This window comes from Rhyacophila brunnea, unplaced genomic scaffold, assembly GCF_057557595.1.
Source record: "Rhyacophila brunnea isolate RB1 unplaced genomic scaffold, BYU_Rbru_1.0 scaffold_5, whole genome shotgun sequence".
Taxonomy (NCBI): Eukaryota; Metazoa; Arthropoda; class Insecta; order Trichoptera; family Rhyacophilidae; genus Rhyacophila; species Rhyacophila brunnea.
In genome coordinates, this window is record NW_028233170.1 from 10,019,731 (window position 1) to 10,282,970 (window position 263,240).

General features: G+C 33.7%; 2 protein-coding genes across 3 annotated transcripts; both read right to left on the minus strand.

Moving 5' to 3' along the window:
• Positions 1-16,969: 16,969 nt before the first annotated feature.
• On the minus strand, positions 16,970-41,942 carry LOC147066021 (uncharacterized). 2 transcript variants are annotated; one of them, XM_085955525.1, is made up of 3 exons: positions 41,760-41,942; positions 37,919-38,039; positions 16,970-17,404 (listed from the first exon to the last, which is right to left on the minus strand). In XM_085955525.1, exons 1-2 carry the CDS (start codon positions 41,911-41,913, stop codon positions 37,969-37,971), a joined length of 225 nt encoding a protein of 74 aa, XP_085811651.1. In that variant the 5' UTR covers positions 41,914-41,942; the 3' UTR covers positions 16,970-17,404; positions 37,919-37,968. The 2 variants fall into 2 exon arrangements, with proteins under 2 accessions (XP_085811651.1, XP_085811650.1); XM_085955524.1 differs by lacking the exon at positions 16,970-17,404 and adding an exon at positions 29,003-31,102.
• Positions 41,943-55,860: 13,918 nt separating this feature from the next.
• On the minus strand, positions 55,861-229,708 carry Dyrk2 (Dual-specificity tyrosine phosphorylation-regulated kinase 2). Its single transcript, XM_085955643.1, has 9 exons — positions 229,558-229,708; positions 206,741-207,065; positions 188,401-188,564; positions 164,546-164,823; positions 127,590-127,728; positions 121,486-121,657; positions 118,339-118,482; positions 114,596-114,725; positions 55,861-56,856 (listed from the first exon to the last, which is right to left on the minus strand). Exons 1-9 carry the CDS (start codon positions 229,576-229,578, stop codon positions 56,418-56,420), a joined length of 1,812 nt encoding a protein of 603 aa, XP_085811769.1. The 5' UTR covers positions 229,579-229,708; the 3' UTR covers positions 55,861-56,417.
• Between the last annotated feature and the right edge of the window lie 33,532 nt (positions 229,709-263,240).

The following is a 263,240-nucleotide window of genomic DNA, read 5'->3' on the forward strand; positions in this document are numbered from 1 at the left end:
TCGTTTAACATATTGTAATGTATTTGAACTAGCTGAAACAGTAGTTTTTTTCTGAAAATAGTGTCTCGTAGCCCTGCAATTTTTACTTTTCACTTATATTTCCACTTGTCACTGATAAAAATTATGATCTGGTTTAATTAACAGCAACAAGCTCATGATTTGGATTTAATTTCGAGTTAAATTGTAACCCACTTTCGGGAAAAAGTTCTGCATTGCACTGCAATGATATTGACTGAGTTATATTGTTAATATTAATGAGAATATCGATATCATCGATCTATGTCTAGATAAATAAATATAATGTCACACACGCATAACGTTGTGTCAGCGGAGGTGTTCATAAAACCTTACGCAACTGTCCGACATTACTATATCAGTAAATAATTAACTATCTGAATGATAATATTATTACTATCAAGATCAGGTAGGAACAAGAACGGAAATGGTTAAGTGCATAAAACTGCAGTTGGCAAGTCACCATCAACTTATAGAGCGACAGACAGGTGGGTTCTAACCAGAGCTGTCGAATCCATACATTATTAAACTTTCGGTTCCAGATTAGGATTCATTAAGAAAACCAAGATATTTGATTCTTTTATAACAACCTAACTGGCGTTAAAAGAAGAATTTTCAGAATGTTCTTTAAAAAATGGGATGTGATTTTAAACATATGTTTTTAAGAAATAATTATCTGTCATGTATGCATGAAATTTAAAGGAAAACTGGTAGATGTAGAAAGTCATAATATGATTCGATAAATACCATTATAATAATATACATTAAATTATTTTTTTTATTCAACACTGTATATAGGTACGGTTTAAAAATATTATATTCTTTTTTAATAAAATAAACACAATTTTGAAAAACCTCAGAAACATACTTACTTATTAAATTCCAGAAAAAAGTAAGACCATGTGGGACTCGAATTCACGTTTATTACGTTCCGGGTGAGTGCTTTTGTATCTGCATTTAACCTGAGGTACTTCAAATTTGTTTTTTTTTTAATTTAAATTTTGTTACACTCGCCTATCTAAGATAGCCGACATTAAATAAGGAATTAAGTAGGTACCTACAATTTAATTAAACAAGCCATAATAGATAATGGTCAAAAATATTCATCTATCTATAATGGTTAGGCTTAAGTAGGGCATAATGAATTTAAAAAAAAACTATCTAATACTATAATGTAATAATATGTATTCTTAATTTAACAAAAATAAATAAGTAGGTATCCTTAATGGAAGAAATGTGCATTATTAACCTTAGTATACCTAAACAATTATGGTTTAGTTTAGGCAGGGTTTAATTGAATTTTAAAAACTACCCAGCACAATCTGCAATTTGTATTATTATATTAGTTCAACGAAAACAAATAGGTATGACTGAAAAAGTTTAGTATGCATTATTTATGTCGGATCTTAACAGCCTACCTCCACCCCTCGCCACTGATACCTATCATCTACGCTTATTGAATAACGCGGGTTTGCACTCAGTATGAAAACATGCTAGTCGTCATTAATTGAGAGGTTGTCGGGTCCTTGGGCTCAATTCCGGTTCGGTTCCTTGCTCTGGTTCCAGATGTACAGTTTCTTGCCCTACTGAAGCTAAGAGCGAAAACAACTTTCAATTTTACATTGCCTGCGAGGTATACATACTTTACTTACTATACAGTTTATATACTTACCTGCTATTAATCTTAAACTTATCAAAGAGTAGCCCGATAGCACAAAAGATTTAATGATTTAAAAATCATTAATATTGTAACATTGTAGTTTTTTACCATTCCACTTAGCTTAATAATGTTATGACGGCCGGTTTCGTCCGCTTCAAAGGGACATTGGCAACTACTGGTAAAGAATATACAATAATACAGATATTTACACTATGTAAATTTGTAAACGGTGGCCGCGCGGCTTAAGGTGAAGCCTTTACTGAGCCGTTTGTAAATAGGCACCTAGCGGAAAAATACGAAGCTTGCAATTTGAGATTTTCTTTGATGATTTACAATTTCAACTGTACTAATAAATTAATATGTACCTATCTGAAAACATTAAAAAGAAAAATATTTTTTATTTAAAGTCAAAGATAAACTGAAAAAATGTAATAAAAAAAAAATATAAAAATTTTATAATATTTATATCAAATTCTATTTATGTATGGTCCCAATATTCAAGCTTGATTTGATATAAATAAAAATAATTTCAAGTTATACACATTTACATTTTTTATAAAAATCGATGTTTTTTAAAATAGATAAATCTCTTAGGCGATGCTTAGAAAACTTAATAAACTAAATTTTAATGATAAATATGACCATAAAATATATGTAATAATAAGATGCGGTCCGATTCAACAAATTCACATTTTATATTATTAATTAATACAGTTAAAATTGTAAATTATCAAAAAAAATCTCAAATTGCAAGCTTCCTATTTTTCCGCTAGGTGCCTCTTTAAAAAAGGCTCAGTAAAGGCTTCACCTTAAGCGTTGGATAACGCCGTGGGCCCTAGGTTCGAATCCTCCTGGGTCTGGCACTTGCCACACAAAAATTGAAAAACAATATGTGTACTTACACATAAAGCGCCTAGTTTCAAAAGCCCCTAAAACGATTTTAGGTAGTTCTGAGAAAAATGAGAAAAACAATTTTAGGTAGTTTTGAGAAAAATGAGAAAAAATCATATCTATTCAATCTGTGAACTTCATGTATTTATTTTTTAATTTGTTGAATTTTAAAGAGTATTTTGGCTTTCCATTTTAGGGGTATTTGAAAAGCACACCCACCCATTTTAGCGGGTTTTGAAATTTACCCTAATTTTCGATCATACGTATTTATGGTTTTTGGCGTTTTATAAAGTTCAATCTTTGGCAATAATATGGGTAACGAAAACATCCATCTAAATCAATAACTCAAAATTTTCAAAAACCGTTTTAGGGGCTTTTGAAACTAAGCGCTTCACATAATGTTTTTCAATGTGTGTGAGTCAGGGTATGGACCTAGTAGGTTGAGCAAATGGCTGACATCCATTTCTCGTAAATAATAAAACCTGTTAATACAAACCTCTACTCTGTGGAGGCCCATATGATCCTTTAGGATTGGACATGGCCGAATATAATATAAATTTTGAAGGAAAAATATTTATTGATTGTATGAAGAATCTATAATATTTTTTTTTATTAAATTCTACAAAAATTGTGTTATTTTCTTACGACATCAGCTGTCGTATAGGTAGGTATTTGTGATAAATTGACTACCGGCTAGACAGATTTGTATCTAATCATACCGGGCCAATGTTTTTGTAGCAGAAACCAATGCAATCATATAAAGGTTTCAGATAATTTGGTATATTTCACGCACACAACACACAATATACAAACATACTGTAAAAAATATATACACACAATGTTATAGTTTATATTTACAATTGTTTATGTTTGTAAGGATACTTATGTACTTCAAATTCATAAAAATATACAAGAACATTAAAAAAAATGCTTATTATTTCGCACGACAGGGGTTTCGTTTAAAAAATTAAGACCTTCTTTTTTTATTTTAAGAAATTTATTGAAAATAAATGTTAATTGGTTAATTTTTCATTTAATAGCTACTTAATTATTTTGCAGTTCATTTCGTCAATTTAATGTAAAGATGTGGTAATGTGTCATGTGACATAATTCTTTGTTCTTATAATCATTAATTTATACCATTATTTAATTACATAATTCCCATTGTAGTCATCATTGGTTGATTTTCTTTTTCAATTAGATCTTTTAGCTGGAAAGCTGAAAAAAACATAAAGTATAAAAGATCAGTACATATTTAAAAAAAACTTTGCTCTTTTAAATTTACATGACACGAATTAAAAATCGGAATGTAAAATGAAAATAACAACAATTCAATGTTTATAGCATTAAAACTCAACACACAATAAATACGTACTCATACGCATATAAAATAAATCGGTACTGTTCGGTTATCAGGAATACAGAGGAAAACACATTTTGAAAATACACGATATACTGGATTGTTTGCTAGTTTAGGTTAGGTTGGGTTAGGTTAGGTTAGGTTAGGTTAGGTTAGGTTAGGTTAGGTTAGGTTCCCTCCTGTGTCTGTCACCTTGTCGTGGTAGGAGGGCTTACGCTGCCATGGTAGCAAACTAAGAACAGACAACGTCTTTAATCCAAGATAAAGTGGGAGGAATCGTGCTGATGGATGAGTGGCCTGTAGACGTCAAATAACGGGTCGTAAACGATCCCTCAGGGGAACCTGCCACCCCCCCTGAGTATTATGGCTTGTCCGGCCACGCGGGGCTCTGGTCGGATGGACTTCCTTTCCCTAGCTACTCGTGGGACACACTATGGAGAACATCACAACAATTAAAAAAGGAAAAAATGATTTGTGGGAGACCGTGAGCATGCTTGAAGAGCAAGTAGAGGCTCTGATGAAGCTAATAAAGACGAAGACGAATGTCCACATCCCCATTAAGGAAGGGATTCAGGGACTCACCAATACGGTCCGCCTATTGGTTGAGTTCAAAAAAACCGGCGACAAAGCGGAGGCAACTGAGAGGAGGCATAATAAATGCACCCAAACCGGAACGGCTCCAAAGAGCTCAAAGAAGGAAGAGTGGCACGAAATTGTTGCCAAGAAAAAAAAGAAGAAGAAGATTGAGGTGCCGAACGAGACACCTAAAGACAGGAGCACCAAAAGCGCTGCCCTAAACGCTCCGAAGCTGCCCAGTCACGCAAAACCTCGACCCCACCCGGGACCCCGAAATGAGGCTATAGAGATTAAGAACGAGGGGAAGGCTTCGTATGCGGAGACTTTGCGTCGCATCCGAAGCGAAGTCGTGCTTCCAAACGTCGAAGTCTCTGCCATCCGGAAGACAAAAGCTGGAGACCTGCTCCTTCAAATGAAACGCGGGACGCAGCAGACGGAGGAGCTGGTCAGCTCCATCATTAAGGTGCTGGGAGACGGTGCTAAAGTGCGAAAGCTGACCCCTAGCATCGTTGTAGAAATCCGCGACATTGATGGCGCAACAGATCCAAAGGAAGTCATGGCTGCGCTGGAGACCGCATCTCCAAGACTTGCGCATGCGTCCCAAATCATATCACTGAAGCCTGCCTTCAGTGGAACCCAGCTGGCGATTGTGAAGCTACCGAGGGAGGCATCCGCAGGGATCCTCAAGGCAGGAAAAATCCGCATAGGATGGGTTAACTGCAGAGTCAGACCTCGAGCCCATTTACCAAGGTGCTACAGGTGCCATGGACTCGGGCACATTGCAAATGATTGCAAAAGTCCAGAAGACAGAAGCAAAGAGTGCAACCGTTGCGGGCAGGAAGGCCACAAAGCTGCCTCCTGCCAAAATAGTGCGCATTGCAGGACTTGCGCTAGCCTCAAAAAGAGCCATGAGCACCAAACCGGGAGCCGAAAATGCGTGGCGTTTGTAACTGCTCTGAAGATAAAGACGAAACAAAAATGATCCGCTTCCTCCAGATTAACCTGAATGGATGCCAGGCTGCCCAGGATCTGATGGCCCAAGTAGCAGAAGAGCGACGAGCGGATCTCGTGATTATCTCCGAGCAGTACCGCAATGCTCTTAACCGGTGGTACTCAGGAGGCGCAGGCTCGAGGTCTGCTATTTACGCACCGTCTGCCCAACTGCGCATAACTGCCTTCGGTACTGACAGTGGAGGCATCTGGACATGGGTGGAACTTCAGGCCCTCAGAATATACAGCTGCTACTTCTCCCCCAACTCTTCTATTGCAGAGTTCACGAGCGATCTCAATCGTCTCGAAGACGATGTGAAAACATCATCCCTACCTGTGATTCTCGCTGGAGATTTTAACGCGAAAGCTCCAGAATGGGGTTCTTCTAAAACAGATAGAAGAGGAGTTTTGCTCTCTGAGTTGGCGTCTCATCTGCATCTACATGTAGCAAATGTAGGAAGCAGCCTCACCTTTGTACGGGGCGGCAGTGGCTCAGTCATCGATGTCACGTTCGCAGACGAAGAAGTCGTGGGAGGAATCAGAAACTGGCAGGTCCTCGAGACATACTCCCACAGTGACCACCGCTACATCAGCTTCGAAGCGGGGGCACACGCCACCAGACCCCAGCCGTATCCCGCCAACTCTGGCTGGGGGGTCCGAAAGCTCAACTTGACAGCTCTTGATGAGGCCGTTGCTGAGGGAAGGAAAGCAGTGATGGACACAATTGATGGTGGTGCTGGAACTGAGGATGCTGTTCGCTCCCTAAACAGACTCTTGAAACAAAGCTGCGATGCCTCAATGGTAAGACGAAGCCAAAAAAACCAGCGAAGGCCAGTCTACTGGTGGACCGACACTATTGCTGACCTCCGTCGCGAGTGCCTTTTCTCTAGACGCCGAGCACAGCGAAAGCCCAGAAACAACGACTACCAACAAATTTATCAGGACACAAGGAAAGCGCTTCGGAACGCCATCAAAGAAAGCAAGGCAAGATGCTGGGCTGAGCTCTGCACTTCGGTCAACGAAGATCCCTGGGGAATGCCATACAAAATTGTGAGGAAGAAGCTCCGGACGGCAGTTGCGGATCCCTACCTGGAGATTCCAGCTAATCTGGAGTCAGTTATAAATGGCCTGTTCCCACACCACCCTGCAAGAGAGCAAGTTCACTTGCAGACGACGATGGACGAAACCGTCTCACCATTCTCCGAGGCAGAACTGCTAGCAGCAGCTGAGCGCATCAAGACCGCAAAAGCGCCAGGACCAGACTGTGTCCCAAATGCGGTCATAAAAAGGATCGCACAGACCGATCCTGCACTGTTGCTGGCAGTTTTTAACACGTGCTTGCTCGAGGGAACCTTTGCTTCACCCTGGAAGAGGCAAAAACTTGTTCTAATACCGAAAAGCAAAGCGACGCCCAGCGGCCCTTCTTCGTATAGGCCACTTTGTATGCTGGATGGAGCCGGAAAGCTTCTCGAAAGATTGATCCTGCAGCGCCTCCAGAATTCACTGGAAAATGACGAGAAAGGGCTATCGAACAGCCAGTATGGATTCCGGCCTGGGCGTTCCACCATCGATGCGATAGCGCAAGTCGTCTCAACGATTCGTCTTGCCTGGCAGGGAAGCGTGAAGGCTAGCAAGCACGCTTTGCTGGTCACGCTCGACGTCAAAAACGCCTTTAACACGGCGAACTGGGAAAAAACCCTCAGGTCCCTAGTTGAAATTGACGTCCCAGCAAACCTCATAAGAATAATTGAGAGCTACTTCTCCGAGAGAGTTCTTGAATATGAATGCAGTGGCAAGAAGTGCCAGCGAAGTGTATCGGCGGGTGTTCCACAGGGCTCAGTTCTTGGGCCAGCCCTGTGGAATGCAATGTACGATGGCCTGCTGAAGGTGAACATGCCCGAAGAAGCGCGCCTGGTGGCCTTCGCTGACGATGTGGCAATCCTCGTCACAGCCAAGAGGACAGAATCCCTACGTCTCGCCGGAGAAGAAGCCATCAGGCGGGTTAAGGGATGGCTGGATAGCAACGGGTTGCAGCTCGCAGTCCACAAAACGGAAGCCGTTTTCTTCACCAGGCGAAGGAAACTGTTGCCACCCAAACTTGAAGTCGACAACTTTGTGGTGCCGTTTTCCAGGTCACTGCGGTATCTCGGAGTGCAGATCGACGACAAGCTGCGGTTCACCGAGCACGTTGAAAAGGCGGCCTCAAAAGCGACCGCCATAGCAGAAGACCTTGCCAGGCTGATGCCCAACACCGGTGGACCAAAACATAAAAGACGGAAGCTCTACTCCGAGGTGGTCCACTCTGTCCTACTGTACGGCGCCCCAATATGGGCCGACGCCACCAAAAAAGAACGGACAAAACTCACCCTGGCAAGGGTGCAAAGACGAAGCGCACTGAGAGTCGCCTCAGCATACCGCACGGTCTCGGGAGATGCCATACTGGTGCTGACTGCCATCCCGCCCATTGACCTGCTCGCTGCCGAAAGGCAGGCAGTGTACAATGGGCAGAAAAGAGTCGATGCCAGGGAACTGACGATGCAAAAATGGCAAGAAAGGTGGGACGTTTCCGCAAAAGGCCGGTGGACGCATCGGCTCATTGGTGAGCTCATGGCTTGGTGTCAGCGGAAACACGGCAAGCTGTGTTACCACCTTACGCAGCTACTCACAGGGCACGGTTGCTTTGGAAGTTATCTTCACAAAATAGGGAAAGAAGTGACCTGCGAGTGCCACCACTGCGGAAGCATTAAAGATGACGCCGAACACACCCTGTTTGCATGCCCTGCATGGGAGGAAGCCAGAAACAGTCTTAAAATCAAAGTCGGCGAGGAAGCAATGACGCTGACAAAAATGGTTCCTTCCATGCTGGAAAACGCTGCATCATGGTCGGCGTGGGTGGAGTTTGCATCGTCAGTGATGCAGAGCAAGGAAGAAGAGGAAAGATCCCGGCGAGGGGAGAAAGAGTAGCGGCATAATATAATGCAAGGTCATAGCTGCCCTCCTGAAGCAATGCATAAAAGCGGATTCCGGGAGGGCAGCTGGGAAGAGGAGGGGGGTTTTAGTGGGTAAGAATCCCACACTACTACCAGTCAGTCGCCGCTGACTGCTGGTGGTGTCTTAAGAAGATTTCCCCCCGCCGCAAAAAAAAAAAAAAAAAAAGGTTAGGTTAGGTTAGGTTATGTTAGGTTAGGTTAGGTTAGGTTAGGTTAGGTTAGGTTAGGTTAGGTTAGGTTAGGTTAGGTTAGGTTAGGTTAGGTTAGGTTAGGTTAGGTTTGGTTAGGTTAATGACATGACCCGGCTCACGGCTAGCTCAATAATGCTACCGGGCCGTCACTGAGGAGACTAGTGATGAACTAGGAGGGTGGATCTCCTTTGTAGTATCACAACTTTTGAATTCCCAAATAAAACTCTCAGCTGGTGTGGTACCGAATTTATTCAGGTTCTAGAGTTCACGGTTTCACAATAAAGTTAACTGTCATTGTTCCCGTAATTAAATCTCATTAAAGTATCAGTAAACCATTTATTTGTTCACTATAGGATCCCTGTGAAATCTTTCACAAGTTTCCAAAAAGTCACACCTAACTCGGAGAATGTATACGCAGATATTCTTTGAATATTTTTATTTCATGAAATATTTTCTCGTAAGAAAAAAATATAAATTGTTCTTTAGTCACATAGTATTGGGTTTATAAAAGAATAGAATTTATTTTATTGTTGTTTATAAAATTTATTTATGTTCACAGTATGTTTACAAATATTTATTTGTGTTTACAAACTTGTTTACAAAAGGTTTGTTAATGTTTACAATTTTATTTACTAAAATTTGTTTTTATAATTATGTTTACTTAATAAAGTTTCAAAAATTTATTTTATAATTCCGAAATGATTTGTAAAATTTATTATTACAAACTGAGTTTATTAATTTGTTTTTATAAAACAAATCTGATCACGTAATTTATTCCGATTACGTCACCTCGTATGATGCGTAATAAAAAAATAAAGTTACTCCGCGACGTGCGTCACTACCGGCAGATACGTGGTATTCGCGCCCCGATTTAGCGGCATACGTCACTACCGACAGATACGTGGTATTCGCGTTACGTTTCGCCCGCCGAAGGGGACTTACTTATACGTATGTATCGCGAATGTACCGAGAACCATGTCTCGCAAGCTCGCAGTGAGGACTGCTGCTTTGCTGACGATCGCTGGTGAAGAATGTAGAAACTAATGAATTTACGGAAAAAGATGTCACCTTTTATACCCTCTGGATAGAGGTTTAACAGGAAACAGTCCGTAAGGGATAGCAGATCTATATCTCTCTCTCACGGGATAAATTTACGTATATCTCCCGTTCCTGACAACTTTCTAATAGAGATATCTTCTACTTTAGTCGGGTTAAATTTACTCTACTTTATTTCCGCAAAATTAAGACTCAATAGGGGTGTTTTAATCACCCTCTAGAACATGTCTCACAAATGCGCAGTTATGATGACGTAAGCAAAATAGTTGATTTTATTTGATTTTTCGTGTTCAAACGAAGGGAAAAGTTTTTAGCTTTCCAACGAGGTATCGGAATAGGTATTCGTGTACTAGATAAGGGGATGGCAGTCTTTAAATTTAAAACTTCAAAACGAAAGGTTGACACCCACGTGCTGGTCCTTTCCACCACTCTTGGCCTTTTTAGGCCAATAAAATTTTACTAGGTTTTAATAAAACTGTTTGGTCCCGCAGAAACTTTCTCATTCGATATTTACCTTTCGGACGAACATTATTACGTGAAAATACTATATTATTATACTTAACATTTCCACTTAAGTATATAAATGCTTAATTCTAACAAGATGTTAATCATGAGCGGTTACTAACTTATTTAATCTTGCATGGTAACTTTTACATAGTAATTTGAATGTAACCTTGAATCTATTTTTACCTCGCGAGTCAACACAGCTGAGCCGTGTTTTTGACCGAAATAGATTTCTTTTAAAGTTCAAGGTTGCGTGATAATTCGTATTTTTAGTTGCGACATTTGATTCTTTTATTGCTTAGGATGCGATTAAGATTTATTATTGTTTATGGGTAGAAACCCATCTATACCAGAATCTCAAGTTTTTCCAATTGTTACTTTTACAATATTTATAATAGTTAGCGAGTTATAGCATTAACAAAATCTATAATTATAATTACGCGTCTATAAATATAGGTACGCGTTTACAGTATTTTTATAATGATAGTTAGCTTCTATTTTGTATCGATAAAATTAGTATTAAAATTCTTTATTCACAATTATACAGTATATAAATCTATCAATTTTCATACATTTCCATTATTTCTATAAAAGTTATTCAAGCATTTACTTGCTAAATTTTACGTAAACAATCTCTCCCATAACTTATTTTCTAAGTTTAATGGAGATTTCCTGGAAATTTATATCAAAATACATCGCGTTGAAATTTCACGACGTGACATTTCGAGGGCTGTGGTCACAGTGTTCCAATTACACTTCAGCAGTCTCGATTTTCTGAGGCGAGATTTTTACGTAAAATTTTTATTACATTTACAAAGAAAAGGTTAACAACGTACATTTTACTTCCTATTACTAAGCGATTACGCTACTGATTACCTGTTCAAGGTCTCTTTCGACCATTTCTTCCCTGCTTCTTCCATAGTTTAGAACCATGGGACTTATATATCCTGTTTGTACCCTGTCGTGAGGTTGTCGCACGGCTATTGGGAAGTAGAATTGACTACAAGGCTAGATTTGTATAGTTATGTCGATAAAACCATACTCTGCCACAAACACTAACTGAAGGTCGGCGTTTCTGTTCGTGTCATTAACCTAAAAATGATCCAGTTTATCGGCTATTTTCAAAATGCGTTTTCCGCTGTATTCCTGATAACCGAACAGTACCAACAAATCTATACAATTTATTAATACAATTTAAAAACGCCATTAAATGCGTAGTAGGTGGCTAAAAAAAATTTGTATACCTATGTGAATTAAAAAGTCATAAAAATCAAAAACAGTAAAGAGCTCAATTACCGTCAATATGGAAATTTATTAACATTTTATGTGTTATTAAAAAATAAGTGTTTTTCATTTCAGATAGTATTTAGAGATTGGTTTTATAAGCAGACACAAATACATAACATTGCTTAGATATTTAACCACAAATTAGAATGACATAAAAGTATCAAAAATGTTGTATCTGGTCATTATTGTAAATTATATACGTATAGAATATGGATGAGTGTGTAATATGTGAAATCATTATACATTTAATCATGTGGGTATATATGTACTATGTGTAAATATTAAATTTAAAACATACTTCTGAATAGATGCTTAAAAAATAATTTATTATTGTTTTCCCTAAAAATAATATACAATATCATTTTTGATTTACATTATTATGCTGGTTTATATCACTGGTGGTTTTCAATGCAGCAAGGAAATGAGACGTCAAGTTCGTAATAAAGTAAATAAATAAAAAAAAAAAAAAAAAGGATGCACATAAAGAATCATAGAAACTATTTCTGTATGTAATAACTAAATGATGATTTATGGCTATATGGGTTTATATATTTATATTTACACGCGTGATCTCGTAGTTCAGTGCGTAAAACACTAGCTTATGATCCGTGCGTCACAATACATTTATATGATTTTCTCAAAGGCTTGGGGCTTAATTGATACACTACTGTCATTCGGCCGCATGATCTGTTGTAGAGTTAATAATAATTTTTTTAGCCCTACAACTAATGAAAATAGTTGTGTCGTAATTCACATTCAAAATTCATTACGCACTGACAAAATGGTTTCACAACTATATTTGAAGGCGGAAAAGTAATTTATTTGAGTAGGTATTGATTAAAGCAATTGAGTATTTAAGTAGATTGTTTGATTGCAAGAAAGCTCGTCAATATATGTGAATTATAAAAAAAAATGTACGCAGTTTTGTTTCTATGTGGTCTTTCGTTATAAAACTATGTATTTTTTACCACGTATTTATTAGCTCGTATTCTTGTTTGTCCAATACAATTTTTTTCTTGTTTGTCCAAATCTTGCAATCGATTTTTAACTAACTTTCCGACTGGCTAGACATTTAAAACTTTTAGAATATATCAGAACACGATGACAAAGCATTATTTTAATACTTCTAGCCATCTTTAAGCAGAATTGAATTCATTTTCAGCCAATTCTGTTTTGTGTGGAAAATTACTAATAAATCCATAAAAAGTAAAACACTATTATTGGTTGCCTAGGGGGTCCTATCAACTAAATTATTAATATATACGTGCGTTACTATGGAAACTAATATGAAATGTCAAAATGACAGTTGAGTATTCTATATTTATTCAGTATTTCTATCAAGTACAAAAAAAGTGTTTATTAATACATAGAATTGTCAAGTTTATATGATGCAACAGAATTAAAAACGTGGTGTATAAAAAGTTTTTTTTATATTGTAATTATTTTTAATTAGTTACGCTGATAAAACCGCAACTGATATACATATACAGAAAAAAACCTAAATTAATGTGTTAATTATAAAGGAATATTGAATAAATTTAACTTTTCTTTAACAGAAAACATTACAGATCAATTTTATTATGAATGCCAATTTTCTTATAATATAATAATAATATTGAAACGTTCACCTTTGTAGCAGTAGCAATCACCTTTCTGGCATTTCCCATACTTGAATCCCAAACTTTTGCACGCATCGTTGCACTTACTCTGATTACAGGTCGCCGAAATGCCAATTACGAATAAACACATTATGAGACAATATAAAAATGCTCCCTTCATTTTATCAGATCGAGTGAAACAGTTCAAGATTTATTCTGATCCTATCTCTAAAGCGACTGATATTGTTTTGATGCATTCAATTGTATTACGTGGTCTTTATAGTATTTCGAAAGAGGATAAAAATAAACATCACATCATAATAATAGTACGATTACAATAAAATGACGTTGTTGTATGTTTTATTATCAATTTAGAAGTTTTTATTGTACATGAGAGTCAGTATATTGTATATCCAAAAAGAACCCTTCGGGAAAATGTAATAAGATTTTTCAGTCGTTTGAAATCGATAAACTTTCGGTTTTTTGATTTAGGAATTTCAAATTTCTGTAAAGAATATACTCAAAAGGTGATTGGCTGTGAAAGATAATACAATAATAAAATCCATACTTATTAAATAATTTTCAGCAAAATCGTACTTACGACATACTGGCTTTTGAGATACATGTTTTTTTTTTAAATTATTAACAACCATGTCCTTGCTTTTTCGTACAAGATGGTTGTTAATAATTTTGAACAATCACAAACACCCAGGTTTTGAGAGCGCCTAGCTTAAGCGCCTAGTTTCAAAAGTCCCTAAAACTATTTTAGGTAGTTCTGAGAAAAATGATAAAAACGATTTTAGGTAGTTTTGAGAAAAATGAGAAAAAATCATATCTTTTATATCTGTGAACTGTATGTATTTAATTTTTAATTTGTTACATTCTAAAGAGTATTTTGGTTTTCCATTTTAGGGGTATTTGAAAAGCACACCCAACCATTTTAGCGGTTTTTGAAATTTACCCCAATTTTTGATGATACGTTTTGACGGTTTTTGGCGTGTTTTAAAGTTCAATCTTTGGCTTTCATATAGGTAACAAAAATATCCATCTAAATACATATCTAAGTCAAAATTTTTCAAAAACCGTTTTAGGGGCTTTTGAAACTAGGTGCTTCATATATTGTGTCCTCGTTGGGAATCGTACCCAGAGCTCCCGGATGGAAGGCCAGTGTCTTACACACTGCACCACGAGAGCTGCCTTGTCCATATTATGTTGTTTATGATATACAAATATTGTGGTTAAAGTTTTTGGAAAACCAAATATTTTGGAAGCAAAATGTTATATGGATTTTTAAGTATTTAATCATAATTTAATCATCTGAATTCATTTAAAATGCCAGAATTTTATATTATAATATTTGGTCGACACAGATACAATGAACAAAGAAAAATCTCTCATCTATGACAACAATGTATTTAAGATTTTTAATATATATCATTATTTTTCATCTTAAGCTTATTCTGTGAATCGGAGGTACCTACATATCGATTCGGTGAGAAAAATCTTGGTATAGACACTTAATTTTTTGACTTATTAGTCCTAATATCAAATAAGTTGTATATACAATTGGATAAATCATAATTTTAATATTAATGTATTTTTAGTGTTATTTAAAAAACATAGTTTTCCAAAATAAGAAAAATGCGTTTATATTGGAATTATAAATTATATCTGATCATAATAAAATCATATAGGCCTCCACAGGGTGGTGGTTTGTATTAACAAATTTTTGTTTTTACAAAAAAATGATGTTAGTCGCTTGCTCAGCCTCAACACAAATTGAAAAGCGATACTTGTATTTGCCAGACCCAGGATACTAACCTGGAACCCACGACATTATAAACCGACATGTAAGCCTCTCGGATATCGTGGGTGAATCATTTACATTCATAATATTTTATTTATTTAGAAAAGAGTATTAAAATGAATTACAATTATCGGTACATACGGTAAATACAATTGAAAATTATTAAGACAAGTACACACATTGTTTTTCAATTTGTGTATGAGTCAGAGTATGGACCTAATAGGTTGAGGAAGTGGCTGACATCCATTTCTAGTAAAAACAAAATTTGTTAATACAAGCCCTCACTCTGTGGAGGCCCATTCGATGGGTTAGAGCTAAAATATTGTATCTCCAGTTTTGGTCGAAAATGAGTTAAGTACTGAAATGTACCAAATATAGCCTATATTTTTATGTGTTAAAATATTGCATCTTCTAAACCTACCATTTCAAAGATATATACCTATTTTTATATCACAAAATCTAATTTTCCAAGGTTTGCAAACTTTCAACTGCAGTTTTCTCAATATTATGATTTATGGAGATACAATATTTTAACTCTAAGCCATCGAATGATCTTATTCTTATATAAGATTCGGACATGGTCCAAAAAAAAAACATTAATTACTAATAACAAACAACCGATAAAAACGAGAAAAAAGGAGAGAAAGCATGTTTTTATTTTTACATTAAAGAATAATAATAAAAACAATTATAAATTTAATCCATTTAGTTAATCCATAGTTAAAAACATCCTGCGATGGGTAATCGTCTCGAAGATGTAAAAAGAAATGCTTCAAAAGAGTAATCACTCTTTTGGTGGACAAGCAATGCATTGATAGCACACCCAGAAGAAAACGAAAAGAAAATTCTTTTGATTGTCATTACCAGTATCATGAGAAAATAATATTATAGTTCATCAATTTCCGGTATTGTGACTCTATTGAAACTCCATCAGACATAACACACAAACCTTCCCCTGCAGTTGTTATTCATCTGTGATAAATATATATATTTATTAAACGATATAATTAAGTATATATACCAAATGTGTAGAATATAATTACAAGATAAAAAGAACTTTTTATATACTTACAACGTTTTTAAATTTTCTGTTGAATCATAGAAACTTGACTTGCTAGCTTAAACGATCAAAAAAATTTGTACTTGATAGAAATACTGAATAAATATAGAATACTCAAATGTCATTTTGACATTACATATTAATTTCCATAGTAACGCACGTATATATTAATAATTTAGTTGATAGGACCCCCTAGGCAACCAATAATAGTGTTTTACTTTTTACGGATTTATTAGTAATTTTCCACACAAAACAGAATTAACTGAAAATGACTTCAATTCTGCTTAAAGATGGCTAAAAGTATTAAAAAAATGCATTGGCACCGTGTTCTGATATATTCTAATAGCTTCAAATGTCTAGTCGGGAAGTTAGTTAAAAATCGATTGCAAGATTTGTACCGGACAAAGAACCACCGGACAAATAAGAATACAAGCTAAGTGTTTTATATACTACATATAACTATAGATGTCGAGTGTTTTCATATGAGTGTACAGTTTAATAATATATGACTATGATAAAAAAAAACGTTAGTTTAGGAGAATCCTTTAATAATAGTATAGTTAAATTATGATTTGGTACGTAATTTACTCATAATTTTGTATGTCAGAAACATTAATTTTATTAATATATTAGATATAACGTACAAAAGACCTGCATGTTGGATTTTCAAGCAAATCTAGTAAAATATTCTAGTTTTATTATGAGAAGTTTTAATCTGTTTGTGGTATAGAAAAACGGTAGATTTAACGCCATGCACCAAAAAATTTAAAATTTGCAAGCTGCCTTTTCAAAAAGATGACAACGCTGGTTTTAACTCGTTGAACTAAGATAATACATTGTTCTTATTTTGTATAGCTTCAAACTCATATACATACTATATAAATACAATACAATTAATAATATTTGAAAAGGAATTGGGTTTCATTAAAATAATCAAAGTTTTTTTTTTATTTTACAAAATTCATTTAATATATAATACTCGTATGTTTATTGATATCATCATCTACTAATATTTTTTTTAAATCCGAATACAATTATTTTGCAGCTAATTTGGCAAAAGTAAATACTGAGAGATGCTGTAATATGTCATGTGACCAAAGGTTTTTTTACCGAAAACAAAGCAAAAAATGACATATGGTCTACTAATTTTCGTATAAATTTAGAAAAAAAAGAGAAATTTAATCTGTTACATATTAAAATGACAATTGCGATAAAATGAAATTTTCTACAGCGATTTTGATAAGGAAACATCAGAAGGCTCCATTTGGCAGGAAAGTGGGTTTCTTCATTTTCGAACGTGACACAATTTTTTTAACGCCATTTTCTTAAAATGTAATACTTATGTATTTATTTAAATAATTTCTACTTTAGTCATTATTGGTTGATTTTCTTTTTCAATGAGATCTTTCAGCTGGACTCCTGAAAAAAGAAAAAATATTTTTTAAATACAATTTTGAAAAACATCGCTCTTTGAAATTGACACAAGTGGTTTACATAAGCCGGTCAAAGTCGTGAACATGAATTTTCAATATGCAACGCCAGTGACATCCATAAGGGTAGGGTATGACAGGATTTTTGGTATTTTTGACCCCCCAACGTTTTACTTAGTTAGCGACATTTTTCAAAAAGTAAATTCGTAGAATATTATCGATTTCAATTCTACCGCAATATTTTAACTGTAACTTAAGCTATTTGTCACAAATCAACACATTTAGGGCGTAACATCATATAATATGCCCAACCTCTTATTGAAATGCTGGTAGGGTTCATATAATAATCATTTTTTTAGCCATATTACAATATAAAAATAGTTTATGATATCTGTAGTATTAGTAGAAAAATCGAACGTGATAAAACATTAATACGAATTTGAGACATGGAAAAAATAAATATTGTAATGTGTACGATGGTGCTCATTTGTCAGCAATCTTCATCTGTTTTCGAAAAAGTGACGCTAAAGTTGTGATTATAATATGCTGCATATCGCGTACTATCACGTGACGTCACAGTAAGCTGTCGCTACAGGAAGAATGTGTGTAATATCGTTTTTCTTGGTGCTTAAAATGTTATCAGAATGATGCTCCCATCCCGTGGCACATTTTGAACCTTTAAATGAACATTGTCAGTTAGCAAAATCTACCGAAATCACCAGAACAACAATGAGGTCACCTCACGTTGTACCGCACACCTGCATGACTCAATGGATATTTTTTTATCATTTTCTACAAGCCCACAAATTTTATACTCATATCAATATCGCGTGTTTTTTTATTTTTATGTATTTTCTATAAGAATGTTGTCTATTTTCTATAGTCTGCAGTCTCAAAAGTAATTTTAATGTACGCATACGTAGCAACTATTAAAATTGATTGAAATTAGCATGAATAATAATTCAAAATAATAATACATTAAAGTTCGTTCTCCGTCATCAAATTTACAAAAATGGTGATCGTTCAAAATATTCTGCAAAATGACGAAACCATAGACTAAATTTGTCGCTGTGACAGTGTGACAGGACGCGACGTGCATCACAATATAATCACAACTTTATAGTGCGTCATTTACGTTATGTTTTTCGGATGAAACGATTATTAGTAAATTAATGACATATCGACAACACATGTTAATATCATTAACAAGAATATCAGTAGGTATTTAGTTATTTCCACCTTTCATAGTTTGCAATAATTTTATTACGAAATATAATATATTATCTTGTCTATTAATTTAATATTACATTACCACTCTTATAACAATAGCAATCGTTTCCATCACATTTTCCATAGTCATATCCTCTGATTGTACACTCATTGTCACATATTCCATCATCACACTGTGCTGAAATACTTGACACGAAAAAAACCATAAAGAGTATCACTGTAATGCAGGTCTTCATTTTTATTTCAAATAAAATTCTACGTATAATGAAATAATTCAATTTATAGGCGCTTTAAATTTGGTGACAAAACAAAACTCTCTGCTGTTCGACTGATTTGACAGTTCATTTATACCCAGCGATGATACCATATACTTCCTGTTTCTTATCATCGTTTACAAATAAACATATTTACAGTGCAGTAAATTAGTTAGATTATGAAGTATTCACTTTTTTTTAAATCATCCAACTCTTTTCACTCACAATATTTATAGACATTGCACTCCAAACCCAAGAAATCAAATAAGGTCAAATTATTATCTGAAAAATAAACGTTTAAAGATAAGTTTATACGTACTTAAATATATTTAAATATTTCGATATAATGATGAAAAATTCTAGTATTTTTTCGTAGTTTATTATTTTTACGATACTAACATACTTTATACATTTTAATGCGGTTAATTTGTAAATTTGAAAATTTATTGTAATACTCGTAATTAACTCTGGCCTTTCATTCGAGAGCTCCGGATTCGATTCCCGGTGAGGACACAATATATTAATGAGATTATCTCAAAGCCCGGGTGTGTCCTGGGGGTTGCCTGATTGTTTCACTTCTATTACTAAATACATTAATATTAAACTACACTACTATCATTGGGCCTCTAGGCCTGCTGTAGTGTAAAAAATATTAAAGAATAATAGATCACTAATTACAATATGCACAACGTTTCCCATATTACTAGGTATATAATTATTTTGAGTTCTACTTTTGATTATATACAGCTCTATGCTTGTAATAATTTTGTTCAATAAAAATAAAAATGAAATTAGTTCAAGATGATTCCACGGTAGAGTAGTACCAACTAGCGTGGCTGTTTCTGAATCCATGAATGGGCTTGGTGAATGACTAATAACCATTCTTATTTTTTGAAAGTCATTACAAAAATATCTATCCTGTGGAGGTTTATATCGTCCGCTTAAATCAAAATTTGTTTTTTAACTCGTTCACATAATATATAATACATATTGTACATAATATACTACAGTATTATATGATATGTTCAAATATCAGATTAAAATTATAGATATGTGACTTTAAAATGACTATATTTCCATATTATTTTATATATTTTTTAATATTATACGTAATTTAAGACTATGAAAAATAACAAGCAATCGCCAAGAAAAATAACATATTACAGTAGTGTCTTTCAAACTTATTTTTCAAACTTATAGAATTATAGAACAAAAATATCTATCCTGTGGAGGTTTATATCGTCCGCTTAAATCAAAATTTGTTTTTTAACTCGTTCACATAATATATAATACATATTGTACATAATATACTACAGTATTATATGATATGTTCAAATATCAGATTAAAATTATAGATATGTGACTTTAAAATGACTATATTTCCATATTATTTTATATATTTTTTAATATTATACGTAATTTAAGACTATGAAAAATAACAAGCAATCGCCAAGAAAAATAACATATTACAGTAGTGTCTTTCAAACTTATTTTTGTGAATTTTTTTTACGGTGCCCAAGAATTGTATGTTCTGAGCATCCTATTGAAAAATTTTCAATAAGAATCATATTACGGAGTTTTTTTAAACTTTTCCGAACTGTCAATCGAATTTGGAACAACAGACGTACGAGGTATTTTAATCCGTATCAATCTATACTATTCTATATACTACCTACGCAATATTTTTTCGCTATTACTTTTCCGTTATTCAATTTTTTTTCGAAAATATTGCATGGAATAAAGGAAAATGTGGATTTTTTGAAGAAAAATAGCTTTCAGCAAAAAGAAGAGATCGATAAGTCTTAAAAATCGATAAATGCGTTAAATATGCCAAATGAACCACTATACATAATAATATTATTTGACTATACTAATTATTATTCGACCATGTCCAATCCTAACAGGATCATATGGGCCTCCACAGAGTAGAGGTTTGTATTAACAGATTTTTTTTTTTTACGAGAAATGGATGTCAGCCATTTGCTCAACCTATTTAGTACCTATTGGTACCCTGACTCACACACAAATTGAAAAAAATATGTGTACTTGTCAGACCCAGGATTCGAACCTTTGACCAAAGGCGTTATAGTCCAACGCTTAAGCCGCGCGGCCACCGTGGATGTTAATATAGAGATATAAAGATGATAATAATTCACGCTACATAAAAACATCATAAACATACAACATTTAAAAATTAGCGACTCCCTTGAGGTTCACTTTTGGATGCTAGCACCTATTTGGTTCATAGTTTGAAGTTTTATGCACATTTCCGAATTTTCTTCAGTTAAACGATTTCGATAGGGGTTTATAATATATTTCATAATAATTGAGAATGTTTTCTCACAGTAGTACGTTGTACCGAAAATACTCAAAAAGCGAATGCGACTTTTTTCTTACAATGAAATCTGTATGGCAGTTAATTCCACGTTTTGGTTATCACGTCAAGATAATTATTATCTTCGTTTTTCATAATTTCATCTCTGGAGTTTTGAAGTTTAATTTCCAAATTTCAAAATTGTTAAACTTTAATAAATCGTTATTTTAGTGGCGTGTCACCAACAATTCTTTCGCGCTGTTATATAGCATAGACCTAATATAAAGTCACCTTAGCGATAAATGAAGAAAATAAGAATCATAGTGATCGTACATCACTGAATTGAATTATTAAGATCTTTAGTAAACATACCACTCAGCACTAAATGAACAGGTTAATTAACTATTAATTGAGTTAGCATTTACTTGGTAGAATTCCAGTTTAAAATAAATGAAAATATAATTAATATTAAATACTACAGGTTTTTTTAAAAAAAATAACAATTAAAGGTTTTGGTGTTAAAATAAAACAGTATAGCAATAATAATTGTCACCGTTGCCTCAATCATAACTAGATAACTAGAGCAGTGCTTATTTTTATTGAGAATTACGACAATATCTATGGTACTATATGTACTGCATTAATATAAATAAGAAGGATAATCTATGATCTCATCTCATCGAGTCCGTCACTAGACGTACTGATATTTCGAGCAGTCATCGGCGTTCACGAATTATTGTTCACGGCACAATTTTAAATACCATACTATTACATAACAATAATGAACAAGACGAGATAATAACGACTTTTCCAAGCCAAACGGGCGTAAGTAACGTAAATATGAGGTTAGGTTTTCAAAAAAAAATATCTACCGACTGACAAAAGGCGTTCTTCATATTATAATTGAAAACAGAGTTACGATTTTCCAATCTGGGCGTAAGTGATAACAGAGAGTCAATAAGAATTAACGTAACGTACCAAAATTAAAATTATTTTAATAAACAAATAAAACATAACAGAAATACAAACAAAAACATGGATAAAATAATGGAAAAAAAACAATTCGGTGTTTTCATTATGAACTTTGTATTTTTTTCTTGGACAGCCAAAAGGAATTAAGTGGTTTAAATTTCTAACTGCAAATAAATAAATAAATTAACACTACATACTCCAAAACAATATTATTCTACCATAAATGAAAGGAAAAAAAACTCTAATACATAGAATGAAGTTGTAAAGAAACGAAGTTGTTGGAATTAACATGAAATTTTTTCACTCTTTTTGCTCTCCTGAATAGTAGCGGCTTGGAAAAATCGACAATATTATTATAAAATTGAATCACTCACCTTTGTATCGTACTACGTAGGTCCGTAATAGTATTCGCCTTGTTCGCATATCCCGTCACCCAAAACTTTTAAAAGATTACCATAATTTAGGTATTTTGGATATATATGACGCTTACTTTGTCACCACATTGAATATCTCCGAAACCATAATGAGAATCGGTCTTATTTGAATTTAAAAAAAGGTTAACAAAAAATGATAATAATAGCGAGAAAAAGATGAACGATTGTCACCACTGACATTTTTCAGAGGGCTGAAAAGCGACTGATTTTTATTTGACGTATTTGGCTGGATGGTCAATGAACATGGTCAAGATTCTAAAAGTTACAGTAATGACGAAAGTTAGGATCAACCTAGATATTTACTTTCCAGGATCGTACTCAAATAGTACACTTCTTTTTTTTTTTTTTTTTAAATAAAAATGCATTTTTAATTTGACGTTTAGTGTATGTCAAGTCTAAGCTTAGCAGTGGCGAAGATTCCATACCATAATATTATTATTAAAAGCCTACATTAACGTATTTAAATAATCTCTATATATATAAAAATCTCGTGTCACGATGTTTGTGGTCGAACTCCTCCGAAATGGCTCGACCGATTTTTATGAATTTTTTATGTATATTTTTAGGTATAAGAATAGATCAACAAGTATATTTCATACCGCTAGGTGATTAGGGTATCTCTATCCAGAAAAAATTTTCTTTTATTTTTTTGAAAATTTCTTTTTGAATTTTTTTTATTATTTTGCATCAAAAAATACTTATAACCCCAAATTTTCACCTTCCTACCCCCACCCTCCCATTTTTTAATCGCGATTTTATTATTTTTGTATGAACAAATTTAACCGTCGTTCGTATTTCAAACAGAATGAAATTATTTACGTTGTTGAATGACAGATGGCGCTACGTCCGAGAAGAATTCAACAGAAGCGTCACGTCATTTTGACATTTCATTCGGCATATCACAACGCAGTGCGTGCAAAATTTTGTATGATTTATTTTAATTTATTTATTTTTGTGTGCGTGTATTACAGTGCACAATGTCAGCAAGACGCAAGGGGGGCCATTTGGGTCGTCGAACGAATAAAGCAACAAACATGCGAAATAGTAGAGCAGAATAGACGAACAAATCCAACTAGATAATAAAAACGTACGTGTGAGCATGTCGCAATTGCGCGCATCTCAATCACAAGAGGCACGACCTGAACGAAATCAACAACGACAATTGTAACGGAGCCAAGCGCGCTGGTTCGTAGTTAACACACGCACAGCAAATGACCGACAATGCCAACAAGTACATCGAGCATTTACATCCGTTTCGTTCCTTCGTCTCGCATTCGAGTACGAGCCAGATATTGAATATTCCGCTCATCCGAAAGTGCTGATTGGTGCTATGGACAAAGAATGTCCCCATTGTCATGCTCTCAAATTCAAACATGAGTCAACCGGGATGTGTTGCGCATCAGGAAAAGTGCAACTACCAGAAATTGAGATACCACCAGAACCATTAAACGGCTTGCTCATCGGCACGGTTCCAAACCAAACCAAACCAAACCTGTTCCTGAAGTCCATTCGCACATTCAATTCATACTTCCAAATGACTTCGTTCGGAGCAACAGAAATAGTTCACAATACTGCGGCAAATGGTCAACAACTCCATTCTACGTTCAAAATCAAAGGCTAAGTATACCACAAAGTAGGCTCATTGCTGCCAATGCCAAACGAACCACATAAATTTTTACAAATCTACTTCATGGACGGTGAGGACATCAATCGTGTGGATGCACGTTGCGGCTACAATAACCTCAATTCGCCTAATGCCAGGCGCATCGTCGGCAAACTGGACGCCCTATTGAATGAGCACAATGAATTATTGAAATTCTTCAAAGCACACATGCACGAATTGCAAAGTGACAATCACGCTATTGTCATCAATCCTGATAAAACACCAGCTGGAGAGCACGTGCGTCGATTCAATGCGCCTGTTGTTGACGACATTGCTGGAATCATGGTTGGCGACCGCACATCGACGCGAGAAATCGTGATTCGAAGAAGAAACAATAATCTGGAGTTCATCGCTGACACACACCGTTCATACGACGCTCTCCAATATCCGCTAATTTTCTGGAAGGGACTAGACGGTTACTGCATAAACATTAAACAACGAGATCCTATCACAGGTAATTCATTCATTATGAACATCATTACTCATTTTGAATTGAGAAAATGAATGGTTGGTGTTTTATTGTTTTTATCGGCGGTCATCGTCTACAGCGCTCCATTCCTCTTCCTGTCATATATCCCATCCCCACACACTTACGATACATTCGTTATTTTTTATTTAACAACCAAAATATTCACTAGAAATAATTTATATGGCAGAACAACGTTTGCCGGGTCTGCTAGTAACTTATATAATTTATATTGCACAAAAATAGTATAATTTACCAACGTTATTATGTAGGAATATATTTAAATTGACTGTCGGCTAGACGGACAGACTCCGCATGCCGCTACAATATGTGATTTTTTCAAGTGGGTACATATCTGAGGCGTTGTCAAGTTATGCATGCTCAATATATGGAATGTTACAATCTCAAATCTTGTGAAGTATTTGTTGAATAAAAGAAATGGTTTATTAATATATTTCTAATGATACGTGACCCCTGAAAACTCGCTGCCCTGAGATATAGCCCTTTTAGCATTATGGTATATCCAGGCCTGTATGCGATAACTTATCATTGATATCAGTGCGTCAATTATCATAGCACACTCAGTTACTGCTGTCTATAATAAAAAAAAAATAATGATTCATAAAATTGGTAAAAACATTAAATTTATTAGTAAAGTTATGTTATGTTATGAGTTTATGAGTGTTATGACTTATGAGATAAGACATATTTAAAAAAAAAATGATGCCGTTTCAAAAGGAGATTATTGTACGAAAACATTCATTTCGGTTTGGGTTGAACATTGTGTAGATACATACAAAATTATTTGTTGCAGATTAATACCAAAGAAAGAGAAGTAATATGCGAAAACCAGTTGCCATATACGAAGACTTTGAAGCCAGTTTTGGATTTTAATTTAATGACGATCGAATCATAAAAAAACAATAAATTTAAAGCCACATGAATATCCTCAAATATTACCAACATTGATAACGCGTTTCGTATAGGTGACAAACTTTAATGCATATAAATATTATACGTAAATATTGAATATAACATATTATTTTTTAATACGTGTTTTAGTTTATACCATGTTTCTTCACACTCGAGAATTATTGTAACCGGAGTAAACTGAGCTTATTCCGTGAATTACGGAACAATTCTACCATCAAACTTGCGTTTGTATGAGCTGACTGAATCGCAGTTAACTTCATACTGTCAATTACTTTCGTAACGGCTCTCAATTTCACTCTCTATCAAGCGCCCCAAGATAAGTATAACTTCAAAAAACATTCTTCTATAAAGATAAATATATGAAAATCTCGAAATATTTCCAAACAAGGCCGCACTTGACATAAAAATCCTATGTTATACCAACGTTCCGCAAGCTTGATTGAAGTTTTTTAATACTTCAGGTTCAATAACTATTTTTTCTTATTAATAGAAAACTAAGGCTGAAAATAAGTAAGTACATCTACCATTTCGAAAGTTTATTGCTACAGAAAAGATGCTATTCACAAGAAATTAGTTTAAAATATTGAAGATTAAGCAATTAGATACTTTTAAAATATATGTATTTAGTGTACGTAATAAAAAATCGGTGTGTGTACTTATGTACGCGCGTTAGAAGTTATACTTCTTTGGCGTAACAAAACAAATTCAAAACTTGTGATAAACTAGATTCTTTGACTAGCTCTTAATTATCTTGTTAAATTACACACTCAAGAAAAAGGACCGTTTATTGGAACGCCGTTGGTTTATTTATATACATTTTAACTTATATTACTAAATTATATAATGGTTTCTCGTTGTTTTTTATTTTTAAAGTACCAACTCTGACGTTTAATCGTAAGGAATTGCAAATGGCCGACAATAATAAATTCGCTGCCTAGGCAACGGAACAATTCTAAACTATAATAGTATACTGTATAATCGTCACGATTGCAGTATCATAATGTGGCGTAAAGGTAGTGCGTTCGGCTGATAACCGAACAATCGGTGGTTCGAATCCAATCGAGTGCGTTTTTTTTCGTGTGAAAAAATAAATTATTTGTTACATGTCACACGCCAAAAATACACTCTGATCTGATTTCCCAAACGCGCCAAAAAAAGTAGAACTTCAAAAAATACAAATTTATTATAAGATCTATTTTAATCTGAGTTAAGTACCTACTACAAATATAATCATATTATTTCATGATGTTTTCAGATTTTTATAGGTATCCAATAAATAATATGAATCTATAAAAATATAATTAATTATAATTTGTATTTAAAAAATAACAACAAAATAATATTATAATCCAAAAGCTTCATGGAAATAAAATTTATGAACAAAAGTTTTTCATCAATACTATTGCTTTCATTAAACGGAGTTTCGGCTTTCGGCGCCTTGGGATTTTATACTTATCTATATTACCTGAAAACCTGTATATGACCTGAAAATGCTGACAGTCAAACTCTGAGTCACTGAAATGAATCTTTATAGAAGTGTATATATCATAAGAACAACTTTATTAACAGTACCTACTAGTAGGTACATTTATGTTTTTTTGTGTAAGTAGATAGGTAAATCTTCTACTAGTGCAAATTTATCGGCAGGTATCAGGAAAATCTAATTTTTCTGGGCAGTGTTGACCTGTGTGTCCCTGTTAACTATCTTAGAAATAGAGAGCATCAGTTGTTAATTATGTAGGTACCTAAATATGTACCTTCCTATAATTCATCAGAGACCATCAGTTGTTTATTCTCCCAAGGTGCAGAACCAACCTACCACTGGTAATGCCAAATGGGTGGACGATAACTATGTTCAACCAAATTGCTTCGGGTGTTGATATATTCCACTTGCGTGAGGTGAGTTTAGGTGAACGCTATTTTATAAACTCTTAAAATAGGGTTTCCTTTACAAACTCGGTGTACTTCTTTGAACTTCTATATATGTAGGTATAATTGTGTATTTCCACTGCTTTTGTATGTTTATATTATGTTCTCTTTTTATATTTTCATTTTTATCGTTTTTATTACTTTTCTTTTTTATAATAATGTTTCATGTCATGTTGTGAACGTCTTAAACTTATAATTTGTAATTTACACAACATGTTAAAACATAAATTGAAGTTGAAAGAGTAAATATTACATTAAACTTTTTATAAGCATTAAAATTTCCATTATATTATTATTTAAGTAAAATGTTTTTATAAAAAATGCTGATAAATTGGCATCTTCTAAGTTTGAGCCTGCTTCTAACTTTCATGGAAAAACTGAAATCTTATTTTTTTCCGACCATGTCCGATCCTAATAGGATCATATGGGCCTCCACAGAGTAGAGGTTTGTATTAACAGATTTTGTTTTTACGAGAAATGGATGTCAGCCACTTGCTCAACCTATTAGGTCCATACCCTGACGCACACACAAATTGAAAAAAACAATATGTGTATTTGCCAGACCCAGGATTCGAACCTGGGACCCACGTCGTGAAAGTCCAACGCGTAAGCCGCTCGGCCACCCTGGGTGTTTTACAGAAATCTTATTTACATATGTCATATTGATTTACAAGATAGCACTCGATAAATGGCAGTCGAGGTGGTCGGCGTCCACCAAAGGGCGACTTACGTATCACTGTTTTTCCATATGTATCCTGCAGGCTTCAGATGAGTCAGTAGTTAAGACCCACATCACTGGGTAACCTAGTACCTAACCTGCCATGTTAGTGCAGGGTTTTGAATGTGTGAGTGTCCTACGAAAATGAAACACGCATTATGCACCTGCAATAGTGTGTGTAATACACCAATAGCAAGCAGTTGTCAGTATTCTACGTATGACGTATTCTTGACACCTGTTTAAGTTTATCCCAGATTCTTCCTTACTCGATATCGGTTGCCTGTTACTGCTTACCCGTTAGGTATTTCAATTGCCATTATATCCCTGTGTCCGACCTCGTAGATATCGAAGTGAAATTCTAAAATAATCAAACATAGCGGACGTTTACATATTTTCTTGTTTTATATTGTAGAGATTTTAGAATAATAATATAGTGAATATGGTTAAGATTAGCTTTGGAGAACCAAAAAATAATATATAAATTATTAACTCGTTGAATTTGGATACTAAATTAAATTCCTGTTTTGTTTAACTTGAAATTCATAATACATTTAATATGCAAGAATAAAATACTAATTATATTTGACAAGGAAGCTGCTTTTATTAAAATAAACAAAAGTTTTCTTTTTATTTAAAATAATTTATTGAACATATATGTTTATTAGTATATTTGTCATTTAATCCCAATAACATCATTGAATATATATTTTTTTTCAATTAATTTAGTAAATGTAAATATTGAGAGCAATAATAAATACATAATAATTATGCCATATGACACCGATGTTGAGTAAAACCTTATTCTATATCCTTATACTCTATTCTACACGGAGCATGAATGTATGAAAGCTAAGCAAAAATATCACCTGCGGATCTATTCTATACACAAGACTGCTATCGGCCGCGATCAGCGGCTATCGAGGGTAGTTTTTCATATGTTTGTATTGTATTATTATAATTTTTACAATAAATTAGTTGTAATTGTTACAATAAGTGCTATGTTTTAACAGCACCACTTTTGGGTATGCTAACTTTTAGAGCAAGATAGACAGTTTTGACTGTTTATGCCAGTGCTCCGCAACCGGTGTGCCGTTAGACGATGCTAGGTGTGCCGTGGAGCATTGCTTAAAAAAAATACTTTTGTATATTACCTATACAATACTTTTATACAAATAGCCAAATTTGCGTACGTGGCTGGTAATATATTTGAGCACCTGCATAGATTTAATAAAACAATGCAAGGTCAGAATGAAAATATATTGACGTGTTCTGATAAATTAGAAGGAGTTAAGACAAGGATTTCTACAAATGTACCAAAGGACCTACCAGACCACCATTGAAAACAAACAATTAATATTGCATCCGTCTCAAAGACATTTAACTTTCCTGCAAAAGAAATTTCATCATTACTTTCATACAATCAATATGACTGGATTCGAAACCCTTTTGCAACCAATGCCGAAAATTCTATAAAATCGCTTTCCCTATAAATTCGAGAGGAATTGGTTGAATTGAGAAACGACGGGTCGCTAAAACTGAACTTCGCCGATGTTCCATTGACTACTTTCTGGATTTCGCTTAATAAAGAATATCCTCGGATTTCCGTCAAGGTTATCGCAGTACAGCTCCCATTTTATACGATATATCTGGATGACAAAAGTTTTTTAACTCAAAGTTATAATTAAAAATAATAAGCAGTCTTGCTTGAAGGGTCTTGACCGAGAACTTCACAAACAAGCTCAGTTATCACATTAATTAGTTATTATATTGATAATACAAATACATGGAAAGATATTTAGTTCTTTGTCGTGTATTATGTTGTTGTATATTTAGTTTTTTATCAAATAAAAAAAATATAAATGAATGAAATTTTTGTGCATGGCCCCACAAGAGGGGGGCTGACAGCGCTCTAGCCTGGGGACCCAGGCTCAGGGGGGGGGGGCGGCGTGGCAGGTCAACCAGATTAGTGAGATAAACAGAAATTACAAATTTGCTCTAATAGTAAAAAAAAGTCGCCTCCGACGCTATATTACTGCGCTGATATTGATATTTTCAAACATGCGATTGTAGGATACAATTATTTAATATAAATATGTCAATACTCGACAAATAATTATTCGTAACCCGATAACTAACCATAATTCAAGTGGATATATTAATAAATACAAAAAATCGCTAAACATACAATCAGTACCATTCATTTTACCTCTAAGATCATTTAAAAAACTCTATTTTAGAGTATGTGGAGTCCATGTTTTGTTGTATAAATTGTTTTACGTGTGGTATGCCGCGGAATTCTAGGAAGACCTTTATTGTGCCATGGGTGAGAAAAGGTTGCGGAGCACTGGTTTATACGCCCAACTTATTGTAACAATTAGTTATAAAACCTCAATAGAAAAATATGATAAACTACCCTCGATGACCGCTAATAGCAGTCTTGTGTATAGAATAGATGCGCTGGTCTACTAATGTTCATACAAATTTAGTAAAAATAAGAAAAACTCATTGTTTGCTGCATAGAAAAATTACATTTACGATCAAATAAAACTTGCTTCAGTGATGTTGATAGTGAAACCATAGACTGGGTCAATGTGGTAGAAAAAGGTTTATTTAACATCTTTGCTTGTGACACAATGTTTCGATTATAACGATTGACACATTTTAGTAATGTGTTTGCAGAATTTCTTAAATACTCCCACTGAACTCCCCAAAAATTCCCACTGCAGTCATGATTGGTTGATTTTCTTTTTCAGTGAGATCTTTTAGCTGGACTCCTGAAAAGAAAATAAAATGTCATTTTAAATACAATTAAAAATATTCGCTCATTCAAATTTAATATACTATTCAGAAAACAAAATCGTTCAGCGTAAAAGATATGTAATGATTTAATTGTTTTAATTGTTATTTTAAACATCAAATGACGGCCCTACGATGGCCAAGCGGCTAACGCGTCAGCTTATGATATCATAGGGTCCCAGATTTGATTTCAGGGTCTGGCAAATACACATATTGATTTTCAATTTATGTTTTGAGTTAGATTATGGACCTAATAGGTTGAGAAAATGGCTAACATCCATTTTTCGTAAAAACAGAAATCTATTAACACAAATCTCCACTCTGTGGATCGGATATGGTCAAAAAACACTAAATACATAAAATATGTTTCGGTTTTGATTCGGAAACACCTCAGAAACATACTATTAGAAGAAATCTTTAAAAAAAAAAAACAAAGTAAATTGCCGGATAGAACTCGAACCCGCATCCAACGGCTTCCGGCAAATGTGCTTCACCGATTCAACCAACTTCACCATACCGAATTATGATTAAATTAATTAATAGTCATACGACTTTGAAATTTTTAATAGATATATTTCTATGGTGTTTCCGAATTATTTAAATTCAACGAAGAATGTTGAAAAGAAGAATTCGTTGAAAATTGACGATTTCAGTATAATGTTCTTGCGGAATATTTTTAATCTAACCAAACCCGTTCGTCACAAACCATCACATTATATCACACCCCTTCCCCTATAACGTAACATCATATATAGATGGCCCCTTATTACAATGCAGGTAGGATTCATAGAATAATTATTTATTCAACCACATTATAATATACGTACAATGTATTTTATAATAGGTGATATTATTTATGCGGACACGTTAGTAGAATGGGTTAAAACAATATTTAGGTATAGGTATATGGTGAATATATACCAAGTGATTTATTTATTTATTTGAGAAAAACAAAACATTGTGGACGTCTTGAATTTAGATCTAAATTCAAGACGATCACAGCATGAGATTTACTTTATAAAAATTATTACCCTCACAAGACAGAGGAAGAGAATAATAATAATAATTTAAAATATATAATATATGAAAAAACATAAATAAGTACAATTTTATAAAGAAAAATAAAATTTCGAATACAAAATACATAGGACGTCACCGAAAATGTCTATGTCTTTAACCGATTTTATAAATTGTCAAGAATTACCACCAAATTTTCGCGCATAAAATTTTAAATACATTAATTACATAATAATAATGACTAAGAGAAGAGAATTTTGTGTTCACTGTTCCATATTGTTATCCAGGTAACACAAAATTAATCCGTTCTATGATATGGAAGTTCCAAAATAACATATAAATATATTACAATAATTATAATATTGAATTTTTCACCTTTGTCTCAATAGAAATCGTTTTGCTCGCACCTCAATTCGCCCAAAAATTTTGCAGCACTACCAGGATTTAATGTATGACCAAAAACTTTCCAAGAGTTTCATCAAATAAATTAGTAACAGTTGAAAATAGAAGTACAAAACCGGTAGCCCTACAATGAGAATAATGAGAAGAACAATAATTATAATTTTCGGCGGGCACATCTTTTTTCAGAGGATAGTAAAGTTAATATAATTAATGTTAAGTCAAATGCGACTAATATTAATTGTTTGACGTATTTCACTGGATAGTCCATGAAAAATCCCAGTAATGATTAAAGGCATAATCATCTCAAATATTTTTTTCCCAGGGCCGTATCCAAATAATACACATATTTTAATATTAAATAAAAAAAAAATAAAGTTAATTTGACATTTACGTTTTACAATAATGATGTTGTGCAGATTTATCACAGAACAGATAATAAATAGAATACCGATATGGAATATTCGATACACTACATTTTGATGCAGGGCTTTGAATGTGTGAGTGTCCTACGAAATTGAATCACGCATTATGCACGTGCAATAGTTTGTGTAATACACCAATATTAAATGAGCGCCAATGCATAAACCGAGAGCAGTTGTCAGTATTCGACGTATGACGTATTTTTGAGACGTGTTTAAGTTTATTGCGGATTATTCCTTACTAGAGATTGGTTACCTGCTACTCTTTACCAACTAGGTATTCCAATTCCCATTATTTCTGATTTCCCTGAGGGTAAATATAGGGTTATCAAATTAATAGAAACTATACATTTTCAAAATGATATAGCGGTATCTTTTTTCTGAATCCCACCAAAATTGATATTTGTGTTCAATATTGTTTGGGAAATCATTATAGAAAGAAACATAAGTGTACAGCATTTATACAAATTGTTAAAATTTATTCCAACAATAATGAATCTATTTGAGTTACGTGTCGGGCATTACGTGAAATTGTATGATCAAAATAATCGACCTACAGAGCTTACTATAAAAATAGAAATGTTTGTGATGTTAAGAATCCAACCCGTCAAAAACGTAAACGTACTGCTGAAAATATCGATGTTATGAATCAAAGTGTGGATTAAAATCAATCCAGAATCAGAACAATCAATAATTACACTTCGTTTTCAAGAACTTTAAAATTCTTATGACACTATTTATTCCTTGATTTAAAATACAAAAACCTATAGTCAATAATAACGCAATTTGATAAGCATTGATCTACTACTGTAAATTATCGCAATTGCAGGCGTGAGGCCCGTAGCTTAATTGGTTAAAACATATCGGCGCGATACCAGTGGATATACGGGTTCAAATCCCGTCGAGCATCGTATTTAGTTATGTAGGTATGTTGAATATGTTATGGAATGTTATATTCTCAAATCTTGTGAATTATAATAAAATAAATGGTTTATTAAAGTATTTCAACTGATAATACTTACGTACCAAAATTTTTCAAAAAAGATCATTATATTGTCCAGTAATCACTTAGAAATTGAACCGATTTATCGCATCTCTTGAATGTTTACGCCTAGTTTACTGTTTATTGACTATTCCTAAGTTAAAAATAATTACAAGATAAAAAGAACTTTTTTATACAACGTTTTAAATTTTCTGTTGAATCATATTATAAACTTGACTTGACTAGGTTAAACGATCAAAAAAAAATTGTACTTGATAGAAATAATACTGAAATGTCTTCTTGACATGTCATATTGATTTCCGTATTCCGATTCACGTATATATTAATAATTTACTTGCTAGGACCCCAGACCCCTAGCTACCAATAATGGTGTCGAAATAACTTTTCATACAAAACAGAATTAACTGAAAATGAATTTAATTCTACTTAAAGATGGCTAAAAGTATTTAAAAATGCATTGGCATCGTGTTCTGATATATTCTAAAAGTTTCAAATGTCTGGATAGTCGGGAAGTTAGTTAAAAATCGATTGCAAGATTTGTACCGGACAAATAAGAATACGAGCTAAGAAAAACGTTGTAATAACAGCGACACAATTTTCTTTACTCACTTGATACAAATCTATTGTGTATATCAGCGCTGTCCAACTTCTTTTATGCCGCAGGCCATTTTGTCTTTAGCAAACATTTCGGGGCCAAAGAGGATGGGTAAATGAAAAGTCAGTTAATGTCAATTCAAAATTATTTTTTTATACAAAAAATCAAAATAACACATAAGTAATTTAATTTTTTTTTTGTAAAAAATTTTATTCATCATAAATTAATTACGTTTACAAAATAAAGATTATACTTAAGTTATTTAATGGGAGCATTGTGGCCTTAGTTGCTCAGCAACAATTTATTTTATGTCAATATCAACATTTGTTGTGGCGAGTCTAATTATATTTTCAAGTGTGGAGTCCTTCAAGCTGTTTCTATATTTTTATTTCATGTATTTCATGTCAGAGAAGGCACGTAAATATAATAATATGTACTTCCGAGCATAGAAATGATTTAAAGTCCAAAATTTTTAATTTTTGGGTATTTTTCTATATCCAAAAGTTTGAACACTTCTATTCCAGTTGCTCCACTACATGCAATAAATGAGTCAGTCTGAAGGTCACATAATTCCAAGTGATATTTGTGATCGACAGAGCTAATAGCGATATTGAATGGACCACTGAATAAATTAATACTCAATTGAGTTGGAAAAACGAAGTAGTATATTTCTTTGTTTTGAAAACGTATTTTTAATATCTAGTATTATAAATTCTAATGGATTCAAGCTCTGTACTATTCCATTTAAGTCGTTTTTTGCGACCCGGGTTTCGCCTTTCGGCATCTTCAGGCGTCGTGTACACTCACCAAAGGCAAACACACACTGACTCAGTGTGTGTTTGCCTTTGGTGAGTGTACACGACGCCTGAAGATGCCGAAAGGCGAAACCCGGGTCGCAAAAAACGACTTAAATGGAATAGTACAGAGCTTGAATCCATTAGAATTTAAATTCAAATTCCATCAAGTACCTTCGGTCGAAAGTATTAATATCTAGTATTATAATGAAATGTTTTCATATTTTAATGTATGATGGGTAATTCTCTCCCCAATGTTTGATAAAAAAATTTGATGTACATCTCACGGGCCACCAGTTGGACAGCGCTGGTCTATATCATAATACTAATGAAAATTGTTTAGAGAAGAATATATTTATTTTGACTTTATGAGACTCCTATGACACTAGAGAAAGAAATGCACCCGATAGTGACAAATTGAAAAGTGTTTCTAAAATGATTTTTAATTCGTAGTAATCTGGAAAAAAAGGTTTTCGCCTCGTCATTTTTAATATTATATTTCTCATGCTCTGTGTCCCCCGACAAGTGGGCCCTGAGCTATTGCTCCTTTAGCCTTATAGTAAATGCAGGTCTGTATACGATTACTATTCGCTGATATCAATAACTATTATCCTCGAATGTGTCAATTATTAAGGTAGGAACACTCATTTACTGGTGTCATAAAACCCAACATTAATAATGTAAAAAAAAATGATAAAATGTCGTAACTCATAAGGCTGCAACGGCAGATTATCGTACGAATGAAACATCAATCTGTTATCTTATCTGTTATCTTCGTTTATCACAGGTAATATTGTAATCGACTAGGCCAGTGGTCGGCAAACTCATTAGTCAACAGAGTCAAATATCAATAGTACAACGATTGAGATTTCTTTTCAGAGCCAAATTTCTTAAACCTAAATTATATTTAAAGTAAGTACACTGTTTATTAACTTAATAAACTTTAGTTAAAGTTTTAAGTATCGTAGTAGATTTTTGGATTTCCACCGTGTGTCCTCAAACCCAAAACCCAAACCTGAAACCAAAAATCTACTACGATAAAGTCTCAAACTATGAGTACACTGAATAAAATTTGATTGCATACGTAATAATGTTATGTATTGATGATAATTAAATTGTAAGTAAGGTATCCATAAAATTAAATCATGACAATAACTGACAAACACTCAATGTGAATAATGGCCTTGCATCTCCTTGTAAAGTTTGGGTATCCAAGTCAGGTTAGTATGTTGTCGTTTTTAAGCACGATTCCAGGTTCTCATCAATAAGACGAATTCTCATTTACTCTTGATTCCCTCTCTAGAAATCTCTTTACTAACCACAAAACTTGCTATATTAACATTATTAGAAGATTGTATTGAGTAATTAAATACAGAATTTGATTTTTATTGACTCTTCTTAAGTTCCTCAACTGCTTTCTTCTTTGTAGGATATTTAGTGCGAAATGTCTCTCTAAATTTGAATGCGCTAATTTTTCCCGACAAATAATACATATGGTAGGTCATTTAAGTTTTGAATAAACGTCTCGGCCCATTCAACTTCACGGTTTTCTTTGGTTCTTCTTTGTAGCCATGTCAAATAGGGCAGATAGCATTTGTGGCAGAGCCGCACTCAAGGGCCCAAAGAGCCACATGTGGCTCGCTAGCCGCAGTTTGCTGACCATTGGACTAGGCCAGTTGTCGGCAAACTCATTAGTCAACAGAGCCAAATATCAACACTACAAGATTGAGATTTCTTTTGAGAGCCAATTTTTTTAAAAATTAACTATATAGGTAGGTACATACACTGTTAATAAACTTAATAAACCTTAATTAAAGTTTGGATAAGTCAGGTTTGTATAGAGTTGTTTTTAATTTTAGGCACGATTCCAGATTCTCATCAATAAGACGACTTCTCAATTGACTCTTGATAAGGTTCTTGCTTTCAAAAAGATTGTTCGCATGAACAGCACATAGCACATGCTAGTTTCTTCAACTGATCATATGAAACAGAGCCGCATTCATGGAGCCAAAGAGCCACGTGCGGCTCCCGAGCCGCGGTTTGCCGACCACTGGACTAGGCAAACGAAGTAGGCGGCGCTCTCGTGGTACAGTGCATAAGGCGCTAACCTTCTACCCGGGTTCGATCCCAGTTAGGACACAATATGTATGTGTATTTCTCAAAGCCTGAGTGTTTGTGATTGTTCAAAATTACTAACAACCACCTTGTACGAAAAAGTAAGGGCATGGTTATTAATATTTTAAAAAAAAAACCGACAAAAATACAGTCATGTACCTTTTATGTTAATCACTGCTGACCTGTTAATTAATATTAATTACCACATTTAAATATCATGTTAATTATATCTAATGGCCAACTAATGCAAACGTGCCAGTCACGTTGTCAGCACTAAATGACAATACAATACAATGATACATCAATGCTGAATATATCAGAATTGGCTGATTTTTAAAACCGGTATTTTGGTATCTAAAAATACTGAAGTACCGGCTTTTAAATACCGGTATTACAATCCCTAACCATAATTATTAACTAATGTAAATTAACAGTATGTTTAAATTTACCTTATATTATTAATTGTGCTTCATATGTTAACACATTTTTATAGGTGAGGTTAGGTCATCATCACGTGAGGCGGTTCCAAATCAATCCCATTGTCTTCTTCCGAGCTGTAGAGTTCGTCACCTAAAAATTGACAATAATTTAATAATATTGTTATAGGTGTTACGCCGAATGTGCGAAATTGACTATTACAATATAAATGGGAAAATTTTTGCCTAAATCATGAAAAATGCAAGCCCGTTGCCTTATTCATGAATAAGGCGAAATATCTGCCAAGTGCGTGAATTCGGCAGTAATTTTTCTGCCTAGTTCATGCATTGGACAAATTAGATAGTAGCACTACGGTGGTGTTTTTTGCAACTAATCAAACTAACCAAATGTGTCAAATGTCATTGATTATATAAAAATATACCAATCAATAACTACAATGACGTTAATATCCATTTACTATGCCCAAAAAAAATCTAGAACTATAATACTATGATAACGGAAGAATTTTATTAAAAGGTATTTTCGCGATTTGATTCGTGCTTGGGTATCAATCGTGCAATGGTCGATTGTTTGTTTGTGATAGTATGCTTTGATAGTTTGTTGACACTTGTTAGCTAACCTCAAAATGGACATTCAGTTCAATTCAGAATTAAAAAACCTAACCTAATAATAATAATATTATATTATGTCCAATTATAACTAATAAAACCATCCGTATTAAATTTACCTTTCTACTGTCATGAATTCCATACCCTGGCGAATTCATGCACTCGGCAGATAATTTACCTAATTCATGAATAAGGCAACGGGCTTGACTATTACATGAATTAGGCAAAATTTTTCCCATTTCATGTAATAGTCAATTTCGCCCATTCGGCGTAACATAGGCATCGATTACGAAATTTTGCAACGGTCGGTGTACGTAATAATACAATATTATTATTGTGTATGTAGTGCCATAACCGTAGAAATACTTATGAATTAATATAAAACCCATTTGAAATATTGTTTTTTTTTAATATATCCCGCCGCAGATGTAAAACATGTATAAATTCATTCACAAACAATCGAGAGTTGCCATACTACTGTTGCTAATTTCTCGGATGCCTACTGCTTCTCTCGAATGTTTGTTCCGTAAAAAAAAAACCCCAGAGTATTCTGGTGTAATGCCGTCTTTAGAGGAGGGTATGTTGATTTGTACATCCTGTGGGTCTATTCTATACTTATCGAACACTAAATTGATAAATAGTATCAAACTTAGGGTAGGTTTGTATCAAAATATTAGCACTTATTGTAACAATTACACGAAACCGGTTTTTATTGTTGCAATAAGTGCGATATTTTAACAGCAGCAAGATAGGTGCTGTTAAAATATAGCACTTATTGCAACAATAAAAACCGGCTTCGTGTAATTGTTACAATAAGTGCTAATATTTTGATACAAACCTACCCTAAGTTTGATAATATTTTTCACTTTATCACTTTAGCGGTCGATAAGCATAGAATAGACCCACTGGTATCTATTTGTGCGTGGTGAACGCTACATAACAAGGCGTTCTATTGTCAGGCCAGTGCACAAACAAACTTTTGAGTGATGACGTCGATGTGGTTAAGCGGTCCTCATAGTCCAATGCATAGGGTGCTGGCCCTCCATCCGTGGCCTCCGAGATCGATTCTCAGTGAGGTCACAATATATTAATATGAACATACATAATAATTTTGAAAACACTTAACAGAAATTAATATAATACTATACAAATACAAAAAATCTTTTTGAAAAAAGTATAATACCCCGCAGAAATCGAACCTGCATCTCTCGGGTATCGCGCCCACGCACGCTAAAGAAGTCATACTTAATTACGACAAATTATAACTAATGGCTAATAATAATACTCACTGAAGCGCTTTCTAAATTGAGTTATATTGGCGATTTTTTGTATTTTAATTCAAAACAGGCATTACTTTAATTACTAACTGACGTCACGGATCACTCCAAGATTTTTTATTGTAACTTTCTTGAACTTGCTAATAATTTTTAATCAAGTAACTATTTTTTTTCAAAAGATTTTTTCTATTGGTTAATATATTTCTCAGAAGTGTTTTAAAAATTATATAAGTATTGTGACACCCCCGTATGGTCCCCATTTGGGGACGCCCGAATCGGTATCAAAGCCAACAAATAATAAAGCGCTGATTACGAAAATAAATAATAATAAAAGAGCCCAGCCGGCAATGCCGTAAATTTTGTTAACCGTTGGAGATTTGCAACGTCGCTTTCTTTTCGACGACGGTTTCGTTGGAAAAAATCACAAGATGGCGCTCAGAACGCTGCAAGCAGCAAAATCGCGAACGCGTACATTTTGGCCTTCGTAGAATTAAATTATTAAAAATGTAACGATGATAATATTAACTAAATAAACTCGCCGTTTTCCATCACAATTCCGGTGTCTTAATTATCCACCTTCATCCCAAATACAGACGATAAAAAAGAAAACAAAACACAAAGTGACAGTTGAGAAATTACATACCAAAATGGAGGGAAGTGATAGTATGGTCAATAATTGGAATGTTACATGTTTAAATCTTGTGAATTATTCGTTGAATAAAAAAAATGTTAATATGATTTTCTCAAAGCCTGTATGTTTGTGATTGTTTCTCTTCTATACACTAATGTTTCACTATACTTTCAAACAAAGAAAAAGAAAAAGAACGAAACTTTTTAATTACTACTGCATATTATATTGACGGAATTCCGTTTATCACTAATACATTCACGAATACCTATCTTAAACATTGCATTTCGATACCGCAAAATCTATGAAAAGTAAATTATATAATTGGATCATCTTCTCTCTTAATTATGCAACTTCGATGGTTACTTCATTATGCTTAATTTATCACATTTTTATATATCATCATCATCATCAGCCTGAATCTATCCACTGCTGGATGAACTTCCGCAGAACTTTATCATTTCATCGATCCAGCGGCCTCTAGGTCTACCTTGCGGACATTTTATACCTCTTGGATACCACTGGATGACTAAGTTTGTCCAACGATTGTCTCTTCTTCGAGCTATATGTCCAGCCTTTTAACGGCCCACATGCTCAGCGTAGGTCAAAATTGAGCTTTTATGCTATTTTCAAAATATGATCCTGGACATTCCTTAAACGTTGTAGATAATCTATTTACATAATTTTGAAGCCTTATTATCCTTTATATTTATTTTAAACATTTGATGACTGCATAAAGTATTTTTATTACTTAAAATAGTATTCTTTTAAACCTCTCGCTCTAATGTTTTAGAATATAGTCATATTTCAGTACATCCTTGTGCAGTGGTGTTAATATGTTTTAGCTTTATTAATTTTTAAACGCATTTATAAAACCATTAGTAAAATTAATATTTATATATTATATATTAATAATACGTGGTAATGTGTTCGCTTATGAAGTCGCTGGTCTCGCGTTCAAATTCCAGGTTTGGAAAATTCACATGTTGTTTCCTATACCAATTTCGTTCGTTAATTTGATCGGAAACTTTCTAGTAAATTACAAATACATTACTAAAAAACTATACGCTGAACCAAAAAGTGATCATTTTAATCAATAGTCTTACTAACATAAAAACTACGTTTATTTAAGATTAAATACACCAGAAATGATTATTTGAAATATCATAATAACGATTGCCTAAATTCTTACAATCGTGAATTTTTAGCGGCCGCGCAATACGGACTATAACGCGACTATTGTACATGTTTCATATTCTACACAGTCTTGAAGCATCTTCTGTATCGTTTTCAGACGGTAATAATTCTATAAAATAATATGTATTAAATGGTAACTTACCACTTTTGTAGCAATAGCAGCTGTCAGATTCACATTTACCATAGTCGTAGCCTCTTTGTTTGCATTCATTATCGCAAACATCGTTGTAACATGTTGCAGAAGTGCGAACCGAAAACAAACACAACACAACAATGGCGACCAAAATAAACTTCATTTCTTATTATATTATCGATTATTATTGAATAACAAATGAATAATTTCTCTTCTATCCGAGTTTATATACAAATAATTTCTTTTATCCACATCCTGTTCGCGCTTTTATCAAACTTGTCGTTATCATTGATGTGGTATGAGGTTATTTTTAGTCTATCATATATTTTAATAGGAAATTTAAAAAAATATATATATAATATGAAAACCATAACCTTTTAGACTTCATAAACCGACAATAGAATGTGGTTACCGATGAAAAAATCCTGAGGTACCTAATGTTTATATTTATAACTTGCGATAGTTCGCGATTTCGTTCGTGTGAAATAGGAAAATACAACGTAAATATACATATAGCCAGGGGCGGCTCTACCTTAAGGGTTCGTAGGGACCATCCCCACATAGTTATCATGTCAAAAATACACGTCCGATATTTTTATAATTATCATAATAATATACATACTTAATTACATGATTAAGTCAACTATTTAATTTATTTTATCCATATAAACACGTCGTATTTTATTTAAGTATATAAAGGTACAGAAATGTCGTTCTACAAATAATGTGAATGCATTAGCGTTAGAATACTCATACTGGGGAGGGAATGAAATAACCCCTAGGTGAGTAAAAATGCCTGTTGTATGTAGTTGTTCAAAACTGATAATGGTAAAACTTTAATAATGACTATCATTAATTATGTTAATATTTTAAGCAAGCTTTTTAGATGCGATTAAGTAACGACTAAGATAATCACATTATTTATTCTGAAAAATTACTCATTTCCTCATGAATAAAATCATCAATAAAATCAAGTAGCTTGGTATATGATGTATAATATGAGAAAGTAGGTAGGTATCTATATTTAATAATTAATGGCTAAACCCCACCATCTAGAAAGTCGTCGAGCCGCCACTGCATATAGCCATTATACTGATTAGTTTTACTGACGATTGTATTGAATAAATTGACTCCTCACCACTACATCAGTCAGTTTTTGGCTGATCATGGTGTATTCGCTGTTTGCTGGCTTGTCACCCGACCAACATGTCCGTGTGGCGGAGAACTGCAGGATGCAATGCACATCCTCTGGGAATATCCGAGAATGTGCTCCAATAGGGAAGAGATGCTCAAGTCGACCCAACCAGCTGTTGGGTCCATCGGGCTGTCCGACCTAGTCGCCACAAAACTCAATGTTATAGCATCTCTTCACATATTTTATAATAATATTTATTTTATTTTACATTAGTTTTACATATGTCGTTCTCTCTCGTGGCACTTTTTATGAATTTAAGTCAACTCAGTAAACTCAGTCAAAGCTCTCTTGAGAGCATGGCGACGTCAGTACTTGGGTATCTGCTCCTGAGACATTACCAGACGTAAAAACTGCCGATGCTTCACACCAAGCGTACTGCCTTGTGATACGGTCGATTAACACCGAGTAGATTAACACCTAATAGATTGTTGGAGAAATCGCTGACATCCATTTATTCTAAAAACAAAAAAAAAAACTGTTAAAACAACCTCCACTCCGTGAAGGCCCATTTGATTTTCTTATGATCGGACGTATAAAAAATTGTGTTGAAGTGCTGGTTATTTACAGATGTGCGCTGTAACAGTGTAAAGTTTTCTACAAATGAATCAGCAATACTAAATGACTTGGAACCACAGCCTTAGTAACCATTTGTCGGCTTCACTTATATATATGCGATGTCCTTTCTAATTTTTCTCTTGAATGTATATATATTTTTATGTGCTTTACAATCCGTGGATCTTGGCCACCTCACAAAGACGATTGTAGAATTTCATTACAACATACTGCTCTTTACTTATAGCTGTCATCACGTATGCCACGATTTTGCATCACCCCTATTTGTCGACACCATTCGACACCATTCGCCACCCTTCGCCATGTCAACACTTGCGATATTTTTAAATATCACTGCCGTGTGTCGTTCATTATGTCGCTGTTGGAATCATATTACTTTTCTGACAGCGTTGTTTCAAGAAAATTGGGTACAGTTGGGTACAATGAGGATACAGTTGTATGTAATTTGATTACAATGTACAAGAAATTGTCTGCTAAGCAAACGGCTCATCACAGTAGCAGTAAAAAAAGTTTTGTGACGCTTTTAATTTTAGTTTTTAACAGTTTGAAATAGCTGGTTTAGGAATGGCAGAAAAATATAATTGAAAGCGTAGCTTTAAAAATAACGATTATTGCTGATGTTTATCTTATACAGATGATATACGTAATATGTTTTTTTATGTATATTTAATATTGTTATTTACATAAAATCTTAATATAACGCTCCCATAATTTGGTTTTTTTTTATTCCTTTTGCCGATGAATTATTTACAGTCATAAAATTATCAATAGTTAGTTATCAACGAACGCCTTTCGTATTAACAGCACCGTAAAATTCTTTATGCAAGATACCTCAAGCTTCATGTGAGGAAAAAAATGAAATGATTTGGAAAGTACGGAATTTATCGACATGGATTTTATTAGAAAATAATATATCGATATACCAATACATAGTTTATTTATACTTTATGGCTTTCGGATACTATAACTATTTTACTGTCAGGTTAGTAATGTCAGTATTCGTTTTCTGGTTCTTCAATGTTCACGACGTAATATATTTTATGCTCATAGTGGCGTCATCATCATCAGAAATGCCACGACCACAGAAAAGAAAATTTCTGAGTTCCCTGGCCACGACCGTGGTGGGTTCAGAAATCCGCTAACAACTCTTTGCGTCTGTTCCTATTCTATCTAACGTAGCCGCATTCATATTCGATACCCCAAGCATACGGCAGTCATTGCTAGATCTTCTTTTACACCTTATTGAATTTCTCAGCAATAGTATCTTTATAAAATTATAACTAGAGACAAACTCTCTTCTTCCCAGTCGATCCTTCATAGATGAGGATTGTGACCATCCATAAATGAGTTGCCTAGAATCATAACTCACATATTGCAAAAATCGAGTTTTGAGATAATCGCAAAAAACCACCAGAGCATTGTTTTTTTGTAATTAGAAGAAAAGTATTGAACTCACTTAAATATTAATTAATGAGTGAATGAGTAGATTTTTTTAAAATATATATAATTCTCCTAAGGCTGCAGGCCATGGCCTCCACATCCTGAAGAGGGCCCCCAGGCTCGGAACTTTGAAGGGGCCCTACCTATCGCTAAAGATACAGGCAGTGTGATGCTCTACAGTAGCGTTTTCCAAATGGTGTACGCGGTAAAATTATCGTGTGTATTTAGTGTTGTTTGTATATTTGAATTCATCTATTTGAATTATGAAGTTGTCGAGTATCGATATGTTACACCGAATGTGCGAAATTAACTATTACATGAAATGCGCAAAATTTTGGCTAATTCATGTAATAGTCAAGCCGGTTGCCTTATTCATGAATTAGGTAAATTTTCTGCTGAGTACATGAATTCGCCAGGGTATGGAATTCTTGAACTGTCAACATGACAGAATAAAAAATAAATTTAATACGGATGGTTTTATTAGTTATAATTGGACATAATATAATATTATTATTATTAGGTTAGGTTAGGTTAGGTTTTGTAATTCTGAATTAAATTATTCAACTGAATGTCCATTTTGAGGCTAGCTATCAAGTGTCAACAAACTATCACAAACATTCAATCGACCATTGCACGTTTGATACCCAAGCACGAATCAAATCGCGAAAATACTTTTCAATAAAATTCTTCCGTTATCATATTATAGTTCTAGATTTTTTTTGCGCATAGTAAATGGATATGAACGTCATTGTAGGACGACATTTGACACATTTGTTTAGTTTGATTAGTTGCAAAAAACACCACCGGAGCGCGATCATCTATTTTGACCATAGATAATATATGTACATTTTGACCAATGCATGAGCATTTGATACATTTAGTTTAGTTGCAAAAAATACCACCGTAGCGCTACTATCTAATTTGTCCAATACATGAACAAGGCAGAAAAATTACTGCTGAATTCACGCACTCTTCAGATATTTTGTCTAATTCATGAATAAGGCAACGGGCTTGCATTTTTCATGATTTAGGCAAAATTTTGCCCATTTCATGTAATATTCAATTTTGCACATTCGGCGTAACAGATACACAATTAAAAATTGTGTCGTACAACCACATAATTTTAAATAATAACAGTTTAATAACATTTAGTATTCGAGAGAATTTGTGATCTGTGTTTTTAATCACTTATCTGGTCGATTCGCCACGCCGGACCCTTCCTGAGCCCGGGCTACCAGGCTAGAGCCCTGTCAGCCCCCCCTTTATGGGGGCCATGCTGCAGGCACACAGCACACTATGAGAAATATAGCTGCGTGATTGGTCAGAAAGACCTTGATGACAGAACTCATATTATTCATTGAAAAATGTGAGATGATACCAACAGTTAACTTTATCAACGATTTTCACATGGTTTAAAGTGACTTTTGATAGCCAACTATTTTATTTATCTAGATTAATGCCTTTAGAATCACTTGGTACGTTTAATTAAAAAATGAGAAATTTGCAAAATGTCAGTTACTCAAATGCAGTCATTATCATCACGTCACGTATATGTGCTATATAAATCAGAGCATTCAATAATATACTGTTAACCTACAAAATCATTATGTCAATTACCTGTTATGTAGCTCCCTTCCAAACCATTGAAATTTAAAAAAAAATACTTGAGATCACGTGACTCAAAATATTATATTGTAAACTCGCAGAAAATAAAAATAAACATTATATAATTATATTATCATATGTAAGGTTGAGGCGTGATACACGTGAGGTGACCTTAGAGTAATTCAAATATATTTAACAGATTTTGTTAACTGACGCTATTCGCCATCGGCTCAAAATGTGCTGCGGGATAGGAATATCTGCCTGATAACATTTAAGCAGAGAAGGGACAGATTGTTCTCGAATTACGGCCACGACGAACGGTGTTAGTGTCATTTGTAAGTGTCGATACCAACAGCTAAATGGTTCGCATACACTACTACATGAATCGGACACCATTATATTAAGTAAAACAACATGGCACACCTTTTCCCAATGCGCGAGCTTGCCGTGAACTCGTGCGCTCACGTAACTTGATGTAATGTGTTTCTGATTCTCTACCCCTTACAGACCTCGCGGTCCTCTGCTTCTCACAGGTCAGAGCGAAGTCTGTTTCCAGTAAGCTTCTTCACTTGGTTGCTCCAGCGCAACGAGGCTTTTTCTCTTCTTCACCTTCCTTGGAGGCTACCCATAACCACCGGTCTCTCTGGATTATCTAGTCAGCGCCTAACAATATGTCCAAAAAACTGCATTATGTGTCTCAGATACACTGTAAAACACCGTTTCTTTATCTGGAGTCTCTCTCTATTGGAAATGAATGACTACTTCGTTCTGTGTTCTGTCAAGGAAATATGTAGCATTCGGCGCCAACACCATAGTTGAAGGCATCGTTTGTCTTCTTCAGGAATATAATATGTATAAATAATAGAAAAATATTGGACATAGTGAGGTTTGAACACACATATTATATCGTTTAAGCAGCCAACTCCAGTATTTTGGAATCCATTTCTTGTCGTCTAGTGTATTTGTAGTCTAGAAAAAAATTTTTTTTTAATAATATGCTCGTTGCTGTTTCATTATCATTCATATCGCGAATATTATTCATGTATTCAGTGACCGTTCGTCCTTTATTTATGAAAATGGTCCTTTATTCAAGAGCACGGTTTCCTGAATTTGAGATTTATTTTATTTTGAAAATCCCACTTTCTGTTCATTATTTTTTTATAAAAATGTATTTTAATTTTACCGAGCCACAGAAAAGACATGTGACCTTCGTCGATTGGCCCTAGGGGTTGTTAATATGGAGTCGAATCTCTGAAGGAGTAAAATACATATACAATAAAATAATGTTTTCAGGTTTGAATCTGTTTGGGTTTTGGAGGATAGGAGGGAAAAAATGGGAAGAAAATACAAACACCAATGCAATTTCCCACCAGTCAAAATGATAAGAGTCGTAGAAAACGATTTCACTTTTTGGGTATTTCTGATCCTTGTTTTCCCCATTGTCTTCTTCTCTCCCTATCTGCGTTACAAAATATTTTAACACATAATTTAAATATCATATTTTGGAGCCTTATCATTATTAGTAAAACATAAAACTGTTGAAAATTAACCTTTCAGTATAACGTCAACTCGGAATATTTGATTCTCTTAGAAATTTAGTGTAGGTATATTTAGTTGGTTTTATAACCTATCACCTTCTTCACAGATCATCATATTATTATGATATCATACTCTTTCCCAATTCTGTGGCATTTGTTATTTCTTCTTCCTTAACCTTTCTTAACCTTCTTGTATTGAGAAGGGGCAAAAAGTTAATTGTCATACAAACTCTCTAAATTGTTCTATGAAAAATAGCACTTAATGTCAAACGGGAATTGCTTTCAACGATTTCCATAAATAAAACACGAAGGAAGAAGTTCCAACATCTTTTGTAGGTACCAGTAGCGAAGGGTGGAGGTAGGCTGTTAAGATCTTCCATAAATAGTGCACATTGAACTTTGTTATACGTATTTGTTTTTATTGAACTAAGACTACAATTTACAAATGATCTTGGTTAGTTTTTAAAAATCACTTAAGCCCTGCCTTAACCAAACCATAATAGTTTTGGTATACTTTGGACGATACGACAAAATTGTGCACACTTTTTCATTCATACGTCTTATTTGTTTTAGTTGGATTAAGAACACATAATTTATGTATTACACATATTGTTGGTTAGATTTTAAAAATCATTAGGCTCTGCCTAAACCATACTATAATAGATACAAAAATATTATTCTATCTATAAATCTATTTTATAGATATACGAGTATTTTTTGACAATTATCTATTATGGCTTGGTTTTCGCAGGGTTTAAAAACTAACCAACACCATCTGTAAATTATAGACTTAGTTCAATGAAAACAAATATGTATAACTGACAAATTTTAGTGTTCACTATTTATGTCGAATCATAACAGCTTACCTCCACCCTTCGTCACTGAGTACTACGTATTTTTTATAAATAAAATAACAGAATTTGGAGACAAATTGTTTATTATTTATGTTTTATACAATAAATTATGACGACACACGAATTCATTGTTGTAATACTGATTTCTCAGCAATGAACATAATGTTTGTAATTAATTATTATGACTTTTTAAACAATACATTAGAAGATATTTCAAGATGTCTAAATAAACATTCACATTTAATGATATGAAGCTCACCTTATTTAAACACATTATTCATTTAATAATATATTATTTCATGGGTTTTCATAATTAATATTATGTTATATCCATACAAATTAGTTACAGAAAATTTGACCTGCGTACTGACGCTTTTCTAAAATATTAGTACTAGCGACCTCAAACATTATAACTAATATTGTAATGCTCAAAAACTTCAATAAGATTATCGTTAGGTTTTTTTTCTAAACTCTATAGCTAGAGTATTCTATTCCAGTCAATTCAAGATTTTGGCCAATTATAAATAGTTTGAGATAGATGTAAACAGTTACGGAATTAAGATAAGATAAACAGCTAGATTTGTTACATTATGTTATAAAAAGTGTGATTGTAATTTATTTACTGTGTCTGGTTACAATATTTACTTTTATATTACAACCATTTTTATATTTTTGGCATCACTTACAATAAACACTACTATTAGAAGCGGTTTTAATTATAATAGGCCAATGAATGCTTTTTGATAATTAAGCTAAATTAATCGATTATTGGCAATATAAAATTCGTTCATTTCTGGTGGGAAACTAGACTACCTACAATCGTATTTGATTAAATATAACGGTACACGGCAGATTGTTTCAAATACTAATTTGATGTTTCGATAGTGATTTATATAAGGTTACCAACTAAATGTAGGCCAGAATGCACCAATATCAATAAAAATGGGTTTGGAGATAAATGCATAATATAATGTCTTCCAAATACAATAAAGTTGGCGATTTGTAGATACGGCATATTGAAAGAATAGTCACGATACTAAAATATCAGCACATATAATTATTTTATATTATGGAATACGCTCAATGAGAAAAAAAGCAGCCACGACGCGTTGTGGACGGTGTTTAACAACGAAATCAAATAATAAATACAGGATTTATTAGTATCTTGTTATTTTTTATTCACACGATACTCATAGAGTTTTCCATTGTTTTATATTATTATTTTATTCGTTTTTATCTCGATTTTATTTTTAAATTTCTACTTATCCTTAGTCAATTCTGTTAATTAGCAAAAATAATATCAGTTTGTGACGTTCTTAAGTGATTGCAATAGGTTTCAATACATTGCGTTGTGGCCTAATAAGTACGATCATGCATCGAAAGAGTTCAAATCTTTCACAAAGCGTTGTAACTGCTTAGTTTCTTACTGAACGGCTTAAATGCGCGCCTACATAACTAAAACGTTGCGTTTAGTCATATATGCATCGTGAATGCATTCCCCGCTGACTGGCATCCACACTTCTTATAGGGTGAGTGAGTACGACGGCTAGACATTGCAGTGGCAGACGCATCTTGGCCACACCGGTAATTAGTATTACTAATAATTAAATAGAATGCTGATATTTTGTGTTGGTAGTAAATTATAATAAGAAAGCAAACTGCATTAAATATTGGTTTGATCACACAAAATATTCTTGTATTTTTTTTTATATAATTAACAAATAAAAAATGTCACGAATGCTGAAGTTTTTTTTGTATTTCCTATTAATTTTAAAATGGTTTTTACTATTAAAGCATCATTTTGTACTTTAATCAGAGAAAACTATTATTATTGACAATTACAGTTGTTAGATATAAATAAACAAAAAAGATGAATTTTTATCTGCGATTTGTAGTTGGTTAGTTGATGAGTACCGGTAGTTCTTAATTGTAAATATTGTGGACAACATTTTAACTATATCTTAATTGATTAAACAATAGATCATTATAAATAAACTGAGTATTAAAGTCTGTAATATGTTTCTTCTACTGACAGTGTTTATATTATGATAAAGTGTGCTAAATCTTACATTACTTCTGTTATTAAAAATATTTTCTATTTCTGGATAGTAGTCGTAATTAAAACTAATCCGAATTTTTCAGTTTTTAATTAATCGAAAAAAAATGATTTTTTTTTAAATAATTTTGCAATTCCAGAATGTAGTCATTTTCAGAATGGTCCAATACCTTCTACTGTACTTTAGTATTTTACAAAATGTTAAATTTCTACACTATATTGGGTATGAGAACAATAATTAATAACACATAAGTCAATACGTTTAAATTAGGTTTCCATTAATATTATTTTAATACAGCCACATAATTCAGTACAACGATTTACAACTATTTGGGAGAAATTGTACAATAACTTTTATTTTAAAGACAGCATTGACTTATCAAATTAAATGAACATAGCGTCTATAAAATAAAAACGTCCTTCATTACTCAATCACCGTGCTAAGTTTCCGAGTTAGTTTTAGCGAAATAAGCGTCTAACTTGAAAATGTGCAAAATCTCTTACCCATTTTACTTCCCGGGTCAGAATTTCTGCCACAGGGCAAACAATGAGTCAGGGCGAGAGTACCTAATTATAAAACTATTAATTTGAACGAAAAATAAATAACATTTAATATTTAATTTATTACAATCACACATAGAGCCATATGAAAACAGGCAAGACCCAAATCTAACCAATAGGATTTATATCTTTAACATAATTAAATCAATTTGCAGTTTCTGCGCAATATGACTGGTGGGATTTTTTTTATTTTTGTATGTAAGTTTATACTAAATAAGTCAATGAAAAAGAACACAAGAACGAAGCGTTGTATTTCATATAACTAAGACAAAAAGATTTAGATAAAGCAATCAGTATTATGATCGCGTACAACTATATTTTTCGCACTGTTTAAAATTTTATATAAAGACTATTACATAACAGTTTAACTAAGGAATGATTTTTTGTACAACAGTATACTTTTCGCGGTACAAAGAACCACTTCAATGGAAATTTGCATGAAGAGAACTAACTGCACGAGACAGGTTATTTTGTCTTTTGAATGCAAGATTTATGAATGCGAGATCGACATTGTTGTGATGAAACAGGTGATACTGTTTTTGCTGTGAATTTCCATTTCGCGGAATATCTAATTTAGATTTCGTAACAACGGTGTCATAAATATAAAAACGTAACACAACTGCCGATGCTGTCTAATCTTCGTTAGGCCATCCTCACTTACATGTGCGCGAGAAAATGAAAGTCATCGTTCAAAAATGTCTTCGGATACCGTAGTAATTATTAATAAATCACACCTCCCATCTTATTCACAATTTTTTAATTAACTGCGCCCGACTATTAATGCATACATTTTCAATTTATATACCTACTGCTAAAGATTGGAATTTTTGCAATATTTTCAACTGAATCACAATGTGAAAAATAAAGAGTGCTAGATATTACACGAGTACCATCAAGTGACAAACAAAGGTAGATCGCCTTGCTTTGTAATTAAATTAATTGATCTAATTAATAATATTACTCAGTCTGTGCGCCCATTAGCGGCCCGGCCGGTGCAACTCGGTGGCTGGGCATAACCACACGCAGCCCGTGTTTATTGTGTACTGTCTGGGAATGGAGAGAGATGAAGCGGGTTAAAGCGAAAGTTCCAAATAGTAATCTACGCAAGAAATCACTGTGCGTAACGTCTGGTGGTTATCCCACAGACCGGCCATTGATAGGTCATTGCGACAAGTTGCACCGGCCGGCCGTCTAAAGGCGGGAAGCGAAATTTATTCATGATGTGTATTATGCTTGTGAACACGTTTCTGTTCAATGCTGAATATATCCTTCAGTATTGTATATTCAGATGCGAAATAATATACGCAAGAGATCACTGTGCATTGACAACGTCTGGTGGTTATCCCACCGACCAGCCATTGATGGGTCATTGCGTTGTTTTGTACCGGCCGGTCGTCTAAGCTAGCCAATTTTTTTTTTTTTTGATGATGTCTATATGCTTATGAACATTTTTTTTGTTCAATACTGAATATTTATTCTTCAATATTGTATATTCAGGTGCGAAATAATGTACGCAAGAGATCACTGTGCGTCGACAACGTCTGATGGTTATACCACTGACCGGCCGTCTAAAGGCGGCTGGCCAAATTTATTCAAGATGTCTTTATGCTTGTGAAGATTGTTTTGTTCAATATATAAGTACTTCAATGTTGTATAACAGGTGCCATGAATATATCGTCATTTAAACAAATGAGACAGATTTTCCCCCCACTTATGAATTCGAACTATTGATACGATTTTTTTGTAAGGATGACCACACGATAAAAAAACTCGGCCGTTTTTATTTGTTATTTTGTTTTTTACATGGTTAGTTTCCTTTCTTCGAGCATTATTTTTTTCTCGTACCGATATTATTTCATAATATAACAATGTATACGTTAAATAAATACATCTTGTTTCTAGGTGACATTTATTGATTATTTATGCGTAGTATGGATACATAATATTCTATAATATAATATGATTTTCTACTTTTATGGTATGACTACTATCACTAATGATTTGTCCTAATCTACAATTTTAAAATTAAATCACATAGTGGCCGAAACTAATCGATGCATTTGATGCAGGCCGTTTGCTTATTATTTTTCTTGACTAGATGAAAGTGATTCACTGGATATTTTGTTTTTTTTTGTAGATGTCAACACTTTGATTGTTGTTTTAAACTGAATAATAACGAACTAATTATCTTTGAAAAGACTATCTAATACTGCAGACAATAAGCAGATAAAAGATTTACTTCCCTACACATGTTTAGATACTAATGACTTATACATCTGAATATGTTCTTCGTAACATGTTTTTTTTATAATAATATGACGGAAATATAAACAGAAATGGCGGCAACTTTTAAACGTTATAATACAAAATAGAATAATAAAGGTTAGAAATTACGATAATATATTTTGTAGATACAAAAGTTTTTTTTTTAAAAAGACACCCGTCATTGGGTGAGCTACATTTGAATTTGGAATTTGGATTTAGGTAGGTATTGATACCATTATTAAATTTACTGCAAATTTCATAAACATTGTTTTGACAAAACAAAAATAATCATACGTAGAAGGAGCTGAGAATTTAAAGGAGTAGATACGAGTGGGGTATAAGTACTAAATGAGTAAGAAAAAGTGAAAAAGAATTAAGTATATGAATTTTATTTTTCAGAGTTCATGTGAATAAAACTATTTTAATATTTACACACGATGGCCGTGCGGCTTAAGCGTCGGCCTATAGCGTCATGGGTCCCAGGTTAGAATCATGGGTCTGACAAGTACACATATTGTTTTTCAATTTGTGTATGTGTCCAGAGTATGGATCTAATAGGTTGAGCAAGTGGCTGACATCCATTTCTCGTAAATACAAAAATCTGTTAATACAAACCCCCACTCAGTGGAGGCTCATATGAATGTTAAAAATAGTTATGTAGAATTTATCTTTGAAGTTGATTAATTATATATTTACTCAAATATGCACTTGGATCCTTTTAATCCTCAGCTCCGCAAAATAATGCATTTCTGTTATTATCTGTATTCTATACGATTTAGATATTTTACAGTTAATATTTTTATGGAAGTCGATAGATAAAATATACAACTAATATAATCTGATTGATAAGTTAGTTGATGATTTTAATATTCGATACAGCTCTCTACCTCTCTCTAGATATGCGGTGAAAATTCGTAACTGTCGAGGCTAATATAAAATTGAGCGGATCTTTTACGTCCTTTTACACTTCCATAGACAAACGAATACTGATTGATCTACTATACATTTGACCGTAAACGAACAAGAGTGATCTAACTATTATATTATGACAAGTATAGAGGAATGGTCATGTAAGAATTGGTCGAAATTTGTTTGAAACGAAATAGATTGCCACTACAGCGTGTGGTGTGGTTATGAACTATGCCCGGCGATCAGAGAGACCATTACTATATTATAAAGAGGTCGATTTAAGCCGGCGCCCTTCTACCATACACCGTTTACTATTCAGTTTCTTTGGCTTCAATATAGTTAGATTTAATTTAAACTATAACCACTACGGAAAACTTTATTTTGAGACATCATTCGATTACACACGTTTTGCTTATACCTATACAAATCTCCGTGTTAATCGTTTCTTCATTCATTTACAACAGCACCAAATGCTTACGATCGACTGTCAATCGAATTATCAATATTACAAAATAACATCAACAAAATTACGAACTATGTATGTTAATGCTTAACATACAAGATTCTAAGAAGGTATACTTTTCTCGCATAGTGTTGCTTTATTAAATACATTCACATGAAAATTTCCAGCACTGTCACTTACGATGTATTGATGATTTTGAAAATCTGATCAAAATGATTTTCATAATTGTATTTGCAAAAGATTTATTGTTTAGAATTCATAATTTTATGAAAAATAGGCAAGTAGGATAGGAAAAAAAATGTGTTATAGTTACGGTGACCATGCTTCCTTTATTATAAAAAAGAACAATACTTTATTTGAGTGTATTGTCATTTACTTTTTTTCTGAAACACACGCTTTATTCTTCATTATCTATCGAGTGCTTAAAAAACAGAAAATAAAAACAACAACCACTCAAATCTTTTTACTTTCATATGCACACACATTACAGTTTCATGATTTTTTGTTAATATTTTAAAATGATCGTTCGTATAGTTGTAATTTAATTTAGCATACCTAATATATTAAATCATATCGTTACTTCTCATGTAGCGTGGTCAATCCTTTAACTTATATTTTAATAAACATCACATTTTAAATATTTTTTTCTTTAGTAGGTATGTATTAGTTAACATGTTTTAGATTATCCGTTATTTTTATTCAAGAAAACATGGTCGCCGGAGTTATAGTATGTAATATATTATATATTATATTATCAGTGTTGTACCACGCACATACTATGTTTTATTGGATAATTACGTTATTAACTTCATTGATTTCTCTATTATAACATAATAGTAACATATGGTATAAGCTACCAATGATCGATAATGCACGGCCCATATCACCGGGCTTTTACGTACATACCTATTACAAGTCAAGCATCTCGTATCCAAGACAATATTTCAAATTGGTATGCGCTTATTGGGACAAAAAAATACTAACGTAGAATCAGTTATCTGCTATACGAATCAAAACAACTTGTATAGAATGACAGCGCTGAATTTACCCAAAATCGATTATGACTTAAAAGACCGCAAAACTGCCTCAGCTTACAATCCTCTCAATTCCCTTGCCTCTGGCCTGACCATCACAACGAAAAACTCATCCGTCTTCGAGTCTTCAAATCAATACTGATTATGCGACATGTGACGATCTTCTAACCTATATCACGCCTGGCCAAACATGGCAGACACGTCACCAGTGGACTGGGAGTGGTGCATGGCGCCGTGGGAGTGAACACTACTGCTGGCCCCTATTTTAGCTAGCGTCTTCTTCCCGTGGTACAGCCTGTAGAGAGAGTACTGATGCGCCGATTCCAAGTCGCTCACGCTGTTTGTCATGGTACTTGATTTGTTTACCAATGAATTAGCTGGGACTTCTGGTACTCGCTGGGTGAAGGCTGGCGGCTCGATCTTTGGATTTGAGTTTCTGTTGTGTGATGGAAGATTTTCTGGTTTGTTTGCGTGAATTGGCGGCAAGTCACGGGTGGAGCGAGGGGCGGCCAAGGGGCTCGGTGGTTGGTTGCAGGGCGTCTTCACTTGTGACGATTGCAGCCATTCGTGTTTCGTTGCCTGTTCTGAAGTGAAGCGTTTCTTTGGGTCCCATCTGTGGACAAAGAAAAATCATAGAATTAACAATAATACCATAATATTATAATGTTACTTTCGGGAGCCAATTATTATGAAATTTGTAGTATAATTATTCATAAATATACAATATTACAATACTATTACACCATAGACATTATGGTATACTTAATACCACATTTATTTAACTAACGGCAGCGTTTCCCAAAATCTGGTGCCATATAATATATTATTTTAGTATATTTTTTACGAACAAATTTTACAGTAGGTGCATGCGCAAAGGATTCATTTACATGACGTACGATCCAATAAAATTATTGTTCATTGTATTGATCTTCGGTCATTTAATCATATCGAGGCATTTGTCGTTGGTTAAGTATGCATGTTTTATGTACACAATGACCATGACGCGCACGTACTTCACTCGTTCATTTTAAAGCTGACAACAATTTTGGAACTGCTGTTTGCACTAAATGCATGCAGGTATTGCTGACCGGTTTTCGTTTCAAGTTTAGCCGTTAGCGTATAAGAACTATAGTTACAATGGGTTACGATTGTAAACTGACGGTGAGATCGTCATTGAGCTGTTAAAACTTGCGAAGAGACAAACAAAACTGACATTTTAAAAACAGGCAAAAAACTGATTTTCAATCACAAAAATGATGGTAGATTGTCAATCTTTTATGTCTGTGCATAATTTGATTAATCTAAGGTAATCATCATCTCATTATCGAGTTATAACATAATATATTGGGGTTCTAAATAACGCTCTTATTAAAATAATATATTATGTTAAATCGAAGAATTGTGTAATATTAGAAGATATACCTACCTATAGGTACAGAAAATTGATGGTTTTAAAAACTACGTTTTAGGTAGTTTCAAATTATGTACGTTCAATATAAAGAATGTTACATTCTCAAATCTTGTGAATTATTGGTTGAATAAAAGAAATGGTTTATTAAATTATTAGCAAGTGCAAATAGATTTTTTTACCATGTTATACGGGCGCATAAGGTTGTTTTTACAGATTTAGTTAGTAAGTAAGTATGTTAGTAAGTAGGTATGCGATATCCAGGGATCACAGAAATGTGTTCTGTGGCGATATTCAAAAATGAATACAATTAATTATTGATAGCACTAATATTATAAAAACTACTAGTTAATTTAGTCGTAATTTGTTTTCAAATTATGTATTTTGAGGGTTTTATTAAATATACGTACTATACGATGTACTATACACGGACGGAAATATAAAATTAACCTTTTTGGCAATATTGTCACATACGAGATTTTAAGAGCCCAACGATGATAATATTATTATGTTTAAATAAATTCAAAATAATTACAGAATACTAGAAAGCTTATTATACGCATTCTGTGTCTCATTGCTATATTAAAATATCCAGTTTCTGTATAAGTAACTACTTACTGCTTATTTTACTTACTAATATGATAATTTTGTTATAATTCGTAGGTGTGATATATTTATTATTTAAAATAGTTTAACCTAATCTCAATTAAGCGACAGGCGGAATCACGATAACGTGATACTGCTCAACAGAGAAAAAATGTCACGACACGGTTCATAATAAAAGGTTATTAGAGAGCAATCAACTCTCTGCGTGAATGCTGTGGGACTTAAGAATAATAATAAAGCCTATGCCAAGGTGAATGTCGCCATGTCAAAAAAATATTATCTCCGACACGGCCTAAGAGATTTAACAATATTTTTGTTTCTGTTTCGCCAACACTGTCAACATCGCATTAAATTTTAGAAAATTCTCATCACACTATTATTATTGACATACATAGTTCCGACGACGGTGAACTGGCTTTCCAAAAAAATACAGCTCTTCCGTAAAAACACAAAATTATCAATTATTATTCACGAATGAAATACGACGCATCGACATTTTTGACACACGCAGTATTTGTTAATTACAATAATGATTTATTCCTACATTATTTATCGATACGTCAATATTTGTGTTTATAAAACTCATTAAAAAATAAACATATTTTGAAAGTAAGTAAATAAAATAACGTTAAGCATTGTGATTTGTGAAACTTTGCGTTAAATATTGTTTTAAGTAGGTACTTACTTAACGATTTTTGCCCATCCCTAAAATAAATACAAAGATATTGATATAATATTATATTCCTACATTATAAGACTGCATTTGAGAAGTATATATGTAATGTTTGGAAGATCGTATGAAGTACAGCACGATTATGACAGTGGCCACCAAATTTGGCTGACAGGGCAGTGGGCTAGATATGTGAATAATTGCTAGGTAAAATAAAATTAATTCCGCAATGCAATGGTGACTAAAGTTGTGATTATATTAAGATGCACGTCGCGTACTATCACGTGACGTCACAGTAAGCTGCCGCTACGGGAAAAAAGTGTGTAATGTCATTTTTCTTGATGTTAAAATGTTATCAGATTGATGGTCCCATCCCGTAGCACATTTTAAACCTTTAAACGAACATTGTCATTTAGCAAAATCTGCCGAAATCACCAGAACAACAATGAGGTCACCTGACGTTGTACCGCACTGCATCGACACCTGCATGACTCAATGAACGTTTTTTCAGTCATTTTATACATGCCTACACATTTTCGACTCATGTCAAAATCGCGTGTTTTTTCAGCGGTTGGCACTATGTATTTTCTTCTAATAATTATTGATTTATTAGTGGATATATATATATTATATATATATATATTAAAATAACTGTAATTAGGACCTATGTATACGGTCTGCCAAAATGAAAATAATTTTGACAGGAGTAAAAGTCAAACAAAAGAATAGAAATTATTGTAATATGGATTGTTTTTAAATTAAATGTAACAAACAAACAATATTATTTTGTATTTTATAATATTATGTAAGTAATTTCTTTTGATACGATTAGGTACCTATTGATATTTTTATGTGGGCAATACAATGCTTCATAAGCTATCGCCAAAAGTAGATATGACACAAATTGATTGAATTTCAGATGTAGAAGCATAATTTTGTATCAAAAAATAATACGAGGAAAATGACTGTCAGAAGTCGGTTACTAGTTTGGCGAGACATGGGTGTGCTAAAGTGCCCAAGAAAGTGAATCATGCTTCACGACAAGTGAAAGTTGGATGCAAAAGGATCGTCGATTTGTACCTACGTTGCTAAGTAATGAGACAACTACACAAGTGTACATATAGCACATCTGTAATGAATGGAAATGTATTTTAAACGATTGATAGATGATATACGTCATATTGCATGTAGTTTTCCAACGCTCGCAGAGGCAATTTTCTTTGACGCGTATGACGCAGTCGATTTGTCAGAAGATTTTAACCTCCTACCCACCGCATGACTTGCTTACCCCTACAGGACACTGCATACAAGTACCACTGCGCCACATATTCTATAAAAGTTGCGTACATCTCTATGAAATTAATTTCAAGCAAACTTAATAAAATAGGCTTTCATGATTTTATAGTAGACGAGAATATCGTAGCTGATATAAACAAGCTTTTCTTTCGCTTTGAATCGGTCCGATAATTTTATGTAAATTCGGTTTATTTTAATACCTACATATTTTGATAAGGGTATACCTCAGTCGAGACATGGTCTAAAAAGATCGTGGCTAAGCGATGCGCGGATTGCAGGTCGCGGGTGCAAATGACGCATGCCAAACGAAATATAATTTGTCATATAAATCCAACATGCGTTCATTTAATGTTCTGTTTATTGTACGGGCCCAATTATTGGTCATGGAGATCTGATAGCAACCGAGGCCAACTTTGCGGCATTCGAGAAATTTGCAGCGTCTTATGGGGAGCGGGATAGTCCTGACTCTTCTGTAGACTCATCCATTTCAATTCGTGATACTCAGTATGCGGGTACACAAAGCGCTTAACGTCAGCGGACAGCAGAGCCAGTCCAAAAAACAAACATTTTCTTTCTTAACTTTCTTCTTTAAGCACTACGGTGCATGGTTGCAGCATCAGTCCCGTGCGGCTCCGTCTCGGGACGGAATGAGCACTTAAAATCACTTCTTTCAGACACGTTTAAAGCGTCATAAAAGCGGCCGTGCATATCCACGGTTGTGCATATATGACGGGTGGTGGTGGGCACTTTAACGTATGTTATATTAATAATAATAATAATATTCATTGACATGTTTTCTTTTTCAAGCATCTTTACACGATTTAAGAATTAATTTCCCCGTCGCCATCACGAAACAAATTGACGTATTACACCTCGACGTTCGCTCTCCGACTGCCAGCGAGTCCAAAATTTCGTCGCGCCTATAGTTGAAAATTATTTGCTGTTTCACTGAAGTATCGTCTTAATATTTCACTGTTCATTATAAGCAAGCGAAAACTTATTTATTTATTGAAGTTACTTGCGGGCAGTTGAGAGAATTTTACGCATTAGGTGCGTTTCTAAGACATTAGTATACACAATGTGCATTTGAATATTCATACAGAATTGTAAATAACATAATTCCGTCACCATTGATAAAGTAATAGAAAAACGTTATACCACAGCAAGTTGATTTCTAAAGCTTAAACAAACAGCAAGATCAACATTAACACAAACATAATAATGTACATAAATTAAGGTTATACTAGCATGAATCGTCAAGCATCTTATCATTTCATGCCCACTCACCGTAAACCAAACGTACGCTAAGTAAAAATTAATTTAGTCCTAATTATTGAGATGAAATCCACAACTTCGGTGGCTCGGTGACTTTGACTACATACAGCGAATGCTCTCATGGTCCACAATGTGTAAAGCACTGGTTTTTTTTATTTGGTGACTCCGGGTCCAACTGTTCAGGATGAGGTCCGACTGGTGAGGATATAAATAAAAACCATACATTCTAACTACTAACGTAACTAGTAAAAATAAAAATGTATCTATCTCCTCTCCAATTATTGTTGAAGAATACAGCGGTGATACATAATAATATCAACGGTTTATTTAGTTAGGTACAAGTACGTATATGTTTCAGTGGTTACGTTATAAACCCATTTGGTACCTACTTCCCCCCGACCATGTCCGATCCTAATAGGATCATATGGGCCTCCACAGAGTAGAGGTTTGTATTAACAGATTTTGTTTTTACGAGAAATGGATGTCAGCCACTTGCACAACCTATTAGGTCCATACCCTGACTCACACACAAGTTGAAAAACAATTTGTGTACTTGCCAGACCCAGGATTCGAGCCTGGGACCCACAGCGTTATAGTCCAACGCTTAAGCCGCGTGGCCACCATGGGTGTTTTTGGTACCTACTAGTTGCAGGAATTCTCTGAAAAATACGCATGTTTTTAAGATTTTAATATGACTGGTTCGAGACCCCTTTAAATCTTAAAACGAATGCGTAATTGTGTCAAAGAAAATCGCCGCCGCTTCAACACTTATAATGTAATATTATGACCGGTTTCGTCTTACAGCATTATCAATAATTGGTGGCAGACAGTTTAATAACCTCTTTCGTTACATTATAATTTTAAAGCTGACGTATCACTTTGCATTTACCAAATATGAAATAGTTTTATTTTCACGGCACGTGCTTCATTCACATCGTAACCGTTATCATGTAAACCCAAGCCTATTGCTACGAAAATCTATGTTAGAGAATAATGCGTCTAATAGTGGGAGAGAAAAGGATATATCAGGAAACAAATATGTTTTTTCTGTGGATAATAATAATTTTACAACTGGTTTCTACTGTTTCGAGGCCCGCTTTTAAAATTCTGATGAATCAATTACGTGAAATGTGTCAAAGAAAATCGCCCCTGCGGTGATATCACAATACATTTATGTGATTTTCTCAAAGCTTACTACCGTTTGACTACACTACTGTTATATGATCTCATGACCTGTCTTATAGGAATGACAGATTCTTCTGACATTGCAGCCACGACGAAATCACTTTGGAATGTTACTAGTGTCATTTGAAAGTAACGATACCAACAGCTAAATGAGTCGCCTGCACTGCCAGAAGAATCTGATATAATTCTTCCTAAAATGTTAAAAAAATATTAGAATAAAGTTTTTAAAATGCAATGCAACGCTTTAAAATTGTAGCCATTAGATCTTGGTTATAGTCATGGCCCCCACAAGGAGGAGGGGATGACAGGGCTCTAGCCTAAGGGCCCGGGCTAAGGGGGGCCCGGCGTGACGGGTCGACCAGTTAAATGAAATAAACACACACCCCAAACTTGCTCTAATAGTAAAAAAGTCGCCTGCGGTGCTATTTCACGGTATCATTTTAAAATATGTCGTTGTATGATGCAATTAAATGTGATATTAGGATTGATATAATTAAAAGATAATTGTGTTTCCTTACTCATACAAATGGCTACTTTATCAAAATATGGCGATGGGGTACATGTTCCTTGGTTACCACAAAAAGGGGTCGAGATCACTGCTTCATAATATGATGCCGAGTGACGACAATTCAATATGTCAAGTGGATTTATTTAAAAATACAAAAAATCGCTGAAAATACTCGGAACGCCCTTAATTTGACCTTGTGGCAAACACTACTGTAGAACATCACACTGCCTGTAACCTTAGCGATAGGTAGGGGGGGGCCGCCAAACATCCTGGTCTGGGGGCCCGCATCAAGATGTGGGGGTCATGGTTATAGTATAAATAGTTGGAATTAATGTGAGTAAATCGTGTAGTATTTATGTTTTTATTTGAAGGCGGCGTGTTAAAGGGCATCCTTATGATTTTCTGCAATATGTCTACAGCATAAATCTATTAGATCATTGAAAAAGAGAAAACATACCGTAGGCACATATTATTGTGACATTTCTGGGAAAGTTTTCCTGTACTGGCAATTCCAATACAAATCAAACCGCATTAATAAATTAACTTCCACGTTGTTTTTCCTATGCCATTCGTCGTTGTCATGTTCCTAATGTACTTGTGTGCGGAATTGTTTAATTACATCATGTAAACAGCTATCACCACAAGATTACCTTTAACCCATGGTAGCTCTACCTTGTACACGTTTATAATAGTAATCTTCATTCGTTTATTATACTTAATTAAAAAATACATAGATATGATTTTAATAAACTACTTATTTTTATTTCTGTGGTGTTTTCTATTAAAATCATTAAAGCAAGTTCGAGTTTGTCAGAAATAACAGATTTATTTATAATAACATCATGCAAATTATATTTGTGCATGTCATATAAATTTCTCAAACTCCTTGCTCAGTTTATATAAAAATAATTACAAGATAAAAAGAACTTTTTACATACCACGTTTTTAAATTTTCTGTTGAATCATATAAACTTGACTTGACTAGCTTAAACGATCAAACAAATTGTACTTGATATAAATAATACTGAAATGTTATTTTGACACTCATATTGATTTCCATAGTAACGCACGTATATATTAATAATTTCCTAGCAACCAATAATAGTGGATTGGATTACGGATTTCTTCCGAAATACCTTTTCATACATAACAGAATTAACTGAAAATGAATTTAATTCTACTTAAAGATGGCTAAAAGTATTTTTAAAAAATGCATTGGCATCGTGTTCTGATAAATATTCTAAAAGTTTCAAATGTCTAGCTAGTCGGGAAGTTAGTTAAAAATCGATTGCAAGATTTGTACCGGATAAACAACCACCGGACAAATAAAAATACGACCTAATAAAAACGTTGTAATTAGTAGACAAGGATCCTTATTTTGCATCAGTTTCATGTGTTTAGGCTCTATCCTCGTAAATTATAGGAAACGCTCATAAATAATTTCACATTATTGACGTTTAAGATTGATAATAAACTATATCTTGTGTTTTATTCAGCGAATAAGATGCAGCGATTTGAGAATGTAATATTCAATATATTTAATATGCATAATTTGAAAACATCTCATGCATATACACACTAGAAAAAATCATATTGTAGAAAAAAACGACACCCGTCGGGGCTTGAACCTGTATCTGCTGGATTCCAGCCTGAAATGTTTTCAAATTATGTAAATTCAATACATGATTTTGAAAATACATTATGTCAAAATAGCGAGGAGGCGATCTGGCATATTATATATAATGATTAATGGCGATGGGGGAAGACCAACGAAATATAAACCATTGTTTTCGATAATATAATATTCAAGAACAAATAATTAATGACCAGGAAGCATTGATCAAATCAAAATTGAAGTTTCAACGAACGCATATTTCGTTCACATAACGGATTTTTATCTTTGAATTCTTAAAAATTGTGTATATTGATTAAAAAAAAAAATTCAAATGGAAATTACCATAAAATTTTGATAAATTGTATGGTCTACATCAAAGGTTCTACAAACTTATTTCGACCACCGCCCACTTTGAGATTTAAAAAAATCAAGTGACCCCCATATTTTTTAACTTACCTTTTTACATTACCATCTGTTGCGTATCTTAAAAACAGTTTTTACAAATTGACACCTAAAATTTTTGTATGAAAACAAATATCGGAAATCACTACTAAGCGACTCTAATTTAACCGTCTATACGGGACTTCAAGCATTCGAGTAGTAAATCGCATCTCAAGTGGTGTCATGTCTAGATTCCGTCGGATTTTTATGGATAGAATTTGTCTGCAGTCGCCCCTCTAGAACGACCGCTAATTTTCTTTGAACCTTCTACCTCCTCCCTGAAAGCCTCCAGCGCCCACAAGGGGGCGTTATCGCCCACTTTGAGAAAGACTGGTATACATTATAATATCACTAGTCACTTACCAAAAACTGTCTCCCGCCAGATAATAGACGTAGGGTTTCCCCACAATACCATCGTTGAAGCAAGCTGTTCTAGCAATGATAAATAATATATATTTACGATGCGGCGGTAATCAGCAATTTTCCCGCCTGTCTGTACAAAGTTATAAACAATAATAGTATTACAACACATTGTAATTATTATCAAATCATAATCACGGTTTTGTTTCAGTTGTTAATGTTATTAGATGTTACACCACAACCACCGTCCTAAAACGGATTCGCAGCGTATCTGAAGCATAACTAGACGTTTTGTTTTTTTTCATCGAGCGAATATAATTTTTAAAAAAAATCATAGACAAAAATATCGTTTCTCGCATCTACTTAAAGCAAAACGGCGTTTTGTTTATTATAAAATATCCGTGCGTCAGTGATTCAACACAATTGCTAGATAATATATTATGAAAAAATCGTGTCCAATTAACAAACTGAATAACATAAAATGTTTCTCTATTTTTCATTACTAATTATCTGAAGTTAGAAAATAATAAACAAATAGTATTAACCGTGATCATTAAATTCAAATATAAACGTGTGTAAATAGAAAGCCGGGAAACAAATGAAACTACGTCTATTTTTTGTGTTCAGTACCAACATAACAATATGAATCTTAATTAACAAAATTCATAGGAATATAACACTATTATCAGCGGCGATTTTCTTTGACATAAATGAAGCAACCGATTTGTTAGAAAATTTAAAAGGTGCCTCAAGACATTTTAAACCAGTTATAAAAGTATATAAATGATGTGTATTATTAATTTATAAATATTGATTATATTATTTTTTAATAATGATTATTTCCGTGTAAACAAACCCTTCAATACATTCTCATCGATGACGCAGCTGGATGTAACAAGCGAACAGATCATTACAATATGTTCCGTAGTGTCTCTAGTTACATTCTCAGTTTGAAGGATAATCGTAATATCCCCACTTCATCATATTGTTTTTAGGTTCTATTTACCCAATATTATGATTGTTGTGTATTATTCACAATGTATCCACGAAATATACATAGTGTATTATCAACATTGACGTATTATTATTACAATTAATGGTTTTATTAACAACGTATTAAAAAGTGGAAAAGCGGACAGTCGATCTGAACCCATTACTAATCGTAAAAGCATGGTAGTAATGATTTAGAACGAGATAGTACGAACTGCTATTCGTAAAAAATATATTTTCATTTTATGCATTTATAATTGGGCTTGCAACAGTACTTAGTATCATTATTTACTGCAATGCTTAGCGAACAGAGGCAAATCGATTTTAAAAATAATTATTTTGGACGTAACAAAATATGTAAACACCATGTTCATTCAAAATCGCATTGTCGATAAAAAAATGCGGTATTACTTAGTTTCTTATACCTACTTATATTTCACTGGAGTAATTTATTAAAGTCATTGCACAAAGAAATGTTAACGATATTTTTTTTATTATGCGTAGGTAGAATTGGGTATTTCCCGAGAAAATCTCAATCTCGAGATTCGCGATTTCCCGAAATGATAAAATTTTGAATTCTCGATATTCGGGATTTCCAGAAAAGAATTCTCGAGAATTCTCGAGAAATGTAAAAAAAAACCTGTAAAAATCCTATAATCAGTGTAAAAACAGACCAACTCATGTAAGAAGACAAACAAAATAGACGTAGGGAAACAAAAATAATTCAAAACATTACTTATTAAAATAGAATTTCAAAAAACACAGACTGTCAATCGCTGCGTCTGACAATCGCGTACACTTTTAAGACGCAGAATTCCCTGATATTGCAAAAATTAATTGCGCTCATTTTGAGTCGACGTTGTCTTTGTGTTATTGTGTTAAATGCCCCGATCAGTCCTTGAACGTTTTGTGTTTTCTGTCCACTATTTTCACATAGAAAATCGTTTTTTCAATTAATATTTGATAATAAAGAATTCCCGAATCCCGAGAAAAGAAAGAGAAAAATCTTGAAAATTTTTCGAGAATTCCCGTCGGGAAATTCCCGAAACCCAGCTCTATGCGACAATAGATATTATAATCAATGAAAGATTCAAACTTACATCTCCCATTTCATTCACTTCATTCCAATTCATTTCATTCACTCAAGTCATTATTAGCATCAATTTAAATTACAAAGTTAATTGATATTTCTAGATGGAATTTAAAAAAAAATGAGATAGTGTAGTAATTAATAAACAATTATTATTCGCAATTAAGACAGCGTTGTGTCGGTATAGGATAAAAGCCATCATCCTAAGGGAATGATGTGAAATCGAATATTAGTCTATTTTTTCAAGGATACATAAGTATACTTAATCAGTCTTCATAAAATAGAAAATTACGTCTAATAAATTAAAAAATTACAAAATAAATTCACGTTTACGTTAAATTAACTATAATACTGTATAACTTTGAAAAATTTTACGTTAAATGAACTATTATGTACTTATCTACAATTACTTTTATATTATAATGGACAATAAAACAATTGGAACAATAAAAGTGAGGTATCTACAATCAAATACGTTGCGCCGTTACACACTATTGTTTTTTAAGCGCATCAAAAAACGCCGGCATACGCGTGAGCCTCGAAAAATGGCGCCACTTTTTCTTGTAATGCGTGAGAGGACTTTTTAATAATATAATTTTATTTTGTTACCCAATTCGGCTCTTTCCTGGTGAAATTGTTTACGCTATGCGTGTAGAAACGAAAGAAGTCGGACCGCCGCACCTGGTCAGCTGAGCGCATACAACGCAGGTAAGTGTTCGCGAGATCTGCTCAAAGATCAACTCGTGACCTTTCGATTTACGGTTACATTAAATTTTATATACCTACTTGCCCACTTGTGTACGCATCACTTTTACTGGTTTAATTATTTACGCCTGATAAATATAGAGACACATACACACGTTACTGGTCATGTACGCAATTCGTTATTTTGGGAAATTTCTGGCATAGCTGTATTTTACTTAAATAATTACACATGAAATCAAATTCTAATAATAATAAGAGTAGTCAACATAGTACCTATTCAATAAGTGGTAAGGAAATTAAGATTTACATGCCAATTACACAATTAGATAAAAAAAGCTATTTGATCATTCGTGATTCTTAAATCCAGGCCATTTAAGAATGCATGGAAAATATTGATTTATAAAAATCGAAGTGGAAAAGGTTACAATTTTTCGTATGTCGACTGAAGATACGAAACAGTTAGTAGTAAAAAAAATATTATTTATATAAAATCTTACTTAGGTATGGTCTGCAGTATGATTGCAGTCGAGACTAGATTAGATAAGACATTATAAAGATAAACAGGCCATAACGCTGGAAGAACAGATCATCGCTGGATAAATCTCATCAACCATTGGTATAGGTACTCGTAGTGACGTCCCTAGATAAAATGCCGCCCCTAGGCAGCGCCAAAATTTCATTTGTTCATACATTATTTTTATCATCCTTTCATGAGTACAATATCTAAGAAATGTGTTGTATGGATACATTACTAACCAAATATCACAGTAATTTTATTATTCGCAAATCTGCACGTGTCAGTTCTGGTCACCAAGGACGTCGAAGGGCAACGGAAGTAAACTAGATATCGCGAAGCCGACAAAACCAGTGGAAAGATATTTTCGTTGTTACTAAGTGAAGGCACTTAGCTATTTCTATTTATATTCCAAATGATTTTCCTCGATTTGCCGCCCTTCGAGTAATCGCCGCCCCCAAGCGACGCTCAATCTGCCTACCCCCACGGGACGTCACTGGGTACTCGTGATATTAAAAGTCAGAGCCTGCTGGGTCGCTGAGATAATAAAATTTAGCAGAAGTAAATACGTGGCAATAAAAGACAGTAAACAGTGGCGTTGATTATGATGAAGGAATCCAGCAAATGAAGCATAAGTAAAGTGTTTTTTTTAAATTCTTTACGGATATTTAATAAAACAACAAAAAACAACAATTGACCGTTGACTCTAGAAAAGTCAAGAAAGTTTCTCGTATATCATGTCTAAGGTGTTTATTTCTTTGATTGTACGTATATGTATATATTATACGACGCGCTCACCTTTGAGTCAGGTGCATTCCAAATACCTAATAATTATATGTAATAAACGAATAAGTGAAGTCAAATTATTGTGAGTTTTGATAACATTCGTATAATTATTACTGTTGATTTTTTAAAAAAACGAAAACAATGGATACTTTCAACATCGTAATATTATTGTATAGTGATGACTTGTGTATATGAGAGCTGGTATACCACATGTCAAAAAATATTATTTTCGGAAAAAATGAAATTTAAGATTTTTCAGTCGCTGTGTTTGCATCGCACACCCATCAATTCAAGCCGTCCAGTCATAGTCCTCTCGATCGTGCAACCCCAGCCTTATTTTTGGCATGTCTAAATCATCCCTTATATATATAAACTGTTACTTCCTACAATTTATGATTACGTCTTGTACGACTAGCGTAAATATATATAATGCAGACCAAATTGTTGAAAACAATCAGGAGGTATCGGGACATATTCGATGTGTTGAGCTGTTTTCAAATAACAGAATATTAAGAATATATTATGACATCCAAAAGTAATTTTAAAAGAAAATGTCAATGATTTTAGTTAACCCTTTTAAAAAGCCGCGATTTGTACACGGCCGCCTTACATGGCGCTACAAACGTGTCTGAATTAAAAGATTTCAGTGCTATACTCCCTTGTCCCGAGGCGATGCTACACGGGACTAAACTAATGCACCGTGGCTATACTTCAGCTGAGGCATGGTCTAAAAAGATCGTGACTAGGCGATGCGCGGATTGTACAAATGACGCGAGCCGAACGAAATATAATTTGTCTAAAAAATTCAACATGCGTCCTTTTAATCTTATGTTTATTATTAAATTCGTAATAATAATAGTACATTCATTGAGATGTTTTCTTTTTCAAGTACATGCGGAACGTTTTTTAGTGATCTTTACACGATTTAAGAATATATTCCTCCGACGCCATCACAAAACAAATTAACGTGCTCACACCTCGACTGTCAGTCTCCGATTGGCGACGACTGCGAAATTTCGTTCCACATACTGTTGAAAATTATTTGCCGTTTCACTTATGTACGCTCTTAAAGAAACAGTTTTTAAAATAATAAAGAATCTTGATTTGGTCTACCGTATTTATCTTTAGTGAAATTAAGAAGTGTCCTTTGTACCAGAGTACTGAAACTCTACCGTTTTCAAATGCCTCAAAGTTGGTCTTGCTTTATACTAAGTCAACTCGGCCGATTAGGTCCGTATGAGGATGGAGCCTAGCAAACAGTACCTCTCAGTAGGATCCCATCAGCGAGCAGTCCTAGATGGTCGTGCTCGAATATAATATATTATCATTTTGAAAATCGTGTTTCCTATCCCGACACCAGATACCTACTTCTTTATAGATTACCGTTAATCTGTCACAAATAAATTGTAATATAGTTTAATACTTTCTATATAATATATATATATATATATGCTATAATCGAGTGTAACCGCATTGTAAGCATATGTCAAACTCTTTCATGACCCTATTAAAATAAACGATTCCTTTATTCATACTTATATTTTACAACGTTTTTATTAGCTCGTATTCTTGTTTGTCCGGTGGATACGCCCAGTACAAATCTTGCAACCGATTTTTAACTAACTTCCCGACTAGCCAGACATTTGAAACTTTTAGAATATATCAGAACACGATGCCAATGCATTATTTTAATACTTTTAGCCATCTTTAAGCATAATTCAATTCATTTTCAGTTAATTCTGTTTTGTATGGAAAGTTATTTCAGAAAAATCCGTACAAAGTAAAAGACTATTATTGGTTGCTAAGGGGGTGGTCCTAGCAACTAAATTATTAATATATACGTGCGTTACTATGGAAATCAAAATAACATTTCAGTATTCTATATTCGTTTGTTTGTTTGTTTTTTATTTACTTCATATGAAGTACAAGTTTGAGCATATTGAGCACAATAATTCAACAGAAAATTTAAAAACGTTGTATATAAAAATTTCTTTTTATCTTGTAATTATTTCAAATTAAGAATTTGTGTTTATGGGTAAGTTTAATAAATCTTCTCCTTCTATCTCTCTCTCTTTCTTACACATTATCATATTTTGTTTTCTCTCATGCTTTACAGATAATTCAAGACAAATCTATATAAGGTAACTATAGCATTTTTCAAATGTTTTGAATCTGTGCATGTACACAAAAAACAGAATAACTCAAATCTATTTTTAATTTGCATCTAGAACAAATCTATAAATTAGGTATACTCAATCAACGAAAGTAAAGCGAATTAATGAATTTCGATCAACACAATTTTTTCTTATTATAAGAATTACTCTCGTGGGCGATGGATGCATGATCAAAGAATAGAAATAACTTTCACACACGATATTGTTGTCTTAACACTCAACGCCTAACACTTTCCTCCTCTTCGAAATCAACGTGATACAAATATTATCATTGATAATCGAAATGTTCAACTAAACGTACAACATCTCGAATCGTAGAATTAATCAAACACTTTCGAATGGAGTTTTTGTTCTGGAGAATAGACAGGTGATATTATGTGTAGTAGAAACGTCTCCAGTGACACTAATTTTATTCATAGCTATTAATAAGATTCAAATACTACCTTCATAATGCAAAAAATAGGACATAATATATTACAATCATTTGTTTAGAACAGTGATTCCCAAACGGAGACCCGCGAGGTATGTTAGGAAAATTCGCTTCAGGTATGTACCTACACCTCAAGAAAAAAATAGGATTAATAAATATTTAACGTGGCTTATTTTTAAACAAAAGTAAAAATAGAGAATTCCAGATGCCGGTAATGAATGTCGCCGCCTGGTATGCACTTTGCATTTATTTCTGTCAATACATAACGTTATAGTTGCATAATAAATGATTTACTACTATAAGTACTAGGTACATATTCATAATTAATTGCGTATTTAAAGGTACCTATTGTAAGGCGGCTCTCGTGGTCCAGTGCGGACATCCACCCGAGAATACTGGGTTCGATCCCAGTGAGAACACAATATTTATGTGTTTTTCTCAAAGCCTGGGTGTTTGTGATTGTTCAAAATTACTAACAACCACCTTGTACGAAAAAGCAAGGACATAGTTAAGTATTAATAATTAAAAAAAAAGGTAAGTATTGTAAAATTTACAATCCCATCAAAAAATTTTGTGTATTTAGAATCAATGGCGTCCCGTGGAAGAAGGCAGGTCATGCGTTGCTTAAGGGCAATACAGTATAAAGAGCGACGAATGAAGAAATGAATACAAATATTACAACTTTTTCGGTTTATCGTACAGGCAACATGTTCGCAAGGGCGCCACCGATCTCCATGTACCTACTTAAAACCATCACTGTTTGAGCGTAGGTTTAATGTAAATGTTCGAATTCTCAATATATGGTGTGTATGACTGATTAAAAACTTAGCCTGAGGGCGTCACTGCTTCGAATAAATTACAATAATTATGTATTATAATTTATTCTGCTTTAATTAATACTGCCAAATACATATCGTCACCTCAATACTACAACTAGATAACTCTAATTTGATCATTGTCGGGAAAATAAAATTTAAACTTTATTGATTAACATTAATCTGGGCTATTTTACAACGTTTTTCTTAGCTCGTATTCTTATTTTTCCGGTACAAATCTTGCAATCGATTTTTAACCAATTTCCCGACTAGCTAGACATTTGAAACTTTTAGAATATATCAGAACACGATGTCAATGCATTTTTTTAATGCTTCTAGCCATCTTGAAGTAGAATTGAATTCATTTTCAGTTAATTCTGTTTTGTATAAAAAGTTATTTCGATACCATTATTGGTTGCTAGTCTGGGATCATAGCAACTAAATTATTAATATATACGTGCGTTACTATGGAAATCAATATGACATGTTAAGATGACATTTCAGTATTATTTCTATCAAGTACAATTTTTTTTGATCGTTGATGCTAGTCAAGTCAAGTTTATATGATTCAACAGAAAATTTTAAAACGTTGTAAGTATGTTATAAAAAGATCTTTTTATCTTGTAATTATTTTAATTAAAATAAAAATGTAAAATTGTGCTTGTCTAATTGGCAATAATTAAATAATGCTCAATTGTATGAATAAATATTGTAAGTTAATATTTATGGTTTTAAATTTATCTAATACTTTCAAACACAAAATTAATACAGTTCCCATTAACTTTCTGACTTACATAGTTTTATCATTTTTTAGAGAAAGAAATGTAGAATCATAATCAACAGCTATTCTCTAAATCAGTGAAAATCAAGTTATCTAGTTGTAGTATTGAGGTGACGATATTATTTCAGAGATTTCAATTCGTTTCTCATCAAACTATTTATATTACATTGAAGTCTTTCAGTCAGACTATCTGTTTTTATGTAATGATGATATTATATCTTATTATGTTAATATAATACACCTTATAATGAATGCACACCCATTTTATCTTTCAATATTACTGTTATGTTACAAGAGAACAATAGGCAAATAAAATTCAATGCGCAGTCTTTGCTAATAGAAAATTGAATCCATTAAATGTAACCAATCTATCTTTACGGTGTACCTATTTTCACGATAATTTAAACAAGTATATTATTCAAAAAAAAAATACAATTCGCAGAGTTTATATGTTTATTTTGAATGGTTGTAAATAATTCATGACTCGGTTTTCAATGCAAGATTGGCAACTAGTAATGTGTAATTTTTATAATGTGGTGCGGTATTACAATATCACTTGGTAAATATAAATTCTACCGCAGACAGGATGTTGCGACATGGTAGTAATCCGACATGTTCACTTCGGACACGACCGTTTTACTGTCATAATATGTGACATTTTTCTCGTATAGGTAATGATTATGAAACGCGACCTGTCATTTTGTTCGATCGGCGTATATATATGGCTTTATCAGGATTATGCATGAGTTATCTTGTTTCTATAATGTAATATAGGTAACATAATAATTTATGAATCTAAAGAAAAAAGTGAAATGAAGAACTAACAATGACAGCACTTTCCAGTGGACACTTGGGTTAAATGTAAATTGTACGTCTTACATTTCACCGTAGCACAGTTTAGTAGATAGTATATTAGTCTATGGTTCACCTTGAGCTATCTTACCGGCAAGATGTGGCCGTATAGCATTGAGATAAAAAAATAACGCGTAGTTCGTGGATCATTGAAGACCCAATTTTATGAAATTCATTAATAACATTAATTTGATGTTTGAATATTTGACAATAACGCTGTCATTATAATCAGATATTCGATAGGTACGACTTGATACCTACGAGCACCTACTTGCTAGTCTACGATCAGTCATACTTTTATATAAATATATTTGATAGTATTTCTTATTTACTTGCTAACATTTTTCCATTGTGTTCAGTGGTTTTTTTAAGTATTTAAAAGTGTTTTATTTAGACATGATATCTCAATACTATACGGCAGTGGAGGTAGCCTGTAGAAATCCGACATAAATAGTTCACAATTAACTTTGTCAGGCATACGTATTCCTTTTTGTTTTTATTGAACCAAGAATACAAATTGCAGATGGTGTTAATTAGTTTTTAAAATAAACCAAATCATAATAGGTATATAAAAAAAATCTTCTGTGTATAAAATATCTAAAATTATGTATGATTTAATGGCATAATTTTAGGTATTTTACATATAAGATTTTTTTTATCCTATATTGGTTTGCTTTTGGCAAGGTTTTCAATGAAATCAAATAAGTATGACTGATAAATTTTAGTGTGTCCTATCTCAACAGCCTACATTCACTACTGATACTGCAAATTTTAACAAGGACAGGTGAAAAGTTGTTGAAGAAACCCAACACCTATGGTGCTTTGGTAGATATTTACAGCCCAACACAAGTCTTCACCTTCTCCAACACTTTCTTCCCAGGCGCCGTCGTGATTATCTACGAACCCCTCCAGTCACAAATGAATGTTAAGAAGGGCTCTAATATTGACTTTGCCCATGTCATGCCATCACACATGTGGTCTTACAAGTAATCTATTTACTCTTAGATTCGCAACGAGCATTTTTAGTACTGAATCATGGTTTGAACAGTTCAAACTCGGGAGTTATGTGGTGGAGAGTTTTGAATCTTGGTGCATGCGGTACAACTCGTCATTATACCTGATTTCTCTGCATATTTAACTAAAATGTTTATATTATATTGGCCGCAGAATCTTCCTCTCAAATATCAGTTCAGATAATTTTACTGTCAACCCCGTTTTACACGAAGTGAATACAGTGCCGTCCCGTGGGGGTAGGCAGATTGAGCGTCGCTTGGGGGCGGCAGTTACCCGAAGGGCGGCAAATCGAGGAGAATCATTAGGTATATATAGAAATAGCCATCTAAACTAAGTAATAACGGAAATATCTTTCCATTAAAAAGTTCATCTCACTGGTTGGAAACAAAATGTATTAATTACTATAAAAGTTGTAATAGAACTGTAATGTTTTGCTGGGTTCGCAATCTCTAGTTTACTTTCGTCTTCCTTGGACATCACGTCTTTGGTGAACAACAATACCACGTGCAGATTTGCGAATTATAGGTATCTAGGTACATAACTACTCAATTTTGTGTAAAATGTTTGCTAGTCACTCGCGAGTTTTGGAAGTTTGTTGAAAGGCGTATTTTTTAATGTATCTGAAACCGTGGACTCGCAATACCTATTAATTGTCTATTGAAGCAGGGATGGCATTTAGTGGTATACATTTTGTTAGTAATGTATTCATACAACACATTTCTTAGATATTGGAGTTATGAAAGGATGATAAAAATATTGTACTTATAAAAAAATGTGGCGGCATTTTGGCGCTGCCTAGGGGCGGCATTTTGTCTAGGGACGTCACTGAGTGAATACTTTTTCGCGATAACGTTGTGTAAAAGTTGCGCTAACATTGTTCGTCAACAATCATCAACGTGTATGTAATATGGATAATCGCTGCACGATAGCGATAGTTCGCTGACTGTTGAACGAGGGTCAGTGTCCACGATTTGCTTCCATACGATGTCACTATGCGTATGGCACTTAATTCGTTTTTCTGTAGATGTTAGCCGGCTCGCACATCACAACTCGCCTTGTGTGCCTGACGGCGAATGTTGCATGCTACAACCTCGCACATCTGTCTAGCGGCAAACGTCAAACGCGAAAAAGGAGAAGTCTCTCGTCTGCCATTTTTATTGTGTTGATTGTATGAACAAACGTCAAACGCGGTGACCAGCGATGAGCGAGCAATGACAGTGTAGACAGAGACAGAGACAGAAATGGCCGATGGCCGCAGGCTGTGCGCTTGCGCGGAGCCGACATTTTTCGAGATCGACATGCAGGCTTTGGCCAATGCAAGTAGACGAATGTCGCAGGGTCGCAGAGTTGCAGTTGCATCGGCCAATCTGCGAAGCTCCATTTGATAACGTTTGTTTCTTGGTTTACGATGACGTCACATCGACGAATTCGTCGTAAGACGCATGCGGCGAGTTCTGTGCGAGCCCACTTACTGAACACGCGGATCGGGGATCAGTGGTTGCAAGAAGAAAGATTTGACTATGGCGGATATTCTCAATTTTTGTTATAGATTCATTATCATGGTAAGAATCACCGATTTAGTAGGTTATACTACAAATCAGACGCTGCGGTTTCGGTGTTGTCACAATAACTAAACGTAACTGAAGCCTGAAAGACGTTTAATTATATTAAATGGCCGCCATAAAATACAATAATATCGTGAAAGAGGCGGTTAGTTTTGATATCATTTGATACAATTTAAAATGGTTTTCGACACTCTCAAATAAATTGTCAGTCTTGCATCACGACAATGTAAGCGTGATATCTAGAAAAACTCTCTTATTATATATATTAGTATTTATTATACTTACGTGAAGTGCGACAATCTGTAAAACGCGTTGCATTAAAATAATGGGAAAATTCTTTCACCGTGACGAGCAGGCGCTTCGTAATTTAAGATGTGTTTTTTTAATTTTTTTTTTATTGCGTTTCATATTGACAACTTCACTTTTTAGTCAGTGGCATTCAAATATAAAACAATGAATTGACCACAATAATAACTAATAATATAAAACGAAACTATGAATAATTTAAACTTTGACTAATAGTGTTTGCTATTTTGTTGAAAAATCATGCAGACCGAATATCATTCTTTGAACATGACATAACAGTTTTCAAAGAATCATTGAATGTATTTTTAATAAATTGCAACCAATAAATGTGGCAATACTGTCTCTAAACACCTACTGCATTTAAAATATTTGCAATGCAATACTTTCTTTCATTACTGTATTTTTTGTTGTTGTGATGTAATGTACCTATTCTAAAATCGCAAACCGCTATATTAAAGCGATTATTTTCGTAGAACCGTGTTTAGTAGACAGTCCTTTATTTTAGCACTGTATCATAAAATCGAAAAAGTAATACATATCCAAAAGATCCTGCGTGTGGGTTGGCATGGAGAATTACGTTTGGTTCTAATAATCTATGTCTACATTATATTTATTTGATTTGTTCATTTTCCACTTCACTTTAAATTTGATTTTAACACCGAGTAGTTTTGCGCATGTTTTTTATGAAAAGCGTGTTACGCACTGCGTCAACTGTCCACACTTATACGTCAAATATTTTTTTTTATTTTTCACGGAAATTAGTGTTGTTATATTTTTATAATGTTGATTTTAATACAAAGATAATATATAATTAGAGTATTTTGTAAAATACTGTACCTAGTAAAGTACACAGAACGATTCTTCTTTTCAAATTCTTCAAAATTCTAGTATTTTTGATTTATTTGGCGTAAAATAATTATAGTATAATATACTATTTACATCATTGAACTATGTATGTTAGCACTTTCTTCACGAAAAACGACCATTTTGAAACCGGTTTCAACCAGGCAAGGCCCGAACGTAAACAGGGCTAATAAGATACTTTCAATTGGATGCACAAAGCATGCATTTTATAATTTGTTGATGAAGTGTACTGTAATATGTATAAATGCGAATGCCGCTCTTTCTTTAGGGTTAGGTAAAAAACTCGTTATAATAATAATAAAAAAAAACCATGTCATATAACATTGACCGCACCTTAACGAAAATAAATGTTGGATTGCTGCGGTACACTAACTGAATTAATTCCAGTCCGCTGAGTGAACTAATCATATTTCAACATAATAAGAAGGGTTGTATTAGGTTTTAGTTCAGTTTGTCGTGTGGCGCCGGTCTAATTGGCAAGTACCATTTTTTCAAACCAATAAATTGAATGTCTATATCCAAGATATGTATGTTGCTAATATTCTCTTTGACGTCCATCAAATTATTCATTCATAATTAACTATTTCTTTTATTCAACCAATAATTCACAAGATTTAAGAATATATCATTCTCATTATTGAACATATATAATTTAAATTCTAATGGATTCAAGCTCTGTACTATACCATTTAAGTCGTTTTTTGCGACGTACACGACGCCTGAAGATGCCGAAAGGCGAAACCCGGGTCGCAAAAAACGACTTAAATGGAATAGTACAGAGCTTGAATCCATTAGAATTTAAATTCAAATTCCATCAAGTACCTTCGGTCGAAAGTATTAATATTATATATAATTTAGAAAAACACTTTCTGAGTATATTATAACCAATAGAAAAAATCTTTTTGAAAAAATTAAGCCACCCCGGCCGGGAATCGAACCCTGCATCTCCACGGGTTTACGCCCCAATCCGTCGCATTTAACCAATATGCTACGGCGTGACATACTAATTGCGACAAATTTTAACTATTAGTCAATTTTAATACCTACTCATCAGCGCTCTTCCTGAGTAGGTATTAAAATTGACTAATAGTTAAAATTTGTCGCAATTAGTATGTCACGCGGTAGCATATTGGTTAAATGCGACGGATTGGGGCGTAAACCCGTGGAGATGCAGGGTTCGATTCCCGGCCGGGGTGGCTTACTTTTTTCAAAAAGATTTTTTCTATTGGTTATAATAATATACTCTCTCAGAAAGTGTTTTTCTAAATTATATATGTTTTATATTCATTCAAATTGAGCTTTGCTAATAACCAATCTTCGTAAGACGTATGTTAGACTTATACATTGTTATATATTACCCAGTATGCAGCAGAAATTGGGATTTACACTTGAATGAATGAGATTCATATTACGCACCCATATAATTTATATTAATTAAAATACATGTAAAAAAATCTACATCGCTTGTCAAACGAATCGCTTTAAGCGTTTAATCATAAAGAGTAGGTATAGGTACTCGTACATTATGAATCTTATTTTTTTTACTCATTTCATTTAAAGCATAATAACTAAATCATATGTAGTTCTAAAATCCATCAACTGAATTGTGAAACATAGATAATAATAATAATGTATTATGTATTTGCTCATTCACTGTCTTATGATTTATGATTGCTTGTAGATATAACTATAAATCACAAAAAAATCTTGATGTATTAATTGCATTTTTTTTATAATATCAATGCAAGTGAAACATAAATTAATATAGATCATATATTATTATCGCACGGTAAAATTCGAGCAAAAGTTTTAGAGTCGTATCATAAATTTTATAAATGATAAAAAAATTAACAAAATTCTTGACAGCAGCTAGACCGCAAGGCTGAATCGATAAGCGATGCGTTTAGTCGCTTAAATGTTTTTCGTCATAATTTTTCAGTTGCTACATAATGCCTAATCTAGACCAAGAGAAAGAATTTACTACTATACGTGAAAATCCGCGCCGGAAAATAAAAAAAGATTTGAATTAAATTATTATACCTACTGTACGACAACATTATTTCGGCGACAACAGGAAGTCGCTCTTATCGCGTATAGAATATTTCACAGTGTTGTCATTTTTTGAGAAAACATATCCCGCGAAATTAGGTTTTAAGTTTATATCAATTCTATTTTCAGTAAGTTTATAAGTAGGTACATTAATTTATAAGTCTAATTATTGTTCAATAAATATCAATAGAATTTTTTTTTTCAAATAATTTCACCTCTTAATTATTACTATTATATTAGGTTAATTAATACAGCGTAATTATTGAATTTGGAAGAAAATGTATCATTGAACCCACATTAACTGATAATATTGCTGCAGGTATTTATTAATTAAATAACTAGAACACAAATTATGAGTAAAAAAGTAGAAGTGAAAGATATAACATATTCAATATTATATTGATGACCCAATCACATGTTTTATAATTTACAAATGATGTCTTTATATCGTATTTTTAGTAAAATTGTTGTAGAAACACATACTGTGAAAATAATTTTCTATAAATTAAATTATATCCACCTTACATAAATTTTAAAACAATATGTACCTACTTATCGGTTTAAAAATTAGGAAAATAATTAGGAAAAAATAGGACAATTCATTAACTAACTAATGATCATTTATACTTAATTATTATACGTCTAAAAATATTAATAAAATAGATTACGATACACATAACTTTATAATATACAAACATAATTTCCAGTATTTGGGGAAATATTTCTAGTATTACAACACTGAATTTTGACATACCTGACATGACAGGAACCCGTAAAATGGGCTTGTTGAAAGTATTGTATAAGCTCGCCTTTTAAATACGACTCTTTTTCTTCTTCGCAATAAATCAAAAGTTTACTGATAATAATTCGAATATCATTTCGTATTGTTTTAGACATCTTTTGAATATAAAAAGCTTCAAATTACGTAAATTGATAGATGCGTCCAATACGAAGTGTCAAAAATGTAATGAAAAATTTGGGGGCGTTCCTAATTTGAAACCGGAAATTCGATTAGGTGTACGTAGTTCACAGATTTGCCACGTAGCCAAGATGAAGTTGCCGGACAATAAATATTCTTATAAATACGTCACAGTAGAAGCCAAATTGTCGTAACCCTCAAATATCAAATTGTTTAGGATGATAGATTAGGTTTAGTGAAAAAAACTATGGGCATTGGATTTACTTATTATTTTATATAATATTTATTTATTATACGAATTGAGTGGCTTACTCTGTACCTACCCTGTGGTTTACGTTTAGAGAGGGTTATAGCATTTGGTTGGAATATTTTTTATCAAGTTACAAATGGATTAAAAAATAGTTTTGAATTATTTTGATATGAAATATTTTTTTGGAATTTATGATACTTGGCCAGTATGCAATAAATAAAACGCAATTTTTTCCATCCAAAATCCAAAAGTGGAATAAGTACTACAAATGTAAAAAAAAATGCGTTTTATTAAATTAAAACAACAATACAATGCAGTTCCACCATGAGTTGACAGTTAACAAAATAAAAGGGGAAAAAAGTATGCAATAAGTCCATTACCATCAAAAATGTCACTTTGGTGAACATTGAGGGTTACGGCTTGTAGTTTGATTCAACTTTTAAACAGTCTTTATACAATATTCGTTTGTTCGCGTGCATGTGTATCTAAGCATTGTATAAAATATTTTGTATTTAATCAAAAATTTACTTTTAAAATAATCATTACATCAGTTATAAAACTCCATAAAAAGTGAATCGCCATGCTTTACCATTCATCACAGCGTTACTAGTAACTAGTGTATGCCATGAGTTTGCTAAAAAAAATACAGCAGACAAAAAACGGTAATGTTTTAGTTTAATATTTTTTTTACTATTTATTTGTTACTTTATGGTTGTTGCATTATTCATGATTAGAGAAACAGAAAAATTCACTATTGTAAATACATATTTCATTTAATTGGCTGTAACATGACTTTTTTCAAAATATTTTCATGTGTATCATCAAAAATTCTCTCTTCCTCGTTGTCGACTCATGATTAGTCCAGAATGTGTGCTGCGGATCTTCGAATCAGTCTTATCAAACTTTGTGTGGTAACAATTATTATTGTTTTGTTATGTTAGATTGAATATTATTATTATTTTAATGTAGCAGTGAGTATTTAATAGTGTTTTTTTTCAATACGCACGTTAATCGCATGGGCTCGATAGGTTGAGCAATACCTATGTGGTTAAATTCCATTTCTCGTAAGAACATCGGATTGTGAAGCAAGTGATAAAAATATTGTGTTGAAACGTCATGAATATGATTTATCAACGTGTCTGGATATTGTCTAAAACAATTTTTTATGTACTCTTTTTCTTCTCTAGCACTATAGCCCGGGGTAGACCTTGGATACCTCAATCAGACTTGTCGGTTCATAAGCCATCAAAGCATCAATGTCGTGGTTTTCCTAGACTCCGTAAAACGTTTCCCAGTGCTTGTTCATCCATACATGTCACATCGCCGGCTCATCGCAAACATTTGATTTTTATACATCTGACAAGGTCAGGTTCACCAAATAACGTATAGAGCTCGTGATTATAGTAACATTGCTCGGTGCTATCCTCACAGATGGAGTCAAAGTTCAGACTATATAATATTTATTTATTATCTAGCGATTCGTGTCCGAGTAAAATTCGAAAATAATAAGTAGATACATAATGAACAAATACGATCGATTTGAACTTTTTGAACTCGTCGTCAACCTCGACCACATTGTGACAGGACAAAAGTACAGCATTCACCAACTTGTCATCCAACGTCAAGCGTAACAGAGGACGATGCCGCATTTAAACCTCCGTGATTAGCACGAGTACAGCAGCAACGAACTATTCCGGGTATGCCCCCTACATCCTGAAACGGGCCCCCATGCTAGAATCATTGCGGCCCCCCTGCTTATCGCTAATGTTAAAAGAAATGTGACACTATACAAGCATTTTTCAAATTTTTTAAATTGATACCAGCAATGTATTCTATAATCTGTTAAAATTTCAACAGTATTGGTTTGGTCGTTTTTTATTTGTAGCGGAATAGACATACAGGCAATTTTAAAAGCTATATTTTTAATTTAAAGATAGAAAACAATATATCGTCACCTTACTATTAAAACCTCGAAAGTCTATTTGAGAAAAACGTTGAGGGGAAGAAAAAAACGTCAATAAAAACAATATTTTAAACACACCTCTAATCGATGATTCTGTTAACACCGGTTGTGAAATACAAGGATTTAATTCCATATTTGAAACCGCGAGACCTCCAATTTTTTTTAAATTTGTCGATAGATGGACAGCATACTAGCCTAGTCTAGAGAACCGAGGTTTTGATATAATTTAAAATGTTTTTATGTTTGAATTTTGTCGAACAAACTTAATTTTTCCATAATATCGGACTTACGAGGTCTTAATAGTAAGGCGACGATATAGTCTTACAGTGCAATCACCTAAGTGCCGTGCCGTTGATTATTATTTTTGACGGTTTTTACAAACTAGCACTTTGTAATCATTGACAAAGTTTGACAATCGGAGCTTTAGTCGCGGAGGTAGAGGCAAGAGCGGGCGAGACGCAGTACCGGTTCACACGCAGTGAAAGTGATCGAGAAGACGGCAGCGGCCGGTGAGTGCGGACGAGCGAGAGTGAATCTCCGGGAGATTCCGCATCGCGACCCACATTCTTGCCGCACCGGTCGACACTCGCTTTGACACCTTCAGGTGAGGTCTGTCACGACAAGCTATAAATTCGTTAAGTATATTATACTCTATACTTGAACAACATCTTCTTGGCTACGCGTTAAAACTGTGAACTAACAAGCTCCTCCTATTTTTAACCGCAATTCCATTATAAACTAACAAGCTCCTTCCATTTAGTCGACAACAGCGCCTTCCGGCTTTTGCTTAAATCTTCTTGTTGGAGAGTAAACTCTAACTTACACACAATGGTAGGCCACTTTTAAAGATACTATTCAGGTAGGTACCCAAATGCGCTCTATGATAATGTGACCAGACGTCCCGTTTTCAAGCGGCATGTCCCGGTGTCCCTGAACATAGCTTCGGGACGCCAAAATGTCCCGTTTCCGAAAAGAGACAAAATCCTGGCGGTAGAATCTAGCATTCAACACCAGATATAGGTACCTACTTAAAAAAAAATGTTCTTTGGAAAAATATAAAACCTGATAAATTCTCATATTGTATTCATTCCTGTGGGTCTATTCTATACTAATTATCGACCGCTAAAGTGATAAAGTGATAAATATTATCAAACTTAGGGTAGGTTTGTATCAAAGTATTAGCACGTATTGTAACAATTACACGAAGCTGGTTTTTATTGTTGCAATACGTGCTATATTTTAACAGCACCTATCTTGCTGCTGTTAAAATATGGCACTTATTGCAACAATAAAAATCAGCTTCGTGTAATTGTTACAATAAGTGCTAATATTTTGATACAAACCTACCCTAAATTTGATACTATTTATCACTTTAGTGTTCGATAAGTATAGAATAGACCCACTGAATGTAATTTTCATTAATGAATAAAATAATATTGACAATGAAAAAATATGTGGGGAAAATATGGGGGAAATGACAACATTACTATCTTGTCAATTGTATTGTATGAAAGTGTGAGGCGTCTAAAACGGATGAGTAGGTACCTACCTACCTTTTTTTAGATGTCCCGGTTTAGGTAAAAAAATAAATGGTCACGTTATCTATGACAGTTTGGGTCTACAAGAAATCTGGTTATATGTATAGGTAAATCATTCTACAGTGACACAATGGCTACGGAAACGTGATTCGCTATTGTATTAGTATTTCTAGCTATTATTGAAACATCCAAACGAATCGCCCATACAGTGCCACCAATAATTATTACGTGGTGTTTTCGTGTAAAGCATAGTTTTCAGGGCAGGAAAAATTCTATCTCTATTTTATCTATAAATAAAATTATAAATGTAATTTATTACTTGCTTAAAATATTTCAATGCAAGCGTTATTATATCGTCTTATTATTGCACACTTTCACCACGTCCTGCAATTTCCCCCCTCTTGATCTCTTCAACGCCAACTATGGGAAAATGGAGACTGCCGTTTCTGTTTCCAAAGTCCTCAAATATATACTTACTAAATATTCTTAGATACAATAATTATATTCTTTCTCAGTGTATTAGAAAACTGCCGGGTTCTAATGTGTTTATTATCACAAGGACGGCAGTCGTAACCGTTATTTTTTTTTAAATATATAAAATCATTGATGGACTATCCAAAATATAAGATGGCAATAGACAACGCTTTATTATAGATCTCTCTTTTTTATTTGAAAGCAATGAAATCAAAATATCATTCATTGCTGACACAATCCTCATAATATTGACTACACATCAGAACTTGATACTAACAATTTATTTGTCAAATTAATAAATTATGTAGCTATAATAATATGTACTCGGATGTAATATTTATTTATTTGTTTATTATTTACAAAGAGCGTATGCATATTGTATATATATTGTTGGGATAATGGATCGTTTAGAGGATGTTAAATTATGAACATGGTTTTCTTCATATGATTAACTTTATTATTATCATCATGAATAATAATATACAGAGTAAAAGATTACATTGATTTTGCGACCGTTACAATAGACCTTCGATTATACACTGATGTCACGCCGGACACTCAAGTGAACATTTAACTGTAATTAGTATTAATTAGTATTTAGCATTGACTGACAGCCAGTGCCGTAGTTAAACATATTTATAATATTCTTATATTATTACTTATAATATTTAGTTATGTTATTATATTAGACGGCTATATATATCAACACGCCTCTTAGCCGTTTAATTACTTTTGTACTTGTACATTAGATTAACTTCAGTCTTTGACGATTTTCCAGGAAGCTCGTTTTATCCAATGCTTTGGTAAAGATGTCCGCTATATTATTTTTTGAATCAACTTTTACTATGTCAATCGTCTTGTTTTGGTAATGTTCGTTTACATAATGAAATTGAATTTCAATGTGTTTGGAGTTTTTTGTAAAATTTCCAAACTTTGCAATAGCGACCGCTCCGCTATTGTCCTCGTGAATTTTGATTGGTGTATTTATTTTTAAATCAAAACTTTCGTTACATATATTTCTCACAAATAAAATTTCTGTGACTGCTTCTGACAGTGCTATATATTCCGCGAAAGTGGAGCATTTTGTAACCACATTTTGTTTTTTTGACTTCCAAAAAATTAAATTTCCGTTTAGTCGAATTGCGTAACCGCTCGTCGATTTTCTGTCTATATTGTCGCCCGCATAGTCCGAGTCGACGTAACAATCTATTTTATCGTTCTTTTCGTTTTTGCCATATCTTAATTTTAGATCTTTGGTCTTTAATAAGTATTTTAGAATTCGCATCGCATACTTGTAATGGGTTTTGTCGTAGCAGTTTTGAAAACGGCTTAAGTAATTAACGCTGTACGCGATATCAGGTCTAGTGCCTGAGCTTATGTATAAAAGTTCGCCGATCAAGTTTCTGTATTTTATTGATTCATCTGTTTCGCTCGCTTGATCGATTTTTAGGTTTGTCTCCATTGGAGTTTCGTATAGTTTAGAATTTTCTAACTGATATTTAGAGGCTAATGATTCGATATATTTTGTCTGGCTTAGCTTCATGTTGTTTTGATCTTTATTGTAATCTATATCGATGCCTATATAACTTTTAACCTCATTAAGGTCTTTCATCGTAAATCTTTTCATTAAACTTTTCTTAATTAAGTCAATTTTTAATTTGTCTTTCCCACAGATCAACAGATCGTCTACGAATACCAGGAGATATATTGATTCCTTATTTTCGGTTTTTACATAAAGACAATTATCGTATTCGCTTCTCTTGAAATCTAATTTTTTTACATATTCATCGAATGTTTCGTACCACGCAAGTGGACTTTCTCGCAAACCATATAACGCTTTCTCTAGTTTGCAGACTTTATTTTTTTCTTTTTGATAGCCTTTTGGCTGGTAAATATAAACTTCGCTTTTAACTGGTCCATTGAGAAATGCGGTCTCAACGTCCATCTGGTCAATGAAGAGATTATTCGTTGTGCAATAACTCACAAGAATTTTAAAAGTTAACATTTTTCCCACCGGGGAATAAACGTTTTCCAAGTGTTCACTTTGTTGAAAGCCGCGTACTACTAGACGCGCTTTATATGTATCATCGCTCTTTCTTTTAAATATCCATTTAACATCGATTATTTTCTTATCAGTCGGCTTATCGACTAGACACCATGTTTTGTTTTTATTTAGACAGTTAATTTCTGAATCCATCGCCGCTCGCCAATGGTCAGAGTCTTTTGAGGTTAAAGCTTCCTCATATGTACTTGGCGCATTTGCGTTTATGTAATTAACGTATATACAGTGAGCTATAGGATTTCCGTAACGCTCGACTGTCTTTTTTTCGCGTGCGGATACTCGTCTAGTTTTAACTTTGACCGATTCGCTCGCCTGTTCATTTTCAACAAATACTTCATTATCATTATCATTTTCACGCTCATTTTCACTTTCGCTTAATTCGATCTCCGAGCCCTGCTCATTTAGATCAATGTTTACACGGTTTTGTGATTCGTTACTTCCGTCGAAAGTGTTTTCATTAGTCTGATTTTCTAGGCATATTAGTCTTGTACCTTTTTCGATAACCTGCACATGTCTTGCCTCGATCACCTTATTTTTAACCAAAACTCGGTACCCGAAATGTGCATATCCTACGAGTACTCCGATTTGTGACTTATCGTCCCATTTTTTTCTGTTTATTTCCGGAATTCGGACAAAAACTCTTGAGCCATAAATTTTTAAATGTTTGGCTTTCGGCTTAACCCCGAAAAATATTTCATAAGGCGTTTTATTCTCGCACGTATTTGCGATAGTTCGATTTTTTAAATAGGCAACTGTATTTATTGCCTCGGGCCAATAAATTTTACTTATGCGCGCCTCTTTAATTAAACATCTTGCTATGTCCATTGCTGATCTGTTATAACGTTCAGCGACTCCATTGAGTTCGTGTACGTTTGTCGGACATGGTAAAATTTCGATTCCCTTTTTGTTTGCAAATTCGTATATTTCTCGATTTAAATATTCGGTCCCCTTATCGCATTGCAATCTTTTTATTGATTTCCCGAATTGATTCTCTACAAAGTTAATGTGATTTTTGAGACACTCGGCCGTTTCTGATTTATTTTTTATACAATAAATTTTTGCACATTTGCTGTAATCGTCTATGACAGTCAAAAAGTATTTTTCACCTTTATAGCCCACAATATTGTGCGGACCGTTTAGATCGGTGTGTATTATTTCGTTTATTGCTGTTGTTTTCGCGCGATGATTTTCAAAAGGTAAATTTGCCATTTTACTTTCAATACATGTCGCGCATTTCATTTCTTGTTTTTCAAGATGGTCTGGTAGTCCATCAAGTAACTTATCTTTTACTATTTTTTCTAGATATCTAAAGTTTACATGGCCTAACGCTCGATGCCACTTTTCCTTTTTTGTTAATCTCGTTGTATTTGTGAAGGCTTCATTTGGATAATCATTGTATGTACTAATCTTGCTTGAATCTTTAGGAATTTTTACAAAGCTAGTCATGTAGTATAAATCATTTATTTTATTAGCCACTGCTATAAGGTTTCTGGTTTTTTTATCAAAGATTTTGGCGTTTGAATCGCGCGCTACTATTGTGCAATTTTGTGTTATTTTTGAAAAACTTAACAGATTTTTCTTTAAACCTTCTACCAAATAGACGTTTTTTAGTTCTACTAGCTCAACATTATTATGGTTTTTAAAGTAACTTACAATATTTCCCACTTTTGTTGCTCGCAACTTTTTGCCGTCGGGTAGGTTTACGTCGATTGGCTCTTTAAGCTCAACGCAACTTGAATAGAACTTATCGCTTTTCACTAGGTGATCTGTGCACCCGCTATCGAGTAGCCACTTTATTTCACTCTCACTTGTTTCTTCACTGTTTGCACTGAGTTTATGATGATTTACTTGAAGAGCCCACGTGTTCAAGTTTAGTTGTTGTTGCTGCTGCTGGATGCCTCTGCCTCGGCTGCCGCCTCGCTGGTATCTTGTGCCTCTGCCTCTCTGATATCCAAATTTCTCGTTATTGTTTTTGTTCGTCGGCTGTTGTGGTGTATTGCCGCTGTTTCTGGTGCTGGGCCCATATCCCTGCTGTAGATTGTCGGTTTGATTTGCGAACCAACACTGTTGCTGCTTGTGTCCTTGCTTATTGCATATATAGCACAGGGCTTTTGTTTTTGTTTTTGTATTGAATGTGCTTACATTCGTCTTTTGTGGATTTTCCGTGTTTGTTAGGCTTTTTTCCTTGATTTTCGATTTGACATATTCCATTGTTTGTTTTTCCGCCGGAACTATGTCAATGAAATCACCTATCGCACTATAGCTTAACGGTAGTGCCTTTATTAAATATCTTATCTGCTCTTCTTGTTGAAGAGTACCACCTGCATTTACATATTCATTGCAGGTTTTCTGGAAGTCTAAGAAGAAATCATCGACAGTTGCATAGTTTTTCATTTTCATTTCCTCGATTTTTGACCTGCAGATTATCTGCATCGGCGTTGATTTCGTTGAGTGTATTTCATCTAGTTTTTTCAGCATTGTCAATGTCGTGTCGCAGTTCTTGATAAATTCTAATTGGCTATCTGAAACTGCACTAATTAGAATGGTTTTGGCTTTTAAATCTAGTTTTTTCCATTCCGCATATTTTTCTGTTGTTTCCATTGTTCGGATTGCTGGCGCTTGACACTCGTTGTATTCTAGAATGTTCAGCAATCTGTATTTCCAGCTATTGTAATTCCTTCCTTCGAAGATTGGTATATTTACCTCTGTGATCTTCGTTAGATTTGCCATTTTCGTAATAATAATTTTATTTATTATTTATTTATTTTTCTTTTTTATTGAATTATTTTGCAGCCTTACGCCGCCACTGCGTTTCACTTAACCAAGCGGTCTGTTTTCTGATCCGCTGTGATCGCACTTTTATTATTGTCACCGGGAACCCGCGGTACAATTTACGGAGCACTGGTTTTACGTTTTTAAACCACGTTGCACTAGTTTTATATTTAAACCGCGTTCTGCTACCATGTTGGGATAATGGATCGTTTAGAGGATGTTAAATTATGAACATGGTTTTCTTCATATGATTAACTTTATTATTATCATCATGAATAATAATATACAGAGTAAAAGATTACATTGATTTTGCGACCGTTACAATAGACCTTCGATTATACACTGATGTCACGCCGGACACTCAAGTGAACATTTAACTGTAATTAGTATTAATTAGTATTTAGCATTGACTGACAGCCAGTGCCGTAGTTAAACATATTTATAATATTCTTATATTATTACTTATAATATTTAGTTATGTTATTATATTAGACGGCTATATATATCAACATATATACTTATTTGAAAAAAATATATATACAATATGCATACGCGAGACGTGGACCCTCAACACGAGAGATGTCCAAAGTCTAAAGCCCTTTTCAGACGGGATACCGGTGTCGCACTCGATATAATATAGGAGGCCTTTGTATTCGAATAAAGGGGTATTTGTATTTTGTTTATGAACGCCGCAGAGCTGATGAGTCAACACATAATTTTGCGTTATAAATTAGAACATAAAACTGGCTGCGGTAATAAAAACCAGTGTATTGGCGGCTTGAGAATATAGCGGCCGACGGGAAAGTGTACCGGACACGCGTTAACTCATTAGCTCTGGGGCGTTCATAAACATAATACAAATGCACCTTTATTCGAATACAAAGGCCTCCTATATTATATCAAGCGCGACACCGGTGTCCCGTTTGAAACGGGCCTAAGAGTCGCACAGCGAGGCATGGAGAGATGTATGTTGGGCATCACGCGAAAGGACCGTAAGAGAAACGAATGGGTTAGGGAGCAGGCAGGAGTACGCGATGTAATAGACGTCGCCAAACAGCTGAAATGGAGATGGGCGGGGCACATTGCTCGCCGAAAGGACGGCCGCTGGACAAATGCCGTCATCCAGTTGTACCCAGGAGTGAGGAGACACGAAACGGCCACAGGGTCGCCCTAAAAGCCGCTGGATTGACGAACTGGTAAAGTTCGGCGGAAATAAGTAGCAGCGGCGAATGATACAGGACCGAGAGAGTTGGAAGAAGCTTGGGGAGGCCTTCATCCAGCAGTGGATTGACCTCGGCTGATGATGATATGAAAAATAGCATAATATGGCGGGTTGTTCAGTTGTTTTAATTATTTAATAGACATTACAATTAGATATAAAAAAGATTTAACAATTACTTAGCTTAATACCATTGGTGAATTTTTTTTTTTTATTTCAAACTGAATATCACTAATAGTAAAATCAATATCAGGGAACTTATAAATAATGGGAACTAAAATACCTAACGGGTGTGGAAAAACAGAGTGTGGAAGAATATGGGATAAACTTAAGCATTATTTCAAGAATATGTCATACGTCGAATACTGACAACTACTGTCGGCTTAGTCAATGACGGTCATTCATTATTGATGTATTTGAAGATTGTTACAAACACTATTCCATGTTTATAATGCGTGGTTCATTTTCGTAGGATACTCACACATTCAAAATGTAGTGTATTGGGGATAGCCTATAGGGATTTTATTTATACAAGTTTGACTCGGGATTGGATTCCCTACTCCAGAGTAACCAACGTCTCAATAGCACCGTTCTTGAGCGATTGACGAGACCAGTCTCTAGTCTTTCTGAATATGGTATTCTTTGTTTACCTATAAAGTTTGCAAATTCGCTTACAATACAAAAATAGACCCTGAAAACACATCGACCTTTAGATCACCTTTATCGTAACACAGTGTAAAATTATACGGTTAAAAAGATTAAAGGTCAAAGCGGCTGATATATTATTAAACAAAAAGCATCTCTATGTAAAAGTGCTATTAAGATTGACGTGTGAAGATCGAAAGTTCTGACCCACGGAAGATGTTTTAACGCTCTCCGCCGATGTTAAGGCATAATTCCGATGTAAAAATGTCAAAAAGTGGGAAGTCCTCGACGGACACGCGACCTAGTTTATAATAATTAATGCAACGAAGCTTTTGGACCGTGTCAAGTATAAATTTAATGTAACCAAATTTAGATTATGGAAAAATGCTGTCGTTGACCCAGCAGAATAACTTATTAAATAGGTACTTTGATTTTGAATTTATTTTAAAGATGTTTACCATAAAGCAGTGAACAGGAAACACACGAATAATGGGAAATGGGTTGCCTTCTGTATGAGGCTGAAACAAGGTTTAATTCTCAAGTGTGGAAAGTGGATAAATATAGAATAAACTTAAACGCCCACGAGCGGCTTACGCGTCGCTTTATAATGTCGTCGGTCCCAGGTTTGAAACCTGGTCACATATTGTTTTTCAATTTGTGTTTGGAGTCCGGGCGTGGACCTAATAAGTGGCTAACATCCATTTCTCTTAAAAACAAAAATCTGTTAATACAAACCTCAACTCTGTGGATGCCCATATGATCTTATTAGGATCGGAGAAATGAGCTTTATATATTGGTAATATTTGAGGCTTAAAGCTTAGAACTTAGGCGGAAACTTTATATTTCTTGGGTTTTATGGCTTGACTATCACTAAATTATAAAGCAAATCTAATTTAAAATTGTTGGTCTATCCATGGCGACTGGCTTCACAATTATATTTATTAATCTGTTCTGTGGTAGTATACATACAAATGAGCTTTGTCGTGAATTCAACGTATTTGAACCCATTTTTTTTCACTGCCAATGTGAGTTAAAGCTATAGATAGGCAATCAATATATTATGAATTAATTTGTAACCCGTACGAAATTATCAAATTCCGTCAATGGACGGGTAACCAGCTTTATACCGAATCAAGTTAATGATGTGGCGTCCGGTGTTAATCAATTTATAAAGACATGTAATGACATAATTATTATTTTATATTCAATAATATACACAAAGTTTAAAAAAAAAATGAATAAATGTAACGATAACAGATGAAGATGAGTTCGTAACGCACTCGGTCAAAATTCTTTTATACATTTTTTATTAATGCTATGCTTCTGATGGTTTTATAATTGTGTAATCTAACATTATGAAACCTTGCGTATATTCAGTAATGTAATAATTCGTATGAATCTGCATTACTCATTAATATCTCAAAGTCATGTTATTAATTAAAACATTATTATTTGTCAATTGCATTTTCTTTAAGCATTTCTTAACCTTTCTGAACTGTGACCTAAATAATTACGGTAGGTACTTAATAGTTTTGATTTTTCCATCCAAGACAATAAGAATAAAATAACACGTCATACAAACAAAAAAATAATTATTTAATAAGACATTGCGGTATTGGCAACACCATTAAATTTATTGATGTGACTCTTGGTTTTGAATAAATTTTGAGAGTTTTATTATCAAATATCAGTGTTATAATAATATTATTATTGGACGGGCTGTTTCGAAATTTAGTTTTCATTATAGGTTGAGTTGAAACCCTGACTCACACATAATATTGTTGCAAAGGGCAGTCGTAGGTACATTCAGTGCTTTTGTGTGCCGTCAGCGCTGAAAGGATTCATTGAAAAAATCTTCATACAAGTCACTTACATCTAAATTAAATAACGTTCGTATCTCAAAAAAAAAATGTTATTTTAAGAATATTTTGTGATATACTAAATATGCCAATCGACCCAACTTTGGCTAGCGACCCATGGGTTATGAGCCGCTGATTTATACGGATGGTTCAATTTAAATATTGTGTTACTACTAACTAGTAACTGGGTGGTTATATTATTAATACCGTTATTTAAATAATGAATCACTTTCACTTTGACCTTTTCAGTAGATATACAGTGTTAATTAATTTCGTTGTAATAAATATTGTTTCAATTTACTATAGTTATTATACAACAAGTAAGTTATTCAAATGAAATAGCAGTGTACAAATATATGGTTAAAACGCCGTTGGTATCAATTTTAAAGACGTCTAATATCAAAGAGAAGTTTTATTGTTGTCTAGATCTCAGAGTTTTTCCCGATAAAAAAAATAAGATTTTCTCTTCTTAAGTAGATAATTAATGCCTGAAGCGAAAAACTATCAATATCACGATCGATATTCGTGCACGATCGATATGTTGGCCACGTTGTATTATTGTATGCAACAAATCAATAAATTCTCGAGTGTTATTATTCTATTGTACTATATATGTTTTTAAATAATTTTGAATAGTTTAAAATAAATTGAGTTCATATTACCTATATAATTATAGGACGGTAAATATAATATATATTGTTTTACGGACATAACTACGAAATTAATTAAGGTAATTGATTCTAATTGAGTGAAACCACAAAAGTCGACCCCCAAAAATTGATGCAATTTGTGAAGTGCTTCAAGATGTAAAAACTGCTAACTACTAGTTAATATCGCCGTAATTATATAGGGCACACATTTCTCAATTGGTAAAGCATATTCGTGCAAATCCAATGGATGCAGGTTTGTAAAATTATATATTATATAATATATTCACTATAAGAATGTTACATTTTCAAATCATGTACCTAAATTATTAGTTGAATAAAAAAAATAGTTTTTTATATTATTATATTGTTTTAGTTTATTTTGACAAATTACCTTAGGTAGTGTGACCAACATAATAATTCACCAGATAGGGATGTAAACTAAAGTATTATTGTATTATGCTTGGTGTAAATAAGAACCCTACTATTCTTGGTAGTATCGACCTGTATTCTCCTAATGATAACTATTTTATACATTGGGACCATAAGTTGTTTTATCCCCTGTGGTGCAGAACTAACCCACTGTTGATAATGCCAATTGGGAAGGCAATAAAATATACCGAATGCGACTTGAACCGACGTCCATATATGCGAAAGTTTCCTAATACCTATACAGTTGTGGTATTAAATTCCGTTAGATGGAGTTTTGTACGGTTTCCTCATCAAAATCACTGAAGAAAGTTTCAGTTTGTGTATTTTTTATGCAATATCAACTACAAATCCGTATAACATTCTAACCCTTCACAGTTTGTTAAAAATCATGTATAATTGTGATAAAAATGCCATAATCTATTTATTCTATGTATTTGGTATAAAATAACACTTTTAACGGCAGATTTACTGGATGTGTTAATTAGATAACCACTCAAGCTATCATGACGTTGGCGATTGCGTAGGTACTGCACAAATCGAATTCGATCTTCGGACGAAATACGCATTCTAACTGTTTTTACATAACAGTTTTGTAGACAGAATACATCCGTAACACATTGGGGTTATCTTGGATCTCGGAAACATAACAAAATAGTGTTATTGGGTGTTAAGGAGTTATGTACTTTAAATATATATATTGAGGTCGTTTTCTACTACTTTCTTTCATGCAATCAGGCTTCATCTGTGCAAACGAAACTATATACAATTTCTTTGGTATTAATGTTATGAATTTATAATTATATTGGAATCGATTCGAATAAACTTTTACAAAAAAAAAAACAAAAATATGTTATTTTTAGATTCAAAATGTACTGCAATAACAAATTATTATAAAAACCTTAATTATATAAAATATCATCTGATTAAACAAATCACTCTAATCATAATTTGGTGATATCCAAACACGCCATTTTGCTTACATAATTTCATTAATGAAATGGATTTTTCCTTGCCATATAAAATGCGATGTAATAAAATAATTGTTAGTTTCTGCTTTTATCTTTATGACGGACAAAAAGTTGTTTTACCAAAGAGAATGTGTATGAAGGTACGTACAATTATATTCACACGAAAGCTACGGCCAAGATGATATTAGAGTAGACGTTCGGGTACATCTGAGATCAACATTCTATTTCAATACCATTCAAGTTTATTATCTGCAAAAGTATAGTTGCTAGTCATGCCATTAATAGAAAACAAAAAAATGTTAAGTACCTATTTGCTTTCTTAATAATGTATAAAGAATCGTTTATAAAATAGATCAGTAATAAACGAAAATTAACAATTATTATCTCAGGTGTATATTATTCTCATAGTCATCTTAATTAAATATCCATATTAATAGTAATAAGATACATCAGTAATTTTAAAATTATGCACCGGGGCGCCCTTGGATGCTGCGACCAATTCCAGGGACGCCGTAGTCATTTAAAAAATCTAATAATTCCAACAAATCACTAAACTCCAAAATCAATCAATTATTTATCCTGGGAAGTTTAATGTCAAGCGTGATATTTTTAAGACGGTTACGTTCATCGTGAGTAAGTTGTCAAATGTCATTGAGTAACACGTTTAACACATCTTAATTGATTCCAAATGTACATATACCGTTAGAATCTCCAATTATATTTTAAAAAGTTCACTTGGAATCAAGGAAAATGTGTGCTAACAATGATTGTAGATAATCGACTTGTTTATGGAATTGCTCCGAGTGATATCCGTGTTATTTTGGAGCAATATAAATAACGGAAAAGTGATAACTATTTACTCTACAGGCAATCTTAAATTAATGCATTTAGCACATTGTCACAATGATAGATCCCATTGTTGTACCTACATGACTTTGGTTAGGGTTTCAAAAACACTTTTCATAAGATTATTATAAAGATGTTTGCATGGATTCACCATTTGACAAAAATAATGGTGCTTTCAGTGATGTCCCGTGTGATTAAGCAGGCTATACATTGCTTTTGAGTACTACATTCTAACTGAGCAATAAATTAAAAAGGAATGCGAATAATACATTTTTAGAGGTATTTTTTTTCGCTTGCTTAAATTATCATTTAAAAAATATTTTCATTTACGCATTTTGCATATGGGTTATTATTAATTAATATTAATAATAATAATTAATTTTGTATATATTCTGTTTGGGTATAACACTAGATAGTTTGATTCCTGATTCCTTCATGGGAATCCCATATATAGGCTTTTTTATTTGGTTACCGTAAAAAAAAATCTAAACACTAAGAGCACCATTGAACTAAAATATTTGAAAAATACTAAGATATACCGAAAGGGGGCTGTGTGTGTAGTTTCATAAAATATTGTTTTCGTTTGCTTGCTTCGGGCAGTTATATTATATCGTTCAAATTATAAGCTTAATACGTTAACGATAAGTAGGAAACCATGTTAATCGGATATATAAAACTATATTGGGTATGGCTTATTGTAGAACAATTCAAAATACAACTTCTCAAATGGTTAAATCTTGTAAAGTGTGAATAGACATCAAAATAACAATACGTGAAACTAATTAAGTAACCTGCCGAACGAATACTGTTGTAGTATGTATAACTACACTACTACTTTATTATTATAATGCGCAATGACATTATTAATGGACGACGCACTCAATACAGTAGCTAGCAAGTAAATTCGCGCATTCGGATGTATAGGTAGACGTCACGCAATTTCCATTATGCGATATCACGCATCGGGAATTTATAGCAATATGACCTTTATTGTAATGGCGCTAGAGCAGTGTTTCTAATGTCAATGTTTATTTGAGCGAACCCGTTCGAACCGAACCATTCGGCAGACCCAACAAAAAGCATCAGGAATTTATAGCAATATCACCTTTATTGTAATGACGTTAGAACAGATTATGCCATTCGGCAGACCCGACAATAAAGTGAGTGTCATTTTCTTTTCCAAATGATTCGTCCATATTAATGTCATTGATAATGCGTACCATTAGTTTTGGAACTTTTAATACCAAACATAAACGAGTTGTAATAACGGTACGGTTATGATACTGCGTCCTGCCTAAATTACATTACCAGTCTCGTCTGCCACGACGATCGGCATTATGAAATATTAGTCCGAAATCATTTCCGGTCATCCTGGGAAAGACGAGAAAGATTCTATTTTACCTGGTTAGACTCAACAAATGCTCCAACGATTAAGGGGAAGGGTTGTACCTACAGAGGCACCTAGCGGAAAAATACGAAGCTTGCAATTTGAGACAATTATTTGATAATTTACAATTTCAACTGTATTAATTAATAAATATGTAGGTACTGTGACACCCCCGTATGGTCTCCATTTGGGGATGTCGTTGTGTATCTGGAGAGGCCCGAATCGGTATCAAATCCAACATGCTGATTGCGAAAATAATTAAATAATGTTAAATATCTGCCGGCAACATTGTCTGAATAGCGTTAAAAAAATACGAATGGCAACGCCGCATTTTGTACGGCTCTCAAGTGACCGTTGGTTTTAGCGAGAGAAGCGTTTTTGACAGCAACGCTGTAAGCAGTGTTAACCTTGCTATCCGTCTAAATTAAATCGAAAGGAATTTGTATAAAATGTAACCATTTAGAATATATTAACTTAAATATACCTTGCCGTTCCCAAAACAATTCCGGTGTGTTATTGTTCACTTCCACATCCCGAATCCAGCCGAAAAACCAGACAACAAAATAAAAGTGACAGTTTGCTATTCACAACCAAAATGGAGGGAAATGATAGTACCTATCTGAAAACATAAGTCAAAGATAAACATACAATTCTAAAAAAATGTGAATTTGTTACATATTTGTGTCCCCAGTTACGTTATTAGATAGTACATTATATTATATGGTCATATTTATTATTAAAATTTAGTTTATTAAGTTTTCAATTTTTCATCGTGTAGATTTTTGGCTAATTCATCGTTTTAATATTTTTTATATTTATTTTAAAAAACATCGACATAAAAAGGATTTCAAGTTATACACATTTATATTTTTAAAAAATCGATATTTTTTTTATCTTGGCAATAAATTAAATGTGACGACCAAATTTCGTACATGAAAATATCTTGGTTGTATGATTTCAAAACAATTAATTCTCCTGCAATATTTTTTGTTCTCGCAAAATAATGTTCAAAGTTATGACTATTTTTAAGTGTCAGTTTTAAGACGTTTTTGTTAATAATTATAAGAAAATCTAGCGTTTTTTTTCTGCCAACAAGCTTATATTTTTACCCTATCTAGCATATTTTTGTAAATGGCAATTGGAAATACTGGCTCCGCATCAGCCGTCACCAATTTTGACTTCTGAAAATTTTCCTTTAAAATTAAATTATTTTACTTTATCACTGTGGTTTGGTTGCTTATAATTGTTGACATTAAATATGACGAAATAGAAGTACAATTAGTCACCTGTCCAAACAAAATCTCTTCCACAACAATTAATGTGAACATTCGAGTCAGCGAAACTGGTTGTGTAATTTCACCATTATGTGAAAGAAAACAATGTATCATCGTTTCCTAGAAACGTCTGATGATCGTCAATCTCCACTCGAAGAAGGTACTCAAAAATAATAATACGTTCGATGGCTTTAACTTATATTGCTAAGATGTACTGATGAATTTATTCTTTTCAATAGATTCAGCATTAAATTTACTTGGTACTTTGGTAGTAATTCATGATAATTTAAAAGATGGGTTGGTTTACCCACCACTTACCACGTATTCATAGTTGAGAAAGCTTATATAGTCAGTAAAGCACGTATCATAGTATCAATATCTATGTGTAGTTTTATAAATTACCATGAATTTATTCATTCAGATATAAAAATCTCGAACTCGATTTTTATTCAAAGCAGACATTTATAAAACAAACTGTCTAGTTTACGATGTGTAATTGTTTGCAAGGAAGTTAAATATTGATTAATATTTTTTTAAATAGTTGAGCAGGCTACTTCCAATCGTCAGCATCCACCGCAAGTATCGGCTGCTTAATCTACAAACAGACTAACTCCATTTGGGAAAATTGTTCGAGAGGAATTTAACAATTCCAAAAATACACTCGGTTTTTTTACAAATGAGCTGCATTATGAATAATTAATACACTAGTTTAGCTTCCTTTTTATATATAAAGAGCGGAGTTGTTCCATTTACAATAAATAAGAAATTTGGCACCTGCAGTTGGCTGTTTTGTTTGAAGAACGATAACGCATTTATTTAAAGATTTGGGAGTTTGAAATTCTGTGTGAGCATAATAAAACATGCTTCATAACACAATGCCATCAAAAACTCATTTTCGGTCAAAAGTGCAGTTGGCTGGTTTCCAGTCGATATCTATTCCTAAAGCTCATTGTCATGACTCGCTATTGAAATATTGCACAGCACTGTCAGAATCATGGCCCCCACAAGGGAAGTGCTGACAGGGCTCTAGCCTAGGGGCCCGGGCTCAGGAAGGGCCCGGCGTGACGAGTCGACCAGATGAGTGAGATAAACACAGACCACAAATTTGCTCTAATAGTAAAGAAAAGTCGCCTGCGGAGCTATTTTGCCTCAATAATTATTAATAATTTAAATATTTGATTGTACGATGCAATTTTAACTGTGTGCCGATACTCGACAACTCCATAATACAAATGGATGGGGAAAATACAAAAAATCGCTAAAAATACTCATTCACTGCTGACTAGATAATGACTTTTTAATTACCAACTTTAAAATGCACGTCAATTACATCGATCGGCCGCTTGGTCATTACGCGCCAGGTGCGTCTTCAGCGTCCAAAGTATTAATTAATTTATCGCGTACACCATGGAAAACTCTAATGTAGCGCGTCACACTGCCTTTACCCTTAGTGATAGGTAGGGGGGCCATGGTCAGAATACATGGTTGTGAGTTCGAAACACTTCCATCACGAGCTCTCTTGTGAAGTACCTACTTAGATCTATCTTTACCCTGGTCCGTCATTGATCAGGTGCTACTCTATTTGTATTTTATCTTACCTTTATTAATATAACTGTCACATTGTTTACTTACATAGAACAGTTCAATTTTTTTATTAGATCTAACACGGGCAGTTCAATTACTCGTGAATTTTCTAATAATGGCACGATTTCGTAATGTCATAATAAATGTACGAAAATACAGCGTTAGGATGTGCTTTTGTCTGCTAATTGTCCGTTTTATGTCATTAATGAAAATAAAAGTGAAAGTCTCAGACAATTACAACGTTCATTTTAGTTTCAGTGTTAAAAAAACACACACACACAACAACACACTGTGAAGATTCGTCACATACGATAATTAATGCCGATAGATTTGAAACAGTTACAATATAATTGAAGAAAGCACTTATGTAATTAAAAGTATTATTTACAGATAATGTCGCATCATCATTAGATAAGACTATATGTAACATTAATAATTACATTCTACAAAGAGCTTTAATGAGAGTTAGAATAAAATCTCATTAGAAAGCACGTCATTATGCGGTCACGTTTTTATGGGAACTTTAAATTTCATTAATTATTCCAGTCAGCCAAAAGAGTTGCAGTAATATAATTAAGTATATTTTGAGAACATTTTTAAACTGTGAACGATGGGAAAATTAATGAGAAAACTTTAAAAACGTGTGAAAGATAAATTCTATGCATACTATTATCGATGCGGATAGATCGATCAATGAACTAACTATCATTCATCAAGTCGTCACTAAATTCTTCACAAGACCAAATGGTTGTAATATAGACATTCTGACATATTATTATTATCTATATACAAAATAACTACATATCTTTACAGAACAGCCAGGTGTTTTTTGATTAATTGCATTGAATGTAAATAATTATTATAGTTTGAATCTTATTCTTTGATCGTAACATATTTTAATTTAAATAGGAAGTAATTACAAGATAAAAAGAACTTTTTATATACCACGTTTTTAAATTTTCTGTTGAATCATATTGTCACTGTTCTGGCAGAAGACACTAATTCGAAAAAAATACATATTGAGTTAGTTATACCAAAGTGTTCCTTATTTCAAACTTTACCGTCTGGAAACCTTCTTAATAAATAAACAGTCTATATTTATCTTTTTACGATTACATAATAAACTCACATGATAGACCATTTCAAATATTTTAACAACTTCAAAGTCAAATTACTCAAAACTAGTATTCTCCATTTAGTGTGTTTTGCCAGAACAAAGACGATATAAACTTGACAATTCTATGTATTAATAAATACTTTTTTTGTACTTGATATAAATACTGAATAAATATAGAATACTGAAATGCCATTTTGACATTTCATATTGATTTCTATAGTAACGCACGTATATATTAATAATTTAGTTGCTAGGACTGGACACACAAGAAAAAAATTGTACTGGACAAATAAGAATACGAGCTAATAAAAACATGGTAAAAATGATGCAGATAGGCAAACTTCTTTGCTATTTTAAATATGTTAAAAAAGTGTTCTAATAAGACATTTTGTTTTAGATTTTTGAGCAAATATCTATGGCCAATAATTAAAAGAGTTGTGTGATATTGATTGTCAATAGGTACATAATATTATAATATGATCTTCTGGTTATGTTTAAAACTATAAAAACCGAAGTCTCAAAAGTTTTATCAGATTATAGACATTCGAAAAATTATGATTCGTTTTACATTTATTTTTATAAATTAAACTTCTCAATGCATTTCTTATACTTATAACAATGATTCGTTCTCTGTCTATATAAATATGTTATTAATAGTCTATTAACATGTTCAATGCTTCCATTCAGATGATCGAACGTTGCAATAAATGGACGTTTTTGTAAAGTACCACTCAACATAATAACTTGTATTTTATTTATATATATTTTACCCAACTGTAATAATATGTATTATATAATTTTGACATGCGTCAGGCTTATAATATCGTGGATCCCGAGTTTGAATCCCGGAAATGGAAAATAATTAACATGTTTTTTTTCAATGTGTTTGAACCCAAAATATATAGGTTGAGCAAGTGAGTAACACCTATTTTTCGTAAAACAAAAATCTGTTCAGAAACCCCTAAGTAAAGCGGCCCAGATATACCATAGGATTGGTTATATGTAAGTTGTACGTATGCAGTTCATCGTGGGACACTTATTCGTGCGCCGCAGTACGTGAAACATGAGTTCGTATAACATTTTATCAAATAACGAGTTCTTCGTTGAACATTTCACCGTGGAGTACATTTGTACGTATCTTACAAAATGCGGCGATAGTTTGCAAATAGTACTGATCCAATTGAATTAACCCTAACCTAACCTAACCTGGTAAAGACATCTCCACATGTTGTAGCGTACGTATAAATATACTCCACGGTGAAATCTTCAACGAAGGACTCGTCATTTGATTAAATGTTACACGAACTCTTGTTTCACGTACTGCGGCGCACGAATAAGTGTCCTGCGGTGAACTGTTTACGTACAAATTTCCGGATACGCATAGGATTGTAGTGCGAATTTAAAAAAAAAATGACAGTCACAGTAGAGGTAAAATTTGTACTGTTATGAATGTCAGTCGTCACTGTAACATAGTTTTCACAACTGTTTAGCTTTCAAACCGAGGGATCTAATGACGAACGGAAAGATCTATTATCTTCAAGGGTTGACCATAATAGAACTCGTCAGATTAGAAATCATGTACACTCTAGTGCACACCAATCAAAGAGTCATTTGAGGTTATTTCTAAGATACCCCAGTACAATTTTGAATAATATCTGCCCGCATAACTGGTGACTTGGTGGGTAAGATAGGGAATAGAAAATTGTTATCTATATTTCTTCACCTCATGGTGTCAATTAATACTTTACGGAAAGATAATATTTTATTTAAATGTTATTTATTTATTTAAAAATAAAACATTGTATAAATACCTAACAAATTAGAATTCAACACATTCACAACAGTAGGTACGTTCGAATATAAAATAATTACAAGATAAAAAGAACTTTTTATATACAACGTTTTTATATTTTCTGTTGAATTATTATGCTCAATATGCTCAAACTTGTACTTGATATGCAGTAAATAAAAAAACAAACACATATAGAATACTGAAATGTCATTTTGACATTTCATTTTGATTTCCATAGTAACGCACGTATATATTAATAATTTAGTTGCTAGGACCACCCCATTAGCAACCAATAATAGTCTTTTACTTTTTACGGATTTTTCTGAAATAACTTTCCATACAAAACAGAATTAACTGAAAATTAATTTAATTCTGCTAAAGATGGCTAAAAGTATTAAAAGAATGCATTGGCATCGTGTTCTGATATATTATAAAAGTTTCAAATGTCTAGCTAGTCGGGAAAATAGTAAAAAATCGATTGCAAGATTTGTACTGGACAAACAACCACCGTACAAACAAGAATACGAGCTAATAAAAACGCTGTAAAAAGAACTGGTTATAACCAAGCAAGTTAAATAAAGATATAAAGCAAATAAAGAAAAGAGAAGAAAAAAATAGGAATATCTACCTAATGTTAAAATTAAAATATACAGTACACAATGACATTAATATGGACAAATCATCTGGAAAAAAAAATGACACTCACTTTATTGTCGGGTCTGCCGAATGGCATAATAATATGTTCTAACGCCATTACAATAAAGGTGATATTGCTATAAATTCCTGATGCTTTTTGTTGGGTCTGCCGAATGGTTCGGTTCGAACGGGTTCGCTCAAATGAACATTGACATTAGAAACACTGCTCTAATGCCATTACAATAAAGGTCATATTGTCATAAATTCCCGATGCGTGATATCGCATAATGGATATTGCGTGACGTCTACCTATACATGCGAATGCGCGAATTTACTTGCTAGCTACTGTATTGAGTGCGTTGTCCATTAATTGTCATTGACAGTACATCACTGATTTTTCTCTCTGGGCAGCTCGTTTATTAGTCTCGCAGCCTTTGCTAATTGAGCCTGATACGAAGAAACAGTTCTGGCCCAGAAGAAGTCGTGGGGGTGTATAAACATTAAAATTCTTCAGGACGCCAGGATTATCCCTCGTGAGATCAGACAAAAATACCATAGAAAACAGTAGAAGTGATCTACGGGCTTTAAGAGAGTAAAAAGTGAGCGTGCCTCAAAGATAGACAGTTGGAAAATAATCGTTTGAAGATTAATTAAATATAAAATTATTAGTTATATGTGTTAAAATAAACATGATATTTCTTCTGGACTTACTCTAAAATAGGGTTGTAGGAAACTTCATCATAAATAAATACCATGAAAGAAATTGACCGATACATATTCTAAAATACTACGACATTTGGATTTACTCATATTAGTACACTAATATCCCGACTTACGCGAACTCGGAGTTACGTTATTGAAGTATCCGATACTTCAAACCCAGTTCCACCACAAATTCACAAAACAATTGAAAGCTGGATTAAAAAAAAAACATATTACCCCAACGAAGAACGGGTTTTAGCTACAAAGCACGGATTAAACAAGTATTAGCTTGCTACAAAGAAATTTTATGTGAAAAAAAGAATACATTGTATCGTCAGACGAAATTTTATGAAGCCATCGACATCGAAATAACTTTTTTACTAACTCATTTATAATGTTAATTTCAAATTGATTTAAGTTGTGTACTATTCCATTTGAGTCGTTTTTTTGCGTCCTGGGTTTCGCCTTTTGGCATCTTCAAGCACTATGTACCTACACTCACCAAAAGGTAAATACACACTGAGTCATCACACAGTGCCTGAAGATGCCGAAAGGCGAAACCCGGGTCGCAAAAAACGATTCAAATGGAATAGTACAAACTTAAATTCATTAGAAATTAAATTCAAATTCCATCAAGTAGGTACCTTCGGCCGATAGTATTAATATTATTATGTTAATATTTTTTACATATAAATACATATACAAAGAACTGCAATTTTTCTAAATATTTTTCTTCTAAACTAGTCTTTTTGTTAGTCCTTGGTCCCAATTAAACAATACTTATATGCAAATTTGTACCCCGACTTACGCGAATTTGACTTAAGCGTTTTCATCGGACCCACCTATCGCGTAACTTCGGGATGTTACTGTACATACATTATTAGAGGCAATGTAAATTGAAAAAAATTGAATCGGTTATGAAAACAGCAAATTCTTCCATTATTGCACGAGTATGTAGGTAATTAAACTGCAAACAATCGCATTAAATTGCTGTACAAATAGCTGTAAAACCGATCCATAACACTTATATTTATTATATAGATACTGAATAATATTATATATTGTGTGTTGATTTTAATTATTCTTTCTATATATAGTAAGAGTCGTTGAATAATAAATAATCCCCGCTACGAAAATTTTGCATATTTTGCATTATCATCAATTTTATTCATTAACAAATGTAGATAGATACTGGAGAAAGCCAAGTCTTTCATAGAGGTGAGCGTTATGATATTATTCTTATATAATGTAGGCATCCAAAAATACTATGTAGTGAAAACGAAATTCTCTGCTAATTATTATTCATACTCAATACAGATAATTTGTCGAGCCTAATTGTCATTTTTAATGTAAGCAAATTTCTCCTTACTTTTTAATATTTTTGAATGATTGCTTGAATATTATTATTAACCAATTTTTCACAGTAGTTCTGTCCTAAGTGGGTATAACAGGGAACATTAATAATTATTACTCTATTTCAGGGTTTCTCAACCGGAGGACACAGCCCAAAAATCATTCACAGTGTGTTGTAAATACATCGTCAATATCTGGTTATAAAAAGATTAGAATGACGTTTGTATGACACCCTTGATATTATAGGAACTCAGAAATAATGGGAACTGAAATACCCAATTGAATGGGTGTGAAGTAACAGGCAACCAATCTCGAGTGTGGAAGAATATCGACTGTAGAAAGGAAAAGGTGCGTAAGCGTAAGCCTCAGTTTTTTCGAAATAGGTTTAATTGCATAATAACATTGTAGACGACTAAATACACGTTGTATCTAAAGGATGTAAGCTGCAAATGCCGATGTATTATCCTAATTTAACTAACAATTTAAAAAAAAAAGGAAGTGAGATGGGCAAGAGTTAACCATCCTTCTTTGTTGGTTGTTTTTTAATTAACTCAATAGTTAATATCAGTTTAGGAGTATAAAAACCAAATTATTAAGTATCATGCTTTTAAGGTTTATGTCTATTTTGTATTTTAACTTTGACCGAAAACCATAACAAAAACGTTTTTGTGACTCCTGTAAAATTTGATTTGTGTGGATTACGCCCTATTTACTTTCCACAGTCGATATGGAATAAACTTACAACACGTGGAGAGAATACGCTTGTCCTTCATTCTGACAAATGCTCTCGGTTTATGCGCTGACGCTCATTCAATATTGGTGTATTTGAAGGTTGAAACACACACTATTGCACGTCTATAATGTGTGGTTCATTTTCTTAGGACACTCACACATTCAAAACCCTGCCTCAAAATGTAGTGTATTGGGGAATAGCCGGAATAATATATCGGAATTATATTTATTAATCTGTTTTGTAGTTTAGAGTTTTTTAAGGAAACGAACGCAATTCTCTGCAGGTTAAATTCTTTTTAGATAAGTACGTAGGTATGTACTAATATAAAAATATAATACCTACACTTAAAAACTTATTATAGGCTGGTATTTACAAAATGTAGAAAAAAAAATTGCCAATAATTTTGACTCAAGTAAAAAACGCCACTGTAAATAAATGACTAAAATTCATTAGTCAAAAGGCAGAGTGGTAATTGCTTTAAAATACTCACGACAGAATAGATGAACGGTAATGGAAATAGCGCTTTCACATTTAAGATAAAACACAGAAGTTTTCACTAAACAAATTTATTAATTGATATTCTGTCAGATAACTGTAAATCACATTTATATTCCATAATACATATAATAGCCAAAAGCTAAGCGGTAGTGACGCAATAAAGTCGTGTAAAATATTATTCTGATAATAATAATCTTCGCATATAAATCTGCCCAATTAGCGATGACATGCTATTTAAAAAAAAAACAATGTAGCCGTTTTGTAAATATTACGAAAAAAGTTACATTATTTTTAACTAAGTTAATAATAATTTATTACTTAGACTATTTTTAAAGCAACTAAAATAGATATTATTATTTTTTCTTGTTTATTTATATTTGTGGGAGGTCATCACTGTGGGAGTCATGGTGTGGTGGATTAGGAAATCGAGATTTTGTGGTTGCTCCGATGGATGGAGGAGCGAGTTTTATTTGCAGCGTAAACAGTCGGTACAAGAGTATGTTACAGTAGTTATATTACAATACTTGTGATACTGTTTCGAGGTCCGAGTCTCGATAGAATGAGATGTTGTGCGGAGCGATACAGAGACTGCGATACTAACAGACTGGGAACTTATATTCAAGTGACACGACCTATGAATTATGATCCGCTATTTATTGACGTACTCACGATCAAAATAATATCTTATAAAGAATGGAATATATAGGAAATATATTATCATATTTATGTATTGAGGTATTATAATTGTTACAATAAGTTAACCATCAAAACTGTCTATCTCACTCTAAAAGTTAACACAGTCAAGAGAGGGGCTGTTAAAACATATCACTTTTTGACAGTTTAGAGTATTTAGATGGTTAACTTATTGTATCAATTAACCTCCCCAACACATATATATGATAAACTACCGTCGATAACCGCCGATAGCCGCACTGTGTTAAGAATAGCTTCGCTGGGTCACCTAATACAAACATCACCCATTCGCAAACAGAGAATGTTATTTAAAAATGAACTCTACCTACATTGTAATTATGGTGCATGTGGCAAATCCATACTAATGTGTTTACAAAGTTGCACATCTACTATATACACAAGGCTGCTATCGGCGGATATGGACAGTAGTTTATCATATTATTTATGTCTTGAGGAGGTAATTGTTACAATAAGTTAGCCGTCTGAATTGCCAAAAACTGCTATGTTTTAACAACACCTCTCTTGACTGTGTTAACTTCTAGAGTGAGACAGTTTTGATGGTTTAGACGGGATTGCAAGAAGTATAATAACTCAATACATAAATATGATAAACTACCCTCGATAGTGGCCTATACTCGCCGATAGCAGCCTTGTGTATAGAATAGATGCGCTAATGTCCTTTTCTGCTTATATATTCCAACATACAATAATAGGTACAATACTTACTACCCACATTGTATACAAAAATAATGAAGTTTTCTAAACAAATGATCATGATTAAGATGCTATTATACAATGGCACCCAAGGGGCACCAATCACCCATAAAGCTACCCTAAAATCTTGTAGACCAATGATGGTCATATTAAATTTGTGACAGCGTATGGGTAAATCATTCTCCAGTGACACCATGGTTACAGCTAAAGTGAATTGCAGTAATGTTGGTATTGTTTGTTATCATTGAGGTGTTGTAGAATATTAGTAGAACAATTTACCTCTGAAACTAACGACTGAAAGGAGTTAAAAGAGCTTGGGGAGGACTTTACTTAGTGGTGGGTGTGCTTTAGAAGATGATGATGATTTGTATACGATTTCAAGTTTAATTTTATATTATTACAACCCTGGGAATCCTTTCACTTCCCCCTCTATCTATCGGAGTAATGCCAACAACTCAAATTAGTTTAAGGCATCACTGTCACCTGTAAGCGATTAGATTTTAATTTGTATTAATGATGTAAACATAAAAAACGGTATCTGAACGATGGGGTAATATTATTATTCTGTTGTTAGATTTATAGCGGAAACAGCTGTCAATATTTACAATAACAAAATTAATAACTATGGGATTAACAAATTGTTTCATACCATTATAAAATATATATAATATGTACTATAATATTATTATAATGAATTATTGCTTGTTTATATTATATGTATACATAGGTATTATCATTCTTTTTATTTTGGCAATGGCGGATATATTATCTTACGTATATTATCTATGGATATATCTACCTGATTATTATCAAATCAGCGGGACTATTCTATACACAATGCGACTATCGACCGTTAAAGTGATACTATTTATTACATATTTGTATTGATGTATTATAATAATTGTTACAATAAGTTAGCCGTCTAAACAGTCAAAACTGTCTATCTCGCTCTAAATTTTATCGCAGCCAAGAGAGGTGCTGTTGATATTTAGCACTTATTGCAACAATTACAACCAACTTATTGTAACTGTTACAATAAGTGATAATACTTTAATACAAACCTACCCTAAGTTTGATAATATTTATCATTTCACCACTTTAGCGGTCGATAAGTATAAAATAGATCCACAGTTGATGTTTAGTTAAGCATTTATATATAGATTAAGATATTATTGACTTTAAGTCGAGTTTATTGACAATGGTGTTGAAAGAAACAATCTATTAATTTTTTCTCTTCGAGTGCCTTGCATTATCATAGCGGAGATTAGCAATCATTAAATATTTAACACGTCCTGATCTCTCTTTCCCCTCTGATTAGCGAAAGGCAAAACATCGAGAGCGTCGACAGCTTCAAATTCCTGGGGGTTCACATCACGGGAGATGGAATTTTGCAGAGAGACCTCGCTATCCGAATGGGAATTGCTGGAGTAACATTCAACTCGATGCATTCTGAAATCTTGTGTCGTATTCGTTGAATAAATAAAATAGTTTATTGAAATTATTAGCAAGTACAATTACTTTATAAAAACTAAATAATGGAGTGATCCGCGACGTCGGTTAGTAATTAAGGAATTAATTGATACCTACCTTAATTAGCCAACATTATAACGCAATTCGATAAGCATTTTAACAAGCACTAGTTAAAATTGTCGTGATTCAATAAGATTCCAGTAGCTTAATTTGAAAAGCATACTGGCGCGAAAACAGCAGACACAGGTTCAAGTCTTTTCGGGTGTCGTATGTTTTTATACAAAATGATTTTTCTAGTGTGTATATGCATGAGATGTTTTCAAATTATATATATTTACTATGCAGTGTATTTTCCATTTGTGAGTGCGCATAGTGTCTGAAGATGTCATAAGGCGAAACGCGGGTCACCAAAAATGACTCAAAAGGAATAGTATAAAACTCAAATCAATTAGAATTTAAATTCAAATTTCATAAAGTACCATCGGTCGTTAGTATGAATTTTCTTAATAGAGAAATAGTTGTGTGGCTTGGATTCTTATTTTTTGACTGATTTTTTACACTCAGATTGTAAAATATCTTTTATTGATACTTCCTGGTGAAGCAGCCTCTTCGTCTGCTTCATGGAAAACCGGCACTGTCTGTGACTTATCTGATAGCAACTCGATCCGGTGTAATTTATCATATTATGCCTGGTAATAGCTGTTGCACTACCAGAAGTATCGGCATACGCTCAGCGCTCGAAATAGAGAATTTGAACCGGAGCTCTAGATATAGTTCCGATAGAAGTTTGCTTGATATTTTGTTATGTTTCTACTACTGATAATAAAATGCAATAACTGTCTTTAAATGTGTAACATACCTAAATGTATATTGAAGATATCGCAAGCGAAAAAAATTCATTTCTACAAAACTTACTCTCAAAAATTACATTATTCTCGCTTTCTTCCATTATCTGACACCTGTGACCACTGCATGATGTGCTTACTCCACATTCCAACTGTTTTGTACTTATAAATAATGCATTTGTTTTTAACATGTCCGACCATAAGAAGGCTATATTATTAGCCTCCACAGAGTGGAGGGTATTAAGGCGATACTTCAGTGAAACGGTAAATAATTTTCAACTATAAGCGCGACGAAATTTTGGACTCGCTGGCTGTCTGAGAGCGAACGTCGAGGTGTAAATACGTAAATTTGTTTCGTTATGGCGACGGGGGTATTAATTCTTAAATCATGTAAAGATGACTAAAAACGTTACCAATTTACTTTAAAATTTAAACATGCCAATGAATATATTATTATTGTTACTAATAGAACAATAAACAGAACATTAAATGGACGCATGTTGGATTTATATGACAAATTATATTTCGGTCGGCATGCGTCATTTGCACCCGCGACCCCCAATCCGCGCATCGCCTAGCCACGATATTTTTAGACCATGCCTCAACTGAGGCATAGCCTTAACAGATGTTTGTTTGTACGAGTAATGTATATTAGCAACTTGCTCAATCGTTCAATAATTAGTTAATAACGACGAAATTTAATGTAAATATACTAAATATAAAAAGATTTTTAAAAAATGCAGCAAAATAACTCAAAAGCTCATTATTGTTCGTAAAATGACATAAATATAATATTTTTTATCATGCCTTCGTGTTAAACTTTAGGAAAAAATATGTAAATTTGATTAATTACCTTCATTTTTTATTTAAAAAAATCATGAACCAAACATACTTAGTTTTTAAATTTTCCAAGAGACGGAACGCTAGTCTTAAGTATTTCACAAACCGAAGTTTCGCTCCGTTCCATTACGATTCCTTCATTCGGTATAGGGTGGTAACTCATCCAATCACTATTCTTATGCTATTTGAATGAAAACCAGTTTAGTCAGCCTTCTTTCACGTAGCTAAGGAACTATCGACAAACTTGTAGTAGTATAATGGAAAGTTGTACAAAATAAGGTGAAGTCTATTATCCTATCCCGTCGCACAAAAATCCAAACATACAACCCGATCATTATTGACCTACGGGTCGAAGTGTCGGAGTATACGTCGAAGTATACGAGAGAAAAGTGCTACGTATGATATATGGCCCCATATTAGAAGGATGTAAATGGTGTTTACGACGTAACCTGGAGGTCTACAACCTCTTCCAAGAAGAATGTATCTCCACGCTTGTTAAACTTGGTAGACTCCGGTGTTGAGTCATGTAGCAATAATGAACAGGATAACAGGCCGGACGGTCGCAGGTTTATTGGTAGATCCAAACTTGACACTTCGAGGAGACTACCCCGACATTGAGGGGAGGTGGAAGAAATTCTTGGTAAGTACGTAGAATATATAACTGTTGTTAAGTCAACTTTGAGGTATTTGACAAATTTTGCTGCGTCGTATGAAGGACGGGAGAATTCCGATCTCTCTTTAGATTCCATCACTTTCAACTCCTGACTTTAGAAGACGGATACAGAGAACACTAAAGATAAATGACGGCAGAGCAAGTCAAGTTTCTCTTTTATTTTCTCACTTTTAGCAGCAAGGTTTATGGTTGTTATATCAGTCCCGTGCAGCTTCGTTTCGAGACAAGGAAGTGTGGCACTAAAATCTTTTCATTCTGACACGTTTATAGCCTAATGGAAGGCAGCCGTGCACAAATCGTAGCTACATACAGTGACGTCCCGTGGGGGTAGGCAGATTGAGCGTCGCTTGGGGGCGGCAGTTGCTCGAAGGGCGGCAAATCGAGGAGAATCATTAGGTATATAATATAGAAATAGGTACCTAAACTTAGTAATAACGGGAATATCTTTTCATTAAAAATATGAGCTCACTGGTAGGAAGCAAAATGTATTAATTACCATGAAAGGTTTAATAGGAATGTAATTTTTTTGTCGAGTTTGCGATTTCTAGTTTACTTCCGTTGTTTTTGGACGTCACGTCCTTGATGACCAGCAATGACACGTGCAGATTTGCGAATTATATTTTAATTATAGGTAGGTACATAATAACCTAATAAATTTATCCAAATATTTTTGCCAGTCATTCGCGAGTTTTGAATGTTGTATTTGTAAACTTATCTGAAACCGTGGATCCGCAATATTATCTACTGAAGTAGATATGGCATTTAAATTAGTCATGAAATGATGGTAAAAAATACTGTATAAAAATGGGGCGGCATATTGGCGCTGCTTAGGGGCGGCATTTTGTCTAGGGACGTCACTGGCTACATATATTATATGACTGGTGGAAATGGGGTAACTCAAATCATCGGTTGTTAACTGGATAACTAGTTGTCTATATAATGCACTATTAATATAGTATCAGTCCTTACTACTTCATGACGGATGTGGGATATGTGTACTCCAAATGAGTTTGAGAGTGCGATACTCCGCGCCTTTGTGATGCAGCTATACTGATTCTGTCGTCGTAGTCGACCCTACCCACAGTGTTATAAATACGACACGACGCGATAATAATAATAAATAGAAGGGGTGGAAAATATGTACTCACTCTAAGCATTTTCCTATGAAATCTATAAAGAGGGTGTCTTCGCAGCGTATGACCATTGAGAGGGTTTTAGAGCCAGGTTTCCTCTTTCTTCCTTTACTATTTGTGACACATCGCGGGTTTCCTTTTGAATCTGAAAATTGGAAAAATACATGTTTAGTGGAATTGCAGATGATGCAATAAATAGGCTTAAAATTACCTACTACATTTTCCTTGCACTATTTTGAAGTACACACATACATATTATATTTAAATATGTGACATTGAATTAAAATGATATTGAATAAATACTAATTACTTTTAATACGTCATACAGTATATAGAACAAACGTAAATTTTAATTCGTAATAAATAATATAAAAATATAGTCAATTGAAGATGAGTTCATTATTAATTCTTTCGACACATGCCATTTGTTTCATAAATTATTAATTATTTGTAATTGCTAATGTTAATTATTTTCGGGAATGATTATTAACTGATTATGGCAACACAGACAGTGCATGTTTACATGCTGTTTACACGCTTAGTGATGTGTACGGATTAACTAGTGAACTATAAAACTTTGATAATTTTAAATTTTCAGTTGAATCAAAAAATATGTGTGTCTTCCCATCTATTAACAAACCCAGTTAATCAGCATAAAAATGGAATACATTGTTCAGTATGATCTCAATTATTACTAAACTATGAATGCCTAAAACAAAACATGAGGGCTTTGTTTCCTTCGATAAAGCAGTTTAATATAAATGTCGAATGTGCGATTAATACAACCTAATGGTACGTTTACATCTGACACTTATATTGTCATATTTATGTATGACACCATATTCACCAAGTGTAAACAGTAATTATATTTGTACCAGCCACTTATTTTGCGTGTGTCGACACTCACCTGTCACTTATTCAATCTACTTATATACGCAAATGTAAACACCGCGTATTCGACAATTCCGAACTTGCCGCGATATATCACCGAAGTTGGACCACCGTCTACTTTTATATCAAATACCTGACACATTATTCGTAGTTTGACAGGTACCTAGTGAATTGCATAGGTATATTTCTAAAACAACGGACAATCAATTATCATAGGTACACCATGAATGTATGCCCAACGTTTACGTTAATAAATGTACTGTAGCGATCTGTCAAAAATCATAGACAGTGAGAAATAAATCGGATGTGCCGTGTTCTATGGATTTTGTCCGAAAATAAAATATCGCTTGTTCTCGGCACATACGATTAATTCTGATGCACTCTGTGAAGAAAAAATGCGCTTCAAATGGTATTACCTAATTCATTTTGGCCCACACCTGCACTCGTAATACGATAATATTATATTGAATATGCAATGACGATCAAGTGCTAGATATCGCAATGTTACTGTTAATCGTTCTTCTACACTTATGGCATTTCTAAATTGTGTGTCTTATTTTTTGGAAAAAGGTCCAATCTTGCAAACTAAAGTTCACAAATTGAGTTAGATCTTCGATTTAAACTCTGACATTAAACGGAAGGCACCTAGTTCTACTCGTCGCTGAATCCATTCCCGCACCCATCTAGACCATTTTTTCTTCCTTTTTGTTGCCAAAAAACTTAAAATAATAACACTCGCTGCTTTCTTTTTTGACAATCCCATATTGACAACTGACATAACGTTTTTGAGAAGTATACAAAATAAGTGTCCGAATAAATTACAATATCGTATGTAAACACCGCATATATTTATTCCAATGTTGCCATTGAATAAAGTGTCGAGACTTTATTTCAACGACAAGTATACCAGAATTTTATGTCAGATCCATGCAGGTGTAAACAGTAAGTGAAATTGTATGTCAGACACATAAAATAAGTATAACGGTATAAGTGTCAGATGTAAACGTACCATAATACCTTGTTACGCGAAACCATTAGCATAGCGCCATAGACAATATACATTACACGTAAATATATAGCATTTCATAATGTTCGGTTACATTTACCTTAGCTCAACCCATGTAGGGTCACCATAAATTTCAGACAATAAAAGTGTATAAAAGAGCCAAAAAAATATAAAGTTTTAATAATAGGGTAAACATCACATTTTAGCACATACACCGACGACCAATTATTGTAATAGATATTGTGTGAAAATGATTGGCAACGTATCTTGTTTATCCATAATATTATAATTTACGACAAAAATGTCAGACATGAGATATTATAATTGTCAGAATGATGGCCAGGATATAGTATCCAAAAGGAGGACATGACCTCAATTTTAAATTATTATTGAAATAGTAATATACCCTCGTCCTTGATAATATATTTTCCTTTTTTGATTAACACTACTTCGCCCTAGATAATCAGATCTCACTCACGATACCAGAACCTACCCGCAGCGTTATATGTTAAGGACAAAATTAAAAACACATAATACGAGGGCTAGGATGGTGGACTGCTTTTGAGAGAAAGATCCTGAGGCGGATATAAGGACCCATGAATGATGGTGGGGAGTGGAGAATTAGGTAGAACACGGAACTATACCGCCTATACCAAGATTCAAAACTCTCCACCTTCATAAAACTCCAGAGGCTCAACTGGGCAGGCCATGTCCAGCGCATGCCTGAGTCACGGATACCGAAGAAGATCCTCGAAGAAAACCCAGGGAGGGAAAGGCCAGTGGGAAAGCCACGCACACGATGGGGTGACAACATTACAAAAGATGCCAACCAGCTGCTATAAAATCATGAACTGGAAAAGACGTGCGGAGGACCGTTCCGGCTGGAGGACGGCGGTGGAGGAGGCCAGGGATCGACTTGAGCTGAAGCGCCATCGAAGAAGAAGAAGAATACTAGGGCTAAATTTCATAATATATTGAGTTATTGGTCAAAAAAGGGCTATCGTTTATTCTACCTGATTTAATTTCTCAAATTCAAAAAGATAAACATTAAATTTTTCGAAAATCACAAGCTGCATGAGCGATGGAGTAGATAATTTTTTAAATCTCTCATAAACATCGAATATTGTTTTCGGAACTAAATACGTAGAATAATGTGAATTTTATTTTTACTTAAAATGCAATTATTGAAAATCTAATAATTAGTGGAATATGCGTTTTGTGAAATCACCCACGACGTAGACGAAAATTAGACATGTGAAAGAAAGCTAAGCCATAATTTTTGGAATATCAGCATTTGTAATATAATGGATATTCGTAATATTAATTGTTCGATTTCTTAGCGCACACTTTTCCACCGGCGCCTCACGTCATATTATTTCATTTGTGTTGTTTTCAAGAAGTGTCTTTTGAAATTTTGAGATGAAAGCGTACTAAGTTAGTACCAATAATAATAATATTATAATCTATCTATAAACTGTATAAATTTCATCAATCTTTATTGGTCCAGTTTTTTTAGTTATAACCAAACAAGCAGACAGATACACCAATTTTATTATTATTATACATAATATATTATAACGTGAATGAATTTGTATAGTCTGTCTTCTGTTAAGAAACGAAGATTTTTTGTTAAAAATATACGGCTTTGAATAGTATGCCTAAATAAAATATATATAGAAACGGTTTCTTTTGTTTTGAAAAATGTTCTCTATTCAAAAATATTTCAGAATAGATTGTCCTACTTTTATATTTCTGCTTTTGGCAGCCCTACATTCAAGCTATCAGGTGCCAATTTAACAGCAGTAATAACGATAATTATGTGGTTTACGATTCACTGGAAAGCCAGACAATGTTGCCTCACCGAAAAATAATCGTCGGCGGGAAGCGGATATTATGACATCGTCGGGTGGCAGCCCCAACACCTCCATGATACAAGCGAGCTGCTCCACCTCATTCTCTCCCGGGAAAAGCGGGTACCCTGTGTACAATTCGGCCAATATGCAACCTGAAAACAAGAAAAATTACGCAAAAATTAACACCGGGAATGGGAATAATAAAAGCGAACAAATGGAAGGTATCACCATAAACAATGCGAGGTTTTTTGTTGTTGGTTTATTTATGGCACGCCCTTAATTAATTGCCTCGCCAATCCAGCGGAGGCGAAAGTAACTTGTATCTTTGTAAACACAAAAACGTGATAAAAAGAACTTTTATTTTAGGTGAATTATTCTTTCTTTGTTGATATTACAATTTCACAGATAATTAATTATTAATACCTACCAAAAAAGAGTACAAAAATATCTTGAGTGCAAAATAATTATATTCTTTCAAATGTAGTTCCATTATATTTGAATTAACATCGTTTTAATTAATTTTAATAATTATTATAAACATTTTTTGTCATAATGGTGAGAACCATCATATTCTAATTCTACGGTTTTCTATACCTAATTAAGATAATTTGTTTCTCACTATCATTACAATGAACCAGTATGATACAAACAGCAGTTCAATCGAAACATTTTTCGTACTTTTGTCACTTGTTTTCCCAAGATGCAGAACTAATATGCCATTAGTAATGCCAATTAGGAGGGCAATAACTTTTTTCAATCAAATCGATTTGAATATTAATATATTCCACTTACGTGAAGTGAGTTAAGATAGCGTCTATTCAGTTCACTCAGTGTTCTTCCGTATACTTTTTTTATTTTATTTTTACTCATAATACCCTATATTTTTATCTAAGTATTGTTAACACTTATTTTTTATGTCATGTCGTGAACGCTTTAAATTTGTAATTTGCCATATTTCGCCATTTGAATTTGAAAATAATACTTATGTTTCAATCATATAATGAGTTATATATAATCAAAAACAGTTTTATCCATCATTTAGTAGGTATTATCCATGTATAAATCATAATACATGGCTTTATAATATATTACAAGCAAATAATTGAAGGTACGATATTTTTTTACAGTTGCCAGTCAACTCTTTAGTTTAATTCTTGTATCATCCCCAATTATTGAAGTTTGGTTACAATCAGGGCGATATTAACTTGACTAGAGTGCCCAGAACAGGCGGAAATGCCCCTAATAGTGTTGTAGTACAGACATCTCAAAATAGGACTAGGCAACTTTTCAATAGTATTCCATTTGTTTGAAGACATCAATCCAAAGAATATTAAGTATACATCCATAGCCACACCATTAGTGTTAATAATCAGAGTCAAATATACCATAGAATAGAATTCAGAAAATATAACAATGGCTATTTTTAACTCTTGGAATTTAAACACAAGTATGGATTACTTAATAAAAACATTCAAAACGCTTTTCATTATTCTTCTTTCGACCATGTCCGATCCTAATAGGATCATATGGGTAGAGGTTTGTATTGCCAGATTATTTTTTTTACGAGAAATGGATGTCAGCCACTTGCTCAACCTATTAGGTCTATACCCTGACACACACAAATTGAAAAACAATATGTGTACTTGCCAGACCCAGGATTCTAACCTGGGACCCACGGCGTTATAGTCCAACACTTAAGCCACGCGGCCACCGTTACATATTATTCAATTATGGACAGTTCTAACATTAATTATATACAACTTAAATCGTACTTACTAAGGATAAGTCAATTGAAATGAAAATGTTTTTTTTATTCTACTTGTTTTTTAGTGTTCGTTTACTTATACAAAAATAGACGTCAAACAAATGAATTTTTCATATTTTATTAATTTTAAAAACAGTTTTAAAAGGTTAACCGGATGAAATTAATAATGCTCGATGTCATCAAAGTATTTTATAATTATGAAAGCGGATATTAATAAATAAAAAAATACATAATAATTCAGTCGTCATGTTTATCTTCTTGTTACATAGTGTTATAGTGACTCTTTCGCTATATAATTTATTGGGCAATATTATGTTTTTTCCATATTATTTTTTTATATAATATAAATATTCAACATAACACTGGCTAACTGAATAATATGCATATCTGTTTCCAAACTCCAACATTATTACCAAAGAATTTATAACTATTTTTTCCATGTAAAATTTTTTCGAACCCGTACTAAAATATATTTCTTTTTTTTATTGTCCATCTACCTATCGCTATATTATAATAGTATCCTCATTTTCTTTTTGACTAAAATGATGACAAATATTGACACCTTCAAACGAATGGGAAAGAACCGAGAAGTTCTGTGTAGTAAATAAAACAGAAAACTACAACATTTCGATCAAATTATGAGAGGACAAAAGTACAGCATTCTCAATATCAAATCCAAAGATAAACGATAAACGTAGCACAACACGAGGGCGCATTTCGTGACCCTGCGGTGGCTGACCTCTGAATATATTAATTATAAATGAACTTCGATGAAAAAAAATATGCCATTAAGGGTTCGTAACTAATCGAATCTTGAAACGAGATGTAAGTTTTATACTATAACAATGTGTTTTTCTAGTAAGTAATCAAATACAACAAAGCGTCGCCGTAGATGTCAAGGGAGCCAGTCCACAAAATCATAATGCTGAGAAACAGGCGCGCAAAGATTTTGTGTGACAAAAAAAGTAACATTTATTTTTGAACGTTTTTGTTTTTCAAGATTAAACTTTGAACAAAGAATATACTTTGTGGTGTTACCTTTTTATTATTTTGTACAAATAACTAAAAAGAATAGTAGTTATCTTAAAAGTTATGTATGTTATAATATCTATTGACCACTGAATATTGAAATGTACAGTTGGCACACATGCGTGGTAGTCAAAAGAGTTTTGTGGCTTAAATCCATTGACCACTGCATCTTTTTTGATTTTAAAATGCTTTTGTGTACTTTACTCATTTTCGCCAAATTTGTGGCTTGGCTCCCTTGACATATACAGCGACGAAATATATTATGATATTGTCATTATATACAATTGTATCAAGTAATTGTAAAAGTAATATGCACCTGTACTGTAAGACACTGTATTTTTGTAAATTGAATTTTTCTTACCTAAACTCCACATATCGATCGGCGCTCCATATGACAACCCTAATATGACTTCAGGTGATCTGTAGAACCGCGATTGGATATATGTGTAGACTCTCTGGTGTGTGTAGCATGAGCTTCCAAAATCTATCACCTTTATTGAACTGCTTCCTCGCTGCTTTAGAAGTATGTTTTCCTGGAAAAAAAAGAAAAACTAATAAGTCAAATACTAAACAGTAAACATAGATTTTTTTGATTGCCAGAGTCGGGCCGAAGAATTTATTATCTACACAAATATAGAATGGAAGATATTGGGAAATTTAAACTTCAATAATTTGAGAAAAATTGAAAGCCTCATAGAAAATGTTAAGTAGATAAAATTTAAATAAAAACCATTATAATGGAATTGTAACTAGCTCGGAATAACTAAACAATTGTGCACTTTTGTAACATAAAAAAGTAATACTACAGCATTCACGAAGGTGTGAAAAGATTTTAGTTGATACCACACTTCCTTGTCTCCAAACGAAGCTGGACAGGATTTATGTGGCAACCACGCAACTTTGTGCTTAAAGACAAATAAAAAAAGGATCTGCTCTACCGTCATTCTTTCATGACATGGATAGTGTATTTTGTACATGTGTACTAAAACTCTGCTGAAACAGAATAGTGAAGAGTTCGTCGGCTATTGTGAATGTTCTCAGCTTTCAAACGATTCCGGCATAAATGGCTAATGAGAAGGTATCTTTTCGTCAAGGGTTGGGAAATTGGTTAACAACCTATATACTATTTGAGACTTTCATGGTTGTTTGTTTACCTAATAAATTTTGGGTTGTCATTGCGTGTTCTTCATCATTCTTTTCTCGACGTTTCGGGCTCGTTGCAGAGAGAAAGAAGAATACACGGAACCCAAAAAAATATTACGGTTAACAACCTTTTCTCGAATTTTTAAAAAAATTATCATCTACTCAGTATGGATCCACGTTCATTACTTAGGACCATATATAATAATCTATTTTTACTTACTTAGGCAAGTTTTAAAATAATATATTATGCGTAATCCCGCAGTAAGTATGAAAACTTATAAATGTGGTATGTTCAATAATCCATACCAACCTCAATTTCTTATAGTTATTTTTGGATTGGGACAAAGCATTTATTTCGATAATCGATTCAATTTGGTTGAACACATGAATAAATTCAGTTTCCAATTATCACCACCAATGACAGTTTAGTTCTGTATCCTGGGTCAACAAGTGATGCTTCTCGTAAATTTAAATGTAGGCATTTGTATTATGATAAAATTGTTAGATAGTTATAATAACCAACCCATTCAAATTGTACTAGTCAATATTATCTTTTTGAACCGGATATCAGAGAAAATAAATTGAATGTAACAATCGTTTAAATATAGAGTGAAAATTTTTAATATTACATTATCGAGAAAAAAAGATGGCCAAAAACCGTGTTGGAAAAATTTCTCACGTAAGTATATATGACTTTTTCAATATTGCCTACTAATTCATTTTAAAACGTGGTATTAAAAAACGAATATTAATTAGTTAACGGTGCGAAAGAAATAAAAATCTGCATTTACTTGTAAACGTATACAATGGTACAAAATGGTTTTGACCAGTGGTTCACAACCTGCTTTGCCATATACATAATTACGAGGTTTTTTTCTCAAATGAATAGATGATGAATCGAGGGAGTGAATAAGTAGAAATGTTGTTGAGGAAATATATTAACTGAATGTATACTGATGTTTTATTAAAAATAGTGCATTATAGTAGAAAGAATATGAATAATTAACAAAGAAGTATATTAATAGTTGGCAACGACGTACATCGAAACAATATATTAGTATACTGTGTTGTTTTGTCACGTAACGCGTGTATGACGAAAGAGATTATCGAATTAGTTCACGTCTTAATTTTTCCTCGGAAAAGCTAATTATGTTAAAAATAAATTACCATATTTGCTCAAGTTACTAGATTGTTAGCCATACGTTAAATATAACGGATAATAAGGCTTCAAAATTATATAAATAGATTATCTACAACGTTTAAGGTATGTCCAGGATCATGCTTTGAAAATAGAACAAAAGCTCCATTTTGACCTACGCTGAGCATGTCCCCCTCAACCTAACATAGTTTATTGTTGTATCAAAAAAAATCTCAATATTTATATATACGTACAAGTATTTTCTCTGTTTTATTGAATCTAAAAAATCTAGTAGGTATATGAAAATGTTCAATAACATGAGAAGAAAAAAATACTCACATTTGAAGAGAAAGCAAAGGGTATATTTTTATAAATAAAAAAGCTCTGATCGAACAATTATAAAATGATCAAATAAAAAGCTTTTACGTCAATGCTTTAAACTTACTAATGTGTTCCGGGAGGGAAAAGCACGCATTTTATTACGGTTTTGAGTAGTGTAACGGGGCCGCAAAAAAGCACAACTGGATCATGTCGAGATGTTTTTTATTCGCTTCCAGACAGTAATAAAATGTGTAAGCCCAGATAACGACTAAATAAACGTATGAAGCCAATAACCCTTTGAGAGAGTTATAGCGCCACGTAGAACGTACATTTATTTTTACGCATTTTTTCGATCTTGCGTATACCCTACGTTATCGGCGTGACTGTTTTATCAAATATGGTATAAACAATGACAGTACATAATCATTATGTGTAGGACAGCGATCGCGAACTTTTTTTGCGCTTAGTTTACAAAAAAAAACTATGTGACCAGGGAACTCAGAAACAATGGGAACTGAAATACCCAACGGGTAAGGCGATAGCAGGTAACCGTATCGAGTAAGGAAGAATCCGGGTTAAACTTACACACGTATCAAGTACGTTGTACGTCAAATACTGAAAACTGCTCTCGGTTTATGCATTTACGCTCATTTATTGTTGGTGTATTACACACACTATTGCACGTGCATAATGCGTGCTTCGTTTTCGTAGGACAGTCGCACATTCAAAAACCCTGCTTCAACGTGCGGCGTATTGAATATAGCCTATCGGTATTATATTTATTATTTGTTCTGTGTATGTGACATTCTTTTATTGAACATACATAACATGAAAACACTCCAAAGAAACATATGAGAAGCATGTGTATAGATTTTCACCACAGGGCATCTCTAGAACAGGGGAATTGGAGTAAGTCCATTCTACCATCCCCACGTTTGGTTCCCTGGTTTATAGAGTCTCCTTTGAAGAGAAATGAGATTAAGCTGATACTGAGGCTAAGAACAAGTCACACAATGGGTAAAAGATTTGATGTCCTCATGGAAAGAAGCGATTCGCAACTCTGCGACGAATGTTATGTTTTGGAGGACATTGTACATGTAGCAGTGCAATGGAATAAATATGAACGACGCAGAGTACAGCTGCGAATTGCGGATATCTTTGAGAACGTCGACGAATTGAAATGTGCCCTGGCGGTGGGTAAGACGGAAGACCTTGGCAAAATTGTAAAGTTCTTTAACAGAATTGTAGTGAGAACCTGATCGGTGGATCCTCTTCTAGATGAGAAGAGGCGATATAACAGCGAGTCAAAGCCTCGGTAAAATCATAAAAAAATATATAGCCAGTAGAAAAAATCTTTTTAAATCATAATAATATATTATATGTTCAATAAAATCTTACATTCTTAAAACTTGTGAATTATTCGTTAAATAAAAAAATACTTGATTAAATTATTAGCAAGTGCAAGTACAAGTACGTTATAACAAAAATTTAGAGTGATTCTGACACCGGTTAGTAATTAAGGTAATTATGATACTTTAACTTAAAATACAAAACCCTATGACCAGAAAGTAATCTAATAATTTAGAAAGCGCTTCAGAGAGTGTTGTAAAAACACTAATTATATAGGACGCATATAGCCTAGTGGTCAGAACATATGGGCGCGAATCGCGGGGGGCGCCGATTCGAGTCCTGCTTAGTATCGCATTTTTTTCAAAAAGATTTCTTCTACTGGTTATATAACATATGTGTACTACATACATACAAAGAGAGGATTTAACCGATTATAAAACTTACTCGGGTAAATATATTCGAATGATTTGTATTTTAATATACGCGCAGATTTAGCGACATAAAAATGCGACACAGAAGTGATGTATCTACATTAATGGATGGAAGATATGAGTATTGCGTCAATTACATTGAGCTACTTTACGAGCTGTTTATTGGCGAATTTAAAAGCGGGCGATTCAGCGACTGCGATTATGATGATGACACACAAAACTTTCCATTCGCTGAGACGCCACAAGCCAACGACTATTTTGACAGAACGTAGTTCGTTTTTTTACCGGGAGGTTGCTACTGCGCTCTACTGCGCAGATGCAGTAGGCCCACACGCCGGCGTGTAGCGTGTAAAGTTGACCGGCTTTCAACTTTTCTCGGTAGAGTGTTTACAATCTGCTTTTTAGCTTGTTCGATGATTACATTGGGTGACTTTACAGGCAGATTGTAAATTCGCCAACAAACAGCTCGTAAAGTAGCCCAACGTAATTGACGCTTATGACTGGTAAAAAAATCATTTGAAAACAGACGCTTTCAGCCGGCACTACCAATAAACTCAGTATTGCATGTTTGATAAACTTCCCACAAATGAATTTGCAATGTAAAATTTCCAGTAGCTTATTTAATCATTTGGCTTCGTTGCCCTTTGTCAGCGATACTTTAATATAATATATTTAAAGTCTATCTGGATATAATTTTCATTCTTGGTGATAACAATATACCTAATAAATATATTTATTTTAGCATACATATTCATACATAAATAGGCTGTCAACATTCCCAATATATAAGAAAAGTTGAGTTGAAAGTAAAGTTGATAAGTAAGTCCATTTTATATGTTGATAAGTTTGTTCTTTAGCTACTTACCTAATAACTTACTGTAAACTATTTATTTATTCAATGAATATTTCAGAAGATTTTTGAATGTAAATCTTTTGAATTATCGTTGAATAAAAAAAATAGTTTATTAAATTATTAACAACTGCAATTACGTATAACATTTTTAACACGTTTAACACAAATTTGGAGTGATCCTGTACCAATTTATAATTAAGGAAATTCAAGCCGATTGCCAATAAGTAATGCAATTTAGGTGGCGCTTCATAGAGTATTGTAAAAACATTAATTAACTTTTAGGGCCGTATGTATGAGATTCCCAAATTCTTTATAGACTATTTAACCGATTTTCCACCATATAGCGTATAACACTGTTTGTGACGTAAGCAATCTGACGTCACACGACATTAAAAATGGCTGCTTCATCTGTCACTTTCAAATGTCATTTTAATATTGCATTCATTACAACGAACGTTTGCTTGAGGCCCTCGTTCATTTTGTAGACTGTAAAACGTTTGCGAACTTTAAAAACAGTTCCTAGTCGTGCTGCTTACAAAATACGTAGATATTACACGTATATCTTAGTGGTCAGAGCACATGAGCACAGTATCCAGGGTGGCGTGGGTTAGAATCCTGCTGGGTGTCGAATTTTTTTCGAAAAGATTTTTTCTTGTGGTTATATATTAATTTCTATAAGTGTTTTCAAATCATCTATGTTCAAACTTACTGTTAATTTATTTACTATCTCGCCCCTCGCTTTTCGCTGGTAAAATATAACTAAATATTCAACGTCGTAAAGTCAGTAACAGCGTAACCAACAGCGTTAATAACATATTATTTAATGCTTCGCCATTTTCAACTTTAATTATTTGATAATAATTATGTGAAAGCAAGTATCACCATTTTTTACTATTACATGCGACTGTTTGTCATTATCTCAGAAAACAATTTTATTGATTTAGATGATTTTGTATCATTCTCATTTGGATGTTGGCCAAGATTTTGTCATTATTTATTTAGCTTATTGATTAATAAGAAATGTAATAAAAAAAATAACATTCGTAAGTTTTTTTAGTTATATTTTTTTATGTTAATGTATGCGTGTTATTGTTTGCAAAATTTGTATGCGGCAATACTTAAAAATAGGCGCGAAACCGCAAATTTAAATATATAATAAAAATATGCAACGTTTGACCGCAGTGGCCCAAATTCACCACACAAACAAATTTTAATCAAGAACCACTTACCGGTTTGAGGTCGCAGTGGATTATGTTTTCAGCCTGCAGTAGCCTTAAACACTTGAGGAGTGAATTCGCGAATCGTCTGATGAGGCTCAGGCTGAAGCCTTGGTAGTTGTTCTTCTTGATGAGTTCGTATAGGTTTATGCTGGAACAAAAATAAAATCATTTAAATTTTTATTCTTATACTTAAGTAAATAAACTTTATAAATACCGAACCAATTTTATTGAACGTGTGGTTCAATGTAAATATTTAGAAACGTCGATTAATGAGAAATGGTGTCTCAAGAAGTAATAATTACCAAGATAAAAAGAACTTTTTATATACCACGTTTTTAAATTTTCTGTTGAATCATATAAACTTGATAATTCAACGTATTAATAAATACTTTTTTTTGTACTTGATAGATATACTGAATAAATATATAATACTGAAATGTCATTTTGACATTTCATATTGATTTCCATAGTGACATACGTATATATTTATAATTTAGTTTTTTACACACACACGTTTAAATAAAATAAAAAAAACTATTTTGCGATAATACTAATGAAACTCACGTAAAATACACCGGTTTATCGAAATAGATAGGTACCTACAAATCTATATTGATATTTAAATCAAAGCGTACTTAGCTATGAATATTATTACCCCAAATTGGTTTGTAATATAAATAATGATAATATAAAACAGTATTATTGAGGCACAGCCAGCTGGTATAGTATGTATACTAGTTCTCTTATTAAATACTTTATAAACACAATATAACCAATTTAACTTGTGATCCAATATAAATATTTAGAAACATGTGTCAATGAGAAATGAGACAAGCCTCAAGAAATAAAAAGAAGAATTGAGATTTGAGATGGTAAGGAGTGCTTTTCTCAAAATGAGATATCTCATTAGCAAATTGAGACCTTAATTTAGACCTGAGACTGCGTATGTTTCATTGTTCTGTTGGACTTCCGATTTTATGATTTACAAAAATCTTGCTTGAGGATTAAATTGTCATTTCAATATTATTATGTCAGTCTCTGTAGGTTTATTATATTTAATAATGTTTAACCACGTGGCATACTATTATTTACATGATGATAATTGATAATATTGTATTAATGCGAATATTGTTTGTAAACAATATAAGACAATACATTCATATTTAATAACACAAAACATCTGATTCAATGAAATGGCGTCCGTTTCGGGTCGACTTTATTCGGAACATTTTTGTTCGTCTCCAAAGCGATTCGCATAATAATCGTAATACCTACACATTTACGACCCAGCTAAAAGCTCTGAATAGCCCCGCACAAACCGCCCCCATTAATTGGAATATAAATCACGAGAAATGCATCAAAAATAAACCAACAAGAATAATTTTGTCAGCCATAAATTTGTATTATCAATGCACGAACCACGACAAGGTAGTTGACTTTCACAGACAGGCGATGTCGCCCTGATACGACAAACGGGAGAATGACATCTCTACTTTTAATCATAAGATATATTAAAATACAGAGGTAAAACGATACCACGAACCTGATAAGCTTGCTTTAAATAATTAAACAAGATCTAATCAGTTAAGCATTAATCTATCTTTAATTCTTTCCATTAATAATATTATTTGTTTTTCGTTTAAAATAAGTATATTATTTTCGGTGAAGCTTAAGCCTCAATGGCATTGAGCTACTTTACAAGCTGCTTGTTGGCGAATTTACAATTTGCTTGTGAACTCGCCCAGTGTCATCATCGAACAAGCTAACAAGCAGATTGTTAACAATCTACCGAGAAAACTTGAAAGTCGGTCAACTTTATACGCTACACGCTGGCGTGTGGGCCTACTGCGTCTGCGCAGTAGAGCGATAGTAGTGACCTCCAGTGAAAAACGAACTACTCGTCCTGTCAAAATAGTACAAAAAATGACGGTTTCAACTCGCTCACTTGTTGACTTCTGAGCGAGTGGAAAGTTTTGTGTGTCATCATCACAATCGCACTAGCTGACTCGCCCTCTTTTAAATTCGCCAACAAGCAGCTTGTAAAGTAGCTCAATGTCATTGAGGCTTTAGATAATTCTTCTACCTACGTAACCACCCACAATTTCTTTACTAATATTATTATAATTGGTATAAGTACCTACCTACTTGTTCTTTTTTCAAAAACCGTGTCGATTTATCTAACTCATCAATGTCAGTTTAGGTGTCAAAGATCCGACTAAAAGTCAAAGGTCCTCCGATGTTGAGTCTCAAGACGACCGCTCGTGCCTGCGAGAAGACACGCCAGTCTTTGTGGCGAATGTAATCAAGAAGTGGCACTTTGCGTGGTTGTGGAATGTTTCCCAGATGCAGCGCGAAAGTGAGACACTAGCCGAAAGTACCACAGATTCCGTCGTCGTTGTCGACCATATTATTATTTCTACTACGGTAATTTTACAGGAGCTATCTACGCTCTGTAGCATTGGCAAAACAAATGTCGCAACCTTTATCACCGGAATTATTATTATCATAAATATGACTGTGGTTTAAGTTTTATCCACATCTATTATTATAATATACTACGGGCAGTTCAACGTTGTCTTCCATTACACAGTTTCACACTCTTACCACTGTCATAATCTCATCTGTGAATATCTGGTCCAAATCAATATCATTTAATCTCAGGGAACCCTACTTGATAAACACATAATATTATTAAATTCGACAAGGGGTAAACAATTGACACAGTTTTAACACTTCATTTATTTGGCGTAATGCCTAATAATTACAAGCATTGTGTATATTTGTAATATACCTACCTACCAGTAGGGGCTGCTACCTTCACCCTAACAGGCTCTACTATTTATATTCCATCCACAGGGGTATCCATCATCAAGCCACTGGTAGTTTAAGACCTCATATAGGTAGTTTTTTTTTGCATTCTTCTTAATCCATGGTTTTGAATTGTCATATTATGCTGATATTTCATTTGAATTTCAATACAGTAGGCATTTATACAGGTTATCTCGTCTTCTAGTGATATTCCCAGCCTATTACAATTTGTTTGTAGTGAACATTACCTCTTCACAGATTCTCAGATGTCCATCACTAATTTGATCATTTTCTGTCATTAGACACTCTCAATAACATATCTCGGTAAAGTGCCGCCCGTATGCAAACTTAGAATGCCGTCCCTTTCGTTTTCCGTCTCAAACTGTATGGGAAATTATTACGTAAAATCTTTTAAAAGATTATTAGAGTATTAAGGCATTTCGACGAAACCCACTCTCAAATAGCGGCGGTTTTAGGTACGTGAAGATCTGAGGTGCTGACAAGTTTAGAGGTTCCGTTTTTTTATTTTTAAAAACTAAGATCTCGCTATATTCTAACGAAGTGACCGCATCGCCCGCTTCACGGAAACCCGCACTGCTTTCAGAAGTTGTAATGATCGTACCTATTCGTTTCTTCATTTGCCGCCCCAAAGCAACGCATGACCTATCTACCCCCAAAAGACGTCACTCCGCGCGATATTCTACAAAGACCTTTCCATTTTACGCTACACTAAACAATGTTTTGGACCTCTATTGTATTTATAATCCATGTTTCACACGCACAGTGAGTACCACAACCACCGGAACCACATATTGGTTGAACATTTTACACTTGAGGCACAATGGAAAGATACCTATATATACGTTTAGTGTTTTTTTTATAACAATATAATATAAAGTAAACCACGTATGTATTGTAAATTAATGACCACATTACGTTTTTATACGTCCAAAATTTACAAACAAGAATTTATTAGTACAAAAGTATCTACGGTGACAATTATTAATATAGACGATAAATAATAAATAAATTAAGCAAAGTTTGTAAACAAAATAACACGTTCACAATTAACACTCATTTACATAGTAAATTATTTTCAGCGTGAAAATTAAATTCCATATAATTCATGAATATTTATTTATCCAACATAAGGCCCCATAATAACTAATTCATCATAAATATTTGACATAAATATAAATTGAATGACCAATAGAAGCATTCACGAGAGATTAAAATCAGAATAAAGATGGCGCAACGCGCTTTCTTCGAGATGTATGATCTTTTTGTAAGAGATACGTTGACCTAAAGATGAGAATTCTATTCCGCTTAGTCTTAACGGTACTTCTTAACGATGTCAAAACCTGGAAATTGATATGAGCTGTGGGAAAAAAGATCACAATGTGTTATGTCAAACATTAATATTAAAGACCTCTTGGGTGGACAGAGTCCGAAGTGTATAAGTACTGATACAAATACCAAGATAAAAATATGTTTGAAATATTATATACCTATATAAAGTAAACCCGGATATCCAGATCATGTGATGAAGTTGGCAATATGAAATAAAACACGTCATGCTTCAGGGAAAATTTGAGGAAATGCCGGCCACAGACGGACAGTTCTCGTAACAGGTTGAACATGCCAGTTAATAACCATACAGTTATCTTTGGTAGATAATCTGCTGCGCCCATAGACGGACACTTTTCGACCTTTCAGATGTGTGCCATGTTCAAACTGCCAGCGACCTCCCACTCCCGTGTTTTTGTAAAACTGTTGGAATTTCAACTCACCGAAAGTTTTCGGGTGACGTTAGCTAGCTGTGTCGTAAAGTAGGAGTAGCTGGCGCGATTTGGCGGCAAATTTTGACAGTTCTGTCATAATCTTCTAAGTTCGTTCGATAAGAAGTATATTATTTTTGTTGCGTATTCTTTTGCTACTCATATTATATAATTACGAATATTGTGAAGTGTCAACTAGGTACCGCAAACAATATTTATTGTGTGTTGTTAATATGTCTGTACCAAATTAATATATTATATTATTCAAAACCAATAAGTAAATTGTTTTGGTGATTGAATAAAACATATTACATAAATTTAATGTATATAACCCTGATTTAAATAAAACAATACGTATGTATTTTATCTTAATTAACAACAATTAGTATACTATGAATAATTTATTCAAAATAAAAGAATCTGGACATATATTTACACAAACAATAAATTGTAATCATAATAAATCTAACAAAGTAAAAATATTCGTAGATCAATCGTTCGTTCAAGTATACCCTACTTAAAACTAATTTAACACATGGTACCCCTGTGTATGATCTCGGCGAACATAACCTCCATAGTTTTTGACACTTGATCTGCCACAGACAATAACTATACGTATATGGGCACGTCTGTTGACAGTTCGACAGATTTAAATGGGGTAGTTAAACTGATCTGTGGTGTGTCCACTAACGTACAGTTATTGAACAGTTATTGTCTGTGCCATGTTCAAACTGCTACGAAAACTGTCCGTCTATGGCCGCCTAAAGGGAAGCGATGGATTTTGAGTATTAGTAAAACACGATGTAACGCGATGAACTCGTCACCTAAAGAAACCATAAATATACTTTCTTAACTGGCAACACCAAACTCATGCTGGCTGCAAATAATCAACGGCCGGAGCAGACAAGGTGGGGGGACGTAGCGGCGGGGGAAGAACACGAGTGCGTGGGAGGCAACTTCCTTCTTCTGGTTCCAACCGTTCTACGAGGCGGACGCGCTCGTGCCGCGCAACGCGGTCGTGTTAGGAGCACACGCTTCAACAATGGATGGCATATTTCCATACCCGTGTCGAAGGGTAAAGTGTTAGTGTCATCTTCACCCGGGAACACACCCCTTGGACTTGGGAATGGAAGGACGTTGAGGAGGGCTCGATGCATGTAAATATGTAATTATAAATTGTGTCTAGGTTAGTGCCATTTGCTGGTGACGGAGACGCTCCTGTGAGAACCTCCGTCCCACTTCTTTTATATATAATCTTTTGTAAACCTTCGCTGAAATAATCTCTCATTAAATGTAACCGCATTTCAGCGATATACTTTGAAACCTCTTTCACTTATCAACCCAGAGTCCCAGTAAACACATGGTCTTTTGCAGCTGTTTCCCTCCCAAAGAAAAGCTAGCTGGCGTCCAACCCTGTTGGACGGGGGTACCTCAAAGGTTGAGGGAAACGTGCAAGCCTAACTCCAGACTCCTGGTGAGTCTGGGAATCCACGCCAGGGGAGTTGCTTCCCGGCGTGGGTTTAGCTGCTCCAAATAGCGGTCGGATCCACTCCTTTTGATAAGAAATTCTCATGTTCTACACCAGAAGGTGGCAAAGTTAGGTGGACGAGAGAGCGAGGTCGGAACGAGCGGCTTCAGAAGTATAAGTCTGATGTAGGTAAAGCTCAAATTATTCATTATGTTACATTCATGTGACAAATCTTTCCTACCTTATGTAAGTATCAGATAGCTATGTAGTCGTTGCATTGTTAAATAACATTAGAAGAACTTTCAGTTTCCTATATGTTACATTGGCGCCCAACGTGGGGCATTACATATTTACATGCCAATCCTGACCAAGCGGGTGATGTAACGCGATGAACTTGTCACCTAAAGAAACCATAAATATACTTTCTTAACTGGCAACACCAAACTCATGCTGGCTGCAAATAATCAACGGCCGGAGCAGACAAGGTGGGGGGGACGTAGCGGCGGGGGCGAGAACACAAGTGCGTGGGAGGCAACTTCCTTCTTCTGGTTCCAACCGTTCTACGAGGCGGACGCGCTCGTGCCGCGCAACGCGGTCGTGTTAGGAGCACACGCTTCAACAATGGATGGCATATTTCCATACCCGTGTCGAAGGGTAAAGTGTTAGTGTCATCTTCACCCGGGAACACACCCCTTGGACTTGGGAATGGAAGGACGTTGAGGAGGGCTCGATGCATGTAAATATGTAATTATAAATTGTGTCTAGGTTAGTGCCATTTGCTGGTGACGGAGACGCTCCTGTGAGAACCTCCGTCCCACTTCTTTTATATATAATCTTTTGTAAACCTTCGCTGAAATAATCTCTCATTAAATGTAACCGCATTTCAGCGATATACTTTGAAACCTCTTTCACTTATCAACCTAGAGTCCCAGTAAACACATGGTCTTTTGCAGCTGTTTCCCTCCCAAAGAAAAGCAAGCTGGCGTAAAACCCTGTTGGACGGGGGTACCTCAAAGGTTGAAGGAAACGTGCAAGCCTAACTCCAGACTCCTGGTGAGTCTGGGAATCCACGCCAAGGGAGTTGCTTCCCGGCGTGGGTTTAAGCTATTCCAAATAGAATCCGCCTCATACTCCATCTTTTTCTTTTGTACGTTACATTTGCGCCTCCAACGCGATTTGGACGGTGAAGTTGGTTTCATGTTTCCTGTGCCTTGCGAGAGTTTTTGTCACCAGCATTCAATCATATTATATGTTATATTTGTATGTATTTCTTCCGTAGTGCATTTTGTCTAGTTAGCCGAGCGGTTCTGGAATGTTCTATAATTACGGAACATTTGTGGTTGGGTATACCAGAAGTGAGCGACTGCGCGCATTCTTGAAAAAGATGCGGGGACTTCTAGTTGAACATTCACAATAGCAGGACGCACATTACTTGCGCTCTGCCATAGTAACTTAGTTAACTTTACTCAGTTTTAGTATTGATAATAGTAACATTAGTGTGGTTTTGAAAATGTTTCTGCATTGTGGAATTTAATTTTTATTTATTTGACACGATCAAATAAGTGACGACACGTGATTTTGTGAACGAGTGTGAAGTTTTTGAGGGAGCATTTCCGCTTTCTACCCGCATGGATGGTTGGTTAGAATCCAACATCCGCCTCACATCCACGTTTATCTGTGCAATCCATGCACACTGACAACTTTTGCGTTAATCATTTAACGCGCTGTGTATTATTAACATGTTGTGCCTTCCAATATACTGTTATAGAATTTATTGAAAAGCACATGTTCGTGGATATCAATCATCATAATCAAGTCAGGAAACTTGAGACTAATGGTGAAAGACGACGGAGAGGACGTTTTTATTTTCATTCCCTGCCACACACCCAGGAGGCACTCTAGGATTTTTCACGTTGGAGGAACGTGAAGTCGCTTCTGAAGGATGTTGGACAAGACGTAGAAGTCACGTGGCCTTCCAGTTCACGACGATGTTCGACGTTCTCAATCAAAGCTAAGTCTTCCTGCAATTACTTAAATGAATTCTCGTCTATAAAAAGATTAGCTTGAATGAAAACCTACAAGATAGTCAGACTATTGTTTCCATTTGGTCACATAGCATATCTTGTGCGTCCTCAAATAAATGGTAGAATTTATTTTGGTTCGATCCAAAAAACAATTTCAATGGAAATCGAAATTTCGTAACAACTTTTTGTTACAAAATTCACGAGCGCTCACCTCTTGCCAGAAAAGGGCAGAAGTCACACCGACTCGCGTAGGATTTTTTCCTTTGCGCCGTGCCGTAATTAATTTCGAGTGTTTTAATATTTGTGGTGCGCGTCATTCCAGAATATTCGGTTAACCCTTTCGCTGCGAGCCATTTTCGCGGGAATTTATTTTCAGTCAACTGATCTGTTAAAACGGTCACTACAGCTAAAACAGATCGATTCCAAAATTAAAAAATAGATTACTGGATGAACTATATATCAGTTATTCCAAATGCACCAAGAAATAAACTATATTCGTTACATTCTCACTAAAATAAATCGAAGAAAGTGAAGACGCTAAAAATTATCCAAGCTTCGACCGCGCGTTCAAAATGGCGGCCGTCCAGTCTTCACATACATGGTTTCTACACATACTACCGAGCAATTCGACGCGTTTGTATTTGTTATACACAGGGCTGTGTTGAATACATGCTGCCGTGTAGTTGGTTACGGTCTATGACAGATATATTACTAAATCACTTGTGGAATAATCAGTGGGTTATCGCTTATCGCATTTAGTAAGTCGTAAACTCAAATTTTATTACCGTTTCAAATTCTGAACCTATATTTATTTTCGTCACCATAAAATAATGTTGTCATCCACTTATTCATTAGGATGTTTTGGAGAATAAAACACTAAAAATAATTACCGCACTGCTAAAATACTATTATAATATAATTTATGAGGCGCCATCGGCTTTTTAATTGTACAAAGGGCCTGTCGAATAATCGCCAGGCATGTGAACAGAGCTAACACAGTTTCGTGGCACATAAAAAATATAAATTATTACCCATTATAATAATGTAAATATCAAACATGGAACAATGAACAAAGCCAAACAACTGGAGAGCTGTGCATCGATAAAATATTTTCCAGCATTATTTCTTCGATAATATTATGTGGTAGTGACATTTTGGCGGGTGAAATAATTATTTCACATATATTTATAATGACAAAAAATACTAAAAACAAATCTTCAATATGTTTCTTTCGAGATCACAAATCACTAAGAAAAAATACATAACACTAACGTAATCATAATAATTAATTAAAAGGTAAATAAAAATATTATCGATGCACACTTTTCGATGCATGACCAATGTTTTGTTTTGATAACCCTGGTGACGCATCTAGTACACCCGTCTTCGCAATGGCGCGCGATTCAAACAACTGAATAACGAGTGTTCTTTTCAAAAATATATTTCCTTGTGTTTTACTTGACATTTTTATGATCTGTTGCCTGATATGTCTACCTAAAGGTTTGAACTAATTTTTAAAGCATATTATCCACAAGTGTCTCTTCTAGTTTGGTCAAAAATACGAGATAAAGTCTATGGCATGTTTACATGCCATACGCAGTCTAAGGGTTAAGAATTGTGTGATGTCATTGTAGTTACGTCATGCTATGTTTAGTCATAGGTAGGATTAGAATAATTTTACAATGAAATTATTTCAGGATAATTATTATTGTATTTCTCTGTAAATTGTGTGCCAGTTTGTTTACTCAGTTTCGATCAGTGTATAGGTCGGTGGTTGTTCGTTGTGGCTTGGTGCATTTACGTTTTAGTATAGCAACAAATAATACTCATATCCCGCAAAAAGATATGTGATAGCCAGTACACAGCTAGCAATTAATTTATGGTATGGATGTAGACATCCGCGTCATCTTTCATTTAGTATAAAGTTACTCGTTTAGTCGTATTTCGCCTTCTCAAGATGGTTTGGTCGAACGTTAACAACGTTGCAATTGGCATCAGGGAAAGCTGCAAGGCGAACACCCTGAGGTCAGCGCTAGAAGCCAGGGGTATTCAGCCCAGTAAAAAGCTCTCGCAAATGCAGGAGCAGGCGGAGATATGGAATAGTAAGCTATGTCCCGGACCGCTTGAGGAAAAAGCTGAGGATTTTGAATCACTCTCGTCATTTTCTCAAATAGTAGAAATAAAACCTGCTATTAATTATAAAGTGCTAAATTCTATGCACATCAAATATGACGGTTCCTCACCAGTTCACGATTTTGTCATAAGGGTAGAAGACATTATGAAGAATCGTGGGCTATCATTCACTACAATGATGGTGTACTTTTCAGAAATATTACAGGGTAGAGCTTTGGGTTGGTTCCGCTTGGTGGAAAGCGAAGTAAATACATGGCAGGAGTTAAAATCAGCTTTGTATTTACAATTCGAAGGGCCGACGGTCGGCGCCGCTTTGGTTGAAAGTATGTTAATTAAAAGGCAAAAAGAGCAGGAACCAGCCTGCGATTTCATACTTGATATGAGATTGCTAGCGGGTAGATTGAGACCTGCATACTCTATTAGTGATTTAATGGAAATAATTACGAGCAGAATGGTAGAACGCATTCGCACAGGTGTCAGCCTGCAAAAGCCCAAGACGTTCACTGAGTTAGTAAAAGTTTGTAGCGACATTGAGAGATCAAAGTTGGCTCCAATCTCTTTCATTTCGACCAACCCTTCAGAACGCGAAGTTACGGCAATACACGCTAATCCTTCGACTTCGGTTAATGATAATATCAGAATTAGTTCTGACCGGTTTCAGAAACATAAGCATAACGCACGTCACTGTAAACCGCTCAGCAAATCGCGCAACAATTCCAGTTGCAACGAGCATGCCGCGTGTTGCAGTGACACGCATTCACCGAAGTCAGTGAGAATTGGTAGTGATGACAAACAGTCTATCAGGAGCCAGCACGCATGCACTTCCAGCAAGCACAGCGGCTCGTCAAAAAACGAGTAGCCATCCATTCTCTCAGACCGTCCAAACAAGTACGTAAAAGAGAGTGGATAGATGTTGTTAACTATACAAAATATTTTTTTAGGAACGATAAGTTAGTCGCTCCTATTTGCAAAAAAGAGTATGTGGATGAGAGACCTTTTTTGAAGTTTTGGTTAGGAGGTATTGGGGCACGGGGTCTTCTAGATTCCGGTGCCTCTCTTTCCTGCTTGAGTAAGGATGCTGCCGCCACCTTGCTCGAGAAAGGATTTAAGTTATACAAGTCTAGAATTTCGATTGAATCAGTGGATGGTACAGTCCAGCCCGCATTCGGCGCTTTAAAAATACCAGTTAAAGTAGGCCACGAAACAAAAACTGTATACTTTACCGTAATACCTAACCTCCAACCCGATGTCATTCTGGGCATCGACTTTTGGAAGTTGTTCAACATAGCACCAGAAATAGTCTATCTTAACAAGAATCGTAATCATGACTCGTTTAAAATAGATTCTATCACATCAAAAAATTCAGTTAACTTAACAGAAGTAGAACACAGTCAGCTAGCCTCGGTTAAAGAAAAATTTGAGTCGATTTCCTTCGAACGTTGTGGATTGGGGAGGACCCACTTGATTCAGCACCGCATTGTAACCAATGGGGGCCCAATTAAACAACGCTATTATCCGCTTTCCCCTGCAAAACAGGCAACTTTAGAGAATGAGCTAGACGATATGCTTAAGCTTGGAGTAGTCAGGAGATCACGTTCCGCGTGGAGCAATCCGATCTTAATAGTGCCAAAAAAAGATGGCACCGGGAGATTTTGTTTGGATTCGCGCAAACTGAACGCGATCACAGTCCCAGACAGTTATCCGTTGCCTTATATTTCGCAGATATTAGATAATTTAAGAGACGCAAGATTTATTTCATCAATAGACTTGTCGAAAGCCTTTTGGCAGATTCCTCTAACGGAGGACTCTTGTGAGAAGACGGCTTTTGTGGTTCCACGCAGAGGTTTGTTCGAATTTCTTGTGATGCCGTTTGGCACCAAAAACTCGAGCGCGGAATTACAGAGGTTGTCTGACAGTTTGTTCGGCCCGGAATTCGAGGCCAAGGTTTTCTGTTATATTGACGACGTGATAGTGATATCTGAAGACTTTGATAGCCACATGAAGTTACTAGATCGCGTTTTTGAAAAGTTTAAACAATCAGGCATGACTATAAATTTCTCTAAATCAGAATTTTGCAGAAAAGAACTAAAATACCTAGGTTATGTAGTAAATGAGGAGGGATTACACTGTGATCCAGTGAAACTTGACAGCGTCAGGAACTTTCCCGTTCCCAAGAATTCTCGGGACGTGAAATCGTTTTTAGGACTTTGTTCATATTACAGAAGATTTATAGACAACTTTGCCAAGGTGGCAAGTCCCTTGACAGGCTTGACAAGTGTGCGCAAGGGAGCTTCCGCGTTCACTTGGTCAGATGAGGCTCAGGCGTCGTTTGAGGCACTCAAACTCGCACTGACCTCAGCCCCAGTCTTGGCATGTCCTGATTTCGCTCGTCCGTTCACTTTACATTGTGATGCTTCTAACCTAGGGCTAGGATCGGTCCTCACGCAGGAATTTTCTGATGGCGAGCACCCGATTGCATTTTACTCTCGCACCTTAACAAAGCCTCAACGCAACTACACGACCACTGAGCTCGAGCTGCTGGCTATTTTGGACAGTATATTTCATTTTAGGAGATACCTAGAGGGAAATAAGTTTACGGTAATCACTGATCACGCCAGCTTAAAATGGTTAACGACGCTTGAAAGCCCACAGGGTAGGCTCGCTCGCTGGGCAGCGAGACTTTCACAATATGACTTCTCAATAAAACATCGTCCAGGAAGGCTTAACACCGTCCCTGATGTATTATCAAGAAATCCAGTCGTGATTTCATCTGTTAGTGCTAGCAACACTGCAGACCCACCGGACCTTTGGTTCGAGAACTTAGTCAATAACGTGAAGTCTCACCCAGAAAAATTCCCGAGATTCAAATTTGAGGGAGATAAATTACTCAGGTTCAAGGCAGGAGATCTGCCCCTTGATGACTCTAATTGGAAAGAGTGCGTCAAGGGCGCGGATAGAACAAAACTGATCTCAGAGTTTCATAGTGGAAACGCTTCTGTGCATTTTGGCACATTCAAAACTTTCAAGCGCATTTCCTCACTGTTCTATTGGCCAGGGATTTACAGAGATGTGAAGTTATTCATTAAGGGTTGTGCTATATGCAAAGCATATAAACACACAACTAATGCACCGGCGGGACTTATGTCGAATCCGAAGGAAGTCGACCGCCCGATGCAATCATTGTCGATTGACTTGATAGGGCCTCTACCAAAATCGAAGGAGGGATACGTGCATATTCTCTCAGTTGTCGACGTCTTTTCTAAATATGTGTGGTTACACCCACTTAGAAAAGCTACAGCAACACCTATCATAAAATTCATTGAACAGGAGATCTTTCTTAAACATGGAGTACCCAACAGTATTCTAACGGACAATGGTCGTCAATTCATATCTAAAGAATTCAAGGCGTTCATTAAGAAGTATTCTATCCCCAAATTGTTCCTTAATGCGGTGTACTCTCCGCAAAGCAACACAGTTGAGAGATATAACCAGACAGTGGGTACCTCACTGGCAATCCTAGTAGGAAAGGATCAGAGACTCTGGTCGCAATATCTTCAAAGCGTGCAGACTGCGATAAACGCATCTGTAAACTTAGCAACCAAGTACTCCCCCTTTTTCCTCATGCATGGTCGAGAGATAATCTTGGATGGTCGTTTTCATCTTCCAAAAGACTATCTCAAGGCCAAAGACTCAGTTCTCCCCGCGGCAGCAGACTGTGCGCAGTATGCTGATCGCATACAGAACTTGCCGTTCGTCTTTGAAATCGTCCAAGCTCAGCTTTTGGAAAATTTTCAATCGAACGCCAAAAGGTATAATCTCCGAAGGAAAGATGCTGAACTTGTCGTAGGCCAGAGGGTCTGGCGTAAGAACTTCAGAATCTCAGATGCGGCAAATTATTTCAGTACCAAGCTCGCGCAACGGTACGTGGAAAATATAGTTTTAACTAAGATCTCTCCGTTGGTTTATGAATTAGGTGATCTGAATGGTAAGCCGTTAGGTCGATTTCATATAAAGGACATCGCCAAATATTAGTTAATAATTGTCTCGTCCAACATCATCGTTAGATATATTACTTCATATTGTGCCTTGTCATATACATAAGTCTAGTATAATTTGACATAAGTCTTTCAACATAAGACTTTGTCGTTAAGTTAAGTACAGTGAAACCTTGGTCCAACTACATTGACCATTGCGTTCACAGGGAGAATCAAAGTAGTGGTTGTTTGTGTTGGAAGGAATTCGATAGGTGAGCAAATTTTCGCTCAAGTGAGGGTGCGGAATTGTGTGAGATTTCGATGAAAACGGAAATCTCACTAAACGCAGTTTTCATTTTTCATCTTTTGCTCCATGGTCACTATCACATTCCAAGGCAAGTAATGTGTTGAAGGGGTGTATTACTGCTCTCTGTTTGCTGCAGAGGACCAGTCTCATATATACAACTTGTGGTTTCGACTTGCGTCACTTTGTGCCTGCCCACGGTGTGCGCGAACATCACCAAAGTCACAGTGCGCAATTCAATCTCTTTCTTCTTACTTACGTAACTCGGGTCAATTCACCATGGATCGGTTAAACATTTGTGGTAATTGACAATGCGAGTCCCAAGTCCAACACTTCTCATTCAAGTTGACACTCGTCGCGAAACACAATGTTCAGGATGTGCAATTAATGATTACACATTCCCGTTAACTTGTCGCTGACTTTGTCCACTCGTCTTCTCGAGCCAGTCAAGTGTGCTAAAAGCAGACAGCCAGCAGCACAACTGGTGAGACCTTACATAAACAAGCATCGATTTGGTCTTCATTGTTTCAAAAAGACTTGTCTATTCCTCATTTCTAGCGTAACACAGATTTCACATGCAGGAAGCATGAAAATCTAGTAGTGTTACTAGGTACATCACTACTAACCACTAACAAATGCAAATTTGCACGTCGTTTCAGTGCAAGTAGTCCTTAATAATATTTCCAAGCGCACATCAAATGTTGCTAGGATATTATTCCACCTACTGAGAGAATCTTCTTGATGTCTCAAAGTCTGAATTAATTTTACTTACATGTTTATTTACTTAAGTTTTTGTGTGTGTTGTCCCATAGGCATAAACATCCATAAATTAAGTAAAGTGCGTTTTGATCGCACCATTGTAAGTAACATACTAACGGAACCGTTATCGTGTCATAACACATAAGGTCTCCATGTTAGCCGTCTGTGCATTTTCACGGGCACTTCACATGGTAGGTGGATGTGAACCCCTTTTCTACAGTCTATCTTCTTCCCTGATATGTCATATGTGTCTAGTTTGACCACCCCGTTCCTTGCAGAGTTCTGTGGTTGCACTCCCAACTGCCTCGGATCACCTATGATTCCCAGACAACGGACGTCGCTCTGCGTCTAATCCTGGAAAATTGCATTTGTTCAAGTAGCCTTGTAAGCTCCAAGCAATGTATATCCGTGCCCACGAATTCCAAGGGAGGACATTCATGCTCTTCTTCGTCATTTGGCGAAAGGGGTGATGGTCATACCACAGATTCCTCTGTGTTTGACACATGCTAGATGTACACATCTAGCGGTCTTTGTTTACATACTGTATTGTCACTTCAATATAAGTATAGTGAACGAAGTACTCGTACGATCATATTGTACAGCGATAGCATATAACCTATCCTTCGCACTAAGTACACATGTCTGTACCGAATTCGAACAACAGTTTCCTCTGCGTTCGACACAAGCTGGATGGTAACATCAAGCGCCTTCTATGTACTGTGTTGTCATTTCGATAATAAGTATAGTTAAATAAGTGTTCAAACTTTCATGTTTTACATGATAGCACCAAAGCTGTCTCGTCTCTTGGAACATCAGTAAATGAATGACACGAATGGTTGTCTTGCAACTTACAAAGTTATGTACCCCTCCAAGGTACACGGCATTCATTATGTTTCACTGAGAGACACCCGCAATATGGCGTTCTGCATCGTATCGATGAAGGATCTACCTTACCGGGATTTAGTTATTATTAAATAGGGTAACATGTGCCGTCCCCTTAGTATTTAACAATATAATTTAAATTTACTATAATTTAGCATTTAACAATGTAGTTAAAATGCAACTGCGAACGTACCATCATCACCTGGTCATGGTACTTACAAAAATAATGTAGCGGTCTGTGCCACACAAACTATGGTTAAAATCCATATTTATGTCTTAACAAGTACACTCGAATCACAAAATGATCATACTTGCTAGTAATTTATAAGCAAAATGTAAATTCTTTCAATATGGAAAGAGCACAAATATGTCTGTTCAAAGACATCCATACCTGATGGGAATACCATAGAAAAACTGTACTCACTATGTGAAAATTATTGTGCGGTATGCACGATGAAAATGTATAAAATTCTATTTTTTATAAAAAATGAATTCTCATATTATTGTTAAGAAATACTATAGTTGCGTTTCTACGTAACAAGATAAGCCTAACTAATGTAAGAAATGTTGTTTGTTTTGCATACAAAAGTTTGTTATCAATTTCAGAATTGCTGTATTCAACATAATGTTACATCTGGACGATGATTTCGTGTGCTAGCAGTAACGTAGAGATCCACAGGGGATAGACAGCAAGTAATGAGCACCATTGCGGCCATGAAATACGCTTGAACTCCTGCTGGTCTGAGACGTGCTGCGTCACAGCCTGTGCTGTGAATACCAGATGAAAGTTAAGTTGACCTCTTTGTAATGTTTCCCAACTATTGTAAACGTAGAGCTTGCATGTAAGTCATGCATATGGAATTTACGACACAACTCCGTAGAAAGAGTGTGTCTCTTCCAACAATGTAACCTTGATGTTGCGAACACGCAACGAGATCTGTACCAGAGATGTACACCCGATCTCACGATACAGATGAAATCGCTATGAAGGACACTAAGATGTTGTAAACTTGTAAATATAGCTTAATTAAAGCATTTAGTATAAGAGATTGGCAGCTGTGAGAAAAACAACTGTGAGGTCTAGTCTCACTTGCTCTGTTTGTTTGGTCAATTCTCTAATTACACACCGGACTCTGTGTTGTGAGTCGTGTAATTGGGAGAGGGTCAATCCAGCTGGGAAAAGCAGTGTGTCCTGGCGCTGTGATATGACTGTTGATAGGAAGGTACTGGAAAAGTCCGTTCTATCAAATTTTTAGGGTGCGCGACCAAGCAAACTCAAGTGGGGACCTCAAGAACCAACTCTTACTAGCTTAGTAATTCATATTGTCCAATACATATGAACGCTTGTGGTTACTTACTCCGCATAAGCTGGAAGCATTTAGAATTAATAATTTTCGGAAATAACGACTCGGCGTAAAGACCGGTCAACAAGATGTGTGACTCAACACGTCACAAAATTTAACATTAGAGGCAATGCAAGTTTGGAGGTGAGCGGTGATGTGGTGCATCGGGCTGATCCCTGGGTAAATTCCTTGCAGCATCAGATCGCTCTAGTGCGTCGCAACCCTGCCGCATCAAGTATGCAAGTTAGTTTTTAAGCAGCGTCAGGGAAGCGACTGCTACGAAGGCACAAGAGGAACTGGCAGAGTTGCTCGGTGGACGTCTACCCTAATGAAGGAGGAGTAGTTAGCAGCCTAGGATATAAGTATGATTAAGGTCGTCCTCGGGAGATCCATGTGTGCTGCGCAGCTCCGCAGTTGCGAAACCAAAGGGTTTGAGCGTCGGCGTATGAACCTCCCGATGACATACAGATGACGGTGGTCATTGTATAAATTAATGTAGTCTCGAAGTCAGAGCCTTCGGCGGGATGGACCCGTCCGCCGGTCAACCCTGAACAAAGTTAGTAGGTTATAGATTCATGATAAATATAAACTTCTGCGCGCCCAAACAGAAATTTATTATTTTAATGGTAGTTCAATAAGCCAACGTGGCAATGAATGGTATTTTCTTGTATAATAAATTCATTTTCAGAGAGAGGTCCGGGCCCGCTTCACGCGGTTCCCCTTCAAGCTGCATCACTTGTGCATATGTCTTTCAGAATACCACACTTATCGTCACCGCTTAATTGCCACGATAAGCATCCGATGGTCTAGTAAACCATCCATTTTCAGATTCAGATAGTAAACAAGATGAGCTTGGAGAAGCTCGCGTCACGACATCGTACGTTGGTCACTCCAGAAGCAATTTAGACGTCAACATGAGGGAGCCCGAAATGGCATACCTCAGACGCGGAAGAAGGAGCGCTGAGAATTAGGTTCTCAAGCGCTGAGAATAAGTTGCATTAGCAATCGGTTTGCTTTGAGCTGTGGGAGGAAGCAGCGGCAAACTCAAAAAGTACCAGTTCAAGAAGGATAGACTCCTTTTAGAATGGGAAACTGAAGCTACATCTAGGTCTGGCATCGGTCAGGATACCATAGAAGTGGAGGAGGTCTGAAGAGCCCCACCACCCTAGATAGTCGTAAGCGTGCCTAGACAGCACCGATAAACCTATCATTCCTGCCCTTGCGACATGCTTACATGCAAGGCCCGCGTGGGGAGACAGAGGTCCAACTGTCTGTCAATTAGGAAACAACTTCTCAATGGAGAAGATTGTAAGAAATGTAATCAGCCAAGTAGCCGACGGCCTCATCAAGGATGAGTTCCGTCAAAAACTGTAATTTGATTACCGAACAATAGTCATATTGTTGACAGATACTTTAATTTGTAAAATTTGTACTGTGCAAAACTATATTTCTTAAAAAGGCCTCTATGTGATGCAAGGTAACCCCCCCAGAAGGATGGATGAAGGGAGCAAGGAGCGACGAGGAGACGTTGGCGCGCACTTCACCCGCACACAAGAGGGTCTGCGCTGGATCGCCGTCAGCAGCTCCGCCGTCAGCAGTTTCGTCACCTGCCCCGACCGTCCCACCTGACTGCACCAACTTCTCATCACCAAGAAGCGGAGAACGCCCCTGGCAGGAAATTGACACCCATGACTCAATTTCTTCCTGACCAAGCGGGTGATGTAACGCGATGAACTCGTCACCTAAAGAAACCATAAATATACTTTCTTAACTGGCAACACCAAACTCATGCTGGCTGCAAATAATCAACGGCCGGAGCAGACAAGGTGGGGGGGACGTAGCGGCGGGGGAAGAACACGAGTGCGTGGGAGGCAACTTCCTTCTTCTGGTTCCAACCGTTCTACGAGGCGGACGCGCTCGTGCCGCGCAACGCGGTCGTGTTAGGAGCACACGCTTCAACAATGGATGGCATATTTCCATACCCGTGTCGAAGGGTAAAGTGTTAGTGTCATCTTCACCCGGGAACACACCCCTTGGACTTGGGAATGGAAGGACGTTGAGGAGGGCTCGATGCATGTAAATATGTAATTATAAATTGTGTCTAGGTTAGTGCCATTTGCTGGTGACGGAGACGCTCCTGTGAGAACCTCCGTCCCACTTCTTTTATATATAATCTTTTGTAAACCTTCGCTGAAATAATCTCTCATTAAATGTAACCGCATTTCAGCGATATACTTTGAAACCTCTTTCACTTATCAACCCAGAGTCCCAGTAAACACATGGTCTTTTGCAGCTGTTTCCCTCCCAAAGAAAAGCTAGCTGGCGTCCAACCCTGTTGGACGGGGGTACCTCAAAGGTTGAGGGAAACGTGCAAGCCTAACTCCAGACTCCTGGTGAGTCTGGGAATCCACGCCAGGGGAGTTGCTTCCCGGCGTGGGTTTAGCTGCTCCAAATAGCGGTCGGATCCACTCCTTTTGATAAGAAATTCTCATGTTCTACACCAGAAGGTGGCAAAGTTAGGTGGACGAGAGAGCGAGGTCGGAACGAGCGGCTTCAGAAGTATAAGTCTGATGTAGGTAAAGCTCAAATTATTCATTATGTTACATTCATGTGACAAATCTTTCCTACCTTATGTAAGTATCAGATAGCTATGTAGTCGTTGCATTGTTAAATAACATTAGAAGAACTTTCAGTTTCCTATATGTTACAACTCTTTAGAAAAGCCATCAACAAGGCCAAGTTGACTACCATGGGAACACGGAAGAACAATAAAATGAAATATATGTGGGAGGGTCTGGTGGATGAGGATGATGAAATCGAGATTTGGTGGTTGCTCCGATGGATGGAGGAGCGAGTTTTATTTGTAGCGTAAACAGAGGAGTATGTTAACATACTGATGATGCTGTTCCGAGGTCCGAGTCTCCAATGAATTATGATCACAATCAAAATAATATCTTGAAAAGAATATTTAGGAAATAATTATTATTATAATTGAGTCAGTTACTCTATATGGAGTTTACGTCATTGGATATGGCTATGTAGAAAAATGAATATTGCGGAAATTATAATTGCAGTAAGCTATTTAGTGAGTTTGCCATAATTTGACACTAGGTACGGGAAATGGATATTAATGAATTTATAATTGCGGTCAGTTATTTAATATCGCCGATCAATATGCTGATACGGATTGAGTTGTTTATCCCCATATATATATATATATATATTATGAGTCAGTGGTGAAGGCTGGAGGTAGGCTGTTGAGATCTGACATAAATAGTGCACACTAAACTTTATCATTCACTCTCTTTGTCTTTACATTAAATTTTACTTAATGTTTAATAATATTTAAATTATTTGTAATTATTCTTTATTTGCTTGCTATATTGCTAAGTACACAATATTATATTATATCATTTTACTAGTGTACCTACTATTGACTGCGCGAATAAGACTAGTCCAGATCATTATTAAATTACGTGTATTGCGTACTATACAATGTATATTGTTATTTTTTTTAAATTCCTCTATTGTTTCAATAAAATTTTACGTTCATTATTGGACATTATGATTATGGTGATTATACAAGAATACATTTTGGTAAATGTACCGTTAATAATTATGAGAAAAAATACCTTTTTTGTAGAAAAATAAAACTTTCTCTTTTATCGAGTTCGCATCTATCTATTACGAGTAGTATTATCAGAATTTATAATCAAGTCGTTTATAAATTTAGCCTAATGGCAACACTATTTCAAAAACTTAACGAGTCAGCCTCTGCCGTAAAATTCATCGCAAAAAGATCCATAATTCCTTGCCAACGCGAATATATTATGAAATGAATGGTGTGTTTTATACGATTCGCAGTTTCGTTGTTTTCGTACTAGAGCAATAAAATTTATGTTCAATGCAATGCTTTCTTTTTCGAGTGCAATTCAGTTATACCGTTTTTATATGTTACCATTATATTTACAGACAAATGCATCAAATAATGCAACATGAAATTTATATCTTGTAAATAAAAGCGGTGGATTTAGCAACTTGGAAAATGGGCGCTGACAAAGCACGTACACAGGATTATATATTAATAATATAGAAATGCGAAAGCCAGTGACTATAGCATAGATAGACCGACCAACCAAGAGTTTGAAACCAGTTTTTATTTATGATTTAATTAATAATCAGGTATAAAACAAAAGAAATGCAAAGTCGCAAATATTACTAATATTGAATGCCCTTTTATTTTACGTGATGTATTTATAATACAGTAAACATTGAAACTAAAATTTGACACTTGTTTACGTTTATCTCATATTTCTCCACAGTCGGGAATAACTGTGGATACATCCAGAAGGTTACCCATTTTCCTCATTGTTGTGTACCCTGGTTATGTTTGCCAAAATCTACGCGAAGTAATATTCCCACAGAAATTGCAATACAAAGATATATAATTTCTAAGTGATTTGAAAAATTGTTTTGTAGATAGTTACGATTTACTATTATAAAAATACGCGATTACTGCTTTAATTCCTTTGCTATTTTGCGCAATCTTTCATAATTCGTTTTATTAAAAAAAAAAATCGAAAATTTGATAACTACACGAAAGTTTGAAGAACTATTTAAGTAGGTATTAAAGTAATAAGATTTTTAATGGGCTCTAGGTATAATCCTATATGGATCTTGGCCGCCTCACGAAGAAGTTTTTTAACCATTAATACCTACATGTTAACCACTTACTCAACGTATTAACTCCATGATCTAAGTCTAAGAAACAAAATATGAATTTGTATACTTTACCATTCGGCCATTGCGGACGCATATTTAGTTTATAATTAATTATTTACGAAGCAATTGTTGTTTTATTAAATTTAATGTTTGCTACTCAAAAGTGAGTCTCAAAATGCATGTAATCGCTTGTTAATACAAGGATACGTATATATATATAATGTATACTTTAGGCGTCCGTCAATTATTTTTATGTTCATCTATAAAGGGGAAATAATTACCTGTTTAGAGAGAATGCTATTATTCGTACATATATTGTATAAAACCGATAATTTTTCATAAACTAAACAGGAGTGAGTTTTCACTGGCATGAACAATTATTCCGAAAATGTCGCAGAATTATGTCTAATAGTCAAATGCTAGGGTAATAAACGTCACAAATGATAGACTTGATTCGTATACTTAACACGAACCTGCCTAGACAATGTAGTAAATATGCATATAATTTTCTTTGATATGAGACGAAAATTTTAGGAACTAATTTTAAATTTTATTCATTATGACGTGTTTGTTGAAATCTAATAATAAAACCTTCTTAGATATCATCATCAGCCGGGGTAGGCTCATTGCTGGATAAAGAGCCCCCTTAGCTACTCTTCCCGGTCCGTAATTATTCCCTGCCACGTACATCCATCGAATTTTATGAGTCCGTACATTCAACGGGTTTTAGAACATCCGGTAGTTGTTTAGTACCCTAGTATGATGGCATGATAGTATGATAGCATTTGTTCAGTGGTTCACTAGCCGAGCGACATATCCAGTCATTATTATTTCACCTGCTTTGCTGTCTTCTTTCCGCGTTATGCCCAACATTCACCTTTCCATGCAATGTTGCGTTACTCATAATTTTTTATTTATCTTACATTATGCGTCAATCTTTCACATGCATACGTGAGCACTGGTAGCACATATAAGACAATAGGTGTTTACCTTTTTAAGACACTATCAGGCGCCCAAATGCACTCAATGCCAGTATGATTCTGCGAGAGCAATCTCATCATACAAACCAAATCCAATTGAAATTTGTCATGATAGACGCAGTTGTTGACTAGCTCGATTTGAATGACATTGATTAAGATAGTTTTTGGTTCACAAAGCAATTTATCATTATTTTGTCTTCGGGGTCTGGGTCGTTCGCAAAGACAAGTACATATGTCGTCTAAGAAGCGCAGATGACTTAGGTATTCACCCTTAATGGGTTTTACGCTGTTCCGTTATGTATTATTAATGGTAAATAATATGCTGTATTACACCATAACGAAAATACACATTTATCACGTTAACAGTTTGCTACTAAAATATTGTGAAGAATATTATAGGCGTATCTCTCGCACGGATATGACAGAACATAATAAAATTTAAGGTGTCTACATTATTTTTCTAACGTATATTCTTTGTCTTGTGTTCTTTCTAGTTTTAAAATACTTTTTCAATATTCAATTTTTTTAATGCCCAAGCTCGAAATACATTTTTTATTAAAGATATTATAAGTAACTTGCTTGTCACTCCACCACCCGCCACATATCTACATCCGCTATGGCATCACGAACGTTAGGTGCTCTTCAATGTTATACTGATCAGTTAGTATTGCAAACTACTATTTACTACAACTGAATGGCTGAAAAAAATGCTAGATTTTCTAGAAACTAATATATTATTTTTATTAGCATTGTTTTTAAGTAGAATGTCCTATTTTACAACTAATATAACGTCATATATATATTTTTATTACCTACCTTATGTTTATTATTATTAATTACACAGGTAAGAACTTTAGTCATCATTTTGTATGTAACATTATATTTAATTTATAAGATAGTGGTTGCAAAAGACCAGCACGTTAGTTTTCAAGAAAATCTGATGTAATAGTCTAGCTTTATTATGAGAAGTTTTCAGCTATTTGCGGTGTCAAAAATGCTAGATTTAACGCCATACGCCATGCAAATTTTGCAACCTAAATCCCTATATAAAAATAAGCAACGCTGGTGCTGATAGTATCCCAGGACCAACTTCATAAGACCTTGGGTAGCTTGCACTAGAGTGTGCGTAATTTCTATTTTGATATACTTACCTATATACGGTCATTCCTCGATTAGAAAAATCCTTCTTGCACGTTATAAAATACAGCAATCTTTTTGAAAGCTGATAAATTTTCCCTAGCACATACCAAATCCAACTGAGGGTCGGATCGACCTGAGTTACTTGATCTTCCCTCCACCACCCTCCACGCCTCCACACCCACAATGCAGGAGTATACCGTGGCGTAACGAACGTTATGTACCCTTCAATATTGTCCTGAAAGCGTCCCGGGAGCAACCAACTTCATTGGTCGGCGTGGACTAAAGTGTGCGCGATTTCTATTTTTTTATTATAATAATATATCAGTTAATCTTCAATAATTAGAAAAGACTTTCTCGCTCGCCATAAGATACCGCAAAATTTTAAAAAACTGAGAAATATTCCCCAGTAGGTACATACCAAGTCCAACTGAGGGTCAAGTTACTATGATTTATCATGTTACAGAGGACGATAAATTAAAAATTGTACAATGGTAATGTAGCTGTCAGTATATTATTGATCAAATATCTATTTTTAATGTATCAAATTATTCGACCGCAATAATAAATTCCCAAGGACTCATATACCGGTAAACAACTGTTTACATGTGTCAGAAAATTGATTAGCGATATTAAATACGGTATCGCAATGGAAAATTAGTCTAATATCCATTCCCATAGATAGTATCATATTATATTATGACTGTAATAATAAATAAAATTCACAGCTACCTACGCGTATTTAAACCGCTGACTCATTCCATATAATTATGTACTGGAATATAATGTTTAGATATTACTTTTACTGTTTAAATTACGAATACTGATTTATCAAAATGTCACTCGAATCTAAGTACCTGGTTCGTAACTATCTCAGTACGTAATATTATGTACTGTCATTGTTTTTATACTATCGTACCGACCGTTACGCTGCAAATAAAACTCGCTCCTGCATACATCTTCGACTTCTTCATCATCATCCTCAACACCATAACCCACACATAAAACATTACAGTGGTGACCCCGACGTGATCGACCTCTCCATCATCAGAAGGACAACACTACAGTAATAAGTCAGTTTTACTAAATTTTACATACCGCAGTTTACCTCTCGCATATAAAATAATATATTAACTACCTACATTGCTCAGTATCTTATACGCCGGCTTATGCTTCATAACCGAACGATTCCATTAAGTCAAATAGTAATCCTGCGGTATTTGCTTACCATCCCCTTTAATGGGCCGTATATTATTATAAACCAAGACGAAAGTATTCTTTTACATTGTATCCAGGTTGGCGAACGTCGCTCCCGCTTCTATCCCCCATAACTCACAATATAAAGTTTACAATGCAAACTCCGCGTATCCGATTATCTCTCCATACAATCTCGTATCAACAGTGGGGTCTGATTTAACAATGAATGAAGGTTTAATTATTTCTTTTTTTCTTTTCGAGAGATTCATTCGTGATAATTAAGCCACTGTTTTGGAAATGTGCTTCGTAAAACAATTCTACTACTTAATCTGCAAACCGGCTAACTCCATTTGAACAAATTGTACACTATTTTAGCTTCCTTTTTATATACAAAGAAAATTTATATAAAGAACGGAGTTGTTACACGTTATTGGAAATTTGGCACCTGCAGTTGGCTGTTTTGTGTGAAGGATAACGCATTTATTTAAATGTTCAAGGGCGGACGTGCTTAGCGTGGGTAAAAATGGAGCTTTTTTCTATTTTCAAAGCACGATCCTGGACATACCTTAAACGTTAAAAAAAAAAAGATTTTTTTTTCGGTTAGGTACATGTTCAAACACGCGCGTTAACATCATCTTACTCCCTACTTCAATTTTAGTTTGTCAATTTATGGCTACGGCCGTATGTTGTAGCTTAACCACTGGGGGGTGACAAAAGTAATGGCGTATTTCAAAAAAACACTACCTTATTCTTAGGTCAATAATTATTATAAAGCAAACATTATTCATAGGATGTTTATCACACTTGAATGGTCAAAAACATAGCTTATAATTAGTATCTTAAGAATTATCTTCAAATGTGTTAATCTTGCCCATTTTTTGAATAATAAAATGCCTAATTCTTGTCAAATTTGGGATCACAGAGATTATCAATATAATTTGTTATTGTAAATATTTCACTATAATAATGTCAACATAAATTTTACTAATGGTGCTATAAATGCTTTTAAAAATTATAAATATAAAAAATCTTAACACCACTTCACATGCACGTACTGAAATATGACTATATTCTAAAACATTAGAGCGAGAGGTTTAAAAGAATACTATTTTATGTAATAAAAATACTTTATGCAGTCATCATAAGTTTTAAATAAATATAAAGGATAATAAGGCTTCAAAATTATATAAATAGATTATCTACAACGTTTAAGGTATGTCCAGGAGCATGCTTTTAAAATAGAACAAAAGCTCCATTTTGACCTACGCTGAGCATGTACCCCCTTAAGAGTTTGAAATCTTGTGTGAGCATGGAAAACATAATTACTTTATAACAATATGCAATCAAAATCTCATTTTGGTCAAAAGTGCAGTTGGCTGGTTTGCAGTTAAGCAGTCGAATTTTTAGGTGTGTTTTTTTACAAGATTAAAAAATGCAGTTATTTCATTGAATTATACATCATTTTTAAGAACAAAATAATTAGTATTAAAGATGACAGTAATCTATATGAGTGATTTTGTTATAGATCACTAGTACTAATTGCAGGGATTTTTATGGCCAATACTCAATTTGTTTAGGATACCTGAATAAGTGTGACTGATTTTTACTGTTTCGAGGCCCCTTTTTAAATTTTATGAAGAATCGATTGCCTCATCTGCGTCACATAAAATAGTTGCTGTTGAGAACTAGTGTTAATGTGCGTGTCTATGATATTAACAGTCGAAAGCATAAGTTGTTTGTTCTCGGTGTAGAACTAACGTGATGCCAATTGGGAGGGCAATAGGTTCAACCAAATTACTTCGGCTATAATATGTATATTTTGCTTGCGTGAAGGTGTGTTTGTGTGAACTGTGTTATATATTTTTTTAATATACGGTATCTGTGGGTCTATTCTATTCTATACACAAGGCGACTATCGGCGGCTACCGACGGTAGTTTATCGTATTTATGCATTAAGGTTGTTTGTTACAATAAGTTATCCATCTAAACTTTAGACGGTTAACTTATTGTAATGGTTAACCACCTCAATACATAAATATGATAAACTACCGTCGATAGCCGACTTGTGTATAGAATAGACCTACTGGTATATTTAGCTCTAGTCGTATAATATATCGGATTTTCTTACGAACCGGAGCGCTCGATAATTAATCAATCTAATTAATAATTAATCTAAAATCATTGTTATATTTTTATAATTGTATGTGGGTATATTATATAATAATAAGTATGTTACATTTTTAATAGGTACATATGTAACTTAGATGGTCAAATAGAATAACAGTCTTTAAATTTGTGGCATGCAAATGTTGTCGGCGCCATAAGCTAGAGTCCGGCTAGTTTTATATTAAACTTTTTTTTTAAATGTGTTAAGTAGTCAATTTAATTAGGTACTTTTTAATTATTCACTTTATAATATTTAATTTTTCCGCGAGACGGAGTAATAAACTTGGTAATTTAACGAACCGGAACTGAGCTCCGGAGCGCTCCAGCCAATTTCGAGCACTGGTTTTACTAATACATGACGTGGTGTATATTATTTCTATTGAAGATATGAAAGTATGGCGGTATATAAATATGTATTAACAAAATAATATGTGTGAAATTTACGATAGTTTTAAATATAGGAGTGTTAACTACAACGAAAGATAAAAAAAAATATCCCCTGTATGGACGACCATCCCTTAAGTTGTAAAAACTGGAGCGTGGTTGCGTGTCTTTCCATAACAAATTTCTGAGGCCTGGAAAGGGAGCACGGCAACTATACAAAGGTATAGTACAATTTTCGAAATAAGAGCAATGTTGTTTAAAAATTAGTAATGTTATACTGGAATAATTATTGTATGTAGTTATAAAAAAATCACCGTCAAAGCCTGCGCAAGCTCTTTGAAAATGTAATAAGTATTTCGAGACGATCACATTAATATAACTCATTATTAGAAATCATTATTAAGCATATAAATTCAAAGAGTTAATGCGATCGCTTTTTTAGGTATTCTTGAGGTATCCGGGAGACTGGAGGAGGTATTTTATATACTTGGGGAAACCTAGTATATCAATAGTTTTATAATTATTATTTGATTGATGTACATATTATGTAGGTATATGTTTAATTTTACACTTTTTGTGACCTATTATGTTTTACTTATTATTACTGTTTTTCTATGCGTATATTTTTTAAATTCTCAATGTAATGTAAAATGTTACTGTTTTGTCTCTCTGTTGAATCCAATATTGATAAAACTTAAAGTCCCTCTCTCTCTCTCTCTCTCCCGCAAACTTTTCGAAAACAACGGTTTTGCAACAATTCATCACGAATAGGCAAAGTAGTCAGATAACAACGGTGGAGTGGTGAGGTGAGTTGCGGCTATATATCGAAACTTTATCGACCGCGCGAGTTCACTCGAGCACTCTGTCGAGTGTGCTATTGGCATACGTATCTAAATCATATATCGTATATAAATGGAACGGCTACGTATGTGGGTGTGTCTAGACTCTAGATCCAACCGTTATCTACACAGAACAGATTAATTAATATAATTCCGATAGGTTATAGCCCCAACATACCATATTTTGATGGAGGATTTTGAATGTGTGAGTGTACTACGAAAATTAACCACACATTATAGACTTGCAATAGTATGCGCTGCATCCTTCAAATACACCAATATTGAATGAATGTCAGTATATAGACCGAGAGCAGTAAGTTATCAGAATGAAGGAAAAGCGTATTCTTAACACGTGTTTAAGTTTAACCCATATTATTCCACACTCGAGAGCGGTTACCTGTTACTCCACACCCGTTAGGTATTACAGTTGGTTCCCATTATTTCTGAGTTTCCTGGTTATCTACATCATTGATTTTAAAAATGTAAAATCGAATTAGTCTATATTATTATCTTTATTATGTATGTTTATTTTTATTCCCGTATTACTCGTGGACGAAATCGCGATCTGTCTCGCTAGTAATCGTGATAAAATAATTCATCACTCAACTCTCATGAACATGACTTGTTACAGGGTTGAACTCGGCACGCGCAAACTGAGCGCATCGATTTGTGCGACAAGCCTTTTAATGCACCGTGCCACCTCCAAATATAAAAACTCTGTCGTACCAAACCTAAACAAAAGCCTCCCGGATTTTCGCAATCGATACTGTTATAGTTTTTCGTATAAATAACATACTTATATATTCAGCATAAGTGCATTTTTATGTTGACAAAATATTATTGTGGCATAATAAAATATTTTACTCACATATAGAGGTATGTGATACGAGTGTAGACTCGTATCTACATAGGTAATATACCTTAGATCGTAAAGCCAGAAGAGCATCTCCCACCCGGAGCCAGGCTCGGGTAACGTACATGGAAAGCCCTAAACAGACTGAGAACCATGGTAGGGTGCACTCGAGATAACATTGTGAAGTGTGGGTTATCCGATGACCAAACCTTTGAGTACACGGTGAAATGCAATGCATATCGTAAGAGTGAAAAAAACAGAAGATGTGAATCCAAATCTGTTAAACTAAAACGTAGTTACCTTTATCGTCACGCAGTAGGCTCTTTGCATGATAGGATAATAATTTGACGATGAGTGTTGAAGATTTAAAAAATGGAGAGGAAAACAAAATGTCCACTTCTACCGCGTCTTTTCACCACATACACTCATCATACATTCAGAGTCATCATCATCAGCCTGAATCTATCCACTGCTGCATGAAGGCTTCTCCAAGCTGATTCCACTTCTATCGGTTCTGTGCGTTGCGTTGCCACGTACTTTCGCAGAATTTCATCTTCATTTCATCGATCCAGCGCCTTCTAGGTCTACCTTGCGAACGTTTTGTACCTGTTGGAAACCACTGGATGACTAGATTCGTCCAGCGATTGTCCCTTCTTCGAGCTATGTGTCCAGCCCATTACCATTTGAGGTTTTTAGCGAACTCTATTATATCGCAAACCCTTGTCTGTTTCCTTATCCACTCATTCCGCTTTTTGTCCTTTCGCGTTATGCCCAGCATGCACCGCTCCATACCACACTGTGCTACTCTAAGTTTCTGGATCTTTCTTTTACTTAGAGTCCATGTTTCACACGCATATGTGCATACGGGAAGTATACGCTGGTTGAACACTTTGCGCTTTAGGCACAGTGGGAGGTTATTTTTGAAGACGTTATTCAGGCAGCCAATAGCACTCCAGCCCAGCTTTACGGCTCGTCTTATGTAAGCGCGTTGAGCGGCGCGCGCAACTCAAACATATAACCAAAAAAAGACTTTGTCTACGAACAATTTCACACACAGTTATACGTTTGAGTTACGCGCGCCGCTTAACGCTTCGCCGACTTCGCCCACGTAAGACCCCCAGTTACTCTGCGAACAATTTCATAAAATATACACCCATCTATTATAGACACTTGTTTTAGTATAGATAAACGTAGTGTTTCATCTGTTCGAGCTTAGTGCCATTTATAACGATCTTTTTTTGGCCCGCAAAGCAGTTGAACATGACTTTCATCTTTGTTACATGTATTTTCAAGTCTACTTTGTTGCTTACTTCAGCGAGTTCCTGAATTCTGCTTTGGAGATCTTGCGAGAAAATTCATACATTTATAATGTATTATGTATATAGCGAGAAAGGTTTTGCCGCGTTTAAATGAATGTCATATGTACGAGTATATTATTCAGGAATATTTTCAATGACAAAATATCTTCCGTTTTACATTGTCATTGATTATATAAATCTTCGTCTGATCACGTTCTGTTTACATGTTTCACACTCGTAAATAATATAAAAATGCCTCTCGGAAAAATAGCTGGAAAAATTAGATTACCTTTTACACCGCCTCTGCTCACTTCAAAGGCTTCTAGGGTACTTAACACGTGAGAAAGAGTAATACGAACGCCAAGCAAACAACAAATGACTGAAATCTAATAAAAACTAATTACACCTTTACTCGTAAACCAATATTTTACTGCTAACATTGGACTAGCAATACGGAGAAACGTTTAAACTTTTCATTAGGTACCTACCTACCTATCAATATTTAAATGTTATGTGTTGGCGTCATTTTCTTCAGTTTAATTATATAATCGAATTTGCACATCTATTCTATTGTTAAAGCGTCAATTACATTGAGCTACTTTACGAGCTGCTTGTTGGCAAATTTACAAACTGCCTGTAAAGTCGCCCAGTGTCATCATCTAACAAGCTAACAAGCAGATTATAAACAATCTACCGAGAAAAGTTGAAAGCCGGTCAACTGTACACGCTACACGGCGGCGTGTGGGCCTACTAGTAGAGCGTAGTAGCAACCTCCCGGTAAAAAAACGAACTACGTTCTGTCAAAATAGTCGCTGGCTTGTGGCTTCTCAGCGAATGGAAAGTTTTGTGTGTCATCATCACAATCGCAGTAGCTGAATCGCCCGCTTTTAAATTCGCCAACAAACAGCTCGTAAAGTAGCTCAATGTAATTGACGCTTATGGAACGGCGAATATGGCATACAAATACCTTTGATATTTAAACTGGCTTTATTAGAAGGCGATATATATATTAGATTATGTTTTAGACTTGGATCCAGTCGATGCGTCTTTCTTTAAGGTTGAATTAAAACTGAATTGAAAAGCTATTTTGATTCTATATATATTAAAACAAAAATAATTAATATTACGCAAGGCATTTTCAGACATTTATTTTGAAGAAAAGTGGATACCTATAAAACAATATCCGTTAGAAGGCAGTTTGAAACAATAAGCAATAGAGACGTATTGCATTCCAGTCGCTTAGATTGATAAGAACAATGTTGCGATAAAGCAAATCTTTATCAAATGCATTGCCAGCAATTCATTATGCATGCTTATTAATACTTGATAAGAATACAAAGAAAAAGTGCGAAGCTATAACACGATACACAAAACTGCTATCGACGGCTATCGAGGATAGTTTATCATATTTATGTATTGAGGTGGTTAATTGTTACAATAAGTTACCCGTCAGAACTATCAAAAAGTGCTATGTTTTAACAGGACGTTTCTTGAGTGTGTTAACTTTTAGAGCGAGATAGACAGTTTTGACACTTTAGACTGCTAACTTATTGTAACAATTATAATACCTCAATGCATAAACATGATAAACTACCATCGATCGCCGCAGGTAGCTACCGATATCAACCTTGTTTATAAAATAGATGCGCTGAAAACATTATTTCAAAATTTGAATTCTTAAAATTACATATTCAATTTAGTGAATTCTGATCTGATGAATTACTGAAAGTCTCTCAGTATTATTTACAACTTCTGGAGTTGGATTAATATAATATGTATTTGTTTTTACCACGTTCGATCCTATCACATGGGCCTCCACGGGGTGGAGGTTGTATTGACAATTTGTTGTTTCTTATTTACGAGAAATTGATGTTAGTCAGTTGCTCAACCTATTAGGTCCATACTCTGAGTCCAAACACATATTGAAAAAACAACATGTGAATTAGCCAGACCCGATGCAGGTTCAATTCCTGTCGGGTGTCGTATTTTTTCTCCATAAACGATTATTTCTAGTGTGTATATGCATGAGATATTTTCAAATTATGTATATTAAGTATGTTTTACTTTTGCATCTATACATAATTATTGTGTCCCGCCGCAAAGAAAGAAGGTACCCAAGTATCAAAAAGTAAATAAAAGTAAGAATTATAAGATTGAAATATTATAACAATAAGACGTAATTGGTCAATCAAAGAAAGCTAAATTCTTAAATATTATATATCATATTCAGACGTTATTACTTTGTTTATTAGTTCGTAAATTTAGAAAAAGTGATATAATATTTTATGAAAACATGTTTTAATTATTCAGTTACATAACTATCATCAAGTTAATAAAGAAACACGAAGCAAATGAATTTTTTCCGCGCTCGGAAAATCAGGTTACCAGTTAGTCTTTCTTACACGTCTACCCACCGTGAACCTTTCTTATTATGCAAAAAAAAACCAGATGCCAACATAAAAGTAATTAATCCTCACTATAAAAAGTTGCCAGTGTAATAATTAATATTGCACATAAAACATAACCCAGATTAGATGCTTATTATTTAATCAATTATATGTATTGGATAATACCGTAAATCATGTACGCAGTTAAATTATATATGTATCCGCATTTTAAATTAGCATCTGTTATAAAATGTAATATCCATCGTGATCTACTACTGCTTTTTTTACGTGTGATTATTTTTTTGCGATGAAGAAATTCATTGATTAAATATCTCCAAAAATTGTGCTTATTAATAATTGAACCAGGGATAGTGGCGTAATAAATATTCATACAGAAGAAAGGAGCCTAAATTATAATTTATTTTAATTAAGAAGTTTCTTTTATTCAACGAATAATTCACAAAATTTTAAGAATGTACCATTCTAATTATTGAACATACATAATAATTTTGAAAACACTCATGAGAAAATATAGCCAATAGAAAAAATCTTTTTCGAAAAAAGTAAGACACCCGACAGTATTTATTACTTTAATTACTAACCGAAGTTACGGATCACTCCAATATTTTCTGTTGTTTGCAGTTGAATACAAAAACCGATCGCCTACCGTAACTCAATTAGGAGAGCGTTTATGACCAGGTATTAAAAAGGTCAATAGTTAAAATTTGTCGCAATTAAGCATGGCCGTCGTAGCATAGTAGTAATGCACAGGGCGCGATACCCAAAGACGCAGGTTCGATTCCTGCCGGGTGTCTTACTTAAAAAAAAAAAAAAGATTTTTTTCTATTGGCTATATTTGAGTGTTTTCAAACTATGTAGGTATGTTCAATACATTATTATTATGTGTGATATTCACAAATCATATTTATTGAAACCAAATATTATGTTGAAGAAAATTTTATTATATTAATATGAATCTTAAATAAATTATTAGCATGCCCACATTAATAAGAGATTTGTTTATATTTTTGTACGAAGAATCTAAGTCAAACAAACGAACAATTTAGAAGCTGTCAAATAATATTTTGTTTTAGCAATATTCCAATATTCTAATTTTTGAAATCGTATTATAGATACAACAGGCTACATTTATAGTATGGGCATACATAAAGTCAACGAGAGCTACATTCTGGATTTTCATAATACTTATATATTATAAAGAGCCACACCATAGTCACGTTCTCACGTAGTATTAATGCACATCTTGTCACTTACAACATTTAGAAAGGAAAACTCACGAAAATACAAGTATAATGGGGAAAGAAAATACCTATATTTTTATCTAGAGATATTGGGAGCCTCTTCATTTGCCCAGGTCTGGTATAGGTATACATTATTTTGATTATCTCAACCAAATTTATACTTCCAGGTATTACTGGGAAAATAAGCTTGTTATTGATGTAACGATGCCTAGTATGGCATAATACATGATCAATCAATAAAATTTACAGTTTATGATTCGTTCTTGGTCATATCATTATACGCACGAAAAGTATATGTATGCCATCTATGATTACGATGTCGTAATAATTATTGGTCTTATATAATGTAAGGGAAATGAAATTGCGAGCTATTGGGCCCTAAAAATACCAATTACTATACAATTAGTGTAAGTGCAAACCGTGCTATCGAGAGGTTCACACATATATCCCTGTCGTTGCGTTAGGTTAGGCGCTGTAATCGAAATGCTTTGACTTGGAAGTAATTAATTGACCCACTAGCTGTGGCGTCGCACTAAATTTTCACGTGTCTGAGGTCCAAAGTTGATCACGTGAATCTTTTTTTAACAAATTCACCATTTTACTGCCTACGTGAAAATCAACTTGTTTAATTGTTATCGGTAATTAGGTACTAGACTTGCTATACGTCCGGAATTAGAGCGAAATGTATGGACTGTTAGCAACCCTATCTGAATTATTTCTTCCGGACATTTATAGATCACTTGAAGTTATTCTTAAATGCGTTTAATGCCTGAACCCATGGCCCCCAAGGAGGGGCTGACAGGGCTCTAGCCTGGGGATCCGGGCTTAGTAGGGGCCTGGCGTGGCGAGTCGACCGGATAAGTGAGAAACACACATCACAAATTTGCTATACGCAATAATGTTACCGGGTACTCCATTTGGAAAACGCTACTATAGTCTTTATCCTTAGCGATAGGTAAGGGGCCTCGCTTCAGGATGTGGGGGCCATGCCTGTACCACTTGTAAGTTTAAGCTGTTTATGCACTTAATAATATACATAAGACGCATTTAATTGCTTTTTCTATACCGTATTGTATATCTGTTATACTGCTATGTAAAATTTTCCCGAATTATAATCTGGAGTTTGTACGAAACCCACATTAATTCTATAATTTAAAGAAAATATAAAACTGTCGTGGAAAAATAATTATATAATCTATAAACTTTTTAAATCTATCTAGTTTTATAATATTATAAGGTTTCAAAATCTCTTACTGACACTTTGAAAATGTCTCCGCCTAACTTAAGTAATTACCTGTTAAATTTGAAATGTAATAAGTAATAATGCTAAAGTAGGTACCTAGGTATAAAAACTCATCTTGAATTATAATTTGTTTTAGTGAGAATATATTAAAGTTAGAAATTTGGAAGTAGATGCTGATTGATATTTATTTTCTAAATAAATTTATAATTTTGAAATATATTAAAAATAAATAAATACTTAATCAGTAGTATGTATTTAAGATCATGGATTTGTTGGTTTGTTGTAAACATTTTTTTTAAATAAAAGAATACAGTTTACGAGTAGGTAAGTAGGTAGTCCGAAAATTTTAAAAAATACTCACTAATATAACATATTAGTAGTAAGTCAAATCTATTCTATTGTGTAGATGGGAAAGGGTGCGAGTCAAATCAACACCGATGAACTGGTAAATTTCACACAGAAACTTAAAATGATATAGAATTTTTTCCAATACTGTATAGTAAAGATTTTTCACATGTACCCATTATTTTTTTTCTCGCACATAGTATTAGAAATCTGAATTCTTATTTTACACTGCCAAACCCGGGAGATTTAATGTTTTTTCTGAGATACATTACTTATATTAAAATAATTAACAATACATTGATACATAGTTTTTGACATTTCGTAAGGCGATCGGAGTCGTTCATTGGTCGGGCCATTACTGTTGAGCGGTTTGCAGCAAATAAGGTTAAATATCGCTTACGGTTGTAGATTTGAGAAATCATACCCAATTAAAAGCAATATGATGAAAACACGGTAATATTTTAAATACATATAATTAATATGACAAATTATAAATTCAATACGTTATATTATTATGACGTGTCATTGAATTATAAAAGATAATTTCAAAATTTTAGATCTTTCTGATATTCATATTTAGGTACGCCACTGACTGTAACTGAACAACGTATCGACTCAGTTTCGTAATGCCTAACAACATGTTTATAGATGTCTGAAAGTAATTAATTATTTCACTGACCTCATGAGTTCAAAGCTGATGCAGAGATGGTTCCTGAAGTAAAAGTAATCTAGCATATGAATAACGTTGTGGGCTCCATCCTTGTCTTTGGTTCTGAGGTGGTCGAGGATCCTGACTTCGATGAGGGCCTGATGATGGAAGCGCTTCTTGTTCCTGATGATCTTGATGGCGACGTGCTGGTTGGTTCGGTGGTCTAACGCTCGTATAACTTGGCCGAAACTTCCTTTGCCGATTACTTCAAGGATCTCGTAGCGGTAGCAGATGTGATCATGGGCAACCTAGGAAAATGAGAGAAGACAAAATATTATTATTTTTTAATTAGACACTTAATTATTGGAAGCATGGTAGAAATTAAACTCCTGTACTATGAGTTCTATGGGTCTATTCTATATACAAGGCGGCTATCGACGGTAGTTTATCATATTTATGTGTTGAGGTGGTTAATCATTACAATAAGTTAACCGTCTAAAGTTTAGATGGATAACTTATTATAACAAACTACCCTACTTCAATTATAGTTTGTCAATTTATGGCTACGGCCGTATGTTGTAGCTTAACCACTGGGGAATGACAAAAGAAATGGCGTATTTCAAAAAAAACACTACCTTATTCTTAGGTCAATAATTATTATAAAGCAATCATTATTCATAAGATGTTTATCACACTTGAATGGTCAAATACATAGCTTATAATAAATATCTTTAGAATCATCTTCAAATGTATTAATCTTGCCGATTTTTTGAATAATAAAATGCCTAATTCTTGTCAAATTTGGGATCACAGAGATTATCATTATAATTTTTTATCGTGAATATTTTACAAAAATTATCTCGTAATAAATTATACTAATAGTTTTATAAATGCGTTTAAAAATTAATAAATGTAAAAAATCTTAACACCACTGCACAGTTATGTACCGAAATATGACTATATTCTAAAACATTAGAGCGAGAGGTTTAAAAGAATACTATTTTATGTAACAAAAATACTTTATGCAGTCATCAAATGTTTAAAATAACTATAAAGGATAACATGGCTTCAAAATTATATAAATAGATTATCTACAACGTTTAAGGAGTGTCCAGGATCATGGTTTGAAAATACAATAAAAACTCAATTTTGACCTTCGACGAGCATGTCCCCCCTTAATGTATTAGGCGCACAGAACAAAATATCAAGAAGATATTTAATGAATCTAAAAAAAAAAAAAATTTTAAATATGGAACATTCAAAATAAAATGCATTATTTGGTATTAGTGTTGTCAGACTCGCTGTATTCATATCGAATAGAGCACCTCCTCGTAGACTAGACTACCCTGATACTTTATTTATTGTTTTTCGAATTAGTCATGACGCCTTTTCGTCACTGAGCGCTATAATTTACTTTACTGAATTTATCTTCAAAAATATATTAGAACTAAGACTGTCATTTAAATGTATGAAAAGATTCAACACAAATCATTTTTCCAATCGGGAAAATCCACAGAAAGGAGATGGAATATTTTTGGAATAGATATATGTAAACGATGTTATTAAATCTTTTTTGTGACAGGTAGATATTTGAAAGCGAGAGATAAAGTACCCAGACTCGATGCATAATCAAAAACGTTAAAGAAAATCGGTTTTTTATAAAAACGGATCTCTGGATCGGTTTGTGGATAGGGCACCGAGATTAAGGGACGCCAAATTCGTGAATACGTACTCACATCTTATTATTATTTTTATAAATATGATATATTTATTTATTTACACTTTACTGGATCTAAACGGAACATGAACGAATAATATCAACAACTCATGTTTTATAATATTGTTCTATATTTAAAGATTTTTTTCCACCACATCCGATTGTAAAAAGATGTGTTAACAGATTTTTGTTTTTCGATAAATGGATGTTAGCCACTGACACAACATATTCATTCCAAACACACATTGAAAAAGAACATGTGCATTTTGCCAGACCCGGTATTTGAACTCGGGACCCACGACATTATAAGCCGTTAAATTAAGATTAGTCACCGATAGAATAACTTGTAATATCTTCGGCCTAATATGTGAATTTACCTACGCATATATTCAATTATTTTTTAAATTAATATGGACATTTAAAAGCCAGTCGCCATAAACCAGGATTTTTGAGCTAGTTTTGATTTATAATTAAGTGACGGTCAGGCTATATAACGAAAGAAATACAAAACCCGGTGTCTTCAAATATGACCAATATTGAATGCGCGTTTTATTTACGTGTCAAACTTGAATGCAAGTATCAAACATAAGAACTATTAAGAGCGTACTTCAGTGAAACGGCAAATAATTTTCAGCAGTAGGTGCGACGAAATTTCTCACTAGTCGTCAATCGGAGACCGACAGTCAAGGTGTCCGCACGTCGATTTGTTTTGTCATGACGTTGGATGAAAATATTCTTAAATTGTGTAAATATGACTAAAAAACTTTATGTATGTACTTAAAAAAGAAAACATATCAATGAATATACTATTATTATTAGTAATCTAACAATAAATATAACATTAAATGGACGCATGTTGGATTTTTATGACAAATTATATTTCGTTCGGCACGCGTCATTCGCACAATCCGCGCATCGCCTAACTACGATCTTTTTAGACCATGCCTCAACTGAAGTATAGCCTTAATGTAATAGGTACGTTGACGCAAAACTCCCAAAAATATGTATCTTTAACGGCACAGTAGGTCGAAATGGAGATTTTTTATAGTATTTTCAGAGCATAAGTCTGGACATTCCTTAAACGTTGTAGATTTTCTATTTATATAATTATGAAGCTTTAGTCAAACGCACAGAGTTAGAGTAGAAATGTCTTTATCAAATGAAAGACTATCAAAAATTTATAAAACAGAATCAATTTTAATACAGAAATCAACGGACTCAAGATAGTACAGAATTGTGTAAATATAAAATACCCCGACTGAGAGAATGGCAACATATCATGTGCACGGGGTACTAAAGACACATGGGCCAACCCTGACTGACCCCAATTATATAAAAAAAATGCAGCTGAGGAAAAGGTTACTTATCTGATAACTAAATTATTTTTAAGTAATTTACCATTGTAGAATCGTCTCTAGCAAATTATACTCGTTTTTTTCGCTCGTTTCAAGAAAATTTTAGATTCACCGAATCGGTTAATTCCGTAAAATATAAAATTAGTAGATATTGCCAAGGTAGCGCTGAAATTTAAATTTATTATAAATAAACCGTTATTATTCAGTTGAACACTCATGCAAAATCACGAAGATTATAATATTAGTACCTACTAATTTACTCGCGTAATAAAAAAAGCCCATCGCAAACGACCATCATCATCATCAGGGGCGCGACAACCCGGTGTGGGTCCTGGCCTCCTCCAACAGCTCCCTCCACCTGTCCCTATCCAGTGTGGCCGCTTTCCAATTTGGTATCCCCAGAATACGGCAGTCACTGGCAGTCGCAAACGACCATGTGAATATAAAATTTGAATTTTCGCAAATGATTTTCATTATTGTATAAATATTTTTGAAAGCGGTTATGAATGTGGATTTTTATAATGCAATAAGTTGGGGCATTACTGAAAATATGAGTCCTTTACGTTGCAGCATTGTTGTCGTATTCTGCTAACGTGTATAATATAGCTGTCCGTTTATTGTACTGTAAAAACACATACGGTTATTGTTGCAGATTTTCAATCAAGACTTTGTCCTATTGTGCAAACTAATATTATGATTTTGTATGTGCGGCAATATTCCGGTACTCAATGGTCCCAGTGTACAGATCGTTACTTTTTAGCATGGATACATGCTTTTGTCTTGACCTCCCGGGCGGATTCATTAAGAAAAATTGCACAGGCGTAAAGAAAAATAAAGAGAGAGACTCCAGTCGGTCGAGAACACAGTGACGTGTATACCCGCGCCCCGCAATTTGTTTTATTTTCTTTCGAATTTGGACAACCAGCATTCAGAGAATCAGTAGGCAAAGCATGTTCCATGTTTAATTATTTTAGCCGTCAGGGTTTAAGTATTTTTTAAATGTTTAATTCCTAGTAAATACACACTAGATTTAAGACTAGGACTGCTCATTATTGGAAATACATACTTTTCCAAACAACAAAATGTCAATTGACTGTGGTTTATATTATGGTTACCAATTCAACTAGTAGGATTACATTATAATAATAAAAAAAATTAAGATGAATTTTACTAATTGTAGTGCGAAATGTTTGTACATAAAACGTTTTATAGTAAATGTCTTGACTAAAATTTAAATTACGAACATTGTAGAAAAAAATTATATTATGACATTTTACATGTTGTATTATATTTTTTTAAAAATGCATTATCAGTTAATCCGAATTACGTTTTTCTTCATAAATCTTGGATTTGAGTAACTTTTATTCTACATTTTTTTCACATAATTTGTCACGGCGTTTTTTTTAAATCCACTTTTTACTAAATTAGACGCAGGTGTTCGATACTTTTTCGTCTCACGCAAAACTTGCCTACATAAACCACTCTATTATCCGAAACAAAAATAATCATAATAATAGGCGCGTTAGAATAGATATTGCAAAACATCCATTTTCCCATTTTTTTTAATGTAGCGACTAGTAGATGTTAACTTAGTACATAACAATTCAGACGAAACCATATTTGCTAACAGCACAACTTACGAAAGATAATAGAACCAAATAAAAACGTTTATTCCAAATTAATAATACTTCTCAATAATATTATTTACGAAAAGTCTTCGAAGTTTTTTCATATCCCAGCTGATTATTTGTGGACGGATTTAATAAATAATTTTGTGAAAGTGTTTGGAAAAACCTAACGAAAACACTCAATGAATGAATGCATCGCAAAAACTCAACGCTTTTTTTACAATTGCTTGTTTCGAATGAATATTTGACATTCTTGTGCGAAATGTTTATTATTATTTTTTTGTGGGCATTAAATTATCAATTTCATTAGTCAATTTGTTATTTTCTCTTTGTGACATCTTCTATTAATGGTTTGCAGCCAAATTGCAGTGAGTATTGTTCGGCTTCTATATATTGACATCTACGTCACGGCACTGTATGCGATGGCAGTATTACGTCACGCGCTTTTTACATGCTGGCGGTATTGCAACGGTTTTAGTTCCAGTGACGTGTACGTCTCGATATAGAAGTCGAAGTCTGTAATATATCCACAGGAACGCGCTAAGGGTGTCAGCCGCCCGGGTGTCAACCCAAGCCCCGCCAAATTAAAAAAATATTTTTTAGTGGAAATATAGCAAAAGTCAAAGAAAAGTTAAAATAATATTCTATTGTCATCAAAATATTCATAACAAAAATTATGTCCTATTTAATAATATAACATTCTGAATTATAATACAAAGTAGTTTGGAATGATCGATATGTATGGAGCACGGAAGTCTAAATTCATAAAATAATTTTTAACTATATTGAAAAAAATTGAGCCGAAGGCGACTTTTTTACTAGCCTTCAAACGTATATTTGAGGGATTTTGTTTTATTAATATTTAACTTTTGTTGATTTCAGTTAATCTATTTGCGTATAACAATTTTCGAAAAACATAAACGCGTATGCCTTCTTAATACCGAAAATACCGGTATTTTGGATTTTTGAAACCGGTATTTCGATATCGATAAATAATTGAATACCGGATTTTAAATACTGGTATTGCAATCCCTATGGCATAGACATACATACCTCGGACTAGGGATTCCAATCCCGGGATCCCGAGATCCCGAGCTATTTTCGATACCTATGAATCCCGGTATTAATAAACACAATCCCGAAACTTTCAGGATTGATTTTTTTATCAATTTTTATGGAAAATAAAATAAAAACGAAAATATAACAGAAAAAATACTTTTAATAACAAATAACTACATTAGAAATAAACTGAGTTTAAATGAAGTTTGATTTATACCCATGTGTATAATTAAGTAATTATATTTTTTCATATAAATTAATAAAAATGAGAAAGATTGGAAAAAACAATGCTTCGCACTATTAACAAAGTAATTCCACCATGATCTCGTACGTTTTACGGCATTTTCATATTTGGCTAACTAATTAGATTTATGAAGAGGATATGAAGTAAAGCAAATCATGGTGTACTATTTTAAATCTCTCTAACCCATTCATTAAGTCTTTACTATCAGAAACAGCAATCTCATATTAAATTCACATTATTATTTATATTACAATATTATTTACTCCATTAAACTTATGTATTTCCAAGATTGAACGTATACAATATTAACAATAAATGTCTTAGATAGTATAAATTATACTAGATTTATTTTTGACCGGTTTTATCAATGTTATTTGTAAATATAAAAAATTTATATTAACAATAGAAAAATGCCAATCCCGGGATTGTCAAATTGTAATCCCAAAATCTCGGGATCAGAATTTTGGCTCGGGATTGGATTCCCTACCTCAGACGTATTAGATCAGGGGAGGGCAAACTGCGGCCCGCGGGCCGCATGTGGCCCGCCGGGTATTTTTTGCGGCCCGCCATCATTAATTGTACTTCTGATTACGAATATTTGGTACTGTTCGGTTATACCGGAGCCAGCGGAAAACGCATTTTGAAAATAGCCGATAAACTGGATTATTTGTTAGGTTAACCTAACCAAACCTAACCTAACCTAACCTAACCTAACCTAACCCAACCTAACCGAACCTAAACTAACCCAAACTAACAAATAATCCAGATTATCGGCTATTTTCAAAATGCGTTTTCCGCTGGCTCCGGTATAACCGAACAGTACCGAATATTTTTTTTTATAATTTTTTAAAAAATATTGACAATAGATTAAAATTTGAAGAATTTGTTGTTTCGTAAATGTATTATCTCAGTACGTCTTCCTTGCATCTCGTCTCACACTAAGTAACCACTATTTTCTACGTTGAACATCGACTCCAATAGATATTGATAGTGTACCGACATTGCTACAACTTGAGATTATTGATCTGCAGTGTGACACTGATTTAAGAGAATTGCATCGTCGTGAAGAAATCTCCAAATTTTACAATGCCCTTAATTCAGACAAATTCGACCAACTTAAAGATTATACAATAAAAATGTTCGTTATTTTTGGATCAATTTATATATGTGAACAACCATTATCGGTCATGAACCTCAATACAAATTCTTTGCGATCAAATATCTCCGATGCCCATTTACAAGCAGTTTTGAGAATATCAACTACAAAATTAACAATTGAATTTAAAAAAATGTACAACAGTTTCATTCTTCTCATTAATTTTTTTGAAATGTTCATTTTTCGTGATAATAAATAGTGTATATCTAAAAATGGTATTTTACTTGCGGCCCGCCGCTCATTTTGAATTCTTGAATTTGGCCCTCCATCCAAAAAGTTTGCCCCCCCCTGTATTAGATTATAGTATTAAAGATTGAACTCCCACTATTCATGGAGCGTAAAGTGTATAACCAACTAATGTGTTCTACCAGACTAACGTATGCGTGATAAATATTGAGATGAAATGAGGTCGAGATGGCGGCATATGCAAATTCTCCCTTTTAAGGGAATTATTTCTAGGTAAAACCCTAATATAACTGAACTAGTAGGCGAACAAAATCGGTTGAATAACGTTGATACGATATGTATGAGAACTTTTATCTGGATAATATTTTAAATTATTGATTGTATGGCTGTTAAATATGTAATAGATTTGATCCAGTATTTGCCACGTTTAAAAAAAACAATTAAATAGACTGTCATTAGTGATTCATTTACAGGAGGCGGTGTCTGTGATGGTCCAAAACAATACGATGTATTTTGTAGGAACTATATATTATTTTTTCAATCTTCTCACGCGGTTTTATTGACAATGCAATAATATTTGGCCGCCATTAAAGTCAACATGACGAAGTCTTTAGAGTGGCCGGTACTAGGTGAAATTAGTGAAAGTGAATAACTACCTACCTACTCATCTCAAGAAATGTTGTGCAATGAATAATCGTATCCCGGCAAGTAGGTAATTATTAATTATGTGAAATATCTGTTTATAACATAGGCAATTTTCTTAATAATTGTAAAGTGGCATAATACATTTGATAAAAAGATGTTAACTACTTTTGAATACGCGTCTTAAAAATGACACACGTTTGGATTACATATTTACCAGTAGGTAATTTATTGTATTGTGTCCAAAGAGATTAGTTGTGTCACACAATGAAATGAAGAATTTTTTAAATTGTAATCCAGGTGACGTATAACGGTCGAAAATGAAGAGTTTTGTGTATCCTTGTCAGCTAAGTGTAGATAATATGTAGACTTTTTCATCCTAGAAATCAACATTTCCTCACATAAAATATATCATTACCTACTTGCCATAAACGTAATCATTTAAAAATGAACATGTTAGTACATACATAAAAGAAAATTTTACAGAACACTACTACTTGGCAATGTGAATACGATGGATTGCTTCGATTGCGAGTCAGCCGGCCAACCATGTAAATCGCTCAACGCTCACGCGACCATGAAATTTTCAACGATAATAAAACAGCAATCACAGTTTGACACTTAAATTCAGTACACATAATACACTCAAAGTATCAAAGTACTGTCATAATACATATTACTTACTTAAAATATGTTTTGTGTTTTCCGTAAGTATACAAATATTTCACAAAAACAAAGACTTTGGAGTGTAAATATAGAATGAATAAAATTACAGTATATACGTTGACGATGGCCGCAAATGATTTTTAAGATTATGTAAATTGAAAGCAAAAAAGGTTTCATTTCTGTCGCGTGTGTTCGACACACACTCATATTTATTTATTATAATAATATCGTGTAAAATTCTGTTTTAATTTTAATCATTAGGTTTGAGATTAAATACTTCCATAATGTGGGACACGTCATTGTTTGCAAATTCAATAAAATAACCGTTCTGCATTAGTAGCGTTTATTTCGTTTAAATAATTAACTAAACGACTTTTCCCGCCTTGATCACAAAAACGTTGCTTATTTATTTCAAAAGGTTCAAATAAAACACACTTTAGGCCTGTCAAAGACACTACTTCCGGAAGTAGCAAATGCACAGAACAGTCTTGAGTAATTTGCCAAGAGATCATTTTGAATGACGGTTCATTATTTTACACAAAAAGAATCAAAATTGCCTGGCCATAATGCGTTATTAGTCAATTATTTTGTCATATTATTTAATTACACGCATTAGGCTGCAGTTTATTTTTGTCAATATACTTGCCGGAATAAAAAGTATAGTGTTACGTCACTTAATTTCATGGCAGAAACGTAAAATTCATAATACAATAATTGACAGTTCGATGCCGTTTGAAAAGCAAGCACCAAAAAATACGAACCGTACGAGAGACATTGCGCAAAGGAAACAATTTTGATAACAGTACTGAACCAATTTTTAATATCGTTTGATGATTGGCGAAATTTATTTATTTCCTATGCAACACACAAGCAATATGAAATGATATTTCATAAATCATGCTTCGCCGAATCATTATATATTAGGTAGGCACACAAATAATGTTATGGTCATATATTTCTTTAGTTAGTATATCATCAGCTGTACCAGGGATAGTGAAAAATTCCCAAATATTATTTTTTGACTGTCTGGCGTGCCGATCAGTTTTTCGAGTAGTTCGAGCAGGAAAAAATGAAAAAATAGTAAAGTTATAAGAATTTTATTAAAAAGGTTCAAAAATTATAAACAATTGAGTTCTTCGAGTATTATTACTATAATACCTACTTAGTTTGGTTCTTTACGCACAAATTGACGCCAAAATTTCTCGGATCAGATGAGGCATCCTCCCGCTGCTGTCGTCTCAAGCATTGTAAAATAAAAGTAAATCGATCAAAATCGGAGGTTCGCGACACGGCTTACCCCGCCGCCTGATAAGGTCAGTGCTATAATATTATTATGTGTGACGCATAAATCCTGAGGACCGATCTATGCAATTTAAATTAATTATAATGCTTATTCTTCAAGAGTATCAGCTGTAGTTATTTTATATACAATACGATCTGTCATTTATGCATGAATTTCGTCGTTTCCGTTTGCGCACCGATTGATAAATATTATTAAAAACCGAAGAAAACACGCATTTTTAATATTGTATAATATGTATTTAGGTATTTGTAAAGTATTTTCTAAAAAAGATATCTTTTAAATTAGAAATCTATTTTTTTTCTCTTCAACATAAAACATTTGCATGCCATGCAAAATCATCTCGCGTGCCATAGGTTTGCCATACCTGAGCTATACCATAACATTTTTTTGTTAATTAATTACATAAACCAAAGAAGAGAATAAACTTATTTTTATTCAACGAATTATTCGCAAGATTTGAGAATGTAATATTCTATAATCTACCTATGTATAAAGAATGTTACATTGTCAAGTCTTGTGAATTATTCTTAGAATAAAAAACTTTATTTAATTATTAGCAAGTCGTGAGGTCCCGACAAAAAATAATAAGATGATTATGTAGGTACTTTCTGATAACAAAAGTATTATTAACACCCAAATTGTTTCTTCGTTTAGTTGTGTAGTATGTTTATCGCAAAAACTCGATACATAAAGTCATTGACCCACCAAAGGCTTCCAGCTCGACAAATCTCAAGGGAAATACAAATGGGAGAAACAAATCCTTCATAACTAAAACAATTCGATGGATTACGCTATCATCCACGTGATTACGAATATCGAGAAAGACTGGGTAAAATAGATTAGTTTAGGGCTCAGGTCATAGACCTTTCTTGTGTCGCTACACCCTTTTATATTAGTCAAGTATCCTGCGACATTGAGCCATATTAAAAGGGCGTCTTTAATATTGTAATGAAATATGGAGTTACAATCACCTTTTCTTTCATGTTAGGTACTGTTTTTATAAAGTGGATTTTCAATCATCACATCTGCAGCTACTTTACTAGTGTATGTTTATTTACTGACATATATTACACTTTTCCAAGACAAATGTTGACCCTTTTCATAGGCTAAACATAACATGGCTAATAATATCTACATATAGTATCTTTAGGAAATTGCGAACAACTGAAGCGCCTAGTTTCAAAAGACCCTAAAACGGTTTTTGAAAATTTTTGAGTTAGATATTATTTAGATGGATATTTTTGTTACCTATATGATATCCAAAGATTGAACTTTAAAAAACGTCAAAAACCGTCAAAATTTATGATCAAAAATTAGGGTAAATTTCAAAACCTGCTAACATGGTTGGGTGTGCTTTTCAAATACCCCTAACATAGAAAGCCAAAATACTCTTTAGAATTTAACGAATTAAAAAATAACTACATAAAGTTTACAGATTGAATAGATATGATTTTCTCTCATTTTTCTCAGAACTACCTAAAATCGTTTTAGGGGCTTTTGAAACTAGACGCTTCAACTGTGCTTAGTACAAAAAACTTTAAAACCGTTTATCTACTAACAATCACCTAGTACGGTTATTATATTTATAGAGGGAAATTTAATCATTTGCCAGGAAAATGGGACTCCAGTTCAAAGAAACAAAAACAAAATACATGCCTGCAAGTGATGTTCTATCAAGCCAAGGCCGATTATATTCAGATAGTGGTAATAAAACTGAACTACGAATTATGATGGTACTGCTAGATATTGATTATCTTCGAATGCACTGCTGTAATCTGTTCGCAATAAATAAAGACTTTCAATTGCATATTTCGTTCAAATTATTACTATGTATTTAAATATGCAACAATCATCATGTTCTACAAACAGATTATTATTGCATTCAATGTATGGGCAATCACTAGGACTTCCAATGACGTTTACAGTCTGTGTCATGGCCTGACAATTGTGGTCCTTGCCCATCACTTTTATTTATGAATTTTCAAAAGTTGACAATGAATTTCATGTACTTATCTAGAATTGTCCACCTCCCATAGCAAATTAAAATAATATAGTTCCAAAAATGTCCACCGTGGCGTGGTTCGGAATGTTGAACTTTGTCAAAATAAAAAATATGTAAACAAAAAAAGGACCACTTTGATAGAAAGGTACTTAAAAGTGTCTTCGAAACCCTATAGTGCGAGGAAAATACGACTACCACTGCTACTAACACGCCCGTTATAATGATGATTTTAATTTGTCTCACACATTGGTCACTCCATATCTCAAGGAAGGAAGATTTCCAACCACCAAAGAGGGTCCTCTTTAACAAATCAGAACAGAAATTAAGGGTCAGAATATCAGTGGTTGGACTATGTAGAAAGCAACACAACACCCCTGAGCTTAAAGCAATCTCGCAGGAGATGGAAGAGAATGGAGATATTATAGACCAATTTTAGGATGAAGTTCCGATGATGATGATGATGATTATAAGAGGCATCAACTGGATGATGGCAGATGTCATTAATAGTCTTATTTAGATTAGAAAGCTTTCAACTGATTGACATTTTATAGCGTAGATATTAATCTCACGTCTCGGTTTGTATTTACTCTTACCGTAGACTTGACAATAAAACCGTTGTTTTCTCCGTTATATTTACACACTAAATCAAATACACATCCATATTGTTATGCAAACAACTTTGTTGATCTCTTGCCTCTTTCAAATTAAGTTACTCCAAAATCGAAAACTAATTGTATCTAGACGACTGCTTTTTTACATATATTGTTTTTAATTGAATTTTTTTTTTCTTATATTGCCTGTCTTCTCTCTCTATGTAGGTATATACTGTTTATGTTTTTCTGTATTTTTTTTTATTTTTCTTATGATCACTACTTATGTGCTATTATTTTTTAACCTTGTTCAATAAATAACACTCCAATTATAATTATTACAGCTATACCTAATATTTGATCTAATTTAATTCGTTTTATTAATAGTATGCTTGTTGTATCAGCCTGTTATTGGGACCATCACATAGTATTATTTTATTATATAATATATTATACTTATTCTCTGCAACAGATCCTGTTGGTTGACCTAAGTAAATAATAAAAATATATATTGCGAAACATAATAATTAAACGAGTTTTTACTTGGCGGGACTCGAACACGCATTCACTGTATTCGCGCCAACGTATTTTACCAATTGTGCCACGTCCGTCCCATCTAATTACAACGATATTAACTAGTAGTATTTACATCTCGAAGCCCTTAGTTATATCTGAGATAATTTCAAATTATGTTAGTTAAAATGTTAACCTACATGACGTATTTCTTCTGCCCCGGTTCAAAACTCCACACTGAAAATAGTGGCCGAAATTTGACGTTAAATAACACTCGGGGGAAGAACTGGTGAGTATCATTTTGGTTGAGTATCTAAATCAATGGATTAGAACGAAAATCTAAAAATGTAATGCAGTCGCTATCTCATAATTTTGTTCATGTTATGTTTTTTTTCCATTGCAATATGTATTGGTACACTGACAGGAACCACTTCTTGAAGCAGCCATATTGCCAAACTCCTGAAATGGAATAAAACACTGCACATGTCGCTCGGAAGATGGATAACCTCAAATCTCAATATCAAGTACAAATTATGAGCAACTGAGTGTTCATAGCCGTCACATCCGGTGAATTGATTCATGTCAACAGAAATACAAGGCAATAACCTAACTAATGATGGAGGGAAGTGTAAATTTTCATAGGAGGCCTTCACTAATAACAGCATCGACCTCAGATGATTATAATGATGTTAACCAACGCAGAAAGTATCCACAGACAGTCGATTAGTGCATTAAAATTTGTCCTCAAATGATAATAAACTATGTAAAAAAATAATGTCAAGATCTTGCATTATTAGTATTTTTCTATTGTTTTATTGGGAATATAATATCTCTGCTATGCGTAAAATAATTTCCCGCTAAAACTCGTGGGCAGTCGTTTGAAAAAAAATGTTTTGACATTTCCCGCGTAAAAAAGTTACGAAGGGCTTACTCACAGCTAGGTAGGTACGCGATATAAAATAGCTTAGCGCAAAATATCGTCATTAAAACAAGAAATGTACGCCGAAGCGACATTATTTTGTTATTTTTAATCACTTTCTAAATGAGAAGGGCAAGGGATTTTAAGGCAATAAAGTGCTTTAGCTAGAAGTATGGGAAGAGTAATTAGATTTTATAAAAAAAAATCGTTTTGCCGCCATTTTGACTTCGCATCCCATCCTGGAAATTATTTTTTGTAAATACCAGTGACTAATATAATATTTATCTAATAAATATAAGTACAAATACTATGAAAGATTAATTAAGAATTATTAATCCATAGCATGTCATTTCAAACATACATATTATTATAAGGGCTTTTATAATGACATATAATATGTATGTAGATGCCTAGTACCTACGTATTAATATTATTATCAATATCATATATTTGATAGCAATCGATCTCAAATGGTCTTGTGCAGTAATTATTGAATTGGAACATTAATATCTACAAATTAATAAGTGGTGCATCAGATAAACGGTAGATAGTGAAAAAATTCAAATACCTACACATTATCACCGCTTGGTACCTATCCTCCCTACCTATCGCTAAGGTTAAGGGCAGTGTGGTATTCTACAGTAGTGTTCCCTACTGGTATTCCGTGGAACCCTGAGGTTCCACGTGCTAAAATTAGAGGTAATTCGTGTATTTTTAGCGATTTTTTATATTTCTAGTTATATTATTGAGTTGTCGTAACTTGGCATCTTAATATGAAGCGCTGATCACGATTCCATTTTGTAGTAGTCAAGTAACATACGACTCTTCGTCATATTGGATAAATAAAAATTTTCATTAGTCAGGAAGTAAACTAAAATTAATTTTAAAATAAAATCTTACACTTGCAGTAAAATAGCGCGACAGGTGACTTTTAAAACTACTATAGTAAATTTGTCGTGTATTTATCTCTGGTCGAATTGCCACGCCGGGCCACTATGTTAGAGTCGTATATAGGTGTCCGTTTATTTTTAGTCACGGTATAACTTGTGTAAAATTGGTGCAAGTGAGTTGTGGTGTTGGATGCATATTCTAAGGATCCCATAAACGGCAAAGAAAGAAATAAACGTGAAATACCAGATCATTAAAATATGTCTCCAGAGAGTTATGCAGATCTTTTGCGACATAGCCAGAAGGGAAGACGATTATATAACAATGTTCAAGGGCGAAGATACATAATTAGGAAAATTGGAAGGAGTAGCCCTCGACAGTGAGGAACATGAAAATAAGAAGGATATTATTTGGCATACCTATCCATCACATAACTCTCTTCTATAAACTACCTAATAGTGATTATAACAGAACTAATATTATAAGAATACATACATCATTTGAAAAACACTTTTGAAAAATCTATAAACATTGGGAAAATCTTTTTGAAAAAAAATACGACACCCAGTAGGATTCGAATCTGCGCTCACCGAGATTCGCGTCCATGTACTCTGATCACGTATTATATACGTGCCATATCTAAAAGCGATCTATACTCTCTGAAGTGTTTTCTAAATTGCGTTGCTTATCATTTGCAATAGGCTTTTGTATTTTGAATCAAGGTATTATAATTAGGTACCGGTATCAGGATCACTCCAAATTTTTGTTATAACGTACTTGCACTTATAGTTTGTGAATTATTCGTCCAATAAAAAAATAGTTTATTACATAAGAACACAACAAGCTAACCATCGATATAAAATAATGTACCTACGTATTATGCTAAAAATAACGGTCATATAATTCTGTTTAAAAACGTCTTCAATCAAAATGTTTTAAATCTTCAAAAAGTGATTGTAGATATTATCTTATATAAGAAGTGGATTTAGTGGACAGTTGCAGCTGAGTTAGATTATTTAAGGTAAGGTTTAATTATTCAGCTGAGGCATGGTCTAAAAAGATCGTAACTAGGCGATGCGCGGATTGTGCAAATGACGCGAGCCGAACGAAATATAATTTGTCATAAAAATTCAACATGCTTCCTTTTAATGTTATGTGTATTATTATATTCGTAATAATAATAGTATATTCATTGACATGTTTTCTTTTTCAAGTAAGTACATGCGGAACGTTTTTTAGTCATCTTTGCACGATAAAACAAATTTACGTGCTCACACCTCGACTCTCTGTCTCCGATTGGCGACGACTGCGAAATTTCGTTCCATCTACTTTGAAAATTATTTGCCGTTTCACTTATGCATGCGCTCTTAAGGGACGACAAATTCGTGGGTAAATGTTAACTGATGTCTAAAAAAATATATGTATATTTTGAGTACATATGTGATTTATTTTGGATTATGTCCACACTATGTAGATAAAAATCATCTACGAAAATGTAAATCAAATAATCATTAGCTGGAAACACGAAATTGTGACGGCAAGCATTATCCCTACTTTCAGTATGGTACACCAAAAGTTTCTTACAAGTATTACCAATTATAAACTTTTAGAAGTTTTCCACAAAAACAAAAAAAGCTCTCGCGACATTTTTCGCGCATTTCGGCGGCACGGGTCAATTACATTTCGCAAAGAAATTTCTCCCACGCACATACCGAAAAAAATAATAATAAAAAGCCAACATTTTTATGTAAAGGTTATCGTAATTAAATATGACACGCCGGCGTTACTGTGCACCGCCCGTCAAAAAGTTATCGGCATTATTAACAATGGAGGGAAAATACGTAGGTGTACATGATGGCAGTGTCTTACAAATTGATTTGCTGTTTTTTTTTTTTTTCAATTTGGCGAGAAATTTAATCTAGCCCATATTTTTTTATTATTACGTACGCCGGTTTTTCAAACAATACCATCATCACACATTGCGAATTTTGTGAGTATTGAAATATTACTGAGAGAGCCAAATTTATTTGATGAAATTTAAACTGTTTTCAAATTATGAAAAGACTTCGTTATTAGCAACAAAAAATAAACAGTAAGGATGTCTTTTCTGAAAACAATATGCTACAAAAGTTGATTTTTTTAAATCTGCCTTGCCATGTATGCCACGTATATTGATAGAATTGTCATATTATATTATGTCTATGACCTGGACTCTAGAGTTTCCAACATGTAGTACGAGAAAATTCGTACATTTTCGATCTTCCGTCATGCTGAAAATTTTAAAGTAAACATTTCGGATCGAGGCCTCTAAAAATAAGTGCACATGCTCTACGAAGGTCTTAACATGGCCCTGTATTTACTTATACAGTGTACCGGTGACCAAGTTGTGTAAATCGATTGCATAGTTAAATATGCGATTGTAAATTCTACATACCTGTTTCCAACATTCAGTAAATGAGGTTGTATGAATGTTACAATAATTCTGTGATTAAATTAACTTTATTAAATTTATCTAAACAGCGAGTGGCGAAAGGTTCGTAATAAATTAAATTAAATAACGAATTATTTAAAAATAAAAAAACGACGATTTAATATATTATTAGGTATAATATGATTACATTTCACATCACTTTCCCTAAGTATATTAATTTTAATAAAAATAGAGCAGTAAAGTTTCGAAATATAGTAAGTTACCAAATTTTCTCCTCAGAGTCGTGATTTATAAATTTCATGATTCGTTTTTTTTTGTGAAACACAAGAATAACTGAAATCTTATAACTTTAAAAAATAGATGCTTGATAGTTATAAAAAAAATATTATAATTAGATACCAAAGACTATGGATAATTTGGTTTATGAAATTTAATTAATGTCATTCAATCACTTTCAATCTTTGATGGAAAGCCATTATAATTTTTAAATCGGTTGGTTAATCCTGAATACATTATGGAATGAGTCTTGTGTATTTTTTGTGGTTGGTAATTACGTGGTGTTGAAAAATTTCAACAGTTCTCTTAAGTTGGATTTTCCGCATATAATATGCAATGAGTGTCTCACGAACCAGGCTAAAGATTTAATTTGTAAAAAGTAACATCTGGCAAGTAAGTCATAATACGAATCTTTTCATATATGATACAATTTCATCATTGGTGAAGCTAATTCTAAGCTCTGACATAATGAATTCACCGCAATGCACTTTTTGGCACGATGCTTTTTAAATGAAAAAAAATGTTGTTTAAATTGCAAGATATTATGTATTTCAGTTGCTCAAGTAGTGAATGGATACTGAAGACAAAATACCATGAATATCAATGGTGGAGTGAGACCGGAAGACGCGAATACTGAAATTTGTGTCTTTGTCGTATTTTTATGTTGGAAAATGACAAATTTGAAGTATTCATATACCTACTATAATATTGTATATACCAGGGATGGCGAACCTATTGCACGCGAGATGATTTTGCATGGCACGCGAATGTTTCATTTTGAAGAGAAAATAAATTATTACTTTATATATATTTAAAAAAATGATTTTCTTACAAATAAATATATAAGTACGTATATAATATTTAAAAATAATGACGACATAGCCATGCGTATTTTCTTCGGTTTTTCACATTATGTTTACCAATTGATGCGCAAACGGAAACGACGATTTTCATGCATAAATATGACAAATCGCACTGTATAAAATATAACAGGAAAATCCTTTTCAAGAAAAATCATTACGTTTAATGTAAATATACAATTGTATACATCAGGGAATTAAAAATAAAAATATTTAATCAACAAACCTTATGAAATTAATTATCGGCTGTCATTCAAATATAATAACCGCTTATTATTTTGCATCAAACATAATCTCTAAAAATGGAAAACCGTTCAGTGATAGAGAATATATTAATATGAAAGAAGAGTGGTTTAAATTCTTCCACGATCTCTTTGACTAATTTGAAAACAAGGAAAAAAATAATGAATAAAATATATGCCTTGGGCTAGAAATACGGTGAAAGATAAAAATAAAGAAAAATCAATTTTCATGTTTTAAGCTTTTTTAAAAGAATTCTTAAACTATTTTTTTAGAAAACTTTAAAAAAACTTTTTTTCACCATGAAGAACTGCTTGGCACGTCAGACAGTCGAAACATATTATTATTTGGGAAATTTTGGCACGCGTACGTAAAAAGGTTCGCCAACCCTGGTATATACATACTACATTGTAAGCAAGGTTCACCAGCTCGAGCGGGTAATAAGAAAAAGTGATAATGGGACTATGCCAGAGAAATAGAACCAATTTAAATTCTATCGGCGATGGTGTGTTTAGAGGCTAGGTTAAGACAATACTTATTGAAACTAGGACGATTTTCTTTGATGCAACGGATTCGTAAAAAAAATAAAAAGGGGCCTGCAAACAGTTAAACCATTCATAAAGTTATTTAATTTTACTAAAATCTAAAAAAGATGCGTACATGTTTCTTACAAATTGGATACAATGTTTCGTAACATTTAAAATTTTGTAATATTTTATTTAATAAAATGTTTTATTTTTTGGTGCTCACGAGTCCTTAAAATCACTCAGTGCGTCGGATTGAAGCCACTGTGATGGTTACTATACGGCATCTCATTCATTTAACTAAAAGTGAGATAAAGGATTGGTGACTAATACCTTAGTAGAAAAAGCGTGTCATATCATCAGTCGTACACCCACGATAGCCGCGTGGCTTAAGCGCCGGTCTATAGTGTCGAGGGTCCCAGGTTCGAATCCTGGGTCTGGCAAGTACACATATTGTTTTTCAATTTGTGTATGAGTCAGAGTATGGACCTAATAGGTTGAGCAAGTGGCCGACATCCATTTCTCGTAAAAATAAAATCTGGTAATACAAACCTCCACTCTGTGGGGGCCCATATGATCCTATTAGGATCGGTCATTGTCGAAAGAATCATCAGTCGTTGTGATTACTTTAGTAAAATTTTGGTAACCATCAAAATATTGTAAAATATTTTTAAAACCTTTCCCGTGCTGTGATGTAAATTCACGTCACACATATTCTACATTTAAGTTAATATGCACTGCAGCCATTTCTTAGTTTTGTATGCGGTAAGTCCATATTGACAACCTTACATTATAATATACCTAACAAATTAGTTTTCGCTCATTAAACATCTGGTATTTTAGTGTTTTTTTTTAAAATTTTTTGTTTTAACCGTTTTTTTATTATGGTCTTTATGAGTTACTTATATTTATCATATTTACTAAATTTTAACATGGTTATAACTCATTTTCACCAAATTTGGACTCAGTTGACTGTAGTTAGACCTCTTGCATACAAAATTAGTCTATTTCTGGTATCATCGACAAAATAAGTTTGAATTGAAAATAGAGAAATTGTTATTTAAATGTAAGTACTGTAAAACTATTACTGTAACGCAGTGTGACAGGATAGGACATAACGGAACTTATTAGCACCGTAAGAGAGGGGCTAAGGCCGAGCAATAAAGGGTACCTAGTTAGAATAAAAAGTCAATCAGCGTCCCAGCACTATTTTTTTAAATACGACTACACCACTGATCAAGATACTAACATAAAAGCGCCCGATGTTTGCATATATTAATTATTTTGATTGTATGTTGTATGTGCAACAGATAACACAATTCAAACATATAGACACATGAGATATCGACGAGAGAGAATTGAGGATAATCTAATGGTCAGCGAATATTAAAAAAATACTTTGTAATTAACAAACAGTGTTACAAATAACAACATATTTTTTATTTGCTTACTGTTATTATACGAAGTGGGCAAAAAAAAGAACTTTTTGCTGTTTTAGCATCTCTAATATCTGTTGTATTTCCGAATGCTTTTTAATTAATGTTAATGTATTACCATCAATATAAAAAATCACTAGTGTATTTGTTCTATATTATCATCATCAACCGGGTTCGATCGACTGCTGGATGTAGGACTCTTCTCGGTCCGTAGTTTTTTGCTGCCACGTACATCCACCGAACTATATGAGCTCATCTATCCAGCGTGTTTTAGGGCGTTCAGTGCCTCTTGGATATTAAAGTGTGACGGCATTCATCCAGCGGTTGTTTACTCGCCGAGCGACATTTCCAGACTATTATTCGACTGTAGAGAGGAAAAAGGACGTAATCCACACAAATCAAATTTTACAGGAGGCACAAAAACGTTTTTGTTATGGTTTTGGTGAAAGTTGAAATACAAAATATACATAACCGTCAAGTGCATGATAATTAATAATTTGGATTTTATATTCCAAATCTAATATTAATTATTTAGTTGATTAAAGAACAACCAACAAAAATGATGGTTAGGTCGTTTTTATCACTTCACTTCCTTACTTTTTTAAAAAAATGTCAAATAAATTTAGATAATAAATCGGTATTTGCAGCTTAAATCCTTTGGACACAACTTGTAAAACGTTATTATCCAATAAAACCTGTTTTGAAAAAACTGAGGATTACGTATTTTTTCCTTTCTACAGTCGAATATATAACGAGGGTCTAACATTAACATCTCGTATCCAATATTCAATATTTTCGATAGGGGGAATTAAAATATTATAAAAAATGAAAGTAATCAAATTAAATAAAAACAAAAATTCAGTTACCTTACGAAATAAACTAAATAATTTTATCAAAAAGCGTATTTTTTATTGTATTTAATTTGATTCAGTAGTTTTTGTATAACATTTTAACTGTCATCTGTCAAAAATATTGAATACCTATCACAAATGAGGTGTTAATGTTAGAACATCGATAATATAATTATAGGTATTATTAATAACAAAATTTTGAAAAACCTCAAAAACATTTGGACCGAGCTCTCAGTCGAGTCTCAGTTTCCGTTAATGATTCATGCGAATTACTTCTTATATTTACGTTTAAACTGAACCTACTACAAAATCCAGTAATATATATTTTCTTGGTATTCTGACGTCACAGTCTCTACAACCCTTTTACCGACGACCAATTGGAAGGTTTAAAAACACATTTACAATAATTTTAAGGGTAATATGGGTAAAATAAAAACCCTAGAGCTATAAATCTTTACAACAGCAACCGACAGGGAAAATATGGCTAAAATCATAGCCGACCTCAGATAACGGATATGGCATAAAAAGAAGGGTTTGCAAAATACCGTTTTCAATGTCGGACAGAACTAGGGCCGTCAAAGGATTATCGATGATTTTTAACCCCAATACTTTGATACTTTTGAATCAATACTTTTCATTCGATATAACAACCCTAGACGTATCTACTATAAGCCTTACCATAATATCTTGGCTACGGACGTCATAACGGTGATCTGGGGAACTACGAAACCTCCGCAATTTCAGGTATACATCTACACCCCCGACTCCTGCATTTATTATAGTCTATATCTATAACATTGCATACAGCGCTATAAAATCGTAGCCAAGATATCATGGTTATAGTATACCTATACAATTTTCTCAAATGTACTATAATAAAACATTCAATATTATCAATTGGGCTCTCATGGTGCAGTGCGTAAGGCGCTGAGCTTTCATCCGGGAGCTCCGGGTTCGGCCCCGGTGAGGACACAATATATTTATGTAATTTTCTCAAAACCTGGGTATTTGTGATATTGTGATGTTTCACTTCTATTACTAAATACACTACTGTTAAACTACACTACTTTCAATCAGTATCCGTGCCTGTTTTAGTGTTAAAAAAAATATATTTCATATGTTTACTATTAAGTCTTGGTCTCTCAAAATACGGCAGAATTTCAAGGTGGTCACGATACTCAGCCATGAGGGAACGACCAAAAAGAAGAAGATCTGACATAGTGTATTTAAGATACCTACTCCATAATACTGGTATTGTAATTATAACGTTTTGGCTTAATGCTGCTGTAATCTGTATGTGTTATACCGTTCTTAATATGGAATTTTTATATTTCACTCAAAATAACTGTATTCGTAGCTCTAAGCCGGCTCGCACATCACAACTCGCCTTGTGTGCCTGGCGGCCATAAATCAAAACTTCCTAGACCCGCCGGTCAGTGTTGCATAATACAACCTCGCACATCTCTAGCGACATCGACATTCGCCGCATTCGCGCGTAATCTTCCGAAACGTCAAAATATACTCTAGCTAGACGACGCCATTGCGCAAATATGTCATCAGACGCGGAAACAGCGATCATTATGTATTTGTACCGGAGACATTTAAGGAGAAGTCTCTCGTCTGCCATTTTTATTGTGTTGATTGCAATGACATTAATATGGACGAATAATCTGGAAAAGAAAATGACACTCACTATATTGTCGGGTCTGCCGAATGGCATAATCTGTTCTAACGCCATTACAATAAAGGTGATATTGCTATAAATTCCTGATGCTTTTTGTTGAGTCTGCCGAATAGTTCGGTTCGAACGGGTTCGCTCAAATGGACATTGACATTAGAAATACTGCTCTAACGCCATTACAATAAAGGTCATATTGCTATAAATTCCCGATGCGTGATATCGCATAATGAAAATTGCGTGACGTCTACCTATACATACGAATGCGCGAATTTACTTGCTAGCTACTGTATTAAGTGCGTCGTCCATTAATAATGTCATTGGTTGATTGTATGAACAAACGTCAAACGCGGTGACCAGCGATGAGCGAGCAATGACAGTGTAGACAGAGACAGAGACAGAAATGGCTGATTGTGCGGCTGTGCGCATGCGCGGAGTCGACATTTGTCGAAGTCGACATGCAGGCTCTAGCGAACGCAACTCGTCGCATGCAGGAGCGTCGCAGCTGCATCGGCCAATCTGCGAAGCTTCATTTGATAACGATAGTTTCTTGGTTTACGATGATGTCACATCGACGAATTCGTCGTAAGACGCATGCGGCGAGTTCTGATGTGCGAGCCCTCTAATTTGTAGTTACTTCATAAAGATTTTTTTTCTCTACTATTTCTACATTCAACAGAATCATTTACAATATATCTATATTATTAGTATGTCATTTTACCTTATTGTAGCTACCGTTGTCATCATCATATCCAGCGTTGAGAGGTGCCCCTGGTCTTCCAAGAACCTTGGCAGCATCCAGTCCAAGATACCAAACTTCGGGAAACTTGTCTACTTCAGCTCGCTCATATTCTGTTAGTCGGCCACCGTACACCTTCAATGCCTCTGGAAAAAAAACAAACACACAGGTATTTTAGATATATTTTCATTTATATTATAGGTGTGTCTATTTGTGTAAATTTTAGCTATGCTATTTTTCATTAGGTCGGGGATTTCAATCATGTGCCCAGGTCAAATACTACTTGCTTACTTTGCCCTGGTACGCCTCAGCATAATTTCGTTGGAAAAGCACAGCGTCGCATCACTTTTTTCGGGTCTTGCACCTCCTGCCTTGTGAGAACTGCAGCGTGTCGCTTTTCACATCGCTGCAGGATGAGGTAGGGTTGGCTACGGCAATCGAACCCTTGAAGTTGTGCCACAAGTATAAGAAGTGACGCACTCTTCGTCGGCATTCGAAATACACGTCCCAGCCACGTGAAGCCTCTATTCATGATTACTTCAATCACCAAGTGCCACTATATCCACTCACGAACTCGAGTAAAAATGCTCCAAAGTCGAGACCTTCGAAGTATGGTATAATACCATGTCTCAAAGCCAAACAGGAACACAAATAGCACGCACGCGTTGAACAAACATTTGGATTCCAAGTTCACCCCACGTCAAATACGCAGTTCATTTTTCCTGGCGCTACAGTCGTAGCAGTCTCAAACATACGTCCAATACTGCTTCTTCTTCTAGTTTTCTTCTCCAGTTGATGACTAATAACACATGAAAGTATTTTGTACGTCATCAATCCACGAGATTCGTACAACCAAACCATCAGATATTTGCCAACCTTCGGAGCCACGAAAGGCACGAGAAGAATATAAAGATACTATTCATACATACTGATTTCTATTTGAACCTATTTTTATCTTCAGAGATTTAAGAGATCAATCTAAGCATCTAACGGATATCTATAAAATTTATTGATAATCAATGATACCATGATTAGAACGAGACACAAAATTAACGATGCCATCAATTTTATTCGCCTGCAATTAATAATCCCATTAATTGCTGACAATATAAACCATTTAATTAATATACAGAGGAATATATTTGTATTTACATTTACATCTACATCTTGCCTAATGAACTGGTATCCATAATTATTTACCTTATTTCTCTACAAACCATAGATTTCTTAACGTCAATTTACCTGACCAATATCAATTATAGAAATCATGAGAAGTACTTTGTTATATAAACAGTGTGTCATAAAATATAATATGTAGAAATAGTTATAAATTGTGTAATTGAGCTATGATACACAATTTATTTTACACGAACTATTAATTACGACGTTCTAGTTAAGGCAGAAGAATGACGAGTCATAAAAAATAGCACTTTATAACTCTTTCAACAATCCGGATTTGTGGTTATATAATTTTGAACATAGACCTACCCACTTTTGTTCATAACATTAATATTTCGTTTTTTTTTTGCATATGGCTAAAATATGGTAAGTATATTTTGTGTTTGGGTGGGTATGTTGTTGACTTGCGAAGAAAAACGCTACGCAGCCGGATATTGAGCAATTTGAACCTATTTTTTTTGTTGTTGCGCAAGCAATTTTATTTTGAACAGCTAAAAAAGGTCAGATGACAAATAATGGAAGAACATCATTGTCTTTTTAGAATGTAAGTAAAGACTTTTACTCACTATCAGCGTTGAATAAATAATATTGTTTTTTGAACATTCGATCATTGTTCTTAATTTAAATCAGAATTCTCCTCTGTGCGGAGAAATATACCCAAAAGCAATGAATACCATAATAAAGAAATTTTAAATAATAAAATATGACGCAGCCATTTAATCTGCACTAGTGTGTATTTGATTTTCGAAAAACTGCTAAAATTCCAATCATAGATAATGAACATAATAAAATACATCTAGAATACAAACTGACAACTTGAGAATATTTCAAGTCATAATAAGTAGGTATTGTAAGAAAAAGTTTAAAAAAAGAATACATAATACCCGTTTACACGTGCATGGATTTACTGTTCACAGTAAGAAAATGTATGAGTAAACATGTATTATCCTACAGTTGGCAAGATTGCGTGCATGAATCAAACAAGTTTGGAAGCTTCTGAATTTTAATGCGCAAGTAAGATCTGCACCTGCGCAGTAGAACGATAATGGCGAAACTGCCGGTAAAAAAACGAACTACTTGCTCATTTTGAGATTAACCGATTTTCAATACGTCCTGTCATATAGTACTATAAAATGACAACATCGCGTCTCGCTCTTGAAAAATGAGATTGGAGACAGTCAGCACTTTTACATGTAAACAGTTATTGTCACGAATAAAATACATCTAGAATACAAACTGATAACTTGAGAATATTTAAAGTGATAATAAGTATTATAAGACTTTTAGCGAATAAGAAAATTTATTTACCTAGATTTAATAAAGTTGTTATAGTATTACTATCTGGTGTTTTCATTTCTGGTGAATTCATTTATTTCGTGGGGTCTAATTATTAGTAATTTCATAGAGAAAAATGCTAACAATTTTCCTGTCGGAATAGTCCGTTTGTATGTAGCATGCCATTTTGGAAAAGACAGGCTTGTCATGGGGTGCGCCTCATTTTATTGAAACGTCAACGACCGTCCCGCCATTTTCCCATTCACAGATGTTAGTAATAGGACACGCAAGAATTACCACACGTGAGGATATTAAATGTATTATTGTAGAGCTGTAAGCTAAGGAAACGATTCAACATGGTGTCGTTGATTCTGTAATAGGTGCCTGTTATGTGCGCAAAACTATATTGTTCACTTCAAATGACAAATAAAACTATACCTACATACAGTTAAAATAGGCAAATAATGGTTATCTACAAAGAGATACCATCCGCCATATCTCAAACATATACCACGTTATGCATCCTTCGAAGCTGTGCTGTAGACAGCGCTCGACTTGGAAAAATTTACAAAACGGAGCGCTCGACAAATTTCTGCAGGTATTTACATAGTTGTCAAATTTTATGTGTATTTTATAAAAATAAGTGTGTTAGATTTTCTATTATATGGGCTATCTAGCTTAGACGGTCAAAATATTTTTTCCACGAGACGGAGCGATAATTTTACCGATTTAACGAACCGGAACGACGCTCTGGTCCATTTCGAGCCCTGACTGTATTATTCACTTCAAATGACAAATAAAACTGTACCTACCTACAGTTGAAACAGGCAAATAATGTTTATCTACAAAGAGACACCATCCCCCATAATATCTCAAACGTATACCACGTTATGCGTCCTTCAAATTTGTACTGTAGAAACACATGAACATCCGCCGTGGCATTGGTTGGAATTCAGTATAATGTGGGTTATTTCTATCATAATTAAATGTATTATGGTCAAACCTTGGATAGAAAAGACCTTTACGATCTCCCCCGTGTACTGACTTTAATTTGTTTAGAATAATTATTTTAATCAGATTTTTGAAGTTATACTTCTTTAGGCGCGTTTAGAAAATCAGATCAAAGTGTATTTTTGGCGTGTGGCATGTAACACATAATTTATTTTTTCACACAAAAATAAACGCACTCGATTGGATTCGAACCACCGATTGTTCGGTTATCAGCCGAACGCACTACAATTACGCCACAGTATGATACTCCAATCGTGACGATGATACAGTATAATATTATAGTTTAGATACGTAAACAAATTATTAAACGTCGTAGTGGCTTACTTTAAAGTTGTTACATTAAAAATAAAAAGAACGATAAATATTTATATAATTTAATAATATAAGTTAGAGTGTATAGAAATAAACCAACGGCGTTTCAATAAGCGGTACTTTTTCTTGAGTGTGTAATTTAATAAGATAATTAAGAGCTAGTTGAAGAATGTAGGTTATCACAAGTTGGTTTTTGTTTTGTTATGCCAAAGAAGTATAACTTCTAACGCGCGTACAAAAGTACACACACCGATTTTTTTATTGTGACGGTGACTTAAAGTGCAGAGATTCAGATAAGTATTCTCTTTTCCTCACTCCTGTGGTTGGTCTATATGGGCCTAGGGTGCAATCGATGCGTTGGACGTGCCAGCGATATTCGAATGAAACCATTCCAAAAAGTTCATAAAAAATAGTTTGTAAAAACTCGTCTTGTAATAAATATAAAATTCGCTTTCGGATGGATGGCAGACTACTGGATCATTTTTTTGTATAATCGACCATGTAGCGGAAATAAAATGTTTACGTATGCCGCATAGAAACGGAAGTTCAATGTCGTTGAGAAAAAAAAATATATCGCCATAGAGAAATTGATTAGGCACATGCTAAAAAATAAGATATACTCTAATGGAGAAGTCATGCTCTTTGGACAGTAAATAAAAGAGAGACTTTTTATTTCACAGATTTTTTTATTAGGCGTGAAAACGTATTTTGTACGTCTGTTCGTGGTAATGTTATCTATTTTATCTTCATTAAGATTTTATTGTGTTCGCTGTAACTCTACGTTTTTGTGATTCGTATTTTGCATTTGTAATCTTGTTATTTTTCTCCTGAGTGTTGCATATAATTAAGTTTAATACTTTATCAAATAAATAAATATTGACAGTAGTTATTCGTGAACATTACCAGCTCCAATAAACACAAACATTTTTTTTTCCATATACTTTATGGTAGTGCCATTTATATTCCCATTCCACTCCTTATCTCCTCACCCATATCCTAATCCCCAGTGTTATTGTCACCAGACAATCAATAAGCAATTACGGGTGATGAAAGACGGTGTTACAAAGAATATTCAGTTGCATCTCGATAGCGGGCGTGAGCGGGCTTCTAATAGCTTTCCGTCGCTCAATAGATACAGACTCATTAAGAATCTATCATCATCCTCACATCCTCACATATAATCCATAAAACTGTGTCACAAAGTGCGTGAGTTTACAAACCGGGTGACCCAAAACAACAATACCGCGCGATTGAAAGTTGAAACCAGACCACGGAGCCATCATACATCATCACAAAGGTTAGTGTCTGGCATTCTGTTCCATCGCCCCCACCCCTAGATCCGACCTCCTCATCATCCCTCAAAATGATTACAGTCTACTTAAAAAGCTCAGCCAGTTTCATATAAACTAGAATAGAACTACTTACTGATTGATGAACATACATAAGTTGAAAACATCTCAGATATATTATCCACTAGAAAAAAATATATTTGAAAAAAATACGAACATCGACGGGATTTGAACCCATATAACCATTGGTGTCACGCCAATCTATGCATTAACCAGTTATGCTATGAGATTCCTATCTAATTGCGATAATTTAAACTAGTATGTCATACATGAAATGCTTATCAAACTGCGATATTATCCCGTCGAGGTTCGTATTATATTTTTTTCAAATATTTTTTTTTCTAGTGTGTATATATATCTGAGGTATTTTCAAGTAATGTATGTTTTATATATAGAATGTTACATTCTCAAAATCTTGTGAATATTGTTTGAATAAAAGAAATGGTTTATTACTGATTAATGTATGTTAAGGGATCATATTCGATTCTTGAATCTGAATTTCCTGGAATTGGAAATATTTAAATCTCTTTTAAGTTTTTGCAACTAAAGCGGTAGGTATAATTAAAAATAAAAGGACTTAGGTACCTAGGTACCTAATTATAAATCATCGTATAAACTAAATTATTAAGAAACATTATTCTGTATGTAGATATATATATTTTAATTCCTGCAACTGCCCTAAAAACGTATAACATCACTGCTGAAATAGAAATGTACCTACGTAATTGTATACAAAAAATAAACTGCCAACATTATCAGATTTTGTTACTAGGGAAGATATAGGTACGTTGCTATTTTACAGCGTTTTTCTTAGCTCGTATTCTTATTTGTCCGGTGGTTGTTTGTCCGGTACAAATCTTGCAATCGATTTTTAACTACCTTCCCGACTAGCTAGACATTTGAAACTTTTAGAATATATCAGAACACGATGCCAATGCATTTTTTAATACTTTTAGCCATCTTTAAGTAGAATTGAATTCATTTTCAGTTTTGTATGAAAAGTTATTTAGACACCATTATTGGTTGCTGGTCCTAGCAACAAAATTATTGATATATACGTGCGTTACTATGGAAATCAATATGACATGTCATAATGACATTTCAGTATTATTTCCATCAAGTACAATTTTTTTGATCGTGCTAGTCAAGTCAAGTTTACATGATTCAGCACAGAATTTAAAAACGTCGTATTTAAAAAGTTCTTTTTATCTTGTAATTATTTACTATGCACGTTAATAGTTTTAATTTAGGTATGGTTGTTAGTTGATTTATTCATATGAGGCCTCAAAATCAATCACTGCCTCTGTCACCCCAATAAAATGTGATTTTTAATAAAATTACACAATAATGCTTGTTATGTTTGTTGTTATTGGCACAGCAGAAAACACTATCTCGAAAAAATTATAATATAATGGGTTATACCAAAATAATCTTTATTTCAAACTCTATCGTCTGGAAAAACACATTAATTTAATAATTTTGTGTCTCATATTAATAAATATTGTATACGTGAATGCTCATGTTGGTTGTCATTAATTAATAATTTAAATAAAAACCAGATAACAACTGGAAGAAAGATAAAATTTACATGAGAAAATATCGTCTGTCGCGAATATTCACTTCACAGATTACATACTGGAAAAGGGCGTCTTGTGATAAGAATTTTATATGGTAATTTCTAAACGACTATATACTTTAGACTTTAGAGGCATACTATAATACGTTGTTATATTATATCCATTGATTTAATATTGCCTATCCCCCAAAATGGTTGATACTTACTATCCTCGTTTTTTCGTCAATAGATATTTGTGTATGTATTTGGATCTAGGGCATGTCCCAAGAGAAAAAGTGAGCGACTGACAGCCTCAATACAAAATTACTGTCATAAATATAGTGCCTATATATCCCGTGTTTATAGATAGCATTGTTCTTCGTTGTGAAAATAAGGATTTGCATAACGATTTTAAATCTTCTTTCAGATGAAATCTTCTGTGATTTCCTTATAGAAATCATTGATACAAGTTTCAGTTCAACGTAGTCTTTTTTGAACGCAAAAATTAAGAATACTTATATCTTATCAGGGTTTGTATGAAAATTACTGGTCGTAACCCTAAATGCATAGAATATTAAGTTACGTTAATATATTGTAATAGTAACCTATTTTATTTGTGGTTACCTGAATTAATTAACGAATTTCGGATCCAGTAAACCCAGTAATTATACTACATCCATTTTCTTTCATCAAAATGGCAATAAAAATAGAAAATTTCAAAATGGCTCCTTTGTTTGTTTTAACTTTAATAGATAGCACTCCCGTGCAAGTATTAAACTTTAGTTTCTTATAACAGTTATAACGCATTCCATATTACTCTCTTACACAATTCTCGGCAATAATTATTTTATCAGCTATTATAATAAAGTTTCCGTTTATATTTTTATGCAATCTGTTACAAAGGCAATTCAATTCATAATAATTGACTCTGTCGTCCATTCATTTGGCCGAAAGAAAGTGTCAAAACATTCGCCTTTTCTAATTCTTATATTACGGAGAATATCATATTTTAAACGAAATTCAATATCTGATATCCGCCACTAGCGTCGATGTAATAATATCAATATTGCGTTACATCTATAAGTCAGTGACTTTCAAACCCTTTCGTTTACGGTACCTTAAAAATCAATTTGTGGCTTTGCTGTACACCATACAATTTCTCAGATCTCGGAATCTGAATTTGACTAAGTTGAAAAGTCCGCGATAAGGGAATAGTATGTATTATCATATCGCACATACAGTGTAATAACGTCATAAGTGCAAAACACACTTTTTTCAGGAGAAGCATTTAAAGATCGTGAACTTGATAGAGTCACATGGTTCCATTATTTGACATTTATGAAACCTTTGACGAAAACTATAAGAACTACACTTAAGACATTGACGCACCAGGTGTGGAGATCTTTTAGGCATCTTTTTTGGCATAAATCTGAATTTTGATTTTTAGCACTTGTGACGTTGTTGCACCGGATGTGCGATATGGTAAAAAAATATTATCGCACAAAAATATGACAAGATATCTATTATTGTGACTATGCAATAGCGCATTTAGTTACGATTAAAAAGGCTATATTTTTTACACAATAAATATTAAATAGTATCTTACATATAAAATGATACATTGAAGGTCTAAAAAATTATAAGTCTGACGGCAATTCTATATTTGTTTAAATAAGTTACATTTTACTTATTATTAATATTATTATAGCAGACCCTACTATAATTACTCACACATATAACTTAACAGGTTCGAATCCTGGGTCTGGCAAGTACACATATTGCTTTTCAATTTGTGTATGAGTCAGAGTATGGATCTAATAGGTTGAGCAAGTGGCTGAGATCCATTTCTCGTAAAAACAAAATCTGTTAATACAAAACCTCCATTCTGTGGAGGACCATATGAGCTAATTAGGATCGGACATGGTCGGAAAAAATTATAATAGTGGTACAACAAGGTTAGAACTTAACCTTGAAAATGCATATATTGCGTTTTCTTCTACTGCGCACGAATTAGATAGGGTAAATTTTATTATTGTTGTATGCCATATAATTGGGAGAATATGACAGTGATTCAGTACATACTGAATTTAAAAAAAATATAATAGATTATTTCTCTTATAATAACATAAAATAAAATTTTGTATATTCTATTAAAATTTCTCAATAATTCTCTGTTAAAAGTAATTGCAGATCATGTTTGTTCATCATAAATGTTACGTTGTCATTAAACGGATAAATTCAATATTCTTCTAGGTACTTACTTACCTTTTAATGTATTTTCGAAATGCATTTTTTCACGCAGCCGAGTGCCAAAATCACATTTGTTCCTATTGAATAATGAGTGGAAAAATCTGTAGAAATTTTCATTTAAGAAATAAAACAACCAAATAATTGAGCAAACAAACCTATTATTATGTAAAACCGGTATCTATTATAATACACAATTGAGGCAAACAATGTCTTTGCTATCTTAAATAACTGCCTGAACATTATTTCGAAGACTAGTTCTGCTACACGGTGTTTGCAATGATAACGAAACAATAACTTCGGGGCATAATATTATATTGGGAATGTAAGAATATGGTCACATTTTCTGTCTAATTATATAATATAAAGTGATGTACTAATCAACTCCGTTATAATGAATTGTTTTTGGTCACATTAGTGACAAGTCACCACTTTGGCAGTAGGTGAGGTTGGTGCGCGATGGAGCAGTGAATAACTGAAGTCTGAGGATGATAAAAATTGCGTATTTATTTGCGGTTTGACAAGTATAATTTACCGAGCAGTTCGTCGTATCACACTTCACCGTGAAATGCTGTATCGGAAATATATGGCCGTATATTGAAGACCGTCCAACCTCTTTGGGTCCTATTGTACTGACATAAAATTCATGTCTAAATAAAACACGGTTCTTGTCGGTTTACACTTTACAGGAAGCCAGCAGCAAACAAATTATGAAAATAGCCGTTATACTGGATTATTTATCAGGTTAGGTTAAGTTAGGTTAGGTTTGGTTTTTATTCTTGAATTCATGAATTTTGCCAAACTCAGCTATGAAAAATGTTCATATTGAATCAAATAAAATTGGAGACCGTATAGTATACGGTCATTTCTTTCCGATAAGAAAGCTCACGGCGAACTGTACAACGGTGAAATGTTTTACGTACAATTTACATGTAACCATAATTTATATCGGTGCATACATACAATATTACACGATATAAGCTAGCCCGAGGGAGAGTGACAGTTACACGATTGAGATACAATGAGGAGTGATATTGTTTAGCCTTCGATGTGACGATACGGAGTGAGATTTTTTCTATCATGATAACCTTTTTTAATGAACTTATCACCATGTAAAATGCTCACACTGAGTAACTCAGGCCTCAGAATAAAATACATTTTTAATATAATAAAGATTAATAAATATATTGCTGAAGTGAAAACGTGCTTAGGTAAAAAAATGTATACAAGTAAAATGCATGTACTAAACAATATTTATATAAATAATATTAATTTGAGAATGTGTCGTAAGTCATGGATTCTGCTGACACTGCTTGGTTCTCATGCAACCATCGATCGCCACAGTTTTTATTAAGCTATGTGTCTCCTATCCAGGGCTCAAAATGGACCGAAGCGCACCGGAGCGCCGTTCCGGTTCGTGAAATATGTAAAATTGTCGCTCCGTCTCGTAGAAAAAAATATGTTGACCGTCTGAGCTAGACCATAATAGAAAATCTAACACACTTATTTTTATAAAATACACATAAAATTTGATAACTATGTAAATAATATCTTCAGAAAATATTCGAGCGCTCCGGTTTGTAAACTGTTCCATTTCGAGCGCTGGTCCTATCTAATTACGACGAAAGTAACTATTGTTTTTACAATTCTCACTAAAGCGCTTTAGTTTGCGTTAAATTGCGTTGTAGTCTTATAACAATTATACACTTCTCTGAGGTGTTTTTAAATTATATAATATGATCAACAAAGAATTTTACATTCTGAAATCTCGCGAATTATTCGTTGTATAAAAAAATGTTTATTAAATATATTACAGTTTTCAGTAAAAAATGTCTAAATATGAAAAAAAAAACATTTTTATTCAATTACGCTTCAATAAATTTCGTTTTTTGGATGACGCAATATATACAATATACCTACACCGGGACCCCCTTCAAGTATAAATCTGGCCCTGTTTGCATTGGCACTGCACAATATTTTTCAATCACCGTGTACGAAATACTCCAAAATGACTTTCTATGCATTCTTTTTATCATTCGGGCAAGACAGCTCGAAGCTAATTATTCGGACATGTGTATTGTCTGTATGATAATATTGAAGTTATTTTTTGCATTTGAAAAGTGAGAACAAAAGAACCTTTGTAGCCTATGTTTGTATTACGAGTTTGCAACACAAATAGCGAGTGTCATCGGTGCCAACTTTCACTCATATCAAAGTAGCGTCGCTTTTTACGGACGATGTTTGCAAAATTTATGACATCTGTACACAGGAATGAATTAGACTCCGTACTCTTAATCCATCAAAGACAACTTTTCCACTTCTAAATCTGAAAGCTCTCAGTTCTTTATTCATGGTATGGACAAGTATTAATTGCTTATATCATAATTATAAAATGTAAGTTCGGTCGCACATAGAAAATCGTCTCGACTGGGATACGGCTATAAATCAAAACCGCCGCAATATTGCAATACTTTTTCACGCACACTGACGAGACCATGCCGGAACAGTGACGTCAAGCGCATGAAAATGCAACTACAGATCTACAAAGAATGGATGGGGGAGCCACTGTCGAAAACTACGCAATCAAGACTCGCAACTGGGCAGAATCTGACATTCAAATGACGTTTTCAAAATGGCGTCCATATGGTAGTTCGTAGTTCCATTTTGACCGTTCTTTAGATAAGTTTATAAGACTGTACTGCACAAGCGCCGATTATATTGTGTGCCTTTAGTGAATGACAACAAAATCACATCGTCAAATTCGACGGATTAAGACCGGACTGAAAGACGCATAGTGAACACACCATTAAAGTTAAACCAAATAGAAAACTCATTTTCAATATAGTTACAGTATCCATGGGGGAACACAAATATAATTGGAAGTGCATTACTTTATGTGTGTGGTTTTAGGAGGATACTATCCTCGCGCGTAGAGAAACGATATGAGCATTTCCTCGGACAGTGAACAGTGTAGCTAATTTTTGTAATAGGAATGTTTATCAGGTTTTTCAAATTATGTAAATATTATATTTTATATACTACTATATTTTCAATGATGTATATTAAACATTGAAAAGGTTTTTTACAAACAGCCTGATTTCATTTTTATTACGTTTTTGGTAGTTCTAGAACTGGTAATAAAGATTAACAATAGCATTATAGCAAAAGGGTTATCCATCTTTAATTTGAATAGACCACTAGAGGGAAAATTTCGAAGAAAAACTAAAAAAAACACTTGACTTCGTTTCTGGAGAGAATTTTTTTTTTGAAAAATACCTCAAATCTATATCTCTTGAAAATATCTAAATCATTGTGTTACCCATATTTTTATCTGGTATGTATCAAAAGCTTACAGACTCCTGCGCGTCTATTCTATGCATAAGACTACTTGTCGGTCTCTACGGCAGCCATAGGGTAGGTTTGTATCGAAATATTATCACTTATTATAACAATTACAATAAATTAGTTGCAATTGTTACAATAAGTGCTATGTTTTAACAGCACCTCTCTTGGCTGTGTTAATTTTAGAGCGAGATAGACAGTGTTGACTGTTTAGACGACTAACTTATTGTAACAATTATAATACCTCAGTACATAAATATGATAAAGTGATCATATTTATCACTTTAGTGGTCGATAAGTATAGAATAGACCCACTAGACATAGACCAAAGATATTGAAGAAACTCTTATGACTAAGTTCTTTCAAATAAACTAAAATAATTATACATAATACAGTAAATGTCTTCTTATTTGACAAACAATTTCAACTATCGAAAAATGAACACAATCTTTAATTATTATTAAAGATAAAAAGTGGTATAATAGGGCTAAGTTTACTACGTGTCTATGACATTACTATCTTGCAGGAAGAGAAATTTGACTTCTTATCAGTTATGTTATAACTTATAAGTTATAACATAATATTATGTAGTTTTGATGTCTCTATACTTGTTACCTTCCAATGCGCACGTCTTAACAATGTCTAACTACAGAAAACTGTAATATCGAATCATACTCGTGTTTTAGCGTTCACCTAAATACCTCGCATTTATTACATTGTTGTGTTTATTGACTATAACATATTTTAGATTGTTCGCTTAATAATTGGTGTTTTATAACAATATCCCATTTATATTTGACCTACAAACTTATAAAATAGTACTTTTTTATATAATTATTTTCATTCACCTTTTTCGTTGTATTGAATTGTAACCACCATTATTCGTTATAAATAATATCGTCTCTGTTCTGGCAGAATACACTAACTGGAGAATACTAGTTTTGAGTAATTTGACTTTGAAGTTGTTAAAATGTTTGAAATGGTCTATCATGTGAGTTTATTAAGTAATCGTAAAAAGGATGACTTTAAAATAAAGACTGTTTATTTATTAAGAAGGTTTCCAGACGGTAAAGTTTGAAATAAGGAACATTTTGGTATAACTAACTCAATATGTCATTTTTTCGAATTAGTGTCTTCTGCCAGAACAGTGACGATATTTATATGCACCGGTTTATATTATGATTTAAAGATATTTCATACTTAGTATCTATGGTATACTAAATAAATTACTTACATACGCAAAATAATGATTTTATTGGCTTAACGCCTATGCCATAAAAACAAAAAAATAAACATAATGCTTATTTCACCATTATTCACCACGTATGAGACTGCAATAAGTTTCTCATATATTATTGTCTAGCCTAGACAAGTGCATCTTAACATTCGTCAGCGTGTAGCCCCTCTACCACAGAACTATTTCTGAGTTCCCTGTCCTCTACCCATAATGGATGCTCGGAAAAAAATAATCATTAATAATAATTTCAAGATAAATTTATATATAAAGTTTTTAAAATTTCTGTTGAATCATATAAACTTGACTTGACTAGCTTAAACGATCAAAAAAATTTGTACTTGATAGAAATAATACTGAAATGTCAAAATGACATTTCATATTGATTCCCATAGTAACGCACGTATATATCAATAATTTAGTTGCTAGGACTCCAGACCCCTAACAACCAATAATAGTGGATTGGATTACGGATTTCTTCCGAAATAACTTTTCATACAAAACAGAATTAACTGAAAATGAATTCAATTCTACTTAAAGATGGCTAAAAGTATTTAAAAAAATGCATTGGCATCGTGTTTTGATATATTCTAAAAGTTTCAGATGTTTGGCTAGTCGATAAAAATCGATTGCAAGATTTGTACTGGATAAACAACCACCGGACAAATAAGAATACGACCTAATAAAAACGTTGTAAAAATTGCAGCATTTATATTAAATTGTAAAATGAATCTTTACTAAATATATATATTATATAGTATGCCCGTGATGGTCAAGTGGTAACTTAGCTGCTTGGTAAGTCGAGGGTCCCATGTTCAAATCCCGGCTCTTTCAAAATTCACACATTGTTTTGCAATTTTAATATAATAAAAATATATATAATATGTAGGTATATACATATTTATATTCTTTATACTACTACAATAGGTCAAAAGGCCCAATAACAGTAGTGTAGTGAAACAGTAGTGTATTTAGTAATAGTAGTGAATCAATCACAAACACCCAGGCTTTGAGAAAATGACTTAAATATATTGTGACCTTACCGGGAATCGAGTCCGGAGCTCCTGGATGAATGATTGCACCACGAGAGCCATGAGTGTTTAAGTCTAGCATATATACCTATTAGGTTGAGCCAGTGGCGAAGGGCGGAGCTAGGCTGTTAAGATCCGACATATTTAATAGTGTACACGTACACTAACCTTTCTCGGTGCAGCGTATTTGTTTTCTATGAACTAAGACCACAATGTGTAATTCAATTAAACCCTGACTAATCCAAACCATAGTAGAAAATAGTAAAAAAATAATCGTTTATCTATAAAATATCTAGATATTACATAAATAGAAAAATATTTTTTATCGGTTATGGTTTGGTTTAGGCAGGGCATAATGAATTTTAAAAAACTAACCAACACCATTTGTAACATGTAATCTTAATTTAACGAAAACAAAATAAGTACTTACCTATTAATCAAAAAGTGTATCACTATTATTTGTCAGCATATGTAAACTATTATGGTTTGGTTTGGGCAGGGTTTAATTGAATTTTAAAAACTTATCAGGACCATCTGCAAATTGTATTTTTAGTTCAATGGAAACAAATAAGTATGACCGACAAAGTTTAGTGCGCACTATTTATGTCGAATCTTAACAGCCTACCTCCACTCCACGCCACTGGGTTGATCAAGTGGCTGAGATCAATTATTATTTCTCGTAAAAATATTACGAAACTTGTTAAGCATCCAATACACACACCGGATTGTAGAGCCAATTAAATATATTATATATATATATATATTATGAAGTAAAATTATGTATTGGGACGCAGTGTTATGAGTATCATGGTGTGAAAGGCTGTATTTAGTTTAATGGTACTGTACGGTTATGTATGTAATGTATACATGGTTTTATTCATAGAACTCGTATCGGTTGCGTGTATCTTTTGTGTTAGTTCTAACTAGAGTTGAGTTTCGGGAATTCTCGAGAAATTTTCGAGATTTTCCATTCCGAATCTCGAGAATTGAAATTTTTAACATTTCGGGAAATCCCGGATCCCGAGAATATTTTCTTGAGATACGGGATTTCTTTATTATCAAATAATAATTGAAAAAAAATCTATATAAAAAAGTGGATAGAAAACACAAAACGTTCAAAGACTTATCGGGGCATTTAACACAATTAAGCCAACGTCGACTGAAAATAAGCGCGATTTTTCAACATCAGGAAATTTTGTGTCTTAAAATCGTACGCGATTGAATCTGTGTTTTTTGAAAAGAAATTGTTTTCCTACTTCTATTTGTTTGTTTTCTTACATAAATAAAAAATGTTTTTACACTGATTTTAGGAATTTTTACAGATTTTTTTTTAATTTCCCGATATCTCGAAAATTCTTTTTTATAAATCCCGAATCTCGAGAATTCAAAATTTCATCATTTCGGGAAATCCCGTATCTTGAGATTGAGATTATCTCGGGAAATACTTCCTAACCAACTCTAGTCCTAACGATGTAATCATATACCAATATCATTTCGAAATACAATAATACTATTATATTTCTCCACCGCTAAGTAACACCTCGTACCGTGAAACTAGACAATCTTCTTTACCCAGTTAGTATTCGATGTATACTAATTGAAAAAAGCTTATTTTGCTACGGTTCGACATAAAATATTAATGTTTATTACAATCTATTCTGTTTCATGATTTCCTGACATTATTACACTATCGCAAACCATAATCTATTACCTGTTTTGCACGCCAGATAATATTTTACTAGACAAAATAATTCGCGAACGTCAACAGAAGCGGCAAAGTTTAGTTTAAAACGCTGTAAATCAATATTCGTCACGTCAAAGTAATAAAGATAATGAATCAATTTAAACTAAAACTTATTCACAATATTAATTAAATTATCTGTCGGAACATTGTACTAATGATTAATGAAAAACGAACCTTAAACGTTTTTAAGAGTATAATATTTCTTCGCCGTATTTATGGGTCAATCAGGCAATCCTGGAAATAATTGGAAAATATAATGCTATATAATATTATGAAGATTGTACGAGGGTGGGTCAATAAGTCCTTAGAAAAGCCGACAGGTGGCGCGACTAGTACTGCAAGCGGTTTGTTTTCATGCAGCGGCACTACCGATTCAGTATGCTGCGAAGTTTCAATCAGATTGGTCGGGTTGTTGTGTGTTTCTCGTACATTTAAAAAAAAAAATTGCTTGTGGAAAATGGAAAAATGGAAAATGGAGAAAATTGAGTTTAGAGTTGTTATTAAACATTTTAATATAAAAGGGTTAACAGCAAAGGAAATAAAAAATGAGTTGGATTTAGTTCACGGCATATCTGCTCCTTCACTTGCAACTATTTATAACTGGTTAAATGAATTTAAACGTGGTCGTACATCAACAAAGGATGAACCACGCTCAGGACGTCCTGTAGAGGTGACTACACCAGAAATGATCAATAAAATCCACGATATGGTGTTAAGTGACCGAAGATTAAAGTTGAGTGAGATAATTGAGGTTACAGGGATCTCAAAAGGTAGCGTCATTTCTATTTTACATGACAAATTGGGCATGAAAAAAGTTTCTGCAAGATGGGTGCCGCGTTTGCTCACAGTCGACAATAAACGCAATAGGGTGGTGGCCTCTAAAGCCCTGTTGTCGCTCATGCAACGCAATCCGGATGAATTTTTTCGTCGCTTTGTGACTGTATATGAAACATGGATACACCACTATACTCCCGAGACGAAAGAACAGTCAAAGCAGTGGATTGCGAAGGCAAACCATGTCCAAAGAAGGCGAAAACCGTAAAATCAGCTGGTAAGGTTATGGCTACTGTATTTTGGGATGCACGTGAAATTATTTTCGTTGACTATTTGGAAAAAGGAAAAACAATAACAGGGGATTATTATGCATCTTTATTGGACCAGCTAAAAAACAAAATTGAAGAAAAACGGCCTCATTTAAACAGGAAAAAAATCCTCTTTCATCAGGACAATGCCCGTGTTCACACATGTTTACGATCAATGGCTAAAATTGAAGAATTAAAGTTCGAATTGGTCGACCACCCACCGTATTCGCCAGATTTAGCCCCCAGTGACTTTTTCCTTTTCCCAAACTTAAAAAAATGGCTAAGTGGACAACGTTTTTTTTCAAATGAAGAAGTCATCGATCGGACAAATGCTTATTTTGAGGACCTTCCGAAAACTTATTTTTCTGACGGTTTAAAAAAAATTGAGAAACGTCTAACCAAGTGTATTGAGCTCCAAGGAAATTATGTTGAGAAATAAAAAAAAAATACAAAAATAAAACCTGTTTTAATGCTTTTTTCTAAGGAATTATTGACCCACCCTCGTAGCGCAGGTCAATTAATTAGGCAGACATCTTAGATCACTGATTTTGAGGTCCCCTACGATAAAAAAATCTATTATAATTATTAACTTTGTGACCAGTTTTAACTCTTCGTATTTTCGGAGGCCCCCTTTTAATTTTTTGTAGAATCGGTCGGTTCATTGTCAAAAAAAAACGCGCAGCTGAGCAAATCGACACAATATTGTTGTGCTTATTTCAGGCGAGGCGATGCTGCCACTTCAGTGTAGCGCAGTAATGTTGAACCTTTCTTTATTTAGATCCAGCGCATCTATTCTATACACAATACTGCTATTGGTGGCTATCGATGACTATCGAGGGTAGTTTATCATATTTATGTATTCAGGTGTTATAATTGTTACAATAAGTTAGCCGTCTAAACTGTCAAAATTGTCTACCTCGCTCTAAAAGTTAACACTGACAGTTATGAGAAAAGATCTCACCTGATGGTGTCAAAGGTACTCTCGCTGGGGATGTTTCAGTATTGTTCCTATTCTGCTCCTGCGCACCAGAATTCTTGCTGTCGTTCGGAAGTGAGGTCCTGGGGATGACTGGGGGCGGCACCCTGTCCCCGTCGCACAACAGTATGTTGTTGTTATTGTTGTTGTTGTTGATGCTGGAGTTGGCGTTGGCGTTCATCCGTCTGGGGGGTGGTGGGGCGGGGGCGGAGGCGGAGGCAGGGGCGCAGACAGACGCCAGATCCACGCTCAGCCGGGACCCCGCCAGCGATCCCAGCCCTCCGCCACTTTTCTCATTCTCTATTTGGAGCTGTGGACAAAAATAAAAAGATTATGATACGGGTTACTCTAAACTTATAATTACCTACATTTGCATGGATGACACAGATTCTTAAAAAATATCGACTCTTCTAATATAATAAAAATCGAAATCATAGTAAAATCGGTGACAACTAATTGCATCACAAATATTTATTAATGATTTCGTTTTTGTTCATATTGTTATCCCTGCCAAAGATAAACAATACAAAAACGTAACCAATGATAAGTTTTCTGCACTCGATAGAGTAATAATATTGCGACGGGAAAGACAGAAGAAAACATGTAGGTAAGTAAATTATACATACAATCATTTCGTATATTATATTTATATAAAATTCTAAATAATTCAGGTTAGCAAGTATACGCTCGTAGGTAACATATCGTACCTATAATAATCAGCAGTATTATCAGATATTTGATACCAATCAATATCAAATTAATGATCTTATTGAATTTAATAAAATTGGAACATTACTCTCAGCAATGATCTACATTCTACATTATACAAACAACGCGTCATTTATTGATCTCAATTATATACGACCATCTCTATCCCATACAATAGCTCACGATGAACTGTGATTCGGAGAAATGTACAATGTACATGTAAACCCAATTATCAACACGTTGTTACTAACAACGGTATTTATTGTAATATCAAAGATTTGGTGGAGGCCTTCACCCGAAGAGGGGTTCTTACAAACCAAACAAACTAATTACATATCACTGTTTAATTTATAAACATTATCTAATAGTATTATATACAAAATAAAAAATCTTAATATATATATATATATATATATATGTATTACACAAAAATATAAAAAATAATAATAATTAATGTTATATAAACTAGAAAATAAGTAGATAATACAATCATAGATAGATTTATATATACGTAATAGATATATTCATAGGTTATATATAGTCAATTAACTGTCATTTACTTTTGTTTGTAAGAAATAAAAAGGCTGTTTTATTTTATTTATTAATTATCAAAGATATTATTTATTATATAGTTATTCAGTGTCGCAGGTAAACGAACGAAAAACGATGTGTAAAACGTCTTCTCATACTCGTGATGCCTATGGTGCAATCTTCTCAGAAAGGTGGTAAGTAATTATTTGTGACATATTCTTAGAGCTGGTTTGTACACAAAATAAAAGAAATTTAATACGTTAGAAATAACTCCGCTTACTTGACCATGAAATGCCGGTTCTGGCTTGTTTTCAAATGACGCCCAAAATATGAGTACAAAAGGCACTAAATTTTTTCAAGAAACTATAAATAAAACTAATAATATATAAATAACACCGCATAAATATCGGCCCCAATAAAAACCAGATAAGTAACAAGTAATGAGCCAATTTTGAGCCTACCGGTAAAGATATATGGGTCGTAAAATCTACCCTTAGATAATAATATATCTCCCTTATCTCACAACTCTGTTATTATTTCAGCAAGATCGGTGAGAATATAAGTTTCCTATTTTTAGTATAATCATATGTTTTTTATTTGCTCGTGACATCGCGAATCCGCCCTTGAAGCTAATCAAAAATCGTTTCCACCTCATTTCGGTGAAAATTCAATTTTACAATCATCAAAATACACTCAATCTCTATACGTTAACCTTCATACGCAGGTATATATGAATAAATATAAAATTGAGAAGACAATAATAATAATAATAAAGCTGTTAATCGATAACATTCACATACTACTACATAAAGTATTAGCTAAATTGAAAATATTTTTTATATACAACTTTTTTAAACTGTCTGTTGAATTATTGTTCTCAATATGCTCAAACTTGTACTTGATATGAAGTAAATAAAAAACAAACAAACAAGTATAGAATACTGAAATGTCATTTTGACATTTCATTTTGATTTCCATAGTAACGCACGTATATAATAATAATTTTGTTGCTATGTCCACCCCCTTAGCAACCAATAATAATCTTTTACTTTTTACGGATTTTTCTGAAATAACTTTCCATACTAAACAGAATTAACTGAAAATGAATTCAATTCTGCTTAAAGATGGCTAAAAGTATTAAAAGAATGCATTGGCATCGTGTTCTGATATATTCTAAAAGTCTAGCTAGTCGGGAAGTTAGTTATAAATCCATTGTAAGATTTGTACTGGACAAACAACCACCGGACAAAAAAGAATACAAGCTAATAAAAACGTTGTAAAATATAGCATCATATTTAAAGTACCTATCAAATATTTTTACGAGCCATTAATATATTCAACATTTTTGCACCCTTTATATCGCCCGCGATGGTGGAATGGTAACGTCTCCGCTTGGTATATCGAAGGGTTTCGGATTCAAATCCCGGGTCCCGGGGTTTACTCTTAATACTGAAATGGAATCAAAACCTTCTTCAACCATATCATATACCAAAAAAGTGAGACAGGCGAGATTACATGTAATTTCTTCTGAAATAATCACTGAAAATGCTGGAGCGAAATCGGTTTTGTTAAATATTTGTAGTAATAAATAATATCCAATACCGTGAACAAACACTGGCATTTTTATTTTCTTCCTGGTAATTTTGAAATTTGAAGAGGGACTCAAAAATACGGATAACCCTAGCTTGGATAGTGCAGCTTATATCTATGTCCATGCAAATGATTTTAAACACATTTAAATTTCATAGTAAATCGAGGCTTTCTTTTAATGTAATTTAAAGAAAATACAAATTACCTATGATAAGTTTTTAAAAATATTCGCTTTGGGGATGACAACTTATATAACTCGATTTCACTGTTAATTGAACTATTTTTAATTAAATGGATAATACAAAAGACTGAAAATCTATGTTACACGTATTTTAATCAGATGCACGAGTGATGTCTTTGAATAATTTATTTATTAATTATAACTATTAATTATTCCTAACACATTTTAATAATCAATATAACAATAAAATAACGTGTTTTAGAAAATGAAATCTGTCAACATAATATGCTCGTCAAAACAGTTCATCTTCGAAATAAGAAAATTTATATTTATTATATATTTTACTAGCTGACCCGGCGAACTTCGTACCGCCTCAGAATCAATAATCTTGTGTTAACTTATTAGCTGAATTAAATTCAGTTTTTTATGTTAAAATGAATACTCAACATGAATAAGTTCAATAAATGTGTATTAATTACATTGAACTGTACACCCACGATGACCGCATGGATTAAGCGCCGGTCTATAGTGTCGAGGGTTCCAGGTTCGAATCCTGGGTCTGGCAAGTTCACATATTGTTTTTCAATTTGTGCATGAGTCAGAGTATGGTCCTAATACGTTGAGCAAGTGGCTGACATCCATTTCTCGTAAAAATAAAATCTGTTAATACAAACCTCCACTCTGTGGAGGCCCATATGATCCTATTAGGATCGGAAATGGTCAAAAGAAAAAGAAAGAATGTAATTCACGTGGCAGCAAGGCATTTGCTTTATTGAAGCGAATCGAAATGATTCGCGTAGCATTGTTGCACTACTTTCCGTTAAACTATTTGCTGGATGGGTTGCACTCGGGTCGATCCCCGTCATTGAAGCACCTTGTGATATACGACATTTTCGTTTTGTTGTCAGGTACGAAAACGAATAAAGCAGATGGTTTGCCGACACATGACCATGCTACATATAACCTTCAGTTGTAAATTGTGCGGTGGCAAGCCAGGCAGATCCAATGAGTTTAAAAATTCAGTTGGATAGTTGGTTGCTTCGTCTTCGTTTGTTACACAGTCGATAGATTTGAAGGAATGCAGTGGACCAACGATTTGATTTTGAATTGTGAAGTTTAAGTGATCCACATATTTGTTCTTTGCCGCAAGAATGCTCGTTCACTCAACCAATTGTGATTTTTGTGGTTAGCAATGATGTTCGGTAACACTTTGTTGATGAGTTCGTCCTTAGTTAAGACGAAATTGCAAAAATTCAGCGAAAACAAAATGGATGGGTTGCACTTAGGTCGATTCCCTTCATTGAAACACCTTGTGATATACGACATTTTTCGGTTTGTTGTCAGGTGCGAAAACGAACAAAGCAGATGGTTTGCCGACACATGAACATTTTACGTACAATTGACCGTAAGAGAAAAATTCATTTTATAGATTCAGGCTACAAACACTCAAGGATTGGCCTTGTAATTTGTTGATCGTCATGCCGAATGCAAGATGAATTGGAAATTGAATTCGTTTAAACTTGAATGGCATATCGGTTGGGATCATCGAAATTCTCGGAATGAGAACTTCCTCACCTTTTAACATTCCTTTGATTATCGGCGCGTGAATCAAATTGCCCATGTTCCGTTACATAGTTTTGGTTGGTTCAGATTTCAAAGCATAATAACTACCGAGCCAACCTTCAGTTGTAAATTGTGCGGTGGCAAGCCAGGCAGATCCAATGAGTTTAAAAATTCAGTTGGATAGTTGGTTGCTTCGTCTTCGTTTGTTACACAGTCGATAGATTTGAAGGAATGTGTACCATTGTGTGATGGACCAACGATTTGCAACAAAATTCAGCAGAAACAAATCAATCCGTTCGATTCATCGGCCGTTACCGATAGTCAGCAATTGCTTGGAGAAATTCTCAGCAGATGGATCGTGTAGCAATGCAACTCGCATGTTTGTCGTCAGCTGAAGTTCTTCACATAGCGCCACAGAGTCGATGATTTGAGGCAAGCATTTATTTCATCGGCAGCGGCCGATCTTGGAATGACTGGTAGTGTTTGGCGGAAATCGCCAGATAGTAGAATCATTACGCTTCCAAAACTTCTTGAGTCATTACGCAGATCTTTCATAGTTTGATTGAGTGCTTTCAATGCGCGTTTGTGCGCCATTGTGCATTCATCCCAGGTGATGATTTTACTTGTTAACAAAGCTTTAACCATTACTAAGTGTTTTGCAATGTTGCATGTCGGTTTTTCAGTCGTTTGCAGGTTTAAGGGCAATTTCAACTTTGAATGAGACGTTTGGCATCCTTCTAGCAACGTGGCCACCATCCCAAAAGAAGCAACTGCTACAGCATTTTCGGATCTCGCACAAACAGTAGCCAAAATCAATGACATGAGGAATGTCTTCCCAATTCCACCGGGCGCGTCGAGGAAAAATAAGCCACCATTTCCATCATTAATTGCCTTCATTAACGTATCGTACACTTTTTTCTGTCGGGGGTTCAACAGTGGTACATTCGTTCGAACTGATTGGTTCAATGCATCTCGATCATATTCACGTTCACGTTCCAATTCTCGATTGAAAGCGTCGTTCATTCCACGATGTGGCGTTGGCATTCCTAACTTGACTAACAAACTGCCGCACATGAGGTAACACATGTATTCGATCTTTAAAAGCAAAGCCTGGTTATGTATCTCCTCATTCACCTTGAGATCGGGATTCCCTAAACTGACACAAATTCGATGTAAAATGTCTTCTGACATGTCATCCTTGTACTTGTTCCACAGTTCACGTGGATTCGATAGGAAGCATGTCGAAATAATGATAGCAAATAATGTGCGTATCTGATTTGGAGATGTAAAAACAATTGCTTCAGCGATTGTCATATCCCAATGAGTATCATTTTCAAGCAAACTGAGCTGTTGACATGAAGCACGAAATATTGGGCACACTACACCATTGACAGTAAATTTCGACTATCATTCTTTCTTTTGTTTGTTTGTTTCTTGTTTATTGTTTCTGTCATGTATCAGAGATGGCGTTGTATACGGATTTAAATTTTTTGTGATTTTCTTTTATTTTCGTTCATTGTTCAAAATGTCAAAATGTATGAGAAAATGAATTTTCTTCATAATTTATTTTTTCCGTAATTTATCCAATGTTTTAATAGTTATTCTGCTATTCGGGGTGGAGACAAATCCAACAAATCAAAGATTATAAAAATCGGTCCAGCCGTTCTTGAGTTATAAATGGTGTAACTAACCCCACTTTGTTTTATAAATATAGATTTAAATATATTATTATGTATGATCATTTGAGATAGTAAACAAGATTAATTATCAGTAAAATGTATTGAACTGCATATTTCGTATTCTTCGACTACATACCTCTAGTAGCATTACCCTTTCCTACATATTTTAACAATAAAAAAATAATCAATACGTATATAAAAACATTCAAAAGAAAAACAATAATTGTTATTCAAAGACATCTTACAATTTAAAAAAAGTTTCGTTCATCGAAGGCTTTCATTCTATTTTTAAATAATATTCGAAGGTGCATGCGCCGTTTGTAAACAAATAAATAATATTTTATTATTAATGTATTTTAACAAGTTTTCTCGAAAGAATCAGAGAGATTTTTTTAAATAATTTATAGTATTTATGTATTTTTTCAAAAATCGATTTCTCTATAAAATAAAAAAAATATATGATAATTTTAAAGTATTATTTTATTATATCGAATCTAGCTTCCGTGCGGTATTATTATTGACTTGCATCGATTAAATTAAACTCTTTTTAATGCATTTTCAGTAAACCACGCAATATATTATACGATTGCATGTCTTGGTACCCATTGAGTATCCCCATTAATACACTAATGTTATCATGCATTATTCAAAATGAAATGCAATAATAATAATAATGATATATCTTTCAACGTTGTTTTTGATCATGAATACAACTAGAATTATAATTAATCATTTTAATTAAATAACCACCATTGCATGTTGTATAAAAATTGCCGAAATATATTATATAATAATATAAGTACTATGTTGAAATAATCCTACGTAAACCAACCGGTCAAATTACTGATTGATTAAGATAAATGATGACAAAACTAACGATATTAAAATTCCCTCTGATATTATTACTTATATTTCCAAGGTCAAAATACCCACACAACAACAAAAGAAGTCACCCACATTCCATTATGTTTCACCCCATTTTCCTACAATGAAAAGCTCGTACCTATATAAAATTCATTTTTCTCGTGAAAAAATATAACTGAGGTAATGATGGTTTTTTTTGCATATGCCTGTCGTTATTATTCGCATATCAACCGTAATGTCGACTGGATTATATATATTTCATCAAACGTATTAGCGACAGGAGCGCCGCATTGTTATGTATAATATGTGCGGCTCTCACGGGCGTCTAACCGAGGGGGCGGCCGCAGGTTGCCTCATGAGTTTGTCTCTTTGCAACACCGGCGGTTGTCATAAGTGATTATCCGTAAAAGGTGATATTGTTATGATATGACGGTAGTCTAAATATAAACAAAATTTCAATTCAAAATGTGTGAGTCATGTTTGTGTTCCCTGTTTTGAGTTTCGGCATTTTCATGTACACACTAACCAATGGGATATGCACAAATGACAAACAATCTAGTTAGTTAATTACCGTTTGTATACCAAATTTATACGTCAAAAGATACTTCAATAGTATAAAGAAGTAGGTAAGTAAATAATTTGAAGTGTGAAAATTTTGAAGTATTTGGTAACTTAAGTGGAAAAGTAAAAAACTCAAAATCAACTATAAGTTTATAAACAATTCTTTATCAACGTATAACAATTTTACTAATGGTTTTATAAATGCGTTTAAAAATTAATAAATCTAAAAAATCTTAACACCACTGCACATGGATGTACTGAAATATGACTAAATTCTAAAACATTAGATCGGGAGGTTTAAAAGAATACTATTTTATATAATAAAAATACTTTATGCAGTCATCAAATGTTTAAAATATATATAAAGGATAATAAGTCTTCAAAATGATATAAATAGATTATCTACAACGTTTAAGGAATGTTCAGGCTAATGCTTTGAAAATACCATAAAATCTCCATTTTGACCTACGTTGGGTATGTGGGCCCTGGACTGGACAACGAGGTCCGCCATTGCCAAATGATCGCTTTAATACAGCAATATATGAAACACAAAAAGGTGAAATTGAAGTCAAATTTATTTATACACTGTCCAATCCTATGAATTTAAACATTCAAGACTTATTTTCGCTATAATTATAATCATGTATGTAATTAACTAATTGCCTAATCTAAAATTATAGTAGATATTACAATAGAAGGTTTCTTCACATGTATACTATTGTAATATCTAACACTTGCAAAGCAAAGTCACATGGGGCTAACTTAATCAGTAGGCTTTTTTGTAGAGTTTTAGCGTCAATTTATCACTATTTAACCATGGAAATCCAGTTCTAAGGTAGTTTTGTTCTATTAATAAACTAATTATACTTTAGCGATGTTTTGATTCGCTCTCAGGCGGTTATATCCCTCGCGACGGCCCTGATTACCGATAACCTCACCGGAATGATCACCTTGACTTTTCCGCCCTTGTTTTCAGACAAGGATATTTTGTTACACGCGAGATGTTTTGTGGCAAACAAAGGAAAAGATGTCGCTATTCAATAACAAACACAATTTATGTTGTGCATTGTTGTCTTGAAAGAAAGAAAACTAACGTAGTATTATTTCTACTATAGAGTTGGTCATACAACATTATTACTTAGAGACATTTGATATTCTTTGATCTAACGGTTTTCATCATGTCCATAGAAATTTTCACAGTTCATATAAATCAATGTCATGTTGGTGAATATACCCCCAATCAAATTTAAATATTTTGAAACGTTATATTATAAACATGTAACAATTTTCCACACAGAAATATGTTTTATAAATTGTTTATGATTTGTTAATAATATAATTATCTTTAGTAGCCATATGTACAGATACTTTTTACATATTATGTATCAATAAATACCGAATCATCAATAATTGTACATTTTAATCACACCTAACCTAACCTTATCTAATTATATTTTTTATCGTAAAATAAGTATCATATACCAATGTTTGATATATATTTTATTACAATGGCCTTAGACGAATACTTACTGAATATATACCTATATAATTTAGTATTAAATCAGTGGCGTGCGGTGAGGTTTTCTCGTTGGGAAAATACATATACCTACTAATTATTTACTACAAACTATCCACACTCCTGAACTTTATGGATCTCATTTATTAAATAACAAATATAGTCAGTTCATTTGGTAGACAGAAAGTCAAAATTAACGATTGTCACACAAAATTAACCAACTTAACACAATCATAATTTACGATACCTAATGATAAATGTACCATCAAATCGTTCAGGAAATACAAAATAGTGTTGCATACTTACTATTTTATTGAGTATTTCTGGGCATGCTACGCATCCACAGCATCTTTGGACCGCACGCCACTGATGCACCTATATATTTTATTTTTATCAATAATTTTTCAATATTTTATTAACAAAAAGTAAGGATATATTTAATTTGTTTATATAACCGCCCACATTTTTAAGTGCCTAATTTTTTAAATTTGATTTAGTAGCTGTCGCGAAACTGTCAATATTAACACCGGATTGTAAATTCAGTATCATTACCATTTGATAGTACATAATATATGGTTAATTCAAGATATAATCTAAGAGCGCGATGTTCAATCGTCTGTCATAACTAAAATTTCTTTAGCCGAAAACACTATGCAGAAAGCCTTTCATAGTTATGATCGAGTTGCCTATGGTCCACCAGGATCTGAAATAGCTTCGTTCTGTTTTTCTATTGAAAGTAATACCATATATAAAAATTTGCTTTTCCATAATTTAATTAAATTATTTTGTAATTGTTGAACGATGACAATATGCACTTTATAAATGCAATATTAATAAATACACAACTTATATTTAAATATAATACTTTTATGTATCCGTTATCAGTCATTATACGTGATTTCTACGTGATTTCACAGGCCCCATAAGATATTTTTTTAATATGGTGACACCTGTATTTAACGAAAAACTTATCGATCTTGACATAAATCAATCTTCATTTCTTTTTTGCAATAATTATACTGTCGCAATGAATATTCCACGGACACGTGCTGTTACAATGCACAAATTCAACGGACAAGTTATTAATATCCATATTAAGATATTTTTAATGAGTTTGTGCGAATGTACTGTTTTAAAGGCACGTGATTTTATTTTGACAGCAGCTGTCAGTGGTAATACGGAAGGGGGCGTGTTCATAACAAAAGTAGTTTATGGCTAAGGATTCCTAAACTCTATAGTCTATAGTTACCAGATGGTTTTCGGTTACTTACCAATTTTTCCGTAAGTACGAATTGAGCATCGCGCTCTAATGGAATAGTATAAAACTTCAATCCATTAGAATTTAAATTTAAATTCCATCAAGTACCATCGGTCGATAGTATTAATATCAAGATATAATCAATTATTTATCACACCATCGACGTTATTAAAAGGTGTCTTTATTCACTTCCACGCTTCGTTACCTCTTTCTAAGATGTTGTAAAGGAGAAAAATTACTTTATAGAACTGCAAGCAGTAATCGCAAATGGGTATAGATTTTGTATGTTTTGCAGACACGGTGTTCGAACCAGCTCCATCGTTTCAGATATATGCACTATAACTACTCAACCATTGACAATCAGTCGGTATACAACGTAATTTCGGGAACCCCGACAAAACCGCCCGGACATTGCCGCCCAGACATTACCGCTTAGACATTACCAATAGACAAATCCGCCTAGACAAAACCGCCCGCAAAACATACAAAAATATATAAAACAAGTACTTTTGTTGGTTTTTCGAATTGCGTAACGATAGAAATTTACATCCTTACGATAATTAGTCTACTTTAAGATTTAATCCGTTGCAGCTGTTAGTAGAGTAATAACTTAAAATCATCAGCTTTTAACACTTAATTAATGCCTTTGTATGATAGTATTTCTTATTTAAAATATTTAAGAAGGTTAGCACACAATATTGAAATTTAATTTTAAATAATTTATATTTTTTTTATATCTTGGCGGCGGCACTAGTTCTGCGGTTGTGAGTATCTACTGGCGGTGTATTACGAACTATTAGATCTTCATCGCGTATACAAATGATGCACATGCGATAACCAAACAACATAATGTGCGTTATAGCGCACGTAAAACGCGTGCTTATAGTGTGCGTTGAATACACAGCGAAAATAGTGTTGCAATACTGCAAAAAAAAAGTAGGTAACTATATTAAGTATTATTAATATTCTACAGTTTTTTGGACATATTATTCGGTGTAGAATATGTATAACTGATGGTTTTGGGTAGCCTCCAGGGAAAGTGAAGCAGAGGAATAGCGTCGGCGTGCTGGAGAAAATATGTGAAGGAGTTTACTGGGGACAGCCTTCACTCTGCCTTGAGAGCAGCAGATGATCGAAAGAGAGTGGAATGCCATGGTCGCTCAGAAAATGACTCAGCCATGAGGGAACAATCAAAAAGATATTAAGTATTGGTTGATGAAAATAATGATTGACACCTGTAGCGAGATTGCATCTAAAACCAACACCTAGTCTGGGAAAGTTAAAGCATAATTGATAAAACAGAGAGAGTATCTATTTTAATACACACCTACTCACATTTTCCTTCTAAATATGTTTATATTGTTAATATGAAGTGTCTTTGAACATGAACACTGATTAATAAATCTATTTTTTGAAACAGTTATAAAGGGACATTGCGCATTTTCATAGCACGCTAGCAAAAATAAACTTTTTGTCGCATGGCGTGTAAATGGGTTTTTACAATCTAGTCGTAAGTCGTTTGAATTCAATAATCACGATCGTTTTATCACGAAAAATTACCCGTGATAAGTTCTTTTAACGTAATAATAACTTCGTCATAACATTACTTACAATCAATCTCCTTTGCGTAAAACGAAAACTTCAGTGAAATGCGTAAAATCATCACAAGGTCTTGAGATAGTTTTCGCAAAGGTACCAAATTAAAAATATGTATGAATCTTTTGGAAGGTAAATATTATGTATATTTCAGTTAATATATGATGAATATTTTGTCTAATTACCGTTCACGTGTTTCTCAAAGGCTATGCGAAACGTTTTTTGTCAAAATATTGAAGAAATAAAAGCGATAGTCGTATATTTTATCGTAATAATATTTAACTGTTTATGTAACAAGACGGTACTTCAGTGAAACGGCAAATAATTTTCAACTATAGGTGCGACGAAATTTCGGATTGGCTGGCAGTCGGAGAGTGAAAGTCGAGCTGTGAACACGTCAATTTGTTTTGTGATGTTGACGGGGGAATTAATTCTTAAATCGTGTAAAGATGACCAAAAAACGTTAGCCATTTACTTGAAAAAGAAAATATTGTCAATGAATATATTATTATTATTAGTAATAGAATGAATTCCTTGGACTGACTGGGTGACAAATGTTGAAGTTCTCAATCGAATGGGGAAGAACCGAGAAATTCTACGTAGTATCAAAACCAGGAAACTACAGTACCTCGGCCACATTATGAGAGGACAAAAATACGGCATTCGCCAACTTGTCATTCAAAGAAAAAATCAATGGGAAGCGTAGCAGAGGACGGCGCCGCATTTCGTGGCTTAAGAACTTCCGTGATTGGTACGAGTCCAGCTCCACTGAAGTGTTCCGGGTAGCAGATGACAAAGATAAGATCGCCTTGATGGTGGCCGACCTCCGCTAGGGGATGGCACAATAAGAAGAAGAATAGAACAATAAACATAACATTAAATGGACCCATGTTGACTTTTTATGACAAATTATGTTTTGTTCTGTACGCGTCATTTGCACAATCTTCGCGTCGCGTAGTCACGATCGTTTTAGAGCATGCCTCAACTGAAGTTAGCCTTAATCAATGGCTTCATATTAAAATATTTTGAAGAGGACGAAACCAGTACAAAAAAAAATAATTAAAAAGTGGAATAAGTACTAAAAAAATGTGTTTTATTTAATTACAAATAATTAATCAAATAAAAACATAACAATTGCCAAAAGTTGCCTGTATATACGTCGACGGCATATTGTAAATAATTTTCCACCTATTGGAAAACCTTACTAACACTAGTAATCAATCACTAATTAGCTATAATATATTATATGATATGTTAACTATTATATATTATATTATATGATGTCTTAACTTGTACAGAAAATCGTTGAGATTTCAACATAATTTGGAACTCGGAAAACCCAAGAAAATTGTTTTCCCCATCTCCCACACATACTATTTATTCCTTAGAGTCGACGCGTCAATATCGACTCAGCTGTCAAACTGGCTAAAACGTCTTCTCCATTATTTGCCACCTCCTCTACGAAGGTTTGCAATCTTCAAAACTATATCCACATTTTTAAGATGTTAAAGAAATATCTAAAATAGCGTACGTAAGTATAATATAGCAAAATAATATGGTCGTCAATATTAATTAAATTTTAAATATCACCTCAATTGCCTAGTGTTAATAAATCTAGATCGAGATTAGGGATTTAATCTAGAACTTAATTAGTACAACAAACCTCCCGAATTGCAATGATTGCTAGTTCAAGTATTATTCGATATAATAATATTACGAATATTCTTAAAAGAATCATTAATGAGAGTATATTTTTTTAGATTGAGCATTCTCATTCAAAATTACTGAACACCTAATAAAAATTAATACCGTTTTATTTCGTATCCGGAAATTTGTACGTAAACAGTTCACCGCAGAACACTTATTCGTGCGCCGCAGTACGTGAAACATGAGTTCGTGTAACATTTAATCAAATGACGAGTTCTTCGTTGAACATTTCACAGTGGAGTATATTTATACGTATGCTACAACATGTGGAGAATTTCATGAGATGTCTTTACTAGGTTAGGTTAGGTCAGGTTAGGTTAGGTTAGGTTAGGTTAGGGTTAATCTAATTGGAAAAGTACCATTTGCAAACTATCTCCGCATTTTGTAAAATACGTACAAATGTATTCCACGGTGAAATGTTCAACGAAGAACGCGTCATTTAATAAAATGTTTGCGAACTCATGTTTCACGTACTGCGGCGCACGAATAACTGTCCCATGATGACCTGCATACGTATAACTTACATATAACCGTTTTATTTAGGTATGCATGAATTTCATTTATGAATCGTTTACTAAAATAGGTAAATTTTAAATATAATTTTAATAAGCGCTCCGCTGAGAATATTTTTGATTTAGTGCGTAGTTTTACTTGAATATCACAGATTTGTCCCAGCACAAAAATGGTTCCATAAAAACTGCTATTAGTTCGGGTTAGTAGATGAATAATCATGATAACTTGCCTTTTATTATCATAAATTGTTGTCTCCAGAGCATCGTCCCCACAAGGGGGTGGAAAGCTTACAGCCTAGCCTACGGACTAGGACTTATGGGGGACCCGACGTGGTGCACTGACCAGCTAAGTGAGATAAACACACATCACAAATTGTCTCTGATAGTAAAAAGATGCTATTTTACTTCAAGGGTGATAAACATTTAAAAATATAAAGTAACAAAAATGGAATTTTGGGTTTCTGTTATACTACAATGTTAAGTATTTTATTTTTAGAAAGCGCTTCAGAGAGTACCTATTATAAGAACCATTAGTTAAATATCGTCGCAATTAGATAATATGCCTATAGCATTGTGGTCAATACGCGTGGACGCGAATTGTATCGGTGTCGTATTTTTTTCAAAAAAGATTTTTTTCTATTGATTAATTATATTTCTCATAAGTGTTTTCAAATTATGTATGCTCAATAAAAAGACAGTGCTTTTGGTTTCAGTGAAATTGTTGTCTGAGTTTTTTTTTGTCTGAGTCTGAGTTGTTGTTGAGATTTTAACTATCTTTTCTCTCATATTATGTAAAATTATTGGATTGTTTTGACCTAATCTCTAAATAGACAAGTGTTATTTTAGAGATTGTGTCAAAACAATTCAAAAATTTTACATAATATAAGAGAAAGGGTAGTTTAAATCTCACACAAAAATTTCACTAAAACAAAAACACTCTTTTTACTTAGTAGAGCAGTATAAATATACTCAAACCATAAATTGGCCATGAACCATAAGATAATTGAGATACTACACAACATTTATTTACCTATCTAATTTTCGGCAAAATTAGATTTGAGACAACAGATCTGAGGTACAAAATAAATATTATTCATTATTACTTTCGTGATATACACACAAACTTACACAACTTCAAATGGAAACAAAATAGCCCGGCACAAAATAATTATTATTAACCGTAAAAAAGATATGTGGCATAATTTAGAGTCGTAAAAACCATAAAAGGCTAGCCTTTAAACTAGAAACATAAGCGTAAGCGTCCTAAAAATGACGCAATACAAAACAAACGACGAAAATGATTGCCTCCTGTTTTCCCGCACTTAATGACCACCATAAAAAAGGATATAAAGCGGCTGTGGTCCACCTTTGGCACACGAACCACATGCGATACGACTCTGATGCAAAATTCTAACCCTTCTCAAGTAATGTGTCAACAAACTTTTGTAATTTCCATTACCACTGAAATAGTTTCACTGTTTCAACATGTTTAATTTCATCATAATCAGTGAATTTTTTCTACAATTAAAAATAATTAGTACTTATAGTGGTTTTCAAACTTTTTCGTTTGACGGCACCCTAAGCTGGCTCGTTTGCAACGTGTCGAATTTATCGATGTGACGTCATCGTTATTCACAAAACACACATTGCCAAATGGAGCTACGCAGATTGGTCGAATGCGACTTTTTCGTTTGAAAAAAATATCTAGTGCTGCTATCAACAAATCGCATGCGTTTCGGGCTGCAAATCGAAAACGCCAGGACGCATTACACACCTACGAATTGGTCATTCCTATACCGGCTTGCCGGTCGCCTCATCCAAATGTATATACGTTTCGAGAGGCTACGCGCGACTGTCGCTAAGTAGATGTGCATGGTCTTCATATGCAACACCGGAGCGACATTCCTAGAAGGTTTTATTTATGGCTGTGCTAAGCCATGAAAGTACGACCAAGAATACGAATATTATCAAAGGTCTAAAATAATGTCCTAGTTCCAGTTGACAAAATCATAAATAATGGACATCACCAGTAGACTCGCGCATTACAACTCGGATGAAATTGTTTCCATTTATTTTTCATCCAAAATTATCCACACAAAAGTGACAAAAAATCTGCAACACAGCTGTAAAATTCATTAATATTATATGGTATGATAAATAATTATTACAAGTTTTATTAGGTTGACAAGTTTTTTTCTGTGCACCTACACGCCATACCTAACGTTACTCGATTTCTCAAAAATAGTTGACTATCGATGGTCATTTAATCATATATACAAAACGTTTAATATTCTTTCTTGTCATCATTATGCTGACTTTTTTTTAAAGAACCTACACGGGTTTTTAGGGCAATTACTTACTAGATATTTGCAATCGGCATTATGAAATATTCATTTCACAAACATCTGAGTTCGTTACATTAATTGTATAATATGTTAAATTATTATTTGATGTCAAATACGTGATTTGCATTTTGTTCTCTTGCAAGAGATCGCATATTGGGCAACCTTTTTGGAGATTATCAACTAAACTAACTACCAAAGCTGATCACCCGGGTACTTTATCATTTGTATTTTGAGGTTACGTATTTAAATCCTAATCACAAGCGAAAATGATTCAAATTAAACATAAACATACATTAAGAATTATTACAATTACGTTAAAATTAAACTTGAAAAGATACTGAAGCCGTCTATTTATAGGTATACCTTAATTCAAAAATTTTAAAAATGGTCGTTCTCATACATTTCAAATGCATAGTTGTTAGGATATTTCAACGTGATTAGTATTACACAGGTTGCAGTACTGCTCTGAATGCGATAAATGCAAATTCAAACCCCACTCGTTACACATAATATGTTCTCCAATGGATTACGTTTGGTTCGTAAATTTATATTATATATATGTTTTCTTCTTCTTGGCCGTTCCCTCATGGCTGAGGATAGTGACCACCTTGAAATTCAGTAATTTTCTGAGCGACCAAGACTCTTCATCCCCTTCCAATGGATAAGGAAGCAGACAAGAGTACGCGATGTGATAGAGGTTGGTGGATGAAATAGCACTTCGCTGAAATGTCGCTCGGCAAGTGGACAACCGCTGACAAATAAATGACGACCTAAAACCCGCTAGATAGACGATCTCACAAAGGCAGCGAATAACTAGGGACCGAAATGAATAAAGGGAGCTAGAGGAAGCCTTCATGCAGCAGTGGATTGACCCCGGCGATGATGAATATATACAAACATACATAATTTGAAAACACCACATATTAGAAAAAAATCTAGTTTTTAATATAAAAATACGACACCCGACCGGACTTGAACCTGTAATCACTGGATTCGCGCCAATGTGCTTTAAACAATTGCGCTACAGCCATCCTACTTGATTAGGTATATGTACTCTTACATGAAATGCATATCAAATTGCGTTAATATTGACTGTCGGTTTTGTGTTTTAAATTAATGTAAGTAAGTATTAATGTACCTAAGTTGCCCTAATTACTAACTGACGCCTAGATCACTCCAAAATTTTAATATTAATACTATCGACCGAAGGTACTTAATGTAATTTGAATTTTAATCCTAATGGATTTAAGTTATAATGTACTTGGACTTGCTAAGAATTTGATTATATATATCATTATAATTTAATATAGAATGTTACATTCTCAAATCATGTGAATTATTCGTTGAATAAAAGAAATAGTTTATTAGAACATAATATACAAATTTAGAATAAAATTATTTACATAGTATAAACAATATAAACATAAAGCATCAATATTTGAGATAGATACCTCAGTTTCATTGTGATCTCATACAATGCCGTATTATTTGTATTGATAATAATTGCATAATGAATAATATAACGAATTTAATGATGTGTGTTTACGACGCCTCGTTGCCACCATTGACATTACAACGTACGAACAAACACAACCTCGGTCCTGTTTTGACGCCCTTCGACGCACCCTGCCGCCCTGTTGATCCTGGGGAGGGTGTCTGACGTAGGTGTCTAGGGTGGCAAACCGGGGGTGGTATTCCAGACGAAATTGATTCCGCGCCGCTCCTTTGAAAAGGAAGACTCTATACGAAATTACTACCCATTTACAATCTAAGTTTATTGTATTGTTGATAGAATTTTACACCAGCTAGTAACATCTAGTAATACAATATAGATTTTAGTTTTCTTTGTTACGTCAATAATTATTTATGTTGATCAACAAGACGTACTGCTTTTCTCAACAACATTCGATTGTTAGTATTTATATTTATCCTGGGAAAAAAATACCTGTCGTATTGCAATTTACTTAATACTATTACGAGAGTATCATATTATTTTTACACGACCCGATTAAAATAAACGATTCCTTTGTTTGCGTGTCAGTTTATTTTTCAAATTTAGAATTTGCGTTTACGTATATGATTTCTTTCACCTTACCCCTTTGAATACGTCTTTTCCCTGACTCGCTCTCTCATATATGTCTACATACGATTTCTCTCATACGTTACAGACATATAGATAGATAAATCAAGAAACTTTGCTGGTTGCAATAACTTTTCATTGTTATATTTTAAATTTTTGTAATCAATATGTAACTGTTTGTTTCCTTAATAAATAAAATTTAAAAAATATATATAATATATTATCATTGAACTGTTAAAACCTCCAATATAACAAAATCTAAATTTTACAAATGAGACAAAAAATAGCGAAAATGAATTAAGTATCTATAATATTATATTATCTATAAAAAAATAGATAATGCCACATTCTTCATCATCGTGTGGATGTATAGGATTATCAAATTAGTACTATACTTAGATTTTTAAAACGTCATAGCAACCATTTTTTCTGATGCCCACTAAAATTGACATTTGTGTTCTGTATTGTTTGGCAAATCATCATAAAAATATACACAGTTTTACAAATTATTGAAATCGACTACAACAGTAATGAATCTATTCGAACTACGTTTCGCGAATTACGTGACATTTATGGTCAAAATAATCGACCTACAAAGCTTACTGTTCGTAATAATTATTTTGGAAAATTCGAGTCAAATAGTAATTTTTGTGATCCAAGTATTGTGGAACAATCCAACCCGTCAAAAACGTAAACGTACTGCTGTAAATATCGATGTTGTGAATGAAAGTGTGGATGAACAATCAATTACACATCGTTCTCAAGAACTTGAACTTTCTTACGGCCCTACATGATATAATATTATTCATAAAGATTTGCATTTTAAGGGATATAAAATAAAGTTAACAGAAGAACTCGTCTCTGTTCTGGCAGAACACACTAACTGGAGAATACTAGATTTGAGTAATTTGACTTTGAAGTTGTTAAAATGTTGGAAATGGTCTATCATGTGAGTTTATTAAGTAATCGTAAAAAGGATGGCTTTAAAATAAAGACTGTTTATTTATTAAGAAGGTTTCCAGACGGTAAAGTTTGAAATAAGGAAAATTTTGGTATAACTAACTCAATATGTGATTTTTTCGACTTAGTGTCTTCTGCCAGAACAGTGACGAACTTAAACCAAATGACTATTTGGTGCGTTGAAATTTTTGCAATTGAATTTGTTTTTTTGAATTGATTGAATTTTTACAATATATCAAGATAAAGTTTGCATATTTTGGATTCGATTTTAATTTGATGTTCTTTTGTTTCACTTAGCTGTCAGAATTATTTTCATTTTGACACACTGTGTGCTCAAATACAGTTATTTTAATATTGAAGAATGTAATTATTATTTAGTTTGGTAAGATGAATAATTGGTCAATGAAGCGACCTCGTGCGAAACAATAAAAGTGACTAATGTCCTAAATACCACACGTTGTCATTGTGTGTAGAAAGTTTATTCTTTGTTTTCATTTTTTAAATTTTGAACTTCTTTTTAAAACGAAAACTGGACGGCTTTTACAAACAAAGTTGTTTTAGATTTATGAGGTCCACAAGAGAGGACGACGATTTGAATTTGATAATTTAGTGCTACTGAACATAACGAACATCATAGCGTGCTATAAAATTTAAATATTATTTGTATAAACAATAAAAATGGTAATATTACCTCGTGTTTACGTTGATTATTGAACGAAGCCTCATTCTTTGCATACATTAATTGGTTACAAGTGAAATTTAAAAAAAAAATACACAGAATCTACACCTGTTAGTATGTATAGTCAAATCAACTGAAATCAATATTATTACTGCCAAAAGTTGGTAAGTCTCGAAATCATGTAACAGAGTAATTGCAATTTTAAAGTTTGACATGCCCTCTTAAATCAGGAAGAATGATAATATGTTTGAGCTTTATGTGCATGTTCTATAATATATCGGATGATCTAGCAAACTTACATAAATATATACAGACACACAATTAACTCTAAATACCTAAATTATCGACTTACTAGCTTTTCGCAGCAACAACACGACATATAAAAATGCCTTTTCAAGATCTATATTAGACATGAAGTTATTGTTGTTCAGTGTAATTTAATCATAATGACATATTTACAAAATGTCGGATACCTCTAAAAACCTTTACATGGCCCCCATATATTTAATGAAGATAACTCGTTAGGTATGTTTTATTGTACGATTATAGATTAATACTGTATGCGAAAAGAAAGAGGAGATATGTCTATAACCACTAACTTTTCAAGAAAGCCTGAGTTTTATATAACTTTGAATACTACGAAACAGTTTGCCATGAAATGTACCTATGCCAATTCCGAGCATCGTACATGCTACACGTCATGGTGTTATTTGTTTCATAATTGACAATTCTTCATACAGTCAGTTCAAATGGCATGTAAAAAGTTACCTCGTTTTCAAACGATATTTTGCCTGTTTATGTTTCTGTGCGAAATTCACCGATCGCTTTTCGGCGCTAAATAGACTCGTCTCTTTATTCCATTACGCAAATATATAATAGGTATGTATTATGGCTAATTTAGCATTTTTTTTAATTTTTATACTAATCTCCCTTTTCCTTGTCGCGCACAAAATAATGAAATTATAAATTCATTTACTTACAATAATTACTATACCAAATAGAATTTTTCTTTTCATCTGCATCAAACTATATAGTTGCTTAATTTTAATTTTCTTAACATATTAGACATGTAAATTTCGGCAAACTGTCATACAATAAATTTAATATTAATTGTATTAAACAGTTCGTATTTATAAACAGTATTGGCGTAAAAAACTGATATAAGAGTTTTTGTATTTAATTTATTTTTATAGAGCTCCTAGAAAAATGTCGTGTTTTTTGTCATATTATTCGACTAACCCCATTTCTACCTAGAGTACAAAGAAATCTTTTGGACAATTGCCAGTGGTAAATAATAAACTATAAAAGGAAAAACGGCTTTATGTCTGCATTAAGATACGGTGTCTTACTGTAATTATCTCGAATCTTTCATCGAATATAGTATATTACATATTTATAACATTATAATAATAATTGAATGCATTGCTAAAATATACTTTATATAAAAAATATCTAATAGGTAAAACTTACTTATAATATTATTATGTGATATATCCTTTATCCATACTCGATTGCTTTAAAACACAACGTATAATATATCAAATTGTATATAATTGTATATAATAATACCCAATTTGCAACTTCACAGGAGAGCAAAATAAATTTTAATATTATTCTATATAACTAATATTCTATCAAAAAATGTGTAAATTAATCGTTGAAAAACTCTAACTGGCTAAATTCGAATCACTTAGGCCCTTTAGGATTTGCAATTATTTTGATCGTAGACTTTTTTAACCGTAAAATATTATAAGTAATTTTAAAGAATGAACATCTAATTATTAAAATTTATCATGAATAAATTAATCGGCAAAACATCACTTAGACCCTTTTGGATTTGCAATTATTTTGATCGTATACTCGCTTAGCCGTAAAATAGTATTAGTAATTTTAGAGAATGAACGTCTAATTTTTTAAATTTATAAATAGATAGTTTTATGAACTCATTTGACACTTAAAATTATAATATCGCGACATAATATTATAACATAAATCATTTAACATATATATATTATTATGATTTATGACGTCAAAAATATTCACCTAAATTGCCTTAATAATAGAGGTAGGACCCGGAGACTAGGAAAACCCTTGACCCACTTGCGTTTTATGATGTCACCTGACGTATCCCATATCTAAAAAAGTACTAACTAACCCACCCTATATTATTATGCACAAGTCTGAGTAAACACATTATAACAATAGATAATTATTATATATTACACTGTTTTGTTTGGAAGCTTTGACATTTTAAACTTTTGTTTTAAGGGTGTGTGTGTGTATATATAGAAAAAGTGATTGACCAATTTATTGAAGTAGGTACTTACGTTCCTAATATTATTATGTATACATAAGTTTGAATAAACATATGATAATTATTTTTTCGTGTTTGTTATGTGTGGTGGGTAATGGTTTAATATGTGTACGTTGAGAGTTATGTTAGGGTGTGTGAATGTTAAAAAATTAACGTACCACTTTGGGCTTGTCCAGCATCCTTCGCACGGTTCTACATGGCACTACGGGCGCCTCGGAGGGCGCGGATACCTTCTGTCCCCAGACACCCCTGAACAGGGTAAACCACCCTTTCCCGCACGATCCCTCGCACCTTTGATTATCAATTATACACGGCCACTGTTACTGCGGTACGAGGTATGGAGGCTCATCTGCGAGGTATCTGTCCGAGATGAGCGCGAGAGAAATTTGCGAGACGCGACGCACAGCGTTCGACCAGGCGCCGTGTGTAGACGAGGCGTCGCTGTAGGCCAGCATCTACGCCGATCGTAGCGCCCTTCTACGACAACGTAGCAGACGCCTACATTACTTCACCAACCAACACTTAGAAAACACCACCGCACGTTTGAACATCCATTAAACACGCACACATCAAAAACATCTCAGACAATACACTCACACAGATAACAAACAATCAAAAGTACTCCTGTAATAATTATTAGCACTGTTTTTTTCGCAAATATAAATAATATAACCTAATGAATTGCGTTCGGATGTCTCTTTCCGACTCATTGCAAGAGTCGCGGGCTGTTCTCTCTGCAGTGGTTCTGTCTCGCTCACTGCGACGGAATTCGATCAATATCGGTTGGTCTCTATGTTACGTTACCTACCTTTCCATTGTAAGTCACAGAAGCCGTAAGACACAAAATCGCTCGGCGTCAGAGTTTTAGTTTTTTTTTGTAACGTCTAAATTTACCTCGGGTTGGTGAGAATTTATTCACCTATCCAAGAGGTTTTTATATTTTATTTAACAAATTTATGTTGCTCCTCTTCCGAGAACAAATTTTATTTAGGCATATATCAGATGAACTTCATAAACAACATTAAAAAGCTTTTATACATTTAGATTATTTTCAAATCAATATTATCAATTTAATTAATATTATTATGGTATTTGGTCAATTATCAATACGATACAGTTTTTGCTGTGAATACGTGATGTACATTTGCATGACTTAATAAATCGATCAAATGGCTAACATCCAGTTCTCGTAAAAAAAAATATATGTTAAACCTCTTTTGTGAGGTGGCCCCATATTGCGTCGAAAAGCCAATGAAAAAAATATAAGTATTGAAGTAATAAGGTGTGGGCGAAATAAGTGTCGTATTAATAATATATTTTAATATGATGAATACCAAGTGATAAATAAATTTTATAAATTGTTATGAATTAAGTATCACCAAGGTATACACTGAATCTCTTGAAAAGATTGAAATGTACATTATTGTACATTATAAAAATCTATGTTATTTTAAATAAAAATATAAATTTCGTTAAAACCATGAATTTTATTATTCAAAAATATTTTTGCTGTAGATAAAATTTAACGATAAGCACAAATAATATTATATAATAATAAGTTGGAATCCTTTAACGGGTTCTCACTTTTTTATAATAGCAAATTTGTCGTTCACTTTTAATCAAAAATATCAATAAATTGTCTCAAATTTCAAACTTCACATTATTCCGCTAGGTGTCTCTGGTAGGCGTATAATTCACCTTAAGGGGGATGCTTATACTATCAGAGGCGAAAAGAGGCACCTAACGGAAAAATACGAAGCTTGCAATTTGAGATTTTTTTTGGTAATTTACAATTTCAACTGTAGTAATTAATAAATATGTATCTGAAAACACTTAAAGATATACTGGCAATTGTAAAAAAATGTAATAAAATGTGAATTCGATTTTTAAAAAAATATAAATGTGTATAACTTGAAATCCTTTTTATTTTAGGCATGGTTACAATATTGAAGCTCGAGTTGATATAAATAAAAAGGATTTCAAGTTATACACATTTATATTTTTATAAAAATCGATGTTTTTTAAAATATATATAAAAAATATTAAAACGATGAATTAGTCAAAAATCTACACCACATAAAAATCAAAACTTAATAAACTAAATTTTATTGATAATTATGACCATAAAATATAATGCAATAATAAGATTTGACCCTGCAACGAATTCACATTTTATTACATTTTTTTACAATTGCCAGTTTATCTTTAAATTAAAAAAAAATTAAAAATGTTTTTAGTGTTTTCAGATACATATTTATTAATTACTACAGTTGAAATTGTAAATTATCAAAAAAAATCTCAAATTGCAAGCTTCGTATTTGTCCGTTAGGTTCTCTGCTAGCATGCGTCTCCCCCTTAATAAATTATTTTATCACTTAAATAATCCGAATACCTACTATAATATAATTAATATAAATTATTATCAACAATAATATTGCACTGTACCTACCTAATCCCATGATTTTAATTTAAAATTAGAACCAGTTTTGTATTTAAACGGATTTGAACAGAATCTTTGAGTTCAAAATAAAGTTTAGTACCTATTATAAACCTAATTGTATATCTAAACTTTATTTTCAACGTGTTTATAATTGTATAAAAAATATGAAAACTATGAATTAGTGAAAAATCTCTTAGGTGATGTTTAGAAAACTTAATAAACTAAATTTTCATAATAAATATGACATAAAATGGGGTCCAATTAAATAACTTCACATTTCATTACATTTTTTACAATAATTGTAAGTTTATCTTAGACTTAAAATAAAAAATATGTTCCTTTTTAATGTTGTCAGATACATATTAACACAGTTTACATTATAAATTATCAAAAAAATGTCTCAAATTGCAAGCTTCGTATTTTTCCGCTAGGTGCCTCTGCTAGGTAAAGACATCGCCTTAATTATTGTATCGAAGTGTTGTATTCCCGACCATTTTCTCTTTGCATTAATAATTATTTTTACGCAATTATAAACTGTAATATTTAAAATATTAGTTACCTATTTAATTAAAAATATATGTGTATAGAAAAAAATATTTGCATAATTTAGAATGTATATCTTAGTTAAATTTTCTATTAGTCGTGTTGCATTTTGCTGTGCTTGTGTATACAGCATTATGAAAACATCAATTTAATTTTAATTTATCCAACATGATATTCAGTGCACTTGTTTGCATTATGCTCTCGCCTGTTCAAATGTTTATTTTATATTTACAATATAGATACTATATAATATAAAAACTCGTAGAGTCTTTTTCGAGCGTTTAATTTTTCTCGCTACTCAAATAAAAAAGGTTACAAAAACTGCCCACAGGGGCAAAAAAATACAACTGTTTTAAACCAAGAGAGGGCGAATAGTCTCGTATATTTTCTCATATTTTTTTTAATCTCTGGAAAAACTGGGCGTCATGCCACGAATGCCGGACCCCTGTTTGGTCGCTCATTCCAAAAAATAAGTATTCCGAGACATCAGCAGATGAAGATAAATGATGCACTCAGACATTCTTCTCTACTACATTACAAGCAGAATCGTTTCATTTATTGTGCCTACATAACGTGGTAGGTAGTATTACGTGACTAATTTATTTTAGACATACGTGGTTTTCGCAAACAGATATTACAGAAAATTATTTTTATTATTTATTTATTTTTTGTATTAAGACTTAATTTTATAAATAAAGCCTATAATCACTTATTTATAATGACACATTTATATATTCCGTGTCAGCACAAACATATATTATTCACGTTAAAACTGGACGAACGAAAGAGATTAGATGTATGCGAAAGTATCATCAAACAGAGCATTAAATCGATCGATCCTCGGAGTTTTTCAATATGTACAATTCCAATTTTTTCGCAAAACAATGACCTGACACATAATAAAATGATTACTAGGTACTTATAAATATGTTTTACTCACATTTTTATCAGTTATTTGTTACTTCAACTTTAACCACATAGGATATAAATAAAAAGAATTTCAAGTTATACACATTTATATTTTTATAAAAATATTTATTAATAAAATAAATATAAAAAATAATAAAACGATGAATTAGTCAAAAATCTAAACGTTGAAAATTGGAAACTTAATAAACTAAATTTTAATAATAAATATAACCATAAAATATAATGTAATAATAAGATTTGACCCTGCAACAAATTCACATTTTATTACATTTTTTTACAATTATTGTAAGTTTATCTTTGACTTAAAAAAAAAAATTTTTTAATGTTTTCAGATACATATTTATTAATTAATACAGTTGAAATTATTAAATTAACAAAAAAAGAGAAAGAAGAAAGTCTGATTGAGCTGTCTTGCGACAATAAACTATTGAAATCAAGAAAATCCTTTTCTAATAAAATTGCTAAAGCAAAATGAACCCTGGTTAACCTACGATTACCTTTTCATAGCTGAATGTTCAGCTGTAACTGTAAACAGTTATTATCGCGATAGTTTAATTTACATACTATCGGTGCCAGTAAATCCATGCAAGTGTGCAGGCGCTATTATATTATATAATATTTTTCACCAAACAATAATAGGTACTATCATAATCAAAACAATACATATAGATAGGGTAACAATATTCATAACTAAAGAACACATCGTTTTTCATATCGATGCGCGTGAACGAAATACATAATATACGTGACTAAGAGATTAAATGCAGTATTCATGAGAGGGATGCAACGTGGGTATTGTAATAGAGAAATAACGTATGCGTTACAGACAGAGTGCTGATAAATATTATAACGTACATAACGATTTTAATGATTTAAACTTCTTCGTGAATAACATGCTCACGCAAAAAGCTGTATGCAGGTAATGAAAATCTTGTTAATAATTTGGAAGGTTGGTAGTATTTTTCTAAGGTTTAAATAATTTTTGTTCATATAACATTTTACTTAACGATAAAACGGGAGGATGTCTTTTATTCAACATATTCTACAAACGAATCCCGAAATTTCATTATCAGGAAATGGACCAGATCTACATGATCCCGAAACTGTAAACCCTAGTTAGTTCTAAAAGGTAAAATAATACGTTAACACAATCCAGGTGTTGTGCTTTTACTATTATTCTTTCCAATATATGCCACTTAAACACTTTAAGGCAGTCCTTCTCAAAGTTCTCAGGCTCACAGGGGGGCAGTATAAGGCTAAAAAAAATAGGGGGTGTTAACTAAATATTGAGGGGCGACGGCTGACAAATTCTATTTATAAAAATCCGACGGAATCTAGACACGACACCACTTGAGATTTTAAACATGGACATACCAGACAGGGTGTTAGATCCTTTTTCAAATGTAACACACAGCAGGATCATCCCAGTTAGAAGAACTTATAGAACTGACAACAAACGAAAAATTAAAAAATAAATTCAAGAATGGCTACCAAGAATTTTGGCTGCAGGAGCGAATCTCTCTACTGTACCCTAGGTTATGGTCGGTTGTTCAACGATTTCTGATTGCATTCCCATTGTCGTATTTGTGTGAACGTGGTTTTAGTGCTGTAGCAACGTTGCTAACTAAAAAGAGAAATCGGCTGGAAGTTACTGAACGCGACTTACGGCTGTTTTTAAGCGAATTCGAGCCTGATACTCATCGAAATGCATCAGATTCATCGTTTACATTAGATTAAAGTAAAGAAGTGGGCGGTGATCAAAATAAGTTTAAGAACCTGTGCTTTAAGGTATACGTACATAGGTACATAGTTTTAAGTAGGTAGGTACTACGTGTGTCGTTTACTATTCAGCATTAACATGAGAAACAGATTCATCACCTGTATCAACTTGTAAGATACCTATGGCCATAAATACTTCGATATATATTCATATAATATATTATACCATAACTAAAATCGTGTATATATTCATTTATCTTCATAAATTGTATTTCGAACATTACTTTTTTGAACCCTATACGTTTTTCATACATTCTACTTATCATGATTTATGTCTGGTGTCTTGAAAAAAAAATCTTTTACAGTTTTCTGTTTTATCAAATAAAGCAGGTTGAATATGAATATTATATGAAACGTCGCCGATTAATTTGATATATTTTTTATTGAATTAGGAAAAACAATTTATTCAAAAAAAAACGTTGAGATAATGATTTAAAACGTTTCATAAAAATAGATTATTATTTTTCGTAGAAAATCCGGTACGCCGACGACACAGTGCCGCGTTCGACTTGGTACGGAGACATTTTGACAAGCCCGATATAATATTATTATAAATATTTAAATGGTGGGTTTATTTTTAACGATCTTTAGAAATAGATTCGTTGGGCAACGTACCTTGATTAGTACAGGGTGTTCACGGTGGCGTGAACCTATTAAAACGTAACAATGTCTCGGATGACACGCTATAAAAAATATATTTATAGCGCTACGCGTTATCAAAGATCGAAAAATCGTGCAGAATGGCGCGATATTGTTTATAACATGGCTTACCAATTAGTTTTTGTAATTTACGTATTAAATATTTTAACATTAAACTGTTTTGTTCTTGCCTGTTCTAGGGGAAACATTATTCATTGTTTGTTACATTTTAAAACAATACATACAAAACAAAAGGCCTACCTTAATTTCATGGGAAATTAGTAGTCAAAAATGGTAATTTTATACTTACATAATATTTCTGGTTAATTTCAATAACTGTAATAACTCATTCAAAAGTCTTATGGTTGTTTTATTACTAAAAACAATCAAATAAGTTACTTGGTCGTTATGACTCTGCTTTATCTACTTAAATTTAATCAATCATGAAGTCTATACAGCCGCATTTAGACCAAGCGAGCGAATGTTTGTTCTTCCCCCACTCCAGCAAAATTATCATGACGTAAACGCTTTTTGTTGAGCGAGCATAAGAATTTCGCTGGAGTGGGGGAAGATTCGTTCGAAGAACATTCGCTCGCTTGGTCTAAATGCGGCTTTAGATACAACCATAGAAAAAATAATAAATATAATTACGACAGGCTATATTATACCAATACAGTAAATTTTGACACAGGGTCTTGAATATGTGAGTGTCCTACAAAAATGAATCACGCATTATAGACGTACAATAGTGTGTGTAATACACCAATATTAAATGAGCGTCAATACATAAACCGAGAGCATTTGTCAATATTCGACGTATAACGTATTCTTGACACGTGTTTAAATTTATCCCGTATTCTTCCTTACTCAAGATCGATTATCTGCTTCTCATTACCCGTTAGGTATTTCAGCTCCCATTATTTCTGAGTTCCCTGGATACAACTCACTGTAGAAAGCACTACGGGATGCTGATATGGCCTGGAAAGATGCAAAAATAATGGGGACCAACGAGGCTGATTGAAGGTACTGCGTGGTATCCATAACATCGTCTACCTGAATAATGGACATCCTAATGAAAGCAGAAGAAGATACAACCGAAACGATTACTTACATCACAGCAATGTATAAAAATATTTTTATTTTATTGTAATTTATTAATATGTTTATGAAAAACTGGTTTCGTTAGCTACTTAAAACATCTTATTTAGAAATATTGTTTACCTCTACTTAGGTACTTTTATATTTAAGACAAAAATCCGTTGGTTAGATAAACCTTATCACGAGTGTACCTAAAACCCCTGAAATATTTTAACTTATGCGTACCATACTTTGGGAAACACTTGCGAATATAGATACGTCTATTAATATAGGTAATAAATTTTGTCTAGCTATTTATACAACCATTTATATTTTGAATAACTCTGACAACTCATTAAACTGAAATCGTTTACAAACATCTTATTCTTCGAAATTTATTCGAACAATATCCAGCTTAATTAGAATAATTATTACTAGTCGTATAATACTTATATCAAATGGACTTTAAAAAAAAAAGGGTGTAACATTGTACACGTTGTATCCAAAGGATGTAAGCTGCAAATGCCGATTTATTATCTAAATTTAGCTAGCAATTAAAAAAAAGGTCATTACCATTTGTGTTTTAACTTTGACTGAAAATCATAACAAAAACGTTTTTGTGCCTCCTGTAAATTTTGATTTGTGTGAATTACGCCTTTTTCCCTTTCCACAGTCGAAATTTATAAATTTTATAAATCTACTAGAAAAAATCTCAAGAAATATCTTACGATTACAATATTTATAAGAAAATTGTGTATATTTATATATAATAATTAATAAATAGTCAATCTGATAAAAAGTATAATATAGTGAAGTGTTAATGTAACATCTGTTTTGACATTTTCATAAAAATATACCTCTACAAAAAATCTATGCCGCGATATCTGTTTTAGTGCAATAATAAACAAGAAATTTATTAAATTTTTAGAAAATGTATAATTTACAAAAGTACGCAATTTTTCCAGCTAACGATGCATAAAACCGATCACAATAAAATAAATTAACAACAACTTAAAGCAAAAAAAAACATCTTCATTGACGATGAAAAATCAACACCTCATTATTGTGCCATCCGTCTCGCCTCGGCAAGCAAAATGCATGTAATATTTAATTCATTACGACAGAAATGCATATTTTTTCTTCTCTTTTACACAAAATCTCTTGTAATTATTTAGTTTTGACAGTATAAAGATATTGAATTACGTTTTCCTTTTTTTAGGCTTTTAATTTACCCAATATCGAAGTCTCGAAAAAACAGCCTCAGAATTATACCGTGCTAATAGGTACTTTTCCAGTTAACCTACCAACTTAAGTTGGGGTAGACTTACCACTTCATAACTTGGCACCGGCTCTAGGACGACGATGTTGTAATATTATATTCTAAAAATATGTTTTCTAGATAATATATTCGGTATATATTTATTTATTTATTACTACATATTATGTTAATACAAGTAAATATTATCATTTTTGAATATACATAATTTTGAAAACACTTCTGAGAAAATGTATTATAACCAATAGAAAAAATCTTTTTTGAAAAAAGTAAGACATGAGTAAAGCATGAATCGAACCTGCATCTCTCGGGTATCATATTTCATAATGTTGATTTTTAGATGTGTGTTCAATCCAGAAAAAGATCCTTATAAAAAACTCCACTTTGTGGAGGCTTATATTATGTTCCGCAAAAGAGTGGAGAAATTAATTTATCTTTTGATTTTTATAAAATTTTCTTGAAAATATAGTAATTGTTTATTTATTTAATAAAAATAAATAAATTCTACAAAAATATTTTATATGTTTAGTAATCATACATTATTACCTACTTACATAAAAATATATTATTTTAAGTAGACATCAATTACCTATGTAAAATGTTTAAAAATATTCGTTCTTAACAGAACACTCTAGCGGCGCATTTTAGAACTATTCAAACGTCACGTCATTTCTATATTTAGTTGAAATATAATAGGTATTTATATAATATAACGGAGACTGAAGTTTGGTGGCCTTCTTATTGCGTTGACCCGCTCTCATCCCCTTTAAATAATGTATAGCCTCTTTATCAACCACCAGTTGACGTCCCGCCATATTTTCTTGCCAAGACTAATTTACGAGAAAGTTTGTGAATCAACCACATTGATTGATAAGATCTTCCACTGACTGTCTAACAACAAGTGGTTTAACGTAATAGTTAATATATTTTACCAGCAGACAAACAATTGTAAATTCTATGTACGGTGTTCAATAATTAAATAATATAACTTAATGAGCTTCACGGCCTTTTTGGTGAGCCAGACGTCGTCAGATGTATCAAAACACTACGCCTGTTGTAATCGGAGAAGACAAAATTATTCAGAACTGACATACCAAAATTACCGAAATGGAGCACACCGATGCAGCATTCTAATCAATTTTTTAATGGTTCATTTGAAAATCGTTGAATGATCAATAGTGTTTATTATTATTATTGTATAAGTAAAGAAAAAACTAAATTTTAATTGAAATTGTTTTATTGGACACCCAATAAAAATAACATTTTAATGATAGCAACCGTCTTTTTACATTTTAGTCGATGCTTGAAAAATCTACTCGTAATTAGAGGTTGTGACAGAGAAATCTCGTCTCGATAATTCTGGAGAAAGAATCAGAAAAGACCAATCTCGAATCTCGAGCAATTAATTTTCCGAAATTTCGAAAATTTTCATTTCTCGAGAAAATCATCAATGAGATTCTCGAGAAAACAAGAAATGTTCACTAACACCACAACTGGAATTAAAATAATTGAATGGAATTTATCAAGAAAATTTGATTCCACGATAAACACAATATAGTTCTGAATGGAATTTCTTAAATTCGTCGGTATTTTTTTTATTTTTGACTGAAAGAGCTAAAAAACAAAACGAAATGTATCGTGTTTCAATTCGATATTGATGCAAAAATTAAAAAATATACTAAAATATTCAAGGTGCCTGTTAAGTTTGGGAAACGCCGTATGTAGAATGTTATTGAGGATATAGATCGTCATCTACAAATCCCTCAGGGAATAAATTATATAAAATAAGACGGTCATATTGTCATATATTACCAACGTGATCATAAAAATGTAACGACGCAACAAATATACCTATTGAGTTACATACGACAGAGCTTCCCAACCGGGATGTCACCACGATGGGGAAAAATGTCGCAAGATGAAATATTATGTGGTATTATACAAAAGAAGATTCCGTCTATTGAAGAAAATTTAATAAAAACTATTCTTCAAATTGGTACCACATATTTCTGTAACCATACGTTTCTGAGGTTCTAATATAATTTATCATTATATTTATGTATAGCCAGAAGTGAAAATAATAATTTAGAATGGGTCATCGTCAGCGAAAACATCAGGAGTCAGTGAGGGATAGGAAGGTCGCTTTCACGATGGTCCTCCCAAATGAATGACGCTACGGGCCTCTCAATACCTTCAGTTATGTGGGCATCGGAATGCAGGGATTGCTGGGGAGGTATAACTAGGACATTTAAAATAGTTGCATACCTCAACAGTATATGCACGAAAACGAATTTTACGATAAACTTTGATTACAAAAAAAATCAAGCGGTTTTTTCGAAGTTGCTACGCCAAAAGGGTGTCAAGTATGTTTGCTGAAATTGATTTATTTGTGAGGTTAGATTATTTAAAATGCTATATTTAGCTTCTCAAAATTGTATCGACAAGATTTTTATGAGAGAAATTAAAAATATTTTGATAGGGTAGTGAAAATATATATGAGGAATCCAATATAATTGTTATTTCAAAATGCATTTCTGTAAAGTTGCATATTATCAATTATTATGCTCTTTTGACTTTAATATAATTAATATATCATAGATAGTAACTTAAAAATTCCTCAATGTGTGCGAATATTTTATTATTTAAAAAAAATACGTTTTGACGCATTAAAGGGTCGGAAAGCACTGACTTACGAGTGTATAAAATACAGTTTATAAAATATAATATAAACTATTTATATATGTATGTAAACTTTTACTACACAATGATAATAATATTATCATATATTTCAATTGAAAGCAAATTGTATTTGTTCTGTAAATGTTGTAAGCTTGAATGGAAGCTTTTGAAAATAAACAAACTTTTATAACACTTCGTCACGGTATGGTGTGCACAGATCCGCGCCAATCGTATTTACCGCCCGGGTGCCAAATCAAATTTGCCACCCCCCCCCCCCCCCATATAAAAATAACCATACATTATTCGTTACACCTATAAAATGTTTTTCTAATAGGTCCAATTATTATATAGTATGGAGTAGGTGGCTAAATTGGTCAAGCATATTTGCTGGACTCCGATAGATGTGAGATCGAATCACGTCTAGAAAAATATTTTTTTTAATAAGTATGTTTATGGAGTGTTCCGAAGTATATAATATTATGGTTATTTATCTTGGCGGCATAAAGATTGGCACGTTCTTAAATTTCAAATAGTATTTGTTGAATAAAAAATAGTTTAATTCATAAAAATCATTTTTAAAGAATGATACTTTTTTTGAATACAAAATAATAAAATATATAAGATTATGAATGAAGTAAGTACATAATAAATTATTTATATTGTAATATAAAGTGAAACTATCAATAGTTATCATTAGAGGATCAGAGTGGAATTATTGGATGAGGTTTATGATAAAACATTGAAAGTGAAACCGTAATATAGCAATTTTGGGTGAAATTCGTTAAAAACATTGTATTGATTTTTTATGACACCCACAGTATGTGGATATTGAGTTTACATACAATACAATAACAAATACATAATAAAAATAACAAATACAATGGATATTGAGGATAGGATATTGATTTGATTTTGGAAATTAGAATTTTTTTTTGTTTCTTTGTTAAACACCACAATAGGCCATGAAGCCCAGTTACAGTGGCAAAACTCCCAGGCTTGAAGAATCTACATATTAGAGTATGTCAATATATTTTTGAGCTCACCGGGATCGAACCCGGAGCTCTCGGATGAAAGGCCAGCGCCTTATGCACTACACCACGAGAGTGTTATTATTATGTTTAAATATGGCATTTTCCATAGTGATTTTACTGTTCTTATATTTCAACACAACATTCCATTTATAGAATTGAACTTCACATGTTAATTTAATTTTGCCGACCCAGAATCGTACCGCCGAGGTTCCGTGCACAATCAAAGCCCCCGTTTGGTACGCCCCTGGGTGTGCGTTATTACTACGTATAGAATTCCATCCATCAAAGTTTACAAGTAATTATTCTTTTTAAATCGAAAAAATGTATGCAGAGCTTTTATTAAACAAAACATGGTTTTTATGCCACGTGTAAGAGTTAAAAAAAACTTACGTGAGGGTTTTATATAATATTCATAGTTATCAGAAATCAAACATATCAATCACCTCATAAATTAAAAGTAAATCAACAAGATTTGTAACATTGTGTATATTATTATTTCGCAAAGATGAATAGTTTATCAAAATAAAATGATTAGGTGTGCTTAATCTTTCTTTATAGGTGTGTTTTATTAATGATATGAAACCTAATCATCTCATTTAATCTTTTAAGTTTATGGCAACACCAAACCAAACCACCCTGCACCACACCCAGCCTTAATCGGGCGTATAGGTAAAGCACTCCATAGTGACATCATGGGTACGGTAAACGCGATTCGCAGTTGTATTAGTATTGCTGCTAGCATTGTCACAAGTCGTCCTTTTTTAATACATTTCAAGACACTACTACAAGGATAAGGTTTTCATCTTGTATATCTCCGCCATATCCGGCCAGGTGACAAGTTTGCCAGTGAAACCAGTATGTCGATACGAAATTTACTGATGTAATGGTCCAACACGACAACTCCAGAAGTACCCACTTTGCAATGCAGTTTGACATTCAAGCCTTCATTGGCGAGATTCATCAATATTGGATCACCATATGCCAACGTAAATGAAATGGCGTAACCCAATGGCTTAGTCTAACACCAGCCTTATAAGTTTTCGTGTTTTAAACAATATAAACTATATTTTATGGTAAGCGTGATTATAATGTTTCTTTTTACCTTAAATCAATTTTACCGTTCGCATGCAATGACTACCTACATGGAATGTTTGTTTCGCATTTTATAACTACAAAGGGCTTTAAATAGCTTTAACCTTTGTAGCAAATGCTTTCGGTCCCATTATACCCTTAAACTTCCACACAAGTAGACCGGAAACGCTGCCCTAATTATAGCAACTTAGGGTAGGTATATTCAGAGCGACACACTTCAAATACATGACTTTGATTATCTGGCTCTTTATACTTAAAATCAAATTTGGAACATAAGTTGGCTTATTTTTCTACTTACTGTCGAATTATTAATGACAACTAGTATTCGTGTTGTTGAGCGATTGTACAAAATAGGTTGAATGCACATACAAATAAAGTCGTTAGGTATGTTGTGTAATTTTATACTGAGTGTGCTATCCTTTAATTACTTTCTTATTATGATTAATAGATAATGTGATAAATATAGTTTGCAATCCCCAAAATCCCACTCAATTTCTTGGTACCGAAATCTCAGAAATCGAAACGTTGGAATTTCGGTTAGACGATTGTCATCTAAAGTAACGTATATAATTTTAAAAATAATGAAAAGAGAGTATTTAGTTAATTATGAAATTATACCTAACTAACGTTATTTTTTAGAAATAAAAAAATAAATCGCAATGGTTAAGAGTCCAATGTCGCGACTGGAAAAGATTCAATGACTAGAAGTCATCTCCTACATAATTTGATATTTTTTCATGTCATACAAAAGTACCACCCGTTGTGTCCGAGGTATACTCTGAGCAGACCTATTCCAACTCCATAACACTCAATAACACGATATCTTTATATAACCACAGATAACACCAAATGAAATACGGATGTATTATATGTGCTAAATGGTCCGTTTTTTGCCAGAAGTTCGAACTCGTTGTGCTCGCTCAGTGCGATGGCGCGTTTGTGCGGTGAGCTATCTCTAACGTCACAATACAATGATAACTCGAGGAATTATCTATTTTTTCCTAATAAAAATAATTAACTCAATCGGTGGTACTCCCGTTCAATGTATTGTTTCATATTTAACGCTTAGAATGCATCATAACACTAGTACCACAACTTTGTGTGATTTTGGAGTTAAGTGTTATGTTAGAATATACCTGTATTGGTAGGTACCAATCAAAGTGATATCAGAAATAACGTTCGTCTAATAAACAACCTATAGAATTTAATACTTATGGATATTAGTAGAGGACGTATTGGTATAGGTATAGACGTTCGCGAGGAAGTTTCCCAGAAATCTACTCTCTATCCAGATCTTTTCAATCTATATAGCGAACAAATTATGAGAGAGGTTTATTGATTTTTAACTATTGGAAATTAAAACAAGATAAACTTGTTGCACTTCTAATCTAATATAATATACAACATTCTTATAACTAAGTAGTTTATTCAGATATATACGTACTAGATAGATATTAGATGGTATCATGCAGCGCTCGAAATGGAAAAGTTTACGAGTTTACGAGTTGCGCTAGACAGTTTTCTGAAGATATTTCCATAGTTATCAAATTGTATGGGTATTTCATAAAAATAAGTGTGTTAGATTTTCTATTTTTAGCCTGTCTGGTTCAAATGGTCAAATTATTTTTTCCACGAGACGGAGCGATAATTTTACCGATTTCACGAACAGGAACGACGCTCCGGTGCGCTCCTGTCCATTTCGAGCCCTGGTATCACGAAGGCATCAGTTTTACTACGTAAGTACATATTTTATATATTACTGTAGGTACCACGGCGAAATTCTTGTTGATGAAAATGTCATTCGTTCTCACTGCTCTTTTGCCATATTTAATTAGTACTAGTGTTTACGACCATAATATACGTTTCTGTTTTCACACAAGTTACGTGCAATCGGATTCATAATTTACTGTAAAATATATTCAACATCTTACTAAATAAAAAACGAGCGGTGGATTGGCAATGATAAATTTGCCAAATTATCAAGGAACTATACAAAATAATGACTAATGAATCCTCATTCTAAAGTTGCGATTATCGCTTTAAGATATCACAAGACGAACAAAATGATAGACAGCCGACACAATCTTGTGTTTATGATGCAGCGAAGTGTTATTGAACATTTTAATTACAGCGTGCCAATCTAAACGGCATATTCAGACAATCCGATTTGGTTGATTATTCGGGTTTATTCAGCCAGATTTGATGTAATGTCAGATCATGCGTAGAGGTGTCAGGTGATAAAATGTCATCAAGTTAAGTAGGGTGATTTTGGGTGACTGCTTAAACGTCGGTATGACTAGGTACAAGTAGAGTTGGATATTTCCCGAGAAAATCTCAATCTCGAGATTCAGGATTTCCCGAAATGATGAAATTTTGAATTCTGGAGATATCGGGAAATTTAAAAAAACCTGTAAAAATCCTAAAATCAGTGTAAAAACAGACGAATTCCAAAAAAATATGATTTTTTTTATAAATGAAAGAAGACAAACAAAATAGAAGTAGGGAAACAAAAATAATTGAAAACATTACTTATTTAAATAGGATTTCAAAAAACACAGACTGTCAATCACTGCGTCAATCGCGTACGCTTTTGAGACACAAAATTCCCTGATGTTGTAAAAATTGCCCTCATTTTGAGTCGACTAAATGCTCCGATCAGTCTTTGAACGTTTTGTGTTTTATGTCCACTTTTTTCATATAGAAAATCGTTTTTCAATTAATATTTGATAATAAAGAAATCCCGAATCACGAGAAAAGTTTCTTGAGAACCGGGATTTCCCGAAATGTTAAAAATTCCAATTCTCGAGATTCGGGATGGAAAATCTCCAAAATTTCTCGAGAATTCCCGTCGGGAAATTCCCGAAACCCAACTCTAGGTACAAGAGGCTACTAGTAGTTCGATCTCAAAATTGTGATTTTTCGATTTTTAAAAAAATGACATGGATATGTTCAGAAAACATGAATCAACTGATGAAATCATGCTGTCTGTAGCAGGTAACTCCCAATTCCAACGGAATGATAATAGACTATACTAAAATATAAACACCTAGCATATTTTTGGCTACCTACATCGGAGCGTCTATAGAGCATTTAACACAGGAAATCATTAGATGATTACTTTTTGAGCATGTGTGCGTGTTACATTAAATTTCATAATTTTTAAATTTGGTGAGAAGTGTGAATTTTGGAATAAAATTATAATATTATATTAAATTTGTATTGTGAATTTTTTTTAAGAAATGGCATAGCAACCGTGTAGTGTTACTCAACATACAAATTAATTTTCAAAATCTCTTTCCTGGTATGTTAATAATTAAATAGTGAAATTGTATTATTTTACAATAATTTGAATTTTAAATTGTTGTATTAATAATTAATTACTTAACTAGTCAGAAGATATGGCACTATTATATCGGATCGAACAAGAGCGTTTGCGCTTGGGCATCGAAAATCAACATATATCTAATAGGTGTCAAAATCATGATAATTCGACAAAACACACCGGATCTGAATCCCCCACCTCCCTTCTGTGCACGCCTGTGTTATAGAGATGGTGAGTGATTTTGTCTATCTGGAATCTCTCATAGACAGTGATGGATCACGCGGGTGAGAAATAAAAAGATAGATGTGAATGGTTAAGAGTGCAATGCCGTGGCTGGAAAAAATAATACGTGGAAAGACATATGTATGTAGCTGTCAGTATATTAGCGATCAAATATCTATTTTTAATGTATCAAATTATTCGACCGCAATAATAATTTCTCAGCGACTCATATAACGGTAAACAAGTTTACTGTTTAGCTGGATGGAAAATTAGTCAAATAATGCTTTCCAATAGTATCATATTATATTATGACTGTAATAATAAATAACATTCACAGGTACTCGAATTTAAACCGCTGACTCGTTCAAGATAATTATGTACGGGAATATAATGTTTATGGATTACTTTTGACTGTATAAATAACGAATAATGATTTATCAAAATGTCACTCGAATCTAAGTACCTGGCTCGTAACTATCTCAGTAGATCATATTATGTACTGTCATTGTATTTATACTATTGTACCGATCGTTACGCTGCAAATAAAACTCGCTCCTGCGTACATCTTCGGCTTCTTCATCATCATCCTCAACACCCAAAGGTATATCAGCGTTGATTAAAATTCATTTCATAGTTTGCTCTTTTCTATATTGTGTATTACGCAGCGAAAATAATAATCGTAAAAGCAGTGGCTCGAAAATGGTACTTGTTATAAAGGATCCTCGAAATTGCCAGACGTATCAACAATTCCATCCTTACAAAGGTAATAATATTAAACAATCTGCCACCCACGTATATACGATATACTCTTCAATACTAGTTTGTCCAAGTGATTTGCAGAATATGATGACAGCTTGGAAATACTAGTCATGATTGGCAAGTCTTTAATAGTCTTGTTATGTAGTTATAGAAATTGTATGAAAGTCCTTACCATATGATTTTTCAACGTTTAATTTAACGTTAACCATGTCTTATAAATAATAATATGCCTACATAAAAACGACGTTATACCTATATCATTATATTACATCGCCATTTTAGATACTCGTATGAGATCATAATATGGTCCTCCTCATAGTAGAAGTTGAGGTTGTATAAACAGATTGTTGTTTTTACGAGAAAAGCCACGAGCCACTTACTCAACATAATATTTTAGTTCTATACTCTGACTCCAAACAGATATTGTAAAACAGCATATGAATTTGCCAGACCCGGGATTCGATCCCGGAATCCACGACTTTATAATCCGATACATTACGGTTTGACTATCGTGGGCGTTATTTATATACCTTTTTTACCATGTCCGATCCTAAAAAGATCATATAGGTCTCCACAGAGTGGAGGTTTGTATTAACAGATTTTTGTTTTTACGAGAAATGGACGTTAGCCACTTACTCAACCTAACATATCCATACTCTGACTCCAAACACATACTGAAAAACAATATTTATATTTGCCAGATCCAGGATTCGAACCTGGGATCCACAACACTACATACATATAAGTCGACTCGTTAGCCGCTCGGCCATTGCGGGCAATAGGCAGTTTAAAATTTTGCACAATGACATTTATCTATCTCCACTGAACCAATGATTGCAGCTTATTCTGTGAGTTAAAATAACATAGCATACGGCAGTAAAATCACACTGATCATAAATAATTGTGTTTTTTTCCATATGAAAATATAAGCAGATTGCGACCAGCCTACCACACATGACCAAAAAACAAAATAATATGTTTATCTTTATACTAGTTTGGTACATATATCTGCGGTAGTATCTGTGTCAAGTTTGATTTTTTTATCCCACCTATTTTTATAGCACTCACGGTGGCAGAGTTGGTAGAGCGGTCGTTTTTGTCGATCCCTCGGTTGGACAAATAAAAAAGCATGCTGTGTTTTTATGTTTATCAGTAGAATACTGGACTCGCAGTTAAGTATTAGGTATTTTCTTGGCGTACAATGTTATCATATAGAATATTATAGATAGATGCTCACACCCCGTAGCATATTTTGACCCAAAAATCAAGAAGGAACAAAAGGTACATACATAATTACTGTTGCTTAAGTGGTCAACTATATTATAACTATTAGCAAAAACCAAAAGTGAATATTAATAACCGTGTAACAATGGGATGTCATTAAAAAAACTAGTTTTTCTTCTGGTGCTTAAAAGTGCAGTTATCTACTTACACCATGATTGCTAGCACATTCACCTAAGTATGTTTAGAGGTGCAAGAAGCGTGCCAATCATAAGATCACTAATTGCAATCTTATTTTGATCACGGTAGATTTTTTCATACTATTTTATACGTCGAGAGCACTCCGGCCATAACTAGTGAAAGGATCTTCAAAACACTTGTCACGCTATTCCAAAACAAATCGTTTCATCCAGAGCTGATATTATAGTATTAAAACTTTCGTTTTTAGTTTTCTAACTGACGTTCAATGATAACTTCGCAGATTGATAGGCAATTTAAAGATATGTCATCACGAGATAAATTTTGAAAGTACCTATACTCGTATCGTTCCAATTTCAAAATACCGAACTTCAAATTATTAATGATTGCCACATACTGAAAAACCGTTTCCATTTCAACATAAGTAAAATAATCGATTTCCCTTTTATTTAATTTTATATTATTGTATAATTTTTTTAGTGCTTATTCCATTTTTATTATTTAATAAATCTGGACCAGTTTCGTCCGCCTCAGAGGGACATTTTCAACTGAAATTATTATTATTAAATTAATCAATAATACAATGCAGTTCCACCACAAATTGATAGTTAAAACAATAAAAGACATCTCTATATATATAAAAATCTCGTGTCACGATGTTTGTGGTCGAACTCCTCCGAAATGGCTCGACCGATTTTTATGAATTTTTTTATATATGTTTGTTAGGTATGAGAATAGGTCAACAAGTATATTTCATACCGCTAGGTGATTAGGGTATCTCTATCCAGAAAAATTTTCTTTTATTTTTTTGACAATTTTTTTTTTATTTTTTTTATTATTTGGCATAAAAAACACCTATAACCCCAAATTTTCATTCTCCTACCCTCCCATTTTTTAATCGCGATTTTATTATTTTTGTATGAACAAATTTAACCGTCGTTCGTATTTCAAACAGAACGAAATTATTTATGTTGTTGAATGACAGATGGTGCTACGTCCGAGAAGAATTCAAGAGAAGCGTCGTATCATTTTGACATTTCATTCGGGATATCACAACGCAGTGCGAGCAAAATTTTGTACGATGTATTTTAATTTATCTATTTTTATGTGCGTGTATTACAAGTCACAATGCCAGCAAGACGCAAGGGGGGGCATTTGGGCCGTCGAACGAATAAAGCAACAAACATGCGAAATAGTAGAGCAGAAAGAACAGACGAACAAATCCAACAAGATAACAAAAATGTGCGTGTAAGCATGTCGCAATTGCGTGCATCTCAATCACAAGAGGCACGAGCTGAACGAAATCAACAACGACAATTGGAACGGAGCCAAGCGCGCCGGTTCGTAGTTAACACACGCAGAGCAAATGACCGACAACGCCAACAATTACATCGAACATTTACATCCGATTCGTTCCTTCGTCTCGCATTCGAGTACGAGCCAGATATTGAATATTCCGCTCATCCGAAAGTGCTGATTGGTGCTATGGACAAAAAATGTCACCATTGTCATGCGCTCAAATTCAAACATGAGTCAGCCGGGATGTGTTGCGCATCAGGAAAAGTGCAACTACCAGAAATTGAGATACCACCAGAATCATTGAACGGCTTGCTCATCGGCACGGCTCCAGATTCAAACCTGTTCCTGAAGTCCATTCGCACATTCAATTCATGCTTCCAAATGACTTCGTTCGGAGCAACAGAAATATTTCACAATACTGCGGCAAATGGTCAACAGTTCCACTCTACGTTCAAAATCAAAGGCCAAGTATACCACAAAGTAGGCTCATTGCTGCCAATGCCAAACGAACCACATATATTTTTACAAATCTACTTCATGGGCGTAGAGGACATCAATCATGTGGATGCACGTTGCGGCTACAATAGCCTCAATTCGCCTAATGCCAGGCGCATCGTCGGCAAACTGGACGCCCTGTTGAATGAGCACAATGAATTATTGAAATTCTTCAAAGCACACATGCACGAATTGCAAAGTGACAATCACGCTATTGTCATCAATACTGATAAAACACCAGCTGGAAAGCACGTGCGTCGATTCAATGTGCCTGTTGTTGACGGCATTACTGGAATCATGGTTGACGACCGCACATCGACGCGAGAAATCGTGATTCGAAGAAGAAACAATAATCTGGAGTTCATCGCTGACACACACCGTTCATACGACGCTTTCCAATATCCGCTAATTTTCTGGAAGGGACAAGACGGATATTGCATAAACATTAAACAACGAGATCCTGTCACAGGTAATTCATTCATTATGAACATCATTACTCATTTTGAATTGAGAAAATGAATGGTTGATGTTTTTTGTTTTTATCGGCGGTCATCGTCTACAGCGCTCTATTCCTCTTTCTGTCATAGATCCCATCCCCACACACTTAAGATACATTCGTTATTTTTTATTTAACAAACAAAATATTCACTAGAAATAATGTATATGGCAGAACAACGTTTGCCGGGTCAGCTAGTTATTTTTATATATTCAAAAATGGATTGTTCCTATTAATTGCATTATTTTTTCATAATAATGTAGGTACGAGTATGCATAGAACAAATAAATAGGGTGATAATGAAGAATTTGTGAGAATACTTGTCATTTATGGATAAACTAATAAAGTAATATCATTTAAATATAAAATATAATATAGAGAAGTGATACACGTTGATCGGGATGGATTTTTGTCGATCGCAACATAGGCACATAAGAATTGAGTCGTAAAAAGGCAAAAAGCGTGTAAGTACATATTAGTTGCAATATGATGTGATCTCATTGTGACTATGAACAGGAAGCATTAACCATTCGTATTTATATTTCCTTAATCAGTTTACATAAAAGTCGTTTTTAAAGTAATCATGATAACCTTAAATCGTCTCACATCATTTGAAAGATGAGCATAGTATAATCTGAAACAAACTATTCACCTGACCTATGTATCAAACCAACGACGGACTTAGCAAACTTTTCGGTTTTTGTGGAAACGACTGTCATTGTTTTGTTATTATTTTTATTATAAGCTCGGCCAAATATAATACGTTTGTTCAAGTTCAATAATGACAGTGGGAGTGTACGAAAGCATTGCCAGTTTTAATACTGGCATTTGGTCGGAGCTTATTTCAAATTGATCGTGACTGATATAGTATATTCGTCTCTGTTCTGGCAGAACACACTAACTGGAGAATACTAGTTTTGAGTAATTTGACTTTGAAGTTGTTATAATGTTTGAAATGGTCAATCATGTGAGTTTATTATGTAATCGTAAAAAGGATGACTTTAAAATAAAGACTGTTTATTTATTAAGAAGGTTTCCAGACGGTAAAGTTTGAAATAAGGAACATTTTGGTATAACTAACTTAATATGTCATTTTTTCGAATTAGTGTCTTCTACCAGAACAGTGACGATATATTATGTTCAAGAGCATGTATAAAATTCACTAAATAAAAACTGATTTAATTTCAAAAATATATTAACAAATGCAAATACGTTAAAACTAAAATGTGGAGTGATCCTGTCACCATTTTTTTTTTTTTAGAATTATTAATAACCATGTCCTTGCTTTTTCGTACAAGGTGGTTTGTTAGTAATTTTGAACAATCACAAACACCCAGGCTGATCCTGTCACCATTAGCTAGACATTACAATTTATATAGTTCATCAGATGCAAAATTGTATGGATATTCCCACAAGACTAATAATTGTATCGGTAGCATCAACATTCTTAAAGTTCACCTAATTGAAGCTAAAAAAGACAACTTAACATTTACATTCCAAGACATTTAAAATATAATAATTTTATATTAAAGATTTATGAGGATTTGTCGTATTATCAATTATTCATTGATAATTCATTTCACTTGTTTTGAATGTTCTATATTTAAAATTTCTCTTTATTTATTCATGTTTGTTTACTTCAGAATCGAAATCTCCTCACATCTCATGCTCGCCTGATACTTAATGATATCTTGTGATGAATTTTAGTCAGCTGATTTTACGCGACGCGGCCGAAGAAGTTTTATTTCAAAAATATTCTGCGTGAAAGAAATTATTGTACAAAATGAAACAAATTAAAACTACAATAATTGCAATACTCACATCATAGAGAAGCATCGTGAAGCCAGTCCACTTAAACAACTAAACAAATAACTTATCAAGCTATTAAAACAACTTTAATGCAATCGCTTTTACGTTTTCACTAAGAGCGCGCTGCACGAACTCAAATCGAGCAAATATGTCATTTGTTTCCCAGAGCACTGTCAGTATGAAACACACGCGAGTCGGGGTTGATAGAGAGATGCACCCGTCGTGCTCAGGCTGTGTTATTAAAGTGATTCCCCTCAAAGTTTTCCAGCGGAAAATCCTACCCGGTAAACTTTCCGGCCGGCTGCCGCGATAACAATGCCGGAGAGGGTAGGACTATGACTATCTAGTCATGCGGCTCGTCGGGTCGTGCCGCCCTCAGGCATCGTCGGTTTGCGTCTCGGCTAATTTTCCTGCGTTGTCGCGTGCCGCACATGTGACAAGCGAAGCTTGGTATACTATTATTATTACGAATGCACAGGCAAGTCCATCTCTAGCATAATAGCGCATGTACACGTGCATGGATTTACTGGCGGCAATAGTGTTTATTTGAAACTATCGTGATAATAACTGTTTACACGTAAAAGTGCTGACTGTCTCTCCAATTCATTCTTTAAGAGTGAGCGAGACGCGATGTTGTCATTTTATGGTATGTACTATTTCGTACTATATGACATCTAGTGAAAACCGGTCAACACAGAACAGTCTGAGTTCCCTATCGGTCAACCTGAAAATTCGTATTTTTGGCGGCAGGTTCGCCACTATCGTTCTACTGCGCAGGCGCAGATAGAAAAAATCTTATACCCCGTTTTCACGTGCATGGATTTACTGTTGACAGTAAGAAATTTTTTATATAAACATGTATTATCCTGCAAATGGCTGCATGCATGAATCAAACAAGTTTGGAAGCTTCTGAATTTTCATAGCACTAAACGACCACAGGCACGCCCTAACATTCGCAGGAAAGATGACATCATAATAAAGTTTGTAGATGTAAGTATGTATATGGCAGCTAATGACTAGAAACTGAAAAAAATTGAAGGAGCTAGAGGAGGCCTTCATCCAGCAGTCGTAATTGCACTTATGTCAATGATAACTACTTCTTTATTTAATTATACTTAGTAAAAAAAATAATCTCACCATTGTTTACTTAACCTCACATAAATCAAAACTCAATATCTCTATGTAATAACAAAACTACCTTGTAAGGAAATGCAAGTTGGTAGTAAATTTTTAAATATATATAGGTACATATTATTATAATATAAAATAAGACATATTGTTCTGTTTTGTTTTCGTCATTTCAAAATTTTACAATACATTTGACGTAGCAATCATTAAAATGCATTTCTGTGGCCACTTACCTAACAAAATGACATTTTAACCTGGAATCATTTTAAATATTGCAATCATTTTTTGTTTAATCGGTGCAATAGTGATTATACGTTATTATTAATTCATTTTTTTATTGTAATGATGGTTTCATAAGCTAACTTTTCTAAATGTCAGTAATTTATTACTAAGAGCATGATAAAAAAAACATTACGCAAATTAGTAAGTGGGTATATGGCGAAAAATTTTGATGAAAATTTAATACGGTTATCAAGCTAATGACGGCACTAAAAAGGTATTTCACAAACATAAGGGCTTCAACAAGACACTATATTATAATATAATATAGATAGTTTCCTGTACATATAACCACACATTGTAATTATTATGTTTACAAAATTACTGTTTCTAGATAAATTGTTGCGTTACGATTATAATTTATTTCAAATAGTAAAATACTCTACAATGAAAAGACTGCCCCAATTAATCCACATACTCATATTAATAACCAGGTTATTCAAATAATATATTGTATCATGTTCGTTTTAGTTTCGTTTGCATATTTATTAACACATAATTTTGAAAAACGTCAGTAACATCCTATTAGAAATAATATTATAAAAAAGTTGTTAAAATTTACTCGCACGACCCATAGACGATACGGTAGGTACCTTAAAGGATAAGAACACTCAGCGGCTATTCTAACTAACTAATCTAAAAAGAGCTACATGTGATAAATACATATAATATCATATTTATCACTGTACGTATTCAGGCGGTTAATTAGGTATGTAAATAAGTTAACCGTCTGAACTGTCAAAAAATGCTATCTTTTAACAGCCCCCTCTTGGCTGTGTTAACTTGTAGAGCGAGACAGAGTACGTCAATTTTACATATTATTGAGAATTATTGAGATCCAAGATCTTAATTTATAGTTCCCTGCGAGCTGTCAAATATCGTTTTCGCCGTATTACGAATTTACCAATTATTGTAGATAGATAGCGGTGCACCGCTTTTTTAATTTATTTGTTTTCATCAATAATAATCTAACATTCTTAAATCTTGAATATGTAGGTATATTCAGTATTGAAAATCGAGTATCGTTTCGGAAACATACATATTAGAAAAAAAACATAAAAAGCCAAAATCACGACCTGAACCCCTCTTGTGTGCGCCTGAGAAAGCGACGGAAATTAATTAACAATGACTGAAGCAAATATCAGCAAAAAATCACTCCAGATGGTGGAAGCTTGTTGGCAATGTCTATAATTTCGAGTGATCACCGTCCTCAGTAATGAAGCAAGTTATTTTGTTTTTATTCGAATAATAATACACTAGATTTAAAAATATATTATTCTATATTATTGTGACACCCCGGAAGTCCGGGTAGGGAGGGGAGTCGGGGCCGCACAGCCCGATCCGACCTCCGCGCTGAACTCTCCGGTCGACCAAACGTTAATAACGCCCTTGGCAGCGCGCCGTTGGTCGATACGTGTGAGTCACACGACCAGCTTCCACCCATCGACTAGCTCAGTGATGTAAATTGTTCAGGGCGGTCAATCGAAGCCGGGTTTGGTTTGGTAGAGCACGCTTAGTGTAAGGTAAGGTCTTGACAGTTGGGTAAAGATGCAGGATTGACAGTTGATGATGGTGGACATTCAAAATGAAACACACGTTGTTCGTAGCACGAATCTTAGCAGATAGTTTTATTTTTAACAGTTTAGGTTCACAAAAAAAGGGTTACTCGCTATACACACAGATTCACAATATCAATACACATGAATAATTTTGCAACAGCCCTAAATTTGTTAATGATGGGCGCCGTGGGCTGCGGCAATTAAAATTTAAGGATCTATGAATCACTTGGTTCGTAACACTAGCAAATTCTACCTACAACGTACATATCACGCGAACTCTGAAATTATTTTACAATTCAGCGAAAATTATCACTAGGAGTGGTGTGCGGGGACACCGTGTCCATCACGGATCGAAAGGCTTCGGCTCACTCACTTCCTTCTCCCTTTTTCGACCCCTCGTATCCTTAGATGGATTAGGCGCGAGTCTCGCACCTCCCTGATTGGCCGATCAGATCAGGCGAAGAAACCTTGTTCATCAATTTTAGACTAGTTGTAGGTATGCCCCCGAAATGGGACTTACGCCATTCGATTAAAAAAAAAATTTAATATGCTGGATACGATGCTTTAATAATTCGTTTAGAATTAATAGATCGAAAGTCGGAACTATTTATCTACAATAATTAGATTACATGCGTCCGACGCATGGTCACCAACGCATTTTCCAGAAGTGCTTTTCGCAGGTTAACCCAACCCGCCTATGCGCCTACGGCTATCGACTTTGCATACTTTGGACCTAATCGCTACCCCAGGTAAATTGTTTCAAAATAACCTGCTTTCTCTTACCTTAATAACGACGGGAGGTTTACTAAGTACCTACGATTCAAAATTTTGTAAAAATTTAAATTTCCGCGCCGTCGAAATGTTATACCTACCTAACTTACCCTTTCGCGTTAAGGTATTGTTTTAAAAACCAAAATTTTTTAGGTGTCCTTTAAATACGTGCTCATTATATTTTGTTTCGAATTACGTCTATACATATCAATCGTGCGTGATCAGCCTCTATCTAGCTTATCTGGTAATTAGTATATTTATAGTTAATTAATAAAAGTACAGAGCACTTTATTCATCGAGCGGCGATAGACGGATATTTCGCTTGGCGGACTATAAGAAACATGAATGTGGCATACATATCTTCGCTCGTACTTTACCCTAAAGGGGTCCTCCATACACGTAGAAACGTGGAAGTATCAATTGGATATAAATATTTTTTCGTACCCAGAATTTTTACGTATGCAGTTGGCCGTATAGTTCACCGTGAGCTGTTCTACAGTAAATAGATGACCGTGCTATGCTATCCATTGAGATAAAATTATGTCTAAATAAAACACTTAAAAATACAAAAAATGCAAGGGAAAGCCTATATATAATAATAATAATTTATTAATTAATGTTATACGGCCATCTCTTTCTGGTAGAACAGCTATGTTTCGGCAAAATTTAATACGTACAATTTACATGTAACCAGTGTTGCCAGTGTAAGAAAATAAGCTAGATGGCAGAGTGAAAAAAGTGTCTAGAAAGTGGCATTTCAAAAAAAGTCATAATTATTATTAAAACCCATTCGCTGCGGACCTTTTAATTAATATTTAATTACCACATTTAAATAACATGCTAATTATATGTAATGGCCACCTGATGGGTAACGCACCAGTTGCGTTGGACGCAGAGCATGGGTTAACATTATTTTTACATGAACAAATATGTAACATTGATTTTATTTATAAGATATAAGATAAAAAAGACCAGCATGTTAAAAACACTAGACTTAACGCCATACGCCAGATGCAAACTTTACAAACAAGATGCCTACTATCCGACAACAAGATCTCGTCGATAACCGGAACTCGCTGTAGTCGCAGACGTCTTAGTGACGTACCTGTCATGACGGCAACACGTGTTTAAATAATGTGTCGGCTCTCTTTTTGGATGTGACTCCTTTTCTTTTTCGCAATAAGCAAAAAGTTTACTAATAATAATTGTGTACCCGGGAGGCATAAGACATCATGTCCATTTTGACAACTTTACAGGAGAGCATAAAAACGATTTTTTTGTGTTTTTTATGTTTTTGAAATAAAACGCATTTGTTTAACTTTTTACTTTATTTATTTGTTCAATTAAATTTACGAAGATGTTAAGAAATGAAAAATTTTAAAAAAAAATGTATAAAACAAATTATAATGGACATGGTGTTTTGTCCCTCTAAGTAAATACACATAACATTGTAGAAATATTGGACATGATGGAGAAATTTAAGAATAATATAGTAAACGAAATATAATTTGATTGTACTTCTGAATTTAGTTAGAGTTAACATGATTCGTTGTCATCAGGAATGTCACATTCAGGATAATCATGAGAATTGGCCCCATGTTTTATTTTTTTATAAAAATCATGACAATATGAAGACAAGAAAGCCTTCTTCTTTGGCCATATCCGCCCCTTAGCTGGAGCATATGGACACCACGTGGCGCCTCCAAGAATCTCTGTCGCTCGCCAGTCGTTTTGCATCGTTCCAGGTCAAACCAGCATCCCGTAGCTCCTCCGTATACATATGGTATTTAGCGGCCTTCCAGGACGCCAGAATCCGGTTGGCTTGAAGAACAGGCAAGCCAGATTGAAATTCTCTTCTGGCATCCGCAGCACGTGGCCGAGCCAGGTCCAATGCCGCCTCTTCCCTCTCATCCGATGAGAGGCTACTTGGTGCCCTCTCTTATCTCCTCGTTGCTCCTAAAGTCATACTACAGCACACCCGCACACCCAGTATCCGTCGCAAACATCTGTTTTCGAAGCTCAGTATACGGTTGCTCTGAGCCTTCGTAAGGTGCCATGATTCGCTACCGTAAAGCAGCACCGTCAGAATGCAAGCGTCGAATAGGCGGCATTTGGTTTTGACCGACTACAATCGTGAGTCCCAAACAATCCGCATCGAGTTGAATGTTGCTCCAGCCATTCCCATTCAGATAGAGAGCTCTCTCCAAAATGCCATCTCCCGTGATGTGTACTGTTTTAACACGTAGACCAGAAGTTCTTGTTCGACTATATAATTTTTAAAAAAAATGCTAGATCTGGCTGTTTACACAGCATGACGTAACCATTATTCATATGAATAGAACACAGTAAATTGTAAAACAAATCGTTCAGTAAACAAAATATTATGTAGCACGTTTGCTAATCTTTTTCGCGGTCACATTTGACATACAGCTGCTGCTAACGAAGAAGCCCTGACATAATCCCTCTCACACGATATTTTTTTATAGCTATTCACTCGTAACAGAGGCATTCGATGCCTCTGTATGACTGTCTCGTGTTACTTCTTAAAAACGTAATGCATCCGTTTATACAGGTGTGTATTCGATTAATTTAGGGCCCAATTGAGAATAATTATTCATAAGTGAATCCAAAAGGGGGGCCCAGTCACAGTGACATCCCCTGGTAGGCAACAATGTTCCGCCAATGCCTGCACACGTCATATTTTCATCCCCCGCACAGTCCTCATACAAAAATATTGTAAAAGAATCTATGCCAGATTTTAGTTTTGCTCGAATGCAGGAAATTTCTCGGAAGGCGAAGATACGTATTTTAGTGTTGATAGTAAAGTGAACAATACGATTGCTTGCACATTTTAATGGAAAATGTATGTGTGTGTTTGTGGGGGGGGTGGGTGTAAATTTACCGCACCGGGTGACACCAACCCTAGTTACGCCACTGCTCAGATGGGTTGATGATCCGCACACACAATAGAAAAAATAGAGGGAACGTTGGTAGGCAGGTCATGCGTTGCATAGGGGTGGCGAATGAAGAAACGAATACAAATATTACAACTTTTGAGAGTAGTGAGGGTTTTCCATGAATAAGAATGTTGGAAGGTATCGACATATTAGTTTAAAAAATAATTGAACCACAAAACATCCTGACAACATATTAACTACTATTGTATTGTAATACCCATTATAAAACATATTGTTATGGCGGTTTATCGCACAGGCAACATTTTCATAAGGGTGCATCCAAACCTGTCAACGCCACAGATCTCTACGTAACTAAAACCACAATTGAAAGTAGGTGTCGTGGAAATGCTACAATTTTCAGTAGATGGTACGTATGTTATTTTAAAAAAATTAAAAAAATGCAATCTTGCAGACAATTTGAAACTGAAAATAGAGGAGAGAGGACCACATCCTTCGTATGCTTAAGGGTGGGTTTTTGCCTATGGACGTCACTGTGTGGTGGCCATAGTCACAATTTAGATATTCAAATTAAATAATTCTACATACCTAAATCTTTAAAAAAAAAAATGCAATTGAACTTTTTTCAAATGTAATAATAATCAAAGTCATTCTTTATCAGGCATTGTGACATTTTTACAACTAGCCCACAATGAGTGGTAAAGTGTCCACTCATGAAATCGTGGGTCTATCGATCGACTCCTGCATAATATGGCAAATTTTTGCGTTTACAGAAAATTTTCAATGTGTGTTTTTTGTACTATAATTTTGGTACACGTACCTACTATGTACGATATTACAAAGCTATATATAGTATGCCCAAAATACTATAATTTTGAATATCGGAAAAATGTATTTTTCTCATAAAGAATTTATTTTGACATTAAAAAATACGCTAAAAGTACAAAATGTCCGTACTATAAATTGGTAATAATTTCGTAACAGAAGAAAATTTTGCGAGTCGAGAAAAAAACTTCGTTGAAAGAGGTTAAAAAGCCCTCGACTTTGATTTAAAATGGATTTTTTTTAATTATTCATTTTTCTCGAAGTTTCTCAAATTCATCATTACTTTTTTGTTAGAATCTAAAAACCAATACATTTTCAAAAGGATGCCAGCGCGTACTTATAATTTTTGCCGAAATACTATAAATTCTACCGCGTATTATAAATTCGGTAACAAAAGATAGCAACACTGCAGTCAGAGCATAGACAAGTGGTTACCATCCATTACTCGGAAAGAAAGTTGTTAATGCTATAGATACATTATCATAACAATCACGTCACGTTAACTCACGTACTAGAGACGACAGAATTCAGTAATAAAAACTGACAACCTCCAAAGACAATATGTCAATTACCTGTAACTCCTTTCCAAACAACTAAAAACAAAGATTAGTGAGAGCACGTGACTCGAAAATGTGTACACGATTGGCTGATTAGGTTGGTTGTGTGGCGTGATACGCCTGAGGTAATATTAGTGTGGTTCTAATACTTTTGGCAGATTTTGCTAACTGACACTATTTCTTTACAGCTCAAAATATATTACGGAATGGGAGCATCTATCTGATAACATTTTAAATTCCAAGTAAAACAAAATTGTATACTTTTTCCCGTGGCGCAAACTTACAGTGAACTCACGTGCGCTCATGTGATTTGATCGTAATACACTTCTAGTATAAGAATTAAGATGACCAAAATCCAGAACGATGAAGATTAAAATAATTATGCATATCTTACAAAAGATTAATATTTTGTTTTGTTCAAAAGACGTTTTCTATGCAAAAAAATGTGTCTCGAAACCCTGCGTTTTTTATATTTCACTGTCGTTTCCACTTCAACGTTAAATGAAAAATTGACTGTGTATGATTGTTTTTAGTCCACTGTCGAGCAATAAACTTTTCGCATAATTATAATATAATAAAATCCAATCAAATTCCAAATCCATCATTAGGACGCCAAGCTGTCTGCAAGATCTAGCGAGACAGACTGCCGACCGCCAGCTGGCTCTGCTAGTTTTAATATAATTAATTGTCAATTATGGTCTGATATTATGCTGATTAAATCAATGTTATGAAATTTAATAACGACTGCTTCTTGATGCGCCCCTGTATGTATTAATTCTGTACTCGTAATCCTCACGAGTGTCAGTCTTCTGTTTTGGCGTCGCGCGTCGATATCGTGCGGATACCTAATAATCCCTAAATCACGACTGTCATACATTTCTCAGTTCCACCTACCACTAAGTAAAAAGCCTTTTTCACGTGGCACGCCTACGGTGTGACGTTCCATTGCACGTTTTTCATAATATTTGCTGTCCTTCTCTATCTGGACTAACCAGTAGGCGATTCCTATTATAGGTAGTGATAATATATACCTACAAGGGATTGGATTCGTCATTACTCATTAGTAAATTCATGTTTTGCTCTTTCTACATTTTTCTACGCCTAGCAATATTATAATAATATGCCTCTGGGGGATGATAAATAATTATCGGTCGATTGTTATTTTTAACGTAAGAATTACGCCCGTCCTCATTCTGGATGAGGGGTACGTTTACGGAGTTTAGATGTCCTAAAATTATTTGCGTTGGATGGATAGAGAATAGGTATCGCTTCCTGACAATATTATGCAAACTAGTGGGGAGGGTCTCAGCGGAAATGACGTCGTTATGACTTGAGACACGGAAGCGAGCGCCCTATGTTATAACTTGTGACATGAAGTCACCCGACGACATGACGTAATTATGACATAAGCTCAATACACGCTCGAGGCAAGCCGCCCAACGTACACGGTTCACCATAGATATTATTATGCTGAAACACCTATTTGTGTATGGGGACAATGAATAACGCCAGTATTAGAGTAGCGTTAATTTCTCGAATGCTTTTGACTCACTCCGGTAGTACGTCACAATGATGTCATATGACGTCATGTCGACCGGGCGACTTCAACTCGCAAGTTACAACATAAGGCCCTTATATAGATCAAAAATTATACTACCATTAAACTGTGAGATAAATTACGATGAAAATATTCCCAGGAAATTCTGAAAAAATACTATCGCGACCAGCAAATGCACGGAGAAGTTTGGCCGAGGGTGCAAGGATTCATAAAAGGCCGATAAATCGATATCTGGAAGAAAATGAGAGTAGAAGGTCCGGTTGAAGGCCATGCGCAATGTGGAAATTGGCTCCGCCTGTTTTCACCATCGTAGCCGTCGACTAGCGGATCAACTGACATCACCCGTAGAGTGCGAGGTTATAGATATATTCTGAACAAACAAATTTTTACATGAAATTGAGAAGCAACTCTTCAAATCGTATTTGTCAACATTAGTCTGTTTTTTTTAAATAAGGGAAAATCTGATAGGTACCTATCTTATCATTTAGATTGTAGGCAATATTAAAGAATGTGTATATCTTTATGATACCCGAAAGTATGGAGAACAATAATTGTATGAACCAAATATATAGGTATCAATATTTAATCTTGATTTTAGGAAATATTAATTACTTAAATAATTATGGACATAGCCTGTTTTGATGCAACCCGTGGACAAAATAGATAGAGGTAGAGGATAAAGGATTTCAAGTTTTAATTCAACGTTTTTTAAAATAAATATAAAAAATATTAAAACTATAAATTAGTCAAAAATCTCTTCATGTCATTATAGAAAACTTAATAAAGTAAATTTTAATAATAAATATGACCATAAAACAAATTGCAATAAGATGGGATCCTTTAAAAAACCACATTTTATAACAAAACATTCAAGTTTATCTTTACATATTATTTTTATTAATCAAGACAGTTTAAATTGTAAATTATTATCAAAAAATGTCT

Bases quoted from the DNA above. Each gene is read 5' to 3' on its own strand.
- LOC147066021 (XM_085955525.1), bottom strand. From the start codon at position 41,913: ATGAAGTTTATTTTGGTCGCCATTGTTGTGTTGTGTTTGTTTTCGGTT. The intron at 38,040-41,759 runs GTAAGTTACCAT...GTCAATTTTTAG, and splicing joins CTGCTATTGCTACAAAAGTG to GTGACGAACTCTACAGCTCG.
- Dyrk2 (XM_085955643.1), bottom strand. From the start codon at position 229,578: ATGCTGGACAAGCCCAAAGTG. The intron at 188,565-206,740 runs GTGAGATCTTTT...TTTTTTTTCCAG, and splicing joins AGTACCTTTGACACCATCAG to AGGCATTGAAGGTGTACGGT. The intron at 114,726-118,338 runs GTGAGGCAACAT...TCCAATTTTCAG, and splicing joins CCGCCGACGATTATTTTTCG to ATTCAAAAGGAAACCCGCGA.